The sequence below is a fragment of the Ictalurus punctatus genome, chromosome 23 (genome assembly GCF_001660625.3).
Source record: "Ictalurus punctatus breed USDA103 chromosome 23, Coco_2.0, whole genome shotgun sequence".
Taxonomy (NCBI): domain Eukaryota; kingdom Metazoa; phylum Chordata; class Actinopteri; order Siluriformes; family Ictaluridae; genus Ictalurus; species Ictalurus punctatus.
The window spans coordinates 7,560,571-7,832,500 of record NC_030438.2 but is presented as its reverse complement, the minus strand read 5'-3'; the positions used below and the strand labels follow the sequence as shown (position 1 = coordinate 7,832,500).

The following is a 271,930-nucleotide window of genomic DNA, read 5'->3' as shown; positions in this document are numbered from 1 at the left end:
GGGCCTAAGCTGATGACAAATACCAAGTTTCGTCACAATCCCTCAAAGCGTTGCGGAGATACGCCCTCAAGTTAAATTTCGCGCGTTCTTCAAATTTGTTGAAGCGGCATTCGAAAACGGTATGGTTTATCAAAATTCTGTGCATAACTTTTTGTTGTGAGTGCATCTAGATGACGCAGGCCAATTTTCGTGCAAATCAGTCAAACGGCCTAGGAGGAGTTCAAAAAAGTATGTTTTCAAAACATTTAAGAATAGCGGATAGAAAGTTTGCTCGACCATGACTTAATAGGTATAATTGTTCTCGGCATGAACCACGGAATCCATCAAGACCGGTCCCATGACAGTAGGCAAAAGGAGTCAATAGCTATTAGCATTTTTAGAAATAGCATTATAACTTTGTCCCAAAACGTTTCGAGTCCCTTCAGATCATCGTGACAAACACGATACTCCAAGTCATTTGTAAAATACAGCATTTTATGACTACATTCATAATGGCCGACATCCAAAATGGCCGACATAGGATTTTTTTATATCATTGCACTCGGTATGCCCCACTGAATCTAATGAGACAGGTTTGATAATTTTCTGACAAACAGTTCAGAAGATATATGCATATTGAGCCAAGGAATCAGAGGAAAAAAGAATTTTGTTTCGAGGACTCACGGTTCAAAAGTTATTAAAATAAACGTGAGTGCAAATTTGGACAGATTAAGTTAGAGACTCCAAATTTGCTGTATTAACCGATCAGACTGTCCTCTATCTGTGTGCCAAATTTCATAACTTTTCCCCAAGCGGTTCTATGGGCTGCCATTGACTTCCAGAGCGGAAGAAGAAGAAGAAGAAAACTAACAAAAACAATAGGGGTCTTTGGCCCTTCAGGGCTTGACCCCTAACAACATTTGGAAATTATTAGAAACAGCAGCAATCTGATACCTGATCGGTATTTGACCGATACCAACAAAAAATGATGGATCAAATATCCGAGAGAAAAAAAGAACAAATTCGATCCGATCCTGTAATACATATAACATTTAACATTTATGTTAGGCTTGAGTTTATTAAATGTATATGTGACACTTTATTATATTTATTTATATTTCTAATGTCATTTTTGTCATAAAAGTCATTTTTGCGTGAATAATTGTCATTTTTTTAAACTTTGTATTTTTTCCTTGTACTTTTTACGTGAAGTGCTTTTGTTTAAGAAGAAATATTTTGAAGCTTATTAGCTTTTAAAGAAAAATATTGGATGGGTATCAATATCGGACGATGCTCAGCGTTCCAGTATATATCGGAAATCGGAAAAGAAAAAATGGTATCATGCCATCTCTAGAATTATTTTTTTTCGACCGACACACTAAGGTTATAAATGAACATGTAATACTACACCGTATAAGATATGTATATAAAAATGTACTTATTAAGATTCTGCTCAGTACCTATATATGTATATATCCATATTTTTAAAAGTGCAAGTTTTATTGCATGTTTTATTTATATTAATCAGAAGGAAATTGCTCCTTGGGAACATTTTAATTGCTTTCCCTCCACATTTGGTCCGTTGTCAGGTAAGTGACACCTTGGAATAGTAATAATGTCAGTCAACTTAACAGGAATCCACTTCAAAGTGTCACCAATTCAGGACATCTAAGCCATTTTGGAAACTTGGGAATAGTCTCCATCATCATGTGGCTGGCACAGTGGGTGATTTTGTCCAGAAGCCATGTTCTGCGGAAGTCACACGTACTGTCAAATGGTCAAGGGCTGTCGTGCTGAGATTAATGAGGAAGCTCAAGGCCCTCTAGGGGGTCGAAGGAGGGGGTTAGGCGGATGGAGGAAGACAGTCTCACACACACACACACGGGCTAGTTCAGTCTGGATGCCTTGAATATGCTTCATTTGACATTTAAGTAATTAGCAGGAATTATGATCCGATGAGTGTTTACATAATCTCAACTGCTATCAAATGGTCTGTCACAAATAAGGACTGATTTAGAAACATGCACAGTAGTCAGTCATGAACGCTCTTCTCTTCTTCCATTACGTAATCTTTTAGAAAGGAATAAACACCATGTTGTAGTGCGGTAGGAAAACAATCAACGTTGCAGTGGTGTGATGAATTGGAGTCACTGTTACACCCCAAAGTTGATTCGTTTCCAGTAATTGCATGCCCTGATGTGTTTTATTCCTCTTATACCACAGCAATTAGTTGAATATAATTAAAATTTTTAAAGAACGACATATCATACTTTTTTAAATCAATTTATAATTACATTTAATGCTGTGGAACATCCATGAAACAAGTTAGTTCCTGTTCTGACTTATGTTAAAGCGACTATAAACATGCACCAGTCTCTCTGTTTTTCTCTCTTGGAGTTATAAGACCCATAAAATTCTTTTTTTTTTAAAAGCACTGTTACAAAATGCTGACACTGGAGACTCCGTCCATGAATGTTAAATAAATGTCTTTACCGTAGCTACGATTATATGTTTTTCATTCCATACGAGTCCCAGTGAATCAGCTGTTACTATAGAAACGATAATGTATAAGAATAAGCGCATTAATAAAACATTAAAAGTGTTATGGAAATGAATCAACGTTTGATATGAGAATTCGACTGTGCTGTGGTATAACAATGGATATGAAATGAACATCAGACATTTTGGTTTGTGTATCAGTGTAAAAATGTCACACTGATCAGCATAACGTCTAAACATGCCTTTTTTTCTTTTCTTTTTTTTTTCCCAACTCGACAAGCAAATGCATTCGAGCAAAACGCCTTCACTTGTCTCTTTAGCACTGCACTCTTTTGATCCCTATGTGTGGTCTAAATGAAAACCCAAACAGATCCATTCCCCCAAGTTCCTTCACAGACATGAGGATCGATACACGGACATGTGGGTATTGATCAGCGTAATGGTCGCAATGCTCACAAATTTGCCAAAACAAGACCCTTTTTTTTTTCCTGGAGGTGTTGGCCTGCAGCTTGAGTGCTCTAAGGGTAATGTTTTTACAATGTCCATGGATTTTATAGACTACTGGATTATATAGTATTATGTCGTTCATCTTACAATCAAAGCTACTTGAAAACGACACACGGCTTATCGAGCGTTTAAGGATAGCCGGAGAAGGAGGTCCTACCTAACTCAGGTTGAGCGGATAAAAAGTTTTAATATTGGAATAATTACAGGTCACACCAAAAATTAAATAATATGGTGTATTAAATCAAAAAACACACTTAGGATCTAAACTACAGGTACTACTATGAAGAATATAAAATCATTTCATGCCCCAAAGATCCTTTTAAAGTCCCAGATTATTATTAAAGCATATTAAGCAGTACCTACTACTGCATATCTAGTTCTACACTGAAACTAATAAGAAAATTAAGATTTTCCCACAGCACCTGAAATTTTAGTATTGCTCGCACAGTTAATCCGTTTGTCAAATCCGAATCGGAGCGAATTTGATTCTGTTGATTCATCTGCGCTTTGGTTTGGGTTTGCCTTCATACATACTGCACATAATAAAAGAAACCAAATTAGAAATATAGTGACGGAAAAAGGTAAATAAACCTTTAGCAAGTCAGGACAGAAATCACAAAAAAAATTTTTTAAAAAGCATTGAAAACACAGAGCTGGCTCTAAATAAATAATTCCATAATTATATAAGTAAGTAGTTTAAAAGGTTTTGTGTATCACATCTAGCGTTTACTTTTCTATTTCTATGTGTCGATCCAAATCTCCACAACACAGCCTTATCCTCTGACGCACTCAGCGCAAAAAACCCCCCAAAAAACTCAAACAAGCAAACAAACAAAAAAAAAACACATTCATGTTCGATTCACTTCCAGGTGAGTCGATTCAGATTCGAATCGCGTTCACACTTCAATCAAAACTAGAGAGTTCGCTTGGAAGCAGATGGAGACCACGTCGTTCAGACGCTCTCGGACCCGGGTGTCATATTAAACAACACTTAACGCCTCACATCCACGTAAGTGCTCAAAAGTAGAGCTCTACCAACAGCAGCTCTAATGAGGCTGCAGTTTAATTCAAGATCATCAAACACAAGAAATTGTTGTCACCAGCTGCAAAGTGGACCCAAAAAAGAGACACAAAACAAAGTGTGCAGTGAAGTGTGCAGTCAGGCAAAGACGGGATTTATAACTTAGGTCTCCATCATTGTTCTCAGAGCCTCATTAACATGGAGGTAATTGCAGTGCCTTTGTATGTAGTGTCGTACATTTAGCACTCTGACTCAGTGATAATTACTGTAGTTGCTGCAACACTGCTCTAAACACTTTAAAGTTGCGCGGATGATTTGCATAATCCGCAAAAGTCATCCATTCAGACGGACTGGTGGTGCAGTTTACTCTGAAATGCGTCTGGGTTGGACATCAAAGGCTGGCACTTAAATATACAGCACGATATGACAATGAGAAGCATTCAAAGTTGTTGTTGTAGTTTACATCATCTCAAATATTGTGCTGGCAAAAGATTTATACATCAGCAATAGTACATATACTTAAGAAAATATGAAATTAATATTATATTACTGTTTGTATATGAGACTTTTTTTTTAAATTAGTGATCTTGGATTGACAGAAATTCTCCACATCTCCAGATCAGAGGACGAATCCAGATTTATATCATATGCAAATAAATAATTACCATAAAGTTTGAGCTGAACATGTCTGGCAATAATAAAATTAACCCACCCCCCCCTCCCCACACACACATATACAGTACATGCCTCGTATTTTATCCAAGACCAAACAATGGATTTTTGCGAATCATTTTAATACATCATGACTTCCTCGCCCACTTTTCCCAGTAGACCCCTGGTGTGGAGTGGAACCATGGTACGTCTTTAGCAATAATGCAAAATCAATGAGCAGAAACTGAGCTATCATCGCCTTAAATGCAAGCTGCTATTTTATTGGTTTCTAATTAAATCCACAATACAAAATAAATCCAAACAGGGAGAAAAAAAAAAGGCATCTCTACTCAATGGGAAATAAAATACATTACATTTTCTATTTGTGTGGGAACACAATAATAAAAAAAAATATATAAAAAAACCTCACATTCTAAATGAAAACACATTGATTCCTTTGGCTGCTCCAAATGCTAAGCAAACTGCAGTGTTTTGAAATAGATATATGTATGGTAATTCTTTCATTTATCTCTGAGATATGGCCAAAGAGAGCGAGAGAGAGAGAGAAAGAAAGAAAGACAGAAAGAAAGAGAAACCCCTCTTCTATTTGCAGTTCCATTAATCTCCTGAAGCTTTAAATGCATAATCCAAAGGAAGACAAAGCAAAAGTCCAGCACCCGTCACCCAGGATTAAATATTCATGCTGTATGCCTCTCTCCGCTTTTACAACGACAGCGTCCATGCTCACTGCTCTTTGATATGGAGTCGGCTAAGGCGCTTACGTGACCGCTGGCCCGTGAACGAGGAGGACAGCGCAATCAGAAAAAGTACCAGAATCAACATGAAATAGCCGGCAATTACTAGCACTTTTTTTTCACCCCAGTAGGTGGAAACAAGGAGAGCGTATATAAATTCAGTGTGTTCTGGAAGAGCTCACGGCCTTCGCGCTGGGTGAAGGGCGCAGGAAAGTAACTATGCCCATAAGTGATTATGTACTCATTCCAGTTCTGTCACTTTGTGTTTACACGTCTGTCAATGGCGTGGCCATCAAGTCCTTTATAATTTAAACAGCATATAATTTAAACTAATGCTTTTAGAGGTCGTTATTCTGACATTCACTCTGAGTAGGCAAAAAAGAAAAAAGAAAAAGAAAAAAAAGAGAAGCCAGGCTTGGGTTGATCTGCGTATTTCTTGTCAAATCATTCATCGTTCGTAGTTTGACAAGTGAAACTGTCAGAAAAAAAAAATTAAAAATAACACCCAATCCCAGCTGGTACTGAAAAAGCCGGACCTGAGTGGAAGCATGATGGCATATACAGTATATTTAGAGCTTTTAAAATAAACATACTATCAGAACTGAAAGCTACTTATCCTTTGTTATATACGCGCTAACGCTATCCAGCAAGTTGGACTAAAATGCACAAACATTTGGTTCTGTATATGTAACACTGACATATTTCATTTTTCCTTTCAGAAAATGTTTACAAAGCCGAACTGCAAAAAGCGAGTGTTTATCCGGCCTCCAAATATTACACAGTCGGGCACCTACAGCCCGGGAAGTTATCATCGTTCTAACACGTTCTCGAACCCCTCACAATTTTCACCACAATTTGAGGTTTTCCTGAATTCCTCCTGTTTTTTTTTTCATGTTCGTTTTGTTCTGTATAAAGCTCTCCGTCTAACTAGAATTTGATCACTGGAAGGAAAGGGATATTTACGTCCAATCAACGTCGTAATAACTACACCATAATGACACTTAAGAAAATAATTATACATAATTGTAGCCTTTCAGTTCTTGGATAGTTGTAGAGGCTGGAATTTGAACTGGCTGGAAAATATGTGAGAAAAATGAAGGTTTAAAGCCATAGAAACAGATCTTGTACTGTATGAGTCAGTCTTTACAAAACGAATAATTTTACATACAATGATGAAAGAGATAGCATGTGGGGTTTTTTTTATAAATGCTATCAGCGAACTTTATAGTGTGTTAGGGTTAAAACCTTTAAAAAACAAGTTCACTATCAAGATTGGAGTTCAATACCAAGCTTGTTATCATCTGGTTTTTTGTTGTTTGTTTGTTTTTTTTGTTTGTTTGTTGTTGTTTTTTTTGGGGGGGGGGGGGGGGGTTGGGGTTCCTGCTCTGCTGGCCAATTGCCAAACTGTGAAGATAAACAACTCTCCAAGATGAACATGGACCTCGATAATTGAATCTTAACCTCCCTGGAAAACATGCAGTAGTGATTTGATGACATCATTAATCAATATACAGTGCATTACACGTCTCACAAGTTCCCAGGATTTGCATTACTCCGTGACACGGCAAATAAAGAGGAATATGCCCATCAGCTCAGGATAATGTTAATGACTGGACCTCGCAGACTTGATCGCCGCTCCTTCACTTGAAGGCTTGTCATTCAGGATTTAACCGATTCTCTGAATCTGGCTCTTTTCGGCTGTAAATCCTGATATTACAGTCCTCCAGGCTTTTCTGACTGTTTTACAGAGCCATTTAAATAAGAGACCAGGGTGGAAAAGTGTGTCAAGGGTCTGTAACAGATGTCTAGTGGTCTATCCGCTCTCCCTTTGGCTAATTTAGCACTATATTGAGCCTTCAGGGAGGATTGATGGTCCGAGAGGAGGGGCCTTCTCTCCTCCACATGAACAAGTCCCAAGAGGAAGCAGCCACAACTTCCAACACTTTATTACTGGTCAATTTGGAGTCTTCTTTCACTTGGGTGACATGGCTTAGGAGATGTCACAGACTGGCCAATCAATACTTGAAGCTTAGCGGGCTGAAATGTCTGCCACCACGAATGGCAGCAGCTGCGGCCGCACTCACTCTTGACCTGTTTATCGGACGGTAATTACTTGCGAAGTGCTCAACATTTGGCTCGGGCTGACCACACCACATTAATGAAGACAAAAGGGAAAAAAAGAGTCACATGCTTGACTGATCAATCCATCCTTAAGCTTGGCCGCTGTATTTTCAATGTGATGGTGATTAATAGAACGTGGATACGGTTAAAAATTTTCAGTCCATTATTGTGCATATTTTTTGCTCACACAGTTGAACAGTAATCGGATTCTGAAATAGTATTGATATTTGGCAAGGAATCAGGCAGTTTTAAGTTCCTTGAAAGGCAGCAATTGGCTTTAAAAAGTGGAAAGTGCGCTTCCCTCCCACAGAATGTCTAATCGACCGGCACTATCTCCTGATATTTCTTGCCTTATTTCCTCTGAATGAAGAGGACGAGCAGGCAGCGGTTGTGTTAGGCTGCGGTTTGCCCGTGGCTCGATGTTCTTGACTTGTGGTGCAGCGAGCCGCTCAGCATGTAAGCAAGCTAAAGCCCGCTAGCTAGAGAATGTATTGATCCTATAGATTTCCTCCAAAAGATGCGATAATGATACATCATGGCCAGATTTAGCTGAACAAACTGTTAGGGAAGTGTGAAACCAATTTTGAAACATAAAGACCGGCGTGTTCCGTTGTAACGCCTCGACAGCAAAGGAGGTGAAGACAAAAAAAAATCTATAACAGACCTTGAAATGCCTTTAGCATTATTGCATTTTTGTCTGATTGGAGCTTGTGTGATGTTTAAACCTTATCAACATATAGAGATTGATGTTATTTCTAAGCACGTATGCTCAAAACATGCTAATGTGACGAGTGGCGCTCATTCGTGAATATAGTAGAAGTTGGAAAATAAACACCCACTGATTGAGATCAATTCTGTGAGCAACATAACAATTGGCCTCAATACTAATCATACACATAAATATATAACAATCGAAAATTTTAAACATGACCTCTCTTTTCAATTATATTGAAGACATATGCTGATAATCCAGCATGAAACACATCAAACCCTTTCATTTTTTCAACCTAAATCAACACATCTGTGCTTTAAGCTTCTTACAATGTTAAGTATTGCATTTCTGTAAAAAAAAATAATAATAATAATAATAATAATAATAATAATAATAATAATCATCATCATCATCATCATACAAGTTTTTTTTTTTTTTTTTTTTTAAATAAAATCCAGACTCTACATTCCCCATTTTTCCAGCTGATTAAAATGTAATCACTGATTATTCTAACCCACAATCTTTTTTACATCAAGGGGAACATTTATTTTAATCTCAATTTTAATTACTGTGCCAATTTCTGCTTTCATGACAAAATATTCATCTTTTCAGTATGCAAATTACAAGATGAAATAAATGATGAGCGGTCCAAATAAGGAAAAAAAGAAAGAAAGAAAGAAAGAAAGAAAGAAAGAAAAAAGAAAGAAATAAGAGGAAACTACTTCAGGCTAGATTCCTGGTATCTATTGGAGAAACTTTAATTTAATGACACAGCAGATTATTTGAATAAAATGTCAGAAATGGCATATTTCTTCATCTGCACATTGTAACCTTAATACAAAATATTATAGATAGTAGACCATGAGAAGAGAATAACTTTGTTTATGTAATATACTCAATATGACTGCTAATCATATAATTGGAATATATTTTGAATAATTAATTTTTTTTTTTTTAAACCTACATACTATATAATAAATAAGAGATAATTAGATGTCCCTATAGTTTGCCGTCGTTCTCATTTTAATAAAATAAACAGCTTTTTTCGCCGTATTCATTTCTAGTACACTGTACACCTAGTTCAATGGCTGTAATTGTATATTTTTTTTTGCCTTTTTCCCCCCTTCTGCTTATCTAAATGCTGAAAGAAGCAGCATGCTGAGTGGTCATTTTGGTGCTGTAATGGCCAAATCAAAATAACAACATGTCTCTTCGCACAAAATGACCACAGCATGACGCTGCCAGCTGAAATTAATTCCACCTTTGACTGAGACGGGGAAACGCTCCCTGCGATATACTGTAAAAGTCTTGAATATGTAGGAGGCCTTATCTTTCCCTCACCGTTTTTCGCCACAATTCAATCTCTTAAAGTTCAGGATTACACTGATGGAAATGTACATCAAACAAAAACATTTTTTTTTTAATTTTTTTTTGCACTGAAGCGCCTCCCCAAGACATTGGCGGGGTGGATTTGCAGCGGTGTGACAAAAGGTAGACGTCTTTGTGTTGGAAAAGGAAATGAAGGGTCGCAGCGAACTCATCGTTTTAGCTCACGATGCCTCATAACTGAGTTTGTGGAAAGAAATGAGCAAAATTGTGATGCAAAAGGATGACCGAATGTCACTTACACACACACAATACTATACACATTCTACTAATAGTCCTTAGCTAAAATAGCAAAGCTGCCTGTATCTTACTTCACAACGAGGAAATCTTGTGTTTTACCTTCTAAATATCCTCCTAATGCAAAAGCACGCATTAATCCTGTACGTTCGGTTTTAAATTTAGCATGTGGCATGTGTTCCCCGTAACGGGGAGACCTCAAACACTCGCTTAGCTCTGGAAAGTGAAATCTTCACAGCTGTGTGAGTTTAGAAAGTCATGCATGCCAGATTTTATTGTCTTCATGTGTGCAACAAAAGCGCGACCCACAGCAATGGATACTGTGTAGGGCAATATTCGAGAAAATATTAAATAATAATAAATAATAGCAGGGCATGACGAATTAACTTTGTTAAACAGACTGGTTGGTCTGACTCTACAAGCTAAAACAATATTCGATATTAAACGTAAAATAAAGAACATGTAGCCTTTTTATGTGTCATATTAATTCAGATAAACGTTAGGTTTATTAGTGAAATGATTTCTTTAAAAACAAAAACAGTTAAACCTGCTAACGAATCAAATTTGGCGTGTTCATCCTGAACGCACACCGGGCCACAGCAGTGTCACAGCCACTTGACGTCTCTATTCAGCGTGTAATGTTGTAAATAATTGCAGACAATTAGCATCTTATTAATGAGGCTGAAACAAAAGGCCAGCTCCCCTGGCGCACTTTTTTTTCCCCCCTCAGCTCGATGGAAAACAAAACCTCGCCGCTGTTGACAATATGCCATCTGTCTCCAAATCCACAGGCAAAGAGCAGCCACGCTCTGTGATAATATGACATGTTGAAACATTAATCGCCCCCTTGGGCCGACATAATTACTACTCCATGTTAATCACCTAACAATTAGCAGCCATCAGTTCCGAGGGGCAATCAACAAATTAGTTGAAGAGATTCTCCTACACGTTCGCTGCCATTCTGCTCATTCAAAAGCAGCCAAGGCCTTTAGACTGACACCTTCTGTGCACACGAGAAGAACTCATTTGCACTTGTACCAATTAGGCGCTCTAATATCCCTCAGTGAATTGGAAGGCCCTTTCACACATTTTGTACCTTTGATTTTTTTTCTCCCACCCTTCCTCTTTCAGTGCTGTATGCTGAATTTCTAATGCACTGCTAGATTTGCTTCTATTCTTTCAATATTTGAATCATTTATATGGGAAAAAAGGTGGACCAGGTGCAACATTAGGGATAATCATCTTTGCTCCTGCTTTCCATTATTCTTGATAAACAAAATAAATAAAATATTTTTTAAAAACCCACACAATTGTATATAAATACACGTCATTTGTCACGACACGTGAAACAGTAATATGTATATAAATGTTTTATAATGATATGGTGTCATTTTCTGACAAAATCTCAACACAGGCTTTTATTCCATATTAAAAACCTCCAAATTCAATTCATCCTTCACTAATCAAATTCTTCACTCCTTCATAATTCTTTCTGTTGCTCGAGATATTATTGTGTACAGTATATGGCCTCGTGCCTGTGTCGCTAGAAAATAAAAACGCAAGCCGTATTATGAGTCCGAGAACTGGCGTGAGGTATGAGAGCTATGCGTCAGTGATATACTCTGGATGCATGAACTGAGTGATGAATTCTCGTTCGGGACGCTGAAGCATACATATTTATGTCTGGACACCCTTCACCCCCCCCAAATCCATCTGAATAATCAAGGGACGGCTGACTGTCAGGTGCTGGCGTTGACCAGGGCGGGGGGGCGAGGGTCCGATTTAAATGTCAACCTCTGCATCACCAAAAACTACCTATGGCAATTACTGGATGGTTTAATGGCTTTGCTGTCTTGTTCTTAATTTGCTGAAATGGCAAAATCAATAGCTGCAGTTGTAGTCACAGCTTCTTGTTTTACTGCTTTAAGATAAAGTCTAAAGAGAAGACAATCTTCACTTCCAATTTGCAATGTTCAGCGTCAGGGCGGCTCTTATCAGTGGGCTTAAAAAAAATAAAAAAAACAGCTGTCTGGCCTAACCGGCATGTCGCTCAAGCTGAAGTGACCAAAACGCTGCTGCTCAACACGCCCAAAATGGAAAACTGACACACAATAAAAAGCAAGCGTATAATTATTATTATCATCATTATTAATTATTATTCACTGCTTCAAACTAAAATTAAACTGTATGCATTGTGATCATAATTGACTATATGAAAAGCATAATTTTTTTTTTTTTTAAAAAAGAGTGGATGTCACACAAACTGGCCAATAGATACAGAAACCGACCAGAAAACAAAAGATAAAGGCTAAACCCTTAACTCAAGTCATGTATGGCACAATGGATCTCTGTGTGTGTGTGTGTGTGTGTGTGTGTGTTCAGCATCCTCTGTGACCAACTCTGTCTCAGCTGTTTTCAGTTCAAACACAACCCAAAAGGTTACATATATAAAAAGCGCACAGAGATCTCGGTTCCTTCAAAAGGCGAGGCCGTGTTCATCCTACAACTATTTAACACCAGTCTTTTTGTCATTATGCAAATGAAGCTGTTGTAAAATGTGTGTGTTCATTTAGCTTGGGTGTTTTTTTGTTGTTTTTTTTGTTATTGCTGCTGTTTGTTTTTTTTTTTCTTTTTTAAAAGAAGCCCTCAGATGTTTTGTCTCAGCATGCAGCCTGTTAATCCATCTTAAAGCCTCCTCTCCATAATCTCCCTCTTTCATTAGCCAAGATGACCACAGAATGCCACCTTTATTGTTTTTCACTTTCTAATTGCATGTTGATCACATAAAAATGTTTATTATTGTTTTTTTTTTTATTATTCAGAGCTTTAAACTGGAATCAGGACACTTTTGTAATTGCGAAAAATACTTTTACATGTTCCAGAACAGATTAAAGAAAATTTAATCTGGATATTAAGAACATTAAACGTCAAAGTTAGGGGTCAGAGATGAAGCAAATAAATAAAGAAAGAAATAAACAGAAATGGATTTGACTGGGAAAAAAAAGAGATGCTTGGTTCATTTGGGATTTTTAAATTATTCTGTGACATCCTAACATTTCCTAATCATGCAATACGATAAGAAGATTTGCAAAAAACAATTTTTATTATTATTTTTTTTTTTTATATATAAAACAGCCATGGGTTTTTCAAATTCTCACATTTCTGAACATTCCTACAAAGCAAAAAGTGAAAGAAATGAAATTTTACATGCACTTATCACAATGAATATTTACGGTCTTAAATCATAACCGCACTTCATGATAATGCAAATAGTTCAAGAAGCGCATCAGACTTGTCTCATACTCTTTAATATTTTATAAACGTGCATAAAAGAATGCATTGTTTACAATTTCCTATCTTAATATAACTGTTCAACAATAAGTCTCTTCCCACAAATCCCCTCCCCCCCATCCCCACCCCCCCCAAACATCCTGAAAGAATGCTTAGGCAAACACTGCCACCCACTGGCAGAGGAAAAATGCAAACTAACAGCATTGCAAATTCAAAACATACAAGGAAACATGCAAATAGCCTGCGTGTTAAGTAATACATCCCTCCAGGCGCAGACATGACATGCAGATGAAAAAAAGAAACAAAACACAACAGAAACGAGCCTGAGTACGAAAGCTTCGAGAGAGATTCGTTCTGCGGGGATCAAACGGAGATCGAACCAGACCGTCCGCTCCACATGAAGCATGTTTATGAGCGGTGCGTATTCATTCTCAAAGACCATGAAAGCTAAACACAAGTGTAAATGTATACACCCGTGTCATATGGAAGCAGTCTTGGGATGAATGGGTGTAGTAATATTTTAGGAATAATCAAAGGATTATTGCAAAAAACTAGCAGACGAGTGCAAATGTGTCGCTCCACCCTGACTCCATGATTACACTTAAGCCCCTGTAGTTAGGTGTTTTGAATTTCCATATTCACACACACACACACACACACACACACACACACACACACACACACACATTAAAAGAGGGAATGGTGGGGGGAACGGCCAAAATGTTGGCTGCACCTTTTATTAAAGCGCATGAAAGACGCTGAAGGAAACCCACACCCTGTTTTCATTAGCCACATGTCATCCAGAGAGAGAGAGAGAGAGAGAGCGAGAGAGCGAGAGAGGACACCAGTTTTCCTTTTTACCTTTGCATCTCATATTACTGTATGCAGCTGGGCATCAAAGCGACAGAAAGCCTGGTATTGTTTTGATATATCCACCCCAGGTGAAAAAATATATATTTGCATTTGTATCAGGCTCAAAATGAATTTTAAAAAAAGAAAAAAAAGAACGCCCTGCTTTAAAGCACTGCCATCTCATACGTCTTGACGCCAAAGACACACTTCCTTTAACAGCTTTTAAACATGTATTTATTTTATATGCACGTTGCTTTTCTATATTTCTATCTCATTTATATGAAACCTAATTAAGAGCCAATATTTTACGTTCCTGTCTGATAATAAATAGTTATTTTGTGTATTTTCATGCCATCTGTTTTCACTCAGCCGGTTTGCAAATGTCCCTCGGTATGGCTAAACAAAGACGCTTCTTGAATTTTCGGTTCGTGCAAAAAACAAATCCAGATGGGTTTTTTTTGTGTTTTTTTCCCCCTGAGAGGAGTGAAAGAGAATGAAATTTGCACGTATATTTCATAACATTTTGATGTGGGAACCTATACATCAGTACAATCACATATGTACATCATTGAAAAAAATCTTCTTTCTTAATAATGCATTTTAAAAAAATTTAAAAAAAAGAAGGCCAAAAAGAATATATAGGGAAATACATATGCATTGTCCTGAATAATGATTTTCAAATATTCCTTTTTGAGAATAGCATGCCTGATATATATATATAAATAAAAATCTGCATTATCGGTCATGATCATCCCTCTTCTCGGTGTAAATCCATAATTCAAAATATTAATCAGTGGTACATTAAATGCAAGCACAGAGAGCAGTGAGAATGTGCATATAATCAGCCATGTGTTTGTTAAAGCCGTTGTGAGCCGGGTTTATTACTATGCAGAAACCTCGGTAAAAACCCCTCTTCGAGATTTAAACCCACCACCGCCCTAAAATGCACGTCATCACACCAACGGAGCCCCCGACTGCAAATTGCAACCCTTAATGATCACTGGACTGCATTTTGTCTTGCACATCACTTTCCCCCTCATGCAAATGCGAGTCCCGTCCTGCCTGACCAATAGGCGTGCGTGATGAAGCAATCCTGCCCTGCGCGTGATTAAAGATGATTGATCTCCTTGGCTGATATAAAAATAAATAAATAAATAAATAAAAAGCCAAGCCTTGCGTAAATTTGCACACCTTAAAACGTCAGCCCGTATGACACGCTCACACGTATAAAAAAATAAAATAAAAAAAAAAGAGAGAGAGAGAGAGAGCAAGAGAGAGAGAATTAACGCGGCGGGATTAAGCCGAGGGGAATAACGGGGCGTCTCTTTAAAGCGTGCTCCGACTCCTGTATATTACAACAGCCCCGTGCCCCCCCTCGAGAGCCGAATAGTGTGCTAGAACAAGACAACCCTCATCAGGAACGGCGCAGAATTACAAGTGCGTGGAATTACCAGCCAGCACTCCCCTGTCATGTCACGCCACTGAGTTTCGGATAGCCCGGGATGGAAGGATGAGGTGCAAATGAAAAGATTCGCTCGAACCGCAAAATGAACCAACGATGGCGATGACATTTGAGACAATGAGACTAATACGTATGATATGATTCATGCAGTGATGGTCGGAACTCAACTGACAAATGACGACAAGACATTCAGAAATATATTTACCAGTGTTTCGGTCCTCTCAACCGCCCTATTCACTGGGTGTGTTGAGTGTGAGCAAGTGTGTGTGTGTGTGTGTGTATGTGTGTGTGTGTGTGTGTGTGTGTGTGTACGTGTGTGAGTGTAAGGTTGAGCTAGCCTCCACTTGGACCACTAAAGCAGAAGGGGGATAAGATGGTGGGGTGTGTGGAGTGTGTGGGGGGGTGTGTGTGTACACAGCCGTGGCCCCCGAGACGCGTGACCCACGGTGATAGTCGGGAGCCGTTTGGTGACCTCCTGCCAGGCGTTCCCTCCCCACACACACCCCACACGGTGATTAATTCCCCCTACCCTTCACACACTGCAGGCTCAGAGACGTGTGCCTCCACACACTGAACCCCCCCTTCACAAACGCTTTCCACATACCCCATCACTACAACACACACACACACACAGAAGCCAACACAAAATACCTTTCTACAGATGCCCAAAAAGAGCTGTCTATTACAAAACAAGCAACACACACAAAGGGTGTGTGCATGACAGAAGAGCTGACTACTTAATACTGACACAGACTGAAACACCTTGAAGGTAACACTTAATTAACATTATCAACAGCATTAGTTAACAGTACAAAATGCCACCTTTAATGGACGCTCAATCATGTTAAAAAAGCAATTTACACTAATTAAATAATGGACTTCGGATATTCTAATTAAATAAATAATGGACCTTGGTTTATTCTGTCCCTCCCTGACTAAAACTAAGTCAACATTAACCAGTCTGAACTCCAATTTGAAATTCATTAGCTCTCGGTGATTAATTTGATTTGTTATCAAAATTTAGTAACAAGCTGTGGTGTAATTTATGCTCATTTAACGACAGTCATTTTTAACCATGGATGCAAACGAATGTATTTGCTTGTTACCTGGTTAACATTGGAACAAAATTCAATAGCGTTAAATTAAATAACTTAAATGATACTCATGGCTACTTATGAAATATTAATGCACAGCTTTGTAAACTAAATCATGTTCTTTAATGCACAGTGTTTTAAAAACCTCACAGAGTTTTAGCATCATGAGTCGACTGTTTTCATTAATCACTGTTAATTAGCACACGTGTGCAACCCTATGACTTCGTTGTGTGGTCAAGACCTATGACGAAATCAAAAGTGAACCGGCTCATTCCGCCTGTTCTCCGTCACTCAAGGCGAAAAGGTTCGGCAGAGCCGTCGTCACATTCATGGGAAATGCGTTTATTTCTTCCACTACGCATCTTCACGTATCTTTTCTCTTGATTTTCTCTCTCTTTTTCACTCTCTGCTCTCTTTTGGACCGCGAATCTTACAGCCACCCCGCTCCAAAGTGCTGTCACCATTTACATTTTCTGACAGAATGAATTACCAGGCATTCGTCCACTGATTATGTGACAAACAGCAAAATTTGGGAGTGTAAAATGTACAATGTTTTCCTCTTCTCGTCCCGCCACAGTGACAGAAAACTGGTCGTCGGGAGGACAGAGTGAAGAGCACAATCTAGTACGTGGAGATGTGAATTTCTGATCAAGGGTGAGGAGGCTTTATGGTAATCCCATTGGACAGCGTGCTCTGATGAACACTATGACTCGGGGGCCCCTGTAAAGGTGGAGTCTTACGATTGCAGGCGTTCTGACCATAATTTAAAGCTCCACATGCTGAGGCTCGGCCAGCAAGCAGCAATTTTACTGCCAGAGCGACTATGCAGATTATGTGAACCTGCATTACCCTTTCGACTTGCTTTTCCTTCAAACTGTTTGTGTTATTTAAATTGCTGTGCTGTCAAACATGAACTGTGTGACGCACCGTTTTTACAAACGTTTCTTAACACGCTCCCTCCGGGCCAAAACTTCTTAATGAAGTTAGATTTGTCACGCAGCAAAATCTACGGATTTAACCCTTACTATTTTGATACCCCACTTAGACAAGCCATGGTTTACCCAGGATATCTTCAGCATGTTTTCACGTTAGCCGGCTAATATTCATAAAGGTGATCTCATGCTTTGGTTCTTCCTTCTCAATGCCGGTCTTAAAGTAAATTAATTAGAGATGGAATGTGAGCGCAATTACGACTTTGTGCCTCGTATTTCACACACACACACACAAAAAAGGGAAAAATAAAAAAGATAGAATAAAACATGTACAAATAGAAAATAAAAAGAAAAACAAATAGGAAAGCAGAGCTAAACCATCAGTTTAGTGTATTAATTATAATTATATATAATTACATTTAATTTAAAAAATGATTAATTATTGCTCCACATTGAAGAAAATTGACATAAAATGGATCATTTTAACCCAAACACAGGTTAAGAGTTGACAAAAAAATCCCTTAGTATGAATTTGAAAACACACAAACTAGCCAAATGACTTGGTGCTGAGCTCGTCTAATGTGTTTTAGCGTTAAGAGTCCAGCTCGTGGTGGGAAGAAGCGGCGATAGCCAAGGGACTTGCTGAGTACACAGCAGAGCAATGCAGTTGGCTGTTAGCCCAAGGCAGACACAGCACATTCTTATAAAGGTCATGAATGTGGGCCATGTGGTCACATATCCAAACGAACTTTGTAAATGTTATTGTACATGATGACCTGGGAGAAGTGAGGTGCGCTCCGAGGACCTCGGGTGGTGCTGAGGTGTCTGTGACGGAGGCGAGCCGTAACATTAACGCTCGCCTCAGAGGACATGTGGGTCAACTTGGCTGAGGTGAAATGCCAAGACCTAAAATCAGTTTGGATCTATCTCCAGTGTGCCCCCCCCCAGAGTTAATGAAATTTCATTTCAGAGTAAGTCCACTACAAGGAAGCAAAGCTTCATTGGCTTCTGTAATGGTGTAGGCTGTACAGTTTTGAAAGTTTGGCCAGGAATGAAAAGACACGCTCTTGTATCAGTCTATAAGTTCACATATTTCTGGAAAGGTGTCAAATACAATCCAGAGAACTGAACTGCACAATTTGTGGACTTCCAATAATTTCTAGAAGTACCACTTGCATCACTGTGTATTTAAAAATGTACTGATAAACTAGAAAGTGGTAGAATAGCAGTGATAAAGTGTGAGTCTGGCTTTAAAAATGGAGAATGTATTCAATATTTAAAGTTGTTGTTACTACGTGCACTCTCACTTACATTTATTTAGAGGACTACTACTACTCTACTATTTATAATCATACTGAATATACTTTATTATTACTTTATTATTTCTTACTTGCAAACACTATTCTTTTGCAGCTGCTTCTGTAATGTCTGAATTCCCCTCTGGGATTAATAAAGTGATTGAATTATCTATCAATCTATCTATCTATCTTTGTTTGAGCAAGGGTGTTTGTTTGAGTATCTCTCTACAGTGTGTATTGAGTACATCACCTTCTGATGGTGATTACAGACATTGTGTGTGTGTTTACATTGCTCTTTACGCCATACACTCACTCATCAATTTAATAGGAACGCATGTATACCTGCACACTTATGCAGTTATCCAATCAGCCAATCATGTGGCAGCAGTGACAGTGCATAAAATCACGATGTGGGTACAGGTCAAGAGCTTCAGTTAATGTTCACGTCAACATCAGAATGGGGAAAAGTGAGATCTCATTGACTGTAACCGTGATATGGTTGTTGGTGCAAGATGGGCTGGTTTGAGTATTGAATAAACTGCTGATCTCCTGGGAATTTCCTACCCATCACATCTTTAGTGTTTACTCAGAATGGTGCAAAAAACAAAAAACTTCCTGTGAGTGGAGGGTCTGCAGGCTGAAACACGTTGTTGATGAGAGAGATCAGAGGAGAATGACCAGACTGATCTGAGCTGACAGGAAGTCTATAGTTACTTAAATGATCGCTCTTTACAGTCATCTCATATCGGACTGCACAACACATCAAACCTTGAGGTGGATGAGCTACAACAACAGACGATCAGTTCGGGTTCCACTCCTGTCAGCCAAGAACAGAAAGCTTAGGCTGCAGTGAGCATGGCATCACCAAAACTGGGCAGTAGAAGACTGGAAAAACATAGCTTGATCTGATGAATCTGGATTTCACACAGACGATAGGTTCAGAATTTGGCACCAACAGCATGAATCAATGGATCCAACCTGCCTTGTGTCAACAATCCAGGCTGGTGGAGGGGGGGGTAATGATGTGGGGAATGTTTTATCGGCACACTTTGGGCTCGTTAATACCAGTCAATCACCACTTGAATGCGACAGTCTATTCTGAGTATTGTTGCTGACTATGTGCATCCCTTCACGGCCATAATTTACCCATCTTCTATAGGCTACTCCCAGCATGTCACAAAGCAAAAGTCATCTCAAACTGGTTTCATGAACATGACAATAAGTTCAACGTTCTTCAGTGCCCTTCCCATCACCAGATCTGAATCCAAGAGAAACAATCTGAATCCAATTGCATGATGCAATCATGTAACATATGCACAATCTCATACGAATGTTTACAGCATCTTGAAGAATCTATACCATGAACAACTGAGGCTGTTTTGAGAGCAAATGGAGGCCCTACCCAGTACTAGTATAGTGTTCCTAATAAAGCGCTTGGTAAGTGTATATATATTTTTTTTCCAGTTTTTTAAAAATCAATATCTTTATCAATTTTCTTTATGATATGAAATATATCTGCATTTTATCTAATATACCTAAGACAGTCTAACGTGGTAAACGACACTAATAATAATAATGCATACCTTATATTAAGTTATCATTAAATAAATATGTCCACCAAACACATTTGTGATATTGATACTTAAATTAGTATCATCATTATGTCAAACCTTGAGTCAGCCTTTGATGACATAAGGAATAAATCACTTTGGTGCGTGTTTTATTGCTCTTAAAGCACAGCAATTTGCCAATAATTACATAGTTTTTCCATTTCATTTATTCTTGAACAGCATCAAAGGTTTTGTGGGACACCCACAAAACAAGTTAGCTCCCATTCTCGCTTACGTTATAGCAGTTATAAACAGTTCCCTCACCAGCCTCTCTTTTTTCGCTCTCTTAATGTTAATAAGACACAAAAACGCAGCTTGTTGTGTTACTGAGAAAGCGTAAAATCCTGTGTCCTGAAGATTTCAGAAGCCACAGCTTTACCATTGACACTGGAGACTCCTTCCATAAATGTTAAATAAACATGTCCTTAAAGAATATTTCACCACATAAACGATTACACACGTTTATTTAAACTGTTTAAGTAGAGCATCTGCAGCACAAGTCTGTGTATGAGCGGTTACTATAGAAACGATAGTGTATTCAAATGCGCGAACTGATATAAACCTGTCATTTGCAGTTGCCCTAATGTCAGAAAAATTTAATCGACACTTTGACTGATCAGATTCGAGGAATCTACAGTTCTGGCTTACAACTGAGGTTAATTCAAATGCTTCCTGGTCATTCAGCACATTAGCATTCATTTCTTACTTCAATTTGAATGATGCTATTTTACACATAAAAAGTTAACATTTTGAAGATGCCTTCAAACATGAAAGTGTAAGGGTTGTTTTTTGTGTGTGTGTGTGTGTGTGTATTCCCTGACAGCAGCGTGCCAAGGTGTAATATAAAAGGGGCCGAGGGCAGTCAAATCAGCGCAAGTGATTTTATTCACAGGTGTTACGAAGGCTGAATATTAACAGCACTCTCATTGTAAGTATGTGAATAAAGTACTCTGTATTGAAATAAAAATGTATGTATTCTTACAGACTCTTTTTAATCAAAACAGGGTGATGTTTGCATATTTATGTGTTTCTAGCGGGCCAGGTAAATAACATGTCGTGTTGTCAGGAGACAGGTATGGTGATGTCACTCATAGGAGGTCCCCGCTGTGGCATCAACGTAAGTACGAGTCGGTGATTTACTATATGGAAAAGAATTGCTCTAGATCTTTATGATGCAGAGGAAGCAATATTGGAGGAGGTTAAGGAAATGAGATTAAGGAGAAGGCCGCATCAGTGCGAGCTCGGGACAGACGGATGCATTAGACTGATGAAAGTGTGCTGCTGATCAGAGTTTGGAGATGAACACTTGTTAAAAAAAAAAAAAAAAAAAAAGAAGACGACTAGAAAGATACAAATTGAGAAAACGAGAAATGACAGCATCCGTGGTATAATGAAAGCGCATTGTGTTGGGCTAGATTGTATGGAGGCACCTAATCAGATCTGGGAGCGTAGAAGGGTGCCGGTGTCATTCGGCGGGGCTCTTTCTGCTATTGTCATGATGGAGCAGCCTTCAGTCGGAGGCCCACGCCGGATGATGAGTGTCTCGCACGTGAGGGGTGAGGGGAAGTTCATGCGAACGAATGAAGTCCATTTCTGAAGTTCTGTGCGATGAGAGAGGAACACTGCCAGTGTTTTCAATTTACAGCTCAGCCAGAGGAACGCGTGTCTGGGAAAAGAAAAGGAGGGAGAGGGGAAAAAAAAAATCATGCAGCCAACAAAGCTTCCTGCAGAGGTGGCCCGAAACACACAAAGAATGTGCTGGGATATCACCAGGAATGTGCCTAGATGAATTGTCGGTTTGGACTCTCTCTTTTAAATACATTAGTCAAATTTTGTGGCCAGAAAGCTTTCTTTAAAAGTGCTCGCGCTGCGTGAAAAAACATCTATGTAAAATGTTGGACACTGATTCCCTCCCGAAATCACATGACTGGTAGCGCCACAGGACATACTCTTTGGTTCCTATTTATTTGCTGATTTGAGACGCGAGCCAAGGCTGGGTCACATTGCAGCCCCCTCGTCCCGCCACACCACTGCCTCAAATTACCACAGGCATCCATGCAGCCAAGTCTAAAATAACCAATATCACCTCATTATCCTGTAGGTGAGCAGAAATATGATTGGTGGCAAATTAAGCTGTTACATCTCCACCGCGCTGAAATATGGGGCGCAAATAAATGCAGTGGGGGAAAGTTACAGCAGGCTTTGACTTTATCATGGAGCCGTGCTGGGCTTCCAATCTCCCACTGCCAGGTGGGTTATTTACCTCCTGAGCACACACTGCAGCACTCAAGCAACGAGAGACTATCTGTCCCAGAGACATGCCCCACCGTATGCCACGCTGAATACACAAACACAGTTAAAAGTCGCCTTGTATTCTCCGGCACACAGACGTTCTTAAGACAGCAAAATTCAACATGCGCCTGAATGGTATATCTGTGTCGCTGCTCATTTAAATGTGGAGAAGGTAGCACTCAGTATGTGTTTGTTTCAGGGTTATGATCCACTTTTATATTAGTATCATCAGGACTGTTAGCATCATATCATTATTATTATCAGGACTATTAGCGTCATATCATTAGCATCACCAGGTGTCAGGGCTTTCATAACTTCATTGTTACTCTAACTCTGTATTTCGCCTTATTAAATACATATTTTTATTGAATAAAGATTAAATTTAAAAACATCCATGGACTGTTCTTGGCATTTTGCTAGCAAAACTCCACCAAAGTTAATTTGTATACCATGATAATGTCCCCCCCCCCCACAAAACAATATTTATTACCTTTCCTACATCACCCACTCCTATTACATGAGCATGCTTAATGCAACCTAGAAGACCCCACCTTTAATGTTCACGAAAATTCTGCAGCAATGTAAATCTTAAACCATTAGAAAAACGGTTCTTCCATGGGTTCTTTGTATATATTTAGAGTTCTCAGCCTCCTAAAACTGTTCTAGTTTGGAAACTAGGAAGAACTCTTTTTCTAAGAGTGTAGGCTTTGCTCCAATGTAGTACAAGTTTGTGCACAATAATAATAATACAATTATTTAATTTTTGAAATATTTCAACATGATTACTACCAGTTTTCAACTTCATTTTACAATACTCACCGACGTATATACAGAGTGAAACCGTTTAAACGCATCGTAGCCTTTAGGATGACTGTATCGGCTCAGAATCGATGTACTGACACACCTCTAATATCCCGTGCCAGATCTTAATAAACGGTTCACATTAAATGTACAAACTATAAAAGCTGTTCATATAGAGGCTATAAACATATCCAATCAAGACATCATAAATCTAGTAAATGTTGTAAAAGTGGGTAGCTTTATGATCAAGCATCCCAACAAAGAAGACAGGATCCACACCCTGTTCCTAGGAACATGTCCTTCCTCTGGCCTTGTTTACCAGGAAGATAATGAGAGAAGTATTATTCCACATAGACTACTAATAATTGAGATGTCCTCTGAAAATGTTATTTATTAGTGGCCATAATGAGACATCTATTATTCCAGCATGGCAGAAGCTAATGGGCTTAAATCCATTTACTCTAACTGCATAGGACAAAAAGCATGCAGGAGTGCAATTTTTAAGCACGTGAAACTATCGCCAACAAATGGCTTCCATCACTGAACGCTACAGAATATGACCGTAAGCTAATTATTAGAATAAACGACCTGGCTTCTTTAGCTTTTTAGCGCCGCTCTTATTAACAAGACAAGACTCAGCGGAGGCAACTGCAAATAATTCAACTTTAATTCTAAATACACCAGATTCAAATTCTTGACATGGCAACTTGCGCAAGAGCTCTTTTCATACTGTGGCCATGTAATAAAAATTCATATTATTATTGATGTGTACATTTTGTACATCATTTAAATCTCTGAAACGCTTCTTTTAGCTGAGAGTGATTTTCTACACTTGACTTCCTGTTATAATCAAGGTCTTTCTAACCTGATAACTGGAGGTCATGCCTCAGTGAATAATTCAGCAAGGCACTGAAACTACAGCAGCACAGAAAGCGCTAATCTTATACTGGGAGTCGTAAAGGATATTAGGGAAGAATTTCAAACAGTGACACATCTAATAGAAAAAGATTACTCCCGGCTACATCAATTTGATTTGAATTGAATACATTTTTACAAGTGCTTTCTCCCGCGTCTGTCTGGACAATGCAAGAATGCGAGGTGTCGACGAAGGCCGACCGCATTCTCTACCACGTCTGCCCTGCTTCTTTTTTCAGAGCCTGGCATGTATAAAACAAGTCCAAGGAAATGTGGCACTCTGGAGCAAGAACACAAGATTCCAGGCTGTACCCTTAAAAACGGTTCTTATACTTCTTTTCCAAAAGCTGCAGCGGTTTAATCAGGAAAGACATGCCCCAGGTGGAAAAAGGGTAGGCATCATAAAAAAATAAATAAAAAAAATAAATGAACAGGTTGTGAATGCCGCTCCAGCTCGCCAAGAGAAATTTCTGTTGATCTAGTGGGGCAATAAGTACATAAATGTGTATGAGAAAAATGATGGGGCATAATCTTTACCCTTAATCTCACACTGAATGGCAAGATGGACTTCAGCCAGACAGATGCTATTAATTTTAAACTCTGCTTTCATTACTAGTAGCTTGTGTGTGAGGGTTCTGAGAATTAACCTAATCTTCTGGCTAAAATGTGGGTTCTATGCGACAATGTTAACCTTAATTCCAAATCTAAAATCTTATTTAACTGTATCAAATAAAATATATATACACACACACACTATAATATATATATATATATATATATATATATATATATATATATATATATATATATATATATATATATATATATACACACACACACACACACACACACACATATATTTTTTAAAATCATTTTTGAACTTCCTGAAATGTTATAAAAAGGAACAAATTTGGAATAGCACCAAACTCAATAGGAGCGCTGCGATATTACTGGTAGAGATTTGCTTTTGCATAACAAAAGATCAAGGCAGATTTATGAAGACCAATGGTTCAAATTCTCAACCAACAAAGAGAATAATCCAAATCATCAAGTCACTATGGGCCTCTAGTGACACCAACAGGCAGCAGAGGAGCACAGCAAGAGCTAAACACAATAGACATTAAAAACAAACAAAACAACAACAAAAAAACGAGCATTTAATATATCTACAGTGGAAAATAAACAAGTTTTGATATAAAGAAAAATCCAAATCAAATCTTTTGCTCCAAAAGAAATCATCAAAGCATCCTCTGAGTCAAAATCAAAGTCCAAATTCTGCAAATTTGGACATGAAAAGGCTATTTAAATAGACGATCAAATGAACATCATCTCCTCAGTCTTGATGTCTAATCCTTCTGCTGGATGATAAAACAAAATTCACCCTATTCACCGTATAGATCATATGGATTACAGTCACGGTGAAGAAAGTCAAGGCACGGAGGGTGTCAAGTCGGTACAAAAAGGGGAAAAAGAAGGGATATGCTTATACCTGCTCCAGTTTGCTCACAGACAGCTTATCGAGGCTTAATACCACATCGTCACATGAAGCTGCATGCTTGAAATGAGATGTGTGCCTCGAATACTAAGACTACGTTTTGTGTACCAATAAGAGCCACGGTGCACTGGGCAGCTCTTCATTAAAAGAGCACTGGATGCTCAGCTATCTCCCATGTCGAGCTTTGCAGTTTAACCCCACACAAGCCACTACTCCATTATGGAGTGATTGGTGGGGTTTGCTGTGTTTATTTTACCCCCGCTCTGTCTTCCTAGCAGCGCTGCTACACTGTAATAGCTACGGTGTTGCTGACTGCATCACGTTCATATTCGGTGATACAAGATTTGTTTTCCGGCCAAAAAACAAACGGCACACGCCAAAGTTAAATATAGCTTCCCATAAACGCTGAGCTGATGCCAGTCCAGATCTGGCCCATTCATGATACGGTCATGGTTATTCCACTGGTTAAAAAAAAAAAAAAAACTAAAAAATAATTAAAAAGTCCTGTCAAAACCTGAACCAGACAGCTTAAAATAAACCTTTTTCATTTATTTATAAGGAACCCAATGCTTCCATCAAACGACAGACCTCTCTTCCTATAGCGATGGTGTCTTTGTGGCATCTTTCTTACAGTCTTACAGTGAGGGAAAAAAGTATTTGATCCCCTGCTGATTTTGTACGTTTGCCCACTGACAAAGAAATGATCAGTCTATAATTTTAATGGTAGATTTTTTTGAACAGTGAGAGACAGAATAACAACAAGAAAATCCAGAAAAACACATGTCAAAAATGTTATAAATTGATTTGCATTTTAATGAGGGAAATAAGTATTTGACCCCTCTGCAAAACATGACTTACTACTTGGTGGCAAAACCCTTGTTGGAAATCACAGAGGTCAGACGTTTCTTGTAGTTGGCCACCAGGTTTGCACACATCTCAGGAGGGATTTTGTCCCACTCCTCTTTGCAGATCTTCTCCAAGTCATTAAGGTTTCGAGGCTGACGTTTGGCAACTCGAACCTTCAGCTCCCTCCACAGATTTTCTATGGGATTAAGGTCTGGAGACTGGCTAGGCCACTCCAGGACCTTAAATGTGCTACTTCTTGAGCCACTCCTTTGTTGCCTTGGCCATGTGTTTTGGGTCATTGTCATGCTGGAATACCCATTTTCAATGCCCTGGCTGAGGGAAGGAGGTTCTCACCCAAGATTTGACGGTACATGGCCCCGTCCATCGTCCCTTTGATGTGGTGAAGTTGTCCTGTCCCCTTAGCAGAAAAACACCCCCAAAGCATAATGTTTCCACCTCCATGTTTGACGGTAAGGATGGTGTTCTTGGGGTCATAGGCAGCATTCCTCCTCCTCCAAATACGGCGAGTTGAGTTGATGCCAAAGAGCTCCATTTTGGTCTCATCTGACCACAACACTTTCACCCAGTTGTCCTCTGAATCATTCAGATGTTCATTGGCAAACTTCAGACGGGCATGTATATGTGCTTTCTTGAGCAGGGGACCCTTGCGGGCGCTGCAGGATTTCAGTCCTTCACGGCGTAGTGTGTTACCAATTGTTTTCTTGGTGACTATGGTCCCAGCTGCCTTGAGATCATTGACAAGATCCTCCCGTGTAGTTCTGGGCTGATTCCTCACTGTTCTCATTATCATTGCAACTCCACGATGTGAGATCTTGCATGGAGCCCCAGGCCGAGGGAGATTGACAGTTCTTTTGCGATTTGCGAATAATCGCACCAACTGTTGTCACCTTCTCTCCAAGCTGCTTGGCAATGGTCTTGTAGCCCATTCCAGACTTGTGTAGGTCTACAATCTTGTCCCTGACATCCTTGGAGAGCTCTTTGGTCTTGGCCATGGTGGAGAGTTTGGAATCTGATTGATTGATTGCTTCTGTGGACAGATGTCTTTTATACAGCTAACAAGCTGAGATTAGGAGCACTCCCTTTAAGAGTGTGCTCCTAATCTCAGCTCGTTACCTGTATAAAAGACACCTGGGAGCCAGAAATCTTTCTGATTGAGAGGGGGTCAAATACTTATTTCCCTCATTAAAATGCAAATCAATTTATAACATTTTTGACATGCATTTTTCTGGATTTTCTTGTTGTTATTCTGTCTCTCACTGTTCAAATAAATCTACCATTAAAATTATAGACTGATCATTTCTTTGTCAGTGATCAAACGTACAAAATTAGCAGGGGATCAAATACTTTTTTCCCTCACTGTATATAATTCTATCAACAGGGTCATTTTAACGAGTAGTAGCAACTGGAACTCTAGTTCAAGCAAGATTATACAGTAAGTCCTGCTGCCACGACAATCATCAGTATATACTGATCTATCTGATGTATCTGATGTACTGTGATCTGATAGTGAAATGACAGAACGAAGAACTTGATCCAAAGACGTATTTGATGCCATGTCATGTTGACTGATGAGACACAAGTAAATCATGCATGTAAACATAAGGCGCACATTGGACATTGCTGTGAAACATATTATATATCATATACTGTACTATTTTTCTACTGTATGTCTCATTTGAACTCCTTTTCTCTGTTAACCAACTTACATTAAATAAAAGTATCAGTGAAGAAAAAGAAAATACTGAAGAAAAGCACATTGTGATGTACTGTACATTGTGCTCAGTGGAAATAGCTTAATTTTGCTTACTTTGCATAGGTCTTGCTTTGTATGTCATGTTTATCGGTCACACATAGCATCCGAAACCACATCTTAATGTACATGATATGAGAACGTGTCATTACAGAGGGAAAATAAACCAAAAACATTACACTATCTTTAGGGCTGAATCACCATCTTGTGAATGGTGCGGACTAATATTGTTATTTGGTTTCCATCATTGCAATTTAATAGCGAAAGAATAAGAAATGAAGACTTAAAGATGTAAATAGTGGTCAGTGTACAGTAAACTACAGTATTATTAGTGTTGAAACTAAATTATCTCCTTAAACAGGGGATAATCAGTGGATCTGACTGAATATGAGGTACATTTACACTAAACATTCTGCTTTGGAGCTTATGAGAAACCTATTTAAACCATAGTTCTGTCAAATCTACAGCAAACTCAAAAGGTTCTATATACTGTAAATACTGTAATAACATGGATCTCTTCTATTTCCTCGTTTTGCCATTAACCCTCAATCCCTGCTTCGCATCTTAAAGCATATTATCCAGTAACTATACTGAATTATTCAGTAACTACAAAGAAATGAATAGGAAGGGTGTGTAAGTATGTATAAGAGTGAGGAATCAGGACCTCGTCGACTGAATTTAAGGATTTAACTTAGAATTTTGTAAGCGTTTAATGCAAAGAAAATCACAATGCATTTTTGTTGTATTCCTCTTTATATACATGCAAATCCAGATTTTTACAGTAGACCAAACCTCATCTGCTCTCTTAATCCTACAGTCTAGCTCCTAACCTCACCCTCGCACCCCTCCCCAAAAACTGCATATCCATACTTATTTATGTTTATATCCCTGCTGGGGGAAAAAAAAAACAGCTTAGACCAGCATGAATTTCATGCTCGTCTAAGCTGTTTTTTTTTTTCTTCTTTTCAGCAGGGATACAGACATAAATAAGCAGGTTATTTGGATGTATGTATATACAGACAGGTGACAAATTAAAGGGAAAATGGCTGACTCTGTTATACTGTGAAGGACATTTAAAAAATAAAATAAAATAAAATAAAATAAAAAATAAAATTTTTGCTGTTAAGGTTTGGGTCAAATTTTCCCTGTCGAGGGAAAGGTCAGTGCAAGTGAATAAAAAGTTCTTCTGTGTGATCACCTTTGTATCCAGATGGGCGTGGTCTCTTCCAGGATGACTCCAGATGGTTCACTGATGAGAATGAAAATGACACGGATGGCACAGTCATCAGATCTCAACCCATTTGAACAACTTCATATGGGAGATTTTGGAGAGACGGCACTATAGAGCACCATCACCAAGACCAATCTTTTTGAAAAACACTGTTCGTTGCTCCAGGACAGTTCCAGAGACTCAATGAATGAGAAGGTGCACTGAAGCTGTTCTGGAGGCTCGTGGTGGCCCAACACTGTGCTAAACCTCTGTTAGTTCTTCACATTCATTCGTCACCTGCCTGTGCTTTTACCTGTACTGTTTCACTCGTTCAGAGATCTCCTTCAGCCATCAGTCTTCTCCTCTCTCGTTATCAAAGCGTTTTCCTCCACATGCTGATTAGACGCGTTTCCCCTCCACATCACTTTCTGTAAAGTCTAGAAAATGTAAAATTATGCGCGAAAGTCCCACAAGATCAGCCGTTTGTCAAACACTCAAACCGTGTCGACTCTTGACCACAGCTGCATGCTTTTATAGGCAGAATGGATGATACCTATGTTTTTATTTATATGCTTTATTTAGAAAAAAAATTCATTAACAAGGACGTGCAGCTAATTAAGTGGCTAAGAAATCGCTATGTGTGTAATATAATCTCTGCTGGGGAAAAAACTGAGAAATTCTAATGCGTCCCACTACAAATACCATTACAAACCATCAGCTGTTGACTATTAAAACCATTACCAAATGATTTCCATCATGAAGCAGGACATATTAAGGATGTAGGTCCTTAATGGTACTGTATAGAAGGCAACAATTACCAGTAGAGATCCACAGGGGCCATTACAGTTTCCATTAGAACCATTACAAATTCTATGAGAGTTTCTAATGTTTTGTTTGTTGTTACTATTATTAGTATTATTATAAAATTGTATAATTGATATAACAATGTTATATTATCAATCAATATTATATTATTTTTTATTGTTAATGTAATGCACACAACAAAATATTGTTGCTGTTTTTTAAAACAAGCATTATTATGTAGAAAATAACTATATACTATACAACGCATTTCCCTTATTATGATAACTTTGGGGGTTGGTTGGTTGGTTGGTTTGTCTGTCTGTCTGTCTGTCTGTCATACTGAAGGTCAGAACGTTCTCGGGATCTCGTTATGGCTTCATCTAATATAATTGCCGTATAAAACCCTATAATGCCAATTTATCGACTTATTGCTAGAGGCACTTTTAAAATGAAGACATATCATGAATATGTTTGCTGTGTGTTATATTCGAATATAGTATACAAACTTACCTTGAAACACCTGAGGTCTTTCGGGTCGTTACTCAAGATGGCGGATAGCAATTAGGGCCCGGATGTACACCAGGCGGCGTTAGCTAAAACTTTAGATATTTCCATTTGGAAAAAGAAAAAGGAAAGCTTAGATATTCGACGACATTTAATATAATACCGACAGACAAACGTAAATAAAAAAGCTACAGACGCTAAAGGGTGGTTTCAGTTCATGTTTGTCCATAAAATTTGCAATGGAAGTTGTTTTTTTCTTCATGACGTTAATCAGCGTCCAACTAATCAATAAAACAAAAAAAAACTGCATGCGCCATAGACGCGTACAGACCTATCGCGTGCTACTTTTGATCAAGGTTGCCAGATTGACTTTAAAACCATTTGTCCTTTTTTCAACCAAACTAAAACCTGTAAAATATGATAATATGATTATATCATATTAAAGCCCACTACTTTTCCTTCAGCACCACATTTAAATAGGAACAAACCCGCTCAATCTGATAATATTTTGGCCTAGTTTATAGCATTCACATTATGCCTCATTTATTGTATACACTTATTTCTATATCCTTTCTTAAACATCTCAAATAAGCATAGTTAGGCAGCCATTGAAATGTGTGGTTTATTAAAACATAATCATAAATACACCGACATACTATAGCTTGAAATTCCACAGGTTACAAGCTTGAAGTTAAATAACTTGTATGTCCTTTATCTATTCTACATTCAATTAAAAATTTTCGAATCATATTTACATCATTTCATGATTTCAAACATGTATCTGCTTCTGTGATTATTAGTATTATTAATATTACATGTTATAGGACATTTTTGTGAGTCACTACATACAGTGCTGTGAAAAAGTATTTGGGCCCCATCCAGATTCTTTCTGTATTTGTGTATATCTCATACTAAATAGTTTTTGATTTTAAAACGAAATGCAGCTTAAAACAAAGGCAACCTGAGTAAAAACACAATAAGGTTTTTTGTTATTGCAGAAAAAAAATATCCAACACATCATTCATATGAAAAACTAATTTCCCCCTTAAACTTAAAATCTGGTTGTGCCATCTTTAGCAGCAATAACTGCAGTCAAAGGCTTTTGATAACTGGAGATCGGTCGTTCACAGCACTGTGCTGGAATTCTGGCCGACTCTTCTTTGCAGAACTGCTTTAGTTCAGCCACACTGAAGGGTTTTCGTTCGAGGTCTGTAACAGCATCTCAGTTGGTTAAAGTCAGGACTTTGACTAGGCCACTCCAAAACTTTAACTTAACTTTTTCTGAGCCATTCAGAGGTGGACTTACTCCTATGCTTTGGATCATTGTCTTGCTGCATAATCCAGTTGTGCCTGAGTTTCAATTTACGGACTGAAGACCAGACATTCTCCTTTAGGATTTGTAACGGGACCCCTGTCTTCCAAACAGTTCCACTTTTTCCATGAGTCGTTGCTGTGTTCTTGGAGGAATCTTGGAAGGTCGGCCACTTCTGGGAAGGTTCACTACTGTGGCGAGTTTTTTTTCTCACTGTGGTTCTTTGGAGTCCCAGAGACTTTGAAATAGCTTTGTAACCCTTCCCAGCCTGATGTATTTCAATCACCTTCTTCCACATCATTTCTGGAATTTCTTGGCATATTGTGTTACTGGTAAAACCTTTTAACCAACTTCATGCTGTTGAAAAAGTTCTATTTAAGTGTTGATTTGATAGAACAGGGTTTGCAGTGATCAAGCCTGGTTGCATCTAGTCCAGCTGAACCCCATTATGAACAGTTTCTTAGATTTGGGGAATTAGTAACTATGACAACTATACAAATACATTTTCACACAGGCCCAGCTGGTAGTTTTTTTGCTTCAATAAATAACATTATCATTTAAAAACCGCTTTTGGTATTCACTCATGTTTGTTTTATCTTAGAAATCAGGATACTTTTTCACAGCACTGTAACATCAATGGTCTCAAAGATTTTTAAAATTATACTGATCTGTTTTTTGTTTTTTTTAACCATCTCAAACTATTTACACATTTACAAACACACACCAGGATACAGCTCAAATACAATTATTAATGATGCAAGGACACCATTTTATGCCTCAGAGTGGTGGCTCAGGAGAGGGTCTGTTGGAGATGGGCTGTGTCGGCATTAAGAGTGTAGGACTAGAGGAGGCCTTATAGATCTCCTGACTCTGAACCTGAGGAGGAGATGGGATTGGGGTGTCTGGAGAAGCTGGGAAAACAAGCCACAAAACAGCATGAGCTTTAATGATACATATATATATATATATATACATGCACGTGGGCAACAGTGGCACTGTATCAATAATATTCAACTAGTCATATGTCTATAAATGATGATCTCACCTATTTGCTGTGCATGCAGAGGGCCTGAAATGGAGCTGATGACTAACGTTTGGCCCGTGATTGGATCCTGGGCGAGCTGGGGGTGGCCGTGGTGGTGCAAGTAAGGCTGCTCTGTGGTCAGACCTGTGAGGCCATCGATATACAGATTTTGGTATTGATTATGAATGACATCTTAAATCCTAAAGGGGTTATTTCTTTTTCTTTGAGGCCAAAGATGGGACTGACATCATTAACTTATCATTAATATTATATCCTCCTCTGGGTCCTGATCATGTCATCTATAATCTGCTTTTATAGAATTGTAGCTCTATAGGATAGGGGTTTTGAAATATTTTGAGGCTAAGGTCCCAATGTAGTGTAAAAAACAACAACAAATGAGATTAGACAAATAAATGCAGCTTGGCATGTTTCCAAGAAGTAAAAAAGCCCTGCATCCTGTAGACTTTCCCATATTGGTAAACTACAGCTTTATCTCCGACTGTGCCATTAAAGAGCCCTTTTATCTAAAGGTGAATGTTTTTTATCTGTTAAACCTAAATGAATCCCCAAATTAAGTGCTTTCTCTCATGTCACCTCCTAGCAGCATCTCTTGCAGCAGGTTGTCGATCTTGGCCAGGCCAAAGAGTTTGATGAACTGGAGCTGCTCGATCATCTGCCAGGTGATGCTCTGCAGAGTAGGGAGAAGCAGCAGTAGCTCGCCAAAGCGCCCACGAGAGTCGTACTGACGGTCATTAATGTAGTCTTCAAGACTCATCTGAACCTGGCACCTCATGCTTTTTATCTTCGAGGGATCTCTGAGGCTTTTGGCATCTGAAAGTCGTACACAAACAGGAGTCATTCAAATGGGTTAGAGAGATATACTTCAAAGTTTTTCAGCCTGAAAATCTCTATACACTATGTCTGTAGTTTATGTGGCAAAGAGAACAGCATCCATTAATTCCAATCTCACGTCTACCGATCAGCCATATCATTAAAACCACCTGGTTAATATTGTCTAGGACATCTAAATGACATCTAGTCCTAGTATCCTTTCAGAAATGTTCCTATTTATGATCGGTGATACAGATGTTATGAGCACTATTGTGTGGACCTGATTGTTCAATGTACCTTCTCAAAAACTGCTCCCGAGTCAGGAAACATGGATAAAACTTTTCTCTCGTCTGTCTCACCCTTACTCCTTTATAGTTAGAGTGCAATGGTTGTAGTTTTGTGTTTATTGATGGTCAACAACTGCTCTTAGACTTCCATTACAATTAAGGGTGGGGTAAAGAGATTTTCAGTTCTTTTCTCAATACAGGGAAATTGTATTTAAGTTCTTGTCTGTGTAACCTCTCTCTCTCTCTCTAGGTTAAAAACCCTGAAATGTTCTTCTAAGGCTATTTTTTAAGGCCATTTGTAATGTAATGGTGTTTTTATAAAACTTTAAGCATATGAGACTGTACCAGGGTCAAAAAAAACAATGGCTTTGAGAGCTGCGTATTCATTGTCATCAATCTGTATGTCTTGGAAGGGTGAGACCAATTCGTCAAGGACGCGGTTAGCAACTCGGCTGATCTCCGCCTCGGGGCAATTTCGGTGAATGACACAGCCATTACCTAGAAAAAAGGAGAAGACAACACTTGTACTAATTTACAATTGAGACCTTCCTGCATGTACACGTGCATTTATAAAGAGTGGATGTAAATTCTGATCGATAGCTACCGAGCAGCAGGACGTCTTTGTATGGCATTGACCGCTTGGCCACTCCGAGCAGAAGATGTTCTCCTGCGTGCGCTCGTAATAAACTGACCTGCAAAACCGGAACAGAGGGAGAACGGCCTGAACATTTAGCTCATTTAAAAAGCATCAGCAGCCTACTATAAGCATACTCAATCAATACAATAACAAAGGACATGGCAGAGAAGATCAGAAATCCTGCACAAAACAGGAGAACCAAAGAGCAAGGCTGAATGGAGGGATAAATTGAGTCAGTCATGTGAATAGCAAATATTGAGCTCAAGCGAAAGGGCCTGCAATTTAAGCCAAGTGCCCCCCCAATTAGCGCAGGCAGTTTGGCTTTCGAATAGCCATTACCTGGTCGTCAAGAGGCAATTCGCCGAAGGCCGGGATGTATTTAGCCCACTCTACCAGAACAAGCAGCTGTTGCTTCATAGACTCGCACACGTCCCCGACGGCGGCTGATTTCTTCTCGGAGATATCCGCGGAGCCGGTCGGACTGGCGACGCCAATCTACACGGAGATGGGGCGAAGTTAGCACGTCCTCCAGAACCGTTTATTATTACACAAGTCGTTGCTTTGCAAACTAAACTCACACAAGTAGTCATGCAGATGATTGGAAATGTTGATGACATTAACCGATGCTTAAGCAGCGGCTAATGCAAATTACACACGCAGCCTCTCATCATCATCATTAACCAAGCATATCAGAAACGTTCTTCAGAGTTACTCTAATGAGATATTCATATCGGTCTCTCTTCTGTATATTCCGTCTTTAATCAGCTTTGTTAAGGACGATCAGCATCTATGAAGAATGTCACATTGAGCGTCTTTTGAATAAACTTAAGATATCGAGGCTGCGATTATCATGAGGTTAATTTCACTAGTGTGAAACGCTACGTTAATGCAGATGGAATACAAAGTGGGTACGTGTGTACAATCAGCAGCCAACCTGTTGTGAAAGGGTCTCTGCCTGCGCCAGCACAGTGATAGGCGGAAGGTCATGTGAGTCCGGTGTGCTTCTCCTGGAGCTGATACGATCCCGTTCATTCTGCACAGCTGAATAACGCACATAAAAATAAAACCACGCAGCTGATTAGAACGCTAATAACATCTCGAAAAGATTACTGATTAGCTAAGATGAGTGCGTTTGTCTGACTTCTCGCCGGGCTTGCACACCTTCAAGACTCATAAAAGTGTAGTCACGTGTAGAAATGACATTCGAGCTAGTGAGACTAATTATTTAAAGGCCACGAGGTTCATTATTAGCGTTTACAAATTAGTATTAAAGCAATACAGTCGAGTGTAAAAGTTTGTGCACCCTTTCCTCGAAAATGATGAAAGCAACAATACATTAACTGCGAGTTATACAAGAGCGCTATTGAGATCTGCATTCTGATCGGTCAAAGGGTGTTGATTAGTTTTCCGTTAAATTAGTGCAGTTGCAAATCAGGAGCAATTTTTACAGCTGCTATAATGTAAGTGATGTTTTGCCGATGTTCCACAATGTTAAATGTAACGTAAACTATAATGAATGGATAATACATATATATATATATATATATATATATATATATATATATATATATATATATATATATATATATATATATATATATGATGGGTCATTCTTTAATTAATAAACAAGTAGACCTTGACGCCAGCGGCATCAACACCACCACCACCACCACCACCGAGTCTAGTCGTTCTTGGTACTACTCATTTGTATGGCTGAAATACCCTTAAAATATACTCAATAGGAACAGGAAGCTATTGAAGAAACACTATTACAGACATTTGACCTTGCTGTGACCTTGACCCTGTTTGGTATCGATTTGAAAATCGGTTCATCCGCTGGGTACTGTGATAATTCTGTATAAATCCTACAAATATTCAACCACTCGTGCTTGAGATAAGAATCTGGGACGGAAACATAAAAATTGTAATCATACTCAAATTCGTGTACGACCTTTTGAAATGAGCAGTTATAGGAAAACAATCAAACAAAAGTGTTAGGCTGGTAACAGTAACTCGTGTAAGCCGAGCTAAAAATCGAACCATTGACCCTGGAACTGTCAAGGGTTAGCATTACTCCCTGTTCTAAATTCATTAACTAGGCACATCAACAGGGGGTGCAAACCTGTTGAACAGTGGAGTAGTTCAACAAACAGATTTCATATTAAAACCATAATGAACTTTCTTTTACTTTCACACTATCCGTTGTTACCCAGATGAGGACGGGTTCCCTTCTGAGTCTGGTTCCTCTCAAGGTTTCTCCCTCATATCATCTTAATGAGTTTTTCCTCACCACCGTCACCACCGGCTCGCTCAATAGGGATAAATTCACACACTTAAAATCTCTATCCTGTGTTTATATGTTTCTGTAAAACTGCTTAGACAACGTCCATTGTTAAAAGCGCTATACAAATAAAATTAAATCGAATTGTTAAGACAGATAAATGCTGACTTAGATTTGACTGCTGCAATATTGAGGATGAATGTAATCAACAGTAGACAGCATGAAAAGCAGTACAGAATAGTGTAACTTTGTAACCTTAATGGTGTATTTTGGTGCTTTTACTTTTGGAAGACAAGGAGCAAGAAAAAAAAAAAAAAACCTGTCCGAGCAAGAGTGTGGTAAAACTTTAACCGATCACCGCCCTGAATAACACGTGCACGCACGGAAAGTGAGCTAGAGAACACATGATCGCCTGCCATAAAAACCTCAGCCAAGGTTATACATCCAATAAACTGCACATTCCTCATGTATCCAGTGCATGTTTTTATGGCGTACCTTATTTCTGTGCTAAGCGTTTCCTTTTTCCTCGATGTTCCTAAGCGTGTTTAAGGAATAAAATGCAACAGTCCGTGCTGTTATAGAAAAAAATAATCAACAAAGAAGTGGTGTGATGATGTTAGCTCCGCAAAGTGAATTCTTTTCCAGTAACAGCATATTTTATCCTGTAGATTTCTGCATAAAACGATGACGCGTTAAAATGAGAGCGTTAGTATAAACCTCTGATTTGCAGATACTGCAGAACTACCGTCAGAACTGCTGTTATAGAAAATGAATCAACAATTTTAGACCGATCAGATTCAAGAATTCGATAGCACTGTGCTAGAAATACATTTGTACATGTGTTTACCTTCTTTCTTCATTCCAGCTCGAAAGCATTTGTGAAGCCTGCAGAAGCGGCACTGATTCCTCTTGTCTTTGTCGATGACGCACTGGCGACTGAACCTGAGTAAGAGGGTGAAAAAGTGCACATCTTGGGTACATGAATGACTTGAATTCAAACACAGGTGAGGGGTGAGGGGGTGAAGGGCGTCAGCTACCTGCACGAGTAGACGTGGCTCTTCCTGATGCTCCTGCGGAAAAAGCCCTTGCAGCCGTCACAGCTAGACGCGCCGTAGTGCTTGCCTGTGGCCTTGTCCCCACAGATGGCACAGTTGGAGATCACGCCATTATCCCCATGGCTGATGCTGGGCTCTGTTGGCATGCTTTCTGCAGATCACACAGCAAACCGTCACATCATTACTCGGGCACAGCTATCAATCTCTCGATTGATCATGCTCGGGGTTAAAAAGGCAGCACGGGTGTTTTGCATGAGCTAAAAATCTTATGAAATCACTTGCAAGAACATGTTACCAGTCTAATATCCATACCAAGCAAGGACGCCGGTCAAAACCAGAAGTCCGGTAGCTAAAGAGGACTTGTTTTGCATGAGGTTAGCATGACCCACAAAGCAAATATCTATTGAGATACAGTACATCTGTGGCAGCACGGCCTGGCCCGCTGTCTCGCAATCAGTTGTTAATGAGGAGGCAGAGGATTTCAATAAAGAAGTTTCTGCATAAGTGAACAAAGAGAGCGTGCTCGACCCTCTCGTGAAATAGAGATCAGCATCCCTCTGTTCACCTTCAGAGAGGAAGAGAATCAATCATTTCTTTTGTGCATCCAAAATCATAACATTTCAACGAAAGAACTGCAGCAAGGGGACCAGAGTCTTTTATTCGCCCCGAGCTGATTGAAATCTCCCTTTAATGCAGAGCAGACTTAATTAGGATTTAGCCTTCGTGTTTTATCTCACAGACACGTATTCGATGGAGATTGACATCTCATCATTGAATTTTAATCCGCCGAAAGCCGTCTCTTTCGCATCAGGCTGTCTACCTATTCCCAACCTGATCCTTCCTCATCTGAGAAAGAAAAAAAGGGAGAAAAAAAAGAAGAAGAAGTGGTGGACCCATTGTCGTAGAGAAGCAATTTTGCCCTGTCAGCTTCTGAGACGCAGGCTAATAGACTTCAGCACATGTTTTATGCTCTTAATTTTAAGAGAAAAAAAACAAGTTATGCATCTAAAATGGAGCAAAGAAAAAACACAACGGGGAAATGATTCCTCCAAGAAAAAAAAAACAACCTCAAATTAAAGCAGGCTCTACACTTTTAAAAAGGGTCCCACAGAAGTTCTTTGGATAGCTCAAGATTTCTAAAGGGGTTGTATTTGGAACCCTTTCTTTTAAGGAAACCTTTTGTTGTTAAGGGTTCTCACATAGGGAAACCACAAAGAACCCTTTAGATTGCTAGATGGAACCTTTTGTCCAAGTGTCTAAATCTTCCACCCTAAAGAGTGTCCCTTTGGCAGAACCCTACATCAGAAGGCTGATTGGCATTTCAAATTGTCCGTAGTGCGTCAGTGTGTGTGCGATTGTGCCCTGTGATGGGTTGGCACCCCGTCCAGGGTGTCCCCCGCCTATTGCCCCGAGATCCCTGGAATAGTTCCCCCACGACCCTGTGTAGGTAAGGAAAATGGATGGATGGATGGATGGAACAACAGCTCTGACAGTAGCGCAGCTGCAAATCACAGGTTTATATTAACGCGCTCATTCTAATACGTTATCGTTTCTATTGTAACTGCTCATTCACGGGGACTCGTACAGAAAATGCTCAACATAATCTTGGGTCCGTTAATAAACAGAATAATAATTTTTTTAAAAGTGTCACTATTTAACCCGAGAGATTTAACATGTTTATTTAACACTTACGGAAAGAGTCTCCAGTGTCAGCAGGTAAAGATGTAACTTTTCCGTTAGAGGAGTTCACGAGCTGCGTTTTTCTTATTATTTAACTTCAAGAAAAAGTGACGGAAGGACTGTTTACAGTCAACTAACCTGTTTCGTGGACGTCTCATGACATTAAACGTAACTATTAAACGAGGATAAGTATGAAGAAATGAACAAACAATTGTAACGGATGGCAAACTGCTGTGGTAGAAGAGGAATAAAACACTACACCATGGCTGATTATTCTCCCATAACAGCATGCCCACAAGTGTGTTATTTCTTACTTATTGACTGTTGTGCTAAGTATTAGTTTAATATCCAAGTTTACTGTGAGAAACCTTGTGTTTAATTGAGTTGGAACAACTTTGTTTTGAGCAAAACAATGTGATGATCATTTCTGCAGCCCGAACGCCTTCTTACATGAACAACTCAATCAGTATGGAGATAAGACGACTTATCGTTTGTGCTTGATAAAATGTGCTTATGGCTTTGAATTTGCAGTTTTCCATTCAGGTTATTTTATGGCCTCTATCTTAGCAAGTGGATTCCCTGTACAGAACAGTAAAGATAAAAAAAACTGGCCTATCTTGGTCATCACTCAATCTTAAACCAGCATCTGGTTAATGAAGAACAAGTGTTTTAGATAAACCACTTCTTACGGCATCAGGCTACGACCTACAACTCCAATTGTACAGTTAAACTTGTTCCAAGTATTGGATCATCTTTGTGTATTCGTTTATCAAATCTATCCCAACGATATTATATTAAGGAGAGCTCTTTTTTTGTTTGTTTGCTTAGGGATTTTGAGACTCAACTTCACCATGGTTCAGTGGAATCCAAACTTTCGTTGAAATTTAAGCCAGGTTGTTAGACATCCATTATTGCTGGCTAATAATTTGCTTTTTGATGGAACACAGTCATTACATTTCTCAGTGTCTTATCAGTCCTGATGGATGACGGATGAACCCTGTCATGATGTCTCACATAACTAACAAATCTGTCACCTCTGTTTTTATATTTATTTTAAAAAACCTCAATCAGTAATTCATCATTCTACGACCAAACGGCCTCCAGAAACATCTCATAAGAAGGCCAGTTCCAATGAAGTGAAAATATTTTACGCAGAAGAGTTTGTAGAGAGTCAGCAGCTGTCACGTCAATCATCTCAGTCGTGTTACTCACCCCCGCTGTACAGCATATCAGCATTCTCAAAGCTCAGCGTGCTATAGGTGGGGTCCAGGCCTTCACAGTAATTAGCTACATCCATGTCCAGAAGGGATTTGGATACCGGACTCTGAGAAAACTTCATCCCTGCTTAACAATTTCTGCTAAAGCTCAACCAGGACAATGTCTACACCATTGATTCCTTAAAGAGTGTCCATCTCTGCAGAATGCTGATTTGTCCTGCTCTAAGACGAGGGAGGAGCTTCGTTTGAAACTCCTCAACTCCTTGCACAGAACTTATTCACTAAACTTATCTCCCTTCTTTATCCAAAACTTATCAGAAAGATGAGGTGATAAATCTAGTTATATTGGGCCTATCGAGAGCGCTTAATCTATAGAAAATGACCGTTAACTGAGTGAAAGATTAAACTGAGTGGAAGAATGGAGCATAAAGACAAGACGTCGTGCTTGTATTCAACCTATTGAATCTTATCAGTCCCGACTGTTGTCTGAATGCAATTTCGTATACAGTTGTCCGAGTACGTCTTCTCCGGTTTATTTTTTAAAGGCAGATTGTGTCATGAGGCGGTCCGGTGGAGTGAAAAATGAATGGAGATGGGAAAATTCTGGGATTAACTTGGGGTTAACGGCATCGTTAAACTAGTTGGATCTCTTCTATTGAAATATCTGTCAACTTTACAAACAGCTGCATGTTATCATACGTGAACACATTCTGTGCATCATAAATCAAATCAGAGAGCAGCTCTTCCATAAAACAGAAAAAAGCAAACTCTCTGATAGTGTTTAAGCCTATCTGTTTTTAAGACAGCGTGTTATCACCAATTAATGTATATAGGCGCACTCACGAACAGCCTATTACAAAATAAGGAAGCTTGGAGTCTTTTTGGAGTTATAACTTAGACAGACCTATGATATAATCCTATAACAAGCATCAGTTTAGCCTGTATGTCAGTAATCGTGGCTAAGACTTTTGTTTGTGTGGATTTTGGGATATTCTGGAAAGGTTCTACTAAAGGTAACAACTGATCTGATTAGTTGTTATATCATGTCAGGCACCAATAGTAGATTTTTGTATTTCTTTCATAGCTAATTGTAACATGAATTAAAAACGAATTAGTCCTTTGGTCATTAAGATCATGGTGTTACAGGACTTATGTCTGTGACTGTAAGATGTATTTCATGTGTTTCAGTGGTTGAAGGAATATTCACAGCACAGTGAGCACAAAGATATGAAAAACACATCTGTGACAGAAGTCTAGCTTTATCCAGAGGGAAAGCTTTTAATGTGTCTTTTGAGGACGTGGAAAAGACGGCTATTGCGGCGTTATACAAGCCATTGAGCTTTCTATGGACCAAAAGAGACGTATAATTTTTTTTTATGACTCGCTCTGACATTGAAATAGAATTAAGGAAGTGATCACATTACAAATAATTCAGTCTGCTGCCTTTTTTTTTTTTTTTTTTTTTTTAAAAAAAGGACCTGACAAAACTAAACACATATACCACATACCACATGACCAGGAATGACCAGGAAAGAAGTTTTGCATGAACGTTACCATGACTAGGAGGTTTTGCTAATTAGGTACGCGCCGATTCCCATACTGAGCATCGGTATCCGAGTCGAGACTGACCTGAAAGGCTGGATTGATATCAGAGCAGATTAACTGATTCATTATACAGTCCCCTCTGAAACTATTGAAACGGCAAGGCCAAAGAACGCCAAAGACATTTAGTTTTGAGATCCAAAGATGGATATGAGATATGAGAGTTTAGGATTTCAGCTTGTAATTCCATGTATAAGACCAGCCAATTTTTTTGGCGAGCAAAAGTATAGGAACATATCAATCTTGAAGTAAATTAAAGTAAGTGACACTTAATATTTGGTCGCATTTCCCTTGCTTGCAATAATTTCATCACAAAACTGTTTGTTGTTTCTTTTGTGAGGCTTTTCCAGGCTTTTACTGCAGCCTCTTTCAGTTCATATTGCTGCTATCATCATTAATTACATCACCAGTAGTGGGCCTGTTCGAGAAGCGGCCATGCAAGCCCAAGCTATGACACTACCTCCACCATGAATCACAGATGAGCTTGTATGTTTTGCATCATGAGCAGATCCTTCCTTTCTCCACACTTTGGCCTTTCCATCACTCTGGTAGAGGTTCATCTTGGTTCCAGATCTTTTGTGGCTCATCTCTGTATTTCTTTGTGAATTCCAATATGGCTTTCTGATTCTTACTGCTGATGAGTGGTTTGCATCTCGTGGTACAGCCTCTATATTTCTGCTCTCGAAGTCTTGTTTGAACAGTGGATTATGATGCCTTCACCCCTGCCCTGTGGAGGTTGTTGGTGATGTCACTGACTGTTGTTTTGGGGTTTTACTTCACAGTCCACACAATGTTTCTATCAGCTGTTGTTGTTTTCCTTGGCCGACCCATTTGGTGTCTGTTCCTCAGTACACCAGAGGGTTCTTTCTTTTTCAAGACATTCCAAACTCCAAAAATTGTATTGGCTATACCCAATGTTTGTGTAATGCCTCCGATTGATTTTCCCTCTTTTCTCAGCTTCAAAATTGATTCTTTTATCCCCCATAGACAGCTCTCTGATCTTCATGTTGGTTTATCCTTTTTAACAGCAGATCCATGTGAAACTGAAGGCTAAAAACAAGAGTATATGTTCAGAGCTATTTATTGTTTAAACAAACAATCTAACAGGACACACCTGGGTAACAAGAAACACACATCAGTCACATGTTCCAATATTTTTACTCTCCTAAAAATTGGGTGGTCTGGTACAAAATGTGCTCTGTTCTATACTGTTTAACATGTCACTTTACATAAAAATACCATGGGGGAAAACAGTTGAAATTCTAAACTCTCTTCTAATATTCATCTTTTGATCTCAAACCCAAATGTTTTCAGTCTACAGCAAAAACAAACAAACAAATGAACGGCCTTGTCGTTCCAATAGCATTGGAGAGGACGGAGCACATGTGATTTCGACCTACAGCACATGTTTATATTTCCCAGCTAGCTTATTTACTGTGTGGATCTCAGCATCAGATCAGTATCAGCTATCAGCAGGCACCCAGGACTATACCATAAATGAGGATTGATACATCCCTACTGAAACGCATGAAAACATCTTAACCAAACACAATCAGAACGGATTCTCAGATGATTCAGTGGAAGTAAATCGGCTTTGCTTTCTGAGTAAAAGGAAGTTACATTTTAACTGAACTCCAACGCTGAGGGAAGCACTTCGTTTTAAAAGGGGAAGTGTTCTGGATCTTCACACGACACTTCAACGTTTCAAGGTCACAGCCATTATTTTCACTTTACATACAAAAACTTAGTCTTATTCAATACAGAATATCATTCTGTCAACATTTTCAAGTCCATGTTGAGTATCAAATCATATAAAAGTGAGTCTAGATCCACTTCTAAGATCCACTTCTACTACATCGTTCTAATATAGATTATTAAGCGGATTATATATGTACATTTTACACTGTATTTTAAGGTAACTGTCAGGGATGTAATAACTTTATAATATTACATTTCCTTTACTACAAAGTTGCCATCGCAGACCATCAGACTCCTGTAGGATCATTAGATCTCCTCAGGAAACCATTTTGATCTATCAAACTGTAAGAGCAACACATTTAATAACCATTATAAACCATAACAAATGACAGTAACAAACAAATAAACAAATACACAGTTCATGATTTGATTTTACTTCTTGGAAAAATTTATGCTCGATTGTTTAATTGAATAACCTGTAAAGTTTATTCACCTAGACTTTCTTGTATACTGTAGAATAGAACAGAATATTGTGTGTTTATCTTTAATATAGTGTCCGTGTGTTTAATTTCTCAGAGTCAATGTAAAATTGCATACTATTTCTCAATACTTATATTTGTATTCTACTTGGACAAGTACTGCTAGTATGCTAACAATGTTTCAATGAAAGTAGCAGCTGCTGACGTCACAAAGTCCAACGTACAAAAGGCTAACACAGGCTAATCTAACCCGGGTCAAAGGAAGGTATTGAACTGAAGTAGAACTTCTAAACAACATGGTTTGCACCCGCTCGACACGGCCTACCTGGGGAAAAGAAAAACAAAAGCTCTTACCTTTTCTCCGTCCTCACACAACGTTTCATTGGTAGCACTGAATCTAAAATGAGCTATGTTGATATCTTTCTCATGAGGGGAAAATGGGGGAGTTTTTTAAAGCAGTTGGTCATGTTGAGTGTCCTCAGGATAATAAAACTCAGTGCAAAGCTGGGACACACTAGGCAGTGTCAGGCCAGTCTCATTACATCGATTTACTAAACAAACTGAAGCTGGGTGGAGATGTTAAACAGTAACCAGGCCTAATAAAAAAAAAGCACCAAAAGAAATGAATCAGTGGTGTGAGAGCGAGAGAGAGAGAGAGAGAGAGAGAGAGAGAGAGAGAGAGAGAGAGAGAGAGAGAGTGTATGTGTGTATATGTTAATAGATGCGTTATACAGCAGTCACATATACTACTAAAATGTTTTTTTAATTATAATAATAATAAAATAATAATAATAATAATAATAATAATAATAATGTTTACAAAATTATACATTCTATTATTATTATTTCATGTACTACTACTACTACTACCACCACCACCACCACCAACACCAACAACAACAACAACAACAACAACAACAACAAAACCATTACAGGTTTCTTTTTTTTCTGCACAAATTTATTTAATACAAACAAAATATTACAAGAAAGAAAGAAAGAAAACATTACAGATTACTTTTGGTTCTTGCTCCATGTGAAAAACATAATTTCTCAGTCAAAACATCTTTAGTATAGGCAAATTTTTCTGATAGTATTATTGCATTTAAATCTATTTCTATACATTTCTACTGATTCTTACTCATGTTTAGCATCTCAAAATGTATATATAAATAGATAATTTAATAATATTCTAAATTGTTGTTAGAATCTCATAATGAGAAATGTATATATGGTATTTCAGTTTATTTGCTTCTTCTTCTTCTTTTTTTTCTTTGCAGTTATTGTATTTGCCGTTCTCTGTGTTAGACAGCAGAAGGCACCAAATCCTCAATTTACACCACGCAGCCCTCTCCTTCCCTTGCTTTTTTTTTTAAAGCATGTGTACTCAAACCTTTTTTCATCTAGAGACCCCTTTAACTGTAAAATAAATGAAACACGATCCAAACAATTTAAATATTAGGCTATTTATTCAAATATACAAGAGTCAACTGAACACTATAATAAATATGATATATTTGATGACAGTAGGTTGTGATTTCCACCATGGTAACAATATTTTTAAAAGGGGGGTGGGGTGAATTCAGAACCATTGCTCTTAAGATACATTAACCCTTTCTGAACAGACTGAGGTGAAGAGGAGTTGGGGCGTTTCTGTAAAAAGACAGACAGGAGATACACGTACATACAGACAAGCATCCTGATGAAAACACTGTTGGTTTCTCAGCCCGATAACCGATAATACACAACAGTTGTTTTTTAAAAACAATTTCCACATATTTATACAGTTAATTTGGATTAGTAGGAAATTTATAAATATTAAACTTCACCTTTAAAGAACCTTACCAAGAAAACTAGCAGTTCATCTTATGCAAGTTAGCTGCCTTTAATTATTATTATTATTATTATTATTATTATTATTATTATTATTATTATTATTGAAATACCTGAGGTTAAGAGAATCAAAAATGTAAATGGATCTTTTGGCAGAGAATTTGAGAAGTTATTTTTGTCTCTCCACACAGCACTCATAAGGTAACAGTCAGGGACATAACAGCTGTAACCACTTTATATCAACAACGCTCAGTTTGATCAGTAAAGCACAACCGTTGTTCTCTTCCTCCTTTCCTGCAATGGTTGGACAGTAGGTTTCAGAGAGAGCAGCGTTTTCTGCAGTCAACCCCAGCACCTATGGCATATTCCCTTCCCTGCAAAAACAAGCATCATGTCAAAGCAGGTAAGGGACGTGATGGCAAGAAACACCTCGTTTTCATTCTGTAGCGCAGAAATATTGGTCATATAGTACAGCCGATACAGGTGATATGGCACCAGGCAGCAGAGGATGATGAGCACGAGGCTGACGTTCTTCATCTGAGCCCAGAACTCCTGCTGAGCCCATGAAGACGCACCATGCTTTTTGATCATCAAGTACAGAATGAGTGCGAGCATACAGCTCATGATGCACGAAAAAATGACTGTACAAACCGACAAAAAAATGTTACACCCTAACACCGGTCCTTCCTTGAGCTCTGAACCAAAGTGGAAGCATTTGGTCTCGCTGTCATTCGCATGTTTCCCATAATGATATACGGTCACAGGACCGACAATGATCACGACGGACCATATGCTGACGCTGAACGCCATGGCATGGATACTCCGATAGAACTCCATTTGCTCAATTTTTTTAAAGTAATGAAAGAAATGAATGGTGAGGATGATGACGTAGATGACGAAGACCACATGCATGTGAATGTGGATCATGCTGCTGACCACTTTACAGAAAAAAGAATTCAGGCCCCAGTAGCTCTGTGCATAGTAGTAGATGCGGAAAGGGATGGTGACCAAGAAGAAGCAGTGGACCAAGACCAGGTTGAAAAAAGCGATGGTGGTCCATGAGCGCATGTTTGATTTTAGCACACCGATCATTAGGACCACGCCGATGCTTCCCACCACGAGCACCAGGGTGTAGATGCTGATCAGGGCGATTTCGCGGGCCATCGTCATAGTTTCATTTGTGGTTCCTGAACAGAGGAAATAAAACATCATTATACTTAAACCATGCTATTTTTAATCCATAACTGACAGACAATCCTGTTGAGTAAATAGATTTTTTGTATTTCCTCTCTCTGTTAATCTAACAGATTAAACAGACAAGTGTTTAGATCAGAGGTTCTCAGCTCCACTAAGCTCATCATCAATCATTTACTCAACAAAACAAAGCGCTCTGAAAGAAGAGAAATTTGTGAAGCAGCACCGGGAGAACCTCTGTTGTAGACAAAAGTTAAAAGTCACGTTTGCAAGCAAGTGAGTAAAAAAAAAAAAATTATTAGTGAGCAAATAGAAGAAGATTTACACCATACTGCTGTTCTGATTCATTATCTCTAACAGCAGCTCTGACAGTAGCGCAGCTGCAAATCACAGGTTTATATTAATGCGCCCGTTCAAATATGTGATCGTTTCTATATATAATAACGACTCATTCACAGAGGCCTGTTTGGCGGATTCTAAAGGTAAAAAGACTAAAAAAAAAGTATGCATTGATATGGTGGAATTTTCTGAAGTTTATTTAACATTTATGGAAGGAGTCTCCAGTGTCAGAGCGTTTGATTGTTCTGGTCGTGAGTTCAAATCCCAGCACTGTCAAGCTGCCACTGTCGGGCCCTTGAGCAAGGCCCTTAACCCTCAACTGCTCAGTTGTATAAATGAGATAATTGGATAAGGGCATCTGCTAAATGCTGTAATGTAATGTAATGTAAGAAGAATTTATATAAAAACAACACTCACGACTAGGTTGTGTTTTATTCCTTACTTATGACATATGGAATTGAATATATTTCCTTAACGTTGGAACTAAAGACAATAACTTGGCTGTTTTTTTTTAGGACATTCACTGGCACACGATGTGGCGCTCCCTCTGTAATTGTCGTACATCAGTTCCCCTTCTCTCAATTTGTGTTTAGACTACAGCTGTCCAATTCCTTTCCAAAAAAACAACAAAACATTGATTTGAATATTGATGAGTTTGTGGTGTTATACTGAAACGGATAAGGTGAATATTAGCTACCTTATGTATCTGTATCATAAACAACAGAAGGTGATAAACAACCCTATCTCACTATATATACTTAATGTACATAATGTATGGCATTGCAGAGCGTATACAGCACACTACATGCCCAACATTGTGAGACATTCAGCCAGAGAAGTAAAAGTGCATTAAAACTACTCCAAGTACATTTTAAGTAAATGTAATAGAGTGTCATTACTGATCTCTCAAAACACTCTATCTTGAAATTCCCACACAAGCGAAAAGATCAGAACTGAGATAGGCCGCATAAATTTGCTAACAGTATGGTAATAGCGTGCCATCATTCAAACGACAGAAACGTCCAGAAGAAAAACCCAATTTGAACAATTTGAACAAAGTTTATTACATAATTCCATATGTGTCCTTTCATAGCTTTCAGTGAACATCCTGACTCTTCATGTACAATATGAAAAAAATTTAGAAAGCATGTCTGGGTGTATCCAAACTTTTGACTGTACTGGTTCTATGTTTATGATCATTAAAAACAAAGCAGCTTTGACTTTTAATAATGTTTCTAATTTACATTTTATTCTAAGTTTTATGAGTGTGCTCATTTCCACCCTCATGCTGTAGTTGTCCTTAATAACAAGGACTGTACTCAAATACTATTCGGATCTCTGAACTTTTTCAACTTTCTAAGCCAACAAAACTTTTTTTTATATAAACAAAATAAAGTGACAGTATGCACTACATACCACTAGAGCAGAAGCTGGATTGTATAGACAGCGCTAGAGGAAGTAGAGCATAGTGCTGGTGTCTCAGTCCCCCCATCTTCATTTAGGTAGGAACTGCACTGTTTCTCTAAACTGAGCTGCAGGCATGTGTGTGGTCTGTGAGTGTGTGCATTTGTGTGAGACAGAAAAAAGAGAGAGAGAGAGAGAGAGAGAGAGAGAGAGAGAGAGAGAGAGAGAGAGAGAGGTGGGAGGGCCTTGTAACACTAGCTGCTTTGTCCTTCACACTAATTGCACATAGCACCTCTAAGCAGTTTCCTCAAACCGAGCATACTAGTTTCACTCAGCTTCTTTCTATTTCGCTTTGTGCTATACCTTTATGTTACAAATGTCAACCTCTCCAGCTGGTTTATTTTGATTAATGCAGAAGATGCTTAAAAGAATCTGTGTGTAGTTGGAAAATTCTTAAGTCTCCCTTGAGTAGCCACAGACAGAGGAAGGAAGTAGTGGCATGGTCTGAGATAATAATGAAATTCAAATTAAGTCAAACACACACGTACACACGCACACACATATACATTAATACATACAGACAGACAGACCCCTACCAAAAAAAAAAAAAACACCTCTGCATCCCCAGGGTTGTGAAAATCTCAATGTTGATTAGCACTGTTAGAAGATTAAAAGTTGATCCTATTTGATCCTAAAACGCAAGAGGCGATTTTCTGAGATGCTTGAGCTATGTTACATGAAGCAAAGTTAAAAATAGAGACTGTAAATATGAACCAGAAGCAACCAGCTGGATAAGCAGTTATGCTGTTACTTCGCAGATCATCTGAACCATTCCGGATCAGTAAATGCATCAAAGTTAAAAATCATCTTGGAAGACTCGCGTCATCTAAAAGGATTTTGCATTATTATACATACAATCCCCTCTGAAAGTATTGGAACGGCAAAGACATTCCTTTCGTTTTTGGAATACATTTGGGTCTGAGATCAAAAGGGGCCCGAATATGAGACGATAGAACAGAATTTCAGCTTTCATTTCATGATATTCACATGTAGATGTGTTAAACGCAGTGGGTAGTGGTAGCTTAGTGGTGAAGGTGTTTGTCTACTGCTCAGAAGGTCATGAGAAGCTCATTGTTGGGCCCTTGAGCAAGGCCCTTTACCCTCAATTGCTCAGATGTATGAATGAGATAAATGTAAGTCACTCTGGATAAGGGTGACCCAATTTTTAGGTGTGCAAAAGTAACAGAACAGATAAGTCTTGAAGTACTTTAAAATAAATAAGAATTCATATTTGGCTGCAAATCCCTTGCTTGCATCCTTGCTCCCTGGGATGCTTTTCCAGGCTTGTACTTCAGCTTTTTTCAGTTGCTGTTTGTTTCAGGGGGTTTCTCCCTTCAGTCTCCTCTTCAGGAGGTGAAATGCTGCTCAACTGGGTTAAGATCTGGTGATTGGCTTGGCCAGTCTAAAACCTTTCACTTTTCTCCCCTGATGTAGTCCTTTGTTGAGTTGACAGTGTGTTTTGGGTCAATGTCTTGTTGCATGAAAGTTCCTTCCAATTAGATTGGATGCATTTCTCTGTAAATTGGTGACAAAATTTTCCTGTAAGCTTCTGAATTCATTCTGCTGCTACCATCATGAGTTCCATCATCAATAAAGATTAGTGAGAATATTCCAGAAGCTGCCATGCAAGCCCAAGCCATGACGCTACCTCCACCATGTTTCACAGATGCGCTTGTATGTTTTGTTTCATGAGCAGATCCTTTCTTTTTCCACACTTTGGACTTTCCATCACTCTGGTGGTGGTTCATCTTGGTTCCAGAACTTTTGTAGCTGATTGATTTTCCCTCTTTTCTCAGCTTCAAAACGGCACGCTTTTCTCCCATAGATAGCTCTCCGGTCTTCATGTTGGTTTATCCTTTTTAACAACAAATGCAGTCTTCACAGGCGAAACTGTAGGCTCAAACCATTTGAACAGTTGACATTCAAAGCTATTCATTCTTTAAACAATCAACCTAACAGGGCACACCTGGGCAGCAAGAAACACCTGTTAGTCACGTGTTCCAATATTTTTGATCACTTTAAGAAAAAAAAAAACCCTGGACATCTTGTAAGTATATGTAAGTATAAGAAAATGACGCTGAAATTCTGATCTATCATCTCTTATTCGTCTTTTGATGTCAAACCCAAATGTCTTCAATGTATAGCGAAAACAACAGAATTGGCCTTGACGTTCTAATATTTTCGTTGGGGACTGTAATGACATAAATAAGCTAATGTTAGGCTAATGTCAAGAACAAGATCAAGTAAAGCTCATATAATAGGAAACACCTTTTTCTGTCTCTACAGTGTGTTTTAATCAATAAATCAATCCACAAAAACAAACAAAAAAAGAAAGACTGACGATGTTCTTAATCCGATCTCAGTATCACGCTTTATTCTGTCCGATATAAAGTTAATAAACACCAAACAGAAACCAAAAAAAAAAAAAGATACAGTATTATTTAAAAAAGTAGCCCTTTAACAGTACAGCTTAAGTCATCACATGTACATAGTCCACATTTAGCACAAACCAAAAAAGTATTCAAGCTTTCCAATCTGATTTGCATAAATTATTCATGTGGAAGATTTTTTTTTTAAAAATTAAATAAATGCACAAATAAAATCAATCAGTATAGTTTTATAAGTACCTCTTTTTTTTTTTTTTTTTTTTTTACACATGTTATGAAGCACACACAGTCTCACCAACACATCATGTGTTTATTTCTTTTAGTTCAAACAATATGGCACGAGAACTGTACTATTCATACCAATACTGAAAATAAGAGTTACGGCAGCATGCTCGTTTTCCTGTTTCCTTTTCAGAGCATGCTCAATTTCCCGCAAGTTTATGGGTGAAGATTTGCATAGCCCCAAACCAACCTCCCTCCAAATAGTGTCTTTGCCGGAAGTGTCCTTACAAGAAATTGTACTGTACTTAGAGTGCAAACCAAGTGTTGTTATAACCAGGATGCCGCCCTAACACCTAAAGCGTTTTCTTTTTCCCAGCACTGTCTAAAACAGATCACTTAAAGTGCACCTTCACTTTTTGTCCAATCTGGAGTTTATTCGAGGTCAGGATGTGCGTCATCACACTCAGCAGCATCAGGAAGATGGTCATGGTCATGACAATGACGTAGTGACTAATGCTATAAAAGGCGGGGGACGACGACATGATATCAGATATGTCTATATAAACTGCTCTCTTATGGAATAGATATTTATACACAATTTATTTATTAACCCCTAAACTCCAAGCTTACTGTTTAGTTATTCCTCTTCATTACACCACCATACTGTTGAATGCTGGATTCTTATTGGTCAGAAGATTGGTTTTGATAAATTTTACAGAACAGCGGCTCTGAGAGTAGTGCGTATGCAAATCACAGGTTTATACCGTATTAATGCGCTCATTCTGATTCGTTATCGTTTCTGTAATAACAGTCAGAGGTAAAGCTGTAACTTTAGATGAAGATGTTTTCTGACATCTTCAAGACAAAGAAGATTACACTTTACGTCGGTTTCTCGGTAACATGACACATAGTGTTTTGTGTCTTAACTTCAAGAGAAAGAAACAGACAAAAAAAAGGGAGGTTTTGTGCGGTAATGAATGCTTATAGCTGTTATAATGTAAGTGAGAACAGGAACTAAGTTGTTTCACAGACTTTACATGTAACTTCGGGTGCTAAATTTAAGTGTTGATGGTTTCTTGGAGTTTAGGGGGTTAATTCGGAAATGTTTAGGAATTACCTTGTGCCGATATCAAGCCAGCTTCCGTAGTCTTTCACCAAGAAGAAGAAGTGCTGAGGAACAGGAGAATACACTAAAAATGTGGGTTCTAGCTTTAAAAACAGAAACTATAACTTAACGTCTTGCCTGATGAACTTACCAGTGCCATCAAATCAGAGATGACCAGCACGATGAGGAAAAGACTGGAAAGGAAAACATCATGTACACGTACTTAATACAGGTATAAACATGACCATAAAGTTGTTTTACAATACACCGTTGTTCCAGTGTTGGCAAGAGGGAACGCCTTTCTTCTGAAAAGCATATCACTCCAGAATATAAACCCTGTACCTTCGTGACGAAAGCCGTGTTGACACTTGAACACTTTCAAATGTGCACATTACTATTATGAATGGAATCAGGACCTGAGGGGGAAAAAAAAAGAAGAACATAAATACATAACATAAGCAAAAGAAAAAAATTAAAGGTGCAATTTGCAATTTCTTCCAGACCAATAATAACCCTAAAATTTCAAATAAACCTTAAAAAAACTATAATTTGCAATATTTCCATCCACTAGATCTCACAAAGTTCTTCATTTTGGGCCTCTGCTTACATTTTTCCAGCCTGGAAATTAGCCACGCCCCCAGCTGAAAAAGAGCTGCCCCTTTTTCCCTTAAAAGGCAACTCACAAAGCATACATACATCAGGATGGGCCGGGGGAAAAGAGGAAATTTGTCTCTCGTGTAAAAAAATTATAAACTACACCTTTAAAGTCAGATAATAAAAAGTCTTGATAGATCAAGGAGAAGCAGTGTTTCTTGTTCTCTAGTCACTGGGTTTAACTTCTCCAAATCTCCATATATCACTCAGACATACATATTTTAGTGATTTATTTACATACACTACAGAAAGGTATTCGGATGTGTGTTTGTGTGCAAGTGCGGTACCTTCCACATTAAAAGTCCACCCATGATAAAAGGATTAAAGACCGTTAGAAAGCAGTAGACAGAAGCTGGGTCAAAACTGTGAAAGAGAAAGGATAAAAGAAAAAGGATGATTTTTTTTTTTATTTAAACATAGGCTTTGTGTCGAATTTGCAAGCGTTATAAACCCGAAGTCCGCAAAAGGCCCTGATATTTAAGTTTACCTGTTGATGGAGGCAATGTTTCCTGTGCCGAAGAATGCAACGATTATGAAGAATACCTGGTGCAAATTATTAAGGTGAACAATTGTCTGGATTTAAGAAAAAAATAAAAAGAATGAATTGATGCAATTCCGGTACAAAATAAGATTTCCTGATAAAATATAAGGATACAAAAAAGTACGATCTTCTGATATCGTCCAAACTCAGCTGCCTGATTCTGGATAAGTCGATATTTTCAGCAAAATCAATGCGTGAGAGCTGCAAGGACACTTCATGTTATGAACGTCTTATCAAAATGCACAAGGTTAATGATAATGAGTCTTTATTTATCACATATACATTACAGCACAATGAAACTCTTTTCTTTGCATGTCAGGAAGTTGGGGTCAGAGCACAGGGTCAGCCATGATGATCCGAAAGGGTTAAGGGCCTTGCTCAAGGGCCCAACAGTGGCAGCTTGGCAGTGCTGAGGCTTGAACCCCCGACCTTCCGATCAGTAACCCAGAGCCTTAACCGTCAAGCCACCACTTTATTTTAAGAATAAAATAAATACAAACGCCAAAAGACAGAATGTTTAATGAATCCTTACAAGTCAGGATTAAAGTTCAGACAGCATCAACGGCAAACACCAGGGAGGTTAAAGACCGTGACATTCACTTACACCTCCTTGTTTCTCGGTTCATGTCACCATCCAGAGCATTCGAATTTAATGATATGCCATTACAACATAGATATCATGCATCTGGCTCGGAGTTTAATAACTAGCGTTTAATCATTATGAATGAAACATATGTACGTCTTGCATCCAATAGAAAAAAAATAACCTGTATGGTACAATGGAGGAAAGAGTAGAGCTGCAAAAGGCAAGTACCAGAAACAAAAGACCAACAACCGATCTTATTTATATAGCTGAAATGAGTTTTTTGTTTATTTTGGTTATATGTGGTTAAGCTCAGCTCCTGGTTTTGCATTGACCTGCTTTGCCAGATGTTGTAGTTCTCTGTACTTGCACCTGATACTTGGTAAAGAGGTTTGCATGCAATGCTGCCAGTGGTATTGACCTCTGGCCTAGGAGCTTTGTGCTTTACCACAAGCCTACTTCATGTAACCTAATAATAGGAAACAAAAATACTCCATTGAAAAATACACGGATACGCAGCGGATGCATGGCATTTTAAAACGGAGGATGTCTTTCTGGTTTGCAAACACTGCAGGAAAAAAGCCTACTGATCTGCACAAGATACATAATTAAATACGAACATTATATATTGGATTTTCATCAAACATTGGATTAAAAATTCCTGATCCTGTTGAATCGCCTAGATACATGATCAACAGATCAAACGTATATATAAAATAAAAGTTTAAGGCTCACAACTCTTTCGAATAATATAAGTACATAGAGTTCTCCTAGAACTATTTCATTTCAATCCAGTCGGTGCGATTTATGGCCTCGAGCCAAACTGCTACTTTCGTGGTGCTGTGTGACAAAAACAAAAGGCGTCGTTGTTTAGGTTTCCTGTTTTAGCAGCCAAAAGAGCAAGAACATTTTCAAAACGATGCTACTGAGCTGGAGGTACAAATAAATTCTGTCTGTTTTGAGGGAAAATGTTTTTTTTTAAAAAAAGAGTTCAAAAAAACATTTCGGTTTAGCTTCAAAAATGTATTTGCCTTCAGATGCATGTGCATGCAGACAGGTCATGTGAAAGTGGTCTATTTAAAGTGTTCATTGCACCATTGCACAGTTTTTTCTGGCACTGGCTGTGTGTGTTTGTTAGTGAGTGTGTTAGTGTCTGTGCTGCAGCCACAGTTTTCTTCCTTTATTTCTGATTTGCCTCAAACAAAGTCACTTCTCTAAAGCTAACTCCATTTAGCAGAAGCTAGAAGAGTTTAATATGAAATCTAAGAAGTGAGTTGTGATAATTCATAGAGAGTCGGGGGGGGGGGGGGGGCAGTCTCGGAGTCAGAGGACAGGACTCAATGTTACCTCATTTCTGCTGGACATTCTGTGCGCGTCCACGGTTTCCTGCTCCATGTGGATCCACACAAACATCAGCCATGACAGTACGGGAGGAAACATGGCCTCGTACCTTTACAGAATGACGCAAACAAAACATCTGCAAATGTTAGCCAACACAACCTTGCAGATGATGCTATATCTAGATATCCTGTAAGTCATACTGAAAAAAAATCAGCAGCCACTTAAGCCTCTTGTATGCAAATAATTTCCAGTTCGTATATTTGTACAATCTGAATATCGGCTATGTTTGAAGCTATAAAACCAGTTTCACCGGAATAAAGAACTGAAAATCTATACACATGCACACCTCTTCAAAATATCATCAAGCAATTTATATGGATAAATAACAGAAATGTCTATCACCTATCAAGTTCACATAAAAAGATATATTCTAACTAGGACTGGATCGAAACCAAAATAATGTCCTCAATATCGTTATATAATTTAACATTATAAAATCTTCTGTTCTGATGTTCATACGTTTCTTATCGGTATTAACAGTAATGCAAGCTGAAGTCACTGTGTTGCATGGACATGATCTATACTGTTGCTCAAGTTTCAGAATATTCCTGTAAACTAATCATGAGAACATCATTCATAAACCTTTTTATAAATAAACCTTTTATAAATAAATCTTATATATATATATATATATATATATATATATATATATATATATATATATATATATATATATATATATATATATATATATAAAATTCTGATTAATACTAGGGTTATTCTCTGGATGGAAACAGCTTATATCATCATACCTTAAAAGACCAACCAAGCAGAACTGAAAAAGTGAATTAAACTAAAAACAAACTAACAGTATGAACCCATTAAAGCTAAAAATATATACTGATGGAAGAAGGAAACTTGGCATTATCTATTGTCTATGGGTTTTTAGGAGAAAAAAAAAAGGGTTAAACCTTACGACCATAGTGACATGGGTAAATGTCTAAAATAAACCCCTCCATCTTAATCTGAAAGCCCACGGAGACATGACCCTTGACCCAGTGCCGGATAATGACTTATTTAATCCAATTCGATTTGTCTATTGTACTATAGACATTGTCACAAAGCAGCTTTATGGGAATCCTGCACCATAATGAGCAAGTCAGAGATGCAGCAGCGAGGGAAAACTCCCTTACGAGGTGAGGAAGAAAGCTTGAGAGGAACCAGACCCAATATGGGAACCCATTCTCTTCTGACAGTCTTTATGACTACAGCTGCAGTTCTTAGAAGCTCTGGTTTCCCTTTTCTATGAATCAAATCATATTTCTTTCAACTGCACATTCAGAAATTCAGTGTGGCTTGAATACAGAAACTGCACACTTGGTTATTCAGACCTCAAACGCAACTCTGGACTTCAGAAGTTACGAATACGGGGTGAGGTTCGCGTAAAACAGAGATGTGTCTGACTCTGAATTCGAACTTAAGTGCATTTTTGTCTCGCTCAAGTGAGGGGCAGAGTAAAATCAAGTTATGCATTCTTTCTGCTCCACTATATACATAAAATTGCAAGCATTAAAAATAAAAAATAAAAATACTCTGTCGGTAAAAAAAAAAAAAAAAAGCTCTACATCCATACCACTTCCTCCCGTGTTCTCCAGCTCAACCACATGTCAAAATGAGCGGCTGAAATATGTGTGGTCAAACGAGAGACGAACAATGCAGGAGGCCTTTCAAAGTTAACCGTGACTTCTTAGCTCTGAGTTTCATGCTGCATGTGGCCCAATAAAATCAAATCTAACTGAACATATCGTAATGTGAACGATAGGCCTTACGTTCTTCGTGTGCAAAAAAGAAAAGAAAATGAAATAAGGTCAGTGGAGTACAAGAGCCACTAATGAATACAACTCAACCTGAGCATTATCAAAGTCATGCTAGGATCAAATATAGCAGTGCTTAAAAGTTTGTAATACCTTTAGAACTTTCTATATATCTGCACAAATATGACCTAAAACATCATCAGATTTTCAAAAGTAGACAAAGAGAACCCATTTAAACAAATGAGACAAAAATATTATACTCTGTTGTTTATTTATTCAGGTGAAAAATTTGTGAGCTGCAAATGAATGTGAACCTCTAGGATTAGCAGTTAATTTGAAGATGAAATTAGAGTCAGGTGTTTTCAATCAGTGGGATGACAATCAAGAACAGGGATCTATCAAAGTCTGATCTTCACGACACGTGTTTGTGGGAGTGAATCATGGTACAAACAAAGGAGATTTCTGAGGATCTCAGAGGGAAAAAAAAAAGAAAAGAAAAAAAGAAAAAAAAAGTTGTTGATGCTCATCAGAAGGTTAAAAAAGCATCTCTAAAGAGTTTGGACTCCAAAAATCCACAATCAGACAGATTGTGTACAAATGGAGGAAATTCAAGACCATTGTTCACTCCCTCCCCACAACTCCCCCTGCAGGAGTGGTCAACCAACAAAGATCACTCCAAGAGCAAGACATGTAATAGCCCGCAAGGTCACAAAGGAAACCCAGGTTTGCTTCTAAACAACTTAAGGCCTCTCTCCCATTGGCTAATGTTAATGTTCATGAGTCCACCACCTGAAGAATACTGAAAAACAATGGTGTGTATGGCAGGGTTGCAAGGAGAAAGCCGCTGCTCTCCAAAAGAACGTTTCTGCCCTTCTGAAGTTTGCTAAAGATCACGTGGACATGCTAAAGGCTACTGGAAATGTTCTGTGGATGGATGAAACCAATGAAAATCGTTATGTTTTGAGAAAGGAAAACACGGCATTCCAGCATAAGAACCTTCTTCTATCTGTGAAACATGGTGGTAGTGGTATTGTGGTTTGGGTCTGTTTTGCTGCATCTGGACCAGGACAACTTGCCATCATTGGAGGAACAATGAATTCTGAAGTATACCAGCGAATTCTAAAGGAAAATGTCAGGACATCTGTCCATGAACTGAATTTTAAGAGAAAGTGGGTCATGCAGCAAGACAACGATCCTAAACACACAAGTCGTTCTATTAAAGAACGGTTAAAGAAGAATAAAGTTAATGTTTTGGAACGGCCGAGTCAAAGTCCTGACCTTAATCCAATAGAAATGTTGTGGAAGAACCTGAAGCGAGCAGTTCATGTGAGGAAACCCAACAACATCCCAGAGTTGAAGCTGTTCTGTACTGAGGAATGGGCTAAAACTCCTCCAAGCCGATGTGCAGGACTGATCAACAGTTACCCCAAATGTTTATCTGCAGTTATTGCTGCACAAGGGGCTCACACCAGATACGGAAAGCAGAGGTTCACATACTTTTGCCACTCACAGATATGTAATACTGGATCATTTTCCTCAATAAACAAATGACCAAGTATAACTTTTTTGTCTCATTTGTTTAAATGGGGAATTTAGGGCACACTTAAGCAAAAATATCGAAAATTCTAAAGGATTCACAAATTTTCAAGACTTTAGAAGCTGCACAGAAAGCCAAAGCAAACAATGAAGCTCATGTTTACAAAGTGAGAGGGAAGTCAACCAACCAGTACGTGCAATGCATTCGTGGGGAAAAAAATGTCACAGCATCTAGAAGGCCATGCTATGTATGTGTTAAGAACATCAGCAGTGAGAGTCAGGAGGCTGGTAAGTGATGTACTGTAGCTAGAAGTGTTAACCTCATTCCCACAAAAACCTTTTGAATGAAATGATCACGTAAACTAGGTTTGAAATAATACAGTACGGTTATCTGAATATATTATACAGACTGTATCTGTATCTTACCCGGTGCTGAGGAGAAGGTACACACAGAAGAGGGACATGAGAATACTCAGCAGTCTGTAGAAGAGTCGCGTAGAACTCAGCAGCGGCACAAAAAACGACGACGCTAAACAAGAGAGCAGAGTTCGCAAGCCAGAGACACGCAGTTAGACAGCGAGAGACATTTTCAGCAACAGAGTAAACTGATATTATATCACAGCGCTGTTGAATTGTCAGATCTGATTGGTCAGTAGGCATCGGTTCATTTTCTGTAACAGCAGCTTTGACAGTAGTGCGGATTAAACAATGCGCTCGCTCTAATACGTTATCGTTTCTATAGTAACAACTTACAAAGTACGGATGTGGAGTTTACGCGTTGCGATTTCTCTGTAACATGACAAGTTGCCTTTTTGTTGTCTTATTAACTTAAAAGAAGACAGACTGGTGATGGAACAACTCTTTGTAGCTGCTATAACGAACGAGAGAACTTGTTTCTCGAACATTCCACAACGTTAAGTGATACTATAAACATATATAAACATATGACGTGTGATTCTTTAAGAAATAACAATAAATTTGCGATTGTTGACAAAATCGCTGCCATATAAAAGGAATAAACCACTCAGGATGTGCCATCATTGGAAAACAATCAATAATCATTGATTATTTTCCCAGAATAGCACTCTCCACAGTGTGCTATTCCGTACATGATAGAAGATAAACATATAAGTAAAAGTTGTCCAACCCAGAGAGAGCCAGCTGACGAGCTGATTGAAGAGCGGCAGGCCTTGTTTGAGTTGCAGACTGGAGTGTGTGCTTAAAAGCACGTATGTGCACAGCGCCACTTGCAACATCTACAAACATGCTGACTTGTTAGGCTGCATGAATATTATCAAACATCAAATCAAAGCTGTTTATCTGTGTGTGATTTTGATGATAGTGTGCATTACAAATTTTATTTATTTTTTTAAACCTGGCCAATAAACAGCCAACGATCCTTCGTATGCAGGCCCATGTGTCGACGTGAAAAGATGTAGGGGAACGACGCGAACAGCGTTATAGCTCCAGCGCATAACCTGAGTTAAAAGATCACAAACACACAGCATAAGAAATTTAAATGTAAACATAAAGTCCAGTTTGTGATAGAGAGTGATGGACCTTACACGTAGTTGGTGTTGGGTTCTCGTCCGACAACAGGCAATAGAGGAAACACTGCCAAGCACAAGCAGCTCAACACCCAGCTCACTGACCTGGACTACAACACAGTAACACAACACAGGATGTACATGTAACGTAATATGTACCTATAAATGGATAAAATGCACGACGTGTCATTCTTTAATAAATATAAATGTCAGCACTGGCATACTCATGCAAAGTACAAGAGGACTAAAACACCTCAGGATGTGCTCGTCGGTGTTGTAACAGTAACTCTGCTTCTTTGCACTACTTGGTCATGGATTATTTTCCTATAACATCATGACACAGTGTGTTTTATTCTTTACATGACAGTAGTCCAAATGCATAGTCTGTATAATTTATACACGTCACCCATGTTATCATTTGGTGAAATGATTTGTCACCTCCGCCTCATTGTAAATAATTTGCATAAAGTCGGGAAAACCTCAATTCATGCAATTGTGTCTTTTGTCACTGGAATCACAGCCGTGTCGCAAACTTACACAGGAAATGAATACTTGCCTGTTATTTTGTCATGTGCGATTATGAAAGCACTACTAGAAAACCCAACTCTGCTGTAATATCTCACCTTGGATTTTCTATAAAGCCCTGAGAGGACAGGCCACAGTGCCAACGCTATCAGTCCCAGGGTCAACATGGCCCGATAGAAAAAACTCACAACCTACAAATCAGTGGAGAAAAAATTATTTTTGAAACACAATTCTAGCTATGCTTTGAGAAAACCAGTGTGTGTGTATATATGTGTGTGTATATTTTGGTATCGATGTAGTTCTTTGTGATTTTTTTTTTCTTTTTGTGCTCTGTCCAACTTACCAGTAGCTCTAACCCAAATGTAGCTAGAACAAAATATCCAAAGCATCTGATCAGGCGCAGGGAAGGAACGGATCTGATAAGATCGACAAGGATCCCGAATCTAAAAACAAGAGTGTCAACAACACATAACGTACAATACTTTAGTGTTAAATTACAAAGCTGATGAGATGTAGACGCAGTTCTTATAACCGAAAAATCCAAATAAAAACGATACAGGTTTCCAAACTCAACTAACCGATAGCGAAGTCAAATTTTTCCTCACATAAATAAATAACCAGGCACATCCCTAAACTCTACACTGTATCCCCAAAATTACTCGTGTAAAAACAAACACAAACTTCATAACACCCACAAAAACGTGCAAACTGATTACTAACAGGCTTTTCGACCTGCACGTTACAAATATATTCTCTGATTAACATGTACGCTTTAACGAATATGCCATGTGGAGCATTTCTTCCCAAAGGTGCAACACGGAGAGCAAGCAAATATATATATTTTGCCCCCATAGTGTGATATACTAATCTGTGCAAATGAATACAACTGACGTCAATAGTAATGAGGAAGTTTCTCAAGTCAACATGTTATTGCTGTGATAAAGGTGGTTTCGTATTAGGTGCAGACCTCACGTTCACACCTCCAATGCTAATCTCTGCGACTTTTAACAAATGCTTTCGCTCATGTATACCATGTTAAAAAAACACGTAATTGCGGCTCACTCTTTCAGGACGCCGTACCACACGGCGACAGGCAGCAGGCAGTAGATGTAGTAGGTGAAGGAACTGGCCTGAAGAAACAGGAAGAGAGACACCAGCAGGCCTACGCACAAAAACACCCGACCCACACGTCTTGCTGCCATCTAAAATAACAGAGGAAACGCCACAGACAGGTGATTTACAAGGCTATGTTTATATATATATATATATATTTGTAAGTGTAAATGACATCACTCTTCTTCATTTAAATAAACCACCTGAAAGCAAATTACCAAACCTTAATAGATTTCTTTTTTTTAAACATTGGTGGTTTCTGTAAAAATAGATGTATGGTTAAAAGGTTGAAAACTTTCCATACACTGCATCTATGTGAGGATATAAAATTGATTAAAGTTAAAGTGGCTCAAACGTATTCAGCAGTCTGGTATTTTATCTTCTAATTTCTAATTTAATCTTCTAATGTATTACTACGTTGATTTACTGATTTTTTTTACAGATATATTTATAGGACTCGATTACTGATATATTTCTCATTTTTTCACACCATCCTTTATAACACAAGACAAAAAAAACCCCCTGAAAAATCAGACTGAGATTACATATACATACATTATATATATATATATATATATATATATATATATATATATATATATATATATATATATATACATATATACACACACACACACACACACACACATATATATTATAAGGTTTACATACATATATAATATGTGTGTGTATATGTGAGTGTATATATATATATATATATATATATATATATATATATATATATAGAGAGAGAGAGAGAGAGAGAGAGATATATATATATATAGAGAGACAGAGAGAGAGAGATACACACACATATATATATATATATATATATATATATACACACACACACACACTCACATATTATATATGTATGTAAACCTTATAATTTTGCAAACTTGTGCACATTTTTGCTGCATCTTATCACCGTGTCTCTGCTTGCAGGTGGTTTGCGCAGGCTGGCATGAGTCTTCAGGATGACCAAAACCACATAAGATGTCCATCCGATGAAACCTAAGACAACGCTGCAGCCCAGGAAAAGGCGGTCGTAGGTGTGGTAGTAGGACAATCCCTGCATGGCCTGATCTATCAGAACCTCACACTGAGGAATCTGAGACAAGGACAGAAAGTTTAGATGTTTGGTGAAAACTGTATTAGACCGGGTGAAACTAATGTTAGGTTAGTTTGGTACTCACAGCTTCATCAAAGCGCCCTTTCTGGATGAGTGATCTTGTGTGACTCATAAACTCAGTCATTTTCGAATCAGTCAGAGGTCTAGAGAGGAGACAGTAATGATATTTTAATTATTTAAAAAATGACCAAATACAATATGCTGTGCTGTGTAACTCGCTCTTAAGAAGCCCAACGCTCCACTCACTGGAATGGCGTGAAGAGAAATGACAAAGTGGTCTCCTTTTTCTGCATCATTTTCACCTAATAATAATAATAATAATAATAATAATAAATAAACATGATCACAATCATAACTCTGAAAATGAGCAATAATTCAAATGAATCAAAAGACGCAAAGAGGGACTCGCCTTGAACTGCTCCAGGATTTGAACAGCATTCGCATACATGCTTTCGGCTTTGAAATGCTGGCTGTTATTGAGGTACTCGAGTGGCAGGACACCCTGCAAATCAACGTAATGAGATGTTGGGAAAAATAAATAAAAAAGTTTTTATAAAAATCCGCCGTAATCACAGGATGAATTTATTTACTATTCAGGTATTCAGCATATTGGCGTCTCCATTTAGGGAAGCACCAAGAAAAGGATTTATTACTAACAAGAATCATTAATAACATTAGTCTTCCTAGTTTTATTATAATGACAATTAGAATTAATTTAATCATGCTTATACTAACTATAATAGTATCATCATCATCATCATCATCGTGCTCACAGGGACGTAAAACATCATCTCATGAATCTCACCACAGAGTTGAGTGGAATGGGAACCCCGATTAGAGATGACATGAGTGGTGCAATATCAGCCTGCATTCATTAAAACAGAAGAAATCAGAAGAATCATCTCCTTTTCATTTGTTGTAAATCCCCCCCAACCCCACCCCCTACCTCCTGCCGCCCTAAAGACAAAAGTAAAGACAAACAGTATGTCAAACCCAACCTGGTTGACATCAATCCTCCTGTACGTCTCCAGCCCCCAGTCTGAGATCATCACAAACCACACAGTTACAGCCAGTCCTCTCTAGTCCAGAATGAACATCCACTACATAATAAGTGTGTGAGGTGTTTAAATGCATGAAAACACACCTCTGACGTAGTCGTCATTGTCATGATTTTGAAAAGTGGCGGTTCTCTGAGCTCTCTGAACTCCGGCCCCCCACACCACTAAGGGCGTGAGGGTCTCTGATGGATGACTGGCTCCATGCGACCCTAAAAGAAGAACCAAACAAAGAACCACGGTTCTGTATCTTCATGTGTCAATTCATTATGCTTAAATATGCTCGAATAAATGTCAGAATTACTTCAGTAGGTTATTTCTAAGCTAGAGGCATGCTGAATACTACGGAGAAGCACATTCATACCAAAAATCTTTTTTTTCTCTAAGAAAGACTTAAGGCTGCAGGAATCTTTCCAAGGATCCGGCAACTTTTGCGACAGTTTTGACCTCTAGAAACGAACAACGATCAAGCCAAGTTCCAGAGTCTGTACTTTTCTGTGGATCGAAAACTATCCTTATGAAGCTTGACATACAGTCAGGTCCATAAGTATTTGGACAGTGACACAATCTTTTGATCTTTTGCAATTTTGCCTCTGTACCCCACCACAGTGGATTTTAAATGAAGCAATCAAGACGGGATTGAAGTGTAGACTTTCAGCTTTAATTTAAAAAATATTGCCTGAACCTTTTAGGAATCACTGCCTTTTTCTGAGTCCCTCCATTAACAATCATAAATATCATAAACTAACAATCATAAATATCATAATATAAGCAGCAACCGAAGATGACTACAGTAAAGGCCTGGCAAAACATCTCACTCTCAAGGGAGGAAACTCAGCATTTGGTCATGTCCATGGGTTCCAGACTTGACTGCAAAGGATTTGCCTCCAAGTATTAAAAATAATCCTAAAATTTACGCTTACGTAAGTTTGTCCAATTACTTTTGAGCCTGTGAAAATGGAGGGACTCCTAATTCCTAAACAAGATGCTACTGTTAACAAGTCAAGTCAGGCACCATTTTCTCATCTGCTGTATCATGTTTTTGCGAATTTTGCTCAATATATCCTCACTGCTTCCTGAGTTTTCTCAATTACCGCCTTCTCTACGTTTGTTGTCTCATCTATGCGGCTGTACTTTGTGTCACATCTGTTATTTCACATAACTGTCACGGTTCCTCCAGCACGCTAGAAACACAAGCTAGGAAAATATTCAGGAACTGTATAGTTCTCCTTCGGGTAAGTTCAACAATTCTTTAGTTTTTCAAAATGTCCATGAAACTCAGTATAGTTAAACAAGACTGAGTTGAGTCTTGTTTTAAAAAAAAAAAGCAAGGATGAGAATATGAATAGATGACGAGCAGCAACTCAGGAGCAGATAAAAACCTTACCCCAGTTTGTCATGCCGTGATCAGCTGTGAAAACGTACGCTGTTCTCTCATCATTCCCAAAGAACTCCTCCAACACAGAAACGATCTCGGCCACTCCGCCGTCAACCAGGCCAATGTTGTCCAGATACTCCCTTGTATAAGACAATGCTTTCTTTTTAAATCTCTAAATTACAGTGAGGGAAAAAAGTATTTGATCCCCTGCTGATTTTGTACGTTTGCCCACTGACAAAGAAATGATCAGTCTATAATTTGAATGGTAGATTTATTTGAACAGTGAGAGACAGAATAACAACAAGAAAATCCAGAAAAACACATGTCAAAAATGTTATAAATTGATTTGCATTTTAATGAGGGAAATAAGTATTTGACCCCTCTGCAAAACATGACTTAGTACTTGGTGGCAAAACCCTTGTTGGAAATCACAGAGGTCAGACGTTTCTTGTAGTTGGCCACCAGGTTTGCACATATCTCAGGAGGGATTTTGTCCCACTCCTCTTTGCAGATCTTCTCCAAGTCATTAAGGTTTCGAGGCTGACGTTTGGCAACTCGAACCTTCAGCTCCCTCCACAGATTTTCTATGGGATTAAGGTCTGGAGACTGGCTAGGCCACTCCAGGACCTTAATGTGCTTCTTCTTGAGCCACTCCTTTGTTGCCTTGGCCGTGTGTTTTGTTTGGGTCATTGTCATGCTGGAATACCCATCCACGACCCATTTTCAATGCCCTGGCTGAGGGAAGGAGGTTCTCACCCAAGATTTGACGGTACATGGCCCCGTCCATCGTCCCTTTGATGCGGTGAAGTTGTCCTGTCCCCTTAGCAGAAAAACACCCCCAAAGCATAATGTTTCCACCTCCATGTTTGACGGTGAGGATGGTGTTCTTGGGGTCATAGGCAGCATTCCTCCTCCTCCAAACACGGCGAGTTGAGTTGATGCCAAAGAGCTCCATTTTGGTCTCATCTGACCACAACACTTTCACCCAGTTGTCCTCTGAATCATTCAGATGTTCATTGGCAAACTTCAGACGGGCATGTATATGTGCTTTCTTGAGCAGGGGACCCTTGCGGGCGCTGCAGGATTTCAGTCCTTCACGGCGTAGTGTGTTACCAATTGTTTTCTTGGTGACTATGGTCCCAGCTGCCTTGAGATCATTGACAAGATCCTCCCGTGTAGTTCTGGGCTGATTCCTCACTGTTCTCATGATCATTGCAACTCCACGAGGTGAGATCTTGCATGGAGCCCCAGGCCGAGGGAGATTGACAGTTCTTTTGCGATTTGCGAATAATCGCACCAACTGTTGTCACCTTCTCTCCAAGCTGCTTGACAATGGTCTTGTAGCCCATTCCAGACTTGTATAGGTCTACAATCTTGTCCCTGACATCCTTGGAGAGCTCTTTGGTCTTGGCCATGGTGGAGAGTTTGGAATCTGATTGATTGATTGCTTCTGTGGACAGATGTCTTTTATACAGCTAACAAGCTGAGATTAGGAGCACTTCCTTTAAGAGTGTGCTCCTAATCTCAGCTCGTTACCTGTATAAAAGACACCTGGGAGCCAGAAATCTTTCTGACTGAGAGGGGGTCAAATACTTATTTCCCTCATTAAAATGCAAATCAATTTATAACATTTTTGACATGCGTTTTTCTGGATTTTTTTGTTGTTATTCTGTCGCTCACTGTTCAAATAAATCTACCATTAAAATTATAGACTGATCATTTCTTTGTCAGTGGGCAAACGTACAAAAGCAGCAGGGGATCAAATACTTCTTTCCCTCACTGTATGCACATTATCAATCAACCTGGAATTGTTTCGTTCCTAAAGCGTCTCTTCGATACACTCATAATGCCTTCAGCTTTCATTAAAAAAAATCCACGCTCTATGAGTATGCTCCGTTTCCTGGATTTATTTGCATATAGAAAAACGATTGGCTCTTATATTTAATGATGCAATAACACTCTCTTGGTCTCACACGGTCAACTCAGATTTTCCACGGACATGTTCAGCTCACATTTATGTGGCAAAACCTTTGCACTTTAACATGTCCATGCAATTAAATCAATTCCCTGAACAGATTTACAAAAGGAAAAATAATTTATAAACTTTAGGCTGACGTTATTGTTAGTATTTATTCAGATTTTCGATCATCTAGACTACTAAATTGTGCTTGGTATTGTATTCTAATCTATAACCTAAAGCTACAAGGAGTTTTAAGACATAAACCGTGAGAAAATGCACTGACACCTCTGAGGGTGAAATTCACACATAGGTCATGGGACAATAAATTCTTTCTAAAACCACAGACATGATGACATCAAAGCGACGTGGAAAGTTATAATTATTAAGTTATAATAAAGTCATGTCAGGAGCGTGTTAATCAGTATAACATGCAGCAAATGCTTCACTTTAGGTATGCAGCTTACTTTGACATGGGCCGGTGGGCGTGTCCGTTGGTGTCGATTCCCAGAAGATGAAGAAAAAACACTATCTTATCTTCACGCAATTGAGACAGGAGAGTTTGGTTCTCTTTGGCCGATCTGAAGAAGTCCTGCATCAAAAAAAAGGAAACCTGGTATCTATGGAGAAACCTTTGCATTTTTTTTTCCAGCAAGTATCATTAGAACTGTCGCTAATTCTCCAAGAAGCCTGGAACAACACACCAGCTGATTTCTTTATAAAACAATCCCCCCCCCCCCCCCCCGAGTAGCATCAATGACGACACACCTTCACTTGATCGAACACCCAGGTATCTAGTTTGGAGGCGTCCTTTGAGGCGAAGTCCTCCATCGCAGCAGGATAAGTGTGAGTGTACACATGATCTCCACTCGCTCCTACGATGAACACGGAATTAGACAGCGCTGCATTATTGTATTTACTACACCCGTAAGATGGAAGCGCGTGTAGTACACTCGTTGTTTACCTTTAGCGAACATGGGCAGGATGTCAGGACTTCCCCAACACCATGTGTACCTACTTTCATTAAACACAGAGTCAAACTCCACTGGATTCTCCTTCCAGCCTGTACATGCACATACACATACACACATTACACATATTATCAGTTATACAGTGTACATAAACCATATTGTTACAGATAATTACCTTTAGCCACAGCACTGACATCCTCATAAAAGCCCGCTATAAGCGCCACATGTCCAGGACGGGATTCTGTAGGTACACGTGTGTGTGACACTCCCCATGAACCGCTCTCCTCAATTACACTCCTGATGGACGTAAACACACATGAATGAGCAATACAATGACGTACCAAAATTAAAAAATGAACAGTGTTAAACTGCGTATTAAAATGTGAATAAGTCGTGCTACTGAATGGCATTTAGGATAAAAGGGTTAGGGTTAGTTTGTTTTCCAGACTCTGGGCTCATGTGCAAGCAGAACACAACAAGAACACTCCAGGATGAGAAATGTACAACATGTAGAACACAATCTGGTGTAACACGGAGCCGCCAGTCCATAGAAAACCTGTAGGATTTTTTTTTGAAAGAGCAAGCAAGAGTGGAAGGAAGGAAGGAACGAAGGGAGGAAAGTAAGAACAGAAAGAAGAAAGGAAGAAAGGAGGGAAAGGAAGAGAGCTAGGAAGCAAGAAAGAGAAGGAAAGAAGGAAAGTAAGAACAGAACAAAGAAAATAAGAAAAGAAAATAGAAAGAAGGAAAGAAAAAAGGGTGGAAGGAAGGTACAGGGAGGGAGGGAGAGAGGGTATGAGGGCACAAGGGAGGGAAGGAAGTGCAGAAGAGCGAGAGGATTGTAGGAAAGGACGAAAGGGCAGTATGAAAGAAGGAAGCAAGGAAAGTAAGAACAGAAAGAAATCAAGGAAGGAAGGAAGGAAGGAAGGAAAGAAGAGTGGACTGAAGGAAGAAATGAAGGAAGGAAGGAAAGTAAGAACAGAAAATATCAGGAAGAAACAAAGAAAGGAAGAGTGGATTGAAGGAAGAAACGAAGGAAGGAAGGAAGGAAGGTTAAGGATTAAGGAAAGAAAGAAGGGCAGATGGTGGGAAAGGAAGGAAATAACAAAGGAAGGAAAGTAAGAACAGGAAGAAATCAGGAAGAAACGAAGGAAGGCAGGACAGAAGGGCGTATTGAAGGAAGAAAGGAAAGAAGTTTAAGGGAGAGAGAGAGAGAGAGAGAGAGAGAGAGAGAGAGAGGGAAGGAAGGGCAGTAGAGTGAGAAAATGATAGGAAACAATCAAAGGAGGAAGCAAGGAAGAAGGGAAAGAATGAAAGGGCAGAAAGAAAGAATGAAGCAAAGAAAAGAAGGAATGAAAGAATGGATGGATAGATAAATGAACAGGTGAACGAATGAATGCTACACCCAGTCCATACCTTAAATAGGGCGTCCTGCTGGTGCGGTTGATGTTGGGCGTAAACATGCTGTCGGCCCTCAGACCATCTGCCACAAAGAGCACCAGGCGCTTGGCGGGCGAGGGTAAGGGCACATGTTGAGGACTCATACCATGAACCAAAGGTGATGTGAAGTAGATGTCAAATATGGAGATGAAGAAGACCACATGGACCAGAAGTCCCACGATAAAGAATGTGATCATGTTCATCTTGTCTATCGCTCTGATCCTGTGGAATATAAGAACAGCAGCTTTTCAGAAGGTAAAAGTGATTTTTTAATTCTATATATCATGTTACTGCTCATTTAATTTTGCCATTTGATTAAAGGGGCTGAATTCCAAATGCCTCCCTACTCCCTCTATAAACACACTACATGGAGTAGATTATGCTGATTAATGCACCCTCTGTAGTGCACTCTATGTTACAAAAGAAGTCATTTGGGATTTAGCCCTTTAGTCCTACCTTTGCGATATTTCCTAATATTTGTTGCATGCTTGTTTCACCATAACAGTTGACTGTACGAGTTTTCAAATCTGGCCACTAAAAATCAACACAGTCTGACACTAATAACCGGTGATAACTATCTGGCGAAATGAACCTTAATAATTACTTTCATTTGGCTAACACTCTAGAGCAGCTTGTATGAATTTCTGTTCTCCACTTCCTGGATGACGTCAGAACATAACCGTCTCTCAAAGGATCATGGGTAATGAAGTACGACGGTTTAATGCTAACTGCTAGCAGGTTCTTTCTTTGCTTTAAAAAAATGTTTCTTTGTACACATCAGGTGGTATAATTTATGTATTCATATGATTGTTTATCTTCCATCTAACTATAATCTCGCTTTAATAGAAAAAATGAGGTGTTTGTGTTTATTATTTAAAGTAATTTCACAGTTTCACATTTCCACCACTAGAGGGCACTTTGACCAAAATAAATAAAACTGGTAAATAATTATATACACAAAGGTTTAAACTCGTCTGTTAAACTGTTCTGGTTAACCATGTGAACTTAACGAATTAAAAAGTTATTCATATATGATATAAATAATATGTATTATTATTATTATTGTTGTTGTTGTTGTTGTTGTTTTGTTGTTGTTGTTATTATATAAGTACTTATATAATAATAATAATAATAATAATAATAATAATAATAATAATACTATATCAAACATACACATTAATACACCCCTGCACTGTTATTTTTTTCCTTTTGCTAAAGTTCATTTGATCAATGTCAACTTTCCTATGTGTGCTACGTTGCATGCATACATACATACACGTGTGTTCTTTCGTGTGGTATTAGTATTATTATACTATTATTCTTATTCTTATTATACTAGTAACAGTATTAATAAACAAATAACTATAGCAGTATTTAAACAATAATACATAAAAATCAACCTTTCCTTTTTGATTAAAGAGAGCAAATGACAATCCAATGTTTTACATTTTAAACAATTAGTGCTTTTTAAAGACTTATTTATTTATATAATGCAGAAATTATTCACTCATGGCTGATAGGGGACGCTATATACACCACCAGGTTGCTTTAAAGGTTGCCATTTCGGGTTAAATTCCCCGCTAGAACAGAAAAACGAGCAGTTTGCGATATTTCCTGCTTTTACGTCATCCTTTTATTTGTATGTTTTTTTTTTTATAGGTCCCTGTGAATGAGCTGTTACTATAGAAACTATTGTCAGAGCTGATGTTGTAGAAAATTAGCTAAATATGATATAATGATATTGATGGCTATTATTGCGATTATTATTATTATTATTATTATTATTATTAACTGTCAAAGTTGGTTTGACGTTGAACGTTCGATATTTTTGTGAGGAAATTAAGGGACCGTCTCTAAAGTTCCATACGACATTGTTAAACACCATTCTAAGTTCAATAGCATTTGAAGGGAATCACTTACAGTCATATAACCAACTGTAAAGTGCTCATCTGGGTGTCAGCAAGGATGCACACCTTTTAGATTTGTGATATTTATTAAAATAAGCTATTAAATCATATATATAAAAAAAATTGCCATGTATTTTATTACTGCATGGGCTCATACATAAAATATACCATAATTTAAAGCTCAATAGCATTTGGAGGGAATGATGTACAGTCACACAACCAACTGTAAAGTGTTCATCTGGGTGTCAGGTATGATGCACACTTTTTAGATTTCTGATATTTAATAAAATAAATTATTAAATCACATTTCAATTTGACATGTATTTCATTACTGAATAAGCCCATACACAAAATATACCATAATTTAAAGTTCAATAGCATTTGAAAGGAGTGATGTACAGTCACACATCCAACTGTAAAGTGTTCACCTAGGTGTCAGGTATGATGCACACCTTTTAGATTTTTGATATTTATTAAAATAAGCTATTAAATCATATGTAAATTTGATATGAATTTCACTAGAGAATGGGCCCATGCACAAAATATACCATTACTTAAAAGTCAATAGAATTTGAAGGGAATGACTTACAGTCATATAACCAACTGTAAAGTGTTCATTTTTGAAAAGTGTTCATTTTTTGCATTCGTGAAGGTTTTTTGGTTCATGCATTGTAGGGTTAATTATCAGAAATCTAAAAGGTGTGCGTCATACCTGACACCTAGGTGAACACTTTACAGTTGGATGTGTGACTGTACATCACTCCCTTCAAATGCTATTGAACTTTAAATTATGGTATATTTTGTGTATGGGCCTATTCAGCAATGAAAAACATGTCAAATTTAAATGTGATTTAATAGTTTATTTTATTAAATATCAGAAATCTAAAAGGTGTGCATCATACCTAACTCCTAGATGAACACTTTACAGTTGGTTATATGACTGTAAGTCATTCCCTTCAAATGCTATTGAAGTTTGAAACGTGTATAACAATGTCGTATGTAACTTTAGAGACGGTCCTTTAATTTCCGCATATCTGCGAATATCTAATGTACAATCTGGGGGTTAATAGTGGTATCTGGCAACCTTCATTAGAACTGCCATTTTCCGTAGAAGAAGAAGCAGAAGCAGCAGGCGCTATTAGCAAGCTAGTAAGCTAAAGTCTTAGATTATATAAATGCTATAATTATAAAGGTAATGCCACTTTTGCAGACCAGTTAGTCAGTTTCATACCAGTTCTATGACTTATTTCTTATCATTTTGTGTGTTTTATAATTATACACAGCTACACAGAAAGCTGTATTCGGAGACTAGCGGTTAGCTTTAACGTTAGCGTAAAGCTGTAAGCTAGCTATGGCCGGGAGCAGTATCGCTGGGAAGACCTGGGAGCTGTCGAACAGCATCCAAGAAGTTCAGAGCATCGACGAAATCTACAAATATGACAAAAAACAACAGCAGGAAATCCTCGCAGCCAAACCTTGGACAAAAGAGTTGAGTAAGCGTGGATAAGGATGTGCTAGATGTCAGGGTCAGGCTTGTTTCTGTGCTCCATGATGCAGTTTGTTTACAGCACTATTCATTTAAATAAATAAATAAATAAACAAACAAACAAACAGCACGTTCAATCATACTGAGTCTATTATTATTATAGTCCAGAATAAAGAGAATGAATTAGAATTAATTAATATACTGATTAGACATGAAACTTAATGGTTACTGCCTCAATGGAACTTGCATGATGAGAAATTGCATTTATTATATATTAATGATTAATATATTATTCATTTAAATATAAAGTATTTATTATCTTTGTATAGCTGTCGACAAACCTTTGGTCATATCACTTATTAGAGCAAATATGTACACTGTTTGACCATTTTGTGAAGGTTGCCTATGATAATGAAGGAAATCTTCGCATACTAGGTGTGATCATCTTCTTTCTTTTTATTCCGAGAGAAACAAATTCTTTATCGCGTGTGTTTTTTGTTTGTTTGTTTGTTTATCTCCTCTGTATGTTTAAAAATGCTGTATCATCAAACGTCATGCTTGACAAATTTGCTAAGTTTTATTCCTGTGCCATATTTTGATCTGCATTAAAAAGTACTGATTTTTATTATTATTATTTTTTAATTTGGTAGCCATCATTACTTTAAATACTGCAAGATCTCAGCGCTGGCCCTGCTGAAGATGGTGATGCACGCACGCTCCGGTGGAAACCTGGAGGTGATGGGGCTTATGCTGGGGAAGGTGGACGGAGAGACCATGATGATCATGGACAGCTTCGCTCTGCCTGTGGAAGGCACCGAGACCAGGGTGAATGCCCAGGCTGCTGCTTACGAGTACATGGCTGCTTATATAGAGAATGCCAAACAGGTAGAGCAACTCATCTCATCACTCTACAAATCATCATCATCATCATCATAATCATCATCATCATCATCATCATACACACAGAGCTCTGTAATCTACTCCGAATAAACATCTCTGTGCAACACATCTGTTGTTCGAAGCCTGACAGATGCAAGTCAGGTTTATTTCTTGTTTGCGGAAAAAGCGTGACACTGACTACGTTTACATGGACAGTAGTAATCTAGTTATTGACCTTATTCTGAATAAGACAATATTCTGATTAAGGTGTTTACATGTGTCACTTTTAGAATAGTCCTTTCATGTTCCTGTTTTACATGTTATAGAACACAGATCTAGTAACGGCACGCATCATTACGTCCCCACGCCACGCCGTCCGACGTTCCCTCCAGAATTTCACGTATTGACATACAGTTAGTCTTCGTTATGGTACCGTATACAGTTTTGGTTGTTTTTCTTTTTAATTTCACGAAAGCTTCAAGTGCAGTTAATTATTTGTCATGCTGTACGTGCTAATAGACGACTGCTTGAAGCCACGGGCTGCGTCCCAAACTGTGTTCTTACCTATTGTATAGCAGCCGAGACACATGTATTTCTCCTACTATATAGTAGGTAAGTACGTGGTTTGGGACGCAGACGTGCTCTCTTGTTTGCTGTCAAACGGTTGAGCGCTGCCGTGTGTGTACGTGTTTACATGCAAGTTTCTTAATCTGAGTATCGTCTTAATCGGGTTAATATCGGATTATTGTTGTCCATGTAAACTTACTGACTGTCGCAACCCCAGAACTCAAAACTGATTCAGTATGCTGAAGACTATACACTACCAGTCAAAAGTTTGTGGACACTCAGCTGAAACGTTTCTCATGATCTTAAAACCCTTTTTATCTGAAGGTGTATGATTAAATGTGTGAAATCTATGTTGTAGACAAAACTATAATCGTGCCAACGTATTCATTTCTTTCATTAGAAAACTAACATTTTATTTAGAATTTTTTTTTTTTTAAGGGACGACTCGGAGCGAAACATTCCGAAAACCAGCCCATAAGTGTGCAGCGTCGGTGGGAACTCCTTTAATGCTGTTTAAAAAGCATCTCAGGGAAATTCCTCAATAAATCGGTTAAGAAAATGCCAAGAATACATTTCTGGAAATTCTAGGCAAAAAGCATGTCTGCTTTGAAGATGCTAAAATACTAAATTATTTAGATTTATTTTGCATTTTTATATGTAATCGCAACAAAATACGTTTTGTTAGAGGTCATTCTTAAAGTCTAATGTGTAAACAAGCACAGGTGCACCAGTATCAGCTGCAATATATTTTTCAGGTGGGACGGTTGGAGAATGCCATCGGATGGTACCACAGTCACCCCGGTTACGGCTGCTGGCTATCGGGGATCGACGTCAGCACTCAGATGCTCAATCAACAGTTCCAGGAGCCCTTTGTGGCAGTGGTGGTAAAATATTATAGAAAAATATTTCAGCTCTGTGCTCATTTTTCCGCTCCTCTTTGTCCTGATCTCATTCGCATCTCTATATATACACATATACATATTTTATATATATATATATATATATATATATATATATATATATATATATATATATATATATATATATATATATAAAATGTACACATACATACATACACACACACACACACACACACATACATACATACATACATACATACATACATACACACACACGCACACACACACGAGGGGTGGAGCAAAAACAAAACACCGTTTCACCGGAGCAGTGGCAGTGATCCATGACCGACCCTGGGATACAAATAGCCTGAGTGACGTTGGTAGTGGCGACTGATTAATGGCTGTTGCTTTTGTAACAGTATACAGTACGTTATTTACACATCAGGGGGATTGCAGAGTGGACAAAAATCATAATTAGGAATTCGGCTCATAACTTAATTATTCAGTTGTATCGGGCGACTCTGCTCGGTCTGCTTTACAGTATGAATCAGATGTTGATGACTTACTGAAATGGTTTTTCTTCTCACGTTGTGTCGTCCTGACAGATCGATCCTACACGTACCATATCTGCAGGGAAAGTCAATCTTGGAGCGTTTAGAACATATCCAAAGGTATTATGAATATATTTTCTGACAGGAAAAAAAAACAACCACTGATTTGTCATAATATTGTACATTACTGTATATGACATTTCTTAATTCACTGGTTATTTCTGTCATACTTGTGTGCATTGGCTATAAACAATAGAATTTTTTTTGTAAAGGACACTTAATTAAAAACAAGTTCATAAAAGTCTAAATAAAATACAATATTTCTAATTGTGTTTGTCTTCCAATACAAGGGCTACAAACCTCCAGATGAGGGGCCTTCAGAGTACCAGACCATACCTCTTAATAAAATTGAAGACTTTGGTGTGCACTGCAAACAGTATGTTTTTATTTATTTTAAATAATTGTGAATTATTTCTAAAGTTTTCTACACATTAGTATTAGTTCATCTGAACCGCATGTAATATTTCAAATATTTGTTAATTATTTATTCATATTCAAAATCTCGAAAGTTTCTATTTCACCACCATACAAGTGAATAGTTCTTGAATTAGATTTGGTGAAATAAATATTTATTTGATATTTATTTATTTGTTTATTTATTTATTTTAATTTTAATTAGGTACTATGCGCTAGAAGTGACTTATTTTAAGTCCTCTCTGGACCGTAAACTCCTTGAGCTTCTCTGGAATAAATACTGGGTTAACACTTTGAGTTCATCAAGTCTACTTACTGTGAGTATCATTCTTCTCTTTCACATTTTATATATTATATTATAAATATATAGTATTTTATTTATATATATATATATATATATATATATATATATATATATATATCTCAGTTGTAGTATTTAAATGACATGGAAACTTATAAGATTTATACAAGCCTTTATTGAGAGAGAGAGCATGCTCTTGAGTGATGTATTTAGATGCTGCTCTGTTTCTAGATGGTTTATTTTCTTCTCTATTGAAAATCTGAGCCTAAATTGAGCTGACATCGTTGGCTCCGACGGTTTCGCGTTGAGCTTTACTTAACGGCGTAAAGAGCCGACGCTTGAGCTGCTGAACAAAGATACATTGACTAGTTGTCAAAAGCCGCTTGCTCCTCTGGAGAAAACTTTTGTCAGTGCTGTGACTGACTGCGGCTTTGAGACTTTTTTTTTTTTTTTTGCGCACGAAGCATACCGCCTCACCCTCGGCAAATTCACAGTGACGAGGCAAAAAATATGCAAAGACGCAGATTTTTTTGTTGATTTCTTGAAAAGGTGTGTTGTCAGAGAGTTAGTGTTGTGGGGAAGTTATATATGACAGTGCAGTCTGCTTAACGGGCGCTGTGATGTGTTCAGAATGCGGACTACACGACGGGGCAGGTGTTCGATCTGTCCGAGAAGCTGGAGCAAGCCGAGGCTCAGCTGGGTCGCGGAAGCTTTATGCTTGGCTTGGACACCCACGACAGGAAGTCTGAGGACAAACTGGCCAAGGCCACACGAGACAGGTAAGGTGATGAATCTTAGGGGAGACATCTTATTAATAATTTAAAAAAAAAAAACTAAACCATGGTTTCAAGGACATATGTGTACAAGACATACAGCGTTCTTTGATCCGACCTAAGGCTTAGCCTAATGCTTTATGCTTGAAGGTCTTATTTTTCCATTGGTTTGTTATCATCAGAGCTCATTGTCAAGATTCTGACTTTTTTCTCTTAATGATTCAAAGCTAGACTTAATATTAAACCCTCTGCAAAAAGGACATAATAAATCCTTGGGGCTAAAGTGTGTTGAACCTGAGAAACATAATGTTGTGGTTTGGTGCTTTTGCCTCTTTTGGTGATTCGAACACAACTCTAAAATATCATCGTTAACATCTTTGATTGATTGAACAGGATTCAATCTAAAACTCTTGTATTTCACTCTCAGCTGCAAAACAACCATTGAAGCGATCCACGGCTTGATGTCCCAAGTCATCAAAGATAAGCTCTTCAATCAAGTGAACACGTCCGCCAACTGAAAGTAGAGAGAGAGAGAGAAAAAGGCCTTAAATATGTGTGATGTTGTGTATGCTCGGCAATGGCTTTCCAGGCTCTCTGATCTTAATGTTTTCACTTGTTAATAGATGATGATGAATAAATATAATTAATGTCTAAGTTCTTTTCTTTTATATTTCGGTTGTGTCTTCTTGTAGTTAAAACATGAACAATGTCAGGAAACAAGTCATCGTCTAAATTCTTCGATTTGACCAGCACATATGATTTTTTCCCACACTTTAACATTTGGATAAAGACATCATTTGAAGTAATACATTTTTCTATTAGGTTCACTGAAACAGAGCACTGACCCGTTCCACGCTCCTGTACGGTTCTCTGGCGCTGGCAGGACTGTACGTCCTCAGAGTGTGATTTTAACACTTTAACAAAGAACATGAATACACTGGCTCGCAACAAAACCAATCGAGCTGTCATTTAGGTTCTCACCAGTCATAGCATTACATAATGGAATAACAAACTCGACGGCAGCGTTGGCCCAAAGGTAAACACAAGCCGGGTTGCAGAAAATGTCTCGGCCAGGACAGATCTGAGCAGGTTGTCTTCACACGCTATACACAATCCTTCAGGAGGTCGAGCTGGACGTCTATGGTGCGTCAGTGATGCATCACAGAAACAGAAGCTCGACACACTGCGTCCATTCAGCCTCCGAGTCTGCTCTCTGTCTCTGCAGACACTCCCGACATCCTGTAGTTTCTTACAGACAACAGATCTGGCACCGTTCTCGGCTAATGATTTTTTTTCTTTTTTTCGTTCTTAACATCGTAACGTAGGTCACATGCTTATATATGCACAGTTACTTTTAAAAATAATGTAATGTTATTCATACATCTTGTGTTTTTCTTATATCCTGATGCTATCTCAATGAAAACTTAAGACTTTCATATACGGTTACAATAATAAGGAGTATTAAATGATTTCTATAGAGGAAAATACGATAATATTTTTAAAATGGGACAAAAAGTTTCATCAGATTTTCACCTGATGAATTTCAAAGGACTTACTGCACATTTTCAAAAATCAACGAATAAATAATTAATAAATAGTGAAAATATAGTGAATATAGTGAAATATTCATATCACTAACTAATAATAATGTACAGTTGTGGTCATAAGTTTACATATACCTTATATGTGCAAAAAATAAAGCGGTACCATAAAAAATTGCATTTTTTTTATTTAGTCCTGCCCTGAATAAGTTATTTCACATAACAGATGTTTTACATCTAGTCCAAAAGACATAATAATAACTGAATTTACACAAAGGAACAAGTTCACAAGTTTACACACACTTGATTCTTAATACTGTGTGTCGTTACCTGGATGATCGACGACTGTTTTTATGTTTTGTGATCGTTCTTCATGTGTCCCTTGTTTGTCCTGAGCACTGTTCTTCAGAAAAATCCTTCAGATCCTGCACATTCTTTGCTTTTCCAACATCTGCATATTTGAGCTCCTTTCCAACAACAGCTATATGATGTGGAGATCCAGCTTTTCATACACAATTACAAAAAGGTGCAAGCATTCACTGACGCTCAAGAAGGCAACAGGATACACTAAGAACTGTAAATTGTTACTATTTTGTCTTCTGGAAAACATATAAATATCTTATGTAGCTTCTGAAGGGTGGTACTAAATGAAAAAAAAAGATCTTTAAACCAAATAATAACTGCAGTTTTCCAAATGCTGTTATTATTATTATTATTATTATTATTATTATTATTATTATTAACATTTTGCAAATTCTGTAAGGCATATATAAACTTTTGACCTCAACTGTAACTATTTCCGATATCTTTATCATGGCATAACGTCACACTCATAGCTATTGCATTATGCCTGTTATAATTTCATTTTAAAGGGTTGATCGTGAGAAGGGAATCACATCATAGATCAGAAACTAACTTCATTATACCTGATCAAACGTGTAACAGAGAGTACAGACAGCTTCATAGCTTACAAATTGCTTTGAAACTTTACACCGCTGCACTTTGTGATTAGGCAATGTGTGTGTTTTTTTTTTGTGTTTTTTTTTTTTTAAATAACATCTATAGCAAGACTTTGTTTGAAATCTTACCTATTATACTTTTAAAAAATTAATCCAAATCAGCTACTGAAAATAATCCTACTAATTCCACATTGGAATCACAAATGAGGCTTGTGATCATCACCACATGAGTATTTTTATGCTTCACTTAAAGAGAAAAAAAAAGAATTCAAAATGAAGAGGAGCCCAGAGCAAAGCGTATTACATTTTACGTTTTACAAATTGACATCCGCAGAGTGGCCTGTATTAGCCGCATTTATGGCGTGCTTTGCATTAACGAAGGCCTCCTTAAATTACAGTGGAATTCTACTTCATTTGTGGGATTCAAAGAAAACTTAATAATAATAAATAGGCAGGGGGAAATGCCTGTTTAAAAAAAAAAGAAACTCAGAAAGCACATCAGGGTGATAAGTATAACTAATTAAGAATGGCTATATATCACCGGGTTCCTATTAGACGGGCGCCTTTAGGACAAATGACCTTGTGTAGGTCCTCAGATATTTGGTAGCACCGATGTTTACTTTGGAGCTCAGAATATTCTCAGCCAGTGTTGGTTGTAAAGGGGCTGAAACACGCTGGCTGCCCTGGAGGACCGCCTGAAAAGAGAGGAGGGGGAGAACTGCGGCCAGCCGAGGAGCTCCATTTCCTCCTGGCCAAGCGTTCTGCATGCATAAATGGTGGCGAGTCACTCAGGCTCAGGAAGCTCATTCCCCAACGTTATATAACAAACCACGGGTCACTGCATCCACTCCCCCAACGTTACCATTAGGAATGATACGCATTATTAAAGAATGCAATCTGAGCTTACTACAACCCAGAGAGAGAGAGCGCAAAATGGGGAGTCAGAGAAATAAACAGCGAGAAAATGAGGAAAGAGAGGGAGAAGGGAAGTAGATGAAACAAGGACTGACAAAACCGACAAGAAGGAGGTGGAAGCGTGCAAAACAAAAGGGAGATGAGAGAGAGAGCGAATGAGAGAGAGGAAAAAATAAGAAAAAGTGGACTATAGAAAGAATGAGGGAGAGGAAAGAGTATGAAGAAAAAGGGAGAGATGAGAGAAGAGTGGAAGGTGTGTGAGAGAGAGAGGAGAGAAAGAAAGAAAATAAATGATACGGAAGGACTCAAAGGGAGAGAGAGAGAGAGAGAGAGAGAGAGAGAGAGAGAGAGAGAGAGAGAGAGAAGTAATAACAGAAGGAGAGATGAAGTCAGAAGATGTGATGACCAGACAGGAAAGAGTCTGAAGAAAAACGGTAATGCGGAAGAGAACAGAGTAGGAGATGAGTGAGGGGGAATGGAACTGAGGGGGAGAAATAAAAAGGGAGGAAATGGGGAAAGAGAGAGAAGTAAAGTAAATGGAATAAAGTTGGATAAAGAACAGTTATAAGGAGACACGGAGAAGGTAAAGACAGAAAAATAGAGGGAAATGAGAGAGAAAGAAAAAGATGTACAGTAAGAAATAGTAGATTAAAGAAAGATTATAAAGAGCAAGGGAGAGTAAAAGAAGAGAGAGAGAGAGAAAGGAACAGTGAGGAAATGGTGGGACCAAATGGCACAAAACAGTTAAAGAACAAAAGGAGAAATAAAAGGAGAAGGAAGAGCTCAAATGAGAGGTTGTGAAGAAAGATGGAATAATAGAAGAAGAGAAATGAGAGAAAGACAAATACAGTGTAGAAGAAAGACAAAATGATGAGACAGGAAAGAGCATGAAGAAAAAAGGTAACATGAAAGAGAAAAGAGTGGGGGATGAGATTGAGAGAGAGAAAGCGAGAGAGAGAAAGGGGAGGGGAGAAGGAAAGGAAATAAAACAAAGATTGATAAAAAAAAAAACCTGACAGAGAGAAATAAAAAAGGAGGAAGAGCTCAAAATAAAGATGATTAGAGGCAAAACAAGAAAGAGAATAAGAAATAATAAAGTGTGGAGTAAAGAAAACGGAAATGTATGGAAGAAAGACAAGAGAGAGAAAAAATAGTAAGAGATAAGAGTGAGGGAGAGAGGTTGGGAGAAGGAGAGAAGGAAAGGAAAAGAAAAATATTTCTAAAGAACATACAAAAGGAGAAATAAAAGTAGACAAAAACAAAAAGATAGCGGGGGAACAAAGGGTGAATAAATATGGGGAAAACAGCAGGGAAACAAGACAAAAAAAGAAATGAATAAATAAAGAGAAAGTACAAAAGACAGAAAATGATATTGAAGAGTATGAAGAAAAAGGCAGAGCGAAAGAGTGGGAGAGAGAGAATAGGGAAAGAGAGGGAGAAGAGAAATAAACGAAATGAAGAACGGTCGAAGGACTGAGAAAAGAGAAATAAAAAAATGAAGAGCACAGAGGGTGAATAACGATGGAAAATTGTAGGAAAACAAGAAAGATAAAGAAAGTATGAAAGAAAGAAGAGAAAGAATATAGTATTAAGAAAAGGGTATTTTAAAGAGAAGGAGAACAAGACAAAAGACAGTAAACAAAAATGAGATGGGAAGGAAAGAGAAATAAACAGGGAGAAAATGGGGAAAGAAGTTTGATTTAAAAATGATAAAAAGGAGAAATAAGGAAGGACAAGAGATGGAAAAATAGAGGAAAATCTAGACAGAAAGAAAAAGAAAGAAGAAAAGGAGAGCTCATAAGACAGGGAGAATGGGTGAAAGTGAAAAAAGTAGAATAAAAAATGATTTTTTTTTATTGTTGTTGCTATTGTTTTCTTTATTTATTTTAGTTTTTTTCTATTCTGGCTCTCGACTTCACTTTCAAATTGTATAACTGAATCAATGTAGTGTTTTCTCCTTCATTAAAACATACATTCCTGTTCTAACACACATCTCTCTTGTTTTTCCCCACTTTTGTGACAGTTGTATTCAAATCCTTCTGCACTGCTATATATCATTAGCTTCAGGTATACGGCCTGCACGCCCCTGAAACTGAGGTCTCAGTCTGAAATGAAAACTCAGTTATTCTAAAAATAAACACTGCCTGATTTCACTTGAAAACCAACATGTAAAACAGCCATAATATTTTCGGGGAATAATTTGCCTCTTATATAGCAGCCAAATACGTTGTAATGGCCAACCATATAAGTGCATGTGCTAAAATAATGAGACTTTAAATGTACAGGAAATGGTTTGTTTTCATACCTCTAATATTGACTGAAGCAATAATCTAATGCACTGAATCAGTTCATTTCTGCCCAACCGTGCAATCCATCCACATTTTCCTTGTGAACATTTCTCTTTGTTATAGATCCCATTACCTTAATGTATTTAGTCATAACAACTGTAAGAATTCGGATGTTACTAGATATCAACACTGAAATTCCTGATGATATGTTGGTGCTTTGGATGAAATAAGCTACATGCGCATCAGTTATTCTGTTGTGAAATATTAAGTGTGTAAACAGCTTCTAATCTGTATTTTATCCAGTTTATTAAAACCATCATTTTCAAGGTGGGGTCTGGAAACACACAGCCCAGCCAGGGGAGTTGATTATTATTATTATTATTATTATTATTATTATTATTATTATTATTATTATTATTATGTAGGGTCATCATACTGTAGTGATAAAACCTAATTGAGGGAGTATAATCTAAAGCTCACAAACTTAAAAGCAAGTATAAATAAAGCCATCTTTCATCTAACTGATATTTTAATACAAAAGTGCTTTTACTTCTGCTTATGGAAAAAAAAAAAAAAATCACATACATTTCACATGATTATACAGTGCCCTCCACTGATATTGGCATCCTTGGTAAATATGAGCAAAGAAGGCTGTGAAAAAGTGTCTTTATTGTTTAACCTTTTGATCTTTTGTTTAAAAAAAAATTCACAAAAATACTCAAACATTTCAAACAATTGCAAACATAACACAGGTTTATCAAAAAAAATAATAATTTGTTAAATATGGTTGTACAACAATTATTGGCATCCCTATGAATAAATGTGAGAAAAATATATTTGAAGTATATTCTCACTGATATTTTAATTTATTTTAGTACACTTGGGTGACTAGGAACAGGAAATTGTTCAACCATGACTTCCTGTTTCACAGAGGTATAAATATGAGGTAACACATAGGCCAAATTGCCTTAGTCATTCATAACAATGGGTAAGAGCAAGGAATATAGCTGTGATGTGCGGCAAAAGATTGTTGAGATTCACACAATGGGAAGTGGATATAACAAAATAGCACAAGCATTGAAAATGCCCATTACCACCATCAGGGCAATAATTAAGAAGTTCCACTCAAGTGGAGATGTTATGAATCAATCTGGAATTGGACGTGTGTCTATATCGTCTCAACGCACTGTGAAGAGGACGGTTTGAGTGGATAAAAAAATCTCCAAGGATCACAGCTGGAGAACTGCAGAAGTTAGCTGCGTCTTGGGGTCAAAACTACAATCCGAAGTCACCTACATCACCACAAATTGTTTGGAAGGGTTTCAAGAAAAAAATCCTCTACTCTCATCCAAAAACAAACTCTTCAGTTTGTCAGACACTACTGGAACTTCAAGTGGGATTGGGTTCTATGGTCAGATGAAACCAAAATAGAGCTTTTTGGCAATAAACACCAGAGGTGGTTTGGCACACATAGAGAGCTAACCATATGGAAAAGTACCTCATGACCACGGTTAAATATGGAGGTGGCTCTTTAATGTTTTGGGGCTGTTTTTTTGCCAGAGGACCTGGACATTTTGTTAAGATACATGGCATCATGGACTCTATCAAGTATCAACAGATATTAAATGAAAACCTGACTTCTTCTGCCAGAAAGCTTCGAATGGGCCATTGTTGGATCTTCCAGCAGGACAATGATCCAAAACATACGTCACAATCAACACAAAAATGGTTTACTGACCACAAAATCAAGGTCTTGCCATGGCCACCCCAGTCCCCTGACTGGAACTCCATCGAAAACCTGTGGGGTGAACTGAAGAGGAGAGTCCACCAGCATGGACCTTGAAATTTGAAGGATCTGGAGAGATTCTGTATGGATGAACGGTCTCAGATCCCTTGCCATGTATTCCCCAACCTCATCAAGCATTATAGGAGAAGACTCAGAGAACAGCTCTTGGCAAAGGGAGGTAGCACAAAGTATTGACTTAAAGGGTGCCAATAATTGTTGCACACCTATATTTAACAAAGAATTTTTTTTTATAAACCTGTGTTATGTTTGCAATTGTTTGATATCCATGAGAGCAGAATATTTTTGTGAATTTTTTAAACAAAAATTCAAAAGGTTAAACAATAAAGACAATTTTTCACAGCCTTCTTTTGTCATATTTACCAAGGGTGCCAATATTAGTGAAGTGCACTGTGTTTTTCAGATGTGATTATGTGAACAATGTGTGATCACCATGATCTGCATTGAAATTACTCCAGAATGTGAACCAGAGTAAACACATGACATTATGTGAACAATATGTGATCACGTGGAAAAAGAATGATTCATGTGAGAAAATCTTCATACATGTGAAAAGATGAATGATGTGAAAATAAATAAATAATGTGGAAAATAAAACATGAAATGAATCTTGTGAGAATAAATGTATCATATGGGGGAAAATCACATGTGAAAATGAATCATGTGGGGAAAAATTGAATCATATGGCATAAAATCACATGTGAAAATGAATCATGTGATAATAAATGAATCATATGGCGGAAAATCACATGTGAAAATGAATCATGTGGAAAAGAAAACATGAAAAAGAATCATGAGAGAAATGAATCATATGGCAGAAGATCACATGTGAATCAAGTTGAAATAAATGAATCCTGGGGAGTCACATGAAACAAAATTATCACATGAAAATAAATGAATCACGTGAAAAATGTATTTTAATTATCATATTATACAATTATGCGTGAATATTTAAAAGTTGTTTAAAAGTTTAAAATGTCTTAATCGTCTGCACTGTGAACGTGAAGCGCTCATGCGCGCAGTGCTGTAGCCTCGCTTGGGGTTGCGTATCCTTGGCAACAACAGCTCTCACTTCCGTAAACAACGCGGTTCGGTCTGGGTGAAAATGAGCTAACACCTAAAGGATTTGTGGTGTTATTATTAAGTATCCGTTCTGCTTATACAAACGGCGAATTAAAGATCGAGGTAAACCTCTTTCCTGACACTGTGTAGATAGATAACCTGGCAGTTTCATCTCTTTTTATTTCTGTATTAGTTGTTAACTAAAATTTCTATCTCATGCCTCAAGGGTTTTATCAACGAGTACCAAAAGGGAAACATTTCTATTGCTTTCACAGGGCGTCTCTTTATAACCTTCATACTCTAAGATCAAGTGTAGCAGAGACATGCTGTCACACTGTGATGGATAGATATTATCCACCTATTTCTCTGGCTTGACAAATCACATTCTGGAGACAGAGCAGCTTTTAGCCCGTTGCTGAAGAGTCACTGGAAGTTTGTGCAAAGAACTATGGTCTTTTCACAGCTTTTCTGACCTACACACAGTGAAAAAGACACAGCAGGCAGATGTCCCAGGGTCACAGCGATATAATAATAATGCAAAACACAAGGGAATTGAGCTAGTTTTTCTTTATGCAGAGTATAGAGCTGCCTTCTGTATAATGTTAGGTCAGGTCACATTCAGAGCAAGTGTTTAATTCACCTTTGGCCTTTCAGCTGCTTTTTAGCCCGACAGTGATTCCGGGGTCAACACACTATGGCACTGATTATATAAGTATGATAGTACTTGTGTAATAAGTAATGTTACTACATAAATGAATGCTTGTATTATTATACTTTTTTTTTAAAATAATGAACCAATAACATAATAACTAATGTTTATTCTAACCATAAGTAAAATATATGTTTAGATTTTCAGTCTTCTTTTAATCCACATTTGTGCTGTTTATCTCATAACCACCTTATTTTTCAGAAACACACTAAAACTCCCATCTGCCATGGTTCGCCTGACTGTAGATCTGATTGCCAGATCTAACAATCGCCTTAAAACCAAAAGAAATTTCTCAATCCAGCATTATCTCAAGAAATTAACACATCTCAACTTTTCAAACAGGAACATCGATGTTATTGTAAGTTTTCACGTATACCCTAAATAATTCAGTGTGGGTTTGTTTGTTTTTTTTTCCCATCTCATTTTCTGTCTTTTCACAGGATGACCTTTCCATGTGCAGAAACCTCAAAGTCCTATACTTGTATGACAATCAAATTACACACATTCGCAACCTGAATTTTGCTTCCAATCTCACACACTTGTACATGCAGAACAACAAGATCACTCACATCGAGAACTTGTCATGTTTGCAGAAGCTCTCCAAATTGTAAGTGTATTGCTTAAACCTTCTGTATTATACAATGCGGTGGGAAAAAAAATTTATGCTGTGCATTTATACTAAAAGGCACTGAGAGTCTGTGCAGCTTATTTCCAGTTAACCAGCGATCCGATGTTTATTTTTGGCAGGTTTCTAGGGGGCAACTGCATTACGCTGGTCGAGGGTTTGGAGCAATTGAGAGAGCTGAAGGAGCTGCACATCGAAGGCCAGAGACTCCCACCAGGAGAGAAGCTGCTCTTTGACCCTCGTACTGTTCACAGCCTGTCGGTGAGAAGCTCAAGGCTGAACGATACCTACACACTGGAGACCTGGACTCTCCTTCTGTGTTAAGGATGCCGGGAACATGAGAACCTTTCTTTGTGTATCTGTATCTATCTATCTATCTATCTATCTATCTATCTATCTATCTATATATATATATATATATATATATATATATATATATATATATATATATATATATATATATATATGATTTTTTCTGCAGCAAAACCAAAGCCAAAACATGGGCCAGATTCGTATTAAAGCCGTTTTTGTGTAACGTAATTAAAAGAGCTCTCTGTAGCCACTAACTTCTATGAGAACTGTTTACAGCCTTGGTCTTCAGTAAACAAACTGCAAATGTACAAATTTTGTTTATTTTGATAATGAACAGAATTGCTGTGAGGTTAAATGCAGCAGATTTTCCTCCAAAAAGCCTCCCATGTAGTAGTATTGCATATTCATTCATTAATTACCTGTGAAGTTATTTTCAAGCTTATTATCTAAAGAAGCTCATTCTAACTTCATGTTCTTTACAGGCATCATTATGTGTTTTGAATATTAACAACAACAACATTGATGAGATACTGGATCTGGCCGTTCTTAACAAACTGACACATTTATATGCTGCAGACAACCAGTTAGAGGACATACAGGTAACATTGCATTGCATTTTTTTTCCGTATTTCATGCTTATTTCTAAACTGACAGAACAGAATGCGCTCGTTTAGTATAAAATTGTGCATTACATGCCAAAGACTCAATAAGATTGCATTTAGTATCCTGTTTTATTGTTTATTTGATAGTATCCAATAGTACATATGAAATTATATGAAATGGGGTACTAAAAACTAATCCTGCAAATTGTCTCAGCAGTTCCCAGTCTACAGACTTACACAGGGTTCAAATTATTCAGCAAATCAGTGAGTTAGGTCTCCAGAGACCACCTTTGCTGACAGCTTAAACAAGCGCAAGTTTTCCTCCTTCCTCACTAGACTTATTTTATTCCACATCACACATTTGACACTCTAAGTCCAGATTTGTATGAGAGAATAACTTTGCAAATTTAGTTTCCTCTTGTAAGAGGCCCTAGTAAGGATGATATGTAACCTAAATTTATTATTATTATTATTATTATTATTATTATTATTATTATTATTATTATTATTTATTATTATTATTATTATTGTTATTTTGTTTATGTATTTTTTTTAGAGAATCCATTTTTGAGACCATTTGGCATATACAAGCTGATAGACTGCTGTAGGAATGTGGAATGAACGCAAAAACCTTATAGTATAGCGGTGTAGGCACTTCAGGCCAGGCCTTGGAGGCAGTACTTGAGATAATTGTGATACATGTGTCAAAGGAAGCTTTCATGTTTAGCAGATATCTCCTTTAATTTATACAACCCCTTGGCCAGTATTGATTCGGAATAGACAGGGCCCAAAGGATCGATTCCCGCTTTCCACAGTTCAGTGGGAATTCAGAGGAAACATTATGGATTTTTAAAAGAGATTATGACAAGCAGTCAGCCGAGTGACAAATGGGAATCTGCAGAGGCTGTTAGTGGCGCGTGGCCAGACGGGCGCGGATGGGGAATCGAAGTGCTGGTCAAATACAGGTTCATAACTGGCCATCATTAGTACACTGTGGATCTGGAGAAGACCCGAGTCAGAGGTGCATTCAGCACTCATACGGCATGGGAGAGCAATTTGGTGCTGGGCAGTTCCTAGCCAAGCCCTCTGAGTGACGGCCCTGACACGATCATTTATCAAATCCTGAGAGCGCGCTGCTCGCTGGGGTCCCGCTAGACTTGATTGCATGCGGACTGAAAAGTGGAAGCACTTTGGTTGAGACAGGAAGGCAACGAACAATCAGAGTGTGTCCAGAGAGTATTCATATTTCCACGTTGGATTAATGTGTCTTTAGATAAACATACTCCGTGGGCAACATGCTTGAGGGCTATTGCCCCAGGGAACTTGTTAGTCTGACTGACAGTATTTATTAAAGCAAGCCGGTGTCTTGTTTACACCTTTATTTTCTTAAGCACCTAAAACTGTTAACTAAAGGGTTTTAATGCTGATTTTGTGAACCAGTATTGTGCAGATTTGGTGCTGTCTCCACCTGAATTAAATCTTAGTCTAATGTTTTGCTAAATTGGAGACAATAACAAAATATAAACTCAGTGTTCACTTTTCAGGAATTGGAGACGGTGTTTTGCCAATGGCCTCAACTGCATCGGATGAATTTGCATGGAAATCCAGTCTGTCTTAAACCCAAATACAGAGACAGACTTATAACTGTTTGCAAATGCCTGGGTAAGGGCATAGAACCTCAAAATAATGATTTGTTTATGCAATGATAGAGTATGTAGTCATTTTTTTAATCGTCCAAACACTTTCACGGTATTGTATTGCTGCGAAACCATTTCACACTTCAGAGTTCTCTTAACCTGACTGTTGTTGTTGCTCATACGTGATATGAAACAATCATCTATGTGTATTTTTTGGCACAATACTTGTAAATCATATTTATTTCTAATATATAGTGGAACTCGATGAGAAGGAGATACCTGAGTTGTCTAGGCAGTTCTTAATCAACTGGAAAGCCTCAAAAGACACCAAGAAGAAAATAACAGATGGTAGAATCACGACAGGACAAATCACATATCCCTTTTCTGGTATGGACATTAGAATTCTTTACTCGTTTATGACTGTACATTGAAATACAGTGTGTAGCATTTGAAATATTTGGGTGAAATATGTGTGCTCTGTTCTCAAACATTTTTCTAATTAGTATTAAACATATGCGGTACGATTGGTGTTCTTACATGTCATCAGCATGTAGCTAAACACACTCAGGTCCCCTCTGTGTCGTGTGTATTGGTATCTTGACAAGATGTGCCTCACTCTGTTTTCATTCCAGCTGACTTTCACTTGGGCCCTCAACATCCCATTGCTTATAACTCTGCTGGCTTTCCGGGGAAGAGGAAGCCGCTCTGGTTTGGGAGACCCACCATGAAAATGAGGTCAGGCCCAGTGCGGACAGATTGCGGAGGCGTAAGGTATGAACAGCATCAGCAATACCTCTTAATTCCTAACAAAATGTCACATATATATATATATATATATATATATATATATATATATATATATATATATATATATATATATATATATATATATATATATATATATTGTATCTTATACAGTCTGTTTATATTTTCAGCTAAATTTTGAAGTGTACTTAAAAAATGTGTATAAACAATATCAACGTAAACATGCTCCATTTAGCAGACCGCTTCCTTCCTCTCCCCTAGGTTGATAAATGACCTGCTATTTGTCAAGTTACATTTCATATTTTTAACACTCCATGCAAATAAACAACTTTCTCTTCTACAGCTAGTCTTAGGATATCGATTGCTTCACTTTGTTGCTGTATGTAAGGTCACGAGCTACAGTTTAACTTTGGAAAAACTACCCGCTCCCCTGAGAGCATACCCACTTAAGCACTATTCCCAGAGGTGCACAAGAGTGTTGATTTGGACCGGCTTGCCCACAAATTCAGGTTTAGGACCACGTGCCATTTTTTCTTGCCATCCTCCAATGATTTAGTGACTGCATCCCCATTATGGGCGAAGGATAGGAGTATCACACCCTTGCTACTGCATGTCCAATAGTTTGAGAAGATGTGCTGCCAAGCTTCATAGAAATCAGATAAGGGATGTGATCGACTTCACCATGCCTGACTAGCAGGTGTGATAGATATATTAAAATGGAATATCGATCACTCAACTGCCAAAATAATAGAAAAAAATGCATTATAAAACACATTTAGAGAAAAGAAATTTAATCATTACATAGACATAGATTGTATTCTTTATTCAATGTAAAAATGGATATATTTTATGGAGAGTAACTAATGCTGAGTAACAATAATCTTAATAACCAGTTGTTTATGTCCATAATTACATGTATTTAATAAATAATTGTTGTTCCGTTTACACTCAGAAATTAAGGCAATAAACTGCACTTTTTCTTGTCACTGTGATGATGGTACACCTTTTGTACCTTTAGTAGCCTATGTATCTTTATACTCTTAAAAATTATTTACAGTATAAAAATTGGACTTGAAGGACCACTGATTTACTTTAAAAGCTAGAACACCACATCCCAAGTAAAAGAATCATAAGGTACAATGATGTACCCTTGTTGGTGCTACCCCAGTGCCAAGGAAAAGTATATTTATTTTTGAGAGTGTATAATATTATGGATAGTATAGAAACTGTAAAGTAGCCTTGAATGTATTGAACTAATAAAAATCTGCCTGAATGTTAAGTTAAAGTTAAATTTTTTTATTATGTTCTGAGAAAAATTATTCATATATTTCAACCAAATTATTTAATTGACTTTATTTCATTGTCTATCAAATATTTCTGTCTTCATATTACAGAGAGTGCTTTTATTTAACATGCATAAACTATGTATAATGACTATCTATATTTGTTGTTCACATGACTATGAAGAATCACGAAGACCCCCTGAGCGCAGGAATAATTACAGATATTCAACAGACGAAAGTTCAGAGTCACATGGCTGTCTGACCATCCTCTAGAAGAAACTCTGCGGACCTCTTAGACTTTTCCCATGGCCTGTACCCCGCACACAGACAGTTCATCACGAGGGCATGTGGAATGGATCTGAGCGCTCACAAAAAGATCAAGTCCACAGTAATTGTCTGTCATAATGTCAGAATGCCACTTTCAGAGCTGTAACACACTGTCAGCAAGCACTCTGAGACACATTTCGCTCTATGCGCTCACACACTGCCTCTGTATTCGATCAGTTTATTAGCAGCTATTTGATCAAATGATGCCTGTAGGAATTTCTGTTTTTATCAGATTCCAATGAGCTTTATCTAAAGGCCTTGTTTGGGGTGTTTTTAAATGTATTTTATTTTAATGAGTGTACTATTTGTTGAATATCAGGACTTCCTGTTATTTACAGTATGAGTCAGTGTTTGCATTAAAATATATTCTTCATTCTTTAATCTGTGCTTTGTGTCTCTAATTGACATACGTACACTTGTACATTCAACATTGACAGCCATTTTAGAGTTTTCTGTCGTAATATTCAAAAATTTGTTCTTATATTATTTGTTTTACATTATTATTGCCATTTTTTTACAACCTTGTAAAATTTGCTAAACACATTGTTCCTTTGTAACTCTGTACAAACCTTAAAATGCTAAATGATAACTATATTCCTCTTGAATCTATTTTTTTTGTAACGTGCAACACATTAAACAAAAAAAAATTAAGAGTGAAATATGTCAAATATGTGAATCAAAAGTTTTACTTTTATGTGGAGCCATTTTGTTATCATTCAAATAATGAAGGTTACAATAAATATATTGACTGTACAATAAAGATGAATACACGGCGATCAGATGCCTTTCATTTGGTCACTGCACCCTGCAATAAACCCCATGCTCTAATTGGCCGGTCTATTGAAGATTTTTTTTTTTTTTTTTTTTTCTAATCACGACGCGGTTTACTGGGTAAGACGTAGAGTAATTAGGCAGAGGAGCTTTACTTAACCTCATTTGCAGTGCTTCATAATTAGTGGCCTGGAGCAAAACTGTTACTTCATCCTTACAAAAACAGTGTGTATTAAGAACAGTCTGGAGATATACAAGTTATGAATAATTCCATTCATTAATTCCCCGACATCTCCGTGTGTGGACTCTGGAAGTCAGGGTGATTAATTTGGGAGTCTCGAAAGAATTTCCTCATACTTGCCTGTTGATTGCAGTGTTTAGAGTTTATTTATTGGCTGTGAATCAAAGTGCTGACTGCTGGTTAGAATGCCAGGCTAAAATCCTACACTGTTCAAATGTCTGAGCCAGTGACCACCAGCAGTATAATACGAAGGTAATATCGTAATATTCTACCACCTCCCATAATCACCCACCCCCTAAAAATACATATATATTTACATAAAATCGAAAGACAATATAGGAAAAGCCTTACTTTGAGCGGATATAGTCACATAAATAAAGATCAAATTGTACCACCAAAGATACACGTTTTGGACTTTTAAAGTGTTTTAAAGTAGGCTACAAAAGCTCCTACCTTCTTTTGGAAGGTAGGAGCTTTTGGGTCCTTTAGGTTCATTTGTAAAGGTTTCCAGATAAAATATACATACTAAAGATTTCCGAGAGTGTACCATGACGTCAGTTCGTTATTTTGTAGTAGGTTATAGTAGAAGTAGACGCGTGTGGCCGAAAAATGCTGCGTCTGGCGTTGGAGATTGCTCCCCTGTTCCCTATACCGAAAGGATTAAGGAAAAGGGGGGAGAGAGAGAGAGAGAGAGAGAGAGAGAGAGAGAGAGAGAGAGAGAGAGAAGGGGAGCCACATGCGCCGTTTTAAAGCCTTGTGATTAATTGCACCGAAGTGAAGGACTTGTCAGCTCGTTGTTTTCCCAATAAATGAGAGGCTCCTGAGACCTGACGCGCTCAGGTGAGGGCTTGGCATAGACACGGCGACATAAAAACGCACCTTCTTGACTAACCGCGTCCGGTTTACAGGCTACAGATATTTTTTTGCAGCTGGGACGGAACTATACATCTCTGTTGGTGCAGCGTGTGAGAGAACTCCAACTTCCCGGCCTTCCTGTGTACTTTTCCCAGAACGCACTTTTGCTGAAAATTGGTCTAAAAGGTATGTGTGTGCGAGTTTATGTAGGCTATTTATTTTAAAAACATGGAGAGCTTTTCAAGATTTTAATTTTAGCCATTTTAATTTTTTTTTTAATTGCGCTGACTTAATCTTGTACATTACAGTTATTTCTGCGCAGAAATTCTTGTGTGGAAAAGGGTGATGAAATTATCTTTTGAGGACTGACACGGTAAATGATGTCCATGTTTATTCTGAGTGACCTCATAATTGTAGTTGCAATTAATTGAGCCTCTGTTTTGTGATAAATATTGTGAAACAAGTTTCTGGTTTTTGTATCAAGTCGTATGGGGAAACCATATGATGCTGTGTGCAGGTTATTTTTATGGTTAACATTGTGTAACGTTAATATATCATTTGGCCTGTCCAGATAGTTGGACAGTCGTTAATTAATTGCAATTAATTGATCTCGTATAGGCTATTATAGGTAATATTATTATTATTATTATTATTATTATTATTATTATTATTATTATTATTATTTTAACTCTGCGATAATTTTTTATGTGAAGCAGTGATATTTAGTCAGCTTCGGATGACGTGAAATAGGAAAAGCACGTGGGAAAATATGATCTCTGTACTTTTTAGGTTCGGACTTGATCTCTAGTAGATGGAACTGGATGTATGACAATTATGGATGACAGTCCCACATCCAGCCCGAGCTCTAGCCCGAATCCTGACGCGCTGCCTTCAGACCGGAGACGTGGGCGCGTGCTTCCTACTGGCGGTGGTCTCGGGACCAGGGGGCGACCGGCAGCAGCAAACGCTGCGCGCGAGCGCAGTCGCGTTCAGACCCTCAGACACGCGTTTCTGGAGCTCCAGAGGACCCTGCCATCGGTACCGCCCGACACCAAACTGTCCAAACTTGACGTGCTCATATTAGCCACTACATACATAGCTCATCTGACCAAAACCCTGCAGGAAGAGGGCATGGAAGAAGGAGACGGCGCAAAACGGAGCGAACCGTTAAATTCACTCAAAGGCGGCGGTTACCTGCATCCTGTGAAAGTGAGTAAAGTGGAATTGCATTTTGTGCATTCATGTTTTTATCACTTTTCACAGTCTACACACGACTTACAAAAAAAAGCTGTAAAACCTTCACAGGAAATTGGTTCGATTCTGTTGTATCGAGTCTTCTGTTTCTTTCCATCTTTGGTTGTCTTTTATTATTATTATTAGCTTATTATTTATCTGTATTATATTTCATTGCTGTTTGTAATGACTTAATTTTATTATACAGCACTTTGGCTGATATTTGGTGTGTCAATAACGGTGACTTGAAAAGGCAAATCAAAATGAATCATTTAAAAGTTAGTTTTAGAAAACCCTGACACCTAAAATGTTAGCCTCGTTTATGCTTTTGCTTGTTATAATTCATTTAAAATATTCTTACATATTTATGTTTATTTGTTTTTTGTTTTATCCCCCCCCAGAAATGGCCCATGCGCTCGAGGTTGTATATTGGTGCCAGCGGCCAGTTCCTGAGTAACTCAAGCCAGAATGAAAATCAAGGAGCGTCGTCATCATCATCTCAGACATAATCCCTTTGCACACAAGACATTCTTGTCATTAAAAATGAAACTTTAAATGATCATTTCAGGATATTTGCAGAGCCAAACATGTAGTCCACTTCTGTTGTAAGCGCTCATGATGTGCTTTTTTTTTTTTTTTTTTTTTTTTTATCTCTGAACGTTTAACTAACGTCTTAAATAGTCTTAATTAGTCACTCTGAAAAGGAATTAAAACTATTATTTCCTTTATTATTATTATTTTCCCACCAATTTCATATTGAAATGAGTACAAATAGGAACAAACGACTGCATGGCGATTGTGTTGCTGCGTATTTACGGCACACTTACATGTCACCTATCATTATTTGACATTTGTACATAATTTGTATATAATCAAGCGTGATTTTTATATTTTACTGAATAGTTAAGGGTCTCTGCTCAAAATTCTGTCTTTCAACTCCGTACTTGGAGGTTTTGTGTAGCTATGTCGGGATAGTGAGCTGTCATGCTTGACTTGTTGGCTTTAGTTAAAGTATTTGCACTAAATGCATGTGTGAATAACGTAACATTTGTCATGTGAAGAGGTCTGTCTGGATCACAACAATGCTTGGACTAAGTCTAGCAGAAACCCTGCTCTTTCCTGTCACATACATGGTTGTCGGTGTATTTGTGGATTGTAAATAAATAAATAAATAAATAAATACCCATAATTTAAAGCTAATTGCCACTTCCAGATTATGATATTAGCGAAAACGATTGCATTGTATTGTATGATATGATTCAAATGTTTTCAACTTGAAACCAAGGCTGATGTCATGATTACACAGCTTCTGCTTGGAAATTCGTTGAAACAAGAAACGCATTCATATGGTCTACTATTGTATTTTTTGTCTTAGTAATTTAAATAGTTCATAAAATAAAATAAAATACAGCATGAATTCACTTGTCTGCTGGCTGACTCACCAAAGGCCGAAATATAGATGGCCATTTAATAGCGTTACTAAGCTATATATATATATATATATATATATATATATATATATATATATATATATATATATATATATATATATATATATATATATATATGTTACTAAGCAATATACAGGCTACATTTTTTTTTCAAGTCCACAAGTGTTTCACATAAGGTAGAAGTCAGTAAATGTCGATTCTGATTTGAAAGTGACCAACAAAATCTACTTAAACCCTATTAAATAAGGAAAAAATAAACAGACCTTCTTGTTTAAATAATCTTTAGGCGTTACTTATATTTGGGAAGCTCATAAATATAGGAATAAAAACCCCTTTTGGCGTTTGTAAGATGACACTATAACATGGGTTCATTCAGTCGGCACGACATCATTAAATTTTCCTGCCAGGTATTGATGCTAAGTCATCTATAAGCTTTGAGCACTTTTCTTTCACAATATCAGTATTTTTTAATGGACTTTGTAGTCCTGAGTGATCTGCTTACAAATTTGAGGTGAATTTAGTGGCACACTGGATGTATCCACAGAATCCACCCCCCCCCCCCCCCCCACGCGACTTTTTTTTTTCTTTAAACCACAAAATAGCCCAAGACATGTTTCTGAAATCCTCAAGGTGCTCTCACTGTTTATATAATATAAACAAGCAAGGATTTTAAAAAAAGCGTTGTTAGCCTTTTTGGTAAAACTGACTGAAACCCCTTTTTTAAATCCTGTTTTTGGGAGGACGCATGTTAAAAAAATTTCAGGTCTTCACGTTCATGTGTTGTTTTAAATATTTTTCATAGTCGCTACATTCGAGCATCTTGAGATTTAAAATTACAAAGTACTATTATTCAAAGTCAGGATTCTTTTGTCAGCGCACATTCTTTACAACACTAATCTTGCTCTCAGCAGGGTCTAGTGCGCATGCGCGCTTTGAAACAGGAAGTCTGGGCTAAAATAATAAAACGCGCATGCGCACCACTTTCTCTCTTTCCAGCATGTATCCTGTAAGCGTGGACGTTCTTGAGGGCCGCGGAGTCGCCAAAGCAGAATGCTTTACTATGTTACATCTGGTCAGGTAAAATACGATTAAATTAGTTGCTGTAACACTTTAAACGCGTTGTGTTAAAATAAAAGCATGCGGTTTCTGTTATTGTATAGCTCTGTTCCTGGCCTAGTTTCCGAACAGGAAAAAGTAGCCTGACTGCTTCATACCGTTTATTTTATTGTGGAGATTGCTAAATAATGTTAGTGTTATGTTCAAAGCTATTCACATTTTATTTAACTCGCGTATAATGTCCTCGCGTTAATTGAAGAAATGGGCTAAGTCGGATAAACAATTAGGCCTTCTCCATGACGAGTCCTGACCACGTGGTCGTCTTTTTTCCCCCATTTGCAGTCTCAAAAGGTGCAAAGGTTTACGTCTTAGAAAATAGCAAGCGTCTAGGGAGAGGATTTCGATGATAAGTTTAAATGCACTTGATGGTATGAATAAAGCTGGCATTGAAAAAGTAGATTTTGAAACTAAACCCCATGCTTTTATTCTGTATTTCTCGTGTGTATGTATGTGTAATTATATATAGTATATTATATATTATATTATATTATATTATATTATATTATATTATTGCTGTTATGTGAATTATAACCAAAAAAACCCAAATTGAACTCTTGGTTAAAACATGCGGTATGTGATTTTAATAGGTGAAAGGTAGCATTTCAAGTTTGTTAAATTCCTCCCACACTTTGAGTTGGGTGGGCATACGATTGAGAGGGTGTAATTCATCCAAGTTGCCCTCCTGCAGATTTTCTTTGGATTGAAAGAACTAGCATCCCCATCATACTATTGTATAGTACAATGGAATGATTTGTTATTTATATTTAAAAAAAAAAAAAAAAGTTTATTGTAAAAAAAAAAAAAAAAGGCAGTTTACTTATCACTTGTATAAATCATGTTGGCAGTTGCATGTCCCACTTGGGTTGATAAATTGCCCTTTGCTCGTTGCATTGCTGCTGGTAGGACTGTCCGATGATTATGACCAGGTCTATTGTCCCTTGTGAGGCCACATTGGCTTGGGAATGGTTTTCACATGACTTGTGTTGGGAAATTCTGAATTTTTAGTCCTCTCTGAGGGGCTACAGTCTTGGTAAAGGTCCTGACCTTGAGTTATACTAGCTGTGGTAAGACCTTTGTGTTTGTGTGAGATGATGTGCTCTCAAGCTGTGTTACATGTACCCTTTGACCTTTGGTTCATCAGTCAAGTTTTGGAGTGGAATTGAGTTCCCTTATTGATTGATCCCTCAGTGCTGCTTATCTGAAGCAGTGTAAAATCAATAGCTGTGACAGTAAAGAGCTAATTAGGGAGTGGTTATTTGAGGTGTATGTGTGGTGGGTGGAGGTCTTAACCAAACTCCAGTTAGACAGTTCAACTGAATTGTAAGTTTTGAATTTATAATGTCTCTTTTTTGGGGGGGCACAACCTTTTAATTAATTCATGTTTTTCTCTGTATCAGGAAACTCAGATGACCAAGGCTATGATAAGGAGTGATATGGAGACTACAAGGTACACTGCCTTTCTATACGATATTATACTTGACACTGAATTAAAAAAATAAATGCAGATTGTGAAGTATCGTCTATGATTCTGTTGAGCTGTGATCACGTTTTTGCCGTTTACCCATCTGACCAGTTTGGGTTGTTGAGATTGTGACTATCTGAGCATTCAGTATCGGGATCATTTACACCCAAGAATATCACATGGGTCATGAATATTGGATTAAGGTGTGTATGTGCTCCTCAGAAATGAACTACTCAGAAGAAGTAACCTGAGTATGGATGTCTCAAAACATGTCTCTTAAGAAGGTATGTTAGAATTATTTTCTAAATTAGTATTTAAAATTGAGCCCCAGATGCTGCATTTATGATGACTTTCACATTTTTGCCGTTTACCCATCAGACCAGATTGGGTTGATGATGATGTGACCATCTGAAAAGTCAGCATTAAAATGTAATGTGAACTGTGGAGGCAGTATGATTACTTTTTGTTGTGCTTTGTCAGTTTCTCTCTTTGGTAAGATTAAAGCAGTATCCTCTACGTCAGGGGCCTTCAATCTTTTCTGCAAAGGGTCGGTGTGGCTGCAGGCTTTTATTCCAGCCAAATTAGAGGGGTACACTTGATTGGAGACCAAGAGGAAGTGATTAAACAAGTGGAATCAGGTGTAGCTCCTACTTTGTTGGAATGAAAGCTTGTATCCCTTTGCAGAGAAGACTGAAGACTGAATCTGTTTTAAGATGTATATTATGTCCTCAACTCCTGACATCTTGACTGTTTACCTTGTGCAGAATCGGAGAACGTACTCAAACGTACTCAAAGGTGCTTAAGTGCTAGTGAGGTGTTTTTCCTCTGACCTGCCCCCTAGTGGCCAGAGCTTTTAATCCTCCAGCTGTAAGCAGGCGAATGTGCACACTGTGAACAATGCCTTAAGAAAAATAAAAGATTTTCCTCTTTTCTTGTCCTGAAGTATTAGATCGAGCGTGACAAGTACAGATTTGAATTGGCTGCAGTTTGTCACATCAAGGTGAGAAGAAACATTTTCTCATGGACACAATGTGGATATGTACTGACTATGATGACTTTCACGTTTTTGCCGTTTACCCATCTGACCAATTTGGGTTGTTGATGCTGTGATTCTGAGTTCAATAGTAAGATCATCCACTGTAGAATATCTTATGTGGGCAGTTGGTGAAATTAAGATGTTTTTCTCTTCAGAAACGAACATGGATATTACAAACTGGACATGGATCTCCCAGGACATGGTAGGACAATATTTGTTTTCCTCAAAATTTAGCCAGAGATGCTGCATTTATGATAACTTTCACATTTCTGCCGTTTACCCGTCAGACCAGATCGGGTTGATAATGTGACTATCTGAAAAGCTATATTAGGGGTCATGGACGTTACCTGATTGTGGGTTAGGCATGCTGCTAAACTTCGTTACAGCCAGAGCATAGATAGTACATGTGATCTTTGACCACTCCATGTAAAAATCATCTGGGAGGATGCCTTATTTAGACCATTTGTTTTTATTATTCATTAACTTTTTTGGCTTTTTCTCTAATCCTTTTATCTCGATCTTTAGAGACTGATTTCTGTAACCTTGGAGGTTCAAGTTACTGATTGCTTGTTTGAACGAGATTGTGTTAAAAGCATTTTAAAAAATTCCAATCTTTTAAACAACTCATGTTTTTCTCTGTATCAGGAAACCCAGATGACTAAGGCTATGATATGGAGACTACAAGGTAATGCAATGTCTTTCTATACAATATTGTACTCGACACACTGAATAAAATAAATGTAGATTGTGAAGTATTCCATTGTCCATGATTCTGTTGAGCTGTGATCACGTTTTTTGCCGTTTACCCATCTAACCAGTTTGGGTTGTTGAGGTGGTGACTATCTTGGCGTTTAATATTAGAAACATTTACACCCAGGAATATCACATGAATGATATTAGATTAAGATGTGTATGTGCTCCTCAGAAATGAACTACTCACAAGAAGTAACCAGGGCATGAATGTCTCAAGACATCTGTTTCTTAAGAAGGTATATCAATTATTTCTTTTTTTTAAATTGGTGTTTAAAATTGAGCCTGAGATGCTGCATTTATGATGACTTTCACATTTCTGCCGTTTACCCGTCAGACCAGATTGGGTTGTTGATAATGTGACTATCTGAAAAGCTATCTTGGGGGGGTCATGGACATTACCTGATTGTGGGTTAGGCATGCTGCTAAACTCAGTGTTGCAGCCAGAGCATAGATTTGACCACTCTTGTAAAAATCATCTGGGAAGATGCCTTGTTTAGACTTTTACGTTTTTATTAGAATCCTACGTCTTTCTGGCTTTTTTCCAATCCTTTTCTCCCAATGATCTTTAGAGACTGACTTCTGTGACCTTGGAGGTGCAAGTTATCAATTGCTTGTTTGAACGAGACTGGAATTTTTTAAAAGTTTGTTTATAAATATTGTAAGATTATGAATATATACATTAGATGTGAGATTAGTACCAAAGCAAATGAACAAATATAAATATTGCCTTAACCTAAGAACGGCTGAACCTTACTACATCTAATTTCATAATTTTTTTTTTTTTTTTTTTTTTTTTTTTTTTATATAAAGAAAAAAGATGATTCAGGTATACCTCAGATTAAATGTACCCTATTCTTCCATGATGTAGGTGCCAGCTCCTGGTGCATAGTTGTATACAAACTGCAGGATCTGCTGGTGGAACTCTTCCAAGGTCTGGTCTCGTCTGTGCAGGGACTCCAGGTCATGCAGATCACAGGGAAACACCGCATCAGGTGCAATAACAAGCGCCGAGGCCCCTGTGTTCCCAAGACACACTCTCAACATGCTGTAATAAAAACTGGATCTTGACTCATAAATAATAGTGAACTAATAAAGAAGGGATAAAAGGTGAATGTTGAAACCTTCAACTGAAATAAATGTCTAAAAGTTTGACCTTTTTCTATCTCCTTATTTTGGCTGCAATGTTTTCATGCTAATGGTATAATCCTACACTGAATATGAAACTTTTTGTTTAAGGTTCTTTTAAAATACAATAGTCCTAAATTACTACATACCTAACTCAATAAAGCATATTAAATCTGTCAGATGTTGCCAGACTCCTAATCAATCCAATTTGTTGTAAATGGATACTCTTAAAAGGTTCACTAAAGCTCTCACCATGTTTTAGGGTAATGGAGTTTTCACACAGCAATACTGCGATAACTGCATCTTCTTCCAGCACAAGAGTCCTCAGGTTAAGCTTAGCATGAGCCTGTGCAAGGGCTATCCTGGTAAAAGCAGCAAGCAAAATATATTTTGTATCTAAGTGCACTCTGACAATTGTACTGCAATGGAAGATTCTTATGGATTTGATTTTCCCTAGTATGATCCTGAATGATACTAGTGAATGGGGTCAGAAATGAGCTGTGTAGAATTTAAAACACAATTTCAGAGACTACACATTCTACGAAGACATCCATGGTTCACCTAAAGGGTAAATTTTATAAGGCTACCATCTAATGGTAAACTATAATACTGTGCAGCATATTGTGTACTGGTTAGCTGTTTTGCAACAATTGCTAATTCCAGTCATATGGTCTTCACCATTAATTGTCCCAACTCGTCAGTCAACCAGGACCGCTTCCTTTGTATATTGAATCTGGAGTGCAGAGGAGTAAAAACTATTTAATGTGCCTGGACTGTGCACTCTTCCACACTAGGGTTTAGGGACATGGTTTAACAGTTCGCTTTCTCTTTGAAACCTCTGCTTCCTTTAAGTTACCTAGGTATTTTTAGCCCATGCTTACAGCAGTTTAATGGATGCAACGGGTACTGAGGAGCGCACTCTCCGACTGGCCATGTAGTAACCATGGATCATCATCTCAGCTTCAGTGCTCATGTCTACCTTCAGACTCCGGGCATAAGCTAGGAGCTGAAGAGATAACAGGAGTACACTGATGTATAGCATAGATAGAATGATGTTATCAGGCACAAAGATCTATCAATGAAATAGTAGTTCACAAAAATGTTTACATCTTTGTAGTCCTGTGTGGTAAACTGCATGCAGGCAGGGTAAATGGGCTCTCCTGGTGAAATGGCCTGCCTCAGGGTGTGTACTGTCATTGGAAGGAGTGGGTGGTTACCTCCGGGCTCTCGACACTGGATCACAAGCCCAAATGCATCTACAACTTGTGGGGGTACCAGACCCATCTCCTACAAAAACATGTTATATTCTTATTAGATTTCTTAAAATCCAGATGACAAAGTATCCTACAGGTATCCTAAAGATGAAATGTAAATTTTAAAAACTTTTTCTAACGTCACTACAACTGAATTCTAGTCTGCAGTGATATGAATAAATATAGCATATATACACACTTCCAGTCAAAAGTTTGGAGACACTCGATTGAAATGTTTCTCATGATCTTAAAAACCTTTTGATCTGAGGGTTGGTGATTAAATGTTTGAAATAGGTGTTGTAGACAAAAATATAATCGTGGCAACATATTCATTTCTTTCTAAAAAACTAACAATTTATTTACAAAAAATATTGTTTTAAATGGAAGACTTGGAATGAAATATTCATAAAAGCAGCCATTAAGTGTGCAGCATAGGTGTGAACTCCTTTAAGACTGTTTAAAAAGCATCTCAGAGATTCCTCAAGAAATTGGTTGAGAAAATACCAAGAATACATTTCTGGAAATTCTAGGCAAAACTTTGAATATGCTAAAATATTTTGATTTCTTGTCACAACATAATTCCCATTATGGGTGTGTCTAAACTTTTGACTGGTAGTGTGTGTGTGTATATATATCTCACCAGATTAAGAATAGTACTAAAGCTTAAAATCCAAGACACTGTAAATTAAGATAATGCATGTAATTTTATTTCAATATTAACTAATGTAATTTTTAAGTAATTAAATGTAATTTTGGACAAATTAATAGTATATAAGGACCTGTAAACACCCCAGATGACTAATATTTATGAGCCTTTTTTTTTTTTGTGCAACTTGGAACTTCTTCAAATATAAGTATATTGTCTCTGCTTCCTGTTACTAAATGTGGATAGAGGTTGTGGTGCCTAAAAACATGCACCATCATTTCAAGGTCTGGTCACAACAAGAAACCTGCAATGTCAAAACTGTTCATTTTGTATGCCTCATTAAAGCCAACAGACCTGTTTCTGGGAAATGCCAGCTAAAACAAGTACATTCATTCAAATGATATGGTGCACCGATTCCAGGAAATGCTTATTAGAAACAGGAAATACATTTCATATAAGAGGGTGTGAACCTACAACAGAGCCCAGCAGTACACTGTCTGGCCTGGTAGCTTTTTTAGAAGGAGTTATTGCATCAGCCAGGGCCCAAAAGTTGCAGTCGATGGGGAAAGAAAGAAGCTGGTCAGTATCTTCACCATACTTCTTTCCAGGGATAAACACAGAGACTGCTCTGCTATCTAATGCTGCAGGAACACAAGATAAACCATGATAAAGTGTGAAGTTTAAAAAAGTATTTCTTACTACTCCCATTCACCTCATGCATGTAATAAAATTTGTATTAAAACTTTATTTTCTTTCCATGATACCTGACTGGAGGGTGTCTATCCTGTCCTTCTTGTAGCATGTTAAGTCCCCTAGCAGGCACACACCCCCAGCAGCCAGGAGAGCAGAGCCGGCATGGATGTTAGCTGTTCCTGCTCCATGGTCATCCCTGGACAAGGAGGCGAACAGTTCTCCAGTAACCGGGTGACGAATACCCCGTGCTGCCAGGCCCAGACTGTATGTCATTAACCTTACAATTTAAATGCACAGTTAAATAGTGGCTACTGATCTATGTTTGTTTATTTGCTTTTATGTAGTCAAATAATCAATAAATAGCTATTAGTAAATACCTTATCAGTATAAGACAATGAACATAGTAACTACTACATATCTGGGCCTGATTAATTATCAAAGGAATGAAAGGATATCTTGAAAGACATTAAACACAAACTACTTATCTAGAGCCAAACAAAATGACTAACTATTTATGCCTTTTTAGGCTCTAACAATCTCTAAAGAACTACACCTCTCAACGTTAAGAGTATCACCGGTGAACGCGAGCACATCCAAATGATTGTGTGCCTTTAAAGTCTCCTTTTTGGTCTGCACCAGGCTAAGAAGCAGCGCCAGTTTCAGTGTGCTGTACAGGCCAGGCGGGACTACTGGAGAGCCAAACGAGTTAGCAACAATGGCAGAGAATCTCCATGGGGAACAGGCTGAGGCAGCATGCAGGACCTGGAAATTGTCGCTTACACAGGAGGAATCTGTAGAAAGCAGTCTAAGATCAGCTGTCCTCCTGGCACTCTTAAAACATGGAGATGTGTTACGTTTTTACTAAAAATGTAACGGATCACTCACAGTCAGGCATGAGATTTTGAACGCTGCAAGCCTCAATGGTCCAAGTAATATTGGACCACTGGTGTACATGTGCTGGTATTCCTACTACTCGGTACAGCTGGCCAATTTTCATAGTGTTACACAGTTCATCTAAAATTAGGATACAACACAAGAATATTGTTTAGCCATTATGATTTTCATGTGAGTGTAATGTAATGGGTGAAACATACATTTTATTATGTATTTAATAAATACAGTTGAAGCTGTTTTTCATAGTATAACCTAATGTATAAAAGTATGTTATACGTAAACGAAGCTACAAGATTATCACATAAAATAAATTAAAACAAACCATTTTACAAATGATGTTTAAAATGTTTCACAAGTGACAGAGTATGCTCAGTTTTACCTAATGTTAGCTCGCTAACTTAACCAAGAGAGTTGATTAACCAAGAGTACATTTACTGTAGAGATGGAGACACTTTGGCTCACCATTTCATTTGTCAGGAAAATACAGTCCCTCACCCAACAGCTTTTAATATACTATATGTATGTGTTTTTCAGTGTGAATAAACCACACAGTTACATATACTGAAAAAGTGTCTAATATCTCACGTTGACTATTTATTGACAAAGTTTATTTATTTAAGCATTATGCCTTATAATTGAGTTAATTTCATGATATCTTATTCCAATGTCCTGACCGTGAATAGAAAACAGAGTAGAATTTGTACTGTGTGGTACAGTATAAATATCACATCTTGACTATACCTCTCAAAAACAGAGTGACAGATTGATATCTCAGGGAGGAATTCTCATGGACTCCCAACACATCCAGCGCTCTCAGGTGTACAAGCTCAACCAGCTGCTTATCTGAGCATAAATGAAATGAGAGATTTTAAAAATTAAAAAAGAAAACAGAAAGAGAACATCATACATATGCACCACATGAGGTCAATTAATTTTTTCCTGACTATTGGGTGTAAGCCTATTACTTAACAGGTTCCAGCTGTATAACAGCTGAAATATTTCAGGAATGTACCTGAAAGTACTGCCTCGCAAAGTTATGCACTGATGTGTTCAGTTCCGTGTTTCCTGTAAAGTCGCTTGAGCTTTTGGTACGTAGAGACGTTTATATCGTTTCCTTTTATGTCATAGCGATACAAGAACACTGTCTGTCATCAGTTTTTTTCAAACACAATTTCCAAACAATTTCTTTAGAAGAAAATAAGATAAAGCTGGTAATTATACTAGCTGACGCGATACTTAGAGATATCTTCACAGTACATTATTTTTATGACAATATTTGGTTTTGTTTTAGGTTTTGTTAACAAAGTGCTAACCGTGGAGCCATAACATGAAAAACCTCTGAAAAAGTTCTTTCTGAGGAGGGAATATGAAATGATTAGTAAAGCAATATACCAATAGCCCTAGTTCTTACTCCCTAAAACACGAGATTTCACATCCTCTTTGAGTGGCGAGGAGCAAAGGAAGCAGATGAAGTCGCTCCGGACAGTAGCTGACTCCGTAGCTCCTGGTGCATGTACTCTAATATGGTGGAAACCTGGTGGAATAGTGACAACAGCTATAGTTGGAGACAACAGAGGTACTAAAAAGACTTGTTCTAAGGAGATCAGATTCAGTTACCTCTGGAGCAAGGACATTTTTCTTCTTCACAGATGAATCTGGCTCCTTGAGTGTATTTTGTCACACAAGTCATGGCAATTACAAGGCCCTCCAATGCTACAGGCCTCATCAGATAATAGCCACGAGGGAACTCGGATAAGTCCAGAACGTAGTTGGGAAATGGTGGCATGTGTGTTGGATGTAGAACAACATTAACCTTGGGGGATTGAAGAGACAACGACTACATAATAAATTTTGACTGTATAGGAAAATAAGGGATCGTAATATGATGACATACCTGGCTCTCTGTGTGTATGTGCTCAATTAGCGACAGTGTCTTTATTGAGAGAAAACAAACCTGTGAAAACACAAATACCTAATTTAATAAAATTCATAATTAAATGTTAAACCCACCTGGACCTCTAACATAGAAATATGTTACATACGTAACAAGTAACATAGTAACATGTAAAGCTGTGATCTTCTAAAATTAAACATACAGATTGAAAGAGCGAAGTGGCTTTCAGGGGGTCGTGTAATATGCAGTCTCCCAGTCTGGCATCCAGTTCAACCATGTCCGAGGGGTTCACGTCAAAACAGAAACGATACACCTGCTGGGAATCTGACAAAAAAAAACAACAACTAATAATTTAAACAGGACTTTTTTTTGGAGCAGCGCAAACAAAAATATAGTTATGATGACTGAACTGTGAAATCAATGTCAGTAAAAATAAATGAATAAATAAATAACTCAACAGGGTATATGTTTCTCTGAGATCCATGTAGCTAATGTATTTATTCAGATGATATCTCTAAAAAAAAATCTCAAACATTTTTATTGCATCATAAATTTCTTGGATAGTCAAATGGCAACTCAAATTGCCAACAGGAAAATATATTAATTTAATAAATAATGATAATAAAAAAGAAGATATTTTGGCTTATTTAATATTTGCATTTATTTATAAAAAAAAATTCCTTTGTTTTCTTTCAGAAGTATACCTTCATGAAATATGTTGAATTTGGTTGAATAGTATTTGCAGTGAGGTGGCTTTAAAATTAGTTTTTAAAAACCTGAATAATTTATTATTAATTTTTGTTAATGTAACTGATTACTTTAAAACATGTGACAGGATTTTTAAAGCAGTTTTTATTATTCATCTTTTTCTTACATATGCTTTTAAATCTTATACATGGGGTTTGTTGTTGTTGTTCATTGCATCCAAGCAAGGCTATATTTTAGTAATTTATATTTCCATAAGCCTTGATGTAGGCCTACTTCTTTCAAGAAAATAGTTTTTAATTTATATATTTGCCTTTTATTAGGAACAGGTTCCCTGAGTAACACTTAATATTTGTTGTTTAAACATTTAGGGAACATAAATGCCAAAGTTGTTTTATAGGGGTCATTGTTAATACATTCACATGCATAATATGAAACAGGGAAAATAAATGGATTAATATTCATCAGCTTGCCTAAAGATTAACTAATATTAATGTGAGATAAGTAAGTAAAAAAAAAAGTCTTATTTATGATCGTCATAAATAGGTCAGAGGTGTTTGTAGGCTTATTACACAGGCCGTTCACATAAAAAAAATAAATAAATAATAATAATAAAAAAAAAAGCAGGCTAGCTGTAAAGCCAGCTTAACTATTTAGGTATTTAATTGTAAATTAAATATTCACCCCTCAAAACCGACCTTTAAGAGACTGACAGGCTTCAACAAGCTTACGCAGGCCTCCACTTCTGTCCATGTACGTAACTATCGACTCTTTCAGAGACAGAAGCTCCTCCATGTTGGGTTCGTCAACAAAAAGCCAACTTTACCTCAGAATGAACCACGCGACCGTCTCTTCATAACCGTCGTGTCTCGTGCGCTATTTTCCCGCTTTCAAGGGCTGACAGAATAGCACGCGCATAAAAGGTGTTTTGTTCAAATAATTGTACTGTTAATATTTGTATATACGTTTTATACCGTTTACTTGCTAACCAAAGACTAAACCCTACATGGCCATATACCATACCATACCATTTATGGTGTAGTTTCATTTAAAGCTATGTGTAGTGAACTTATTTAGGGAATAGGAAGCCATTTGTCGTTTATCCTTTGTTAAATATCAAATGGCTCCAAGCAAATCATTGGATCAGGTAATGTTTTGTGGTAGGATGTAGATTCAGTGTAAATTGGTGATGTGAATAAAAAAAAAAAAAAAACGTTTTATCAAACAGGTTGAGAACACAAGGTTTGGTTCATACATCCACAGTTTACTAATTTAAATTCCACAGTTACACAATTTACTTAATTTTTTCATCTTTATATTATTACAAAATGTCTTTGGTTAAAAAAAAAAAGAAGAAAAAAAATTCTATGGAAAAAAGGCCTTCTAAACTACTCTACTAAGACATTATTCAAAGGAGGACAAACCAAACAATCCTAAGTGCCACGAACAATAAAGTTCATTAGGGGGTATTTAAACGTGGAATGTATATATCTTCTTTCAAAGTTCATTACCCGGCTTCCCTGACACAACAACTTCCACAGTAGAAAATAATCTAGGGAAGAGATAATAGAATACCTGAGCTATAACAGTATCTCGGGTATACGCATTTATACAATACAAAATATAAATCTGTTGTTGAGAAATTAAAAAATAAAAAATTTGGAAAACCCTGCATCACAAAATGTCTGTCCTTCGGTCAAGTGTACAATGCCTTGGTTCTTGCATTTTCTTCGCGTTTCTGTATGAAGGAGCACACCCAAGCCATTTCTGGTAGCATTAAATAGCAGTAGTACAGTTTTAAAGAAATTTTACAGGAAGGAGTCATCTGAAGGTGGAGCATAGGAAAAGCCCAGAAAAGCATCGTCAGCCTCCATGACGCTGGCGTTGACAGTAGAGTTCTCTTTGCAGATGCACACAGAGTTGGGTACGGTTTCTTCTGTGAACTCAGGATCGAAATTTGATATGTCATACTGGGACTCCTGTACAGAAAAACAAAGGAAAAGTAGCTTTAAAATAATGCACGTTCATCCTTTTATTAGCAAAGGTAGCTCTTAGGTGTTTTATTCCATGTCATTGTTTTAAATAAATCAGATTGTTTGAAATTAGAGAAATAAATATATTAATGAAGACATTTACCACACTGGGATTAAACGGAGGTGGGATCCTTTTCTGCACAAGGTCATCCCAGTTAATGGAAGCAAAAAATACATGGCTTTTAACTTCATTCTGAAACAATAATGTGCAGACACACAAGCATCAAAAAAAAGATATGAAGCATGAAGATATTATGCATCACTAAAGGCTATTCAACTGACAGAAAATTATAAATATGCATTAATATCATAGCATTATTATCTTGTCTGTTGTCTCATTAAGTTGTTTATAGGAATATTAATGGAAAAATAAGGTTCCTCATTCAACTGGAACCTTGTTCAACTTGAGTAACCACTTTATCCTGGTCAGGGTTGCTCTGGTTGAAATGACTTCTGCCTTTCACCAACATACAGAACAAACTACAGTCTGATATTGTGTACCAATATCTTGAATATAAACAATTTATAGTTTTCATTTTAATAGTCTGACAGAACAAAGTCACTCCCATGGTAATCTATGATGCATTATAAATAAACTCATATTTATGTTACTTTTCCAGCTTCTGAAAGTATTTCTTCCTACTCAATTGCACACAAGTTGTTTTACTCGATTTATACAGTTATATCGGTGACTTGCATTTGTAATATCCACTCTGTCATTCACCATCACTCATGAAAGTAGCAGTGGAGCTGGCGGAATAAATTAAATGACTACGTACAATACATAATACATAAATGAATATACATGTACTTGAACGAAATCTGTACTGTTAAACGCACATGACAAGTTCATCCACCAGGGGGAGTTGCACATCAACCGCATTTATAACACTAGTGCTGTGTATGATTTAGCACCTACTCCAGAGCTACTCAGTGTCTGATACTTTCCCCAGAGCCAAAATCAAAGCAAATATATTTATATAAAATACGATCTTGTAATACTCATATCCGGGTATCCCCACCTTCCCCAATTTTAACATCTGCCCTTGAAATATGACTCATAAATGCAACATTCAAATCAGTGTGTTGAAATTAACCGACTTGCTGCTTATTGAGATTCTAAGCTCGTCAGTTCCTAGCGGAAACCAGCAGTCCTGGTAAACGAACAATACAACAATAAAGACTCACAAAGTCATCCTTGTATCCCAGCCTCCTGGTGTTGTCTTTCTCCAGAAAAGCCTGTAAAATGGACCAGGCGGTCGTGGATGCCCCGGGGCGCATTGGCAGCTCCTTATGCAGGATGTTATCATACATTTCATGCGTGTCCCTACTGTAGAACGGAGGCTGTTGATAACAGATGGACAATCCCAAATTCAGACATTATACAATCAATAAGAATCTGCTTAAAAATAAGAAAATTGGCATTTTTCTTCTTACCAGGCCATAGAGCATCTCGTATAATACAGAACCGAGACACCACCAATCTACAGTGTTGTCATAGGGCTGTTTTCTCAAGACCTCTGGAGCCAGATACTGCAAAAAGAAAAAGATATATATCAAAATATGGAAAAATAAATCTAAAATGAGGTACAGGTACAGCTGAATTTGTCCCACATTAAACTGATTTATGACACAATGAAAATGAAACCGAATAGAAACACCTACTGTAAACCCAACACCTAAACCTACTGTATATCCAATACACTTTTATAGGATGATAAAACAATACTGACTCAGCATCTCCTGTTAATTATGATGAGAATATTCTCATAGGTTGAGAAAAAAAAAAATCTAAAATCTCTCAAAAATATTACCTCAGGTGTGCCACAAAATGTGGTGGTCGTGTCTGCTTGAGAGATCCCCTCTTTGCACAATCCAAAATCTGTTAAGACTATGTGTCCCTTAACAGACAGGAAACAGTTTTTAAGAAGCGTTTTAAAGGGTTTCTATTTCTCTTCAGAGCTGAACTGAATAGTAATGCTGCTAAATAGAGCCTGGGACATGAGCCCATTTTGTCACATTCTCAGCAGGCTTAGCCAGGAAATTCTAACCCAAACCTTAATCTAATAATAGACTATCAACATTTGCCTGATTTTAAAGTTTCAGTAATGTACATTGATTGATAGATAGATAGACATACTTGGAAGTCCAACAGGATATTTTCCGGTTTCAAATCCCTAAAAAATAAAAAACAAAAACACTTTTACATTATGTCATATTTGTTTTAATCACTGGATATGCCGAACTCTTCTATAAACGTCCACACTTTGCTGCCTCACTGATCGGGATAACATCGTACTTACATCATTTTGTGGATATAACTGAAACTACTGTGCCTTTAAAATCTTGATATTTGTGCAGATAATAGTTTACATCATGTTGTTGGACTTGTTCATCCACTCATTGTGGTTAGCAAAGAGGAGTCCATAATGAACAAAACACGTCATACCCTCACACTGTTTGATCAATTCATGCATGACTGCAAATTTTATACGAGTGCTAAGGTAACCAAAAAGAAACCTTTCAGCCTATCATCATTAACATGTACATCATTCTTGCCCAAAATTAGGCTGTGTTGAGGCAATCAAGCAGACGAAATACATATCATACAGTCTGAAATATAATCCTCAACTGTTCTTTCACAACACTTCCTTGTAAATTAAACTGTTTAGGGTTTTCCTCTTTTTCCCCCAGAATGCCATCAATGACTGTAACCAAAGGCTATAAATGAGATGATATTTCAATAATCAATATTCATTTTCATACTAAAATCACTAACAATTCTTTTTTTTCCAAAAATTCAGAAATAAAGAGAATATGTAAAATGATGAAAACAACTAAAACTAATTTTATGTTTCTTTTAAACAAAAAATCATTCTTAAAGAAATTCCCCTTTTAATTATATTATATGGTAAAATAACAAAAGTATTTAAAATAAATGCAAACTAAAAGTCTTGCTTGAAGTGGCTCTCTTGTGTATGGAAAAATATTGTATTAAAATACATCTATACAGCATTCTAACATGTTCAAGCTCAAAATATCTCTCCATTATTTACTTTAGCAAATGTTACTACTCACTTTAACTGATTTAAATGAATGAGCCAATCATTCTGGTCTATGTATAGTGCATAATCTGGGCACGAACCTGTAAACAATATTGAGAGAGTGTAGATAGCCCAATGCGCTCGCCATCTCGGCGATATAGAACCTAGCCCTGGGCTCGGGAAAGGTTCGTTCCTTTTGAAGGTGAAAGAAAAGCTACAATAAACAGAAGTCAAACAATTATTTAGGAATGTATTTAAGGTTTATACACATAAAACAAAAGAACAAACAACAACATTTGCTTAAACGCCAAGTTCGTCTGCAGTCTGCCTTGGCCTTTCACACTACTCAGTTCCTACTCAGTGATGAGTAATTCAGTGAGGTCAGGATCATGTTATTCTTCCATCTGCAATGTCTACATTTTTAACCAGTATACAAGTCAGTGTACAGTATTTCAATGGCAAAAGTGCTAAATATTTGTTAAATATCTGTAAAAAGACAAATAATGAGCCAGTCACTTATGATATATTTTAGGAAAACATACATACACTACCAGAATTACAGAATTTCATCACTTCTTCTTTAAAAATTATTATTATTATTTACTTTAATGCAACTTCTTCCTGCCTGGTCTGTTCTTAACACTGTGTCTTCATTGGCTAGATAGAGGTTTGTGATTAGTGGTACCAGTTCCTTAGAACACTCCATTGGCCCCACTTCCTGTGTTAGACTACTCCCAGTTTCCATCTATCAGAGGACATTCCACGCATGCCACATGCACGAAAAAGAGTACTCACTTCTCCACCGTTGACGAAATCCAGGACAAAGTATAACTTATCCATTGTCTGGAAGGAATAGTGTAAACCGACTAGAAAAGGGTGCTTCACATTCTTTAGTAGCACATTGCGCTCGGCCATGATGTGTTTTTGCTGTTATGTCAGTATAGGAAAAATAAGAGAAACAAAATATGAACACTATAATAATATCAAAATAAATCTGTTTTTAATAATACGTGATTCTTATTAAATACAACATTTACAAGTATAGCAGTGCCGTTTCAATTTAGAATGCAATTCTCATTCACGGTTTTAAACACTCACCTCCCTCCTCTTTAAAATGACTTTTTTCTGAAGGACTTTGATTGCATAACACTTCCCGTCTCGTTTCCTCTTTGCGAGGAGAACCTTTTGGTGTGAGAAGCAGCATGTTTGGTTAATATTTCCAGCCTGAACACAAACAGTGTATAAATCATGAAGAACTTGGAAGCTCTCGATTCTCAGTGGGAAAGCCCGTTATTTATTAGCTGCTAACCGCGAACCTAAGAAATAACACTTCGCCAGAGAAAAGAGGTTTCAGTACCTGCAGAACTGATACCAGCACACTTCATGCAGTCGTGACTACATGGAACTTTTAAACACAACAAATCGTTTCTACACATGCACAGAATACATTAAATGCAAACATACCTTCCCAAAGCTCCCCTTACCGATGACTTTGAGAAAGTCAAAATCAGTGGGCTTTGCCCTGGTAGTAAAAGGAAGAAAAAAAAAAGTGGTGTAAGAGTCCATGATTACTGTAAACCAGCTGTTTGTTTCACTTCATCATGTACAGTATCAGAGCAGGGCAAACAAGTAGCAGCAAACTACTTACTGAGGGTTTGCAGATGGTCCCAGGTTAATATTTCTGGAGGTAGAGTTATTCTGTGAAGGTAATAAAAATAATAATAATATAATATATCCAATGTACTTATAATCAAACAAGGATGATTCAAATAAACAAGTAAACAGGATACAAATTACACATAAAAACAAAGTACATTTTAGATAAAATCCTTTCACAAATCACTTGTTTAAGGTGAAACTGGAGTGTGACTGTAAATGTGGGGTCTTAAGGTAAACACAAGGCGCTTGGTGGGAAATTTCACCTCAAAAGGTTTTCCATGAGACAATCAAAAATGAATAAAAAAATGAACATTAATAAATATAAAAAATTAACAATATGGATTTTGACAAACCTTATCATCTTCATCCTCTGAAGCATCCGAGACATTTTGGGATTTGTCCATTTGGAGAAAGTCTCGAACGTCAGGGCTGTGTCAAAAGTTAAAAGTCTTACTGAGAGAATACAAAGCCACTATTGATTAAATTTAAATGAATACATATACAAAATAAAAGGTCAGCTGCAGCTGATACAATAGATAAAAGAACATGTTTAGCTATATTTGCATGCTCAGGACATTTTGATCTCCCAGAAGATCAGAAATTTGCATAAGTCTGGTGGACTTGTCAGCACGAAGCACTGAATAAATAAGTGACTAATGAACTCACTGATTGCTGAGCTTTGGATGGGACACAATTTTCTGAATGAACTCGTGTAAGCCCGTTCTTCTCTGCTTTATAAACTCTGATGGGGATAATAAGAAAATATATACATGGATTCAAATACACATGAATCATAATAATAATAAAAATGATTATAGAAGAGATGTAAGCATAGTGTACAGCAGTCAGGAAATAGGTAGGAACTGTAGGTGGTGCATTTACAGTGAACGGTCAATGCTCTACATTGTTCAGATTTGGTAATCTTCTATAATGTCACATATTAAACAGGGTTCAAGCTGTCAATGTCAGTTAGAACCTTTCCCGAAAGTGATTGATGGTGACAGGGAATGCAGTAGCAGAGTTAATTCCTGCCTTTATCACATGTTGAAACTGTAAACACATGCATTTAATTACTTGAGCAATGAGTGACTTCCGCATTTAATTAACTGTTCAAATTTCAAATTCTACCATCCCTCCCACACTTCTCAATTTTAGGACAGCACATTTAAAAAAACAAAAACAAAAAACCCAACAACAAGTCACTAAGATAATTAAAGACAAAAAATAAATAAATTAAAGACAGCATATGCGCATGATTGCTATTTAACTGAATGAAGCCAAGTCATTATTATTATTAAATGAAAGTCCATATTTAATGCATACAAATACCTGGGTCAAAGTTGTCACCAAATATTCTCTTAGCAGGTATCTTCAAATTCATAGCAGGATACTGTTTTCTCAACTGTAGCAAAATAAATGGGTTTTTAAAACATGTTAGATTTTTTTTTGGGAAAAATCTTCACTGTCTCACTGCTGTGCAACTTATTTCAATTTGAATTTATTTTCAGTAAATCCACCCGCATGCTGAAATTTATCAAATAAAAAGGGTTAAATACACGATTGACTAATCCTGTTTCCTGATCAAGGAATCAATTCAGAGTCAGAAGAGGACTGATAGCCCTAAAGGTCTTGGAAATCTTTTTACATTTTAATAGATGCGTAGGTAAGACACACGAGACCAATACATTTACAACATGTGAAGAAAAAAGTCTTTACTTACTGTATTATACAGTTTATCAAATTCTGTATATCTCCTGAAGACAAACCACTCATGCCTTCCAACTCTGACCATCACTTTGTAAACCTACGACAATAGGAATGCGGTGTTTAAAGAGAAATTATGTCAAGGGTAAAACTTTTTTTTTTCTCCCATGATGTAATAAGTGCTCACAGTATAACGTTTTTTCTTATCTCTCTGCTCATTGTAGCAGGGGATGCTGACATTAGGACAGTTTGAGTGCGCGTTCATTCTGATCGTTCTTCTTGACCGGGCTCAATGAAGGCGGCTCTGTGTAACAGCGGTTCCTTAGTGCTCTGTTCTGGAGCACGGCTCAAAGACACAACTGGCCATCCATTCTTGAGCTGTGGGGAATGGACAGAAAAAACATGATCAGAGAGAGAAAGAAGGACTGCGACCATTCGCCAATTCTCTTGCTGGAACGCGTTGCATTATGGCACTTTTAATGCTGCTTAAGAGAGCTGCGTGAATGGAAAAGCTTTGCATGACTGCAGTAGGACCCCATCAGGGTCACTAATTAAGTCACAAAGTACACACAGTGTGAAGCATTGAGCTGCCAGAGAGAATCCTCCTCTATTTCCTTCTTCTACACTACATTTTGTTACTCCCGCTGCCACCGTGCCCCAGCAAACAGTCCAACTATGAGTGCAATCTCATTTGTTTCATATATTTACCAAACATTAAGGTTCTGAAAACATAGCAAAAGAAAATGCAGACTGTGCTATGTACAGATAATAAAAATCTCACTTTACATATTCTTCCCTTTGTGCCCTACTTAAAATTTAGGTAAAGGTAATAAAATCGATTTCCATGTAGCCTGTTCGAATAATAAAGCCAAACGTTTTAAGTGAAAACCAATAAAACATTTTAGGGAAAAATTGGAAAAAAAAAAAACTTACAATAACCTGGGTGCAAAAGTGTGCACACCCATAAACTAATACTTTGCTGAAGAACCTTTCTATTTTATTACACCACTAAGTCTTTTTGGGTAAGAGTCTATCAGAGTGGCACATCTTGACTTAGCAATATTTTCCCCACTCTTTCTTACAAAACATTCTAGATCAGTGAAATTATAAGGGCATCTCTTGTGCACAGCCCACTTCAGGTCACGCCACAGAGGTCACACAGGTCCAGGATCTGGATAGGTCATTCAAAAACTTTTATCTTCTTTTGGTTAAGCCGTTCCTTTGTTGATTTGGATGTACGCTTTGGGTCATTGTATTGCTGAAAGGGGACATTCCTTTCCATCTTCAACTTACTAGTAGACAACTGAAGGTTTTGTACTAAAGTCAGCTGGTATTTGTAGCCATTCCTGATTCTCTCCACCTTCATAAAAGCCCCAGTTCTGGCTGAAGAAAAGAAGTCCTAAAGCATGATGCTGCTGCCGCCGCCACCACCATGCTTCACTGTAGATATGGTGTTCATTTGGTGATGTGGGTTTTTTTTTTTTTTTTTGCAAACATACCTTTTGGATTATAGAATTATTATGCCTTTTGGAATTGGTCTCATCAGACCATAGTGCATGGTTTGGGGTGATTTAGTTGGGCTTGGATGTTTTTTGTAAGAAAGGGCTTCCGTCTCACCACTCCAGCCCACTGCCCAGACATGTGAAGAATATGAGAGACTGTTGTCATGCAGAGAACAATCAGTACTTGTCAGATATTACTGCATTCCTTTAATGTTGCCGTAGGTCTCTTGGCAGCCTCCCTGGTAAGTTTGTGTCCTGTACTTTTATATATTTTGGAGGGATGTCCTGGTCTTGGTGATGTCACTGCGGTGCTCCATTTTCTCTATTTGTGTTCCATAGTACATCTCGAGTTCCATGGTACATCTAATGTTTTGGAAATTCTTTTATACTCTTCTCCTGATTGATACCTTTCAACAAGTGAGATACCATGCATGCTTTGTCAGCTCTTTGTGGACCATGGATTCAGCATTCGGATGAAACCAAGAAGATGTGAAGAAAATCCCACAGAAACAGCTGGTCTTTATTTGGAGTTAATCAGAATAATATCATTGATGACAGCTGTATGATAATTACTTTTGAACATGAGATTGAATGTGATTGGTTCATTCTTAACACAGCCACGTCCCCAATTATAAAAAGGTGTGCGCATTTATGCAACCAGGTTATTGTAACTTTATTTTTCCCTAAAATGTTTCTGATTGTTTTTCACTTAATTTTAATACGCTGTAATTTCACAGTGAGGGTGGGAAAAGTTCTTGCATGATTTAACTTGGTTTCATGTTTTTACATCTCAAAAAACTGTCATTTTAACAGGGGTGTGTAGACTTTTTTTCCACTATAGCTTCTTCTGTACACTCACTTTTTCTGTTTTTTTAAGCTTAGCCTTGTATTGAAAACCTTTCTGCATTATATATGTGTTTTCCAACTCAAAATTTGAGTCAAATCTGATATTCTATCGACATAAACACAAGGACACACACTAGACTTATATAGACAATATACTCACTTCCCTGATTATCAGAAAGGAGGTACTGTAAAATAGGCTTCAAATCTCCTTGTGGCCACAGAGGCGGGATCCAAACATAGAAAATTGACCACTGATAAACATTTCCGTACAAACAGAGAAAATGTGCACCACAGTTAAAGTAGGGCTATACATCTTAATCCTTGCGATTTGAATTGTAGCCTTGAAAACCCCTGATAATCCTATCCTGCCCTCCAAGCAGTTCAATACACAAACCCTCTATGTAATGGTGGTCCTGGTACTGTTCCAAATGTTACAGGGCAGCCACTTGTTAACATTCCGTACATATTTCTGTCTCTCTGAGGGGGGAAAAAAACCCACTCACCTACCCTTTATTCGGAATGCAAATAACTATAGAGCTACACACCAACTTCCCAACACAACCATATGACACTAGAGTAATTTAAGAAGGACTAGAGACCTATGAACATTGTAAAATTGGAAAATATCCAAAGCAGCATGACTCATTCATTATTTCATACTACTCTCTATCTACCAGGATTGTCTATGGACAATCATTCTAAAACACTTTCATGAAGTCAAATGAAGATCTATAATTCCTGCTTTCGGAAATGAAAAACTCCAGAGTGATCTTGAACCAAAGAAATATTAAAAACCTCAGTTTTGAATCCTTCAGGAACACAATTTGCTATTTCACCCAATTCAGGCCATGACCACATGCCATATGTCTTTCAATTCAATTCTATCTGTATAGCATGTCCAACAATAGACATTGTTATAAAGTAGCTTGACAGAAATCCGGATGTAGATTTCAATCCCTAATGAACAATCCAGAGACGACGGTGTTGAGGAAAAATTCCCTGAGATGACATGAAGAAAAAAAACATTGCGAGGAACCAGGCTCATTAGGGAACTTATCCTATTTTGGGTAACACTGGATAATACGATTATAAATCAAGTCAAGTCAAGTGGGTTTTTATTGTCATTCCTCTGTATAGCTTGTATACGTTGGAACGAAATGACGTTTCTTCAGGACCATGGTTCAAAGCTGAACAGTACACAAGACTACATAAACTGCAAATCCACAACAGTGTGAGACGAGTACAATAAATACACAGGACAATAGATACACAGTACATGGACTGTAAACTGTAAGCTATTGTGTAATGTAGCAGCACAAGTTACAGTATACAGGTGTATGTAGAAGAGTAAAGGCAGACAGTACTACATGTGTTGAAAGTATGTACACTATGAGCAGATTGTGGATAAGAGTTTTGGTATGAGCAACAGGACAGTCTTTATGATTACAGCACAGATCTCAAGTACAAATCTACAGTATCTACAGGTGAGATTATCCACTGAAACACATTATCTTGGTCCTTGGTTATTGTATACTAAGGTTTTGGCCTCTATTTGTATTTGAACAAAACATTTTCATATTAAATTGATGAATTGTGTATCAAAGCTTGAGCAGACAAAAGTTTTATGTGACAACTGAAACAATGAAATCAATGTCCTTTATTCCTGTTGTCACGCACCACTTTGTCAAACTAGCAAATAATCGTTTAGATTGATATTTTAATGGTTGCAAATTATGCATATGAAGATGGTTGCGCTCAAGCCTGGATGTTTGGTTCAAACAGACGACCGATGTACATTTTCCCACCGTTTCAGTGGTGCTGCTCTTTATACAAGAAAATTAAACACATTTTAGCTTTAACCAACAACACATACACCTACCTATCTGACTTAATGTCTATCTAAAGTAGAAGGATTCTCAGATCCTTTTTGCCCAGATCTGTCCATCAGGAAGCAGAGCACACAATCCAACGTCTGTTTTAGGACAAGCAACTGAAATACAGTGTGACATTTACTCCTGAAAGTAAAAGTAGGAACTGAGAATAGTCTACTATTGGGCAAAACACACTGAAATAAATAAATAAATAAATAAATAAATAAATAAAGGGGGGAAAATTCCAGTCACAGATGTTAAGCAATTTAGAAATAACCAATACAGGTTAGTATATTATCAAAAAACTAACTGATTTAATTTTGGATTTATTGTTCTTTCCCGTCATCTGACAGTTCGCCAAATCAACACACAAATACGTGCAGCAACATGCTATACAGGATATCATACAGCTGAACTATAGGCATGATTAAAGCGTATTAGGACGGGTATGTCCTGTTGATTGTGTTAAATATCGTAAAAAAACAAAAACAAAACCCTTATATAACAGCTCAAGTGTTAATGTCTGATTTAATTCTGAGGAAAGATTACCTTATAACAAGTCTGTTTAGTGAATATTTGACTTCAGAGTTAAAACCGTTCAAAAATGTCAACCAAACGTGAGCTGCTAAAAAGATGAGTAAATATGATGGATAAATCAGGAGTTCTCAAACCTTTTGCACCCTGTAAAGTAAATTTCACACACCTCGTTAATACGGATTATTCAAATTCAAATACTAGGTTCATTATTCAAGCATGTATAATAATATCATAATTATTCATTACAGCCATATTAGGGGTTTTCTTCTCCAGTCCAAGTTATGTTTTTGAGTTTTGAAATTAAACCCACTTCACCCAGACTAAAACTTTTTTTTTTCCCTTTTTTTTTTTTTAAACCCTCAAAAATAAACGGAACAACTTTGGTAATTATGATTGATGATTTCATCAGTGTAATATAATTAAAAACATGACAGGGCCCTGATAGTATTTGGACGCCACATTGAAAATCACTGACATAAACAACTCATTTCATGCAGGAAATACAATAAAGCGCTGACGTTTTGAAGAAGTTTCATATTAAATTATTGAAAAAATATTTCCAACATCCATGTCTTGCATACACAGAAAATATCCACCCACCCACACACATATATACATATTTTAGATATTTTCAAAGCACATGAATGCTTGAAACTAATCCAGGGGTTTAAAAACTGCCTGATAAACATAGTATTTCAGTTGGACCTTTTAGAGACCTTTCATCTCCAAAGTTTCTACAAACACCACAAACTGTAACTGTTGCTCATTTCATGCTCTGTTCGTGTTCATCATTCTAAAAGAAATGTAAAAAGTGTGGTTACCTAATGTTGCTAAAAAAAACAACAACAACAAAAAACAAACAAACAAACAAAAAAACCCACATGTTTATAATGATCAGACCAGGAAACTAAATTCCATTGTGCTACTACATTTCTACACTTCTTACACGTTTCTCACTTATCTCCACCAGCAGACTGTTAAAATTTTCCATGTCTGGTTTGTTTATCACTTGCCTTTTAACTAAAGTTTCCCCGGAACGAACACCACAAGTCCTGCAGTGCAGCAGAGGAAGTTCAAAACAGAAAAATCCAAACTTTCGGTGTGTGAAGACTCTTAAACTTTTTCACAGATTAACGAGCCGAATCTGCGCTTTCCGGTATCCATAATGTTTTTTTGTTAAGGAACAGCCAACTGAAGCTGTCCAGAGAGTTTGCTGACGTTTTTTCCCCCTGAAGTTCCGAAGCTATTTGTCACGGGACCAAACTGAAATGAAGATATTCTTTATAGACAGAACACAACAGCGGCATCCTGCGGAGGGAAGAGTAACTCACTTCCTCCAAGGCCCAGATAAATTGAATAATAATAATAATAATAATAATAATAATAATAATAATAATAATAATAATAATAATACCACTTTTTATTTCCTGATAGTGATACTGGTGTGGCACAGGAGGTTGTATTGCTTCCTCACCACTCCAGGGTCCCAGGTTTGAGCTCAGGTGACTATGTGCATGGAGTTTCTGTGCATGCTCTACCCTTGTTCATATGGGTTTTCTCAGGGTTCTCCAGTTTCCTCCAAGCCCCAGGAAAATTTAATAATAACCATAATAATAATAACAACAATAATAATACTACTAATAATAATGATAACACCACTTTTTATTTCCTGATAGCAATACTGGTGTGGCACAGCAGGTTGTATTGCTACCTCACCGCTCCAGGGTCCCAGGTTCGAGCTCAGATGACTATCTGCATGGAGTTTCTGTGCATGCTCTACCCTTGTTCATATGGGTTTTCTCAGGGTTCTACAGTTTCGTCCAACCTCCAGGCTAAGATAAATTGTCCCTAGGTATGAATGAGTGTGTGCACTGGTGTCCGATGAAGGGTGCCTTGTCGCATCATATCCAGTGTTCCCCAGATACACACCGGATCCACTGCCACCCTGACCGGGATAAAGTGAATGAGTGAGTGATACTGTTACTGGAACCTTGAATATCAGCCGATACATATACCAGTAAGCTTTTTCAATGAAAGCAATAAAACAACAACAACAACAACAACAACAACAACAAACCCCTAAAAGATTAAAACAAGACTTAGACAAAACTACAGCTTTTTCTATTCAGTTAAATCCTATTAAATATAAATACAATGAAATCATTCCTCACAACAACAACACCCCCGCCCCCACACACAATCAAGTCTTTTTATATGTAAACATTTCCAGTTCCAAAAAAAGTCTCCTTTAGTGTGAAATATTTCCTCACAGCTAACATGATCGCAACTCCTACACACTTGCTTTGCTGAAAATTGCTCACTGCTTGTTGATGTTAATGTTAGGCCATGTGGCCTACTGTTGTTATCACTTGACCTACTTTAAACTGATTTATTTTGTTGGGCTTCAAGCAATTCTCAGATATTTCCGGCTATATTTTTCACAGAATCAATGCATTTTAGGTTATGTGAATTAACTTGATTTTACTGTGCAGTACTTTGGCCAACACTTCTTGTCTTTAAATATACTATATACAGTAAATACAATTGACAGGATTTAAAATGTTAATATGCACAAAGAATAACTCACGGTGTATGTGGAAAATCCTCATTTACAGCATTGGGTCATTAGACTGCAGGTAAATTCAGCCAAAGTGGTGTACTTTCAGCTGTATTGCCTGTAACAAACCAACATAAAAATACTAAGTTACCTGGGTAATGATATAATAGCACGTTTACAGTCTTCATTATGCCCAAATAATACATTTTAAAGTCTTTAAAAAATTTAAAAACAGACTTTAGGATAATTTCTGCACTTCTATATTTCTCAGAAGGTTCTGTCAGGTAAACAGGGCAAGCACAAATAAAGAAGTTGTACAGAATATATAGTTTTATTTGGTTAGCTGTTTATTAATTTACTGTAGCCTGTATTATTTGATTTTAAAAAAATTGTTTCATTTTCTGTGTTCAGTTTCATGCATTGTATTGATTTACAGCATTTATGGCACTGTAAATCCCATGTTTATTCCATTTCATTTATTCCATACTAGGCCCAAATACATGTGGAATATTGGAAAAGTGGAAGCTTGGGAAAAATATTTTGATATAGGGGCTCTAGTATCAGGACTGAGACACACTACTTCTGTCTAACATGATCTGATTGTTATATGACCTTGAATGTCTAAGAAATTCTTAGATGTTATGGATTTACAGTGGAGAATGTGTATTTGTATAGCCTGTGTGCACATCCATGTAGCATACACAGCGGAGACTGAGAATCCCAGAAAATTATATGGATAATATTTTTCACTGTCCGTCTTTTTTTTTCTTCTTCTTCTTCTTCTTCTTCTTCTTCTTCTCCTTCTTCTTCATCTTCTCCTTCTTCTTCTTCTTCTTCTTCTTCTTCTTCTTCTTCTTCTTCTTCTTCTTCTTCTTCTTCTTCTTCTTCTTATTATTATTATTATTATTATATTAGAATATCGGCACCCCACACGTCTCCGCTTACAGATTTATTCATTACTATCATTAGTATTATATTTATATTTTTTAAAAAGGTGTTCGCCTCTTTACTTGCACATTAGCAAATTATTAAAGTGGAAGTGTAGCCGAGATGTGAGAGCATCCCTTTACTTCTCACATTTTAACGGATGAACGCAGAGAAACTGAATAAAAAATAATACTAAAGTAATTATGTTACGCTTAAGAAAATCAAAAGTTAAAATCTCTATACTGTAGGTATTTTTTTTTAATTGTTAAGATCACTCTAACCACAAGAGGGCGACATATTACCATTGAAAAATAAAACCCCGTCACCCAACCTCATTGCTAAGTTTACTGCTAGAAATCTGTCTAATGAAACACTGAAACACAAATCTGTATAGCCAGGCTCCAAAGTCTAAAAATCTGGAAAGCCTTCCCAGAAGAGTGGAGCTTCTTATAACATCAACGGTGTGTGTGTGCGTGTGTGTGTGTGTGGGGGGGTACATCTGGAATGGGGATGATGTTCAACAACAAGTGATCCGGCATTGATGGTTAGATGTCCACAAACTTTTGGCCATGTCGTGTATAATATATAATGTTTAAGTATGTAGGTATGTATGCATATAAAAGTCACTGCCGTGTGTTATTGTTATTGTTATCGGTTTGTGAATAGAGCATTGTGTCAGCGCGCTCCTATTTTTTCAACCAATCACATGCGAGGATTCAAACGCAGCTGGAGTGAGGCTGCGCGCGAGATTCGGCGGGACGGACAAATCAGCAGAAGAAGGAGGAGGAAGAGGAAGAAGAGGAAGAAGAGGAGGATGAGGAGGAGGAGGAGGGCGTGAGCTGTGGACACGGCGGGCAAACACACCGAGAGGGAACAGAGAGAGAGAGAGAGAGAGAGAGAGAGAAAACGGCATGTTTGGCTTCTGATCTGCTACTCTTCTTGAATTGCTTTAAGCTTTGGAGCTGCATCTTGGACAGAGTTGTTGTTGTTGCTGTTGTTTGTAAGAGTTTGTGACCTTGTGAGCCGCATCGGTGTTAATGGAAGTCTCTCGGACACCTGCCTGACACCTGCATGTGTCGGGATTCACGGAAGTGTGTTTGATTTTTTTTGGTGTGTGTTTGGATTTCCAGGCGCAAATTGCAACTGTGGCTTTCTCTGACATTTTAACGTCGGAGAAGAAACCTGTCACTTTGAGTGAACCTGCACAATTCGCATGGCCAACATGAAGCCCCGCAGGTGAGACACAATAATCAACAATGAATCATATAATCAACAGCAAACAACTTTTAATAATGAACATGGATCACGTGCATGTCCATGTCCAAGCTGATGTGTATACTGTGATACTGCATTAGTGCAAAGGAAGCACTTTGCATAAACGGATCTTCACATGATGACAGTTGCTCCAAAGATCAAAACATGTTTTCCAACAATTTCCCAATGATATATTTTGACACATTAATACAGATAACAGTTCTGCAATCTAAACATATACATATAGTATACTGTATATTTATGCACAACGTTTGAAATCGGTAATTATGACCACTATGGACTAACATGCTATCTGTAGTTATAGTTGTTAGCGTTAGCCAGTAACCACATATAGGCTATGTACTCTTAATAGTTTAGTTAACAGGTTCTCTTTAGTTACTCAGATTTATTTGATGTCAGTGATCATAATTTATGCTTAAATGTTAAAATTCTGTACATGTACACATATATTTAGAGAGAGAGGGAGAAAGAGCGCGCTATATATATTACTGTATGTTAGCTGGCTGTCATTCAATGTAAGCTAACTGTTGCTAGCTAGCTAGCTGACTAACTTGCTGAAAAACTAGCACTGAATTTTGTTATACAAGCGTTTTGAAGACTAATAGCTAGAATAAAGATTTTTTCAAACGTAATCTGTAGTTCAATGTACACAAATAAGCAAGTTTTTTTTTTTAGCTAATTGTGTTTAGTTAACTAACTAGCTGTCATTTTCTGTCACTCAGTTGTCATTGTGTTCATCATTTTAGTTCATTTAGTTAATCATTTATTTTACACGTTACACAGTCAGTATTAACTACTTACACATTTTGAAAAGGAGCTGAATTATATTGTTTCTGTGATATACATGTAATTAAGTTTCGTTAGCTTAATTACAAATACTTTTTTGTGCACCATTCCATGGAGTTATTATGTACAGTAACTGCATAGTCATTATGGGACTTTTGTGTCTTCTTACAGTAGTTACTAAAAAAAATGTATTCAGCGACCCATGGACAAAGATGTACAAAATGACCTAAACACTTGAGAGGAAAAAGTGAGCCACTGGGTGTTTTTTATAGACACTTATTTGATGATTCATAACATGCTCAAAAGCGAAAAGACTTGAAAGGATCTCTGCACCCGAGAAAAAGTGTGCTCATTTCCAAAACGTGCTGTCATTTCAAACCAAGGAAGAGGTATTACACCTCTTAACCACAATATATACAGAGTACAGAAAAAAAGTACCCCCAGAATGAATATGCATCTATGGATTCACTATGGAACTACTTAGCCATGATGTAATTGTGTTTCACGAGTTACTAAAACGTATTAAATTATTCGAAAATGCCCATAGATGTTCGGGTTTGGGCACTTCCAAACTACGAAGTCATTATGTAACTACTTAGTCATTATGAGGTTGTGTGCAAAGACTTAATGAGCTTTGCTCTCATTTGAAACCGAGGAAGAAGGACATGAATTCCATTATACACAGAGTACACATAGTACATTAAGTACTCAAAAACAGCTAGCTATCTATGTAAAGGTAGGGTGATGCAGTTTAATAAAAGGGAGAGGTTCTGGTAAAACAATCAACAATGTATAGCTCTATGTTGTATGTGTGTGTGTTTTTGTGTTTTGCCCTTTTTCTGTGCCTCTTAAAAAAGGGTGTGGGTGTGTGTTGGGTGTGTGTGGAGTTTCTTGCTACAGTAGTTCGCTTGTGCGTGTTGTTTTTATTTTCAAAGCGACTGCTGATCCGAACACAGCTTGCATTCAGTTATGCAATCAATTCGTTAACAGGTTTGTTTATAAGGAATCTCAATGTTAATACTAACGTTAACATCTGACTATACTTCGTTTGGGTAAGACAGTGCAATCTTCGTCTAACCTTAGTGGATAGATTTGAAAACTCGACGATAGTGGGCTGACAGGTTATGTGCTACCATTGGCTGAACATGAGCTTGGCCTGCCTCCTGAATAAGTGATGTGAGCAGTTCACCTCAGAAAGTAAAAGAGGCCGTTTATTTAGAGTCCATTCGAGTCTTTCTCAGAGGGGGAGCTTCGTGCTGAACTCCAGTTGCCATGTTTCTTGGCTGAAATAGCTCTTTCATCACGGGTATAACATTTTACAACCAAGAGGAGGCCTTGTTTGGCTCATAAACATGCCTAGGAGGAGGATTTTGCATTTTTGTAAGGAGACAGAGCTGGACTTTGGCCTACAGTTTACCCTAAAACACCTCACAGCTGTGAGGAGTGTGTACAAGTACACAAAGTCTTGTTATTTTTAGATTATATCGCTGTTATTACTAACAGTATATCTAATGCATTGTTTCTTTTTCCAGTTATGATTTAGTGCTGTTTTAAAGCTGGCTGCTTTGGATTAACGATAAAATTCTGCTTACATTGGTGAGAAGTTTATACTTCAGTATCCCAGGACACAGTGTCGTGATTAAATCTTCAGATCCCTGTGTGTGGGGAAATGTTACCAAGCAACAATGAATTCCTGTGAACTAAAACACATGGGTTTCCTTGGTCATTTGCTAAAAAATGCACTTGTTTACATTTTTTAGAATTCATTAGAACAAGCACTGTTTTTTTAAATCATGTTTGTTTAACCGTTTTATGTTTTGTTACATCACCGTTTTTCATTTTTCTTTTTTTCCTTTATTTCAGTGAGGATGAGGATGACGAGCGTCAGTCTAAAGACACTGACACAGAACCCAAGAATTCAAAAAAGATGCTCAGCAAAGTGAAATGGTCCCGAGAAGAGGTAATGCGTTCATGTCTCGCTTTCTCTCTCTTATGGCTTGTCTAAGGTTTTAGCACTGACTCACAGAAAACTAGTCGGTGTGGTATTTTAAACCTGTAAGTGATGTAGGCTAATTGGAAACTCCCTGAGATTCAAAAGAATTCGCACGAGCCATCATGCTTCCCAAATCACTGTAAACACCTCTAATGAAGGGACTTTTTTTTTTTTTTAATTTTGTACAGGACGAGAGGCTCAAGAAGCTTGTTGAGCAACATGGCACCGATGCATGGAGATTAATCGCTAATTATTTCCCAGTAAGTAATTAAAGTTATGCCAGAAATGCTAATCTTAGTAATTATATGTAAGAATTAAACCTTTAGGAAGGAATAAAATTTTGGGAATATTTGTGTAGTGTAGTTCTTATGTTTAACTCCTGAGTAATTAAGGTGAACTAAGTATAAACACAAATGCAACTCAAAACAAAGCTGTGGAATTAATTTACTGTGTATTTACAGGTATCTTATAACCTTTGTCTGCAGTCTTTATATATTTATAGAGCAGAGACCAGGAAAATATTTAAAGTGCGCTGTGATTGATCAGGTCTTTGAAACATGAATGAAAACTTGTGATTTATGGCACCAGGGTCAGTTTAAAAGAAAAGCAACATGATCTATAACATTATTCAATACATTTAGCTAACATTAAACTGAACACTATTACAAAGAATTATGTTTAAGCACTTTACAAAAAGCAAAACATGGTGAAAATATGCTTAGTTTTAGCAGCGCTAGGTTCTATTGTAGGTGTGTGGTACCTGCAGGTGTTAAACTGGGATTTTGTTGCTTCTTGACAGACAAGGACAGATGGCCAGTGTCAGCACCGCTGGCAGAAAGTTCTCAACCCAGAGCTGGTGAAAGGGCCCTGGACAAAAGAGGAGGATCAGAGGGTAAGACGAGCTGGGCGTTGACCGGCCTGATGGGATTGACATGGGAGGTGGGCGCTGTGAAATAATGACATTTGAGGGTAGCAGAGGTCCCTTGTTTAAGAGCCTGCAAGATTCTGCTCTCAAGTTCATGTTGAGACCTTATTCAATTCAATTCAATTCAAATCAATTTTATTTGTATAGCGCTTTTTACAATAGACATTGTCTCAAAGCAGCTTTACAGAAATATCAACATGGTATACAGATATTAAAGGTGCGAATTTATCCCAACTGAGCAAGCCACTGAGTGGCGACGGTGGCAAGGAAAACCTCCCTAAGATGTTTTAAGAGGAAGAAACCTTGAGAGGAACCCGACTCAGAAGGGAACCCATCCTCATCTGGGTAACAACAGATAGTGTGAAAAAGTTCATTATGGATTTATATGAAGTCTGTATGGCGTTAGGAGCAGCCGTAGTCCCAGCAGTCTGGAATTGAAGAAGATTTGAGCTCCATCCAGAATACTTATACTCCAGGATGTTGTTTAGTCTGGTCATCTGGTAGTAAACTGCAAACAGAGGCACGAAATTTTCTTCAAATCTACATATTGCATCACACTTATTTATATAATGTGAACTGTTATAGCAGAAGCTACACTTTCTCTCTCTAATAATCGTTACTCTGTGAGGACCTTTGGAAGCCAGGCCTGAGCAAAGCTTGATTAGGGACAAATAGCGAAGAGGTGAAGTAATGCATTCCTTGAATGATAATAGCATCAGTGACCTCAATAGCAGAGGAATTCAATGAATGCTGTGTCACTATGCAAATATGATTCCCGCTCTCACTGTAAATGGAAATAGCTGCTTAACGGGAAAGAAGCAACAACAAGCATTTGTGGAAGACTTTGGCTTACAGACTTTAGCCCCTTTTTATTTAAGATTGATTTTCTTATGTATGGTTGCATAAAACAAATAAAAAAAAATATATACATATAACATACGATCCTCTTTGTTCTATTTCAAATACTAAGCCAGAGCAACACATACTACAGTGATGAATTCTTTTAAGACGCGTGAATAAGGTTAAAAAAAAAAAAAACCTTATGTCATTGGGCTGCTTCGGTTTTCCTCAACTGTATGTACCGTATCATCGCAGGTGATTGAATTGGTGCACAAATACGGCCCGAAGCGGTGGTCCGTCATCGCTAAGCACCTACAGGGCCGCATAGGCAAGCAGTGTCGCGAGCGCTGGCACAATCACCTCAACCCTGAGGTGAAGAAGTCCTCCTGGACCCAGGAAGAGGATCGCATTATCTACGAGGCGCACAAACGGCTTGGTAATCGCTGGGCTGAGATCTCAAAGCTGCTGCCTGGAAGGTATAATACTTTGTGTTTTTAAGCTGATATCAGTAACCCATCTATACATACAGAAAGAGAGAGAGAAAGAAAAACTCTACTATTTATTGTTGACTTTTATAAAAATGAGTTTTTAATTGGTATGTATTTCTAAAAGCAAATGCGCTTCATGGTGATAGAATTCACTTTGATTCTGTAACTATAGCACATGGTACTTATTCTGAATCCCACCTCCATGACTGTCTTAAAGCACATAACTAGCTAAATAGCTTTATTACGTTATCTTACCTACCTTATTCTTTTTTTGTTCTTTTTGTTGTTTTGTTTTGTTTCACCTGCCAGATGGACTCGCTAATGAATGAATGATTTCTCCACCCCTGACTGTGGCAGTAGGAATGCAATCAAGTATCTGTATTATATTTTCAGGACAGACAACTCTATCAAAAACCACTGGAACTCTACCATGCGCAGGAAGGTCGAGCAGGAAGGTTACCTTCAGGATGGCAACAGGAGTTTCAGCGCAGATCAGTCTCAGAAGAGACGCCTTAAAGGCTGTCAGTCTGTGGAGCACTCGCACGGTCACGACCACCTGCTCGTGAACAGCCAGTCACAGGTGTCAACCGCTATGAGTTTAAGTCACTAATGAGCTTCTTTTTTTGTATTAAATGGCTCAACTGAAACGAAGACTTCTCCCTTAATTTGTGTGATCATAAAATTACAATTGTCAGTGAAAATGTTGTTATTTTTGGGGAAAGAAATCATTATTTAGTTTATTTCTTATCTGTGTAGGTTGCAGGATACATGTTCGGATCTGCGAGTGTACAGGGTATGGACAGCATCACAGAGAGTTCGAGCTTCATGTCGGTAAGCCCTACTTTCCTGTTGTTGTTGTTTTTTTTCATCTTTGCGTTTTTGTTCTCTCCCTGTTTTTCCCCTTCCTGCCCTACTTTTCTCTCAACCAAAGAACTGACACAACTGTCAGTGTCGTGTGTCTGAACTGCATGCTGGTGCTGTGGTGTTATAAATTGCTCTTATTTTGAATTACATCATGGGTATTATTCAAATCTTATCTGGCCTTGAATTTAAAAAAAAAAAAGGGAAAAAAAGAAAAGCAGTTCCATCTTGATGGAATTTGGGATCAGAGCCCCATTGAAGTGTTTGTGGTTTTGCCAGTAAACTCGTTTGTCTTCGTCTCTCCTTCTGTCTTTTCCTTCCTTACCACCCGGTTCCCCATCTCACAGCCGTGCCACGACGATCCCGACAAAGAGCAGCGAATTAAGGAGCTAGAGCTGCTCCTTATGTCAGCTGAGAATGAAGTCAGAAGACAGTCCGGTCCTCGTGTAAGAACCACTGTGTGTGCGCGTAGAGTAGTGTGCTTAGGCTTCCCTACCCCTTCCATAACCCCCTTATCCCTCTCACAACATCTGCGCTTGGTGACCCTAGCTTACTCTCATTGCTACTCCACCTGATAGTGGCCTGCTGTCAGTAACTAGATCCTTTAGTGCACAGCATGAGAGTGCCTGGCGAGAGACGACATGCTTGAAAGTCATTGCTTTCATCCTAGTCAAAACATTGTGCTTTTTTTCTTCCCTTTTGTGCGCTACAACTTGGCAGCATTGATTTGTATGTTTTTATTTATTCATTTTTTTATTATTGTGTTGTGTCCTCTGAGAATTTCTGAAATCTGAGTACCTTGATAAGAACTGTTAAAATATATTTATCTTGTTACTCAGGTGAATAATGACCTTATTAATGTTTACCAGTTACACTTGTTAAAGCAGAGTTATTCATTCCTAGAGACGTTATAATTGGTTACTGATGAGCCTGCTGACTCTGTGATGGTGTCTGTTTCTGTATTCACTAATCTGGAAACCACATTATTTTCCATCATCATAACTACCATCACTGCACATCACTGGACCCTGTATATCACTCTCTATTGGCTGTTAAACTCACCTCTCTGACTCACAATGGTTGGCTCTCATTCAGAACCCAGAGAGCTACTCAAGCTGGTCAGACAGTCTGGCGGATGATACCATGAGCACCACAGGGACCACCGAAGAGTCCGGTGTTGAGCTGGGTCGAGCGGAGAAGGGCCGTGCTCCTTCTGTACCACTGCACGTCTCTCCCAGCAAGTTCCTGGCAGCGGAAGCCAGTGCTGTGCTCTCTAGTCTGCAGACCATTCCTGAGTTTGCAGAAACCATAGACCTCATCGACTCGGTGAGCAAGAGACAGACACTCGTTAACACCAAAATCAAGATAGATCCTGTTATAGCAGCCATAAACAGTTGTTACCTCTCCAACCTTCTGTTTCATTGGTACAAACCTCAGCGAATTTAAATGGCACGATGTCTATTCTGAATCATGAAAAAGTTTCATGATATGATATTTTTGCCATACTGTCCATCCATAAAAGGACAAGACAAGTTAGTTTTTGGTTGCCGTGATTTAAAAAACAATATTATTGGTTTTTATCCTATAAAACAAAGTAAAAGTGAAAGGTTATTACTAGATGGACCATAAAATGTGAACAGAAAGTGTGTCATGCTCTGCAGGATCCTATTGTATGGAGCGAGGTGGGAAGTTTTGACCTCTCGGAGTCTGTCAGTCCTCCTAAACCCCCCGTCCTTGATGGCGCGTACCCAGCTCATGATGACTGCACAGAGGATGTTAAGTACCACACTCCTGCCCCTGCTTTATGTAGGCCTCATGTTGGAACGAGCCAGGGGAAACCCGTTCCTCAAAGCACTCGCCCTGCGGGCAAATTCGACTCCCCTTCGCCATCCCTGCCGAGGAAGAAGACGAGAGAGAGAGCAGACCGTTCGCTCGGTGACTGCGCAAACTCTTTTACAGACAACACCAGGAGCTCGCTGAAAAGCACACCAGTTAAAGGACTTCCGTTCTCACCCTCTCAGGTATGAAGTGTTAACCAGAGTCTAACCACAGCCGTTTAATTCTACGCGTCAAGTTTCTCTGTTTCACCCAGCGTGTCTCTCATTTCTATTTCTACGTTTAACTCCAGTTCTTTAACATATCTGGGGCTGAGCATTTGAACCTGGACAATCCTGCGCTAACGTCAACTCCGGTGTGTGCGCAGAAAAACTTCTCCAGCACGCCTCAGCAGAAAGAAACCACACCCAAACATCAGAAGGAGAATGCTGGGTAACATTCCTTCTGTTTATTTGGACAACATTTAGCCGTCTAATACAGGGAATTTTTTTTTCAACCAAACGTGATTAACTGCATACTGTGTAATAAAACAAAACTCGAACTATGTGACTTAACTAGTTACCCTTTTCAAAGGTAAACAAAAACAAGCTGGTTCCCATTAACACTTAAAACTAATCATTCCTTCACTAACCTCTCTTTTTTTTCCTCTCACTTGAAGTGAACCCTCCTATTATGTTTGGGAAAAACGTTACATCCGTTATGTTATGGGTCAAAATGACTCCCACAGTTTAAATAGAAGCAAAAAACAGCTTAAAACAGTAAACCTATATTTAAAGCCTCAGGCAAGCCATAAGAAGAAATGTTTCCATGTAAGTTCATGACCCTAACCGAGGAAAGTTACAAAATTTTAAAGAGAAAAAGAAAGGTTAACCAGTATTTCAGACATTTCAAGTGTGGAAATGGGACCCATAACATAATAGAAGGGTTATTAAGACAAAAAGCGTGGCGTGTCATGTTACTAAGAATTCATCTGACACCTTCTGACCAATCAGAATTGAGAATTCAACAGCGCTCTGGTATAAACGCATTTATTTGTTTAGTTTCAGGACACCCAAACTTCGCAAGTCCATAATGGCCCACACTCCGAGGACACCCACTCCCTTCAAAAATGCCTTAGCTGCCCAGGAAAAGATGCACGGGCCCTTAAAAATGGTGGTAGGTGTCTTTAAATCACCTCTTTCCTTAATGTTAGTGTACAGTATATGTGATTCACAAGTGTACAAGTGTATGTGAGCTTTTTTTTCTGTGCATAGCCTCAGCCACTGGCTTTCCTAGAGGAGGACATTAGGGAAGTGTTGAAGGAAGAGACAGGGACGGATATCTTCATTCACGGACATCCTGAACAAAGAGTGTATGAGGTACACACAGCACGTCCATACTGATCATTCTCTCTTTATGAACTGTATATTGTATTGTTTACCTCAATGAATATTTTTTTGTTTGGCTGATGTATAGGCGGATGCTCCTGCCAGGAAGGTGAGGAAGTCCTTGCTATTGGACAGTTGGGGGAAAGACTGTCTCAATGTGCAACTGTTCCCTCAGCAGCAGATCAGCAGTAGCGCACAGGTAAGAGCAGAATGTAGTAATCAGTATCCAAAATGATCCTTAACAACCAGGAAGTACACGATTTTATTCTTTCAAAAAAATTTTTTTTTATACTGCAGCACACCTGAATTCTCAAATCTGATGGTTTTCTATAAAAACACAAGCCTAACTGCAGAACAAAAGTCGGAAAAATGTTGATAATATTATTCAGAACAATTTGAATGTATTTTTCTAAAACAGGTTTGAGTTCTTTGTATGGAAAATTCAGGAATAAAAGGTCTATTGGTTCCATTACTGTATAAAGGGGGGGGCAAATATTTCAATCGCCCTGCTTTACCAGTCTTTACTTTAGCAGGCTTGTCTGATTGTAGTAATTCCTTCTGATCACCCAGTCTCCTAATGATGGCATGTTGAGTAGCGCAATTCTGATGACCCCACTGACAGAAGTAGAGGAGGAACTCACCTGCTCTCCAGGCTCACTGAAAATGGACACCCAACTTCCCATCTGCCCTCTCAGCCCTCAGGCAAAAAAAGAGCTCCTTACACACCGAAGCCCAGTTTACCAAACCTCCACACAGGTACGACAACTTACCGTTCGCTTGAGCTTAAACAGCTGATATGGATTGTGTTTAAAACCGATGTTCTATCCAATCAGGTGAGCAGTGAGTGGGAGGCAGTGGTATTTGGGAAGACACAGGACCAGCTGATCATGACCGAGCAAGCGAGGCACTACCTGAACTCCTCCCAGCTGTCGACATGCACCTCCAGAGCTCTGGTCCTGTGAGCTCCAGTGCTCCTCTCAGCTCCTTACAGCATACAGCCCCCTCATTCCTCGCACTTCACTTTTAGACAATCTGGTGTAGGAAACTAAATGTTTGCCTTTTTTTATACGTGTGTGTGCTTAAGACTTTCAGTGTATTACAAAGTATTTTAACCCAAAAAGATGCGCATTAATGACTCGATTTTTTTAACTAAAAGAACGTGACCAGTCTTCCTCTTGAGATGACACTTTTGCGATGACCGTTCTAGATTCGTCGATCTAGCCTAAGGTATTTCATCGGCCGTCTTGTGTTAACTTTTAGCCGTAGACAGTTTGGAGTATCAGGAGAACCGAAGAAGATCTCTTTTTTTTTTCTTTTGCCTCGGTTGTCGGTTACTGAGATGTAGAAAGAGAGAGAGAAAGAATTTCACATCATTGAGCATTTTCTGTCTTTGCGCACGACATGTCAGTTCCAGACAACTTTGGAAATTCCCAAGAAAAAAGATTGCTGCTGGATTTCATCACTCTGGGGAAAAAAAGGGAAAAAACCCCAATACATACCTGTTAGTCCTTTGGGATTTTTAACGTCGCTTTTATAGGATTTTTTTAAAACAAAAATGGTGTCTTAAAGATCGAAGAGCACTCGCAGTGTTGCACTACTGATTGTGGGTAACTGTAAAGGGGAGGGGCTTGAAGCGTGTTTAGGAGGAACTGGATAGCACTTGCAATGTGACTGTTTTGGCTCGAACCGTAATAAGGGTTCTGCTCCGTGTTTTTTGATGAGTTTGACACTCACTGAATGTATTGTACAGCATTTAACTGCTAAAGTAGCGTCGAATGGAAGGGTAACTCTTTTTTTTTTTCTTTTCTTTCCATTTTCTAATTTATTTGTTGCTGTAATTTGAGTTGTTGAGATGTTTATTGAGCACCTGGACTGTCCAGTTTTGAAAAGAGACCTACCTTTTTGCGCTGACAGACCTGACAGTGTCTGCAGCCTAAAAACAAAACCAACAACTTTAAACTCTAGCTGCTTTAGTTTGCAAACTATCCGAAGTCATGTTTGGTACTGATTTTTAATATGCAGTCTCACACAAGTAACACGTTCCAAGACGAGATGGATTTCTCCATCATTTAGGGCTGTAGGTTCTATTTATTAAATCTTTACTAATTTATTTATTTCAAAGCTATAAAGAGAATTTTATTTCTGTTGTGTTAAGAGACAATATTTGGCTACCTTTCATCAGAAATGTTTCTAAAAAAAAATTTTTTTTTTTAACAACATACACTGCCACTAATCATTCTTTACTAGTTGGTTTCAATCTAGCATCAATCTAGTCATCTCCAAAGTTCTGTGTGACGTCAAACAAGTTCAGTTACAATACAGGTAGCGATACTCAGCTTCCAACCGCTTGTGTAGGCAATTTGCACTTTTTAAATGTTCAAGTGTCAGTTTTCTTTCTTTTTTTTTTGGAAAATCCCCTAAAGTGTTTACATTTTGAGTTTTTTTTTTTTTATCTTTTATGATGGCGATAGAAGTGGCTGTTTTTTTTCTTTCTTTCTTGTAAAAATGAAACACTGACTGTTAATGGACTAAAACAAGAGTTCCTCTCTCTCACTAAGTAATTCTGCAGGTGAAACTGAAGGCTGTGCCGTAGCTGAGAATCAGAAAAGAAGTGAACGAAACACAAGCACAATTTTTTTGGAGATGTAGAAAAGTTGTACTGCTTAAATCTAACTTTGTCTGACATTGAAGGTAATTGAGAATATTTTTAATTTTATTTTTTACAGTAGAACGTTTGATAAGTCAGGGTCCTTGTGAAATTATTCAGTAGGTTTTTAAAGGATCTATTTTTAAGGCATTAAAAACAAGACTCTGTGATGTGCTGAGAGCTTTTTTTTAATAAATCAGTTGGTTAGCCCAACACTAAGACATCCTGTCCTCTGGGTAGTATTTTTTTTTCATTTTTTTTTTTCATTTTAATTCTACAAAAATATGTATTTTCAAATCCCAGAGTTCATTAGGTTATTCACCACATTTCATAGCACAAGATTCAATATTGTTTAATGTAACAGTGCGGGTAACAACAGAGTTGTGAGGCATTTGTGTACATTTTTGTCTTGTTTTTAACGTAGGTGCAAGTTTATGTGTATAAAATTCTATTTAACACTCGACCACCTAATCGTAGATTTATGTAGCAGTTTAAAAACAATGCATGATAAACAGTACATTCAGCTTATCTGACATATACACATTTTCACAAGCAAGACATTTTACTCCCAACACTATTTTGCTGAACATATATCGCCTGCCTCTCTGAATCCTGCCAGTAACCAATTGTGACACTTGTACGTATTGAGGGGGAAAAATAAAATGCTTTGTTCAGTGTACTATGGTTTCATTTCCTTTTTTATTAATTACCAAAATCCCTTCCAATCATGCCTAAGTCTTGCACTGTGCCACTTCCTGTCTCACACAAGTTTATCGTTGTTTGTCATGTCATGGCCAGATCCATCATCATCGTTCTCTCTAAGCACCAGGTGCATATGATTGCTAACCTTAATTTCTGGACCTGTGTAAAAGGTAGTAGGGGGTTGCTGACATTTTTGCTTTGGGATCTATGTTCATACACCCCTTCTGAACAAGAGGCCTCTCTGCAGGTCAGCTGCTCCAGCTAAAAGGGCCCACTCGGCCATGAAATAATGTCTTTTGGCTCCATTGTTCCCTGAGTCTGTTAGTTTTACAGACCCATTCACTCAATTGCCCCCAAATGGAAGAGCGCGTAGGCCCCACTGACATGCCTTCTGCTGCCTAGAGCCATTACAAGCCCATGGCACACGCACTCTAAATCATTTCTCCTTCTGACTCATGCTATTGTGACTTTTAGTGGCTCAACATTGGCTTGAGAGATGTCAAAGGCTCCATTGACTTCAACTCGGGTTGGCGCTTTTGTACAGTATGTGCTTGAATGCAGCTGGAGTCCTGCTGGTCGAACCCAAAACAAACACCTGTTGTAGGATCTGACAGTGATGTGCATACTTCAGAGTTACTCACTAAGCTGATTATTTAGGACTTGAGAGTGGCATTCAAAATGCAATCGGCTGCCCATGAGCAGCAACATTATTTCATTTTCCATGTGCATTTCCAGGAGGTAGTTTGGCAGGTGCTCTTAGCCAGAGTGATATCCTCACGCGAATACATGCAAGAGTTAGTGCAGCATTTTTAGATGAGGTTCCAAATAGAACCCAATTAGAAGGACAGAGCCTTTCTAATTAATAGTATATTATGCATATAATTCATATCTACATGCTAGAGCATCATTCATCTGATAAGCCATAATATTAAAACCACAATTTTTGTAGCGTGGCAGGGCACATTATCCTGCTGAAAGAGACTACTGCCATTAGGGAATAACACACGACACACGTGACACACGCACCCGGCCGTCCACATGATGTAAAAGAAAATGAGATTCATCAGACCAGGCCACATTCTTCCATTGCTCCATGGCCCAGGTCTGATGCTCACGTACCCATTGGAGATGCTTTCGGTGGTGGACAGGGGGTCAGCATGGTCACTCTGACCGGTCTGCAGCTACGTAGCCTCATACGCAACAAGCTGTGATGCACTGTGTGTCCTGACTCCTTTCTATGAGAGCCAGCATGAACTTTTTCAATAGTTTGTGCTATAGTAGCTCTTCTGTGGTATCAGATCAGACAGGATAGCCTTCGCTACCCATGCGCATCGATGAGCCCTGGGTGCCCATGACCCTGTCTCCGGTTGTCCTTCCTTAGACCGCTTTTGGTAGGCACTAACCACTGCATACCGGGAACACCCCACAAGACCTACCGTTTTTAAGATGCTCTGACCCAGTCGTCTAGCCATCATAATTTGTCCCTTGTCAAAATTGCATAGATCCTTATGCTTGATCATTTTTTCTGCTTCCAACACATCAACTTTGAGAACTGACTGTTCACTTGCTGCATAATATATCCCACACCTTGACAGATGCCACTGTAATGATATAATCAATGTTAATCACTGGCTTTATGGCTTTAATACTATGGCTGAGTGGTGTATATATACATAGCTGTATATAGCTTGTTAACCAATCAAATAACCCCTTGACCGCAGAGTGTAGTCTGTAAAAAAAAAAAAAAAGGCCATTTCAAAAGATAAAAAAATGCAACAATCATTTAATCAGTAAATGACATTAATGACTTCATGTAGGCTCCATGTACAGTAGCACCCTTAAAGTGTATTTGGTTTGCCCTTCTTAATAGATTCTATGCTGAGAACAGCTACAAGAGAGGATTTCACTTTTAGTAAAGGTCCCAAGTATAACCCCACTTTTAGGAAGCTATGCAACTAACAAAATAAAAAAAAATTTTTTTTTCCTATGAATCCATGTGTTTATTCTAAAGTGCTAGAGGCGCTCATGATTGGCAGATGTAACTCAGTTCTTAAAGTTCTCCCACAGTGATTGACAAATTGTTGGTATTGTGTCAAATTTGCTAAATGAATAAACATTTCAGCATATGAATATATTTTTGAGGATGCATCAGTGGCAAAGTCATCAAATGATTAATGCATAACAACAACTGCATAAACAGTCATACCATCACCCTCTTGCTTGGTAATATATGGGTGTTCTGAGGTGTCCCTACACGGCATGTGGCAGGGTGCAAACTCATCAGCCCGAAGCCCCTCCCCCTCGCCTGTGCGCACACTGCCAGCTTTTGTGCGTGCCAGACAGCAGATGGTCGGCCATTATAGCAGTGACAGCCCCAGTCATCTGGCAGGCACCCTCAATTCGGGCGGGAAATCCACACGAGGTGCTGGAGCTTCAGCCAGGCCTGCCTGTGCATTTATTGAGGTCAGAATTTCCACTGGCCTGCACATGGCTCCTGCTGAGAGTTTGGACACTAGACAGACCGGGCGCATAACTATAGTGTTTAAACACGGAGGAGGAAGCTATGAATAAACACAACAAGCCAAGAAGTAGTTGTGTTGTCATAGGTGCGTGACAGGCTTTGGAAAGATATACACGCAGTAAGCCACTGTAAACGGTGTAGGATAAAAGCAGGTATTCGCCATTTGTGATTTTCCTGCATCTGGCCTTTAGTGGTCATTGATTGAAGGATGTAACCAGAGATGGACCAGTTTTCTTTCATGCAGCATGGGTCAGATTCTGCAGGAGAGGCACCTGGTGTACGAGTCGGACACCGCGGGTGACCATGGTGTTCTCTGGGTGTGGCATGAGTGAACGCGCTTGCTGTCCAGCTTAACAGCTGCTCTGCAGGTTATCCCCAGGTACCAGCTGCCATAGATGTGGAAAAAAAAAAGCTCTGCAGTATGTGGGTTCCCCTACTCTGGCCCCCAATCCAGGACATCAATGTGACATCAGCAGTTGCTGAGTTTGCTCTAGGATTAAGACTAATTAAAGCATTCAGAGAGCCCTCCATCAGAAGCCAAGAGAGAAAGCTCCCGGCTTTTAGACTGGTTAATCTCCGTCGAGCAGATGGCCGAGGCACCTTAGTAGCCCAAAAACCTCCAGAAAGTCAGTTACTTGAAAATAGAGATGAGCGATTTAGAAACGGTAGACATATAAACTTATGGTGCATGATGCTGTGCAGTCTTATACACTATATTTAGAGAACAAGTTACAGATGGCGTGTAAAGAGATACCCCACAGATAACAAGTGTGCCTGCATGTAAGAGTGTGTTGGCCACAAAATAAGTTATAGGTAATTATTAGGCTTGCCTGAGGGCTCTGCTTTACAGAAACAAAAGAAAAGACTATAATGGAAAGGAAGATTTAGTGCATGTTGTCTTCATTAAAGTGATCATAAACACTTGCAACCATTAATGAGGCCCCTCATTAGTGATTTGATATATGTCAGGAGTTGAATCTCATTATATTATGAGGTGACCGGCTCAAAGCTGTTCATTTGACAGTTTCACAGAACATGAGTCATATGCATACATACTAGATCATATTCCATGTCACAGGGTACAAACACATATAAACTTTTTCACTGCAAATACCTTAATGAGTAAAAACATCTTGGATATAGGCCATTTCAACTATTATGTCTCTTTATTAGTTTATATTAGATACACAAATATAAGGTTATTAGGCTTGCTTCTAGATATTTTAACTCATTTCAAGTTTGAAATTTTATTTTATTGGCAGACAATGTTGCTTATTTCAAGTGTTTATTTCTAGAAAGAAGGAAAATGATCTGCCATAGAAGAAGAAACTTCTAAGCTAGTAAATATAGGTAAATATAGGTCTAGGTTTAATGGTCTTATATTTTTATATAATAATCTCATAATGAGAGATTTTTGATAGCATTTGCTTATCTTCACTTGCTATGATATTATTTTTTGCAGTGTTTCATGGGTTCTCTTCAATTTATGTGTTATATGAACTTAAATATTTAATTTGTATTTATAAATTTTAGCACCAAAATGACATCAAAATAGTCTCAATAAATGAAGCAGTAAAGACTTGAACAAAATGAGCACATTTTGATTGACTGAAATATATTTCAGCACTTTGAAATAAAGAAAATGAAATGTTAAAAATTTAATAAGCAATGTCAATGAAAGTACAAAATAATCTATGTAGTTTTTTTAATGAAAAAAAGAGAAAAGAATATTACCTTTTTTTTCTTTTTTTTCCTGTTTTCCAACCCTTTTCATCTCTTAGATATAAGACACAGCAGTTAGAGGAATTACTGACTAGGGAAAAATAAAATAAACACAGGATTAAACAGAGAGTTTCCCTACTTGGAAAATAAGTGTGTATAAGAGTAAAGTCTGGAAATAAATAGGATACATGGAAAAAAAATAGGCCTACAGTTCGTAGTTAATAACATTTAGCAGAATTACCCGTGTCTGGTATATAAATCTGCTCTTTTATGGTTTATTTACACAATTCCCAACTTAACCGCAAATACACTGATATTCCATTTTGTCATATTAGTCATGTTGCCACTGGACTGTAGTCATTTTCTCTCCCGCAGTACATTTACAATGCTTTTCCACAAGACAGTGCAATACGACACTGTAATAAATCCATGGTCCCACATTTTGTAGATATTTCACTGATCTATACCAGGATGATTCTGGTTCGTGTTTTTGCATGACCATAATCATGACAGAATCATCCTGTTACTGTCTCTGGCTAAAACTATGAATTTATTCCTATGCATTTACCCAAATTTGTTGTAACCACTTATTACCAGCACAATTCATAAAATTATTCAGATACAAGTCAAGAGCTTCATTCAGTGTTTTGTTTTTGTTTTTTTGCACCATTCTGTGTAGACCGCAGTAGATAAAAAGTCCCAGATCAGCAGTTTCTCAAATACTCAAACCAGCCTATTCACCAACAACCATTTAACTTAAACTCTTGATCTGTATCTGTACGATGTTATTTATTGGGCTGTTACTGTATTATTGGCTGATTCGATCATTTCATGAATGTGCAGGTGTACAGGTATTCCAATTAAAGTGGTCATATACTATATATATATATATATATATATATATATATATATATATATATATATATATATATATACTCACGACATGGCGTGGCGTTTAATATAATGTAAATAATGTACATAATGTAAAATTGTGTTGAATTTTAATGCAACAACTGTCAACAAATTTGGCATAGCCTGCTCTTGACATTCTCTCTGTTTTCAGTATGATTTCTGTATTGACACTCTTGGGTGCAATTCTCACCATTAACTGCAGGCCAGCAATGTCTCATGCTCATTAATTCACCCTGTGAGGTACAAGGAACAGTGGCATGCACTGTGTAATGTAATGTAATATAAGCTGTATGTCTACTAATTTGATATCAAAAGAACATGACAAGTTTGCAAATTTTGAGTGACTAATAGTGCTTATTATTAGTTTCCATCACACATCCTTCTGGAGAACTCCTCTCACTACTTTCACGGATGATGTTATGCAGTAGGAAACACATTCTCAACCTGAGTACAAATAATTCTGGTATGTACGCTCTATCACACTGCTTGGTAGAAAAAAGCACTTAACAGACACAGTATTACTCCAGCAACAGCAGTGTTTGTTCACTGTATCTATGTAACAATCAGCACATTGTGATGGTTCAGGCATCCTAAAACAGCTACAGTGCTCACACTGTGGGTTGAGCTCTCAGCTATCCTGCAGGTCGGTGCCATTCAGTCAAGTTCAATTGCCCTGTTACTGGCCCCCTGGCACTGGCTCTTTCTGCAATGTTTGGACAGGATCCTGTGCAGCAGGCTGGGCGAGCTTTGGGCCGAGGACGGGGCCTGGGCATCCTTCTTCAAAGTCAGGAAAGGTCCCTCCTCCCTTCCTCCGCCCCTAGAGGCCTGCTGCCTGCCTCCGCTGGGCCACACAAAGAGGAAACAACAAGCACAAAGGCGCTGTTTATTCCCGCTGACCCAGATTCCAGTACTTTTAGAAAGAAGGAGGGAGAGAGCGTCCTCTGCATTGGTGGCTGCCACTACTTAAGGCAATAGGGACACTTCCCTCATCAGGCCTAAGACACCTTTAGAGGGTCTCTTTACAGCCACACAAGGATAGAGCGCCAGTTTATCACTAGCACCACAAGTAAATACACAAAAATGATGACGAGCGCCTTCATTTTTAGACACATTTTGATGGGTTTTGGTTCCATTTTTGATCGCACTAAGAAAAATCCGTATCTCAAAAGTGCACTTCCGTCCCTTTTGTGGGTGCATAGGGACAACACTTATATGACACGCACCAATTGATCAGATCTGGCGTGCTGTTTGTATGCATTGTTAACTAATGAGCTATGGGATGAGCCACCTGTTTGGGGTGTGCTGGCTTGGGAGGGGTAGCAGCTGCTTTGGGGTGGGTGGATGGGTGGATTTTGCAGGATGGGCGGTAAAGACGAGAGCAATGACTTGGGGGGAGGCAGCAGGGTGGAAAGACACACTCACCCAGCACGTTCCCGGAGGATCACCACGGATTCAACCTGAACTGAACTGTGTCTCCGTAAACCTTCGCCAATTTTAGTTGCCCTGTTTTTACTTCGCATACCCTTAGTTTACAGGTCTCCAACACTGGTCCTGGAGCACGTCCTCTCCTTCAGATTTGATTGTTTTCCCTCTACTAACAAACCTGATTCAGCTAATTAATAACCCTTCCTTAGTTGAATTAGGTGTGTTAGAGCACAGCGATCACTAAAATGAACAGGACAGGGGGTTCTCCAGGACCAAGGCTGGGAACCTGTGCATTAGGACAAGAGTGTCGTAGCGTAATCATTCTTCTGGTTCTTCTCGGACTCAAAAATCTAAAAATTTTGTTGCCTTGTGCTGGATTGTTGTTTTCTTGCAGAACACATTTCCAGCTTCTGGGAATTTAATTTTCATAGTTAAATTGTGAAATATAGATATATCCTTTTCTACTGTCCACTCAAAAACCATAAAGGATGTGAACTGCTGTATTTAACTGTATAACAGGACACTAAAATAAATCATTATTAAAACAAATGTTTAATCCTATAAATGCTATTTTACTATTGGGCTTGAATGTTTGGCTCTAAATTACCTTCATGTACACGGTGTGTGTTATGACTCAGCTCAATGTCAAGTAGCCCTACTGTCCGCTCTGCAGCTGCCCAAACCACCTTGATTCGTCCTGTTTGGAAAAAACTTGGAGGATATCACCATGAGTGGGTTCCACTTCCTCTGGCCACTGAGGGACATAACTGTGTGCTACCACCACCTAGTGGATACATAGCACATATGTGTTTAACAAGACGTTCAAGTGAACATGCAATTTCAAACCATAAAGCACTAGAACTCTGGCCTAGCACCATGTCTACACCTTTTCCTTATTGAATATACCAGGATCTATCTATATATATATATATATATATATATATATATATATATATATATATATATATATATATATATATATATATATGAATTTGGAAACGCCCTCACTGAAAGGTCCTTAATGTTGCAAATAATTAATTAATAAAAAGTATTCTAGATTGTATTCGTGTCTCATCTTTTGTATCTGAGCGACTGCCATATTGTCAACAATGTATTTAATATTAGCTAAATCTGTCAAAATATAACACTATTATAATTACATAACATTAACCAACGTAAATGTGAGAATTCATCACCACTAATCATTTGCTTATCATGCAGAATGAATTCAAAGACAGGGAGAGTGAGCTCATATGTATAGTAACTCTGTCTATTTAAATTGTATACACAATTAAGTCCTGAAAAAAAGTCTTGTAAATTTAGGGATGGGAAAAATTTTATCCAAAAACAAGAAAATCAGGAATAATTTTTGGCCAAGAGGAGCAAATCATTTTTTTGAGTTCAGGAAGGCTTAAAGAAATGGCACCAGGACAATCAACAGAGAAGATAAGCTGTTTTAAAGACTTCAAATTTCTGGGTTAAAGCCGTAACCTATATCACTCGTACGGTTAACATCCACCTATTACACTATTCACACTAGTACAAACTGCAAACAAACAATAGTCGAATAAAGACAGTACAAACACAAAATAAAATTTGATCTCACGTGTTAAATTAAAAATCAATAAAGCAATATAGACAATAAGTGATATTAAGTGGCTTAGTGGTTAGCATGTTTGCCTCACACCTCTAGGGGGTTTGATTCCCGTTGTAGCCCTGTGTGTGCGGAGTTTGCTTGTTCTCCCTGCATTTCAGTGGTTTCCTCCGGGTACTCCGGTTTCCTCCCCCAGTCCAAAGACATACACTGTAGACTGACTGGCATTTCCAAAAAAGTGTCCGTATAGTGTATCAATGTGTGTGTGATAGTGCCCTGCGATAGATTGGCACCCCGTCCAGGGTGTACCCCGCCTTGTGCCCGATGCCCCCTGTGATGGGCTCAGGTTCCCTGCGACCTAGCAAGGATAAGCGGTATATAAAATGGAAGGATGTCTGGTTTATTCTTATCTTTTACTAGGAAATACTTTATATATTTGACCATATACTATAAGATATTTTCACTTGCAATGTGAAAGTTAAGTATGATAAGCTAAATTATCATTTTCCTCATGATTTACAATCCTGACCCTGGAGTCCCTCTAAACTTTGTATTTAAGTGTTTTCTTGCTCTAACACAGCTGACTCACTTCATTGACACATTACCAAGCCTATATGATTAAATGCAAAATCTCCTGCTGAAGTATAGTAATGCACAAAAATTCTGACCACATGGATTTAGGAGTGAGAATTTATTTATTTATTTATTTATTTATTTAAACGTCATATAAACATGGCTGTAAAATTTGTTTTAAATTTGGGATTTCATGTGGGAACCTTGTTGTGATTGGGCCTATTATATTATACTATTTATTTCTTTTAATCATTGTAAAAATGCAATATTCTTCAAATGAACCCCTCCCAGTGCTAATATCTCTTTGACCTTCGCCCTTTCTCCGTCTGGCTCAGTGCACATTTGAGATCCTCAGAGACTGCTGTCAACTCAGTGAGTCTGATTGATTTTGATTGTGAGCGTCCCTGTATATTCCTGTCCTCCGAGGTACAATGGTAATGTTTTGATTGTTTTTACAGCAGTCAACAGATGGTTAGCCCCCTCCCCCCTCCCCTAAGCACTTGTGTGAGCGGTCAAACAACATCCATCAACTAAACGAAGAATGGATTTATGCTGTCATTTAGAAAGACCCAGCAGCTCCAGAGGATTCATGTGGACATGTGTTTATAAACGGGCAAATGATTAGCATTAACACAGGAAAATTAAAATCTGTCTGAGTAATTAATTACTTAGTGAGTAAAAATTCATTTTCTCTCCTACAGTATTTCAGACAGCTTTCTCCATTCCAACTGGGATGAATAAGTATTTAGGAGACATTTTCTACTTAAGATGTCAAAGAGAAATATAAACAATTTTTTTAAGATATACGTCATGTTACAAAAATTAAAGCAAAAAACAAAACAAAACATTATAATCAAATATCAAAGTAAACAATGTGAGGATTTTGCTAACTAAACAGTGTAGCTGAAATATTTTTTAATTAATAATTATTTAATAACATTTATTTTATTTAATAAAAAAGCATTTAATGTGGAAAAAAGAGAAAATTATGTATATATAGTGATAATATATCACCACTATTACAGTATTAGATTCAATGCCACAAAATAACCACAAGGGGGAACCAGAGCCATATATTATTTACTTGATTGTTTTTATTTTTATTTAAACGTTCCAATTCTACTAAATCTTTATGCAATCGGGTTATAAATTATAAAACAGATTATATCATGTTATTACGTCTAGCAAAGGACATAGAATAATTTTATAAGCTATTTTTATTTATTTATTTCCAAAAATATCTTGTTCAGTGAAAACAAAATGTAAAAGTGAGATACTAAAAGTGATGATGAATGACAGTTAATTGTTAAGGTGCTGTGTCAAACCGTTGTAATTAGATGGAACCGTGTGGCCTGGTATAAAGCAGTCCGAATAGACACGATGTTGATGATAATATTTATTCAAAAACATTTGTGAAAAGCAAAATCAGTGTTGGCAGACATGGCAGAATCTGAGGCACCAACAGCAAACAGTCCTCCGGTTTTCTCATGCCAGCTAACAATTACAAGTATGACACATAAAACAGTTTAATATGCATCTCGAGTAATTACAGAAACAAAAATATATTTGAGATTTCCAACAACACTGTAAAAAAGAAAAAAAAAAAGAGAACAAGTAAATCTTCTCAGATTTTCATTTTAAACACCTGGTCAATAGGGCTGGAAGATATCAATGTTGTAATATGTTAATATTAAAACGAACCTTTCCTGAGTGTGAGAATGTCAGCGCATTTAAAACACCATTTTACTCGCAGAGAAATATTTCACCTATTTAATTAGTTACCAACTCTCACAATTTTTCTGTATCTTTACCTAAAGATCTTTGTGGCTAGTTAAATATTGTAAGACATATACGAGTATTGTGATGGCAACTTCAAGTAACTATTTTTGCCATATCACTCATCCCTACATGACGAGGCACTTCGAGTCATGTCATGAGAATTAATGCACATCCAATATCCCAGAATCTTAATCAATAAACAACTTTTCAGGCAGTGATGCACAGTCGTTTAAGAAGAGGATCAACCATGCAGAAAAGTTCCTGCATCCGGTTTTAAAATCCAGCTGCTGTTAAAGGTCTGGCCAATAATAAATTGGCACTAAATTATACAGGACAGGATTGGAATATTTTGGTTCCAGTCCAAATTTTTTACTATTATTATTTTGTTCAAGCTTCAACTACACCAGAGCAAAAAAAAAACAAAAAACAAACAAACATACAAAAAAATCCACTAAATCATTATATATGAAGTTGTTCGCATGATTTGATATACATTACAATCTTTCCAAATGCTATGATTTGCTAACAAAAGGGTCAAACAAAGGCATTTTTTCCCCATTCAAAAAACAAAAAAAAAAAATTATTACTGGTTATTCTCTTAGAATTGCAGACAACACCCACAAAATTCTCCCCAAGTGTTATTGCAACATCATCATCATCATCATCATATCGGTGTGCACATGCTCAGAAATAAAAGGCATCAAACTGAGACTTTCCATCACAGGGATATCTTTTGTACCTTTAGTATGCATGTTTTACCTTTACAAAAATACCCAAAAGGGAACATAATGTATCCTTAAGGACCACTGATGCACCTTTCCAAGTAAAATGTACATATTAATGGTATTAAAAGATGTATGCTTGATGATAGCACCCTAGTGACAAGGAATGCTCATGCTCATAACAGGCTCAGGTGTGTGTGAGGTTCAAAATAGAAAGTCCCAGATTTCACTACAGCTTTAGAAGTTTATTTTAACGTTTGCCCTGTCTCATTGCAGGTTTTCGTCCTTTGCCTTTGGAAGGTCCTCCTTTCCCTTTCCCCTTTCCTTTACCACTCAGAGCATTTCGCCTCCCTTTTCCAGGTGCAGTCCCTCTCCGTCCCTTCTTCCCCTTCCTCCTTTCTGAAGCTTCACTGTCTTCCTCCCTCATCTGCTTATTCACCGCTTTGGTGATGTCCAGGCGAGGACTCTTGCTTTCCATCAACTTAAGCATCTCGAGTTGCTTCTGCTTCTCTCCAGCGAAGTCACCGATCAGAGGCTGGAACTGTCTCTTCTTGCCTGTGTTTCTCTGGGGCTTCTCTTTAGGAAGTCGCTCCTGGAACTTCCCCACTGAAGCTGTGGAGCTTTTGGCCACATGCACAGCTTTGACCAGCTCTGCTTTGGACTGCTGGGCACTTGGAGCAAGTCCCACACCGGGCACTTCCAGCTTCTGCGCTCTGGCGATGTTCTTCAGGCGGTTAAACTCGTTCTTGGCCACTCGCTCTTTCTTGGCCTGGTTCCTTTTGGCGAACTGGTCCTCATTTGGATCCGCGTTTTCGGGCACCTCTATCAGCCATTCCTTAGTGTCATCTTTGGCTCGTTTATAGCCCCAACGCCTTTTCCACTCCTTGTGCACTTCATCCCACACCAGATTGGTCTTCTTTTTCTTCTGGATACCTTTGAGTTTGGCGAACTGCTCCCATTTGGTCGGAGGTCTCGGCTTGGGAGCGGGTTTTTCTCGGGGTAACTTGGTGACTGGATCCGGCAGCTTGACCACGATCACCTCCTCTACTTTCTCGCTTGGAAGTTTCCAGATCTCATTAATGAGGAGTTGAGTGTTATCCCGGGCCAGTGAGCGGAAAAACTCGTCTTTATTTTGCTGTTTAAACTCCCGAGTGTTTATCGAGTTCTTGTCGAACGCCAGCAAGTTTCCGATATCAAACTCGACGTCTAATTCTTTATGTACCGTGATATTTTTCAGCCTTTCTGCCTCGTCTTTTTCGGCTTCAGCAAGCACGTCTTCTATACGGCACGCCGCCATCTTGAATACAAGATTCCCACGTGCGCTTCTTCTTCTTTTAACTTGAGGCGGTTGACGGCCATCTGAAAGGTTTATTGTTGCCCCCTGCTGGACTACAGTGCAAATGTCTTTATTATTATTATTATTATTATTATTATTATTATTATTATTATTATTATTTTTTTTTTTTAAAGATATCTTCAAAACCATGTTTATCTTGAAGAAAAAAAACTCTACTCCCCATAAAATTAAACTTCTCGATTTCTTAAAAAAAAGTTTAAACTTGAGTCTAATATTGATTGCATTGCAATAATCCATTCTCTACCATTCTCCATTACTCGACACTCATTACCTCTCCCTGTATTGTCCTTCATTATCCTTTGTAGTGCTAAATTATATATATATATATATATATATATATATATATATATATATATATATATATATATATATATATATATATATATATAATTATTTGTAACCTAATTCTCTCATATGGTGGTCAGATGTCCACATACTTTTGGCCATACAGTGTATCTGGTGAATTTCTGACTTTAACCGCTAGGTGGGGGTGCTTGATAATTTTTACACTTAACATGCATGGGGCAGTCAAAGGGGATGGATATCAGAATAATAGTTTCGATTACTTTAAGGAAAACTAAATACTATTACATTCTCATCATCTTTATAGCAACAAATCGATACTGAGCAATAGATTTAGACATTTATCTATTTAAAAATAAATGAATTTGGGGTCTACAGGCCTATAGGCTAATTGAGAAACTCACAATGACAACATGCTAAAAAATATTAAATGGATTTAATGGGAAAGTGAATTATAGAAGAAAGAACACCCCTTTCACCCAAAACAATGAAGGACTGTAGTGTTTTTCGAGCCTTTGAATCATTAATGACCCATGTATGGACAAAATGTTTGCATTTTTTAAAACTCCTGAATGGACAGGAAGCTTGTCCACTAGTCTATCACCCATCTTCCTCGTTAAAAACCAGCCCTACTCCTACATTTCAGGTCTAGGCCTAATTATTTCAGTCCCAGCCAGACACTTTGAAGACTCGCCCCCGTCCCTGGGGAGTGCACACAGAGGGAGATGGACGTTTTGTGAACTTGGTGGTAGAAGGAAGCAGATCCTCCTTTGTTTCTCTGCAAGCTCCCTCCTCTCTTCTACCTCATTAGTATGGGGTCCATTTTCTTCTCTAACTAGAATAGTGAACCTTTTGACTGGTTTCTCCCCATAGACTCAGACGGCAACAGTAAGTTCTGCTGAATATAAATTTCCACTGATTTTAAATGATTAGAGTTGCAAGGTTCCTAATTGTCCCTGTCCAAAAGACAGCATAGTGCAATGCTGTACCTCAAACTGGTAATCAGAATGTGGCATAATCAAAGTCAATGAAGGGTTTAGAGAGAAGAATTTCTTCCCGATTTGTAGATATGACAGCTGGATTGGAATTAAACCTGCATTTTGAGGTAGTTGTACATTATATCAAATCGTTCATAAACCTGAAGAGGTTGTGTGTATATTGATTTCTATGTGTATGTTGAATAACTGATTACTAGTGTAATTACATAACACTGTACAAGATATACAAAATTTATGCCTCAAAAAAGCACTAGGAGTGCTTCAGTATGTCTGAAATGCATGCACGTGCTGGTATTCAGAATAAATTGCAAATTGCATCCATGCTTTCATTTGTTATATAGACATATTTACAGCGGGTTCGTGTCATAGCAAGGATTATATATACATACATATATATATATATATATATATATATATATATATATATATATATATATATATATATATAAAACCCACCACTTTATGATTTGAATTCATAATGACAGGAATATCTTTTGTGAACTTTCAGAACATTTAACCCAGAAACCCTTTGATTTCTGCTTCAATGCATGATGTCTCACTTCAGTTCATGGCAATGCAAAGCGACTGAATGTTGTCTACTCTGTATGGCACATGATGTAAATAAGACATCAATGTCACATGTTCCTTATATGAGTCCACTTGAACGTTCATGGAGTTCAATTTGCGATGCAGAAAAAAGTCAAACATTCGTTGACTCACAGCTAGGCCTAGCAGAGAAGCCAAGCTGTGATTTTGCATTTAGGAAATGTCTATGTATTTGTGAATGGCATTGTTTTATTTTGAGCCCTGCTAATTAAAGGTAATATTAAGTCTTGCCGTGAAAGTGAGGTGCCTGATGGCTATGGAAATGAGAGCAGGAATGACGCCGCACCACACGCCTGCAGGTATGGCGATGGTGAGAATCTTAATAGGAACTGAACGAGCGCATTTCCTCAAACAAAAGCTCCTTCTTTTTTGTCCTGTAGAGTGATTGCTTTACATGGTCTTAGGCATATTTTGCATGGCAGGAGGGCACATACCTCACAAAAAAGACTAATAATAGCCTAAAGATGACAACACCAAGCTCTAATGGTATGATGACTTCTCACGTTCATGATTGCATTACATTCAGATGTGCACACACCTTTACTTCCTGACATTGTATAACTGTCACTCCAGGCATGATATCTACCATGCATGTTTATTATCTAACATCTCCCCTGGTTATAGACTCTAACATTACCTTAGAGCTGGTGAGTCGTGACGTCACGTCACAAATTAGCCTTGGGAATACATGTATCCCAGTGAAGGTCACACTGTCCGAGTGTGGATTAAGGGATAATCAGTATTCCAGAGGATCCCACTGTAACATGTTCAATGAGCATGGATTACCTTGATCTAATAATCATTAAACTCGATGTGATGTCACATTGCTTAAAGGGCAGCTCATCTCACACATGAGTGATAATGATCAGGTTTCCAAAAACAAAACGTATTTTCTCACTCACTATTTTCCAGCATCGTTCAGATTAATTTTAATCTGAGATCCATTGTAGAAGTAGCAGAGATAATAGTTAGTGCAGACTCAAAGTCCCAGAATGCAATGCAGCCATACGACACGGTTGCACCGAGTCACGACAGAGCTCGGTTCGGCTAGTTAGTGATCTATAAGATGACGAGTGTGATGCTGTGGACGGCGGTATTAGGATGAAAGTTCAAGCTTTGGAAGCTCATCTGTTTGAGCAGAGTGTACAGATGAGAAGGTGAGAAAGCTGGAAAGATTAAAGCATCAAAGCACCGCTGCATCGCTCTTAAGTAGAGATGAAGCGAGGGCTAAATCTCACTGCACCACTTTTGGCAGGTAGTTTATCGGTAATGTAGGAAGCTGTTAACCAAATAAAACTCAGAATTCAACTGCAAAATAAATCTTGGGTGGCTGTTAATTATAAAGATTAATATTACAAGTTGTACAGCGTGGAGTTTTCCTTTAACTGGATGAAACACTGTCCCTGATTCCCTAACCTTGATTTCTTTTCCTTTTTTATTAGGTGGAAAAACCTAGGAGAAACTCGGAGAAAAATGAGTTCAATATGTCTAATCAGACTGAATCAAAAGTGACATATCTGACAACAGATGTGTTGCCTACGTGTATTTATAGTCGTGTGCTGTGTAAACGTGAGAGCCTCTCCCCAAATAAGGAAAACCTCCAGGGTGCGAGTGTTAGCAAGTCTAAAGAGATGATGAGCTAATGTTGAAATTGTTTGGCTTTTCCAGCAGAGCAATCAACCTTGAGAAATATCATAAGCCTAAAATTTTGAAAGGAGGTAAGAAGATCAGTAATTGGAGGCAAGACGAGCTGAAGAAATAGAAGCACATATCTTTAAAGATGACATTGAATGTGGTGATTTATCAAATTTTTTGTAGGAAAAAAAACAAACCCCCACCTGCACACACCCTTTCAAGAATGCACACAAATCCTGGTCTCAGTTCCATATGTTTTAAAGGAATAGTCCTAATCTCTATCCAAAGCATCTGAAGCGCATGTGTGATTACTACAGATGAGGATTTCAATAAGATTCATTGTAGTGAGAAACACCCCACCACCCGAAAACCTGTTTACTAAAAATGTACTTATAAGGGAAGGGCAGTTGTTAAATTTTGTAGACGCTTTCATGAATACTTCAGTCGATTGTATTGAAAATGAAGCTCTATATCTGTATAATTCATGCGTTCATACATGTAGTTACTTGTTCTGAGGGAGGTATTTGTGGTGTATTGGATTCTGTATGGATTTTATTTTTCTGTATTGCTCCGGTGTTGTTGGAAAGCTGAAAGATAAAATTCTACAGGGAGAGATTCAGTAGGATGCTCCTTCATGTCTGTCTCACCTGTCAAACCTCACCTAAAACAAGTTGTAGGTTCAAATTCACTTTATATACAGTGCCTTTAAAGGTTATTAACAGAATTCAACAGCCGTCCCTAGACTTCTCCCTAGACTATAAGTGAGTTTGTAGATAAACAGAATCTTCTTTCCTTGCAAGGAACATTGTTGCCTGTACTAATCACACATACGCTGCAGATGCTGTGGTCAGAGATTAGGTTATAAAAAGCTGGAGTTTTCCTTCACGTTCTTACCCAGGAAGAAAGCAGAGTCGAATCTGGCTGGTGCTAATCAGCACAGTCATGCAATAGTACTAAAAAACACCTGAAAACATACCACCGTTAAATTTTATTTCCTCTGATATTCCTTTCATCCCGAAGAAATTCTGACGTAGTGAGACAAAGGTGGCTATATTTGGACAAAACTGAAGAAGGATGAGGTGTGTTTAGACTTTTCTCAGGAATGTCATTTATACACACCCACTATAAGCAATTCTGACACAAGCCTGAATTTTCTTCATCCAAATAGTGAGGGTTGATGCAGAATTGGTAATAGTAGTGCTCTGTTGAAATGGTTATAAACCAAGAAAACCCGAGCAGTGGAGTGAAGGGGTACTTTTCATCTCTGGGTTTGTACAACACAACTAAAGCGTGGTGGATGTTCTGGGAGATGTGGCGAGCACCGAGGAGAGGACGTCTAGGCAGAGAGTGGGAGGAGAGCAGCCACACTGGCTGGACACGTTCCTAGAAAAGGCCCAGCATGTGAGCCAGAGTCCTTGAAGTGATATTCCAAAGTGCGTTTTTTCGCCTTTTTTTTCTTTCATGCTTCAGCAGCAGCCGTGTGGTTCAAGCTGTGGTGTGGAAAGACTATAACAGAAATGGCAATAAGCCCTAACGGAGGTCATCCCTCACCTGAGTAGCGTGCTGGGCATTGCACCAAATCTAGTGCCACTACTCACTAAGGGAAGCCCTCAGCCACGGTTTCACCCCCTGCTGTTTATAAAGCTCACATATCTGACACGAACTACAATCCAATCCACGGTGTCACTAAAGCTAACGATGCAACCTGTAATTATTATTACTCAAACCATTGGGCTGCATGCTCCTTACATCCTTACGTCACTCAAAATCAAATCCAGAACAAAACAGGTCAATAACAAATATGTAAATATGCTGTGTTTGTGTCTGTGGAATTGCAGCCAACCTTGTAACCTCGGCAATGCATCCCCAGGTTCACATATCCACGTGTAAAACATGAACGTGTAAAACATGAACCACTTTAAGCATAACTGAAAGAAAGATGGTCATCCACTAACCTTTGCCAATGCCTTCCTGAAATTAGGAACAAAACTCTCTTAGAGGCTATATTTACAGTGAGGGAAAAAAGTATTTGATCCCCTGCTGATTTTGTATGTTTGCCCACTGACAAAGAAATGATCAGTCTATAATTTTAATGGTAGATTTATTTGAACAGTGATACATGTCAAAAATGTTATAAATTGATTTGCATTTTAATGAGGGAAATAAGTATTTGACCCCCTCTCAATCAGAAAGATTTCTGGCTCCCAGGTGTCTTTTATACAGGTAACGAGCTGAGATTAGGAGCACACTCTTAAAGGGAGTGCTCCTAATCTCAGCTTGTTACCTGTATAAAAGACATCTGTCCACAGAAGCAATCGATCAATCAGATTCCAAACTCTCCACCATGGCCAAGACCAAAGAGCTCTCCAAGGATGTCAGGGACAAGATTGTAGACCTACACAAGTCTGGAATGGGCTAGACCATTGTCAAGCAGCTTGGTGAGAAGGTGACAACAGTTGGTGCGATTATTCGCAAATGGAAGAAACACAAAAGAACTGTCAATCTCCCGCGGCCTGGGGCTCCATGCAAGATCTCACCTCGTGGAGTTGCAATGATCATGAGAACAGTGAGGAATCAGCCCAGAACTACACGGGAGGATCTTGTCAATGATCTCAAGGCAGCTGGGACCATAGTCACCAAGAAAACAATTGGTAACACACTACGCCGTGAAGGACTGAAATCCTGCAGCGCCTGCAAGGTCCCCCTGCTCAAGAAAGCACATATACATGCCCGTCTGAAGTTTGCCAATGAACATCTGAATGATTCAGAGGACAACTGGGTGAAAATGTTGTGGTCAGATGAGACCAAAATGGAGCTCTTTGGCATCAACTCAACTCGCCGTGTTTGGAGGAGGAGGAATGCTGCCTATGACCCCAAGAACACCATCCTCACCGTCAAACATGGAGGTGGAAACATTATGCTTTGGGGGTGTTTTTCTGCTAAGGGGACAGGACAACTTCACCGCATCAAAGGGACGATGGACGGGGCCATGTACCGTCAAATCTTGGGTGAGAACCTCCTTCCCTCAGCCAGGGCATTGAAAATGGGTCGTGGATGGGTATTCCAGCATGACAATGACCCAAACAAAACACACGGCCAAGGCAACAAAGGAGTGGCTCAAGAAGAAGCACATTAAGGTCCTGGAGTGGCCTAGCCAGTCTCCAGACCTTAATCCCATAGAAAATCTGTGGAGGGAGCTGAAGGTTCGAGTTGCCAAACGTCAGCCTCGAAACCTTAATGACTTGGAGAAGATCTGCAAAGAGGAGTGGGACAAAATCCCTCCTGAGATGTGTGCAAACCTGGTGGCCAACTACAAGAAACGCCTGACCTCTGTGATTGCCAACAAGCGTTTTGCCACCAAGTACTAAGTCATGTTTTGCAGAGGGGTCAAATAATTATTTCCCTCATTAAAATGCAAATCAATTTATAACATTTTTGACATGCGTTTTTCTGATTTTTTTTGTTGTTATTCTGTCTCTCACTGTTCAAATAAATCTACCATTAAAATTATAGAATGATAATTTCTTTGTCAGTGGGCAAACGTACAAAATCAGCAGGGGATCAAATATTTTTTTCCCTCACTGTAGACCTTTAGACAAGGAGTGCATTGATTCAGTCAACCTGACAATAAGTGTGAGAAAATAAGTTGTCGAATGATTCTTCATCATATAAGCATGCAACTATCAAGGCATTTTCCAATCAGCATGTCCCAAAGTGCTTTATTCTTCTTATACCACAGCAATTCTACAACATTAAACTTTTTATTCGTTAATAAACGACAAGTCACACTTTTGTTTGTCAAAATATGAAAAGTATGTTTCATAATATGTATTGTAACAAATAATTTTGCTGAACTTCCATGAAATTAGTTCTTTATCGCTTACATTATCACATTAGCTAATAGCATGTGAATATCACAACTCTTACACATTTAGGATATAGCCTAAAATTGTAGAATTGTAGTTTCAGAATCGATACCCAGTAAACCAGACATTATGCCAATAAATTTAGGAATGCACAGACACATCATGATGCTGTCAACCCGTCAAAATGTTATCTAAGTCAACTGTATGCTGAATTTTCAACAGATATCACTGAAGACAGACACTAGTTCACAGATATAAGTTAACAGACTGTAATGTAAGTTTCTCAACGACTGCGTTGTCCCATTAATGAGTGTTTATTTGTGCTGAATGACGACTTCTTCAAGGTGACAGATTGGGAAGATGGGAGCTTTTAACATCAAATCAATCCTTGACGCACGCTCATCTGATGCAGTCAGAAGTGACAGGGGCAGACCGCAGGGAATCAGCCCAAGTCAAACAACTTACTTTTCACCAAATCTGCATTTGACAAGTGACAAACCAGCCCGTTAGGGAAATATGCTGGGGCTATTATGAAGATTTGAACATCCCGAAGGGCCAGTCCGTCGCTGATGTTTAAAACCCCCTTTACTCCATATGTAGACGTTTAACCGGGGGCAGAGCAGAATGAAACACTGGAGACGATCTTATTTTTGCTTCATTAAGTCATTCATGTGTTGTCACAGACACTCATCAGCTATAGTTAATGTAGGAAGGTTTAGAGAGTCAAGACTTTTTGTCTGATAATTTGTGTGAAAGTTACTTGTAAGAGAACTCAGCTAAACTGAGCTTAGCTTAGTTTAGCTAATGTTACATTTCCAGCAGTAGCTATTTGTTAGCAATTTGTTCTCAGAAAAAGTCATGGGTTGAGCAGCCGAGAAAGGAATTTCAGTTCTAGAATAGCTCAGGGGTTAACATTTTCTTAACCATTTATGAGAGAGGAATATGTGTTTCTGCCTGGGGATCCCACAGTTTATTTAAGTGGTACATGATAAACATGCGGAATCATGGTGGAACAGCAGGTAGCGTCTCCAGGGTGTTGGGTTACTTTGGTGTTCTCCCTGTGTCCATGTAGGTTCCATGTCGATAGTGGATTGCCAACTCTAAATTTCCCCTAGGTTTGATTAAGTGTGCTCTGTGATGGACTGGCATCCAGGGTGTATTCACAGCTCCAGATCCTGAGCACAATAAAGCACTTACTGAAGATGAACGAATCATAAAACATCTTAATGTTTGCTCTCAGATCAGCCCTGTCTGAAAGGGGCAGTCACCCAGGGCCAAGCTCTTTAACACAGCCACATGCACTGTGGCTATGCTTCAGATATCAATGGAGACTGCTCATAAAATGAATGCTCAGAGATAATTAATTAAAAAAAAAAAATTAGTTAGTCAGAGGGAGCTTACAAATTAAGAATATTTAAAAGCATGTCTGGATTTCCTTTTGATGGTAATTGAGAGAAATTCCAGATGGAAAACTTCAATAACAAAGGATTGTGTACATTTGTGCTCAGAATGTGGTGCACATTATTTGCCCTCCCTCCCCTCCCTCTCCATTCCTACTATTTTACTGAAGGAGAACTTTGACAAATATTACAAAGTGTTCTGACATAAAAATCACCAATGCAACAGGTTTATTGACATGTAGAATAACCTCCAAAACAGCAAGAAATCATGGATGCACATCTTTATCTTACAATATAATACTTACTTAAGTATTTTGCATTGTTTTCCATGTCTTTACTGGATAATACGCCCTAAGATCTGGAAATATCACATTATCAGACGCTATCAATTATTCAAAATCAAATATTTTTTATTATTTAAGTTTATTAAAGCTTTCGATAAAGCTCATGAGAATCATTCTTTCTTCATCAGTGAGTGCGTTATCCTAGAGAACATTGGGAAGGATCCAGAGCCAATCACAGGAACACTGGACAACAGGCTTGGGGAGTAACGGAGTACATGGCATTACAAAAAACTGGTAGCTGTAATCCGTTACAGTTATGTCAAAAAACAAAGTAATCAGATTACAGGTACATTTAGTAAAAAATGGGAATACTATCAGGATTACAAGTTTTTTCATTTAAAAATAAATAAATTAATATTATGATATAACACAATATAGACAGCTGCATCATTATAGTTCTGGTTCTCTCGTAGCTCACACGAGCAACCTCTTGGTGCATGTGCAAATAAATTTTAAAATTTAATTTGGTAGAAATTAACACAAATTGCTCTCTGAAATGCTTTTGTCAGGGTGACCATACGTCCTTTTTTTCCCGGACGTCCTCTTTTTCGGAGCTTAAAATAGCTTTCTAACTTCGAGAAAATATATAGGATTCTGCTTTAGTTTCATTTTGATGTGCTTATGGTCTAATACTGCATCATGTGTGTGGTTGCTTGCATCGCTTTAACCCCTCTCTGCAATTCCCACCTTCTCGCACACTAATTGGTCGATTATAAGGCTCTCAGCAACTCTAGGCCAAATTCCTGCCTCTCAAACTTTAGACAAGTCTCAATGACTGCTCGAAGGTGAAGCGTTGTTGTGTATGGCTTCAAACACTTTCTTGACAATAGCAGCAACTGACAGCTGTCCTGAGTTGAAACAACGCCCATGGCCATATAAGGTCATTTTTAATTTCATGTTATCACATTGCTTCCTATTCAATGGTCATTCAAATGTGTAAATTATGGCAGAAGGTTCACTCGTGGCTTCTGATGTTTTATTATATTCCATGGACATTCAAAAGAAAACTGTTTTGAACACTATTAAGACCCCCCAACCCTTGTTTTTGGAAAACCAGAATATGGTCACCCTAGCTTTTGTAATGTAATGTTACCTGTTACCTGCTACACACACACACACACACACACACACACACACACACACACACACACACACATTTTGACTTATAATGTATATTGCTTCTGATCTGTGTCATAGCCAGCTGTAGACTCAAGACAGAGTATTCTCAGAGTATTTAAACTCTCACATTTGGTTGCACACATGCAGACCAAATGCAAAGATAGGCATCAATTAGTATGAGTTGAAGCACAATCCAGAGGTGAGAGCGATCACAGAACAGGGCAATTATCTCCCCTGTGGATGCAGACAGGCTACTCTGAATAAATGTTCAGTTTATAGTCCTGCGTCACCTGGCCTTTGATTCTGGCACCCCGAGTATCGCTGATCAATGCCTGGCTATGATGGATGTGAGGCACGATGACCTCAGCTCTGACAGCTGCAACATTTGCTAATTGCAGGCCCCACTCACTAAACTATCACTTGGTTGAACGTGGCAGATGCGTAACTGCGTAAAATCCAGCGCCGTTCTGGGTGACTATAAATAATTCAGATTTACATGCATGTGCAAAATAACTATTGTTGCTGCACAAAACATGTTTTTTTTTTGTTATCCAGATGACTGACTGCTTTTCCGAAGTTACACGCATGAATAAAAGTACTTGGGTCATCAGCTGGGCATGATAAAGAGCACTTTGGGGTCATCGTGGACACTGAATTTGGCGTGGGATTATTAGTATCAGTGCTATTTATCATATCGTGGAATGATGACATCATGGCTTGCTTTTTAGCGAATATTTAGTTATGTCCTTGATCTCTCTCGCTCTCTTTCTCTGCCAGCATCCTAGAAAACAAATGTGATGCTCCAGTAGTTCAAGCTCCATGCTGTCTGCTTCAAAAGGTAGCTAACACCCCCACAATTACTGCAGGGGAAGTTCCATGATTTCATAACCTTCCTTGTGAAAAAGGGAGATGGACGAATTATCTAACCTTAAGGAAGCCGTTGCAGAAACGAGGGGAAGTCTGTTTAATAATTCTGAGTGGGTTTTAATATGTTGGGTTTTTATTTATTTATTGATTTGTTTATTTATTTATTTGCTTCAGGCTTAATGGGACAAAAAGGACATCAGATAGACTGCAGATTTGCCTCTTCCTGAAAGTGTTACTTTACTAAGAGACATCAGTTGAAAAATAAAATAAGGCAGTTTCTTGTGACACCTTTAAACACCACAAAAATAGAATTATGAATGTGTAACAGTGTGTGCATCCTTATTTCATGTCAATTAAACTAACCAGCTACCTCAACACTCAACATTTTGCCAATGACATCTAAGTATTTAGCTTAGCTAATGTTACTTTTCCAGCAGTAGTTATTTGTTAGCAAGGAAGTATGCTAACTTTAAGCTAGATATTATATTGTGCTAACCAAGAGCAGGTTTGCTAGCAAGTAAATATTAATAGGCTAGTTGTTATATTGTGTTAAAAAACCAACCAACCAACCAACCAACCAAACAAACAAACAAACAAAAAACACTAGCTACGTTTGGTAACTCTCAGACCTCCAGACATCAGGTGCTCATACACATGACTGGTAAGCTAGTGAGGTAGTTTATGCTAGCACAGTGCTTTTTTTTAGGTAGCCTATTAGCTAATCTCACTATTATATTAAGTAAATAAAGCCAGTATTTTCACCCAAGTGCAAATGGCCAACCAGTATGCTGGAACCCATGTAGGTTCAGTTAGCATTTTGTTAATAAAGTGTCATTTTAGTTTTTTTTTTTTTTTTTTTTTATTAAGAAATTAACCATCAGATTTAAGGGAAATGTTGATATTCCTGACAGTTCTGTCACATTTTCATTTTCAACTGCGTTTCTCAGTATGGCAGAACCCATGTAAATTCGGTTAGCAGTTGATGCTAAGTGTAATAATTATAGTGTAATTTTCTTTGCATGGAGTCTTTTCTCAGTAATTAACCAACATATTTGAGGAAAATTTTGATATTCCTGACAGTTCTGTCTCATTTTCACTGTCACTATGCCTTTACTTTGTCTACATAGAAGACGCTACTAAGGTAGCTAAATCGATCACCTTAGTCAGGAGTTAGTTAAGTTAGTTTACATATTTCTGGGTTGCCTAGCAACAACGTTCTTATGAATTTCACCACTTGAACAGCAAGTGTATTGTGTGTTTGGCATGATATTTCTAAAGCAAAAATCCAAAAGCAAATGCTTACATCTCCCATTTCTGGCTCATGGCCTTGCTCGGAAGTTAAAGTTCTTTTACAAGTGTCACCAGTATCCACCCTGGTGATGTTTTGACGACACGGCAATGAATTTCCCCACAGTCACCGTCAAAGGGGCAGCAGAGATGGTGCGGCTGGCTGAGGCGCCTCATTTGCATCCCTACTATAAATAAAAGCCTATGACTCATTGCTTTGAAGAGTGTTAAGAAACACTGCATGCCAACTCTGTTTCCACTTTACAGTTGTCATTCCGAACCCTCAAGAGCAGCTTAGAATTGGACGCTGACTTCCATTGTCTCAAGGCTCCTGAATTTCTTGGCAGAGATGGCAGTACATACACATTTTCTGTGCAGATTCTCAGTCTCTTGTTTGCGTTGTGGGCTAAATGCCACCATCCATGAAACAACACATTCCGAAACAATTCCAATGTGCTGTTTCTTCTGTCATTTTATCAAAGATTCATAGCAACAAATGATGCCGAATTTAGACAGGATTAGAGGAAGGATTTTAACATTTGGGAAGTAGGTCTCCCATATAAAAACTCAAGATATAAACCTGATTTGTGTACATTGCATTCATCCATTTTTCCCTTCGAAATGAAAATGGGAAAAGAAGTCAACTCAGTTTAATTTTATTTCGTCTAGAGAAAGTAGTATGTCTAGAATTAAAATATTCATGGACAGAGCCAACCTGATGGTCGTGTAGGCCGATCTATATGCTATTTTATCTGGTTAAGATGTGTTTTCCCTTATTCTGTTTATTCATGTGCAGTATTTATTATCCACCTCTCAGAACAGGGTGCTGATTATGGACGTTTTGAGATGAGTGCCCGAAGAGGAAAACACAAAAACGAACTAACACAACATATACTGACCAAAACCCACAATAAAACGAAGTTTGGTGAAATGGTGTGATAAATTTTCTTGGCCGTGAGTCATGGCTTGGCCTTTCGGACTGCTCATCCTTCATCACAGTGGTGAAAGGAGCACACAGCACAGTCCAATGAACTGCAGTGGAGAAATGCGGAGAAATCGACAACCTGCTCTTTAATTACTGTGGACCCTCAAACTTCATTCACGCCATAAGAGAGGATTCAGTGTGAAACTTTAATATGGCTCCTGAGGAAAAAAATAGAATAGTTTTTACCTGGAAAGGTTATGACTTGTGTAAGTTCAGAGATGTAAGTAGGGGATTATAATGAAGGACAGAAAGGAAATCCTGTGACCCTGAAAAGGATTAAGTGGTATAGAAAATGAATGGATGGAGAAAGGAAATGTGGTAATTTTTCATTATCATTCCATTGGAGCTTCAGTTATGTCAAAAACTATGAGGATTTAGATAGTATGTAAATTTTTCACGATATGAATATCAGACGAAAGAAGGGGGAAAAAATTATTTTTCATTATTAAGATGTTTGATTTTTGTCATTAGTTTGTTTGCATCAACATCACATTTAGGAAACTTTGAGACATCTTCTGTGAAGTATAAATTCCTTTTACATTTTACAATACATTAATTTTTGGCTCACATACTTTTGCCACTCACAGTTATGCAATATTGGATCGCTTTCATCAATGAGTAATTTTTGTCTTGTTTGTTTAATTGGGTTCTCTTTGTTTATGTTTAGGACTTGTGTGGTAAATATGTTGATGTTTTAGATCATATTTCTGCAGACATATAGAAAATTCTAAAGGGTTCACAAACTTTCAAGCACCACTGTATGTAATGATGTACATTAAATTGTAATGGCATTAATAATCTTTCAGATGGACCACCACTACTTCCGTTTAGGAATATATCTTAGAAGGATTCAATTCCATGCTCCTATATGAGCGTTGATGTTGCAAATACACTTCTCACAAGGTGAGACGACAGATGGATAATTCACAGACAATGTCCTTGTGAATGTTAGGAAAAAACTCCAAGCAATTAATTAGAATATAGGGTAGGAAAAAAATGATATGGCCATTTTAAATTGGTTCTTCCTGTTTGCTTTGTCATGTATAAAGGTTTTTTTTAAAAATCCTATGTGCTTTATACATACTTGTGTCTGATTGAAAGTACAGTCAGAGTAGTGGTGGTCTCATTAAAGTGCACCTATTACGGTTTTGAAACGTGCCTAATTTTGTTTTAAAGCTCCCATACAATAGATTTACATGCATCCGAGGTCAAAAAAAAACTTTAATGTGCTCATAATTTAAGTTACAGCATTAACTTTTATCCCCAGTGTCACAAACGACTCGTCAAATGATCCGTTCTAAAGGATTCATTCTAAACTCGTCCTTTCAGAGAACATACTCTGCTCTGATCGGTCAGATGTCCCAGTCTGTCGTAATTGGTCTACCGCTGTCAGTGTGTGTCTAAAAGTAAACGCCCACTACCATAACGAGTTTCAGCTCCTTCTGTCAGCGAGCAGCTGATGAAAACGAGAGGCGGGGCTTCTTGTTATGAACCTACGTAGGTTAGTACAGGAAGTAAGCTGGAATTACTAATAACTCGACAAACTCTGTTTGTCGTGCGCTTTGATTTTTGAAACTTTGCAGACTTTTTACATTCAAAATTAAGCTCTATAAAACACTACATGAAAGATAATAGGTGATAATAGGTGTACTTTAATGTCTAATCAGTCTTTTAAGAGAAGACTATAATTAGTACCACACTTGACACATAATGTGCTGAGCAGGCTAAATGACTTGTTACTGTCTTTTGTGACATGTTTATGGTACACTCAATAAAGAACATTTGATTAACGGCTCTAATGTATTGCTAATGCATAGTGTGTACCAATAAAAATAGACCCACTTGCTTTTGTGGCTCTAACAAACTGGCAGTCTGAGGTGGCACAGGCAATATTAGTGTGTTCTGCAAAAGAAAATAAAAGATGCCAGAGGATATCAATTGCTAAGATTCAGTGATTCTTTTTCATTTTCACGGAACATATGTGGCACAGAGAGAAAATTCAATCCTCAGTATTTATTTCCTTCATTTTCTCAGACTGGAGCGGTTCCTTGTAAGTGAGCAGTCCCTCTTATTAACTCAGGAGCGTATATACTGCTCTGATTTTAAATAAAACTGTTTCGTCTCCTGGTGTTAAAAGTGATAGAAAGCTCAAGGGAGACATTCTCATAAGCTGTAAAGGTATGCGTCCGGCTCTGTTGGGAAGGACTGACTCATCTTATGAGTGCAGAGGTCTCTAAATCATACATAAAACCTGAGAAGAAGGCACTGGCTTAGACATTTCCATTAATTGATGGGTGTCTTGTGAGGTCCAGAACGAGATGTCAGCATCGTGTACGCAAGTCACTTACACTGATGACTTCTTGCAAGTGAAAAATAAACAGTCCACTTAATTTGATGAGAGGATCGTGAAACGTCGAAACATCCACCAGTCAGCGTGAGAGCATTTCAGTTTGCTTCAGTCTGTTAGATTTATACTCATATCACCACTGTGTGTGTGAAGCTACATTAGTTTAATTTTGCCAGTTTGAATGACTCTATGTCCATGTTCTCTAAAGAGTCCTTTTTTATTAATTCATTCATCTTCTGTAAGCACTGTATACTGGTCAGGTTTGTGGGAACACAAGGGTGTAAGGAGGACACCATGGACACACATCCAAACACTCATTCACACCTAACAGAAATTTGGCACTGGTGGGAGGGGGGTGGGGGGTGACTGGAGTGAAGTGGAGAACCAGCAAAACTCACTAATGAACGTTCAGAAATCCATCCACCAGCCATCCATTTTCCATACCACTTATCCTACACAGGGTTGTGGGGAGCCTGGAGCCTGTCCCAGTGAACTTGGGGCACAAGGCAGGCGACACCTTGGACAGGGTGCCAACCCATCGTAGGGCACAATCGCACACACATTCACACACCCATTCACACACCATGGACAATTTGGAAAATCCAATCAGCCTACAGAGCATGTCTTTGGACTGGAGGAGGAAGCCCACGAAGTACGGAGAGAACATGCAAACATGCATACAGGGTGGAGGCAGTATCGGAAGCCCAAACCCCGGAGAAGTTTCTAACCATTAAGAAATTTATCAAATAAATTTAGTAAGTGATGGATGCATGTGTGTTTTTTGCGTTCCTCACATACTTATTTATAGGTGTTGTGTGTAGTCATATCATATTCACTTACAGATTTGCATCTCCTAAAAAGCAGTTTATACCCAAATTTCAGCCATGCTTCCGAGGATAATCTCACCTGGACGCTGTAGATGTGTACCTAAGAGTTGGCGCTGTAATCATAAAGTCTGCCCTGTGCTAATCCCAGGACTCTTTTCACTCTTAATCTGCTACAAACATGTTTGCATTTACTCTTTGATGCCTGTATACTGTAATGATTTACAATCCCACTCTCCAGTGTCACCCAGAACAGAAAGTTTTCCCTTTTGAGTCTGGTTTCTCTTCCTCATCCTCATGTGATCTAATTCTATATCCAGATATATCTAAAATTGCGTTAAAACTGCTATACGAATAAAATGTAACTGAACTAAAGTGAATTGAAATATATGTCGTTCGATTAATAACAATAAAACAATTACACATTTTCCTCAGAAGCACAGTGATGTATTTTGACATAAAAAGAATTATTTGACAAAGACAAGATCTAAATGATCTTAATCCATTTAGCACATCTGATCATTAATTGTGTTAATCACACTCTTGGCCAAGATTCACTTAAGCCAGAAAGTCATAAAAAGAACCAAAGATATCCGTCCTGAAGCTAATGAACACCAAATAGAGTGGAGGATGAGACAGGAAGGCCTTTATTTAGCTTCACAATCAGCAGCACCTGATGAAGTATGACTAGTTGCCAAAGGAGCCACATAATGATGTAGATGGAGGAGACCAAGGGGACCCTTTCGCATTCCAATTATGCAACTCTTTAATGGCACACTACTAAGAATAATTTCCACTGTTCTGAAACTTGCACATGAGCTAATTATACACAGCAGAGATTGCATCGGTATCGCTGTCCTGTGACTCCTCGCGAAACTCAACAGGTTTTTTTTTTAATTAATACTCAAGACTAAGAATGTTTGTCATGGTGTTTTCTCAAGCTGTCTGCTGTGAATTCCTCACTTTCTCAGATAGCAAATGTGTTCTGTTTCATGGAATAATGGCAAAAAAACTCATCCAAATCTGCTTTCCAGAACACAGCCACAACTTTGTCTTGATATCATGCCAGCCACGATACTGACATTACAGCTGGTCTGTTTTCAGCCCAAAATTTAAATGCTGCGCATGCATTAGATATGGCAGGATGCATTTGGGCAGGTTTTGGGCTATGGTCCAAATGCCGTGAAAGCTTTAAAACCAGCAGGATCATCAGATTACTAAAACTCACGGTGTAGTAAAGTTAGGAGACATCAACTTTTACCTCCAGGGCTGTCTTAAACCAATGGGTTTCCACCAGGGCTACAGACAAGGGCCACACCCTTCAGGGGGCACACTGTTCAGTAACATAAAACATATCAACAGTTTGAGAGTATGACACGTAAGCAAAAGGAGTCTGAACTAAAAAGGAAAGTTTTTGAAAGTTCCTAAATGAAGAGTCAGTTGGAAGAGTGAACAAGAGGTCGACCTTGAGGAAAATGAACTTCGCAGCATGTCACTGGCATCCTTAGGCACAGAATATGAAGATGAGTAAAACCACTTTCTGTTAATTGTATATTCATCAGTCCCAGGCTGTGCGTTGGCTGTTGACATTACATGACCCCTCCGAAATTCTCATTCCTGACACTGCAGCAGCCATTAAAGCAGCTAGTTTAAAACATCAATAAGACATCTTTAACGTTATCATTTATTATTACATGCTGATCTAGCAGCCAAGGTGTGGCATCTCCCACGCCCTTCCCATACACAAATGTTGCCTCTGTTAAAGCCCCAGGTATCCGAAATCCACAAGTACAAGAGAAAGCAGCGTAGCAAGAGAAAGCAACCTAGTGAGGAAAAAAAGCAACCTAGCAAGAGAAAGCAACCTAGTGAGGAAAAAAGCAACCTAGCAAGCGAAAGCAACCTAGTGAGGAAAAAAGCAACCTAGCAAGCGAAAGCAACCTAGTGAGGAAAAAAAGCAACCTAGCACAAAAAAAAGACCTAGCAAGAGAAAGCAACCTAGTGAGCAAAAGCAAGCTAGAGAGAGAAAACAAACTAGCAAGCAAAAAGCAAAAACTAATCTTGCAAGAGAAAGTGAATCTAGTAAGCAAAAGCTATCTAGCAAATTAAAGCAATCTTTAATTGCTTTAAAGCGAGAGAAAGCTATAAAGTATATGAAGTGAAATTTAACCTAGTTAAATTTCACTCTGCTAACTCTATAATTAGCTACGTTGTGGTCCATGTTGGGTTGGACACTCCTGATTTGTGTTGCTTTTGTTGTTGTGTTTAGGATTTTTGGTGAGTCAGTCAGTCAATCAAGCAATCTCATTAAAATATTCCCCCATGCCCATCATCCAAGACAGTTCTCAGGTGATTCCATTCTCAGTGTTTGAACAGTGTTTCTGTCTTCTTTCTATCTTGTTTCTTTTTCTTTTTTTCTTATCTATGTTGCTGTGTGGCATTATAAAAACAGTTTAATATTTTACACCACATTCAGCGGAGATTGAAACGTTCTGCTAACAATCGAAGCATTTTATTTTGGCCCACAATACAGTTGTTATTGCCACAAATCGCCTGCTATTTGGACGTCGACTCTGAAAGAATGAATTCTGCCAACAGCAAAATTTTATATCAAAATATGTTTGAGGTTTTACACATTTGAACCTTTTATGTTGACTGATGTTATATTGCAACTCTTGTACGAGATATTTAATGTTAAATATTTGTTTAGCTGTAATATTTTGTCATCATTTTACATTTCAAAATGCGAAAAATCAAACAAAAAGATTTTTGGACAGTGAGACAAACACACATCACTGATAATAATTGCCAAAGTTTAAAGTCTGCATACTAAGTGTGCAAATTTTTTAGGGGAATACATTTTTGGGGTCTATTATAGAAAAATCACAAACTTCACATGTGAATAATCACATGGTTTATTTATTTTCACATGACTTTTTTTTTCTTTTCCATTCAGTTTCATTTTTTTTTTTTTTTTTAAACACAATTCCTTTATTGTCACATGTGATTTTTAGGCCTGATTCATTTATTTTTCCACATTAATATTTTACACATGATTCATTTATTTTCAAGTTGATGTTTCACACGTAGAACATTTGGTATTATTTATCACATATTATTCACTAGATGTCACGTGGTTATTTCAGGGCATAACATGTTGAAATGCACATTACACACCTAATTACATGTGAAAAACATGCAATCACAATCACATGTAGAATGTATGTGATTTTTCCATCTAGATCGTCCAGTCCCTCAGTCATGCTCATAAAGAGAACTGAGAGAGGACACATAATTGTTTAAAACAGGGAGGCTGAAAAAACTGATGAAATATGCAGGGGAACAAGAGAGCAAAGTGTATTTCATGCCCTTTATCACTCGGAGAGACACTGTGTGTGTGTGTGTGTGTGTGTGTGTGTGTGGGTGGGGACAGTCAGTGACAGGACCCAGCTGCACTCTTCGTGCTTGCTCATGCTGCAAAAGGCCACAAAACATTGATTGCGTGTCACACAGACCCAATCGAGGAGCAGCCAGATGACAAATTCGTGAAGGCTAGTAACTGACTAGTTAGTTAGAGACTTTTTGTTATCCAGCTGTTTTTATAGTCAAATGCCGGGCTGGGGAATTCAGTCAATGCTAATTTTATTTCTATTATGCTTTTATCCTAAGCAGTGTAGCATGGAAAAACAATTCAATTCAATCCAGGAACCTAAAGAAGTTGATTTAGGAATAATACCCCCCCCCCCCCTTTTTAAATAAATAAATAAAAATAGTAAATTAATAGATAAAAACGTGGTGACAGTGACATGATAGTGGGAACCTGCATTAAATTTACACAGAAGGCAGAAAATAATATCAATTGACCTTTTTCTACCAAACGTCCATCCATTTTCTGTACTGCTTACCCTACATGTGGAGCCTAGAGCCTATCCCATGGAACTTGGGGCACAGTCCAGAGGACACCCTGGATGGGATAGCAACCCATCACATGGCACAATCACACACACATTCACACAATTTGGAAATGCCAATCAGCCCACAATACATGTCTTTGTATTAACGGGGAGAGGAAACCAAAGTACCCAGAGGAAGCCCCCGAAGCATGAGGATGCAGAACATGCAAACTCCACGCACACAGGGTGGAGACGGGATTCAAACCCCCAACCCCGAAGGAGCAACGCTAACCACCAAGCCACCATGCCCCCCTCTAGCATGATAACTTAATTTTCTGTTGTTTTTGAGCTGTTAGTTAATTAGATCCCAGACTAGTTTATAGGCTCTACAAAAAGTTACACTCTTCTACAATATCTATACTGTATATATTATAGTACATTGTTGCATAGCAACAAGCCACTTGTGGTGAAACTAGTTTCATGAAGTAGAGGAAATGGCCGATAAAGTTCGCTATTTGAAACAATGTACTTCATTTCTTTGTGTTACTTTTTCTATATTTTGTAAACTGTTGTATAAATGCAGGAAAACATTCAAGGTCATGTGTCATAGCAAATATCATTAGAGCTACTACTGTATATGTTCAACAATGAGCGATCTGAGACTAAATCACAATCACTAAAAAAGAAAGCTTTTATATGTTGTAAGACTTTTTCCGGATGAGAAAAACTAAACAAGCTGCCGCATTTTTCTTTTACTTTCAACAAAGGTTTCTTTTTTTCAGGGTATTCATGACAACACAATTAGTTCATTTTGCACTTTTTTCTTTTTCTTCTTCGTAAAACTTTTTGAGAACTGATTCTTGAATATACAGGCTCTGTTCAAACTGCGTCTTTTCAGTGAAAAAAAAAAAAATTATCTCGAATTTTGATCAAACTCATTATGATGTTTTTCCTGATGTTTTCGGAGCCGACTAATCAACAGCTTCACCTCTAAACTTACTTTCTCTCCTTCATTCTCTACTCTTCTTTCTCATCTCTTTTTTGTTCTTTCTATTCCGTGTATTTCCTTGAGGAAATGGAAATCTAGTATAACAAACATCCAGCCTAACTATGAATGAATACAAACCTACGATGCAATGATGATTTAAAAAATTTCAAAACAGACGTTATGACTACATTTCTGTATACTGTATATGGGTCAGCTGTAGTTCTGCATCATTCTAATCTGGCCCACATATGAATGAGTGTGCAGAACTGTTGGCTTTGCCAATCTGAGCTCAGGAAAGGTCACACGAACAGACGTGTGGGTATTTGAGTGACCACTGCAAACGTTTTTAATACTCCACCAACAAATGGTGACAATTCTTATTGTCAGTACGATGATTGTGGCCCAGATTGAGTGGCAATTGCTCGAATGAAAATCATTCAGAAATACATTTGTAGCTTACTCTTGGTGTGCACTTTTCAACTCCTTGTACAAAACAAATATATCACAATGCATACAACTGTGCAATTTACTGACCACTATTTTTGTCTTTGTGGTTATGGTGGACGTATAAACGGACACCAATAACATTTATTCGCACGATATAAGCAAAATCTATCATTACTATTACATTATTTACCACAGAGCTGTTGCATTGTTGACTCTGATTCTGTATGTGTCAATTAATTTTCTATATAATATAAAACATTGTTTTAACACTGGGACTTGTATGGCTTGTATATTTTGTCCGACATAATAATTGATAATAGTGTAATGATGTGTAACAGTTTGTTGTAAGGAGATGATTATTTAACATTTATGGAAGGAGTCTCCAGTGTCAACATTTTGTAACAGTCGGACGTAAAGAGGTAACTTTAAGTTTGCGATCATGGGAAAATCTTCAAGACAGAGGCGTTGTAGATTTTTGGTAACATTAGCCGTATTTTGTTTTGTCTTATTAACTTTACGAGAGAGAGAGAGAAAGAAAATGGTGGGAACCAGAATGTAAGTGATAAAAGGAACTAGTTTGACGGATGTTCCTCAATATTAAATGTAACTATAAACAGATAAAATGTACAGTGTGTCATTCTTTAATAAGCAAAAATTGCTGCATTGGTACAAAAAGTGTGCTGTGGTGTACAAGGAATAAAAAAACATTATTTCTTGTGTGTGCTGTTATAGGGAAATGATCAATATGGTAAGTATAAGTCAGATTTGCATCAGGCACATCACCCCACCCAGTCGCTGATTATTTTCCTATAACAGCACACCTTGTCGTGTTTTACTCTTTACAAATGCAGCATATGGGTGTATTTTCCACCTTCTCCAAGTCTCCAAGCAATAATCCACATGTCTGTTTTAGAAGCTATTTTTAAGATTTTCTGATATAAAAGTCCCAGAACATTAAAGAAAAAAGTTTTTATTTAGACTCTTTGTAAGGTTTTAGGAATCATTGCAAACGCGTTCACTGTGTGTATAATGGTAACCTTACACGATATTTTATATTTCATTATCAAAGAAAAAAAAGGGTTGCACACATTTGTGCAAGATTGTTAGAGGCTTATCAGTTAAATCTTTGTACCTACCTTTCACACATGGTCTCATAAACAAGTACACTGTTTATTTTGGAGAATCCTTTGTACTAATGCAATATTTTTGCAATTCAAATGAAGTGTCCCCAATCAGGTTTATTTTCAGCTGCAAGGAATCTTCAGTTGCAAAGAAGTCTAACAGGAAGTTGCGAGGCTGTGTTAACTAATGCATCTGCTGAGATGAAAATAGGATTTAAGCTCAGCAGGATGATGAATGATGGTGATGAATAAGGCCTGGGAAACAGTGCTTGTGATTGTCATGTGTTTTTATGGTGCACAAGGCTTCAGTATCTCAGTAGGTTTCAGAGAGTTGGAGTGGCATCCTGGCTTCAGACTGAAGTGGGATCACTAACCTGGCTGATCACCTTTGACCTTTACTGCTCTCTCATACACACACACACACACACACACATACACACACAAAATGTCTTCCAGAAATGTCTTCGTTTCATCCAATCATCCACAGCAAAGACATATGAAGGTTCCATAGACCAGGGGGAAAATAGTGGGAGATATCCTAAAATGTTCTGAAAAGAGGTCAATCCTGTCCAAGTATTGGTTAACGAGTTCTGAGCTTATTCCGTCCATGGTAGCAGTCATTCCACAAATAAGATGCAGTGTAAGCGTAGAAATCACTCTAATCACTCTAATTCCTGATTGGATTGGGGGCAGCATCCAGAAGTTAAACTGACATCGATGTTTAACAGTTTGCAGAATGATTTCCACATGAAGGACGTGACCTTTAGACCCCAATCAGAAGCAATGCCTTCAGGTAATCCTTACAGTCTGAAAACATGATTAAATAGTGCGTCAGCTGCCTCTGAAGGAGCGGGTAATTTCGGGAGAGAAAGTTAGCATGCCTTAGAAAACCTGTCAGTGATCATCAGTATAGTGGTGATACCTAAAGAAGGGAGTACGTCAATGAGAAAGATGACAGCAAGGTGTGACCAGTCCCTTGAAACCTTGAAACATTTATGAGCCTGCATAGCATCATAGGATATTTGTAGTGCCCCCTAGTTGTCTAGTTTAGTGAACATGATGTCCCCTCTTAGCTGTTCTATGGTGGCAGGAACAGGCAACTCAGGGCTTTGACATATTTCCATCTTGAAATCTCACATCTCTAGTAGCACTGTATACATTTAGCAGTACAGCATTTTTTTTCAAAAGTATTTTCTTACCTTCATAGTTGTTTATGTACGTCGAAGCATACAGTCTGATACCTTTCTCCAACGTACTAAAAGGAGCTTTCCAAGTGTTTTTACACATATGGTCAATATTGTAGGCTTCATTTTTGGGAGATAATGCAGACACCAGGTGTAAAATAGCACCACTGCCATTATAGTGGAAAAGCCGGAAAGCAGAAGTGCTGTTTTGGTTATAAGTATCCCGTTTGTGATTCATTTCATCTTTCACCTCTCTTAATCTTAACAATACATCTAATAGAAATGATTCTGTACATCATAAACACATTGTAGGCACTTACATTTGCACTTTATTTGCAGAAATTCATTATATTTCATTCTTAAGAATCAATAATTGTTTGCTACAAGACAAGATCTTGGCAGCCATGAGGTATTTTTAAACCCAGCTAAATTTGGTGTAAACTGGCCCCTATGGATGAGCCGCCACTACAGTTTGTAGTCAACAGGTTTTCTGTTCTTTTCTCACTATAAGGAAGCATGTTAGCATGTGGTAACCACATATGAACTACTGGTTAAGCTAAAATGCACTGGAATATTCATCTTTAGCAATATATTCTGTTGTCTTTATACGATGGTGAGGATTTATGCCCTTGCCATCACATAAAGACAACAGAATATATTGCAACCCCTAAATCATAAACAGATTTATTAGCTATTGCGCTGAACAAGAGTTACTGGTGCTGTCGTTCTGTACAGGGTTCTGTACACATTTAAAACTTTATCGAATGCAAGCATAAATCCAATATTGTGAGTACTACGGATTCAGTTAGCCGTTTCAGGCCATATGACCTCGCAGCCCATTGAGCTCACAGATGAGCCCTTCACTTGAGTCAGAGAGATGTGTATAAGAACCAGAAAGATTAACAGGACTCACAAGCCTTTTTAAAATCGCATTTATAATGTCAATGAAGTTTATTGATATTCAGCCTCAGTTGACCAAAAGACAGAGTATTCTTTAACAATGTACCTGTTTAATCCAATGCAATTACCCGAGGATAAAGTGGCCAAGCTGGGAGCAGAATGAGGAAGTGAATAGAAGGGGTGGGGGGGAACCCCAGTATTGCATTGACTATCAATAGTGTTTTAAAGCGCATTACTTTCTGGATTTTTCAATTTAAATCAGGTTTCTTTTCTGTGTTTAAACCTTGTTAAGACATGAACTTGTGATGCTAAAGACCTGATGTATAATAAGCCATTCAGCGCAGCATCCTGGACCTCTAATGAATCTTTCCTGGTGTTGCATCCACGTAAGGACATTGATTTGAAACTACTGTGACATCGATGACCAACAGCAAACTGACCTGATAGTTTAGTGCTGTTGTGTGTTTCTGTACTACAAAGCTTCACCGTCTCACATCAGAACCTCGACGCTGAAGAAAAAAAAATTGCTCGACTGTTTTGGAACACTTAAGCTTTTGACCCCACTGCTTGCTTTTTGAGCCTCCATGCAATAAATCAAAATGAACTCTCCCACACATGGCTAAAAGCAATAAATCTGACATATAAATATATTTCCAATGGATGTGGAGGGGCGTTAAATTTCCTTTTGGGCTCAAAAGGAAACAACGGGAGGCTGCATTCTAGGCGTTGAAAAAATTAATAATTAATTTACTGGAGTGAATCACTGGGGGTAAGTTTGAGCGAATTAGCTCGAAACTTTTTTGACAGACTAGCTCTGCTAAAGATCCATAAATAGAACTAAGATGGCTGCTGCCTTCTGCACCTGTCAGCGCTGGCTTGAGATGGATGCGGTCATTATCCTTAATAACATCATTCTCAAGATGAATTCACTTTTTTTCTTGTTGTTTGGCTCTATTATCCCTAGGGTTCTTCCACAAAACTAAAGAGTAATTACCTTTTACCTTTACCTTACTTTCACGGCAATAACTTCTGCTTTTTTTATCCTGCAGAACAATAAAGAAAGATCTTGCATCAGACTTGTCTCTTGTAATTGCTAAGTTGTGAGTGGAAGTGTTCCTAGGAACAAAATGCGTGTGGCATTTACGCACAATAGGTTGCGTGCTATTAAAAAGACAGCCTTCCACTGAAAAAGGGGAAAACAATTAATACATTCCATGATTTATTCCTTTCATCAGGCGAGTCTGGAAAGCTGGGTGGAGGCTCAGGAACACTCGGTTGACATTCTGAGGGCATTTATGAGGCAGCTCAGGTCAAGATGCTCCATCTTCATGCCTCCTTCCTCGACCAGACTGAATGAACACGCAAGGGAAAGACAGCGGCGGAACACAGCAATGACGTCGTCCTGCTCCTCTGCATCTGTAATGAATCTCAGCGGCCCAGGCTGTTCTCTCACTCAATGACTGACAAGCCGCAAAGTTTGCCAAGACTTTCCATTCCAATGTTGATAAGTGCTCTTTCAGTATAGTCAAGCCTTAAGTGACTTGAATAATTTATAACCTCCATCAGTGAACACTTGTTCTGCAGAATTAATATAGCATGAATTACTTTGTTCTCCTATGTGCAAGAAAAACACGCCTAAATTTTGATCCTAATCTCTAACCTTAACCTTGAACTCGACCCATAAACTAGTAACAAGCACCGTCACGGAACTATTAATAGTAATAATGTTTTATTTATATAGTGCCTTTCTCAAAATTGAGGTCACTTAATTTCCAACAATGTCGTGAAGCCAAACACATCAAACACTTACACAGCAAGACTGCGAGTGATGTAAATAGAGAGCGAGCTATGGTCAACTTCAGAATTACTGGCACCCTTTAAGAGAGTGGGCAAAAGGATTGTATAAAATGAATAGTTTTGTGGCATGTGACCGTCCTAAACATGTTTCAAATTTGCTTTAAATGTCTAGTTGCTTTTGACCAAATATGAGGTTGCAATATTGTAAAACTCCTTAATTATCCATCACCATAATGAACACAAAAGAAGTAATTGAAATAATTCAAGAGTTCACTGTAGTGTACAGAAAAGATCAGATCCTCTTAGTTATAGATCAGAGCGTTATAGCAGTGATGGGAAAAAAAAGCTTTTTAGATTTGTGATTTGAAACTGGATATAGATGAGATTTCACTGAGGTGCTATGGAAGTTCATCCATCCATTCATTCATTCATTCATCTTTAGTAATGTTTTATTTTGGTCAGGGTCGCTGTGGATCCCTGGAAACCGAACATAAGACAGGAGAATTCACCCTGCATGCGACACCAGTCCATGCACATACACCCCTATTCACACACTGATTCACACCTAGGGGCAATTTATTTGTAGTCAATCCATGTACCAGCATGTTTAGGGCAGTGGGAGGAAAACTGAGAACTCGGATGAAACCCACATGGACATGTGGAAACCATGCGTAGAAACGCCTCTGAACTCATTGGCGTGACACTTAAGAACTTGACAGCCATACGGGTAAAATCTAGATGACCTTAATGAAGAAGTGGGGTTTGTATAGAAGTAAAGATCTCTAGATGAGTTATATTAATCTGGCCAGTTCATTCTGTAATGTAAGAGAAATATGCCTATTAATCTGACAAACTATATACAGACAAAAGCATCTTCTGAGAGGGTGTCACACATCTTCAATCTAAAAACACTTAATTAGGCTGTCTGACTTAGATCAGGTACTAATAAATCTTCACTTTGTTTCAAGGAATTAATTGCTCCAATTAAATCCACTTAAAACGTGTTTTATAAAGAGTGATGCATATTCATTCAGGGTTTGCATAAGAGATTCCAATTAAAAAGAACCCAGACAATGAAGACTTGTAGGCCTTAATATGTAATCATTGCCCTCTCTTACTAAATACGTTGTGAGAAACACATGAGTTTAAAAATCCTTCATATTTAATACATATTTTAACCTACAGAGGCCAGCATTATGTGACATGCGCAGTGCTCTCTGAGTCGATGACGTAAAATGTTTGCACTTGAGCACTCAAAAGAATTAGCTACTAGCCCCCACAGCAGGAAAAGAATCCCATACTGTCATGCTTTTGGCTGTAATTTTCTAGTTCTTGTGTGCTGTGATACAGGAGATATCTGTACATATAATCAATCCCATAAGCATCTTGTTAGTACGTTTTTTCTGTATATTCTCTTAACGTAAAGATTCCGTAAAATTAGCCTTAAACACCTTGCATACCCAAAATAAAATGAAAGCTGTTCTTGAACCATTTGGAGTACATGCATGGTTTTGGTCTCTTTTGAAAGCTGGACTTAATATTTTTACATAATTAGATAGTTTGAACCTTTGCCAGTGCAATAAGACTAATAAGATCAGTGAATGGATATGAGGCTTCATGTGAGGTGAGTTGCCTCCGTTTTGTAAGTGTTTGTTTGTATGTCGGTGGTCTGATAGAAACATTGATTGTAGCTGCTGATTGTATCTCAAAACGGTTTATATCAATCGAATCACAAGAATCTTAGCGTTCCAAAGATATGAGTACCTTCATACACATGGACGCTGTGTAGATAGCATAGATTTGCTCATAACATGGCGACAGCACGCTGGCGGGCCGTCGGAATTTTAATAGGATAAAGTATACGACAGCAAGATGACTGATAATCTCTCAAATTATTGATATTAGAATACGTTTCATCATAAACCATTAGTTTACTCCATATTCTTACCTTGAACAACAAACACTTTCGGTTGGCATAGACGTGCAAAGACGTTTCTGCACGGACACTGTCGACTTTGCCCCACTCTCCCCTCATCACCTCTTGGACCGTCTTCATTTCGATGTACATTTTGAGTAATGTCGTCTATGTTATAGCCTCCTCGCTTATTTTACGCTCAGGTTCAAACTGAAAAGGCTGAAGACATGTTTATATCGCCATAGCGTCACTGGAGATCAAGACCGTTGCAACCATTTGACATCACTACCCAGAATACATTGCGACATAAACAGCAATGGCGGCCTACGAGTGCAAGGCTTTTTATTTATTTTTATTTTTTAAGTGACATCTAGAGTGTTTATGTATAGCAGATTTATATAGCGGATGTCAGCACTAATCTAATCCATGCAAGTCTTCGTAGTCGGGGTTCCCTTTAAGATTCTAGATTCATGGCACAAATGCAGATATATGGACTCAATAAAGCCTTTAAATGTTATAATCCAATTCATATTCAGTAGTAAAAATAAAACGCACTCCAGAAATAGAGGGCAGGAAAATAGAGCTTTAATGCATGGGAAGGTGCGAAATTGAAAAAGACATTGATTCTTACTTGAACTTTTCTATACTACTTAATGAGATAGGGATGCACACACACACACACACACACAAACGCACGCACCTCGATGACTCATTCAGATTGCAAGCAAACTGCTCTCTTACGTTCATTCAGGTCCACTCGTTCTCCAGTGCGCATGCGCAAAGACTATATAAACCCAAACTCCAGTCCCTCCTCTGAAGAAGTCACCAAACTCTAAACTTGAATATCTTGAAGACAATAACTGGGGGTGAAGAGTAGTGTAGATCGCGTTTAAAAAGTTTTAAAAAGACAAATCTTCCAGAGGATATATCATTTGCGCAAACAAGGTACGCATTTTTTTTATTCAGCAAACTCTTTTTTAAAAAATGTTGTTAGTTTATTATTCTTGTGTAAAATGTATGAAGGTAATAGGATGACGAGATTTTGGCGCTTTTTTGAGTAATGAATAGTCTATAAAGGTGCCGAAGTTAGTGCGTAAAACTGTCAAGGATGGCTGCGTCCTAAATTGTACACTAAAGTACATCTAAGGTGAGTATGTGAGATGTACAGTATTATTCTGACATACTACTTAGTACTGTAGTATGCGGCTAGGACGCAGTCCAGACTCTTAAATTAAGTATATATGTGGCCAAATTTGACCATTTTTAGTTAAATAAAGGATTATATATATATATATATATATATATATATATATATATATATATATATATATATATATATATATATATATATATATATATTGTCTAACCGTTTTTGTTCATGTCACAATTAACTGAAGAATCCTTCCTGGTCGTGAATGTTTACTAGTAATGGTGGTAAATTATTTTTCAGCTCGTCCATCCAGAGGCACCTTTCCTAATATGTATATTTCACTTGGATATATTGTACCGTTAAAAAAAGATTAAAGGTAGATAGTGGGTCGGTAATTACCTTTTAGAATAAAGCGTTAAAGGTACACCACATGCACATTCTAAAGATACAAACGGTGTACGAGGTATACGGTGTATAAGGGTAACATCCCAGAGATAAATGTAGAAATTAGCACCAAAACTGTCACACCATGCTCATTAACTTTCCTCAACTTTTTTTTTAGCAAATCAAAAAATTCCACGTCAAACCGCAGCGCGCATTTGACCATAAGCGTGCGCGTAATTGTGATCGCTTTTCCTCCTGCAGAATCCCCTCGGCAATGAAGCTCCACTTTCTCGTCACGACCGCCGCAGCTCTGCTCGTTGCCTTCCCACCACGCATGAACGAGTGCCGAGCAGTGGACGGTCCAGACCGGCGAGCCTCGCTCTCCTCCCCCTCCGCCAACGCGCTCGAAGAGGAGGAAGACCAGAGGCGCACACGGCCCATTTGGGCACGGCTGGGAGAGGAATACTTCATCCGGGTGGGCAACAGAAATCAGCGCGAACGTGAATCCGAACCTGAGACGCGCCCCGAACCGGCGTCAGCGGTCTTCAAGCGCGCTCTGCAGCTCAGGCTCACGCAGCACCTGCTCCGCCAAGACCACGAGGTCGCCGAAGCGGCCCGCGAGTTGCGCGACGCCCCAGCGGAGAGACCGCGCCGCGCCGAGGAGCCGCCCATCTCCCTGGACCTGACCTTCCACCTGCTGCGGGAGGTGCTGGAGATGGCGAAGGCTGAGCAGATGGCGCAGCAGGCGCACAGCAACCGGAAAATGATGGAGATTTTCGGCAAGTAGCCTAAAATCTGACAAAGAGGATTTTTTTTTTAAATTTTATTTTACATTTAGCACAAACCATAACATCCTGTACCACAGTGCTGCTTTTCCATCCTAATGTATTTATATATTGTATTATTTATTTGTAGAAAGAAATAGGAGAATGAACATGGACACTGGTGTCACGTTCCATAATTGCTGTGCAAATGCTAAATCAAAACTGTAGCATAAAAACGACGGTACGTTACTTTTCTTTAAAAATAAATAAATAAATAAATAAAACAAAAGGAAATATTTTCAGAGTACTGTACTGAGAAGTTGATTTTATCTGGATAGACATCCAGTTTCATTGTACCTTATAAAATACACTGTAAGTTTGTTAATAAACTAATGAGCAAACAGTAATTTTCTGTTGTGCAAGAGAATGTTCTTATTTTTATATTTTTCAATAAAACATTAAAAGACATTTTTTCACTTCTTGTGTAGATTTTTGATGTATAACCATAGTTGTTAATAAACATTAATACAATTGCAAAAAAAAAAAAAAGCGAAATTCCCCAGCTCGTTCTTCCTAGTGCTTCAAAGACTCTGAGATACTGAAATATTATGAAATATTCTCTTGGCTGCTCTTGTCCAAGACATTACATGGATGACAAGAGCAAAACAACGTGACTCAGTCCTGAGTGTGTGAATACACACTTGACACATCAGAAAGATAAGCAGATACACAACCCACATCATTTTATGCACTTAGACTTTCATTTGAAGGTAAGACGTTAAATACATGGACCAGTAAATAGAAATACTTGCATATAAATGGGCTATTTTAGTATATATTTACTTTTAGGAAATCATGTCCTAAATCTTTCCTAAGTGTTCGCTGTATGGATCATTTTAACACCTCACACTTCAAAATCGCAGACAAGTCCTTTGTGAGCATATCCATGCACAATACATGCAGGAGAACGAAAATCTTTGGGGGGAAAAATTGAATTTCTGCTATACACAAAGCACTGAATTTCAGTCCCGATAAATCACATCTGGATTTGTGTAACGACGTCTCACATCATCATCTGTCATTTCAGGGCATCCTGTTCCTGACAGAACTGTCACGGTGGACTATAGAACCAAAATTCCTTCAATTTTTCTGAGGGAAAATAGAAACATCCTCTGAGTTTCTGAACATCCTTCATGGCTACTAAATAAATGCTATTGTAATTACTATATGTTCAAGCTGTGCAGGTCTCCTGAAGTCAGCATAATCAAATTAGCTGGTGTGATTCATTACGCTCTACGAAGCAACTGGAGACCTTCTGTAAGCACAAGCACTAAACTATAGTTTGCATGAGTTCTCGTGAATCTATTCCAGTCCAGTTAGACAAACCAGGACAAAGCATATCATCACTCAAACATTTGTATTCATACCAGGATTGACAAAGATGAGTAGTGCTAATAAACATCAGAACACAGGGACATGAGATCTCTGGACCTCATTCCAATCAGCGTTAAAGATTATACAGAAAGCCCATTCCATCATTTCACCCATTTCATAATGGATAGATTATGCAACAGAGTGATTATTTCAGCTCATTGTTTTCAGATCAAGCACATGAACTACCACTTCCTTAGAGTTAAGCCACATCAGCAACAGCTCTTACAAAGAAACTAAAGGTCGGGTGAAGATTACTTCCACAATAACCCGTGGAGTGTGAAGTCTCCGAACAATGAGTAGAGCTACATGTGTGGTGACATGATGTGAATAAAAGTGTGCTCAACACATCCCTAGAGTGCACAGAGAGATAACTACGTAATTAGTAATTAGCGTGAATTACTGAAACATGTTATCTTCTACATCAATGGCATTGCAAATGAGACTGAGTGTGCGTTAAGAGGAGATCTTGTCACTTATAAAATAAACAGTCTGATGGTGCCAACTTGAGTGAAAAATAAATAAATAAAAATAACACAAAAAACATCTTATATGAGCTTTCCCAAATCACTAAGATTTATTAAACTTTTCAGTTAATAAAAAAGCAGGAAATCAGCTATTTGTGAAGCATACTATTTTCAGAAGTGCTAACAGGAAATAAAAAAAAGCCCCCAGGTAAATCCAGTGTTAGAGCCAGTCAATAATAAGAGGCTCATCCACTGTCCTGCTTTCTTATTTTTGATTGGCTCACAAGACCAAAGCTTGTGAATTCACTGATTAAGTTCATCAAGATAAAATCGGCGCTCAAGCAATTCATGTCTTTCGCATCCTGTGTCCTTTCCCCTTCAGTGAATTGTCTTTTGTCTTGGATGCATTTTATTCACATTTATTCTGACTGTATTCTTTTAAAGGTAGTTTGCTCCTGTATCACCGTAGCAACAATCTACAAAAACATTGTCGATGCTATGGCCATAGATGTTGTCACTTCTGCATATTTTAAGCTTAATCACTATCCATAAATCATTAGGTTATAGGTGCCTGAACACAATACGACACAGCATCAAGCTTTTGATGGATGTATCTGTACTAGCGAAGTGGATTGAATACGTAAAAAAAAAAGAAGACAAACGTTAACCCCACCCCTAATCATCGACTTACAGTAGCTTTTGTTACTTTCCATACAAACTGAGATTCGTAAACTGTGATAAATTCTGAAGTTGAAGAGCTATGAGCTGGTGTTTTTGACAAGATTTGGAGGCAGAGGAAGTGGAGCAGGTTGGCTGCTCAGCAACAGTGTATTTGCTCCTCCTGAAGTAGCTTGTTCTTTATGGTCGTCCGTCTCTGCTCCCGCTACATCTCTATCTTCCTCTTCCTCATCCTCATCTGCAGAAAGATTGTGGGGAAAAAAACAGAGCAGACACCAACTTTAAAGATACCACGCTTTTAGTATGATCTTCTAACTCCATCAGCTGATCCAATGTTACTGGACATAAGCTAAAGCTACAGAACACATTATTACCTGTGATGAAGTTTATAGAACTTAGAGCTCCACGTTCTTTCTTGAAGTCAACAGAGTAATAGTCCATGTTCTCGTAGCCATGTTCCACTTTTTCCAAGTGGGATGTATTTGTTGCTTCGCCCATCCTTGGCCGATTCGGAAACAAACCAATCGTTTAGAATTTTTTTTTGGAGTGAAAAGGAGTGAATACAACCTCTGAAGCAAACAATTAAAAAATAGCATTTTCTGCAAATATTAACGTACAACTCCTTATATTTTTGATTAGCTTAAAAAATAGAAAAATACTTTCTTTTTTTTTGCCATGTGCAAAATCAGTACTTAGTAACATCCACTTTGGCAGACATCACAGCTTGCAAATGCCTTTTGTAGCCAGCCACGGGTCTTTCTATTCTTCTTAAATGAATTCTCACCCACTCTTCCTTGCAGAATGCTTCCAGTTCTGACATATTCTTGGGCATACACAGCACATGCACAGCGTGTTTCAGAGCCACCAACATATTTTCAATAATGTTCAAGTCAAGGGGCTGTGATGACCATTCCAAAAGCTTCAGCTTGCATTTCTTCAAGTACTTCATGGCAGATTTTGAAGTACATTTTGGATCTTGGTCTTTTTTCAGCTTCAGTTTCTTGATTGACGGTGTCACTTTAGCTTCCAGAATCTGCTGATATTTACTGAAATCCATCCTCCCATCTATCTGTTCAATGTTTCCTGTGCCACTGGCTGTCACGCAATCCCAAAGCTTAACAGAGCCGCTCCCATGGTTTAATAGTTTTCGATATGTTCTTTTCATTAAATACTGCTTTTTTTTCTCCAAACATACTGTACCTTTGGTGGTTGTGGTCAAAGAGTTCCATTTTTACTTCATCAATCCACAGCACTTGTTTCCAAAATGCCTCTGGCTTATTTAGATGTTGCTTTGCATACAGTACATCAGCAAGTAAGGTTTCCTTCTGATGACTCTTCCATGCAGATCATGTTTGTGAAAAGAATGCTGCAGATCAGAATCCTTCCTTCTTACAAGCATTTAAATTTGAAAGTTTTCTTGGTCTTCCATATCTTGCCTTGATTTCCACAGTTCCCCATAACTGCCTTTAACTGAAAGTGAAAATTGTGACCCGGAAGAGGTGTGATATCTTTTTATTGCCTTTCTCTGCTTTGTAGGCGTCAATTAGCATAATTTTCAGATCCTCAATCAGTTGTTTAGAGGAGTCCATGGTTGGGTTGGAAGGGTGTCCAAACATTTGCGCATGCCACAGTTGCTATTTTATTTATTTTTTCCTCTATTTTTTAACTGATTCAAATAGTAAGTAACTTTGCATTAACATATGCAGAACATGTTTTGATAATAGTTTGCTACAGCAGTTGTGTTTACTTCTACTTTAAAATGAGTGCCCAAATTTTGTCATACAACTGTAAATATCATATAACAATAAATACTAGCTATAAGAATAGTTGAAAGTGATATATGGTTATGTAAATGTAAAAAAATGTTTTTGTTTTTTTTTACGTGAATGGATTTACTTACTTTTGTAACAAAGGTTTTGCAGTCTGAAAAGCCAAATACAGAATAATATCAGTGCTAATGATCAATTCATCATAAAATCAAAATACTTTATTATTAGGGCATTTTCACATTTTTCCCAAACCCAATTCTGTGCACATCTGGCCGAGGGCAAATGCTGTTTCTGAACCCAGGTACGGTCCAGGTGTTTCAATTTGAAAGCTGGCCAAAATGAAAATCAGCATTTCATGTGTGTGATAGATGAAAATTGGTGTAAGAATCTTTGTAGTAAAGCCAGCTAGGTGATAATTTCAGGCACATTTTGGCTTCACTATTCAGCTGTTTTTATGTTGTTCACCATAAGTAGGTATAGGTAGTCTTAGGTCAATCTCAACACTGGTCTGGGGTTCAGTTCCCGGGGCTGGGCACTGAATCGACATGTCTGACCAGGATAAAGCAGTTACTGAAGATGAATGAATGAATGAATAAACTTGTTTCACAAAAGCAGAGAAATACATTTTGTGGAGGAGAAGAAATATATTCATATCATGAATGGTTAATCAGCGTCGTGACAAAGTACAGCAACAATAATTAAATCAATTAAATAAACATTAATAAGGACCAGAAACAAATGCGCCTATAATCTTGGTGTTCTGCAAGTGACATTAAACAGTGCGTCAAGCTGCTGTCTTAATTCGTATGAGTGAAAGCAAACTTGGGATAAACACGTCCTCTCGAGACGATACCTAAATGGTTCCTGGGTACATATTTGAATATTCCGATCAGTGTGAAAATGCCCTTAATTAGCCAGTGATAGTTTAGAACATGAAAATTACAATGTAAAATAAACTAAAGTGTCATTTCACTTACCTGTAAGAAAACAGCCATCTCTGGTTCCTCCATCGTTTGGATCCCCAACTCCACAATCTTAGTCGCGCTCTCCAGGTGATCTTCGTACTTCCTCTTGAGTCCACGGATGTAGTTCAGCTTCTCCTCCTGCATGGCTGTCACTTTGAGACTCATCTCGCTTTTTCTGTCCTCCAAGATGGCATAGAGATGGTCAAACTTCTCACACACCTGCGACTTTTGCCTCCCGCCATTCTCCTGCAAGACCAATGTGAAATGATGAAAACGATTTATACCACTATTGAATTCTCAAATCGAATTTCTCAGAAGATGTTGATTAATTTTCTGTAACTATAGTAACAGCACATTCACATTGTCACGTGCCAGATGCTCCACACAATCTAAGGTCAAAACAATAACAAAATTCTCAAATATCGTTGATACTGTGAAGTCTTCAGTAAGGAGAAGTTTATACAAAATTTTAGGAAAGAGTCTCTCGTGTCAACTCTAGTAATGATCAAGCTTTCCATCACAGAAAAGTCTACACTGCCTAGGTCATCAAAAGTCTAATCAGAAATGCTGCCTCAGTCCTACTTGCCATCTGCTTTCTCTTTCACGCAGGATTTGCGGTCAGCCATATGCACGCTCGAGAAAAAAACAAACTCTCTTTGGTTACCTTGTAAGTCATAAAGGCTCCAAGGATATGGCGATGAGAGGCTGGAAGCAGTCCAGTATCCTGTCTGCCCGTCTCATTAACTCCAATATGAGTATTTGAGAGGGTCTGTTCTCATTTTCAACATCAATAACCTGGCGAAACTCAGTACTTTTGTCAGGGTACTGGAACACACACAGTGCAACTCACCTCTATGGCCCGGCAGGTCTCCTCCAACTGACAAATGATGCCTTGGATCCTGTCGTTGTTGCCCACCATCATTGCTATGCTGTCTGTCAGCTCTGTCTGAAAATTATGGCACACATGAGCAATCACATGCATAAACATTCAGATAAATACATGGAAAATTCACACCGATAACTACAACCCAATATCGGTTTTTAATACACCATAGTTTATATTTGCAATTTTTTTGTTTTTGATGATCATGATATTAAATAGTATACAACAGTGCAGCAGTAGTGTACATGTTATGTTTTTTTCAAGAGAGCATTCAGAATATTTTTGACTGGCAATGGTCATTATTAGCCTTCACTAGTTTATTTAAAAAAAAAAAAAAAAAGAATGTAGGAATGCAGGTTTGTCTGCATGCTGATATCATATCCGCATGTCTAACCAAATCCTCAAACCATTGCACTGTGCCAGGTTGCATGCACAAAAATACCAAAAATGTACAATTCTTCAACTTTAAGCATAATTTTTATTAAGTGCTTGTTATAGGATCACAAACCGTGGAACTACACTGTCGTCTAACAGTGTCTAATGCAAACTCTTGTACCTTCTGAACTTGATATACACTTGTGAGAGGTGCCACTTCACAGTCCTGGTGAGAGCCGAACACCTTGCACATGGAGCAGGTAGGGATGCTGCAGGTCAAGCAGTAGATGTTGATCTTCTCATCCTCATGCACCTCACACACGGGCTGGTCATCTCTCCTCTCTGGAGTAGGCCTGCTGCTGTGGAATAGCACCGAGGCACTTATTGAACCCGTATGTCAAAAGGTGAACTTCTTAATAAAAAATGCACAGCTTGCACACCCTGGTGTGAAATCGTCTGTGTGTGAAAATTCCCTCAACATCGCAAAAGAACGGGAGCATAAGTCACGACATAATTAAAGGAATAACCGTGTGAGGAGTATGGGTTGCGTGATGCCAGGAAGCTCATAGGTCTTGGCCACAGAAGGCAGCTCTTTAGACCTTTAGCCTTCTGACCCACTGTGAGAAAAAAAATATTGATATTCTTTCTTAGAAAGAGGGGGTGGAGGGAGTCGAGATTATGAATATCTTTAAAGAAATAAATATATAATGCTAGTATGAAAGGCTGGTCATACAGTACCTGTATGGCAAACACAGTGTGTTAAAGTTGGACTGGAAGAACTTGAGTGTCCTTCACAGCGCCCTGACCTCAACCCCACTGAACACCTTTGGGATGAACTGGAACACTGACTGCACCCGAGACCTCCTCACCTGACATCGGTGCCTGACCTCATTAACACTCTTGTAGTTGAATGAATGAACACAAATCCCCACAGCTATGCTCCAAAATCTAGTGGAAAGCCTTCCCAGAAGAATGGAGCTTATAATAACAGCAAAGGGGGAACAACTCAGAATTAATTCCCATGGTTCTGGACCGTGATATTCAATAATCAGGCGTCCACATACTTTGGGCTACGTAGTGTATTTTTCAGTGGTGCAAAAGACCTCGATGCAGTCACATGCATTAATGTATGTGAGAGTGCATACATAATGCTTCATCATGAGACATTTTCAGCTCATCACACCTTTGAGTTACGTGAGTTGCTGCTTTTTAGTCAAGCTATTTGGGGACATGAGTAAGCACACTGCAGCTTTTATTAACCCGAGGGACTAGCTAATGAATTTCTGACGTGTCGACCCCTGCCAAGGACAACAGGAAAGAGAATATACTCAATTGTATACTCATGTGAATATATTTAATTACTCATATCAAATTTTCCAGTGTCTCAGAAAAAAAAATTCAATGTCACTTGTCGGTCACAGAGCTCATGGGGCCACCGGGAACACAAGCTCCGTGACAACTTCCTGCACAGCACAACCTCTTCAAATGCAAACATCTTCTCCATTTGAACTAGAAAGGAGTTTGACTCATAAATAATGTGAAAACGGTTAAGTGTGGAGAACAATGAAAGAGTGACGTTGGGCTAAAATGTACAGCCCAGGGGATTTCTGTTCTTAAAAGCAAAGTGTTTAAAGTGAGAGCAGGAAATACATTCTTTTAAACTTTGCATTAAAAGTGACATCAGCCAAATCTAAATAGAAATTGACAGCAGTACAAGTTAATTTAATGTACGTCTATGTTCAGTCTAATTTAGCAATCAAATAAATAAAAAAATCCAAAGTCAGAGAACTCTGAAAATATTATTCAGTATATAATTTATTTCTAGTGGATAAATACAGAGGCATCAAAATGCTACATGTATTTGTTCATATTGATCGTAATTTACGGATCTTGTTCTGGCTTCCATCACTTAATCATGCTCACCTGGTGGACTCCTGCTTGTACATATCAATGATGTTTTCCACCAAAAGATTCCTCTGCAGTCCATAGACCCCATGGCGGTCTAGAACAACCTCGTGCCTGCAGGATGGGCATCTGAAACGGCCGCCTGAACTCACTGATCCTCCTCTGGTGGAAAGGTATGGATTTGATGCCTGTTTACGTGGTGAGGAGTTGTGTCAGTAAATAAGTATTACACAATCTCATGTTCTTCATGTTGTCAAAAACATATTCTTGTACTAGAACAGAGGTTCTCTGCTCTCTCTCTCTCTCTCTCTCTCTCTCTCTCTACTCACAACACATCTGATGCAACTGCATGGACTGAATAATAATTAATAGATCATTAATAATCAGTTGGATCGGGATTATAGATTCATTATTTGCCTCTTTGGTCTGTGATTACAGAAATAAATAAAATATGGAAAAACAAGGTGGTGACACTGGATCTGATCTGACTCATCAGACTGACACTCAATTTTTGTGTGTGTGTGTTATTATTAGTTTTATATTGTAATAATTAGTCTCCAAAAACTGTAAATTTGATAAAAATGCATTACTACAATTATTTATTTATTTTAAAATTTTTTTTACAGCATTCTTAAATTCAAAACAGTCCATTATCTTTGATATAATTTTAGGAAAGTTTTTATAAGTCCTTTTTGTTTGTGGCCTGCATGTACCCTGTGATCGTTTAGGGAACAGAGGTTTTATCAGGTCATCAGAGAATGGCTAAAATTGAATATTTTATACTGAACATTTAATATTGAAATCTATATTAAAAGTGACCTTCTCAAATATGTAACCGATTAAGTCAAATCAAAAGTCAAGGGTAAATGAGTAAATACAACAAAACTTATTATTTACAGTCCACTAGAAGCCTGCTGTTATAAGAGGTATGAGTAATAACCAAATGATTAGGGTTACTATTTTATTCAAAACCTCAGACTATTTTTTTCAGGCCAGCTTCTGGAGAAAAATCAGAAAAACAAAATAAACAGACAGATAAATAAACAGACAGACAGACAGATAGATAGATAGTACCTGGAATATGTCATTTGCACATTTCCGACAGAGGTTGTGTTGGCATGGCAGAATCACTACAGGTTTTGTAAAGATTTCCAAGCAAATTGGACAAATCAGCTGCTTCTCCAAAATGTCCATGGTAAAAAACAAAAACAAAAAAACAATAATAAATAAATAAAAGATCAGAAGTAATCTATAAACTGTGATCTTTTCAGCACAGTGACTCTAAGTGATCACACTGTGAATGGTGGCGTGGTTTCCTCACTCTGTGTTTCTGACCCCACACACAGACCTGTGACTGTCACCCGGAGCCGTTTTTAGAAACACTCACGTCAGTTGCCATGTTTACTTCACCATATATGCACGCCAGGGGAAGTTGGGCTGTTGAGGAAAGACTTCGGAATTAGAAAGACAGGACATGGAGGTGATGCAAAATGGCGCAATTTATAGACAGATTCGTAGTATTATCTACTAGTACATCATGTATGGATTGTTTTACGTATTATAAACAATGCCAATCCAGTTTCAACATAGAAAAGAAAAGCTTACATTGGAGAATGCGGGCATCGATCCCGCTACCTCTCGCATGCTAAGCGAGCGCTCTACCATTTGAGCTAATTCCCCTTTGAGTGAATGCTTACGATTCCTGCTTATAATAATACACTCCTGCACCTTTTAACGTCTTACGAAACGCTCTCCGGTAAACGTAACTAACTTACTTACTGTACGCTTTTTTAAAAAAGCCAGGAACTTTGGGGTGGGACTTGGGCGTAACATTTTTTCACGTGTACTCATCCAATCAGCACGTTCAGCGCTGAAGTCCCACCCCCAAAGCTCCTGGATTTTGAAAAAGTACCACCTACCGAGTAGGGAACTTGCGAGGGCTAAATATTTTTTACCCGATTTTGGTCCCTGCGGTGGAAACACACCGAGTACCTACAAAAGTCCATAGTTTCTGTCGTGGAAAAAAGCATGGAAAAAAGCGTCCCTTCGATAGCTCAGTTGGTAGAGCGGAGGACTGTAGCGGTTACACAGTGATCCTTAGGTCGCTGGTTCGAATCCGGCTCGAAGGAGTGCGAAATTTTTGTGGTTCTGTTCGCACTTTGTATGTCTCGATTGATCTCACAAGTGCACACAGACGTTCACACCTAGTATTATGAATGCGTCTCTAGTGACCACCTGATTAGATTTCATACATCGTTTCCCCGAAGCAAGGTCCCATGCGCATTTATTACGCCTGTCCATACAGGAATTTAAACAGTTTTTGTGATTGTTGATGGCAAAAATGCTAGAGTTTGCTGCATAGCTGTATTGAGATAGTTTCGCATTCACACTACAAATGCTATGGGGTCATATGCAGATCAAATGTACGTACCAAACCCTACAAATGTGGTTTGATTAAACAGATCACGATGAGTCTTTGAGGCACATTAGACCTTGTTGACACCTGTACTTAGCACTTGGATTATTGGATTATGAAACATGGAATTCAAAATTTGATTGGTTTTTGAAACCCGTGATTGGTTGATGTCAAATTTAATTTGACGTTTGATTGGTCTTCGATACATGGACTTCATCAATGTTTTCCACCACCTGATGGAAATTCACTGATCCTCAGGTTGTATGGATTTACATCGTGGGGAGTTGTGTCAGTACATCACTGCTGAGAGATTTATTGACAGGTATGTCAATAGGGCTGCATGAATGAACTGTGTGAGATAATTTCTAATTAATAAGGTTCTAAATAAGACTTTTCACCAAATGAGGAAAGGATAATCTTTCTCTGAAGATCCAACCATCCCAATGCTCACCCCTTGAACAAGACAGTGATGTTCCACCATCCCGTGGTGGTCCAGAACAGTCTCTTGCTTGCAGGAGGGACATCTGAAACTACTACCTGAAGTCACCGATCCTTACCTGGTGGGATTTGACGCTTGTTTACATGGTAGTGAATAATCTTAGTCTTAGAGGCCTGATACAGAATCTAAAGAGGTTTGTGTAACATGCACATTATGTATGGATTATTTGTGATGAACTACAGGTTCTAAGTACAATTATGCGCCAACTGAAGAAAGGAAAAATTTAACATTTGGAGAATGCGGGCATCGATCCCGCTACCTCTCGCATGCTAAGCGAGCGCTCTACCATTTGAGCTAATTCCCCTTATTAACGAAGCTCAGCTTCATATTATTATATAGTAATTAATATTATGAATATGGTACATATACATATGGTATATGAAAAGTACCCCACACGACCCTTCGATAGCTCAGTTGGTAGAGCGGAGGACTGTAGCGGTTACATAGTGATCCTTAGGTCGCTGGTTCGAATCCGGCTCGAAGGAGTCAAATATTTTTTCTAACATACCCTATTCCAAAAACTATCGGGAACCTTTCCCAGAAGAATGGAGCTTATTATAACAGTAAAGGGGGGCTAAATCAAAATTGGGATGTTCACGCACATAATGGCGTGATGATCAGGTGTATATGATCACCACTGATCAGATATTTATTTGTGTGGTGGTTTATTCCCAGTACAGCATGATATTGACATGGTAGTGATTTGGTGTGTGTGGTGATGGTATAAGTAAATCAGATATGTCAGTGACATGTTGTGTGTAAATAATAATAATAATAATAATAATGCCACTAAATGTGGCCACGTTGTCATTTTCTACAATTATTGTGTCTGAATTGTCCTACTTCTGTGAAAACGTTCTTTTATTTGTAATATACTAGACAACAGAGTCACATTACATTATAATAAGATCTGCAGAAAATATATATATATATATATAGCAATAGTTCATTAAAAGTTATGTACATACAGCACTGGTTGAAAAATGTCCATGAGCAAGACACATAAATATATAGCTAGTTATTCAACAGCAGAAGAATATCAGAAAGTGCTGTTTATAAAGACACTCTCCCTCAGGTGTATGTCCGGTGTCCGTCCCCAATCAGCTGGGTCTTCTCACTCGCATTAGTTGGCTGATGCATTACAGGAGTGTCTCCATCTGGCCAAACACAGACACACGCACACACACGTACGTACACGTAAATGAGGACAATCATCATCAAGCAAAATGAGTACTGCTTCTCACACAGGGTCACATCAGAACATGGACTGTAACTGGGCTTCCTGCTGCAAAAATGTGTTTTCCATCCTGTTCAAGGACTTCAGAGCACTCGTTCCCTTATCCCAGTTTGAAGGGCAGCCTGGTGAGATTACTAAATCCTCATCACCCAGAAAGTTTTGAGTCTCGCACCATGACACGAGTTTTTAAGTAAATCAAAACATACATGTGGTATTCTCCTAGCTGTTTTTATAAAACAAACAAACTATTATTAACAATCTCTACCTATTCCTACACCTCTGAATCACCAGACTTGTGTGTTTTTTGTCAGAAGGAACTCAGCAGACATTAAAGTGAAGACATATAAAGGTTCTGTGCCTACTGATATGCCTGATATTTTCCCAAAGGCCAGGAACAAACACATTGCCTCTTATTATTGCGTGATAAGTAAAAATAACCGGTATGCAAACTTGCTCGGAGAAATGACTCAGAGGCAGTAATTATCAGCTTTGTGAGGGCCTTGAAAAACCTCCTACTGTGAACTGGCGCAAAGACAACGGTTTATATCCAAACATCTGGCTCAGAAGTATGTAGGCTATTTATTGTCAGTAACAGGGTGGGTGTTGGACAAATTGTGTATTTTAAGCACTCTGTTTCGGCCCCTGATATGAAAGGCTTCTGCAGAGAAAATGCACCAAAAATGTATTAAGATTTGTTTTTCTTCAGTGCAATGTGTACTGGATTTAATACCAGACATCAAGCTAATATGTGAAAGGTTTGTGTACAGTATGAAAAAGTCAGTCATTCAATCACAGTTTTTTAAAAAAAAATAATAAAAAAAATAGTTCTCCATGATATCTGGCTACACTTTCACATTTTTAAAAAGAGTAATGCGTTAATATTACACACACTTACTTTCAAAACTACTAAAATGCCTAGAAGTTACAACTTTACTTTGGAGACTCTTTCATTAAAAGCTAAATAAACAGAAAACATAAGCCTGTTTTTTGTGGCGCCTCCCTGAGTAAGTCATTACTACAGAAACTATTAAAGCTACACAATTGTAATAGCTGCTGTTATGTAAAAAAAAAAATAAAAAAATGAATGAAACGAAATGAGTCAACACCTTCCAACCAATCAGAAATGAGAATTCATTAGAGCTATTAAGGGAATGGCTGTTTATAGCAGTGATAATTGCTAGATGTGTTGTTCTTTAATTTAAAAAAAAATTTAAGTACTGTGCTATAACAGGAATAAAACACTTAGGGAAGTCCTGCTATAGGAAAATAAACTTCACTTCATCATATCTGATTGTGCTAATTAAGGTCCTGAGTAGCATGAATATTCTAAAATGTGTGTGTGTGTGTGTGTGAGAGAGAGAGAGAGAGAGAGAGAGAGAGAGAGAGAGAGAGAGAGAGAGAGAGAGAGAGAGAGAGATAGAGTGTGTGCTCACCCCTCTCTGAGTCAGTGCGAATCTGCTCTTCCAGGTCTTCAGGAGACACGTAGCACTCTTGGTCTTCCTCTCCAGGAGTGCGGGGCTTACACTTCCCACAGCAGCAGTTGAAACAGCAGCACAAACAGCAGCAGAAATAGCAGCCTGTCAGCAAGCCACAGATGGCAAACAGACCCTGTAGACGAGCGTATACATGCATACACACACACACACACACACACACACACACACACACACACACACACACACACACACACACACACACATACATGCACATATAGATTATTTCCTTAAACCTAAGAAGAAGTAAAAAGTAGATTATGGTACAACATGCACATGTTGCACAGTATGACAATGAACAGTAATTAGATACGACCCTGTGTGCGGTGCTGGAAATCTCACCTTGGCCCACCAACTGGAGAGCATAAAATAAGTGTTCACATTCTCCTCTCCAAACTGCTGGGCCACATAGAGCCCCAATGAACCATATTTGTCATAAATGTTCCGTTTTGTGATGTCCGAGAGCACAGAGTGAGCATTGTTGAGCTCCTTGAACTTCTCAGCAGCATCAGGGTTGTCCGGGTTCTTGTCTGGGTGATGTTTCAAAGCGAGCTTCCTGTAAAAAAACAACAACAACAACAACAACAAAAACAACGAGATAGGACTCTCATCAAATACACAATTTCTCCAAAATGAAGCTACAGGATTATGGAAACGAGTGAAAACTAGTGATTCGGTTCAGTGCAAAAGTTTGCAGCCGCTACAGTTTGTGGATGAATAAAGGATATTTTAGTTTATCTTAAAAAGAAACAAAAAACGATTTCCAGAATAGGAAATAAACAGTGAATCAGCAATCTGAAACTCATAGGAAGATCAACAGAAAATATTGAAAATGACCAAAATAAAGAAGACGGATTTGTCGTGACTGTTTCAGCCTCCAGATTTAATTCGAAGAAGCCACTGTGTGAGATCTGGCAAAATTAGAGATAGAACTCTATGAGGTGAATATTGCAGCTTTTGGATCCACAAGCTGTTCAGGGGATCCAGAAGCAGTTGGAAGCAGTCACAAAAGCAAAAGATGTCATTAAAGAAGATTCATATCACATTTAGAAAGGAAGACGCAATCCTTTGAAGGTTTATTTAGGTGGGGGTTTGTTCCCAACTTTTTATTACTTGTGATAATAAAGGAACATCTGAGAAACCTAACACTCTTCGTGTCCTGGTGTAAATTATTTGTCTTTGCCTTCCTCACAGTCTTAAGGGAATGCGAACTTTTGTACTCGGCCGTATCAGTTTGCTTTACACTGTTATATATCAAAATGAGAAGGAAAAGTAGAAAAGTTGCACTGAAAGAAAAGGATTTGTGTTTCATCATGTGATGTCAGCATTGGAGCTCAGCATTAGACAGATGTGTTTTTTTTCTTTTTTGTTTTTTTACACCTGACTCTTACACATACCAGATTAGTGTGTGTAAACTGTGCTCAGATGTTGTGTTAACAGTGCGTCACCAAACTTTCCCCTAGTAGAATCTTCATGTGGTATTCTTACTGTTTACACACCCTCTAAAAGAGTGTGCAAGTTGAGTACCTTCCTTCTGAACTATTTTCCAGTTTCCCTTTTTGGAACTGAAATCTACTGAGAAGGTCCTGCGAAACAAATTCTTCCGGATCATCAGGAGAGAGATCGCTAAAACAGAACGAGCTTTATTTAAAAGGAGATGGTTTATGTTCATCCACTGTCCATACATTAAGCACTATAAAAGCTTTAAATATACATAGCTCTGTTTATATAATTTACTTTTCAGCGCTGCACTTAAATTTGTCATTTCTCATCAACATTTTATAATGCTCCAACCACACAAGCTCGTTAATTTTTGATTAAGCTGACGGCCTCAGAAGGAGTTGCTACGATGACATATTCATTAAGCACAAGCAAATGCTGTTAAAATGCTTTAGCTTCTAAATGGTCCTTAAAGGCAGCACGAATTAGTGCACTTAAGTCTCTGTAATTGTTGGAGCACCGCTCCAGTTTTGACATGAACTAATCTCGTGGAATTGTCCCATTTGTTGCATTAGTGTTTTCTTTCTCGTGATATTTATAGATGTCGTGAGTGCAGGGGTCCCTGAGTGCAACATGAAGGTAAAATGGTTTTGGAATTCCTTCTTTTTGTGTCTATTGTAATATCTGTAGTATTTGTGAATGAAATAAAAGTGCTTCTGGAGTCATTATAGTCATTATGATGTTCCTAACCATAGACAGATAGTGTTTCCCCACTGCAAGAGCCAAGCAGTTTCTATTCAATTTAATCCTGAAATCCCAACAATATTACAATTTCAATTTTTATTAAAAAAAATTAAATAAGATAAAAAATGACAGCTATTCTGAAACCAAAGCTTAAAATAGATAGTAATAATTTTTAAAAATTAACTTTTCTTCTCTCGATCCATTTCTTAAGTTTGCCTGCTTGTCCATTCCACCAGATTAAACTCTCTTTACACAAGTACATCCAGGAACAAACAGCCATTTGAGCTGCTAGATGTTTGTCAACAGAGACACCTGAAGATCTCATTTTCAGAAGTTGTGTAGCTATTCAGAAAAAGCATAAACTGCAAAAGACCTCTGAACCCACCTGTATGATTTCTTGATGTCATCGTGAGTGCAGCTCTTGTCAAGGCCGAGCACCTGGTACAGAGCCTCACCTGACGTGGACAGGGCTCGCTGTCTTTGTTCACTCATGTTCCCTGAGCATTACCTGCACATCACATATACTATAAATAAAATGTCTGCAGAGCGACAGATAAGCATCAAGCCAGCAAGGGTCAACTTTCCATTTTAAAAGCAGGCTTGAATTGGTAGGCCTATAATATGTCGTTGCTGACCTGGTGTTGAATAAACGTTTACTTCCTGTAGCCTGGACAATTGTAATACGTACTGTACAAATAACAAAGCTTCAACACACACCTGTATATTTTTAGGTATCATCTGCCTGAATTATTCCATCCCTGATACAGAGCCTGTACTGAATATTTAATAGTATGCAAAATTACACAACTGTGATGTTTTTCGAGACATTTTGAATGCTAGAAGGCCAAAATATGACCAAAACATATTATCTGACTGTAATCACAACATCAGAAATGATACAGAAAGAATGCCATTAGCTTACCTACCTGTAAAACCCAACTTTGTGATGCTGCAAGTGTCGATCCTCTCTGAGGTTTTGCAGACGGGTCACTGGAGTCAGGTTGCTTCTCTATAAGTGAGTGGATCACTGAGCAAATGAATTTTACATGGACTGAGTCATGAGTTCAGGTAACTGCCACAAGCTTGATTGGGTTTCAGTGTGTGTGTGTATTTGGTGAACTATGGGAGGACTCTGGGATGGATGGATGGATGTATGGATGGATGCAGGGATGCAACTGATGATGAAATGAAAGAGTTGGAAAGATACACATCCAGATTTCATTTATGTACTTATATCTAAAATCATACAGGTATGCCTGAATACGTTAATCTTCTGTGCTTAGTAGAAGTATGTCAGTGCGCCATCTTGTGGTCTATTTTTGTGGTGTTTGAGTACAATCCCTGTTAGTTGTTAGTATAGAGCAGGGGTTCCCAAACTTTTCCAGGGCAAGGGTACAAATGTCGTACCCTTAAGGACAGAAAACACCCATAAGCCACTTAAGGGTATACATAATGCCATTAGTAGCTTAGAAAGAGTCGCACACTGTTCTGGACATGATTAGTTTGGGAAATTAAATGTTTGTCAATGTTTTCATTTCAATTTCCTTCACAGGCAGCAGAGGGCTCCACATAATACAAATGGCTCCTTTAATATATTAATACATACCATTTATCTTTCTTTTATATTATTCTTACATTCTTCTAAAAGCTGTTCTGTCTCCAGTTCGACTGTTTCATTTTATTGAGTTAAATATATATTTTAAATTATGTACAAAACAAAATTTTCTTTATTTCTTCCAGGTTTGCTTAAATATTTCTACAAAATGGCACAGTAAAATGACTTTATAGTAAAGGAGGAGGAAGAATATATCATGTATTATTTTGCCTGCTTATTGTAACTTATGTCAGCCTCGAAACTGAAAACACTATTTCACTATTTCTTTGATGATGTTCTTTCATTTTTCTTCCATATTTTTCAAAATTGTCACAGTAAACTGATTTCATATGCAAATGGTTACATCAATGGGCATTTAGCATATTAAATTGCACAAATCTTGTTACTTTTGCTTTGGCTGATTAAATGTTGTTAAAGACTTTTGTTTGGCGTGTTATGTATTGTTTTCATTTTGCTTAACTGGGCTTATCACAAATTTTGTCTATAATTTCTGTGTTTCACTCACACAGCCACAAGATGGCGGCTGAGGATACTGATTACTCTCACAAGGCACTAGAAAATCTCTCTCTCTCTCTCTATTTATTTCTTATAATGCTTTCCACACATAAATACCAATATTATTCCAACATTTATATTCTTAGGCGCTCGTGTAGGCTATAAGCTATTGTTTGTAATTGCAATTAAAAGGTAAAGCGAACGTCAAAGCAACAACAGAAACAAAGTCATTCGACACTTATTTGAATACAAATCATCTACTTTTCAAAATGGCGTCGTTTTTCTTACTAAAAGCTTGTATTAAAGTCCTTGTGTTGTTGTTGTTGTTTTTTTTAAACCGCTAACATTAAATACAAACGCCTGTCAGTAAACCGCTACTCGGTTTAAGTTGGAAAAGTCCAAGACGCAGGGGTGTTCAATTTGTTGACATTTGTTGAAAAGGAATTCTTTTGTTATGTATAAGTTAGATAAAATGTTGAGATCAAATAAAACTGGGGTTTAAGTCATTTTAAGAAAGCTATGCAAGAGGTGGATGTGCAATGAAATGGATTTTGTTAGAAAGAGACTTCGTTGACCCCGAATACTTGACGGATCCTTCCAAGTGGAAGTAGTGAAGGGAAGTGGATAGAAACGGTATCAGGACTGGGCCCTGCGCCATGCCTGACATAAACAAACCATGTCAATTATGCAGTGTGTGTGTGTTCTGATGACTGGGGCAAAACGTACACCGGATTCAGAGCCTCTCGGGCAGCGTCTCAGGGGGAATTAACAGGTGCGCCGCTTCCCTCCTCTCATCACAGCACACTTCCCCTGGGGCCTTCGGTGAAGCTGATGCAGGCGCATGAACACTGTGTACCACAAGCAGTGCTTTAGAAACAAATCATTGCTAAATGGTTTCCTCCTAGTTAGGGAATGAGGAAAGTCCCTGATGAGCTGTGCATGGAGACTGTAGCATATTGCATGCTGTCCATCACTGCTTTGGTTAAGCAACTCAATGCATGCATTATATTATCCCAATCACCATTACAGCACATACATTAACAATGTAAACAGCTATCATCCAGCTGTTGTGTAGCAGTGAAGGAACTCCTGCTAAAAAAAAATAATGGGTGTAACTAAGGAGTAACCACCAGTGACACCCTAGAATGAACTGTGATATATGGATATATGAATATCCCTTGCCTTTTCCCATACAAAAGCCTTTTGGAAATCTGACTGATTTATTTATTGTAGATAAAATGTAAAGTAACACATGGCGGATGCAAACATTTTGACGTTTTCAATGTAATGCATGACTGCAACAACTACATGTGCATACGATATCGATGGGTTATGATTTATTTCAGGATTGTACATACTCACATACTCAGGGGAATTTAAAAATATATATTTTTACTTTCAATGTTTATACATTGAGATAACAATTACAACCCGCTTTTGTCATTTTGTAATCTTCATAATTCTGTAATTTTCTAATCTTTAAAGCATGCATTTTTATTACAATGTAAAATGCAAGATCCGGGCGTCTGATTGGTTATTTAAGGCAACCGTGTAACCAGGCAGAGGTGTTCCATTGAAAAGCATGACCAGGAAAAATAAAAAAACAACAGAAAAATGACATTTTTTGACATATTTATTGTTGTATAGCTGGATTTTAAACATCATAACAATATTCCAGTTAATGATTTTGAATGATTATCATCTTAATTGTGCTTGGTCTAAAGAGGTTAAATGCCCCCCCCCCCCCCCCCCCCCCCCTATATATGTGTCTACAAGCACAGTTTACTACATAAACTGTGCTTGTCTAATATATAATATATATAATAAAATATCCAGTATGCATATTTAGTAAAATTACTGTACATTCTGGTCCAGGTTTGTACTTCAGGAGGGTGAAATTGATCTTGCCGGAAGAGGCTCAGGGCTTCATGGCAGGGGGTTGGGCTGTGCTGAATTGTATTCTACGCTGCTAGGGAGGAGGTGGGAGCAAGTCATTGTACCCACTATTGGCATACAGCCTGATTGTTGCCATGGCATGGCACTCTATTGTCCCCTCGGCCTCCTGCAATTCAAGTTAAAACATTCAAATGCTCTAAAGCAAAAACATCTTATCTCTAATTCTTTTACAACCACAGGTTTGTCCTCGAGACTAAAATGAATCAAGCTCAGGCCTAAAAGTGATGAATTTTCTTATAGTGTCGGATGTGAAGCGTAATCCTGGACGTGATGCACTGTGAAATGTGTAGTGTTATTGGCTGTTTACCATCGTTCCTGGAATTTCAGGGGATTAGAGACTTGAATAGCATACTCAGTTTACACCAAGACAAGAAACCAAGCATTTAAAAAAAAAGTGGAGGTGAAGAAATCCAAATAATTGCTGTGCTAATATCTGCTAATTAATGTATGAATGGGTATAGATAATCTACAAATGCCATGACTTTCCTACACCCTTCAGCGGTCATATGTATTGTTGGCGTAGTAGCTAACCCAGCCGATGCATTTATAGCTATTACTATTTCTATAAATGTTCAAATAAGAAAGTGTTCTGAATAAATAAACAGTTGATGAATGCATGTATGAGGGAACTTATGGGCCCGTTCAGAATGGCCAAATAAAATGGTTTCCAATCATTCTGTTCATGAACATTAACTGCACCTTTAGCTTTAACTTTAACTTCTGTGTCTTGTCCTGTGAATTGAGTCTTGTGTTGTAACTGTTATAAATTTGCAAGTATAAGATGATGAAAAATGTGAAGTAAGGAGAAGTTTATTGAATGTTCATGGAAGGAGTCTTCAGTGTCAGAGCTTTGTAATAGTCAGAAAGTTTTATGACATGCCGAAAGTCTTCGGGACAGAGGAGTTTACGCATTCTGGTTTCTTGGTAAAACGACTGTTTGTTTTTTTCTTAAGTAAGAGAAAAAAAAGACAGTTGAGGACACAACTGTGATAGCTTCTGTAAAGTAAGTGATAATAGGAACTAACTTTTTTCACAGATGTTCCACAACATTAAATATAACTATAAGTGGATGATGTATCATTCTTTGATGAATAAAAAAAAATCATTTACTAGTGTTGGTATAAATTGCTGTGGTATAAGAGCATCTTTGGGACATGCTGTTATTGGAAATTAATCAACTTTGTATCAGGCTGCATCACACCACACCACATGGTTGATGATTATTTTTCCATAGCAGCACACCCCCAAATGATTTATTCCTTACTTTTACATACTATTACATGCCGAATATAATCCTGGATTAACTATAAGCCGAAAAGAGATCATGTTGGGAAAGCGTTTAATGGGTTAATCAACCCAAGTCTCATAGGAAATAAAATCATAATTATAATGCTTTTTAACAACCTGAATCATGACAGGTTAATAAACAAGGCCTTCTCAGCCGTGGATCTTCGGTGGGCTCCTTGATTTCTGGGGGGCCATTGAAGTCATTCCTGTCTTCCCCCTGCTGTACAGCGTTCCTGTCATCAAGGCTGAGTTGTGGCCGTGTTCTGGCAGTCAGATTTGGATGAGTTCATCGCTGTCAGTCCATGGTGGTATATGACCCATATGAAGTGTTAAATGTGGGTCAACATTTGCCTATGACTCATGGATGCTAAAGCATGCTAAGTATACACAGGTATTAATACACATTTTTCTTGCTTGTTTAGTTTAAACAAGGCCCCCCAGGCCTGAGCATATACATTCTAGAGAGCAGTGGGTCACTATAATGGCAAAGGTGTTGTTTTAAACCTGGTGTCTGCATTATCTCCCAAAAATGAACGTCAACAATGTTCATCATACGTATATAGTAAATTGAAGAAAGGCCCCAGAGTGTATGCTTCGTCATACATAAACAACTATGAAGTTAAGAAAATACCTATTACTAGAAATGAAGCTAACAATAGCCCTGCACTATGACTTTATCGTGAGGATGAAAAAAAAAAAAAAAACCTTAGACTTTACCGTCTTGCTGTTGTGTGTAGCATGTTAACTGGATGAACACAAGAACAGTACAGGTTTGCTGCATCCCAATTTGCCTTCTTACTCCACGCGCTAGAAGTATTCGCTCTTTTCGTGAAGAAAAAGTACATACTTTTGAGTGCGTAACAAAAGAGTACGCAAATACTGGGACATATTAACGCGTTTCCCCTAGAAATGCTATCATATTGGCGTCCATAACAGTAAGGGACAAGCTGTGAAACACCCATTTTGATTTCAGGGCCACTTTAAGTGAGAATGTGTGTTCACTGAGTGACTCATGCCAGTGAAGGTAATCACAGGTGGTGATGTAGGGCAAACCCCGGCGTGTGGAATACCCTCGCTGAGGTCCATACAGTCGGCGCACGACCGCATATCAATCAGTCGCGGAGTCGCCCAGGTCGTCTAGCCAATCAGATCGCCCGTATTGAAATCGCGTTTCGACTTCGTCCAAACAGATCCGGGTTTACACGAGCAGCCGCGCGGGTATTGGCTGGAATTTGTTTTCTAAGAGGCGCTTTTCGACAGCCTCCTGTCTGCATGTTCGGAAGCAGCTTGCAGTGTTTTGGGGAAAAGCAAAGGGGGGGGGAAAAGAAAAGAAGAAGCCTGTGGAGCTAACTGGTTGTGCGTGTTTTTTCCCCCCTTTATTTTTTATTTTTAAAAAATTAATTTCAAGAAGAGAGCGCCAAATGAATGAAATGAACGAAGAAGCAAAATACCTGCGCTGGAAATGCTTCATTATTTACTTATTTTTTGAATTATTGTGTTGTTTTTTTGTGGCCAAGCCACACACTGGTGCATTGAGTGAGCTGTGAGGTCTGCTCTCATCTATCTGCATTGAGGGAGGGGGAAAAAAAGAAAACGAAAAAAAGGGACGGAATAATAATAAAAAAGGTCGAATAAAAATGCGGCGCTGATCTTGAATGAAAACCCGTCGGAACCCCCTGACGAAAACTAGTCGCTGCTCCTCTCCTCTTCTTTCATTTCATTTCCTGCTGGATTCCTTCCTTCCTTTTTTTTTTTTTAAATCGCGCGTGCATTCCTCTTCCTCTTCGTGCTTTATATATTTATTTATTTATTTATTTATTTATTTTTTGGTCATGCCTTTTGTCTTTTTATTCGGAAACGTTGCGCGGAGCCATTTCACGATGAGGCTCGACTAATTCCCTCTCTGGCACACACACATACACACACAGAGGAGTTTAAAAATGAGGAAGCATTTTTTAAAAGATACTGAAAAGATCCAGGCCTCGTCGTTAGTAGGGCCCGGTTTGCCTGAGAAAAAGAGGAATGGAGTAAAAACCGAATAAAGAAAGAAAGAAAGAAAGAGGGAAAAAATGGACCACGCGTACGGGCGAACACGGACAGCACCAACAACGACGCCGGTGTGTGTGTGCGCGCGCGCGCACGCGCGAGTTTCCCCATCGAACCGAACAAAATGAAGCACTTCGACACTTGAACGTCGGTTTATTGTGTTTCAAGAAAAACAAATAATAATAATACACCCATTTTTTTTGTTTGGTTGAAGACGCCGTTCCGTGCCAACTCCCTGAGTTTTGTTTTAATGATCTGTTTTTTTCCTTCTTCTTTTTTAATTGAATCTTTTTTTGATCCGGATCCAGCGTTCATATTGTTCAATGGAAGTATGTTATCAGTTACCGGTGTTGCCTCTGGACAGGCCGGTTCCCAAACATGTGCTGAGCCGGAGAGGAGCGATCAGCTTCAGCTCCAGCTCCTCTCTGTTCGGCGCTCCGGACCCGCGGCAGCTGGCGCAGGTAAAATCCCATTAAATCATTCATTTCACTTCTGCGTTCACATTACCATTAATCCGTGTTTATGTTCCAAATTTAACAATACTATATTCTATAATTTGGGGATTATACAGTTATAGTCTACATCTAGAATGGTGTGATACTTTTGTCTTGTTTTGTACTTAATAGCTACTAGAATTGTTTGATACTCCTTAGTGTTCACACTGGGGTTTATACCCCGAATCTATATTAGGTCTGTAGTGTTTGCAGTTAAAAAACTATAGTTATTCACTGTTTTGTATACACTCTTTTGTTTTGTACTGAAGATTTATAGCCTACCTCTAGGGTTATATGCTACTTTTGTATCTGCTCTAAACTCTACAGGAGTTTAATGATGAAACTGTTTAGAACTTCTAGTGTTCACACTGGGGTTTATACACAGAGTTCATAATGGGTTTGTAGTTTATATGATGAAGGTTATATATACGCTTGTTTTATACACTGTTGAGTGTATAGCTACTACAGGGTTTATACTTGAGATTTGTACTACAGGTTTGTTTCTCTTTTTACTTTTATACGGTTAGGTTTCATCAGCAAGGTTTGGTTTCTAGAATACTTTTTTGTAAATAAACTTTGTGGACTTTTGACTGGCTTTTTATTCTTTTGGGTTTTATATATCTGGTTTAATACCTTTTTTTTGTACGTAATACTAGAATTGTTTGACGCTTCTAGCATTCACACTGGGGTTTATACCTTGAGTTTATATTTGGTTTGTAGTTTATATCATGAAGTTTATATACTGTTGAATGTATAGCTACTACAGAGTTTATACTTGAGATTTCTAGTACTAGTTTGTTTCTTTTTTTTTTACTTTGAGTTTAAAGTAGGTTTACAGTTAGGTTTCGTCAGCTAGGTTTGGTTTCTAGAATACTTTTTTGTACTCAAACTTTATACTTCTAAGGTTATATTCTATTCTTGTATCTACTGTAAACTCTGTAGGTTTTTCTCTAAGAGTTTACTAATAGAATTGTTTGATGCTCCCCCAGTTCACACTGGCATTTATACACTGTTTAAATTGGATCCATTGTCTATATGATGATGGTTGTATACTCTTGTATTATATACTGTTGAGTGTATAGCTACTACAGGGTTTATACTTGAGATTTTTACAACTAGTTTTGTCTCTTTTAAATCGTTGGGTTTATACAGCTGGGATTTGTCCGATGTTTGTATTTTGGAACTTTGACTATGGCTTTTTATACTTTGGGGTTTATACAATTCAATTTTATTTGTATAGTGATTTTTACAATGGTCGTTGTCTTAAAGCAGCTTTACAGAAATATATAAACATGGGATACAGATTTTAAATGTGTGAATTTAAGGGGTTGTACCTTTTTAGAATGGTGTAATACTTTTGTTTGGTACTTTAATACTAGAACTATTTGATACTTCATGGGTTCACACTAGCATTTATATACCGTGTTTATATTAGGTTTGTAATTTATATGATGAAGGTTATATACTTTTGTGTTATACACTTTTGAGTGTATAGCCACTACAGTGTTTATACTTCAGGATTTTATGACTAGTTCTGTTCTCTCTCTCTCTTTTTTTTTTTTTTATAACAGCTGGGGTTTGTCCCTTGTTTGTATTCTGGAATTTTTTTGGGGTTTACACAGTGAAGGTTCTACTACAGGAAATTAGTACTACACTCTCAAAAAATAAAGGATTCTCTGTGCACCTTAAAAGGGTTCTCCTATGGCATCCTATGAAAAACCTTTCTTGGTTCTAATTGGAGCCTTTATTTTTAAGAGTGTATAATGGTGTTTTGCACTCCATCTAAACTTCTAGGGTTCACACTCGGGTGTTTATACACTGAGTTTATATTAGGTTTGTATTCTGGAGTTTCTACAAGATTTTATAATTTGGGGTTATATAATCGTGTTTATAAAACTCTAAACATATATACTACAAGACATGCTAGAATACTTGTTTTGTACTTAAGGTTTTTACTTGCAGTGTTTACACTGTAGCACACACACAGTTAAATTCGGTTTGTATTCTGGAATGTTAATTACGGCTTTAGGGTTTATTTGATGAAGGTTGTACTCTGTTATTCACTTATGAGTATAACATAGTTTAATTAAACAATGGCTTAATACTGGTAATGGTAGTTACTGCACTTATATTACAGGTGTTTAATACTAGAATGCTTCAATACTTATATTTTGTACTACTTCTTGGGTTCACACACTGGGGTTTATACATGTACAGTTAAATTAGGTTTGCTTTTCGGAATATGTACAAAGGCTTCTTATACTTTATTTTATTACTATAAATTTTATGATGTAATGTTTACAGCTCAGAGTATACTACAGGAGTTTAGTACTGGAATGGTGAAAGGTTTATATTTCTAGTGTCCACGCTGGGGTTTCTATATGGAGATTATATTAGGATTAGTTTTTTTATTATGAAGTTTTGAGTACTTTTTATAGTTATGGGTTTATTTGATGAAAGTTATATTCTTGTTTTGTACAATCTGAGTGTATATACTACAAGGGTTTAATACTAGAATGGTTTAATACTAATGTCGGTTTCTGTTTTAAGGTTTGTACTTAGAGGCTACAGTACTTCATTTTGTAGTTTTACACAATACAGTATACACGATTAAGCTTATAGAAAGACTTGAATACTACAATGGTTTAATACTCGTGGTTTATACTTGAGACTTTTACTACTGGGTTTTGTATTTTTTAAGTCTTATTCTCCTGGGGTTCATAACCTGTTTGTGAGCTGGAGTTTCTACTACAGCTTTTTATACTGTGGGTTTTATACTACAGAATTTGTATATTACTATGGGGGTTTAATACTAATGTGGTTATAGTCTTTAAATCTGTATATATAGGCCATTGCAGGAATTTAATACTACATCCATTTAACATGTGGTTTATACTTCAATCTTTTACCACTAGGCTTATCCTGTCTTGTATTATTTGGTTTTATTCTTTTGGGGTTTGGACCTTATTTTGTGTTGTGGAGTTTCAGCTATGGCTTATATTACAGGGGGGTTAATACTACGAGGTTTAGTACTAGTGTGCTTTATACTAAAGGGATTCAGTTTCTGGGGTTTAACTTTACTATTTTTTAAACTTTGGGGTTCGTATAATGGTTATACTCAGTGCTATAAACTTGGAGTGTATACTGTTAGAAGGGTTTAATATTTATATGGCTTATACTTTTACTAATTTTTATACTTGAGATTCGTATAATGGATATAATCAGCACTATAACCTTTGGGAATATATTACAAGAGTTCAATACTTGTGGTTTATACTACTGGAGTTCGGATTCTGGGGTTTAACCTTACTATTTTTTAAACTTTGGGCTTCATATAACGGTCATACTTGGTATTTAAAATGTGGGCGTATACTAGAAGGTTTTAATACCAGTGTGTTTTATACTGTGTGGGTATAGTCTGGCAGTGTGTATATTTTAGGGTTTACACTCTGATCTTCATAATGTAAGGTTTATACTCTGTTAGGCTCTGTGTTTATACTCTTTGGTCTGTGCTGCGGTTTTGTCTTCTATCTTTCGGCTCTGTGTGCTCTTCGGCTGTAATCTTTACTGTCTGCCTGGTCTCTTATCTTCAGCTGCAAGTTTGTAAATAATATAAATTGAGCGGCGTCACAGATGTGTTTACTTCTCGTCTGTTTCTATTGGAGCTGGAAAAACAAATGTAGTGCCCTTAAAGATCCAGAGTTATATGGCCTGTAACAGTTGTTCAAACTTTTTACTTGTTACTTGGCATCGATAGAACAGTGGAATTGCTCGAAGGTTCTAGATCTAGAGCTAAATGAAGTATTATTACAAATATGTCAATGTAAATGTAGCCCATTTTTAAGCCAGTGGTTTTAAACTAATTTTAGTTGTAAGGTGGGAACAGACAGGGGTTTACGGAAAGTAGTTCTGCTGAAAGCAATATCAAGTTTGAGCTGATGGGTTGTGAGAAACTTAATGTTAGAATTTCTTTATTGGTGCGTTTGATGTTGGCTTTTACTGCTCGTGGATACTTAAGTATTCTGGTATTTTTACTACGTTGTCTAACAGCTGATTAAATGCATCTTGCAGTTCTATATTGAACTTGAGTGAGTGTTGTAGACTTTTTTTTAGATATAGCAGTCCATTTATCATGTGTCGGAGTGGGATTACAGGTCCCTTCATACAAATAATCACAAATTGACTTTAAAAGCAAAAAAGCGATCAAACGTCAGCTTTCGTACTGTTCGAGAATCGATTGAAATATCGGTCAAATGTGTGACGTGGTACTTTCTGGCCTTTAAAATCGGAATGCCTCCAGGACTTTTGGTTAGAATTTCATGTGTGTGTGGAATGTGGGACGGAGCCTTGAGTCCAAGCCTAGACTTGCACAAGCCTTTGTGCGCTTGTCATATGTAAACCTGTCTATGGGCGGGAATTGTTGTGACGAAGACGCTTGTATTTGTGTGCTTTCGTAAGCACGTTTGGGCTGACTTCATGTTTCATGGTGAGATGGGATGGACAAACAAAGCTGGTCTGGATGCACAGAATTGATCATATTTAGCGGGTCGCATAGACTATAAAACTAGGATCAGTTTGTGAAACTAATGGCAAGAATTCAACTGTGCCAAATAAAAAAAAGTGTGTGTGACCTGCCTGTAGATATCCAATCAGAAGCTGGCAAACACCGCATGTACTGTGCATGAAAAAGAAGTACTATTAGGTGAAGAAGCACCAAATATACAACAGCAAAAAGACCAGCGCTTCATCTGAGCAAGTGAATGAGAGCCAAGGTTAAATGGACATAACTACTCTTTACAACAATGGTGAGCTGAAAAGCGTCTCAGAACACCCAACATGTCAAACTACAGCACATATCGATGGTCGATTTAAGCAAGGTCATCATGCGTAAAAACACGTGCAACAGACACACGAGGAAAAATTTAAGCCAGCATGCCATAGTTACATTTGTGATCATTGAAATTGAAATGGCGATTAATGTTAATTGCAAACATTGTGATTGTGTTTTAAAGTACAATACCGTGATACACTGATATACTGTTTGACAAGGTGCATCCAGCAGCTTCCGTGACCAGGATATGAAACCGCACAACCAACAATAACCTTCGTTTTAGCCTGGGGAAAACGACTGGAGCTCAAAAGGCAGAAGGAATAACCGAACTGAATGTGTAAAATGATTTCCAATGACATGTTGCCTATCTGTGACGCGTCACCTTCGATGACACCGATAGGCAACATGGTTTTCGAGAGCTGATTAATTTCATTCAGCCAGACTACAACGATCCGTCATGAATGGATTCTGTTAATTGATATCGCTAGCGAAGAGGAAGTCTTGCTGTTCTAGGATGAGTTGAGGATGTTTACGTGAATCCTGGGTTGCATGAAACTAAATTTGAACCACAGCTGTACACAAGTGCGGTCATTTTAGTGACAACGATGTGTGTAAATCTCGGCAGTTCAATAAGGGAAGATTTTATTTGTGTCTAAACGAAGTCTGCTAGATATTTCACAAGCTGCGAAGAGCAGTTAGCTTTTTGAAAACATTGTTTCTGTGCAGTCATAAAACGTGAGTGACTCTTGCAGTGCTGTGTGTGTGCGTGCGCGCGCATGCAGTCATAAAAGGGTGAGACTGTTGCAGTGTGTGTGTGGGGTTATTCCATGCTGCTGTGTGTGTGAGGACCGAGGTGAGCTATGTTACTGAGTGAAGCGGTTAAACATGTGCTCGGGCTTTAGGGGCAGAGGTTTGGCTGCTTTCCAACTTCGCAGATGGCCACAATGCTCTCTCTCTCTCTCTCTCTCTCTCTCTCTCTCTCTCTCTCTCTTTCTTTCTTTCTCATTCAATCTCTTTAAAAAAAATCTCTTCACACTTTCTCTCTGCATTCTTTGCACTGTTTCACTACTATCACTCCATCCCCCATCAGTCCCACTCACCCACTCTTGTTCTTCTCAAACAGGCGCGTTTTTGTAGAAGAAGGCGTCTTCTCACATGTTCCGGAGAGTGTACGCTAAACCAAAAGCTTTGTGTGTCAGTGCAAAGCTCGGACGCATCCACCGGGATGGAACTGCAAAATGTGGTGATGTTAAAGGCCTTTGCTCACCAAAACGACGTGATTTTAATCGTCACTTGGGTTGTGCAATGATATCCGTCACAAAAAAAGCAGATATCTGGCGGGTAAAGAACAATAATTTTATGTCTCAGGTTCTCAAAATGGCCATCTCTAGCACCAAAGAGTATTTAATGTTAGAAAGTTGAAGAAAAAAAATAATCAGTGATGAGTAGCACGTGATCTGTGTTAATCCTTGTTATACAACGATCATTCCTTTTGGAAGCGGATAAAGTAGGCAACATGGCGATCCTAATATTTACACTTACGTCTACATATCGTACAAATTTGAAAATCAACTGCCGTTTACCAAAAAATACTCTTAATGATCATTATAGCGATTGCCATAGGCTACAAATGAATTAATGAGGGCAGCAGATGGCTTAAATAAATTCCTCATGCAGTGATGGCAAGTGAGAATTAAAAAGAGGCCAGCTATAATATGAAAACATATTTATTGATTTATATTCGGTAAATACGATACTTTTTTTTTTTTTTTTTGGTCATCTAAATGTTTAGCATCAATCACGCAGCTTTAAAGCAGCATACGGCAAAATGAATAAAGTAAAACCTTGACCAGAATTGAAGCATTGGGATTTTTGGAAACGGTCCTCAGAAATATGAAGTACCCGCATATTAACGTTACAAAATAAACAACAAAAAAAAGTCTTTGAAACAAAGTATCTGTGAGGAGTTACAAACGATGGACAAGTAGGATTAAAGTTTTGACGCTCACGTAATTGGAACGTAGCTAGTAATCTGGCCTGTATTTATTTATTAATTATTATTTTTTTAAATAAAAGAACGTCGTTATTGTTATTTAAAAATAAAAAAATAAAAAATTTACCATTCAAACCTCATTTCCGTGAAACTGTGACACCATAACAAGCAAACTCTGTAGTTATGTTGATGTTTATTAGCTAGCTAGCACTAGGTTTAGACAAATTTACCTCTCTAGCCAAATAACCTATGATGAATATGTTGTTAATGTTTTGTCACTTGTAAGTTTTTGATTGTTTCCATAAATGCAGCATTTAAAAAAAAAAAGTGTGTGTGTGGGAGCGGGGGATGGAACAAAGACATGATCTGTAACTTTTATCATTTCTTACATTGAACATTTCGCTTTGTAAATAGTTGGGAGGCAGCTTATTCAAGACGTCAAAACGTATCAAGTGATGATGTAACAAGTTTTGATGAAAAGGGCCATGGCAACAAATACCGTTCAGTGGTGTTGCTATTTATTTGTGTTCTCACTAAATGTTGTTTTTTTCCTCTCTTGTTGTTGTTGTTGTTGTTGTTGTTGTGATTCTCTGTACCACCATAAATACTAACAAGGGGAGGAAAAAAAAAAGAAAAGAAAAAGATGATGTCTCATTTGGAGATGCTGCTGTATTTAGAGCAGGCTCTCAGCTGGGCTCTTGATAGATTTCCACTATTAGTCATACGGACTCTCTGGTCGATCAATGTGATGTCAGCTCACTCTGGGAGTTTACAGTGTTGGTGCTGGTGCTGGTGCTCTGGTGGAGCTGGTTTGTGTCGTCACACGCCCTGAAAACATCCTGCTGTGTCTGATTGGACTCGGTAACAGTTTCCGACGTCATGTTCTTGAATCATAGTTTTTAGCAAGACAATACTTCCTACCGCCTCACTTTCAGCATACCAAAAGGTTATAGGTGAAACCTCATTGTATTCTGTAATGATAGCGGATGAGTGGAACCTCGGTGTGTGTGAAATTTAAAATCCGTTCATCATACAGGGATCACCGAGTTAAATGGATTTGATACCATCTGGGATTTTTTCCCAAGACCGCAAGCTCAAACGTGCTCAGGAGATCAGATCACGCAATTTGACGTGACCACGTACAGTATGCCACAGACTGTCTATCGTTTGTACACTTGTCCTGCCACGAGCGGCGGAATCCTGAAGGTTGCCATCTGATTGGTTAACTAGCCTCCTACAAGAAAATAACATTTTAAACTGTAACACATCCACTGTGCCTTATTTATCAATGTTTACTAAAGGTGTGCGTAAATGTTTTTGTAGGCCACACCGAATGAACAATTCCTGCCAGATTTGCTGATTTTCTTCATACCCCTGTGCATATGTTGATAAATTACAGCGCACGTTACATGGTGTGGTGCCCACAAATCTCCATGAAAGGTGGAAAAGAGCTTAAGATGACTAAACAGTGAACGAGTGCCTTGCTGTAAATCTTCCAGTAATGCAACTCGGCCACTGCAGCACATCAGTTACCGTACCATTACTTTTGTCGTAGTTGAATGGCTAGATTTATTTGTCTCAACTTATGGCTTTGTTTTGGTTTCTTTTCTTTCAAGTCGTTAATATGAATGTCAGAAAATTTTCATTCAGTTGGTGTGTGCAAATGAAATAATAATAATAATAATAATAATAATAATAATAATAATAATAAGTGATTCAACCATGACGTCGTAATGTCTAGTTAAAATCGCAGTAACTCATCACCAATTATTATAGGATTTAAAGTTTAGTGAGTGTCCTACAGTAATGTGGACTTTCAGATTCTGGAGCTATCTTTGGTTACAAACGTTTTTCCATAACGAACTTGGTTTTCAAAGCGCATTTCTGTGAAAAAAAAAAATTTTTTACGACTACATTTCTTTGCATTCAGATTGATAAATGAGACCCATTGTGCGCATATTATAGTCAGTGGAATAAAATAAAAATAAAAACAGGCTGACTCATTACAGGAAAAGTCTGCGGTTGGTTGTCTGCCATGTCAGTAAAATTGCCTCTTCCTGTCAAAGTTGATGCTTCTCTGCCATGTTTAGCACTAAAATACCAGAGGTCTGGGTTACGAGACTGCACGAAATCACTTAATTTTCCCCATCTGAAATTGTTATTGCAAGAATTGATGAAATTGTGCCGACGTGGTTCATTTGTGGAAAAACATGCCTGTGATTTGATGTTTAAGTAGGTGGAGTTTAAAAGTTTTTGTGCTATGCCGAAATATTTTTTAATTTATATCGTACTTTGTCGGATATTTCGTACACTTTTCCATCCACAAGCTTCGGAATCTTATTAGGGGGAATTTTTTTTTGTCTTATTAAGACATACAGTCAGGTCCATAAATATTTGGACACCGGCAAAGTTATTGTATATTAAATATATAACAGAATGTTCTATATTAAATAATCACGTACAAATTACAGCACTTTTCTTTTTATATGTAAAAACAATTGTACAAATTAACAAACATATCATTTTGAATGCAATCCTGAAGTCTTTAACTCGTAAACATCACCAGAGCGCTGGGTTTCTTCCCTGGCGATGTTCTGTCAGGTGTTCAGATCAGGCAATTGACCTGGTCATCGCAGAATATTCCACTTCTTCGTCTTAAAAATAATTTGGGTTGCTTTCTTGTATACTTTGGGTCATTATCCTTCTGTACTGTGAAGCGCTGTCCAGTGAGTTTTGAATCATTTGGCTGATTGTCCCTGTACATTTCAGTATTCATCCTGCTGCTTTTGTCAGCAGTCACATCATCAATGAATACCAAGGAACCAGTTCCATCGGCAGCTATACACACATACGCCATAAGATGAGGTGCTGTGCTTCTGATCATGATCGGTTCCTTCCCTTCTCCGTACTCTTCACTTCCTGTCATTCTGGTACATGTCGTTCTTCATCTCATTTGTCCGTTGGATGCTGTTCCAGAACTGTACGTTTTTTTTCAGATGTTTTTGCCAAACTCTAATCTGTTCTTCCTGTTTTTGTGGCTTACCAATTGTTTACATCTTGTGGTAAAACCTCTGTATTCACTCTGGTGAAGCCTCCTGTTGATTTCTCTCTCATGTAAGTCTTGTACACGTTTTAGCTACATGTACAAATAAAGTCTTCATATTATGCTCCTGGGCACCAATTTGACCCCTTTTTGAGTAAATCTGGCTTGAAGAGGTAACGGTGGCCTTATATCACTTGTTTGAGAAAATGGTTGCGGTATAAATTACAGTGAACTTTCATTTAAGATGCACCAGGAAATAAATTCACTGAATTTCCATCACAATAGTGCTTTAGTGTTTTGTAATGGTAGGTCGTCAGTGGTGTTATGAATTTCACATTGCGCCCCGGTACGCGTGCAGCTCTGCAGCGTCCACCTCAGTTTATTCGTTCTTCTAGTTCCTATCGTTAGCTTTATCATGTGTAAACTGAAATCCAAAGCCAGCCTGTATCATGGTATTGGTAGGGAGTCTGAAATGTGAGAGATTAGCTGTCGGCTGTGCCGCGAGTTTTCATTGGAGGCCTCCTCGCTCGTGTTTGGAGACTGTTTCTTCTTGAGTTTGTTTATCTTCAGTGAGGCGATAAGGGTTTCATGCAGAGCCGTTGGATTGACGTAGTTTCAGGATGTGGTAAGAATGCTGAATGAGCTGTTCAGTGTTTCACAAGTTGTTGTTGTTTTTGTATGTGTGCGCGCGCACGCGCATGTGTGCATGTGCATGCAACCACTATTTCTAAGTCTGCTACTCACTAATCTTCCTGATAGTGTGCTTTATTTTAAATTCATTTTTGTAGTATCAGATGTCATGTACCTTTTTATAACTTGCTTTGTCTTTTGAACGTTTTCATTTGCTTTATGCATGCCGTGAATTTTTTTGCATTTGTTAGACTTTGCTAGAATGTTTTGTGCATGCGAAATTCTGGTCAGACATTGGGTGTGAAGTTCCGTGTGACGCAAAAATGAGCTCGCTAGATTGTAGTCAAGATTTCTTTAACGCACAAAGCAAATGGTGATATTTGGACAGTAAGCATGACTTATTTCATCCTACACAGCCTGTACATAATATTTCACATGTACCATACATTCACATGTGTAAATTAATCTTGACCGGCAGCTAGCTTATGACTTGAGACCATTGTGTATAGGGATGGGCATCACAGACAATATTATTATTCGAATTTTCTCAAAGCATTATGCAAATATTATTTGAATATTAAATTTTCCACCCACACATGCACGCAAAATGCCGTGCATGCAAAATGCTTTTTTTTTTGGCTTGTATGTTGGCTATTTGCTAGTTGCAATTAACTACACTGAGTGACTAGCTCTTTCCATTACATTTCACAATTAAAGTTCCACTTCGCACACTATTGTACCACTATGTCATTGATGATTTACCAATAACAGCAAGTGTTTTATTCAGCTTTCTGATTGGTCAGAAAGTGTTCCTTTTCTACCGTAGTGCAGCTACAAATTTACCGTTTCTTGCTAACATGCAGTGTTTAAAAATCAGTGTCTTAATCTCGTTAGCTTCAAATGAGAAAACAGAGCGGTGGGTGAGGGAACGAGTGTTTATAGTGGACCTAACCTGTTTCGTGGATGTTCCACAACATTAAATATCTCTATAAATGGATAAAATATATACGATGTGTCGTACTTTTAATAAATAAAAATTGTAATCGTTGGCAAATTGCTTTGGTGTAAGGAAATATAAAGCAAATTCTTCAACTTAAGAGTGATATCAGTAACTCCGCTTCATGACACCACCCCGATGTTGATTTTTATTCCTACAACAGCATGTTTAAAAAAATGATTTCTTACTATAAACCGTGCTATCTCTTTTTTTTTATTTAAATATCGACCATTTTGAGAATATGAATTCCTTCCCTTGTTGTGTATCTTGTTTTCAGCAGTATCCCACTTATGTTCTTATTCCGATGCATAAACAATGCCTTTAAAGGATAAAAGGAGATTTGTTCTTGCAAAATTGCAAATATTAATTGATTTAAAGGTCTGCGTGACCTGAAAAGCCCAGAACAATTTATATGCTGTTTTTCTCACACTGAAAAAAGTTGCAGGAATATGCGCAGTATTATGGTTCCAGCTTCTCACATACTCGTGTTCTTCTTCCGTATATCATCATTACCTCATGCTTTGCTGAATCACTCCTATTGCTCCACCATTGCTTATTTCCCAATCGTATACTGTATGTTCTTACATACTTACAACTAGGTCTGCAGCTAGCGATTATTTTGATAATCGATTAACCTGTCGATTATTTCTTTGATTAATCAGTTAGTTGGATTAAACAGCCGGTTTTTCTTTTCTGTATTTTTCCCCAAAAAACACGTCGTTTCACATTCTGCCCGACGTTATCCTTCAAACATAGTGGAAATTGAAGACTATGAAAAAGGTATTCAATTAAATGTATCTATGTGGGCTAGGCTATACATTGTGCAAAGGATTTTTACAAATGTTAACATTATATTTTGAAAACAGAAAAAAAAACAACTGCTTGTCCACCAGCTTTAAAGCAGAAGTTAAATCACCATATTAAAAACGCTAAAAAAAAGGGGAAAAAAACCAAAGCTCAAACTAACTGTTAAGTGCTGAGAGGTTGGATGTTCTGCAGTAACACACACATTCACACATTTGAATGCGGTAACATGTTACTTCATTCTGTAAATGTATGACACCTCTTATATATTTATACACAGTGACATGTTATAACCCCATTACAGTTACCGCTCTCATAAAAAACACTGTTACTTTTGTTTCTAAATATAGCATCAAACAACATATTTGATCAAAATGAGTTATTGTGCTTCCTTTCTATCGCGTGCTGTTTGATTGACGCGTGGGCATGGAATCGCGCTCGTCCAGTGAAGTTTAACGGAGACTCGCTCGCTGTCAGGACAAGCCTTTATGTAAAATGGAAATATTAATTCTAACATTTACAGATAAGGATATAAAGGTAAAAATGTAATTTCCGCGCTTAAGAAAGCATGTCTGGAACACATTAAACATCACACGCATCTGTCGAAGGATCCGACACGACAAGCTACGTTAATACACTTATGCGTTTGTTTGATGCGCTTAATATAAAACGTTCTCATGTTTTGGACGACCCGGGTCGTGCACTTTTCCCGCAGCAGCTCGCTCTGTGACCTCCGCTGTTTTCTAGATGCGTTTTATTAATAGAAATGCGTTTTTCACCGTCGTGAAGACATGTCACTGACTGGGGTTATCCACAGTGACGTCACGGACCCGACTAATCCACAACGAAATCCGTTTCCGATTATTTTAATTATCGATGATCAATTTTATCGATGAATTGTTGCAGCCCTACTTACAACAGCCGGCGAGTATTTTCGGCTGACTTCATAGTGCCATGGAGAGATGCGTATAAAGTAACATTTATAAAGGAACACGATGTGAATTTAAGTGTTGATTGAAGAAAAAATCACGACACACTTTTGATATGTAAACAGTGTATAAAAAGTAGTTTTTTGATGAAATACATTGTTCCCCCATTCAAGTGGCACTGGATGATGTTAAGATAATGTAAGTAATTCATTCATGATGCTTTGGTGTGATTTGGACAGTGTGTATGTCTGTTTGTTTACTGCTTCTCATTGTGCTTGTTCTTCATATAATTACATAATTGCTCACAGTAGATAAATGCTTTGTATATTTTGCTTTGTCAAAAAAAGCAGACTGTACGAGAAAAAAGGGATCGCTTTGCTGTGCTGAATAATGAAATCAATTAAAGACACGCATCGATGCGTTATTTCTTACTGAATGTTTAATATATGCTAAACTTATTTTTAAAAACTTTGATTGAAATATTAATTACATGGAAAGCTCATTAAACAGTAGCAATGGCGAAAGTCGAACAGTTTCAGTTCATTTCTGAAAATGTAACAAAACCGGATTATTTATTTAACTGATGATGAGGCCACACCTCTTCTCTAATTTCATTGGCTGCCACAGTTAACACCTCAATCTTAACTGACAATTATTAAACTAGCAACATGTTTTAGACCGTAGCATCCTTCAATTTCTTACAGCAGGATGTGTTTATTGACTTTTCTTTAAACTTTAACCGTGTTTCATTTAAAAGAAAAAGTTTATTTTTGTTACGCCGATGCAGTTTGTGCGAGGGACTGCTCAGCTTCATTAGCCGTGCTGTAAAAGTCTCGTCTGGTTTATGGCCCGGCTCTTACAGGAATGTACAGTGCAGTCATGCAGCGTCTCACAGCGGCATGCTATAACTCATAAAGGAGCTCTGAATTTATGAACCCGAGCACCGTTCCTTTAATCCGAGTCAGGCTGAGAGCGAATGGGAATCGACAAGGCGTCCTCTTTTGCGTGTTCTTTGTGTTTGGTTTTTTTGGGGTTTTTTTGTGCACGTGCATACAGTTGATAGTATAAGGAAGTATGAAGTGCTGATAAACTGACAGTTATTGCGCTGAGGGGAAAGAAAACAGAACGGTTTGTACATGTGTGAAGGAAGGGACATGACCCCTTCTGAGCGAGGCGACCTCAGTATGGCACTGTGACACTTCACAGTGAAGAAGTGAGGCTAACTTCCTGGAGACGGGGGGTGGGGGTGGGGGGGGGGGGGTGGTAAGTGTCAAAAACAAAACACACATTTGTGGAAGTTTGTAGAAAGGAAGTTGCTCTGTATTCTGGCAGCTGAATTTGACCACTGGACATTTTAGTGGTTTTTATTATTATTATTTTTTAATCTTTGAGATATGATTATACAGGAGCTCTGTGGTCATGACATGGCAGATAAAAGTCTATTTTTAAAAATAATTGTTTGGGGTGGGTGGGATCAGCATTGCTATGACCGTCATGGAACTCGAATTTTTCGGTAAATTGAAAGATTTGCAATTGTACCTTTTTAACGTTTTTAAGGTCCCTCCCAATTATTACTACTTTTATTGCATGTAATAATTAATTCATTAGAAAGACCAATAAATATTCTTAGAAACTGTTAGTCAAGGAGGCCTATTTTGCACCAAAAGTGAAGTAAGCAACTGCTCCATGATTTAAACATTTTTTAAAAATGTTTTTATTATTATTATTATTTTTTTTTACATCGGACACTGTGCACGCCTAGAGGAAAAATTCTGGGGAGGGAGTACACAGATATAGGTTTGTTTGTTTTTTTTTGTTTTTTTTCCCTTCGTATTTTAGTCAAGTTAAAACTAAAGTGCTTTGGTTTGATTTAAAACCTTTCCTTTTACATTCTGTAATGATGAAACACCTCATGAAAAAATGCCTCGATACCAAGGTTCTGTTTTATTATTATTTATTCTGATTGGACAGGAAGTTTGATTCATTTTCTGGAACAGCAGCTCTGACTGTAATCATGGGATTATATTGTCGTGCATGTTCTAATACGTTATCGTTTCTATAGTAACATCGTTGTACTTCTGTAGCAGACGTTCCAGATATCCAAGACTAATATAAAATGTTTTTATTCAATAAATTTAAAATGTATGTGGAAGGAGTCTACAGTGTCGGCGCTTTGTAACAGTCAGACGTAAATCTGTAACGTTCCGTTTTCCTTCATCAGAAGTCAGAAGACGTTTCGTTTTTGTGGTTTCATGGTAACAAGTGACTTTTTTTTTTTTTTAAACTGTTTTCTTTTTTTTCCCTTGGTAACATCAAGAGAAAGTGCAGCAATGACTGTTGCTACATAGCCGCTATAATGTAAGTAATAACTTGTTTCAAGGATGCTCCACAACACTAAATGTAGCTATAAATGGATAAAAGTACGTTGTCATTCTTTAATGAATAAAAAAAATGCTAGCATTGGAAAATTACTATTGTGTAAGAGTAATAAAACCCTTTGGGAAGTGCTGTTATTGGACCATAATCACCTTCGTGGTTGTAAAAAATAACCCTACATAATCACAACACCCTATCATTGATTATTTTCCTATAAGACCAAGTGTTTTATCCCTTAATTAACAGAAATAGATCATGATTTTAAATTGCAGTGGGTGTGGCCAGTGACAATGCTGCAGTCAGTCCCCAAGATAAAGCTCATGATTGGCTTATCGAGCAGCGTGCAGATATCTTGTGACTGATGAAACAATCATAACGGAAGTGTGATTGTTGTTTGCATTTCCTCCCTTATCCTGGGGGACACGTGGGGACACGTGGTCACACGCAACATCTTCACATTTCCTGTGTTTGGTTTGGGAATGAGCATTTGCATGCTTTGACTCTCGATCCTCAAACCGCAGGACTCTTGCCCACCCACGTCTCAGGCTCCTTCTTTTGTGTGTGTGTGTGTGTGTGTGTGTGTGTGTGTGTGTGTGTGTGTGGTTCGATTTATGACCCTGTGAACATACAGAGATGGGTTTGCATATTGAACCAAGATAGAGTCAGAGTAGGAGCTTGTGTGGGTGTGTTTTCAAGCTCAGGGCTCACGTGTAGATTATTTCCAGACAGTAGAAGTCACAGTTAAAATCGCACCCTTTAAATAAGTCCGCATCGTGTGGAAAGTCATGTGAGAAACAGCGAGAAGTCGTGTGTGTGTGTGTGTGTGTGTGTGTGTGTGTGTGTGTGTGTGTGTGTGTCGTAGCGCCCGTGGTGCGGTGTTCAGTTCGCCTAACGTGCTGCGAGTCTATTTGTGGAAACTCTCCTCCACAGACATATGTGGTGATGTCAATGCTACGACGGGCCTAATTTGGGCTGCGGGAGAGCGTTTGATTGCACACCTGTTCTGAAAACGAGGTGTTTCGAGGCCAAGGCTGTGACTGGGAATTGGATTTGAACATGACGCATACTTGGTTAACAATGGACACATTTTATTTAAACTCACGGCCGTCACGATACCATAGTTTTGCCTCAGAACCACACCAAAAATGATGCCATTGCAAAAAAAATAAAACCCAAACCCTCATCATTTGGCAGTGGTCACGTTTCGTTTTACCTAATTGGAAAGCAATATATTTCCAAACATACACTATGGCCAAAAGTATGTGGACACCTGAATGTTGACTATCCCATTCCAAATCCATGACCATTATTATTGACTTGTTCCACTTTCCTGTCATAATAAGCGCCACTCTTCTGGGAAGGTTTTCTACTAAATTTTGGAGCATGGCTGTGGGGATTTGTGTTCATTCAGCTACAAGCGCATTAGTGAGGTCAGACACTGATGTTGGACAAGGAGACCTGGAGCAAAATCGGTGTTCAAAGGTGTTCAGTGGGGTTGAGGGCAGGGCTCTGTGCAGGACACTCAAGTTCTTCCACTCCAACCTTAACAAACCATGTCTTCATGGAGAGCGCTTTGTGCAACGGGGCATCGTGATGCTGGAACAGGTTTGGGCCTCTTGTTTCCAGTGGAGGGAAATTATAATTCTATAGCATAAAAAACACATTCTAGACAATTGTGTGCTTCCAACTTTGTGGCAACAATTTAAGGAAGAATTATGCATTGGGGTATTAGGGTTATGTGTCCGCATATTTTTGGCAATATTGTTTGGCCATATATTTGCAGATAATCTTAGAGCAATTTCAAATATTTGCCTCCATTCTATGGTATAGATAGTGAATATGTTTCCTTGGTTAAAAAAAAAAAAAAAAAGTATGTCCGAGGCATGGAAATATCTTTTTCATAACCATAACCAAATACATTATTTACAATGCATGTTTTCTAAAACATGGGTATGTTTCATATGATTAAATCTGAGTCATTATTTAACAAAGAAAACATCTAATTGTTGATATGGTTATGTTTTCTCTAAGATCTTTATTTAAATTTTATAGAAGGAGTCTCCAGTGTGAGCACTTTGTAACAGTCAGTACGTCTTCCACATCTTCATGATCGAGATAACAGCTTAATAATTAACTTGTTTTATAGACATTAAATGTAACTATAAATGGATAAAAATTTTAATGTCCTTCTTTAGTAAATGAAAAAAAAATAAATAAAATAAATGTGTATATATACACACAACTGTTTGCTGTGAAATAAAACATTTTGTGCTGCATTGCACCACCCTGTCATTGATTCTTTTCTAGAACATACCCCGTTGTTTTGTTCATTACTTTATGCTCAACAAAATTGTGAAGGAACATCTTCACACTTCAACTCTGATGAAACAATATAAGCCAGGATTTATGAACAAATACGCACATTCTCAATTTCCATAGCCATGTTCTCAAGGATTTATACAACAGCCATGATTTGTTCGTAGCTAATGTTAGCTAGTTAACTAGCTTAGCCCGCTGGCTCTGTGGCACAAATGGTACCACATTATCATCCAAAGTTGTTTTTTTTTCTTCCCCAAGATAAATTGAACTCTTTAGGTTTCAGACAATAAGAAGTTTCAGCAATATTGAGAAAATGTGAAATCTGTATGTTTTTTATTTTGTTAGGGGAAAAACTCTCCCTCATTTTACTCTGTTTCAAATTCACCTCATCTTTTCCACAGGAGACTCATTTGAATAATTTGCTGTGATTGGTCAGTTGCTGAAATGACATAGCAATAGTGCCACACATGAACTTATCTGAATATTTCATTGTGATTGGTTCACGCCGGCCAATCAGCACACAGCTGTCTTTCCACACAGGCTATCTTTCTAAGTAGAAGCAGCTTCACTTATAAAAAAAATGCTTGTTTTTCATCACAACTATGCGATTTTTAGATTTTTTTCGCGATTTTTTTTAGTAAGACACAGCTGTCTTCGTGGACGTGACAATTACACATTCAAAATGGCCTGAAAAAGAGCTTGAAGAAGAAGCAGCTAGAAATAAGCCTTCCTGTTACAAAGCAAAAGTTCATCAAGTCCCGTCCCCCCCGTCCCCCCCCCCCCCTTTCTCTAAGAACTGCTTATTTATTTTAGGACAAAATGTAATCACTTCCTGTCGTTTTCATGGCAAAAACCGTCTGTTTCGGTTTGAAACAGGAAGATGTTACAAAATACAGATTTCATGGAAGAAATCCATGCAAAATGTTCTTTGCTTTGTTGGGAGGACCATTAAAAAGTAATAAATATTAATGGGGGGGTCTGATTTATGAATATTAATGAACGGGGGTGGGAGGGGCATGTTTGTGGATTAGGCGCTCAGTTATATAATGTATAGTATCTATATAAATAATGTTTGCCCTTTAAATTTTATAAAAATGGAATGAGTCCCTGTGTAGGAAAGCGCAAATGTGGGGCTAATCTTTCATTAGTGTGGTGGAGGTTTGGGCAGCATTTTATTTAGTTAATGGAGTGTACAGTGTGCACTCGAGCTGCGCTGATAAGGAGACAGGAGTGTGCTCGGTCCCTCTAAGCCCCTCCTCCTGCATGCGTCAATGGACCTGATTCTCTGATTTGCTGTCGCTTGGAAGCCGCAGGGGTTGTGTAGGGGTGCATGAGGGAGGTGGAGTTTACGAGAGGCGTTCATGGCAGTCATGGACAGCTGGTTTGTGTATGTCTGTGTCTCTCCATGGTGCCTGTCCCATGATTGTGTGGTCAGGTGACGGCAGCACAGCTAAGACAGCTGCACTAAGCTCAGCACTCAGTACGATGTCCTGGCTTTAAGCTTGAGTCTCTGACACATACACGTACGCCCACACTCTGACACGCACAGTATAACACACACCCATACTTAAAAACATAGACCGAGACTATGATCATCTGTATCCTAATGGTCCAATGGGAATAGCTCTAATCTGGTCTGTTATTGCCTTTCTCATCAGATGGATTTTCTCCAAGGTAGGTTTCGGGGCGTGCTGTAGCTTTTAGCACCTGTTCAGAGGAAAAAGATTTTACAAAGGTACTGCCTCTGACAGCAGTCAACAATAATACATCTAGCGAGTCCTACTAGTGTGCTTAACATCTGCATGACTCGGTCCTTGTTTGGAACTTTTCTACTCAAGGATTCGGTCAACATAGCTGATCAGACAGGATTCCTCTCGCCGCGGAGCGTAATACCGGCACGTGTGAGTGTGTGTGCTTGGACGAGCGAATACCGTTGTCTTTGTGCATGCGGACAACACGAATGTTGGGAATGTGTACTGATCAACTGGTGATCTGGTGTTTTCCAAATTTGGCCTAAAAGACGCATCTTAGAGTCGGGTCTGCAGTCATCGAAGTCTGATCCATCTTGAAGGATTCTTCGATTACAACTTAGAAATACGGCCTATGTTCCAAAAGTAGTCATCCACAAGTCTAAAGAAACGGCACGAATAGATCGGACAGGTTGAAATGTAAATCGGACTAAAACAAGGGATCTTTTTTTTTATTTTATTTATTTATTTTTTTTTTATAAATTGATGAGACGTGTATAACAGCTGATTTATTTAGGTGTCGAAGAAATGAAATGCAATTTCTGGCAGTGGTACGGCTGCAAATCAGGTTTATATTGATATGTTATGGTTTCTGTAGTAACAGCTCACTTCACATAATCTAAGCCTATAGCACTTACAGGAATAACACCTTTCCAGATTTGCTGTTAAAGGGGTACTTTAACTTTGCATTAAAATTAACTCCACTTCATCACACTATAAACTCGCCGATTATTTTCCCGAAGTGTTTTTATTACGTACACGATTGGCTGCTAAATTGTGAATTTTGGAGTTTTTCCCAATGATGTCATGCAAGCGTTAATTAATTTGATGAAGTTCTACTTCCTGTCTAACTACTTATCTACACCTACTTCGCACATTTCATGCATCTTGTAACTACAGGGTGTCTCAAAAGTCTCCATAGAGTAGATTGGGGACTGTGTCTTTTTGCCAGCACCACATGGGTTGTGCCTTCGTCAGTGGATGTTCGTGGACATCCATTTTGTTCTCGGTTGGTACGTAAACAGTTCCAGATTTTTAAAATTCTTTTAAAAAGTTGGGCAACAGTGTGCTGCGTGTGACGTGCTCACCATGTTTCCTGTTAAAGTCCGTGGTAACCTTGCGACATCTTCCTGATCCAGCCACGAGAATGATTTCAATACCTTCTTCTTTTGTCAAAGGTGTTCTTAAAGACTAACTGGGGGGGAAGTAAAAGAAAATGGCATTTTTGCATAGTGACATTCCTTGAAGACATTACACACAAGCGAAGTTCTACAGACTGTAATGATCTAATCATAACGTATTAGGAAGGGATTTGTTAGGAGTAAAATAACAGGGCGTTAACATTTAACTCCACTACATTAAACAACGCCATTGCTGATTATTATCTTATACAAGCACAGCACTGAGTGGCTTTTTTTGTTTGTGTGTTTTTTTGTTTTTTTTTGTTTTTGCTGTCTATAATGTAGCAGATGTGCAGGCTGGGCGTCTGTGCTTTTTGTCTTTTGGCTCCGGCTTGTCCGTGCAAACTCACAAGAGCCTTTAACTTGGTTCACACCTCGCTGTTGTGTAGCAGTTGGCATGTGGCTCTGCAATTCAGCGCCGAACTAACCTGCTCAAATAGAGTCCTCCAAAGCAGGGCTGAAATTCCTCATGAAGTTTATAAAGGGTTCTAATCATGCTTTGTCTTTTGTACTGCTCTTTTCTTATCTTTTTGTTTTTGAGATTCGCATATTTATAGTTGTGCCAAAAAAAAGGGAATATATCCTGTTCTCCAAAATCCCCTGCAAGTCACAGGTGTGTCCTCACGCGTCGATGGCTGTGAAACGGAGAGTTTGCATGCTAAAGCAGGTGCCGTTATTCTGCTCTCCTCGGGGTTATACCAGCCCTCGGTAACACCCGTGCCATATGGGCACGCTCCTCTCAACACTCCCTGCTTGTGATTACTCACACACCGGATGCCGCGTGATGTGTGTAAACATGGCGCTTGTGGACGGCGAAATGACTCAACAGGCAGCGTGCTCGTCACTTGAAGTCTGCTTGTTGCAAGCGTGTTGTCATGTCCCCTAGCAAGTCACACGCCGTTATTGCAGGGTGCTTGGTTCGAGTGGACACACCTCAAACCGTCATCTTTATCTTTCATAGTGGTAATTAACCAGAGATGCAGACAAACACACTGAAATCAAACTGCAAAACCTGCTCCTCTGTCACGGTTTGGTTTCCGCTACATGATGCATGTAGGATGTAGTATTTTATTATTTTTTTAAATAAATATTGTGCTAAAATCATTTCTGTACTTTCCTTAATTTTTTTTATTTTTTATTTTGCTTTTGTTTTTCCTTTTGGCAGGAAAAAAAATGATGCCTTACTTACCTGAAATTATTTCATAATTGCATTTGAGGAGTCTGAAGGGAGAGCAGGACTGATAATGGCTAAAAATCAAGTATGCAAATACTTGTCCATTGACGTCAAACGCTGAATTGTGTGCCATCTGGGGACACCACGTCCAGCCATCTAAAAGCTGCACTTGTTTGTGTGTGTGAGAGAAGAAAAGCCAGCACAAGACGAGCCAGGTCTTTAGCTTTTCAGCCTCGTCTCCTTCCCTCCTGCTCCATCGTGCAGAAAGATTTCTGAGTAGTTTGTAGGGGTTTTTTTCCCTCTTTTTTTCCCTTCTTTAACAATTCTTTGAAATTACTGTTACATTTACACTTAGTCATTTGTCAGATGGTTTCAGGCACACCGAATTGTGCAAAGTGTAGAAGGCAAATTATTAAATCGCTAGAGAATTTATCGTTTTATAAAGGCCTGCATAACTTAATAACCATCAAATATCTTTTTTTTTTTTTTTTTTTTTTTTTTTTTTTTTTTGGGCCGTATTGTCTACCTATTTATTATTTTATTCACATTTGATTGATTCAGTGTGCCAATTCTTTTGTACTTGATGTTTCTTGACGTTTTTGAGTTCTGTAAATGTGTGATGGTGTGTTTTCTCTTTTTGTTATTTTTTTTTATGTCCATTAGCTGCTTTTAATCTATAATTTTAAAATTTTCATTACAGTTTGTAGTGAAAGTAATGTTGATGTTTTAGGCAATAAAAGTCATGCATTTATTCAGAATTAGAGGATGTATCTCCTGAATCTTTTTATTATTATTATTATTATTGCTGTTATTATTATTGCTACTACTACTTTATTATTATTATTTAGAATCTTTATTATTGCTACTACTTTATTATTATTATTATTTAGAATCTTTATTGTTTCTATTATTGCTACTACTTTATTATTATTATTAGCAATGTTACTACTATTACTACTACTATATTTCATTATTGTTATTTATTTAGAACCTTTATTGTTTTCTTTTGGCAAATAAATATTCAAGAAAGCGTTACGATACCTCTCAATTTTTTTGTTTGGGGGAATATTGGTTAGGATACATCTCAATTTAGTTTATTTGTGTTTTTATTTATTTTTGCAAAAGAGAAACGTTCAAGAGATTTACATTTTGCGTCTCCGATTGTTTTTGTTTTTTTTCTGGTTCTCTGAAACATTATTATTATTATTATTATTATTATTATTATTATTATTATTATTATTATTATTATTATTATTTGTCCTTGATTCAGCAGAGAATTCTGAATTAATTTTCTTTGTGTGTGTGTATGTGTGTATATATTTTTTTTTTTATGTATGTATGTATATGTTTTGACACATTGGTGCTATTAGGTATTTACATATAACCATTACGGATCATTTTGGACAGGAAGGTTTGCTAAGGTTTAATAACCAGCGCTTTTGTAAGACAATCACTTCACGAGAGGTGTGAGTTTTGTTTGTGTGTTAATCACCCAGTGGCTTAGTGTAGCAGGGCAGGAAATGGACGAGAAGATTAAACAGGAAAGATGAGGCATGCTTAATTCAGAACCTTGTGTCCTCCTGGACCTGAAGTTAGCATGCACGTGTGTGTGCTGGATCAGTGTTGGCGAGTTAAACCAGTCTCTGGCTGTTAAACACACCTCTATAGGAGTACAGCCGGCCGTGTGAGAAAAACACACGTCACACTTACAGACGGTGCCTCAGAGATACTTAAGGAAAACGTTGTGTGTTTGTTTACGTTCTGGCGTCTGGCTGCGTCTGTCAAATGACACACAGTCTGGTCGGAGGACAACATCAATCGTGTACTGATTATACACCGTATGAAGTTGCTTAGAAGTTAAAGACTTGCTTGCGTGTCCTTTTTTATATATATAAAAAAATCTATATATATATATTTGTTTATTTAAAAAAAACACTTGTATAACATTTTTTCGTTCTTCTTGCGTCATGGTCCAATTCGATGTAATTTAAAACTCTCAATTTCTGTGGATTTGTGTTGAGAGGAAAAAAAAACAACATCCATCCAATTAGGACTTGTCTTTATTTATGTGTAGGATTAAGGCATTCTAGGCGTGGCTTTTCAGGAAAATCTTTTCAGGGCTGTATTTGTTTGAACTTTGAGCTGTAAAACCTCATGCTTCAGCTAAACTCTATCAGAATCGCTGAGTACGACTTTAAAGTTTGACTAATTTTTTTTTTCAATATTCTTGAACTAACACTTGTTAAAAAAAAATAAAATAAAAAAGCAGTTTTAAATGGTTCAATTGTCTTAGAGGAATGTTTATGAATTTTATAGATTATTTACACTGCACAAAAACATTTCTGAAGATTTTCTCAGGAATTTTTATGAAACTAATTCAGAGGCGGGGCTGAGTGTGAGCATAGTTTGTGACGTGTCTCCCCCCCCCCCCCCCCCCCAAAAAAAAAAAAAAAACCCCTCCTCAAGCTCTTTTAACCCCCGTCCAGGATGAAATTTTTTACAGATTAACAGTTTGGTTGTACATAAAAATGTTATGTCGCAGACTCTGCATCGCTACGCTAGCTATGTTATGGTCCGTCACTGAGAATATTCACCGTGTAAATTGACAGAACATTATAATTTTCGCATTATGCATTTCAAAGTAGCTCCAACTAAGATTGCTGATTATACCTTTTAATGCACATTGAGACCATTTTAATCATAAAATTGCATTTCATTTCATTTCATTGTTTGTTTTTTTTTTTCCCTCCCCACAGAGACGTGGCGCAATCTCCTACGACAGTTCTGATCAAACTGCTCTGTATATTCGTATGCTAGGTAAGCAACATTTGTACTAATATACACACACACACACACACACACACACACACACACCTTAAAACAAACCAGCAAACACTGTAACTCTGTCCCTGATCACACCATTCACCGTGTACTGGATACCTGCCCAGTCATTCACACCGCCTCAGATAATCTCATCAGGAGAAGGGTTTAAAGCCACTCGGGATCTCGCCTTTTGAAATTTGATTTGATTTGATTACAATGGATTTGATTAACGCAGCTACTACCCAGATTTTCCGTGACCTTTTGACCTCTTACAACGGCTCGATGGTGGGAACACGGAACGGCTCATGTTTCCTGTTACATGGTGACGTTAAAGGAACACTTCTGCATTTATCGACCTCACCGGCGTTGTAAATGTTATGCGTGATTACCACAGAGAAGAATTTCAACACATTGTGTTTTTCCCCCCAAAACATGTTAACTCCACTTAAGTCCTGTTTACGCCAAACTTACTTAGACTGGCGATCCAGGTGTGCGGGCAGGTGTTGGATTCTCAAAGAATGCGGCTATACAGTCTGTGTGTTTTTGTTAGCATGAATTTGATCTTAATCATTAGGGGTGTAATGCAATGACTGTATCTGTTTAGTGCTCCAAGGATCCGTATCTGTATTCGGGTTTAAGTGTAGAGCGGGTATGGCGTAAAACAAAAAAAAATCCTGAATTGTCCCTGGAAACACTGGAATGGAAAAAAAATAAATAAATAAATATATATATATATATATATATATATATACACACACACACACACACATAAAATTATATATATATATATATATATATATATATATATATATATATATATATATATATATATATACTTTTTTTTCCTATAATCATAATTCGTCTGAACTAGAGAGGTGCACAGGATTTTTATTTATTTTTCATTTTAAATTCCCGCCTGTGATTGTTTTTATTTTATGCCTTCGTTTGATTTTCATTTGGAAGCTTCATGTCAGACGGCTCGCTTACGCCCGTGTGAACGTACAATCCTCCCGCTTGTGTGATTATTTGTTTATTTATTTATTTATTTGCGTCCCACGCCATCCTGGTCCCGATGCACTCCTCTAGTCTCAGCCGGGAGCCTTTTATACTGAAGATGAAAGTATTCTTATTCAGTTACATCCTTAAATCTAGTCATTTATGCTTTTTCACAGACAGTATAGGGCCGGGCGATATATATCGATATAATATCGACATCGTGATAAACGATTTCACGATACATTTTTCGGAGATATCGTTGGTATGGTGATGCATTTATTTATTTATTTTTTTATAAACAACTTTTTAATAATTACAAATGAACTGGTACTGAATGGATGCTGTTGATTTGACATCATTAAAAACAATAACTTTAATGCCTGCAGAGACAAAGAAGGTAAAGTTTCGTCAAACTCTGATGTGTGTATTTGACTGTTTTGCGGACAGTTTGTTAGCTAAATGATATATCGTGATACTATTTCGTAGAAATGTCCTTAACTCTCACGATACAATATTTTTGTCATACCGCCCAGCCCTAATACAGTATTTTTTTAATGCTGGTATCTTTGGCATAATGACAAACAAATGGTTTTAATTGAACAGTTCATGAAAGCGATCTACAAAAAACCCCCAAAACATGTAGTTTAAATGTTTATTGATGGAATTTAATTGAACTTAAACTTACATTACATGTTGGGAGTAAAGTGTACTTTTCTCAATGCAGGAAACCACTTAATTATTGTTAATTATTAGTAATTCTTGTCTGTGGTAATCTCTCTCTCTCTCACACACACACACTACAGATGCGGTAGATGGAGATTAGCTAGAAAAGTCTGGTGTATTCCGTTAAGCTTGTTAATAAAATGCGTTGAACTGATTTTATTCACAGTTGCATATCTAGATGTCTTTTGTCTCGTCTTTAATGAGCATGCTCATGGAGGAATTGTTTTTTTTTTTTGTTTTCTTTTGTTTTCTTTCTTTCCTGCTTGTTAAATGTATTTAAGTTTCATCACATGCTGTGTTCTTTGCTCATAAATTGAAAAGATTCTCAGCTACACAAACCTTGCTGCTGAAGGTTGTGTAAATGTGTAGGGACATTTTTTAAAGCTTTGATAAACGGTACTTTCCAAAGCCCCGAGCCAAAAAAAACAGCACCCTGACCTGCTACTTTTATTTCGAGCCGTGACCGATAAAACAGTCCAAACAGTCTTGTCGTGAGAGTAAACAAGAGCGTCCGCTTATTCCCCTCCACCAACTCCCCACCCTGAGGAACTCCTTCATCCAGCTGAAGCACGCAGTGGGCGTCGGCGCTCGAGAAGCAGCCGGTGGCATTCTCACATAACGCTGTTAATAATCGCAGATGCGCCGAGAGGCTCACGGAGCCGAGCCGTAGAGGTCAAAGGTCATGCTGCTAACCCAACCGGGGAATTTTGTGGTAGAAAAAAAAGGCTGCTGTGGTTGCATAATGGGGATGCCCCCCATTTATTAAAAAAAAATAATAATAAATCCCCTCCGTCCATCCAGTCCCTCGCTTCTCCACCTTAGCGGCTTCCCCTCATCCTGCATGCTCCCGGTCCTTTGGTCTGTTTCTTGTGTGTGGTACTTCCTGTTTGCATGCGTCACGTGTGCTACCACACTTTTTTGTACATTTTATTTATTTATTTATTTATTTATTTATTTCCTTTTTCTGTCAGATCTTTTGAATGCTTGTTTAAATTTTTTTGTCTGCCTTTATTTGAATAATGATATTCTTTCTTTCTTTTTTTTTTTAATTAAAAAAACCTATAGTGTTCTTTATGTAATTGTAATTCAAAGTTTTGGTATTTTGATAGGGGCTTGTGTAATATTCAAACAGCTGTTTTCAAGTAAGTAAATATACTGGTGGGAGGCTGTCCTTTTTATTTACTTTATTTACCTATTGATTTATTCACTTATTTAATGCACATGTACACCAATCACTAGTGACTTGAACTGTTGGAGGCTGCCATTACTCAATAGAATTCTATGCAAGCTATTATTATTATTATTATTATTATTATTATTATTATTATTATTATATTTTCCTTTATGTTGTTTTTTTCCCCTCCCTCCTGTCCCCAACACACAGTCTCATGAAAAGGCCTATTGAATGAGAATTTAACAGATGTGACTCGAGAGCTTTGGCCAACCTCACTGAAGTCCCTCTGACTTTTTTCCCCTCTCCATTCTGACTTGGGCTGAGGCACAAGCTTGCCTTTCTTTCCTCGCGTTTACCTCGCTTGTGCCAGTCTGAATACTAATGCCTTTCTCCTCCCGGCATGGAGCTGCATGCTCGTTTGCTCGCTCTCTCTCTCTCTCTCTCTCTCTCTCTCTCTCTCTCTCTCTCTCTCTCTCTCTCTCTCTCTCTCCTTGCCCTCCTTCCCACGTTTTGGCTGTGCGTACGTGTGTATGCATGTGTGTGTGTGTGTGTGTGTGTGTGTGTGCGCGTGTGTGTGTGTGCGTGTGTGTGTGTGTGTGTGTACTTTGTGTCCAGCACCAGGCTAGGTCTTGATCTGTGTGCTAACAAACCTCTTGAGGGACTTTGTGTTGATGCCTTCTAGGAGATGTGAGAGTGAGGAGCCAGGTAGGATTTGAACCCGAACGAAGAGGCTCGCACCCATACCTGGGTGTCGATTTCCGCACCTTACACTGTAAGTTCCAGACATTGAAGAGCACTACTGTATATTCTACTGCACGTATCCATACACACCCAAATATTACACGACTTCGCGTGCCCTCTTTAAGGGGTGTCTTTAAGAGGACACCATTATATAAGCTGTTGTTTTCGATACTGTATACTAGAAAACACTTAGTTCTCCATGAAACTAAAGGAAGCTTAGTTAAGGGTTCTTTTAAACACGATAGGTGCATTTCCACCTCATCCTACGTCCACATTATCAAGTGATCAACACTTCGGGTTTTTAACTTTTCTTTGGCCTGAAAAATATTTAACGGTGACGGTTACTTCTGTAATTTTGCATAATGGTCCAGTGTGGTGCAAATGCAAATCAGAAACCTGGCCGGGAACTGTGTAGTTCTCTTTCATGCACTTGTTAGTTCCTCAGTGATAGGTGATATGTGTTATAGGAAATATTCCACGATTAAAACCTAAGAGTTACACGTTCTGTTACACACTAAACCACTGCCATGATTTATTCGCTGGATTTGTAATATTTTATATCTGAGCATGGCCGTGTTCAGCTTTTCGTGCCTGGCAGCGGCGGTTTCGAGCGAGTCGCTGCGTCAGCGATCGGCCCCTTCGTGCCCTCTGGCAACGCCGAGCACATTTCGGCCTGCATAACAATGTGGCGTTAATCAATCACCACCTTCACCCGCTTTAAATCACAAAGCACGTGTGGCTACCTCAGGTTATTTACCATAACAACGGTTTGCGACCTGCTGCTTCTCTTCGTGAGAAACTTTATACCTCGGGCGTGTGAACAACATCAGATTCGTCGCGGTGGAACGAGAGGAAGAACATCTCCGAGCATTGCTGACAATTTTGGACCCGCTCTGCTTCAGACAGTCTGTTAATGTCTATAAATGAAAGGAATACTTCAGTGGTTTCACTTCAGTTTCATCTTGACGCAGTACATCTGTAGCACACGTGTCTGTATTACGGGCAAGGATCTCAACACGCTTCCTGTTTTCTGGAACAAAACAAAACCCAAAAAAAAAAAAAAAAAACCCAAAAATGGTTTATTATTTGCTTAATAATAAACTTTTAAATATGTGACTTTAGAGTACAAATGCAAAGCTACACCCTTTACACTTGATATGTGAACGTTGTAGGACGAGACAGACGGGTGACATGAGTAAAAGTGTTTGTGAAGCTCTTCTTATTGAGTTTTAACCAATTCTCCAACACCGGAGCAGTATAGGGGGAAATAAGTAGCTCCGGTGTTTTAAACTGACACTATGTGGGGGGAGAGGAGGTTCCAGGTCAGTCAGAAAGAATGAATGATGAAGATTTAGAGCTTCATTTACGAACACTGAACAATGTTTAAACAGAATTCAACAACTTCTCTCACTTCCATTATAAGCGAGTTCGGAATAAACGATTTTCTGAGTACAGGGAAAATGTCAAAGTCTACGGCAATTTCATTACTGTGTGTGTGTGTTTTCAGCCCGTGCCGAGTCTGCGGGATCGATTCCAGCCCGGAGGATCCGCAGGCTTTTCAGTTTCCAGCGTCACCTCCTGTCATCTCGGTTATTGCGGGGTGTTCCGCACCAGAACCCCTTGCACATCCTGGATGAAGATTACTGCGGACAAGCCAGGGTGTGTTTTCAGATACACGCATCACAGCTCTCACACACACACACACACACACACACACACACACGTGCGTGGACATTTAGTGAAACTTGAGCGTAATAATAGCTGTCGGAAGTTGATAGAAAGTCGTTTACGTTCAGTTTGTGAGCCAGATATTTAACACGAGATAATCCGACATCGACGGGAGATGTTTAACATTCAAACTTCCATGATGTTAGTGGTCTCTTTCTCTCTCTCTCTCTCTCTCTCTCTCTCTCTCTCTCTCTCTCTCTGTGTGTGTGTGTGTGTGTGTGTGTGTGTGTGTGTGTGTGTGTGTGTGATTATTAACAGTGGGATTCGTCGTGACGGCCGCGCAGCACACCAGTATACAATAGACTCTCAGACTCGTTCTGCGTGTGTAAACGTCATGCAAATCTCGCGCTCACCAGCGTATTCAAAGAGACGCTTTGCATTTTAAGAGATAACGAGCCGGTACTGCATGACCACGTCTCTTCTTTACCGTTCGCGATCCTTTTTTCTTTCTTTCTTTCTTTATTTATTTATTTAAACTTGTACATCAATCATTAACATGCTCAGACGTCCTTTTCGGAAAAAGTTCAATAGTAATCGCTTGAAAGAATGAGTAAATCAGAATGACGTCATATGTACAGTATATTATAAAGCTATGTGGTAATCTTTCAAAAATGTCTGCTCATGTCCTGTTGCAGTGATGTAATAACTCGGGTACAGTTCTATACAGCATATACAGTGCATGTTTATTGTTTGTTGATTTTAATTTCCTGCTCGTGTTTTTATTTATTTTTATTTTTTTGCAGTGTATGTTAGAAAAGGTTGGAAGCTGGAATTTTGATATTTTCTTCTTCGACAGGCTGACGAACGGTGAGTGCTTTGCTTTAAGAGCGTCCGTGTGTGTGTGTGTGTGTGTGTGTGTGTGTGTGTGTGTGTGTGTGTGCGTGCATGTGTGTATCATGCCGGTATTCGCCTCTGAAGAGCCCCAGTGCATTGTGACAGACGTTCAACTCTGTGTATTTGATCAACGCTTCCATCTGCTGGCCAGATAACACACATGAATGTTAAACGTGTGCGAATATGTGCACAAGCGCATCGGTTCTTTCCAGCTTTTAACGTTCAGTCGCACATAAACGCGTATAAATAAACTGTTGTTCGTATTACAGTACTACGTTAATTGTATTGACATTACAGAGGTCTTTAACGTGCTTTACGTAGGTTTTTCCACTTCTACTAGATCTTCTGCACGTGGGTTGTTCTTTTTTATTATAACTATACACTCGAGGGCAAAAGTTTGCATTCGAGTGGGGGTTAAAAAAAAAAAGGAAATGCAACTCGTGAATAATTTAAACAATCGGACAGATTGTACTTTAAACAAAAATATTATTAACAAGGCAACAATTAAAAATAACGCGAAATAGACACAGGAATGTATATATTTTTAAAATTGGTGCAAATGCTGCATGTATTGTTGCTCTAAATTAAATTTGTCTTCTTCAGTTTGTCCTAAAGGTTTGTAATTTAATCTTTTGCACTCGACTGTATTCCACGGTATAATATGCTATGTAAAATATGTTATTAAGCTTTGTTTGAACTGTCCAATGCAACCCGTTTCAGTCCTCTGACTGAAAATTCTTTTATATTAGTGATGAAATGCTCATAACTCTGCCTTCTAGCCTCCATAACATTAACCGTCATGTTTCTCTTTCCCTCTGGATTTCCAGGAAACAGTCTCATCTACTTGACCTTATATCTGCTAAATCATTACGGCTTAATTGAGCTCTTCCAGTTAGACATGGTTAAAGTACGACGCTTTTTAGGTGAGTACACAGACGTAAAAGGAACTAAGTGGTAGTAGATAAAATGAAATTTCCCCTGTGGTGTACTTTAGCCCTGTGTCGGATTGAGTTTAGAATGAAGCAAAAGAATGCGTTTAATGTGTGGAAGTTGTTTCACTTCCTGATTTGAATAAATTATAATCATAAATCGGTTAAAAGGGGTGAAGGAAAAAAAAAAAAAAGGGTGTTGGTTTGTTTTCCAGCCTACCGTGAGGATTTAATACTGAAATAAATCCATTTTATTGACACAAATGGGGGGGGGAATAGATAAAGAGCAAAGAAAGTAGTAATTAATAGTGAAGTGTGTAGATTTAATGTTATTTTATTTATTACATTTTTTCGTTGCTTTTTTTTTTTTCATTCTCACAATGGCATCTTTGTTTGTATGTTATCCAGTGAATTGTTTTTGGAATATTGAACATTTTTAACTAAATGACATTGTAGTTATTTGTTCTTGAACATAAAGAATTAGTTCTAAATGCAATTCTTTACATATTTACTGCGGAGATGTTTTTTTCGTACGCGTACAAGTTCGTATACTCTTTGCGGTTTCGTATGGCTAGTCGCAGATGAGTGCTCCAGTACTGCAGGTGGCGCTGTTTAAATTTTCGTGATTGTTAACACAACTACCAGAAGAAGGTTTTTTCATAACTCCGGGTCCTCCATCTTGAAATGAATCGACTAGGTGACACGTTGTTTATAAAGAGAAGTCACACAATGCAGATCTTTGCCTGAATTCATGTTCCTGTGGGTTTCTGCTCCTCTCAGTTCTGGTTCAGGAGGATTATCACAATCATAACCCGTACCATAACTCGGTCCATGCTGCTGACGTGACCCAGGCCATGCACTGTTACCTGAAGGAGCCCAAGGTATATGACTGCAGGAGAACTGGAGGAAATTAAACTTGTATGACTTCACAAATGCTCTCTGAATGATTTTACATTTTGTGTGTGTGTGTGTGTCTGTATATCCACTCTGCAGCTTGCCAAGTCCCTTACTTCCTGTGATATCCTCTTGGGCTTGCTGGCAGCAGCCACTCATGACCTGGACCACCCTGGGGTCAATCAGCCTTTCCTCATCAAAACCAACCATTACTTAGCCTCTTTGTACAGGGTGAGAGCAACACACGAGCAGCTTTAATGGAATACTCTATTCTTGTACAGTTTAATATCTATCTACTACATCTATGTATGTGTGTGTGTGTGTGTGTGTGTGTGTGAGAGAGAGAGAGAGAGAGAGAGAGAGAGATTATGACAAACATTTCCCTGTATTGAGAAAAGAACAGAAAACCTGTTTACTCCATCCTCGGATATAACGGAGGTCTAAGGGACTTTGTAATACAAACTGAGCACGGCTGTAGATGCACTCTAACAATAAATGCATTTGAACGAGACAGGCATGAGAGAAGGTCTCGGTAAATCAGTCCATATCTAATTCCTGTACCACAGATTTAGAACTTTATTTGCAAATGTGTGTTTTTTCCCATAACTATTTATTGACTCAAGAACTGCCCATAGACTTCCATTGTGAGTTTAAACCGATTATTCAGCTCGTACCTCTTCACCAAGAGGTTTTCCTCGCACCTCTGGGGTTGGGGGTTCGAATCCCGCTTTCACATTGTGTGCGCATGCTCTCTCTGTGTTCTGGTTGCTTCCTCCGGGTTCTCCGGTTTCCTCCTCCAGTCCAAAGAGCCATATCACCCTGCAGTACTCACCTGGTTTCCCACTGAAGCTAAGCAGGGTTGAGCCTGGCCGGTACCGAATGGGAGACCTCCTGAGGAAAACTAATGACGCTTTTCCACTGCACGGTACGGCTCGACTCGACTGCTCGCTTTCTAGGTGTTTTCCACTGGCGATTGTACTTGGTACCCGGTACTTTTTTTAGTACCACCTCCATGCGAGGTCCCATGCGAGCTGAGCCGATACTAAATGTGAACCACGCACTGAAGGAGTAAGGATTCTCCTTAACGAGTGGTTCTGTATTGTACCTGAATAAATGTGTCTCTTTTAATACATACTTTGTATACCGTGTATTTGTACAAGACTTCAATAATACAACGTTATTCCTGCGTGAAGGTGAGTAAAAGATGGCACCCACGTTGAGGCAACACAAAACCGCAGTGGAAAAGCAAGCTCAGAAAAGAAAAGCGAGTCAAGTCGAGCCGCACCGTGCAGTGTAAAAGTGGCTTATAGTTGCTGCTGGAAGTGGTATTAGTGAGGTCAGCAGGGGGCGCTCACCATGTGGCCTGTGTGGGTTCTACTGCCCCAGTATAGTGACGGGGACATTATACTGTAAAAACAGCACCGTCTTTCGGATGAGACGTTAAACCGAAGTCCTGACTCTCTGTAGTCATTAAAAATCCCAGGACACTTATCGTAAAAGAGTTGGGGTATAACCCCGGTGAACTGGTGAAAATCCCCCATTGGCCCTAATCTATCCCGACCCCCTAATAAAACCCAATCCCTGAATTGTCTACATCACTCTCCTCTCGTCTCCACTAATATCTGGCGTGTGTTGGGTGTTCTGTCGCATCATCCAGGTGGATGCTATACACTAGTGGTGGTTGAGGAGATTTCCCCCATACAACGTAAAGTGCTTTGAGTGCCTAGAAAAGCACTATATAAATCTTATGAATTATTATTATTTATGAGGAGACATTTTTGAGACTACAAAGCACTACTGGATAACTATGTCTACTAAGTGATGGTAAAGGAAACTTAAAGCTGCCTCATATCGTTAGTCTTAATCCAGCACTGTCCTAACCGCGTGTGTGTGTGCGTGTATGTGTGTGTGGGGGGGTTTGTAGAATACCTCAGTTCTGGAGAACCATCACTGGAGGTCGGCAGTGGGTTTGCTACGAGAGACCGAGCTCTTCTCGCATCTTCCCGCAGAGGACAGGTCAGTATCTGCCTACGTGCGCATATTATGCTGCTGCGCTTCATAAGCAGTATAACAAGCAGCTGACGCGGTGATCTCTCTGCTCAGTGTGAACATGGAGAGGCAGTTGGGGTCTCTGATTCTGGCCACAGATATCAGCAGGCAGAACGAATACCTGGCCAGGTTCAGGACACACCTGGACCAGGAGGAGCTGTGTCTGGGAAATGCCTCTCACCGCCACTTCATCCTGCAGGTGAGCAAGGCCAGAAAGAGAAGCGCAAAAGACGATGATGTACAAAAACAAAGTGTAGAGTAAAGGGCTAAGTTCATGGAAGTGTGTAAGTGTGTGTGTGTGTGTGTGTACAGATGGCCCTGAAGTGTGCAGACATCTGTAACCCGTGTAGGCCTTGGGAACTCAGCAAGCAGTGGAGTGAAAAGGTGACTGAAGAATTCTTCCACCAAGGTATTTCCACACACTTTCACCATGATATAAACTGCCCGTCGTTTCCTTTCGCGTGGTCATGTGACGCCATTCTTTCCCCTCTTTTTAGGAGATATCGAGAAAAAGCACAAACTTGAAGTGAGCCCGCTGTGTGACAGCAGCACGAACTCCATAGCTGATGTTCAGATAGGTAAGAACGCCAGCGTGAACATGGCGACACTAGGATAAAAATATATATATATTTTTTTTCCAGCCCAAGACCAACCGCAGACGTCTGAGGCGATATGTAAGAGGAGGGCAAGGAGATAGTGTGTCGTTCTCTTGACATCATCAGGAGATGGCACTCTATTTATCTCTGTGATTGAAATAAAATACGATTAGCTTAATAAACACGACCTCGAGCTCGGGCGTCAGGGAAGCTTTTTCACCCTGATGAAGGACGGCGAGCTTATCATCTAACCAGATGGGTTTTTTTAACATATGTGTACACAAAGAGAAGAGACAAAACAGCCGTGTAATGGACAGAACTAACGTTGTTCGTGTCTATCTCGGCGGTGGTTAAGTCGTTGCATCAGAAGGTCATGAGTTCAAATCCCACCACTGTCACTGTCGGGCCCTTGAGCAAGGCCCTTAACCCTCAACTGCTCGGTTGTATAAACGAGATAAATATAAGTCGCTCTGGATAAGGGCGAAATTGTAAAAATCTACAGTATGCACTTCATCTCTCTCAGGATCAGTGATTTTCATTATTTAAATCGAGAAATTTTCTTCGTCTGTCCAAACAGCGATTGTCCCCTGTGGCCATGTTTACGTTTTATTACATTTAATTATAACACTGAAACATGCATAACACTTAAATAGAGCGTTTTAAGTCTAAAATAAATTCCACAGACCCTCACAGTATGGATTTATTTCATAACCATTATTTAAAAACACACACACACGTGTGTATGTATGTGTATGTATGTATGTATGTGTGTGTGTATGTATATGTATATGTATATGTGTGTGTGTGTGTGTGTGTGTGTGTGTATATATATATATATATATATATATATATATATATATATATATATATATATATATATATATATATACATACATACATACATACATACATACATATATAACTTCTAAAGGCTTCACAAACTTTTGTGAATATTGATGAGGTGAATCTACATGGTGCATTGTGACTATCTTGATTTCTCTCTCTTTGTAACCGTGCAGGTTTCATGACGTACGTCGTGGAGCCGCTGTTCGCCGAGTGGGCTCGTTTCTCGGACACGCGGCTCTCTCAGACCATGCTGGGTCACCTGTGCCTGAACAAAGCCAGCTGGAAGGCCCTGCAGCCCGAGGAGGCCGAGTTTGAGCAGGACGGCGGCTCCAGAGCCTTACCTCAGGGAAGCGTCGAGTCCTGACACTGCCTCGCCCGGCCCCCGCCCCGGCCTCAAGCTTCAATCACTTCTGATTTGCTCACCTCAAACCAACCACTGATTTATTTAATTTATTTAATTTTAACAGCCTTTTATTTTTCACTTTGACATAGAGCAATACATGGATACCTCATTCAGCTACTGCTGCGATTTTCATTCTTACACTTTTTTTAGTTTTTTTTTTTTTTTTTTTAGTTTATTTTTTTTTAATGTCATATTTTATTTATTTAAATTTTTGAGGGTTTTTTTTCCTGTCTTGTTTTCATCCCGGGGGGAGCATTGCTAACTGCTAATCGAACTCGGCTGGGGACTGGGAAAACGCTGAACCTGACGGATCCCTTCTGCTGGGTCAAAAGTGCCATTTCTTTCCCACCCCTTATGGAATCACTCAAACACCGAGAGTATTCACGCGACAAGTTTTTAAACGACTGCGCCAAGCAACGGTGTGTGTGTGTCTGTGTGTGTGAGAGAGAGTGTGTGTAAGTGTGCATGTGTCGGTGCATTTTGCAAACGAATCTTCCTTCTTGTGTACAAAACTGAAAGAGAAAAAAAAGACAAATGTGAAGAGCCCAGTCATTTGCTGCCTCTATGAAGACTGTTTACAGATTGTCTTTTTTTGTTGTCATTGTTATAAATGAATCATGTTGGTTCTGTGATTTTTTTTTTTTTTTCTTCTCTTTTTCCTTTTGCTTTTAAGCACAGATGTGAAGAACCACTTTTACATGTTTTGAACTGTTGTGTTACTGCTGATGTACTGAACAAAAAAACAAAAAGGAAAAAAAAACCCATCCAAGGGACTGCACTTGAGTCAGTCTGAAACGCCAGATGCCATACAAGCGCCTTGTGCTCTGTTGTGAAATTTTCTCCCTGTACTCCTGATTCTGGTGCCACATGATTCGGACATGCAGCTGCTTCTGCTGTGAGAAGACCAGGGACCAGCTTTCCTCCCTTCCCTCCTGATCCTGCCTTTCCCTTCCAGCACTCCAACCATTCATCCTCTATTCCCCTCTTTCTTATTGCCACCGATCCTCCATTTCTACTCATCCTCCCTTTCACTTTCATTACTCCGCCCTGTCTGTCCTCCATTTCCCCTGCTTTACTTGTGACTCTCTATTTCCCCTCCATCACTCCACCCTCTGACCCTCACTTTCCCCACAATCACCCCACCCACTTGTCTTCCCTTTAACCTACTCATTCCACCCTCTGACCCTCCCTTTCCCTCCATTACTCCACCCTCTGACCCTCCCTTTCCCCATCACTCCACCCTCTGTCACTCCCTTCCCCCCATCACTCCACCCTCTAACACTCCCTTTCCCTGTCACTCCGCCCTCTGACCCTTCCTTTCTCCTCAGTCACTCCACCCACTTATCCTCCTGAGCCCTGGATCGAGCCTCGTGCCGCACAGGACATGTAGCTGACTGGAATCTCCACGGATCTCGCTCAGGGTCTCGCAAACCTGCTCATCACGCCACTGGCAAGAAAGAGGAAGCGAAAGGTGCCTTTTATAGGTCGCTGTCCTCTCCCCCGCCGTCTGGTAACTGCAGACAACACATGTAGATCTAGACTCCCTTTCAGAATGCGTCTCAGCCACAGTCGAGCTCTCCATCCGGAAGACTGCTTCAAAATGATGCCTTAAAACTATGCACAAAGCTAAGTGACCAAACCAGCTTGTATTTACATTAAAGCGCATCATCACGTCCGTTTCATTCTCGTCCAGCCCTTTGCCTTCCGTCATGGGAGAATAAAAAAAAAAAAAAAAAAAAAATTAATATATGGTGGATAAATTGATTCAATAATTTGTTGTTTTTTTTTAACATTGAACATTCCATTTTTGTTTATTTTACCCTGTACAGATCGTGCAGTTGTTGTGTTTTTTTTTTGGCGCGTCTCTTTCCAGTTTGAAAGAGAGCAGGTGCTTTTTTTTTTTTCTTTTTGGTCTTATTTTAGCTGATTTGTATTTTTGTTGTAAGTGCTGTAAGACTGTTTCAAAAAAACTGTTTACAATTTGTTGTAACAGCCATTTTGGGGAGAAGACTTACATGTCAAGCCATTTTGTAAAGGCTTTGTCGTACAGACTTTTTGATACATGCTTGTTGCAGTTGCATTTTTGATGAATAAAAATTGTTGACATGATGTTTCATGGTACATAATGACAAGATTTCGGGTCTGTTAGATTTTCTTTCTTTCTCCCTGTAGCTGCTGTTGGATATCGCCCCCTGCAGGCTGATGAAGGTCATTAAGAAGACAACCTGCCACTACTTGCTCAGAGGAAAATACTAATGCTTAATGAAACAAGCTTCTTTAGTAAGACAAAACCCCCAAATTACCTTCCAGAGCATCCAGCTCGGGTTCACGTTGGTCTTTTGAAATCACGACTGTTTGTTTTGTATAAAGTATGACGTCACATTCCCAATACACATTCCTCAGACCAGATGTCAATATCCTGCATTTTCTTAACATTTTCATTTATGTTTAGCTGACCTGTGTTCCAAGATTTAGGTCGTTCCTAAGGATTGGACATGAATTGGACTGTAGTCCAACAAGTCAAGTTACACTACTGGTAAAATATCAACACTACACATAACACTGAACTAAAACAGCTCCCGATGAGCCGTTCCCATCGGATCTTGGTATGCTCTTTCCTGTATAATATTGATACAGCTATGTAAAAGTAAACGTAAAATGTCTCTAGATTGAACAGGAATACATGTTCTCTAAAGCCCAACGTGAAACTTTTCCTGGACCTCACTAATATGTACAGAATATTTTGAGTCAGTTTCTCATCTGATTTATTGAAATTGTTTTTATTTATGCATGCATGGGAGCCCATTTTCTCCAATAGTGACAATTATTCTGTACTAGTGGAAATGATTCTCCATTACTGAAAATGATTCTCTAATTATTCTCCACTAGAGGAAATGATTCAACAGTATAATGATTCGTTAATAGTGCAATGACTGTCGAACTGTGAAAGTGATTCTCCGGACTTATAATAATTCTCTAATAGTGGAAATGGTAGTGAAATGACTCGCTACCAGAGAAATGATTCTCCAATAGTGTAATGATTTGCTAATTGAGAAATTATCCTCCAATAGTGAAAATGACTCTCTACTAGAGAAATGATTCTCAAATAGTGGAAATGACTCTATTGGAGAATCATTTCTCTGGTAGCGTAATGATTCTCCAATAGAGAAAATAATTTTCCAGTAGTTGTAACGATTGATTGTACAACAGTGTAAATAATTTCAGAGTACTGTAATGACATCTCCAATAGTGCAATGATTCTCCAGTAGTGTAATGATTCTCTAATAGTAAAAATAACAGCAGGTTGTGGTATTATAGTTTTAATAAAACTTGCAGATTAAAAAACAAAATGTCACCATACACAAATGAGAATTTAAACATTTTATTGATGAACTCTTTATTCTAGTTGATTTGATAAGGTATTACAATAACGGGAATGTTCCTCTAGTGTGTTTTAAACAACGGAAATGTTTCATCCTGATTCCCTTTAATACTCGGCTGTTGAGCTCCGAGCGTACTTTTATACTATATACCTTTTACTTCATCAAAGTGCTTCAGTCAGAATGTAATGAACTGTATTAGTGTTCTAAATAGTGGAACATGGATGGACCATATCGCAAAAACAAAGATGAAAAAACTATATTGGGGGGAAAAAAAAAGAAAAAGGGTGTGAAAATGTATATATCTAATTAGCTACATGTTATTGAGTAATAATGCTGGTCCAAAAAAGTGTACTGTGTAAATTTACTGTTGTTCCGCAACACTCCTAACATGGGATTGTTATTAAACTTAAGCAACAGAGAATCATGAACTCCAGGTGAGAGCTTATTTAAATTTTTTAAACGAGGACAATTAAAAAAATAATAAAGATTTGCTCTAGCGTATAAATTATGACAATTTAGTTAAGCAAGTGAATTAAGTTATAAATGCTCTAATCTTGTTTACCTTAAATAAGCCGCTCTGAGCATGTTTGAGTTTCTGGATTTGTCGTCTTGGCAACAAGACATAAAGAATAAAATTAAATCCCTAATTTCTCCATCTGGGGATTAATAAAGTATTATCTTAAACAACACTGGAATGTATGCGTGTAGGTGTAGCTACTGAAAAGCTAACACAAACCTCCTAGCAAGCCGAGCTGCGTACGACATCAACAATGAGGGGAAAAAAAAAATGTTATTAAAAGAATGATCTGTAGTGTGTATTTATAACCAGCAGCAACTAACATAATTCAAACGACATCCTATTAACAAGACTAAATTATTAATATCTAAAATCAATCATAAATACCCCACCTACACACACTTTATAAATTAACACTAACAGGAATTTAGGAGAATTTATAGAAAGTGCTTATGTCACGTATATAATCGTGTTTGTCACGTAACACTGAACTGAGAGGAACCACGTTTAATAGTAATGCTGGTGTGTGTGTTTTTATAGAGCAGGAACATTTATCAGCATGCTTTTTTGATAGACCTTAATTAAATTTTAAGAAAGGAAGAATAATAAAACAAGAACATGTTAAACATGTTTGTTTGTTTTTTTAAATAAAAAATTCCAATGCTCTTGATTCATCGCTCACGTCACGTCAGAGTTCGGAAAATAAGATATCGTTTTAAACGTCTCGACAAACATGAACAAACCGAGCTTTTGAGTGCTTACTGTGTAATGAAACATGGAAATGTAGTTTGGCTAATTCCTCGCTAGCGTGTGTCCTTTTCGATGTTGTGCAAATTGCCACAGAAATGATTTCTCGAGACCGGGGGGAACCGGGGGGGGGTTAGGGTTTTTTTAGTTGAAAAGATTCAACTAGTTGAATCTCAACTAGTTGTGTTTGCGTTACTGTAATTCCGACATGACGTGACGTGAGCTTTACATAAACGAGGCATAAAAATGGGCTGCGACGCTGCGGGTGCAGGAAACCAGACTGAGCGCTTAGCATCCCTGCAGCTACATGTCTGTTCCTGTGTACGCGAGCTCGACGTTCAGCTCGCAGATCCGCCGTCACACGAGTTTTCTTATTCCTGTTGATTTCAACATGTGCTGTCCGAACTGCAGAGCCACAAGAACACAAAATAGGACTTTATATATATATATATATATATATATATATATATATATATATATATATATATATATATATATATATATATATATATACACACACACTCACACACACATTAATATCAGTGGAAGAAATTGACCAGTTTACACCACAGTGCTATTGAATTCTCGATTGTGATTGGTCAGAAAGTGTTGATTAATTTTCTATAACTGGTTTATATTAAATGCGCTCGATGTCCCGAAGTGCTTTATTCCTCTTATACCACAGCAATTTGCCAATGATTACATTTATTTTATTAAAAATTATTACTGAACTGAGCGGTTTCTGGTCACTTGGTTGAAACAGCTCTACGTTTGTGTTCGGTCGTATTATTAAGTCGCACTGAAATAAACGTAAACGTGTGAGATGAGATGATTCAGGTAAGTAAACAGCCGGAAAACGGGAGGATCTAATAGGAAGGTGGATCTTACCGCAGGCGTCTCCGAGTGTGGTTTCGATTCTCGAGCAGGGAGACTGAAGCTGCTCTCGTTCTCGCTGTCGTTGCGGTAGCGATGGGCGAACTTGCGCTTCAGAGCTTCGGCGATCAGAGCAGCGGGGTCTGTGATTTCGCCGGCTTTAGTCTTGCTGTGATCTTCCTCAAGACGACTGCAAGTGGGAAAGCGCAAGTGTGTACACTTGATTAGACAGGAAGCTGCAACTAAACCTGTTGCACCTTCTAAGCACAATCAGCTGAATTTACTTTTAAACAGTAGATATCTGGATTTGCTCCAAAATTTGCTCTGGTTCATGAAATATGGGCCAAAGCTTAAAACACGGTGTTACAGCGCCAACATAAGGCTGACCATGCCCATCTTGCTCGCTTGAGTAGCAGGAGAGAGTACTATCTATTGACCAAGTTACACATCTCCATGGCTTACAGCTGGTCATCCGTTCTGCTTGGACCCCTAACAATTCTAATAATAAAACTATGTGCATTTCATTTCTGTATGAAGTTCCACTTTATGGCCAGTCATGTTAGTTAGCTTTAGGGTAAACTGCAACATGTTATCTCCCAGTACCTTATTTATAGCAGGATTAGCAGGCTACTTTTTTAATTTAAAAACAAAAAACGCTACACGATAGCCATACGCACTTTTTAACGGAGCGCAACTTCACTTTGCCCATGTCTTTCAACACGTCTAACATGTTCGGCACCTCGGGCTGTTTAGGCCCCGACTCCAACACCGTGTGCTGATTGGACTTTTTACTGCGCCGCTCTCTGATGAGGTCAATAGCAGAAACGCTCCTCTGCATGCCTGGGCCTGGAGGAGGTGGCGGTGGAGGAGGAGGAGGCGCAAGAGGAGGTGCTGAGGGTGGAGGAGGAGGACCACCTGGAGCAGGAGCTGATGACATTTATATAAAAAAAGCGTGCATTATTAATGTAAGTAATATAAGCTCGGAGATATTTCAGACACAGGAAGTATTTCAAGCACGTCCGATGTGATGTGTTTACCCGCAGACTGTGCGTTCCGCTCCTGGGCCTGTACAATCTGAGCTATCTGTGCTCGCAGTTTAGCCAGCTCGTTCTCCAGAGCGCTGATCTTTTGAATGGCCTGCTCACTGACGATTGTCTGGCTCTGCGGAGCGAACACGGCCTGGTGCATGCTGGGTAAAGAGCGCTGGCGTCTGAGAGGTGGGCACTGCTGAGTGCGAAACGCCAGCCCCGAGTCTGCCTCCAACCTGGAGAGACATCAAATACTTTTAATAAAAACTATCGCTGCTGTTTTTTTTTTTAAACAAACATGTTTGACCCTAAAATGGCCTCGGACTGGCGCTTAATGTGTTATTTTGGTGCATTATGAATGATTAATCATGAGTCACCTGCTTCATCATGTTTATTTCATGACGTTAACCCCACACTTACTGCCGTCTCCCAGAGACATCGTTCTCCTCTTGCTCGATCCACCCTACGTCAGCTAGCGATGCTACGACCCCACTGTGTCCTCCTGAACTGCCCACGCCTCCTGCGGTGAACGTCTCGAGCTACGCATCCGAACAGAACAGTCGTTTAGTGTATATGACAAAGAAGGACCACGTGAACATGCACTAGATGGAAACTATAAAAAGCAAAGCATGCCTTTAATTTAACCTCAAGTTAGCAAAGCATGAGGTCAAGCAGAGGAAAAAAATTGAAATGTATATAAATATACACTCGAAACCTGTAATACGCATGATCTATCAGCATTTTTATGAAGATTTTATGCCTTATTATTGGAATGTTCCTGCTGTGCGATGTTAGTGAATGAGTCGAGAAGTCTCTAAATGAAAGCAGTTACGTGTTAGAGGTGGACAAATGATAAAGTGAATGTGTAGTGCGCTGTCCAGTCCCACATTTTGGCCTGAACACATAACTGACCAGGCTAAAATTTTGGAGCTGCTAGAGGTCGACTGATTGATCGATTGTGCCGATTAATTGGCACCGATTGTTGGAACCATTGATTATCGGCAAACCTCCACACCGATAGTTTTTCCAGGTTGCCAGAGCGGCTGAGAAATAAAAACTATCACTGACAAATTTTGTTGTGTTTTTTGATTCATTTGACACGTTTAATATTTATTAATAGTTCATATATTATTTCACTTTTTTTAAAGTACGGTACATTGTACAGTCAGTACTGTTTATTTTTACAAATAAAACTTCAGTGATATTTGACTTTGAATGTTACGTTTTCATTCTGTATCAATCTTTAAAACTATCGGTTTATGAATCGGCAGGTACTGACCAACTTAGTCAGTGGTATTGGTAAAATCCACGGTCGAACTCTAGCAGCTAGCATAAATCAACCGACATACGTTAAGCTAGTTAAGTTTGAACCTAAGGAGGAGTAGGGAAATTTCTGGGTGGAGGATGTTTTTTTTTTTTTTTTTTAAATGACCTATTAGATATGGGCTGTGGGGTTCGTTTTACAAAAGTCAATACGGAGTATAATTCACTTTCTTTCTCTCTGGTTATTAAACCTACTCGTCTATTAAGCAAAAACCCCAAATCCCTGCTAACCCAGACATAACGTCTGTTCGTCTCAGGCATGCGGATTTGTTCACCCCTGCGTTATTGTTTAAACAGCATTCTGAAGAGTATATTCAACATATCTGAGGTGGAGGGGAAAAAAAAAAAAAACAGACTCGTGTCAGGATTTGCTCAGGACAGGAATAATGAACTCCACCCTAAACACTGAGGTTCCAGGTGGAGAGGCGAGTCAGCCGAAACGCGCTTGTATAACAATTTGTCAGGGAAACTCATCTGCTAGGAATGTGTTACAGGATTACATGTTCTCGGATAGTTCTGTCAGATTAGTGAAGGGAAATAGCATCGAGAAGCTGTTTTGTGTCGACATGAAAAGGGTAACGCTTTAAGGCATCACTGAGGTTCCCTTAAATAACAATATTTCCTGCATGAATAAACTTCAGCATTAATAAATCATGAGTAATGTTAACGAGTACGGTATAAACACGCACCAGACTGTGCGGTTATTGCGTTATTCCGCTTATCTCACAGCAAATTTCCAATGATTACAACTTTGTAATACCTTTGAGCATTTAGATCTTTGAACACTGAAACAAAAATGAAATTTCGCATGCTGAAAGTTGAGTGTGACCGCCCCTTTAATATCACAGCTGGAATGACTGTCCGAGTCGTGCTGTTATACAAAAATAACACACACCTCCTGACCAATCGGATTCGATAATTCAACTGCGCTCTAATTTTTATATATATATATATATATATATATATATATATATATATATATATATATAAAAAATATATATATATATACACACACACACACACACACACTGAGAGGATATGCTTTATTATTACAGTTACGTTAGTAAATATTTCTGACGGTGTATTAACGCTGATGTTCGTGGTTTGTTCGAGTTAAAGGAACGCAAAGTGTTTCTTGAGAATGTATGTGAACGCAAAGTCTCGTTAGCCCATTCGCTACTGGTGCTTATGTTCAGAACTCATTCTGTAATTAAGCCGTTAAACATCTTGCAGGCGTCGAGTTACCTGAGGAAATGTTTCAGACAGATAGGCAATAAACTAACCTAAAGCAGACAAGCTGCATTCCTTAAAGGGGACAGCTGGAAAAGGAGGAAGGACAAAGAGAGAGAGAGAAAAAAAAAAAAACAGAGAGTGCCATTATACATTTATTTCTTGTTAAATGTTACATTTCACAAAAAGAGAGTCGGTCAGGATCGTCCTGGAATGCAATGATTCACTTGTTTATGATAAGCACAAACCACTGGAGATTATAGTATATATATTATACATACACATAAATACATACAACCGGTCAAAAGTTTGTGGACGCTCAACTGAAATGTTTCTCGTGGTCGTAAAACCCTTTTGATCTGAAGGTGTATGATTAAACGTGTGAAATTGGTGTCGTAGACAGAAATATAATCGTGCCGACGTATTCGTTCCTTTCATTAGAAAACTAACATTTTATTTACAAAAAGAAATCTTTTTTTTTTTTTTTTTTTTTTTTTAAACGGACAACTCGGAGCGAAATATTCCAAAAAGCAGCCGATAAGCGTGCAGCGTCGGTGGGAACTCCTTTAATACTGTTTAAAAAGCATCTCAGGGAAATTCCTCAACAAATCGGGTGAGAAAACACCACGAATACATTTCTGGAGATTCTAGGCGAAAAGGGTGTCTACTTTGAAGATGCTAAAATACTCAATTATTTTGATTTATTTTGGATTTTTTATCACAACATAATTCCCATCGTTCCGTTTCTGTTACTCCAGAGTTTTGATGACTTTATTATTATTCTAAAATGTGGGGGGAAAAAATTAATATAAAGAATGTGTGTAAACTTATACTTATGTGTGTAAACTGACCGGTGGTAGTATAGTATATTATATATATATACACACACACACACACACACACATACACACACACACACATATATATGAATGAGAGGCATTTCTGTAAACTGTATGTCTAAACCTGCTTCACAGCACTGCTCTGGGTGGAAACGTATGCATTCAGTATTTTTTCAGAAATGATTTTCCATGCCTTGTACACAAACACACACACACACACACACACACACACAGCTTACTCACAGAGGGTTATTTTAGCATGACTCACATCTGCCTACGTCCTGAAGGTTAAAATAAAATTGTCAGCACACAATGTCCCAAAACACAACGTTTACTGACTCAATCACGTATTCTCTCTACACACAATCCTCGCCGACGGATCACCGTTTGATCATCGGCCTTACGTCTAAAGACAAAAGACTTGTTTAAATGTCAAGTTGCTTTTACACTTGGTGTATTTCCCCCAGTCTACCACACATGTTTTATCTAAAATTATATATATATATATATATATATATATATATATATATATATATATATATATATATATATATATATATATAAGCATTCAAATCAATGGCATCCATTCTGTAGAATTTAATTTGTATTTATTGAAAAAGTAAAAAATACATCACCATACCAACGATATTTCAGTAAATCATTTATCACGATATCGATATTATACCGATATATCACCCAGCCCTACTTCTAACTGTATTTATTTAATAATTATGCATTTATTTACACTTTAAAATGCTTTCAACTGTATGAACAATATAAACACCTACCTGGTGTCACTGCTGGGGGTCATGAAATCTCCATGAAATCAAAATTAATGTTTTGTGGCTTTTAGTACGACTATGTCAGCCTTCGCTATAAGGTTCTCTATAAGCTAGTGCGCTCCAAAACAGTGACAAAATTCACATTTAATAAACATATATGTTCAAAACGTACCGTCTCGCTCTACCAACCATACGGATCAACAGTTTTGATGACATCATTTTGCACTTCGCTCTCTAGAACCTGAAGTGTCCTGCCCACAACGTTATTTCAAAAAAAAAATCCACATTGCTGAAGATTTGCTAATTAAAAAGAGGGAGGAGCCACTCGATTTGTCCCACCCTGACTTCCTGTTCCGGTCGGAAATTCAGTTTCTGTCGCGGTCTGTCTTTTGAAATAATAACTAATAGGTTTTATACTTTGCGTGTGTTGCTAGCTAACTTTAGCGACGTATCTAGTGTTCACTCTTGATTTTTTTTTGGGTGTGTGTGTAGAAAACTGTAGTCTCTAGAGCCCCCTTTGCGCTAACGAGTGGATCACGTGTGCAGAACATTATAACTGTACACACGTACACACCACAGATACACAAGGAATAGAAGTGAATAGATTTGAATCTCTGGATGATTTCTTTTCGTCGGCTTCTTATTGTAAATCTGCAGCTTCTCTTAGAAATTATGTAGTTTTCCCCCCAAAGCAGAGATTCTTGAAGTTAGTTTCTGAGGTTTTTTTATCCCGGACGATTTGAGCTTTAACTCTAATCTGATACGGAAGGTAAACGTGTATGACCTGATAAAATCCTCCACACGTGCAGCAATGACAAATCCTATTTATTTACAGTGTAAACACACTTAGAGTAAGGGGAAACTGAAAGTCACAGCACACACACACACACACACACACACACACACACACACACACACACACACACAGGTACCTGAAAGCGGACCCGAGGGCATGGCGCAAGAGGGAGGGTCGAGCCGATCCTTCTGACGATGCTGCGAGACGACCCGTATGGTTTCGCTGATCCATAAGCCTGCAGAGTGAAGAGCCGTGAGCAAGCAAGTCAGCAAACACAGCAAAAATCTACAGGCAGGAAAACAGATCAGATCGGATCGGATAACACAGCCATGACTGATGCGTTACAGACGACTGATGAGATGAACAGACCAGGTCCATTTCTATCCTCGCATCCTTCCTGCTCATCGTCAGACCCAGTCGCTGAAAACTGCTTAGGGATATTCTGCCATGCTGAGTGCCTCACCTTAAATCACCTGCTTGCGCACACACACACACACATAGAGGACACTGTTAGTGGGCATTACTGCGTTATAAACAAGAAATGATACACGGATTATATACATATAAAAAAAGGAAGAGTAGGACAATGATTTAAAAAGGGAGGAAGAAAAAATATGAAGGAAACATGATAAGGGGAGAGGAAGGGAAAACAAGATAAATAATATACAAGGGAAAGATGATGAAAAGGAAGGAAGAAGGAAACTACATGAGAGGATGAAGGAGACGAGAAGCGAGGACCAAAAAAAGGAGGATGAAGGAGACGAGAAGCGAGGACCAAAAAACGAGGATGAAGGAGACGAGAAGCGAGGACCAAAAAAAAGGAGGACGAAGGAGACGGAAGGAGAGGGCGGAGGAAACTGGTGAAGATGAAGGAAAGAAAATTGAAAAGGAAATATGACGTGCAGGCAAAGGAAAGAGAAAGGGAAGGTGAAGGCAAGAAGTAAAAAGATAGCAACTAAATAAGTAAATTATTACAAAATAAAAAATAACTAAGACAAATTTATTAAGTTATTAAAAATGAAAATGAAAAAATTTCCTTGCTAGCCACCTTGGACACTTGACCTCTGACCAAACCGTTAGCAGTTAGCTCCGTCTCAGTTTAACTTCCTACACATTTGCTCAGTGTAATATTTATAAAAAATTAAAAATGGACTATTTTAACTTCTCTCCTCTCCACCAGCTGCCTGAGACCAAAATCCCCTCACTGACACCTTTCTCAATCCAACTCACTCTGACTCGATCCCAAACGCCTCCCTAATAGACTCATAGTGCACTACATCAGCTGTGTGTTCCATACCAACAAAGTGCACCTATGTAGGCAGTATAGATCCGTTTGGAACGCGTCCCTGCCGTAACCTACCATCCCGCCGGGTAGCTAAGCTAACTGTAAACGTTAGTATTAACTGGGTAAATATGGAATTAAGTTTGACTTACAAACTCGTCTAATCTTCGAACTGACTCGGAGTCGATCTGTTACACTCGGTTTAGCTCCATCTACGCCGATTTTGTTTTCTTTCAGTTCGGTAACTCAACAACACCTCTTATTGCTAACGAAGAACTGTTTCCTTAAACTGGACGGAAGCGTCACCCAACAGCCAATAGGCTTCGAGATATAGGGCGGGAACATAAAATATTATTTGACTATTGTACCACAAAGACTGACGAGCAGCTCAATGGGCCAATAAAATTAATTATATACTTTCCTTGCGCCGTGATGTGAATTACCAGAACATATCAAACGCATACACGCTTATTTTAATATAATATAATGTTTTTTTTTAATGTGTCCATAATACATAACAACCACACTTTAAACGGAGGATTTCCCTTCTAATAAGAGCCTTTCCTATTGGCTGGACCACCAGGCTTATTGTCCAATCAGCGTGAGGAAATCTAGGGCGTGCTGCTCTGTGTTTCATGGACAAGGAACTAGAAAATGGTCAAGTGAACGTTCCCCTTAGTAGCTAAGTTATAAGGTAGTTATGCGTGTTTTATCACTGTCATAAACCCACCCACTTATATAGACCTTTAAAAAACGATTATTTGGATTTCTGGAGGACGTCAAGACCGTCTTGTGCGAGGTAACGACCCAGTTAGCTAGCAAGACGTAGCTTAGCTTAGCAAGTTAGCCTAGCTAACCCTGCCTGTGTTTTGTAAGGTTATGCGTGGACAGCAGTCAGTGCCACAGAAGTGGCACAGTGGTCAAGGTTAACTACAGCACAAACATGCTCAAATAGTACTTTTTGGCAGTAATGTTAATGTTACACGTAGCTAAGTTGATGACGTTTTATTTGCGCGACGTTGTTGTTGTTGATTACTATTTGGGAAAAACAGATAGCCAAGTGAACATGACACGCCAATAATCCAGAATCAATAACAACAGCTAGCTAGCTAGCTATACAAACAGCTTGTTAGCTTGTAAGCTAAAGGCAGTTAAGAGTGAAAAAAGATGGCTAAATTGTTGTTCGCATGCCAAGACAGGCGTCCACGTCTGTATAGAATTTTTTACAAGGTCTAATAGCTTGTAACGCCATTACTGCCCGCGCTTCATGGCTGATGTCCCTGATAACCAGTTTTTGTGTCTGATTAGATTTGCAAGCATTTCAAAGAAGTGTTTTGAGGAGGAGTGTAGATTGAGGTGTTTGTGTGTGTGTGTGTGTGTGTGTGTGTGTGTGTGTTTATTTCATCCACAGATCAGGAAGGTCCTCCGGTGTACATGGCACTACATGCGGCTGCACCATGAGCGGCGAGCCGGATGCCTTGGCTGTGGTCAACCAGCTCCGAGATTTAGCCGCTGACCCGTTGAACAGGCGCGCTATCGTCGAAGATCAGGGCTGCCTGCCAGGCCTCATCCTCTTCCTCGATCACCACAACCCGCAAGTCGTCTACTCGGCACTGCTGGTGAGATCCTCGTAGATCAGATAGACGCAGGGTGCCACGTGTGGTGGAGTTAGTGGACCCGACCGCTCGGGTCTCCTAGACGGAGGTGGTCCTCAAGGTGATGCCGTGCACTCCTCATCAGCGGTTGCTTGGCGACTGATATGACCTCTTGAGTAGGTCAGGATTCAGGAGGAGCGTTTCTGTGTCACATGACCGTCTCACGTACTCGCATGTTCTAAATCTGCTGTTGCTCTTACACCACACCACTTGCACGTTTTCCCACCAGATTTTTGTTAATATTTTCCTTATGGTTTGTTTGGGATTTGGTCTTGTATCTGAATTTTTTTCGCTTCATTTCGGACCAGTGTACTTTTTTTTTTTTTCAAAAGATTACGATGCAGAACCACCGCGTTTAACAGAAGAGGAGTGTGTGTGTTTTTTTTTTCCTAAAGGGGAAGAGAAGAGACAAAAATGTCTTTTAAACATTAATAACGTTCACATTTTAATAGCGTATACCAGTTTATAGCGAACGAACGTGGGGCTGAAGTTTTCTGCGATACTGGTCAGTAGATGTCTTCGAATTTTATTAAAATTTCTGCTTTCATCTTACTTAATTTAGTTAAAAACTTAGTTCACTCATGAACAATCAGTTAAGACTTAATGAGAGTAAACTCATTTCAAGCTTATCTAGATGCACCAAAGAAACAGTTATAAGGGGTGCCAATATTTTTGCCTAAAGGTGTGTACAGTCTTTTCTGTTGCATACTGTATATTTTTACATTCATTATTGCGTTTCCATTAGACATATTACCAAAGTTTTTGAGCACAATGTCAAGAACTTGTTTTCTCTTAATTTATTTATTCATTTTCATATGATTCATTTACATGTGATTCATTTACTGATTTGCTTCTCTTTAAATCCAGTTTTAGACTGTGATATTACTAAGGCCTTTCCAGATTATTACTTGCCACACTATATGAGATAACCCCAATAAAATTGCCTGAATTCTATAATGTAATTTGTTCACCGTATTAGGTTTAAATCCTCTAAAAACAGATTCGCAATTGACTAACATTACTCTGTTCCAGTTCACATCCTTCAAAGCATTGGCATGTTTTGTTTACTTTGACAATCCCCCCCGCCCCCCAACCCACACAAAGTCTCCATAAAACAAATGAGACAGCAGTGTTTCCCACAATAACCAAAAGTTGTCCACAATATGAAAACAACACAGAGAGTAAGCTGAATTAACCAAAAAATTATCAAGACAAAAAGTTCCAGTAAGAGAAAAAGCCCCTACTGACTTCAAGCTTACTGGGCTATCTTGGCTGTGTAGTCAGAGAAAACGGAGATTATCAAATCCCACACTTTAATCCGCTGGAGCTCTCTCGCAGGGCATAAAATGTCAACACAGTCACTGTGATAGTGGAATCTGCATACAATAGCTCGTGGTCGTTCACCGGGCTTGGGCTTCGGCTGAAGGGTCCGGTGGGACCGGTCCAAAACCGGCTCCTTCTCCAGATCAAACGCCTCCTTTAACAAGACCGCTACAGCAGCAGTTATACATGTGTCAGGGCCCTCTGGAACTCCCACTATCCTAACGTTATTGTGCCATGACCTCGACTCCAAATCCTCACATTTATTCTCTAATTGAGTCACGGTCGCAGTGAGAGACTCGATAGTAATCTTCATGTGAGCTATGTCATCGGTGCAACCGGAGAAAACATACTCCATTTCCCCAACAGTACCTTTCAGTGTTGACATGGTAGGCTCGGTAGCAACTTTATCACTAGCCAGCTATATTTTCACAACCTACAGGTCAAGCTGGATAATAGACAGCGCATCCCTGAGAATCCCCTGGATCTCCTTTTCAAAAGTATTGGCAATATCCTTCCTCAATAAAGCCAGCAACTCAAACTGGAGTATGGCGAAGTCAAAGTCACCACTCGGCGGTGCAGATTCAGGGGAAGAAGGAGACTCGCTCGCAGCGCGCACACTTGGCCTCAGTCGTGTCTGAATGCTAACACGGATTTTCGTGTTCTTTCCAGACATTTTAACGTACCACAAAGTTAAAAGTGCAAACAAGGAAATGGAGTAGAGTCGAAATCTATTGTATGACCAAAAAGCGCTAATTAATTACAATTTTAATCGAAATCAGCAGGAGCCTCCAACTTCGCGTCCTACTCCATCGAACTCTGAATTCGAATCCGAACTTATTGTTTTCACTCAGGATTAAAACTATTGGCACACCTGGGAGTAATCAGGTGTGTGTGCAGCCGTTAAGTGCTTCTGTTCTTTTCATGCATATGTAAACACAGCAGTACCTTGCAAGGCAGTGATCAGCCTTTAAATGACCTTTGTGTGTGTGTGTGTGTGGGTCCCATCAGGCCGTGCGCTACCTGGCAGAATGTCGAGCCAACAGGGAGAAGCTGAAGGGCGTTCTGGGAATGATGCTGAGTCTGCAGAACGTCATGCAGAAGTGAGTCTCTCAAATCGCCCTCGTGATCATTTTGCCCTGCCACACACACTATGGGCACTAGGGGGCGCCATTTAATCACAGATTAAAACTTGTGCATTGGATCGCAGCGGCGTTCTCAAGGGTTAGGGCTGGTGAAAATCAAATCAAGTGCCGGAAATTTACTTTAAAGTGGTGTTATAAGTGTTTTATGTTCACAGGGGGCTTGTTTTGTTTTTTTATGTTTTGTGCCATTTAAGAATTTTGAGTAGAACTCTGTTGCTTCACTTTCTGTTTGTTATGAAATTATCAGTTTTTAGCTCTTTCATCTCAATCTTCATATTGAAGATTGTTTTTAAATATGAAAGCCCCAGTTACACTGAGCTGTATTTCTAGCCTGTCTAATGTGTGTGTGTTTAATATAATGCCATGTCTGATCGTTCTGATATTTATTTGTTCAGGAGCACATCCCCCGGTGAGACCAAACTGTTGGCTTCGGAAATCTACGAGATCCTGCAGAACGCGAGCAACGCTGAGGCCGAACAGGCCGAAGCGGCCGCCTCTTGTCGCCGTAAGGCTCAGTTCTTCCTGGGTTCCACCAACAAGCGGGCCAAGACCGTGGTGCTGCAGATCGATGGCTTGGACGACCCGGTGAGGACACGTTTCCCAGAGTCTTTATCCAGTATCTGGCATGTCGATTGAAGTCTTGAATTCGTTGCTGTTATTTTTGTCGTCCTGTTCTGTGTGCGTATCAGACCCGGAGGAGCCTGTGTGAGGAGGCTTTGCTGAAAATCCGTGGCGTCATCAGCTTCACCTTCCAAATGGCCGTTAAGAGGTGTGTGGTCAGGATCCGTTCCGACCTGAAGGCCGAGGTGAGGCTTGTAAAATATGAGAGAACCTCTTTGAATGAGATTGTAGTCGTTTTTTTTTTTAATACAAACAGCTCAAGTTTTTATCTGCAGGCTCTGGGAACAGCCATCGCGTCCACCAAAGTGATGAAAGCGCAGCAAGTGGTGAAGGGAGAAGACGGTAATGAGGTGAGCAAACGTGACACACGGAACCATTTACTTACATTAAAATAAGCTCTGAATGGTTCTGGCGTGCTCTCTCTCTCTAACACTCAATACACACACACAATAAAAACACACCACTTTCCCAGATCTGCTCAATTATACCCCAGACACATGTTTTAATGTTGTGAGTCTGTGTACACACACACACACACACACACACACACACACACACACACACACACACAGCATGCGGTTAAACAGGTCGTGTGTGCTGATTAAGAGACATGACCTCTCTCCCAGAATTAGAAGGGTGTTCTTTACTTGCAGCTACACACTCATGACCTATAATAGCCTGTTCCACCGTTCCTCTGCTGTACAGCAGGTGGCGTCACGGCTCACGTTGTATTCCTTTCCCGTTGATTTAAAGGAGACATATTTTAAGCCTTTCTACAAGATGTAATATAAGTCTCAGGTGTCCCCAGAATGTGTCTGTGAAGTCTCGGCTCAAAATACCCCACAGGTCATTTATGGACAGTCATGCTGTAAATGCCCCTTTTTTGTGTGGAAGCAAAAACACGATGTTTTGGTGTGTGTCTCTTTAAATGCAAATGAGCTGCTGATCCCCGCCCCCTTTCTCCACAGCTCATGCTTTTGGATACTCACTCAGAGGGAGGTGCTATGCTAATAGGGCAGTCTGTGGGCGGGTCTTGTTCCAAGGTGACATCACCTTAGTGCGAAAATGAAAACGGCTCATTTTGAGACGCTGTTTATGATTTATTGGGAATATATATTTATATAAAAATACAAGTGAGTGGTTTTTTATCATTGTAGGGTGGATGTGTACACACTCTTCCGATACATGTTTATGTTCAAACACCATTTAAAAATGAATTTTGCATAACCGTTCCCCTTTCATTTATTTATTTATTTATTTAGTCTTTTTCTATCTAGTGCGTCTGGAAACTACGATTAAATGAAATCTTAGCTGCTGTGTTGTCCGTCTCTGTGCAGTCACGGTGAATCGCAGAGTTTTGTTTATCCGTGTCTCGTGTAGATGGTAATCCCGTTGCAGGAGGATTCGGACGTGGAGGTGGAGCAGAACATGGACTTGCCGGAGTACCTCCCCGAGGACGAGAGTCCGGCTCAGGAGCAGCACAAGGCCGTGTCTCGCCTGGGCTCCATACAGGACGGTATGGGCTGGCTGAATACGGCCGCTAACTTCCTGTCCCGCTCGTTCTACTGGTGACCCCGCGCCGTCACCCCTTCCGCACCGAGTGCCGAATCACTACCGCAGGCTGCTGCAAACTAACTCCAGTCCACCTAAAGCTCACGTTAGCACCCACGAGACATCAAGCCATAGAACAGCAAAGACGGCTTTCACGACGATCGTCTCCTCCGTAGCTGTGCTCTCGCTCTCGCTCTCTCTCTCTCTCTCTCTCTCTCTCTCTCTCTCTCACTTACTCGCTTGTTCAGTTTTCCCTTCAGCCAGAAGATGTTTTTTTTTTTTTTTTTTTAAAAAGACAGTTTGGTCCAGTTTCTCCTCATGGGTCCATGTGTGATACCAAACAGCATTGGGTATTTGTGTATTTCTTTTTATTTTATTTTTTTAGGACACTCAGTGCTCTGCCAGGTTGCATAATCATCCTGGCAATGGATATTCGGTTTTGTACGAAGGAACTTTTTCTCCTGCATGAAGTTTGAGTGCTTGGTTTCCAGTCTCTTTCCTGTGTTTTGCCTTCGTGTCTCACTTCTTGTGTGTTTTACCGCCGTACTCGCTCTTTGCTAATTTGAAGAAAACCACTCAAGATTTTCTGCTTTACTCGATGCCTTTTCCATCTTCTTTAGCAAGCGTGTGTGTGTGTGTGTGTGTGTGTGTGTGTGTGTGTGTGTGTGTGTGTGACTTTGCAGTGCGTTTTCTTGTTCTCATCTCAACTTCTGATGATTTAAACCACATCCTTATTCATATATTGGCATATACCACCGTATAGACGGTTAAGGGAACAGGAGAAACACCAGCGATGGCTGCTGTAGAGTCATTGAGCAAAGCTTTATAAACTAACGAGTCATCGATGCATGCAGGAAATAAGGGAAAAAATAACCCCCCCCCCCCCCGACGCTATTGCTACTCGGACTACTAACAGTTTCTCATGCTACGTGCCAACCGCTGTCGTAAGCGCTCTGAAGATTAATACTATAGACCTGATGACTGAATTCGAGTCGGAAGGCTAGGTTCATTTGGGAGCTTTCGTTTTCTTGGGTATACTTTTTCTTTATCATCGACTGACTGTAACACGCGTATTAGCGGTTTCGATTACTCCGGTTATTTAAGCGGTATAGTCGGAAATTTCATCGGGCTTCGTTTGAGCCCGATCTGATCGCCAAAAAAAAAACAAAAAATGCACAATCAGTGCCTGTTACTCCTGCGTGATAATAGAGTAATGTCTCGAGTATATGAACAAAAAGACAAGGGGAAAAATCACCAACAGTGTTATTTTAAATGCAGCATCAGATCCACGGAATAACCGCTGAATATCTCTTGTACTGTTGTGCTTGAGTGATTTCTCTTTTTTTTTCTTCTTTTTTTTAAAAGCATTTAAATGATGTTAGTTTGTCGAGTGAACCGATTAGCTTTTAGACTGACCAGGTAATGTCCGTGACATCAGGAAGGCTGTCCGAGACCGTAGCACATGTGTAGATGTAGAAGCTTCTCCTGTACAGAATACGTCCGCTGTTACGTGTGTAAAGAATTTCAGACCATGGAGTTATTGCCTGTTCACAGTAATGACATTATTAAATATATTAAACACTACAACGTGTCCATCGTGTTTTCATTTCTTTTTCTTCAGAGCTTAATTTCTGATTAACAGTGATGATGGGTGTTCAGTCCTCCTGCAATTTCATTACGCTTCGAAAGCGAAAGCTACACATCGGTGTAATCTGAGATGCGGGTTTGTCCTTTTGATTCCCTTTCAAATCCGATCTCTAAAATGACTTTGCATCTGAGAAACGAATAAAATAAGAAATTACTTCGACAGCAGATTGTTTGATGTGATTTGATGTGTTTATATCTGACTGTCTTTGTAATGAAGTAGTTTTTTTTTCTAGTTTAGAGAAACACAAAAGTCTTCAAAAGGGAAAAGAAAGTCTGAGGTTCTTCTCGGGTAAATTTTTACGTCTTGTTTTTTCCCTTACACCTGGTACTAGGTGTTTGGAAACAGTTGAGGCCATAAGTGTACATGCGCCTTGCAGAATCTGCATCATGTTAATAATTTATATATGACAGGGATCATTAAAATCGCATGTTTTTTTTATTTTTATTTATTTATTTTTTTTATTTAGTACTTGATGTTGAATGTTGTTTTTTATTTAGTTATTCTGAAAAATCTTCCACGGTCCTGCACATTTTTTGCTTTTCCAACATCATCTTCATATTCGAGCCCTTTCCAACAGTCCCTATATGATGTCAAGATCCATCTTTTCACACTGAGGACAACCGAGGGACTCGTATACGATTATTACAAAAGGTGCAAACATTCACTGACGCTCAAGAAGGCAACACGATACGTTAAGAGCCGAGGGGGGTGTAAACTTTTGAACAGGATGATAAGTCAGGTAACGTAAAGCAGATGCACTAATTCTGAAGCGTTGGATGTTTTTGCCAAAGAATTTTCAAAGCCGGTTGCTGCATATACTATTGCCATAACGTTATCTGACACAGAACAAAGGATTTCATTTGGTCAAAAGTGGGCGTGGTATGACCTTATTTGGAGACGGGTGAAGAAAATGGAATGCTACAAAACGGCCCAGGTTACCTGACATTACCCAATCTTACTTGTTTAATGTAACATCTTTGGAATTTGCAGAGAATTTGTGGATAGATTTACAGTGTATTCATCAGTTACTTACATTAGAGCTTTAACATACACAATTTATACCTTCTTACGACCTTCTAGAAGTTTGCATGTAAAGCATTTCCAGAAAAGTGCTATATATTACTATAAAATGTCTCTGAAAAATCGCCATAGTGCACATACTTTTGTTATAAATCTGCATGCTCGTGTTTGAGGACGAACTGCTTTCTCATCATGCTAACGCTAGCTAGCTTTCATGAAAAGCTACACTTCACTATAGCTGCTGCTGATGCAGTGATGCTAGCTAATCTTGTGGCTAGTAACAGCAGTTTAGAAACATTTTATCAGTTGAAGGGGTATTTTAGCAAACAGTAGCATAAGCTAAAAGCTTAAAGAAACTTTAGTAAAACTGGCTTTGGACATTTTTGGAGGTAGAGATCTAGAAGTCATAAACGTAAGGTTAAATCGCTGCTAATTCACTTAAAAAAGCACAGGACTTCGCTCTTTTTCGGATAGTTATAACGATTATAATCATAATGAGCGTCAGATTATTCGACAACGTGACTTTGGAGGAATGAGCTATTTAATTTATTTAAATTGTTTGCGAAACTATTTCAGTTCTGCCGATAAACTACTCCACGGGTCGTCCTCGTGTGAAAACTTAGGTGGTGTGTTGCATTAAAATTTCTCAGAATTTGTCCAGAGAAATTTCTTAATTAATGTTTACAGACCCAAACACATTGGCTTGGCTGTCATTGTAAACAGCAGGGGGGCTGGGGAGAGATTTTGGCTTAGTTTCTTATGTAAGACCCATTTCACCCCAAAAGTTCCTAAAGGCGAGGAAAAACTGAAGTCAAACATGGGATTATCCGCTAAACTGAAGTTTTATTTAAAGGAGCGATCGCTCTACGTGGAAAAATGAGAGGTTTTTGTTTTGTGGGAAATCTTTAAAAATCCATGATTAAATTCTGTATATTAAATCCTGGTGTTTTTAAACTCAGAATTGGGTCCATGAAGTGTAGCCAGGAGAACTGTGATAGATTTCTTTACAGTTCTGGACATCACAATCACGAGTATCGAAGCTGTTTTTATTTATAATTGATCGTTTTTAGAGATTAGCCTGGAAATGAATGGGTTCAATCCAAACCTTAATCAAATGTCAAATTGGATCTAATGTGTTCTGTTGGTGGAAAGTTCAGGAATTTAAAAGAAAGGAAAAACTTCCTCTAAATAGTCAGAATTTTACTGGAGAAATGTAAGCTTTTTATGTTTGAATAGTTTTATAACGTTCACAGAAAGATTTCTGTACCACTGCTGAGTAATGTGATGGAAATGTATTGATACTCTGATCAATTATGTTACAATACAATTTTCTGAGATGATGTGGATATCGTGATATATTTTTATGAATTTAAAATTAAAAAAAAAAACAACTGACCAGAAGCAGCTAATTTGATGTTACTTCATATTTAAAATGATATTAAAACCTTCTTAAATAGATTTGATAGTTTCTTTTAACAGAATTTTAAAAGCTTTTACTCCTTTTTTCCTTTTTTTTATTTATAAATACATAAAAAAGTAAAAAAAATATATAAAATATACATTTTTTGTAGATATTAAATAAGTATTAAAAAGGGTTTTTTTATTTAATTAAAATTTTTATTTTTTTTTATAAAGTAACACTGCTGTTTCGCTTTCAGCTTCTTCGCAAACCTAAATATTGTGCATATGTATGGTAGAAATGTCTTTGAGAATCGTAATCTGATGTTTTTGTCCTATCGCCCAGCCCATATTTGTACTTCTGAGGTCAGTGGAATTAAAAAAATTATTTATAATTTTTTTTTTTTAATATACAGTTAAGGGGTCAAAGTTCAAAAACGTTCCCATTATGACGATGTACTCACCGTACTGGAGGTCTATGTTCAGCAGGATTTATTGTATGAGTCTGATTTGCAGTCTTTATCAGTCATTTCTGCTGCTGGAAGTGTGTACTGTACATCCTGAACACGCACTTTCAGCAGAAATTAGTGCTAAAGACTGTGTCACATCCTGACCAAAACACAGTTTTGTCGTTTCCTCATGGTGATGAATGTAAACATCAGTATACTTTTCTACGCCCACGTGTTTATAGACCACATCATCAGACAGACTGTGTATGTGTGTGTGTATGTGTGTGTGTGTGTGTGTGTGTGTGTTTGCGTCTGCCTTATGGCATGTCACTGGAGAACACATTTAGCCAGGTTATACAATTACAGCAGGACTGAACCATTTTTAAACCACACCAGGTGACGTTCAGCTTTTTTGCTCAGCTTTATCTGAACTGTGATTGCATAATCCCAAAATGACACGAAGCCTCTGTACTGCAGCTCATACATCATGTCCACTAGCCATGAACTTATTTTTATAAATATATAATGATAGAACTCCCTAGAAGTCTCTAGGTTTTTCCACTGACATTTAATTGACCTATAATTTATCCTGCATTCTTTCCCTGTACTTTACAAGTAAACATTCACCATGAATCATAGTTATGTAAGAGTGTATCAGTACATGAACTACTGAACATTATGTTTTGGGGAAATACATTCCTTGGGAAATTGAGCCCTGGGTTTCGCCTGTGAGAGTGCGTTTGTTGTTAAAAAGGATAAACCAACATGAAGATCAGAGAGCTGTCTATGGGAGAAAGGCAAGCCATTTTGAATCTGAGAAAAGAAAGTCACTCTATCAGAGCCATTGCTCAAGCATTGGGCATAGCCAATACGACAATTTGGAATTCCTGAAAAAGAAAGGAACCAGTAACACCACCAGACGTTGAACAGTCTGCCAAGAAAAACGACGACACTTGATGACAGAAACATTGTGAGAGTTGTGAAGAAATACCAAAACAAAAGAATTGACCTTGCTCTACCAATTAATTTCAGATGATAGAGAGAGATGTTGCACTTGGACCTGAAAAATGAAAAAAAACAACAATAACAACCAAAAAAAAGCTACACAATTCTTGCATTATAAACGAAAGCTGTGTGTAGTTATAGTATAAAATAAAATATTTAAAATTTATTTATTTGGTGGGTGGGTCTTAGGGGGCGGAGATCTACCCAAATGTACTAAAGGAAAAAATGGTCCTAAACCACATTCAGAACCGGGATTGATTGATTATAATTACTTGTTAGAGTTAACTCCTCATTTTAACTGGACTTTTAAATAATATCAATTATCAAATATCACATTTTTAACAGTTTATTTCTTATAATAATGAAAATGTACATATATATAAATCGTATAAATGACATTGCATACTCATTTACTTAAATGATTTAATATTTATTCGACTTTTCTTACTAGGTGTCTTTCTTGATCATATAAAACATTGTTTCATTCGTTTCATGCACTAATAAACTTTTAATAAACCTAAATTTGAACTCGAACTTGTCAGGCACTGATCGTATCTCGGCTGATCGACTACATTTCAGTGATTTTCTTTAACCATTCTTTAACATTTTTCCGCTAGGGGCTGGATTTCAGCCTGAGAGTTCACCTGACCCGGGTATCCTGCACTGACATTGAATAATTACTTTATTAATTTAACATCACATTTTCCCCTCCTGTCTTTGACAAACCTCCAGCTGCACTCCTCCCATCACCTCACCTCTCCGCTGGCAACATGCAGGAGGAAATCCTTCCAAGACCAGGACGAGATCAGACAGCTGGAGGGAAATCCATCAATCTTCCCAACGTGCCTGAACAGCGTGGTGTCCAGTAGAGCTGCTCCTTCACCTCCACCCCTCTGGCAGCCGGTGAAGTAGGTCAGCCTCTTCGGTAGGGCTTTGCTCCTGGAAGACCCTTCACTAGTGGCCTGAGCGTCGTGCCCATATGGAGTCAGGGGTCCATATGCCCAGTACAGTAGGAGAGGTGTGTGTCTGAATGGCGTTTAGTGTCATAGGAGCCAACAGAGGCGAGGGGAACACCGGGCCAGACTGAGGCCTGCTGTCGGTGATGGCTGGAAAGACCACTAGGGGGCGTGAGTCAGCTGTGCTATTCCTGAATCTTCCTTTAATAATAATAATAATAATAACAATAATAATAATAATAATAATAATAATAATAATAATAATAATACATTAATAAATATAAAATTCATATTTAACATTTAAATATGTCAAATAAAATCATGCAGGTTAAACTTGAAACACACCTTGCCATTAATTTCATAGAAAATTATTAATATGCATAAATATTAGCATATACATATACACTATATTATAAGACATTTATACACTTCTGCTCGTATTTCTTGTCTCATAAAAGTATTTAGAGATATTTTTCAGTATTACACCCCACTATAAACGTCAGTGCAAAAGTATGTACACCCCAAAGCAAAAAAAAAAGAAAAAACTGAACTCGTTAATAATAACATAAGTTATTATTAGTGGCAATTATAGGCAAATCTTACTGTTAATATATGCGTAAAAGTCATTATTAAATTATTTTTAATATATTAATATTTTGTTAATATGTTCATATTAGGGATTCTCCGATCTGGATCTTTGCAGCCTGTAATCAATGCTGATTACCGATTTTTTTGTTATCATGATCCATCAATCCCGATCATTCGAGGTTTATGTAAGTGACTGTCACTGTTAACCTTTTTTTTCCAGATAAACTAATACCACAGATGTTCCCTTGCTTATATTATTAGATTAGATTATTAGATTATTAGAAGATTGTTGTTTTAATTGGGAATCAAAGAAATAAGCACAACAAATCTTCATTTTACAATGAACATTTTAAAACGTCAAATTTTTCATTGTTTCTTGAGACCTCGTAATAATTCCACACAGGCGAAGTCCGCAGCACTGAAGTTTAACATCATCGTGTGTTTTACGTCATCGGTTCGTGAGATCAAACAAATTTAGAGACTACCAATAGAGTCATAGAACGTGATTATCGGCCGATCGATCGGCGCACCCCTAGTTTATATAATCTATAAAAGTTTATCAAATAATATTTTAGATTTATTTATACAATGATTAATTCATAAATATGAAATGGTGATATTAATAATCTTGCTTTCTGAATATTAAATAAATACTCTCTAATAA

At 38.3% G+C, this 271,930-nt stretch overlaps 15 protein-coding genes, 2 long non-coding RNA genes and 4 other non-coding genes across 49 annotated transcripts; 11 read left to right on the top strand and 10 right to left on the bottom strand.

Moving 5' to 3' along the window:
- Nucleotides 1-31,649: 31,649 nt before the first annotated feature.
- hnf4g (hepatocyte nuclear factor 4, gamma) lies at nucleotides 31,650-45,708 on the bottom strand. 2 transcript variants are annotated; one of them, XM_017453900.3, is made up of 10 exons: nucleotides 45,503-45,708; nucleotides 38,455-38,623; nucleotides 38,265-38,359; nucleotides 36,071-36,177; nucleotides 35,476-35,631; nucleotides 35,104-35,191; nucleotides 34,845-34,997; nucleotides 33,976-34,212; nucleotides 33,403-33,525; nucleotides 31,650-33,268 (listed from the first exon to the last, which is right to left on the bottom strand). In XM_017453900.3, exons 2-10 carry the CDS (start codon nucleotides 38,616-38,618, stop codon nucleotides 33,135-33,137), a joined length of 1,257 nt encoding a protein of 418 aa, XP_017309389.1. In that variant the 5' UTR covers nucleotides 38,619-38,623; nucleotides 45,503-45,708; the 3' UTR covers nucleotides 31,650-33,134. The 2 variants fall into 2 exon arrangements, with proteins under 2 accessions (XP_017309389.1, XP_017309388.1); XM_017453899.3 differs by lacking the exon at nucleotides 45,503-45,708 and adding an exon at nucleotides 41,365-41,634.
- LOC128628995 (uncharacterized) lies at nucleotides 44,415-64,422 on the top strand. The gene is made up of 3 exons (XR_008393294.1): nucleotides 44,415-44,680; nucleotides 63,301-63,462; nucleotides 64,289-64,422. It is a non-coding gene; the product is annotated as an uncharacterized LOC128628995 (long non-coding RNA).
- On the bottom strand, nucleotides 46,397-71,956 carry pign (phosphatidylinositol glycan anchor biosynthesis, class N). 4 transcript variants are annotated; one of them, XM_017453869.3, is made up of 30 exons: nucleotides 71,730-71,956; nucleotides 71,250-71,495; nucleotides 70,012-70,133; nucleotides 69,830-69,928; nucleotides 69,634-69,740; nucleotides 69,333-69,457; nucleotides 66,918-67,048; nucleotides 65,620-65,742; nucleotides 65,474-65,514; nucleotides 65,281-65,340; nucleotides 64,885-64,977; nucleotides 64,722-64,777; nucleotides 64,540-64,618; nucleotides 64,272-64,454; nucleotides 63,293-63,432; nucleotides 62,574-62,673; nucleotides 62,329-62,421; nucleotides 61,724-61,815; nucleotides 61,534-61,636; nucleotides 61,306-61,414; nucleotides 60,585-60,687; nucleotides 56,815-56,917; nucleotides 54,999-55,085; nucleotides 54,831-54,886; nucleotides 54,631-54,706; nucleotides 54,032-54,105; nucleotides 53,841-53,883; nucleotides 53,702-53,754; nucleotides 49,928-53,100; nucleotides 46,397-47,352 (listed from the first exon to the last, which is right to left on the bottom strand). In XM_017453869.3, the coding sequence occupies exons 2-29, from the start codon at nucleotides 71,474-71,476 to the stop codon at nucleotides 52,977-52,979; spliced, it is 2,802 nt and encodes a 933-aa protein (XP_017309358.1). In that variant the 5' UTR covers nucleotides 71,477-71,495; nucleotides 71,730-71,956; the 3' UTR covers nucleotides 46,397-47,352; nucleotides 49,928-52,976. The 4 variants fall into 4 exon arrangements, with proteins under 4 accessions (XP_017309358.1, XP_017309359.1, XP_017309360.1 ...); XM_017453870.3 differs by having other exon boundaries at nucleotides 71,878-71,943; XM_017453871.3 differs by lacking the exon at nucleotides 54,999-55,085 and having other exon boundaries at nucleotides 54,831-54,916.
- A 2,284-nt stretch (nucleotides 71,957-74,240) lies between these two features.
- Nucleotides 74,241-79,725, top strand: cops5 (COP9 signalosome subunit 5). 3 transcript variants are annotated; one of them, XM_017453867.2, is made up of 9 exons: nucleotides 74,241-74,329; nucleotides 74,464-74,668; nucleotides 75,317-75,551; nucleotides 76,868-76,996; nucleotides 77,578-77,643; nucleotides 77,874-77,959; nucleotides 78,203-78,314; nucleotides 78,929-79,077; nucleotides 79,499-79,725. In XM_017453867.2, the coding sequence occupies exons 2-9, from the start codon at nucleotides 74,532-74,534 to the stop codon at nucleotides 79,587-79,589; spliced, it is 1,005 nt and encodes a 334-aa protein (XP_017309356.1). In that variant the 5' UTR covers nucleotides 74,241-74,329; nucleotides 74,464-74,531; the 3' UTR covers nucleotides 79,590-79,725. The 3 variants fall into 3 exon arrangements, with proteins under 3 accessions (XP_017309356.1, XP_017309355.1, XP_017309354.1); XM_017453866.3 differs by having other exon boundaries at nucleotides 74,271-74,372; XM_017453865.3 differs by having other exon boundaries at nucleotides 74,272-74,668.
- A 1,128-nt stretch (nucleotides 79,726-80,853) lies between these two features.
- On the bottom strand, nucleotides 80,854-111,236 carry mcmdc2 (minichromosome maintenance domain containing 2). Of its 2 annotated transcripts, XM_017453425.3 has the most exons (15): nucleotides 110,727-111,180; nucleotides 109,526-109,647; nucleotides 109,324-109,383; nucleotides 109,047-109,242; nucleotides 108,841-108,963; nucleotides 108,171-108,272; nucleotides 107,421-107,549; nucleotides 107,089-107,326; nucleotides 106,607-106,812; nucleotides 106,317-106,483; nucleotides 105,051-105,230; nucleotides 104,825-104,949; nucleotides 104,196-104,305; nucleotides 103,651-103,834; nucleotides 80,854-81,114 (listed from the first exon to the last, which is right to left on the bottom strand). In XM_017453425.3, the coding sequence occupies exons 1-14, from the start codon at nucleotides 110,821-110,823 to the stop codon at nucleotides 103,668-103,670; spliced, it is 2,022 nt and encodes a 673-aa protein (XP_017308914.1). In that variant the 5' UTR covers nucleotides 110,824-111,180; the 3' UTR covers nucleotides 80,854-81,114; nucleotides 103,651-103,667. The 2 variants fall into 2 exon arrangements, with proteins under 2 accessions (XP_017308914.1, XP_053530946.1); XM_053674971.1 differs by lacking the exon at nucleotides 80,854-81,114 and having other exon boundaries at nucleotides 103,690-104,305; nucleotides 110,727-111,236.
- ppp1r42 (protein phosphatase 1, regulatory subunit 42) lies at nucleotides 87,638-94,652 on the top strand. 2 transcript variants are annotated; one of them, XM_017453420.3, is made up of 9 exons: nucleotides 87,638-87,763; nucleotides 88,551-88,707; nucleotides 88,790-88,956; nucleotides 89,097-89,235; nucleotides 89,769-89,885; nucleotides 91,433-91,550; nucleotides 91,781-91,912; nucleotides 92,158-92,296; nucleotides 92,634-93,082. In XM_017453420.3, exons 2-9 carry the CDS (start codon nucleotides 88,576-88,578, stop codon nucleotides 92,635-92,637), a joined length of 948 nt encoding a protein of 315 aa, XP_017308909.1. In that variant the 5' UTR covers nucleotides 87,638-87,763; nucleotides 88,551-88,575; the 3' UTR covers nucleotides 92,638-93,082. The 2 variants fall into 2 exon arrangements, with proteins under 2 accessions (XP_017308909.1, XP_017308908.1); XM_017453419.3 differs by lacking the exon at nucleotides 92,634-93,082 and adding an exon at nucleotides 93,758-94,652 and having other exon boundaries at nucleotides 87,639-87,763.
- LOC108256493 (transcription factor 24) lies at nucleotides 94,773-98,354 on the top strand. Of its 2 annotated transcripts, XM_053674975.1 has the most exons (5): nucleotides 94,773-95,164; nucleotides 95,821-95,953; nucleotides 96,076-96,140; nucleotides 96,557-96,976; nucleotides 97,402-98,354. In XM_053674975.1, the coding sequence occupies exons 4-5, from the start codon at nucleotides 96,593-96,595 to the stop codon at nucleotides 97,507-97,509; spliced, it is 492 nt and encodes a 163-aa protein (XP_053530950.1). In that variant the 5' UTR covers nucleotides 94,773-95,164; nucleotides 95,821-95,953; nucleotides 96,076-96,140; nucleotides 96,557-96,592; the 3' UTR covers nucleotides 97,510-98,354. The 2 variants fall into 2 exon arrangements, with proteins under 2 accessions (XP_053530950.1, XP_017308910.1); XM_017453421.3 differs by lacking the exon at nucleotides 94,773-95,164 and having other exon boundaries at nucleotides 95,727-95,953.
- On the top strand, nucleotides 99,402-103,970 carry LOC108256496 (uncharacterized). Its single transcript, XR_001810315.2, has 8 exons — nucleotides 99,402-99,528; nucleotides 100,965-101,014; nucleotides 101,252-101,313; nucleotides 101,973-102,029; nucleotides 102,221-102,267; nucleotides 102,711-102,750; nucleotides 102,991-103,054; nucleotides 103,687-103,970. It is a non-coding gene; the product is annotated as an uncharacterized LOC108256496 (long non-coding RNA).
- Nucleotides 111,237-111,271: 35 nt separating the features above from the next.
- On the bottom strand, nucleotides 111,272-124,497 carry sgk3 (serum/glucocorticoid regulated kinase family member 3). The gene is made up of 17 exons (XM_017453418.3): nucleotides 124,238-124,497; nucleotides 118,656-118,846; nucleotides 118,485-118,568; nucleotides 118,094-118,166; nucleotides 117,431-117,506; nucleotides 117,118-117,193; nucleotides 116,754-116,803; nucleotides 116,570-116,627; nucleotides 116,204-116,287; nucleotides 115,901-116,032; nucleotides 115,207-115,319; nucleotides 114,202-114,238; nucleotides 113,876-113,962; nucleotides 113,499-113,594; nucleotides 113,250-113,405; nucleotides 112,165-112,254; nucleotides 111,272-112,007 (listed from the first exon to the last, which is right to left on the bottom strand). The coding sequence occupies exons 2-17, from the start codon at nucleotides 118,731-118,733 to the stop codon at nucleotides 111,837-111,839; spliced, it is 1,461 nt and encodes a 486-aa protein (XP_017308907.1). The 5' UTR covers nucleotides 118,734-118,846; nucleotides 124,238-124,497; the 3' UTR covers nucleotides 111,272-111,836.
- Nucleotides 124,498-127,437: 2,940 nt separating this feature from the next.
- On the top strand, nucleotides 127,438-140,405 carry mybl1 (v-myb avian myeloblastosis viral oncogene homolog-like 1). 2 transcript variants are annotated; one of them, XM_017453414.3, is made up of 16 exons: nucleotides 127,438-127,944; nucleotides 130,633-130,729; nucleotides 130,951-131,022; nucleotides 131,562-131,654; nucleotides 132,783-133,003; nucleotides 133,409-133,595; nucleotides 133,772-133,846; nucleotides 134,224-134,322; nucleotides 134,972-135,202; nucleotides 135,538-135,897; nucleotides 136,005-136,144; nucleotides 136,753-136,867; nucleotides 136,966-137,070; nucleotides 137,168-137,278; nucleotides 137,650-137,835; nucleotides 137,913-140,405. In XM_017453414.3, the coding sequence occupies exons 1-16, from the start codon at nucleotides 127,922-127,924 to the stop codon at nucleotides 138,039-138,041; spliced, it is 2,244 nt and encodes a 747-aa protein (XP_017308903.1). In that variant the 5' UTR covers nucleotides 127,438-127,921; the 3' UTR covers nucleotides 138,042-140,405. The 2 variants fall into 2 exon arrangements, with proteins under 2 accessions (XP_017308903.1, XP_017308905.1); XM_017453416.3 differs by lacking the exon at nucleotides 134,224-134,322 and having other exon boundaries at nucleotides 127,445-127,944.
- Nucleotides 140,406-150,556: 10,151 nt separating this feature from the next.
- rrs1 (ribosome biogenesis regulator 1 homolog) lies at nucleotides 150,557-152,998 on the bottom strand. Its single transcript, XM_017453872.3, has one exon. It carries the CDS (start codon nucleotides 152,971-152,973, stop codon nucleotides 151,927-151,929), a length of 1,047 nt encoding a protein of 348 aa, XP_017309361.2. The 5' UTR covers nucleotides 152,974-152,998; the 3' UTR covers nucleotides 150,557-151,926.
- A 29,689-nt stretch (nucleotides 152,999-182,687) lies between these two features.
- On the top strand, nucleotides 182,688-184,598 carry crhb (corticotropin releasing hormone b). Its single transcript, XM_017452640.3, has 2 exons — nucleotides 182,688-182,801; nucleotides 183,652-184,598. The coding sequence occupies exon 2, from the start codon at nucleotides 183,665-183,667 to the stop codon at nucleotides 184,175-184,177; it is 513 nt and encodes a 170-aa protein (XP_017308129.1). The 5' UTR covers nucleotides 182,688-182,801; nucleotides 183,652-183,664; the 3' UTR covers nucleotides 184,178-184,598.
- Nucleotides 184,599-186,133: 1,535 nt separating this feature from the next.
- On the bottom strand, nucleotides 186,134-194,390 carry trim55b (tripartite motif containing 55b). Of its 5 annotated transcripts, none has more exons than XM_017452634.3 (9): nucleotides 194,233-194,390; nucleotides 193,702-194,064; nucleotides 192,646-192,815; nucleotides 190,904-191,078; nucleotides 190,315-190,410; nucleotides 189,477-189,710; nucleotides 188,631-188,653; nucleotides 187,105-187,235; nucleotides 186,134-186,968 (listed from the first exon to the last, which is right to left on the bottom strand). In XM_017452634.3, the coding sequence occupies exons 2-9, from the start codon at nucleotides 193,819-193,821 to the stop codon at nucleotides 186,811-186,813; spliced, it is 1,107 nt and encodes a 368-aa protein (XP_017308123.1). In that variant the 5' UTR covers nucleotides 193,822-194,064; nucleotides 194,233-194,390; the 3' UTR covers nucleotides 186,134-186,810. The 5 variants fall into 5 exon arrangements, with proteins under 5 accessions (XP_017308123.1, XP_017308122.1, XP_053530947.1 ...); XM_017452633.3 differs by having other exon boundaries at nucleotides 190,904-191,081; nucleotides 194,233-194,389; XM_053674972.1 differs by having other exon boundaries at nucleotides 187,105-187,229; nucleotides 194,233-194,389.
- trnaa-agc (transfer RNA alanine (anticodon AGC)) lies at nucleotides 194,235-194,307 on the bottom strand. Its single transcript has one exon. It is a non-coding gene; the product is annotated as a tRNA-Ala (tRNA).
- Nucleotides 194,391-194,670: 280 nt separating the features above from the next.
- trnay-gua (transfer RNA tyrosine (anticodon GUA)) lies at nucleotides 194,671-194,756 on the top strand. Its single transcript is given in 2 exon segments — nucleotides 194,671-194,707; nucleotides 194,721-194,756. It is a non-coding gene; the product is annotated as a tRNA-Tyr (tRNA).
- Nucleotides 194,757-195,773: 1,017 nt separating this feature from the next.
- trnaa-agc (transfer RNA alanine (anticodon AGC)) lies at nucleotides 195,774-195,846 on the bottom strand. The gene has a single exon. It is a non-coding gene; the product is annotated as a tRNA-Ala (tRNA).
- A 95-nt stretch (nucleotides 195,847-195,941) lies between these two features.
- trnay-gua (transfer RNA tyrosine (anticodon GUA)) lies at nucleotides 195,942-196,027 on the top strand. Its single transcript is given in 2 exon segments — nucleotides 195,942-195,978; nucleotides 195,992-196,027. It is a non-coding gene; the product is annotated as a tRNA-Tyr (tRNA).
- A 437-nt stretch (nucleotides 196,028-196,464) lies between these two features.
- On the bottom strand, nucleotides 196,465-202,900 carry dnajc5b (DnaJ (Hsp40) homolog, subfamily C, member 5 beta). 4 transcript variants are annotated; one of them, XM_053674974.1, is made up of 6 exons: nucleotides 202,855-202,900; nucleotides 201,383-201,631; nucleotides 200,842-200,964; nucleotides 198,615-198,828; nucleotides 198,213-198,387; nucleotides 196,465-196,699 (listed from the first exon to the last, which is right to left on the bottom strand). In XM_053674974.1, exons 3-6 carry the CDS (start codon nucleotides 200,946-200,948, stop codon nucleotides 196,614-196,616), a joined length of 582 nt encoding a protein of 193 aa, XP_053530949.1. In that variant the 5' UTR covers nucleotides 200,949-200,964; nucleotides 201,383-201,631; nucleotides 202,855-202,900; the 3' UTR covers nucleotides 196,465-196,613. The 4 variants fall into 4 exon arrangements, with proteins under 4 accessions (XP_053530949.1, XP_017308127.1, XP_017308126.1 ...); XM_017452638.3 differs by having other exon boundaries at nucleotides 201,383-201,483; nucleotides 202,855-202,894; XM_017452637.3 differs by lacking the exon at nucleotides 202,855-202,900 and having other exon boundaries at nucleotides 201,383-201,786.
- Nucleotides 202,901-207,013: 4,113 nt separating this feature from the next.
- On the top strand, nucleotides 207,014-247,244 carry pde7a (phosphodiesterase 7A). 6 transcript variants are annotated; one of them, XM_017453255.3, is made up of 14 exons: nucleotides 207,014-208,316; nucleotides 233,131-233,191; nucleotides 236,026-236,058; nucleotides 236,773-236,862; nucleotides 238,339-238,490; nucleotides 239,303-239,366; nucleotides 240,221-240,316; nucleotides 241,103-241,203; nucleotides 241,316-241,447; nucleotides 243,141-243,232; nucleotides 243,320-243,464; nucleotides 243,578-243,674; nucleotides 243,763-243,843; nucleotides 244,881-247,244. In XM_017453255.3, the coding sequence occupies exons 1-14, from the start codon at nucleotides 208,179-208,181 to the stop codon at nucleotides 245,069-245,071; spliced, it is 1,473 nt and encodes a 490-aa protein (XP_017308744.1). In that variant the 5' UTR covers nucleotides 207,014-208,178; the 3' UTR covers nucleotides 245,072-247,244. The 6 variants fall into 6 exon arrangements, with proteins under 6 accessions (XP_017308744.1, XP_017308748.1, XP_017308747.1 ...); XM_017453261.3 differs by lacking the exon at nucleotides 207,014-208,316 and adding an exon at nucleotides 227,301-227,945; XM_017453259.3 differs by lacking the exon at nucleotides 236,026-236,058 and having other exon boundaries at nucleotides 207,015-208,316; nucleotides 236,776-236,862.
- Nucleotides 247,245-248,476: 1,232 nt separating this feature from the next.
- On the bottom strand, nucleotides 248,477-258,216 carry mtfr1 (mitochondrial fission regulator 1). 6 transcript variants are annotated; one of them, XM_017453267.3, is made up of 8 exons: nucleotides 258,063-258,216; nucleotides 256,974-257,104; nucleotides 256,765-256,863; nucleotides 252,079-252,197; nucleotides 251,668-251,894; nucleotides 251,308-251,557; nucleotides 250,646-250,820; nucleotides 248,477-250,162 (listed from the first exon to the last, which is right to left on the bottom strand). In XM_017453267.3, the coding sequence occupies exons 2-8, from the start codon at nucleotides 257,031-257,033 to the stop codon at nucleotides 250,115-250,117; spliced, it is 978 nt and encodes a 325-aa protein (XP_017308756.1). In that variant the 5' UTR covers nucleotides 257,034-257,104; nucleotides 258,063-258,216; the 3' UTR covers nucleotides 248,477-250,114. The 6 variants fall into 6 exon arrangements, with proteins under 6 accessions (XP_017308756.1, XP_047006267.1, XP_017308755.1 ...); XM_047150311.2 differs by having other exon boundaries at nucleotides 256,998-257,104; nucleotides 258,063-258,215; XM_017453266.3 differs by having other exon boundaries at nucleotides 256,974-257,101; nucleotides 258,063-258,215.
- Nucleotides 258,217-258,452: 236 nt separating this feature from the next.
- armc1 (armadillo repeat containing 1) lies at nucleotides 258,453-265,789 on the top strand. 2 transcript variants are annotated; one of them, XM_017453273.3, is made up of 7 exons: nucleotides 258,453-258,604; nucleotides 259,322-259,529; nucleotides 261,897-261,988; nucleotides 262,426-262,615; nucleotides 262,720-262,836; nucleotides 262,927-263,001; nucleotides 264,032-265,789. In XM_017453273.3, exons 2-7 carry the CDS (start codon nucleotides 259,368-259,370, stop codon nucleotides 264,221-264,223), a joined length of 828 nt encoding a protein of 275 aa, XP_017308762.1. In that variant the 5' UTR covers nucleotides 258,453-258,604; nucleotides 259,322-259,367; the 3' UTR covers nucleotides 264,224-265,789. The 2 variants fall into 2 exon arrangements, with proteins under 2 accessions (XP_017308762.1, XP_017308761.1); XM_017453272.3 differs by having other exon boundaries at nucleotides 258,506-258,709.
- The last annotated feature ends 6,141 nt before the right edge of the window (nucleotides 265,790-271,930 follow it).

Bases quoted from the DNA above. Each gene is read 5' to 3' on its own strand.
- hnf4g (XM_017453899.3), bottom strand. From the start codon at position 41,491: ATGAAGTTTTCTCAGAGTCCGGTATCCAAATCCCTTCTGGACATGGAT. The intron at 35,632-36,070 runs GTTGGCTGCTGA...ATCTCCGTGTAG, and splicing joins CAGAGACCCTTTCACAACAG to ATTGGCGTCGCCAGTCCGAC. The intron at 35,192-35,475 runs GTAATGGCTATT...CCGGTTTTGCAG, and splicing joins AATTGCCTCTTGACGACCAG to GTCAGTTTATTACGAGCGCA.
- pign (XM_017453869.3), bottom strand. From the start codon at position 71,476: ATGAACATGATCACATTCTTTATCGTGGGACTTCTGGTCCATGTGGTC. The intron at 64,778-64,884 runs GCGAGTCCCTCT...TATTATTATTAG, and splicing joins AAATCCTGGAGCAGTTCAAG to GTGAAAATGATGCAGAAAAA. The intron at 64,619-64,721 runs GTGAGTGGAGCG...TCTCCTCTCTAG, and splicing joins TTTCTCTTCACGCCATTCCA to ACCTCTGACTGATTCGAAAA.
- cops5 (XM_017453867.2), top strand. From the start codon at position 74,532: ATGGCCGGGAGCAGTATCGCTGGGAAGACCTGGGAGCTGTCGAACAGC. The intron at 74,669-75,316 runs GTTGAGTAAGCG...TTAATTTGGTAG, and splicing joins GCCAAACCTTGGACAAAAGA to CCATCATTACTTTAAATACT. The intron at 75,552-76,867 runs GTAGAGCAACTC...TATATTTTTCAG, and splicing joins ATATAGAGAATGCCAAACAG to GTGGGACGGTTGGAGAATGC.
- ppp1r42 (XM_017453419.3), top strand. From the start codon at position 88,576: ATGGTTCGCCTGACTGTAGATCTGATTGCCAGATCTAACAATCGCCTT. The intron at 88,957-89,096 runs GTAAGTGTATTG...TATTTTTGGCAG, and splicing joins TTGCAGAAGCTCTCCAAATT to GTTTCTAGGGGGCAACTGCA. The intron at 89,886-91,432 runs GTAACATTGCAT...TTCACTTTTCAG, and splicing joins ACCAGTTAGAGGACATACAG to GAATTGGAGACGGTGTTTTG.
- LOC108256493 (XM_053674975.1), top strand. From the start codon at position 96,593: ATGACAATTATGGATGACAGTCCCACATCCAGCCCGAGCTCTAGCCCG. The intron at 96,977-97,401 runs GTGAGTAAAGTG...ATCCCCCCCCAG, and splicing joins GTTACCTGCATCCTGTGAAA to AAATGGCCCATGCGCTCGAG.
- mcmdc2 (XM_017453425.3), bottom strand. From the start codon at position 110,823: ATGGAGGAGCTTCTGTCTCTGAAAGAGTCGATAGTTACGTACATGGAC. The intron at 105,231-106,316 runs GTAGGTTCACAC...ATGTTTTTGTAG, and splicing joins GTGTACTGCTGGGCTCTGTT to GAGATGGGTCTGGTACCCCC. The intron at 104,950-105,050 runs GTAAACATTTTT...TTATCTCTTCAG, and splicing joins CCACACAGGACTACAAAGAT to CTCCTAGCTTATGCCCGGAG.
- sgk3 (XM_017453418.3), bottom strand. From the start codon at position 118,733: ATGAACGCGCACTCAAACTGTCCTAATGTCAGCATCCCCTGCTACAAT. The intron at 117,507-118,093 runs GTATTTGTATGC...TATCCCCATCAG, and splicing joins TGGTGACAACTTTGACCCAG to AGTTTATAAAGCAGAGAAGA. The intron at 113,963-114,201 runs GTATGTCTATCT...CTGTCTGTTAAG, and splicing joins ATATCCTGTTGGACTTCCAA to GGACACATAGTCTTAACAGA.
- mybl1 (XM_017453414.3), top strand. From the start codon at position 127,922: ATGGCCAACATGAAGCCCCGCAG. The intron at 134,323-134,971 runs GTAAGAACCACT...GCTCTCATTCAG, and splicing joins GAAGACAGTCCGGTCCTCGT to AACCCAGAGAGCTACTCAAG. The intron at 136,145-136,752 runs GTAACATTCCTT...TTATTTGTTTAG, and splicing joins CATCAGAAGGAGAATGCTGG to TTTCAGGACACCCAAACTTC.
- rrs1 (XM_017453872.3), bottom strand. From the start codon at position 152,973: ATGGCGGCGTGCCGTATAGAAGACGTGCTTGCTGAAGCCGAAAAAGAC.
- crhb (XM_017452640.3), top strand. From the start codon at position 183,665: ATGAAGCTCCACTTTCTCGTCACGACCGCCGCAGCTCTGCTCGTTGCC.
- trim55b (XM_017452633.3), bottom strand. From the start codon at position 193,821: ATGGACATTTTGGAGAAGCAGCTGATTTGTCCAATTTGCTTGGAAATC. The intron at 188,654-189,476 runs GTAAGTGAAATG...TTGGCTTTTCAG, and splicing joins AGATGGCTGTTTTCTTACAG to ACTGCAAAACCTTTGTTACA. The intron at 187,236-188,630 runs GTAAGTAAATCC...GTTTCCGAATCG, and splicing joins GCAAAACCTTTGTTACAAAA to GCCAAGGATGGGCGAAGCAA.
- dnajc5b (XM_053674974.1), bottom strand. From the start codon at position 200,948: ATGAGTGAACAAAGACAGCGAGCCCTGTCCACGTCAGGTGAGGCTCTG. The intron at 198,388-198,614 runs GTGAGATTTCCA...GCTCGTCTACAG, and splicing joins TCTCCAGTTGGTGGGCCAAG to GGTCTGTTTGCCATCTGTGG. The intron at 196,700-198,212 runs GTGAGCACACAC...GTGTTTGGCCAG, and splicing joins TCGCACTGACTCAGAGAGGG to ATGGAGACACTCCTGTAATG.
- pde7a (XM_017453255.3), top strand. From the start codon at position 208,179: ATGGAAGTATGTTATCAGTTACCGGTGTTGCCTCTGGACAGGCCGGTT. The intron at 233,192-236,025 runs GTAAGCAACATT...GTATTTTGATAG, and splicing joins TCTGTATATTCGTATGCTAG to GGGCTTGTGTAATATTCAAA. The intron at 243,233-243,319 runs GTCAGTATCTGC...CTCTCTGCTCAG, and splicing joins CATCTTCCCGCAGAGGACAG to TGTGAACATGGAGAGGCAGT.
- mtfr1 (XM_017453267.3), bottom strand. From the start codon at position 257,033: ATGAGCAGGAAGGATGCGAGGATAGAAATGGACCTGGTCTGTTCATCT. The intron at 251,895-252,078 runs GTAAGTGTGGGG...ATGTCTCTCCAG, and splicing joins GATGTCTCTGGGAGACGGCA to GTTGGAGGCAGACTCGGGGC. The intron at 250,163-250,645 runs GTAAGATCCACC...GTGGCTCTGCAG, and splicing joins CACACTCGGAGACGCCTGCG to TTCGGACAGCACATGTTGAA.
- armc1 (XM_017453273.3), top strand. From the start codon at position 259,368: ATGAGCGGCGAGCCGGATGCCTTGGCTGTGGTCAACCAGCTCCGAGAT. The intron at 262,616-262,719 runs GTGAGGACACGT...TGTGCGTATCAG, and splicing joins TCGATGGCTTGGACGACCCG to ACCCGGAGGAGCCTGTGTGA. The intron at 263,002-264,031 runs GTGAGCAAACGT...TGTCTCGTGTAG, and splicing joins AGGGAGAAGACGGTAATGAG to ATGGTAATCCCGTTGCAGGA.